This window comes from Trichomycterus rosablanca, chromosome 1 (assembly GCF_030014385.1).
Source record: "Trichomycterus rosablanca isolate fTriRos1 chromosome 1, fTriRos1.hap1, whole genome shotgun sequence".
Lineage (NCBI taxonomy): Eukaryota > Metazoa > Chordata > Actinopteri > Siluriformes > Trichomycteridae > Trichomycterus > Trichomycterus rosablanca.
In genome coordinates, this window is record NC_085988.1 from 61,564,383 (window position 1) to 61,836,055 (window position 271,673).

Below are 271,673 nucleotides of genomic sequence, written 5' to 3' on the forward strand. Positions count from 1 at the left end.
CTGTCACCTCACAGCAAGAAGGTCCTGGGTTCCATTTCCAGGTGGAGCAGTCCAGGTCATTTCTGTGTGGAGTTTGCATGTTCTCCCTGTGTGTATGTGGGTTTCCTCCGGGAGCTCCGGTATCCTCCTACAGTCCAAAGACATGCAAGTGAGGCGAATTGGAGATACAAAACACAGTCTGTGACTGTGTTTGACATTGAAGACTTGATCTTATGAATCTTGTGTAACCAGTAACTACATGTCCTGTCATGAATGTAACCAATGTGTGTAAAAATACTAATAAATAAAATCTCCCACCTCCTAAAACATACCAGTAGATGGAAAATGGTTACCTCCAAGTACTTAATTTGTCCTTCACCTCCAAAATGTGTCAGTATGTGTAATTGCCCCCAGGAGTAAATAAATGGGAATGAGTGAGTAGCTGTGTCATGGTCTGTAATGGACTGGCATCATGTTTAGGAGGTATTCCTGCCATGCATCTAGTGTTCTGTAAGATAGGCTCACAACACAAGGTGGCACTAATAAGGATAAAGCAGTTAAAAAGAACAAACTAATTAAGGAATGAATTAATTAATGAAGTGAATGAGGTAAATAAATTAACTAAAATTTGAAGCACTGGGGGGAATGAATGGCAACCACTTATTTTCTAAATCCACCAAGCAGCACACACTTATATGAGGTATTATTACAGTGTAGCTTATTCAATTATATAGCATTTTTTTCTGATGTATTAGATTGCCTGTACAAACTGATATCCTTTACACCTACACATTATTGCAATTTACAGTTCTGTGGTCAGTGAAAGGCCAGATGGACTTAAGGTTATGGAGACAGGTTTCCCAGGCTCTTTTACATATACAGTTTCAAAGCACTAAAGATCGATAAAGAACCCCAAAGGAATTCAGAGCTTCCGGCTTTACGGCTGAGAAATTCTTGAATGTTAAGACTTATTTTCAAAAGCGTAGCTATTTACCATCACATATTATTATTTATTAGTTAATTAAATTCTAGTCTTGTAATGCAAGCCATAATATCTAAGGAGATTACTGTCTAGGGTAATCATTAGCAGTGAACTAAAATTAAGAATGGACTATGCCCACAAACTTTCTAAAAGGTGGCCCTGCACTAATAGATTTTAATCAAAACAGATGCAATTTAATTTTCATCAACTGTTTTATCCTGGTCAATGTCATAGTTAGTCCAGTTTACCCAGAAACAGTGCTTGCAGGGCTGGAATACCTTGGACGGACTGGCTGATTGCACTTTAAGATTTGAACCCTGATCTCAGCAATGGTGGGCTTGTGTAATAGACTGCTGCACCACTCGATCACCCTCCTTTATATACTGTATATTCATTTATTTTGCCAAATTGTTGGAGTCCCTATCCGGCTTAATACCCCACCCCTATATGAACAACAGGCCAATCATTGTTCATGTGGCTGCTCAGCCCAGCCGGATGGCAGACCTAAGATTGGATACAATGTATTTGAGATCCCGGCTCTTGTGTGCTATCGTGTGTTTTTACCGCTGCGCCATTATCTGGTATTTTTGTCTTGAATATGAGCCCATTTGCATGATTACACTGTGCCTCGGTGGGTAGCACTGTTGCTTCACAGCAAGAAGGTCCTGGGTTTGATCCCCAGATGGGGCGGTCCGGGACCTTTCTGTGTGGAGTTTGCAAGTTCTTCCCGTGTCTGTGTAAGTTTCCTACGGGAGCTAGTCCAATGACATGCAAGTGAGATGAATTGGAGATACAAAATTGTCTATGACTGTGTTTGACATTAAACTTGTGAACCGATGTGTGTAAAACATGACGTAGGGGCAAGCCGTAGCCTAGTGGTTAAGGCACAGGACTAGTAATCCAAAGGTTGCTGGTTCAAGCCCCACCTGCCGGTTGCTGCTGTTGGGCCCTTGAGCAAGGCCCTTAACCCTCAGTTGCTCAAACTGTATATTGTAACTATAATGTAAGTCGCTTTGGATAAAGGCGTCTGCAAAATGCTAAAAATTTAAAATGTAAATTATGTTAAAATCCTAATAAATAAATAGCCATGGTTATGACTGAGAGTCAGCTATCTGAACAGAGAGAAGCACAAACCTAGTAAAGTATAAAAAAAGCTTATCTCAGTGAACATAAAATGTAAACAATATAAAACTGCAGCCATGCAGTCTAGGTTATTCAACCTTGCAAAACTTAGATGACAAACAAGAAAGCACACTAGTTTCAAAGGGCTCTCGTCTCCTTGATGGAGATGCAGAACTCATTGGTCTCATTGGCCCTTGTACACAAAGCAAGGATTTAAAGACATGATGAAGAAAAGCGTTTTTAAAGAAACTCCAGTGTCCTGCACAGAGCCCAGGCCTCAACCTCACTGAACAGCTCTGGAATGAACTGGAACATCAGTTGAGGATTTCTGGATCATCAGTGCTCAGCCATACAAAAGTTCTTTGGACTACATGGGCACAAATTCTTACAGACATGTTTCAAAGTCTTATGAGAAAGCTTTTCAGAAGAGTCACTCTCTTTAGTACCATTTATTTTTTAAATGGCATGTCCACAAAGCTTATGGTAAGGTGTCCAAACACCTTTGGCTATATAACAGCCAACTCAAATGGCTCTTCACAATTGCTTCCCAAGTAACCTTGGTCTGAAGATCTTTGTTATAGCGAAATAAGTAAGTAAATAAAAAGTGACTGAATGAATAGCTGCCCCAGATTTCTCTGTTTGTCAATGTTGTCAGCGTCCTTGGTGATTATCTTCATTCACTGTTCTGTTGTGGCCATATGGAACTTAATAATTGGTGGAGCATGCTGAATAGAACGGCTGAGTTTGTGTGTAGGTGTTAGTCACGAGCATATGATCTTTGCGGCTGTTTGATGATTTAACCTTTTGGGTGGTGACTCACACTCAAATCATATGACCAATAACTGAACAATAACTGACCTGTGTAAAATATTTCTCAATCCAACAGCCTCACTGCAGTTTTCCCTCCTTTTACCTGACTTATTAAGTCATTGCCAATCCTAATACTTTCCAATATATCCTGTCACTCCTGTCTTTTAAAAGGTCACCAACTTTTTAAGTTTTCTTAGTGGCATAGCAAATGCAACTGTAGAAAGTGTAAGCATCCTTTGAGATATGATGTTTAACTTCGGGTTAATGCCACTGTCCTGTCTTTCGAAGGTAATGGGGCAGTTACACTTTAAAATATGTGATGTGGAAAACACATAATTGTGTATTTGAAATTCAGAACTAAATTTTGTGATTTCTAAAGGATTTTTAGACAACATTTAATGTTTGTTTGTTTATTAGAATTTTAACATCATGTTTTACACTCTTTGGTTACATTCATAACAGAAACGATAGTTACTTGTTACACAAGATTCATCAGTTCACAAGATTATATTGAACACAGTCTCGGACAATTCTGTATCTCCAATTCACCTCACTTGCATGTCTTTGGACTGTGGGAGGAAACCAAAGGACTCGGAGGAAACCCACACAGACATGGGGAGCAACATTTAATGTTTTCAGTCTTATCTATTCTGCTTTCAGTAAGCTTTATTGTCATATAAAAATTGCATACATAAGCAATTACACATAAGAAAACAAAAAGTAGTATATTTCAGCCTTTAGCAAACACTTTTATCAAAGTGACTTATGGGTACATATGGAGGTATTATTTTGATTTACATTGTAAGGCTGGTATAGACTGTAAGTAACAGCTGTAAAATATACATTATAAAGTAAAACTACAGTGGAAATATAAGAAAATGTGCAGATTTATGTACAAAAGGTGCAGATGTGCCTGTCTGTGTATGTTCACACATGAGTGCGCACAGATATGCACACACACGTGTGCTCACCCACATACATAGATAGATACATGTACATGTGCCACAATTCTGTTACATTGAGTTTTTACTAAAGAGTTCACAATTGTGGTAGTGGGGCTAAACCAGTGAACATTAAATTACTAGAGAAGTACCTTAACTGCTAAGCTAACACTGCCCTTCTTTACTGGACCCCTAGCTCTAAAGATCAGTTTTTGAGATTTTTTTAAAATGTGTTTTCCTGACATTTAACATGTAGTTCTTGCTGTTGTTTCTCAGTTCATATGATTTTTTGAAATTTTTCTTTACCCTGCCTTTGTTGCTCTGCATCAAACTCATAATGGCCACTTAAATATCATTTTTGGGTCCCAGAAATTGGGTTGCACTTTCTCTCAGTCAAAAAAACCCAACATGCTGTAGAATTGTGGAAGCAAAAATTAATGGTGATTCAAGTCTTGACTCTGGTGGATGTCGGAACAGTGAACACAGTAGACTATAATCGTGAATTATTAAACAATGAATTATACAATGTGAGGATATTACTTTTAACTTGTATGTGCCACAGACCAGCGTGGAGCTGACATTATAAAAAAGGTGGCATTTTGACTCTGACCTCCATTCTTTAACAACCATTGTCCAATAATCTGAGCATGCAGCCAAACACACACCAACATTGTTCTGACAGTGAAATAGGATGTGTGACGATGTTCAACAACGTTGGGCCAAAATTCTGTTGCTATTTGGGTATCTATTTATTAAATTAGATAACAGATAATGTATCAATTTATCACTTTATATTACTTCTGTCTTTTTGCCATCTTTTGTTCTCTTTTTATCTTTTTTTTTCTTCCCCTGGACACTAGAGGATTTTGGCCATTTTGACATATTGGCTGGGGGCTGCTATGTTGTTTGCAAATTTGTGTGTTTACCAGTAATCACATTGTTACTCACTCACTCGTGGCACCCCTCCTCCACAGCCAGGTATGTCTAACTAGAGTGTGGGGTGGTTGATGTGCCAGGGGGATTATAAGATGTTATGATGATGTGGGTTATTGTCTATATTTGATTTACTTCAGTAGTTTAGTTAGCACTACTGTGATCGATCACTTTTAACTGTAACTTTAGTGTTAAAATACATACTTTTTAACATCTTGCTGTAACAAAGAAAAAAAGTAGCTCTAAAACTGAAAAAATGATTTAAATGTAGAAAAAATTGCCAACCAAACCTGCTCTACCCTATATACACCGATCAGCCATAACATTAAGACCACCTCCTTGTTTCTACACTCACTGTCCATTTTATCAGCTCCACTTACACTTACCATATAGAAGCACTTTGAAGTTCTACAGTTATTGACTGTAGTCCATCCGTTTCTCTACATACCTTTTTAACCTGCTTTCACCCTGTTCTTCAATGGTCAGGACCCCCCACAGGACCACTACAGAGCAGGTATTATTTAGGTGGTGGATCATTCTCGGCACGGCAGTGACAATGACATGGTGGTGGTCTGTTAGTGTTGTGCTGGTATGAGTGGATCAGACACAGCAGTGCTGCTGGAGTTTTTAAATACTGTGTCCACTAACTGTCCACTCTATTAGACACTCCTACCTAGTTTGTCCACCTTGTAGATGTAAAGTCAGAGACGATCGCTCATCTGCTGCTGTTTCAGTTGGTCATCTTCTAGACCTTCATCAGTGGTCACAGGATGCTGCCCACGGGGCGCTGTTGGCTGGATATTTTTGGTTGGTGGAGTATTCTTAGTCTGGCAGTGACAGTGAGATGTTTAAAAACTCCATCAGCGCTACTGTGTCTGATCCACTCAAACCAGCGCAACACACACTAACACACCACCACCATGTCAGTGTCACTGCAGTGCTGAGAATGATCCACCACCTAAATAATACCTACTCTGTAGTGGTCCTGTGGGGGTCCTGACCATTGAAGAACAGGGTGAAAGGGGGCTAACAAAGCATGCAGAGAAACAGATGGACTACAGTCAGTAACTGTAGAACGACAAAGCTGGTTTTAATGTTATGGCTGATCGGTATAGATATTAACACATTATTATCAAATTTCATATAACTTAATATAACTTTATATATAAACTTATGATGCTTTTAAAAAGCAGTGATAGCTCAGTGGTTAAGGTACTGGACTAGTAAACAGAAGATTGCCGGTTCAAGCCCCGCCACCACCAAGTTGCCACTGTTGGGTCCCTGAGCAAGGCCCTTAACCCTCAATTGCTCATCGTGTTCTGCTCATTGTGTGTAAGTCGCTTTGGATAAAAGTGTCTGCTAAATGCTGAAAATGTAAAAGCAATGGATCTATGCAATAGCAAATCAAGATTTTTTTTTGTTCTGATGCAGTTTGGAAGGTTAGTGTGTACGAATTATTAAATCAGCTGTTCTCCTTTAATTTGGTTTCTCTATCGGGCACGGTTTACTCTCGGCTGTGACAGACGGCGCATGCGCGATGTAATCGAAGCGAGGAGAGAGAGGACCTGCACGGTTGAGGCAGTCTACTGGTGATGCTCGATATCAACCTGACGACTAAAACAGGGTGTTGCGTGAATCTGGATTTATAAAAGGTGTGACATGCCGTGGATAACGCCGAAGACCTATTTTACCGCTTGGTCCGGACCCTATAATTCGCTTCAGCGCGTAATTGGCTGAACTAGGAAGAGAAAAGGGCTCGATCATGGGGAACGAGGGAAGCATGGAAGCCGGAGAAGGCGGACTGGACGGGAACCCGGCGGGATCGGAGGCGGAGCTCATGCGTCTGAGCGAGGAGGAGCGCAGGAAGCTGCTTGGCACCATGGCAGACGCGAAGTCAAGGCGAGTTATATGATCCACAGTGTTGTGTATATAGTGGGCATCACCCTGGCGTTCGGATGCAGAAGAGTGCGCATCCCTACTACGTGCGTGCGTGTGTGTGCGTGTGATTGTGCGTAGTGTTTTGAAAGGGCCGCTGCAGATTGCCATATCACGACAGGGGCAAAACACACCCACTTTGATTCATTAATAGCTAATACTACAAGGAATTACATTGTTTTATCAAATGCATTGATGATAAATATGTTACAGGTCGACCTATTGTATTAAAATAAAGCGATTCAATGCCAGAGTGGAATGTCAGTGTTTTCTGACCAAACCCATACACAAATGGGGAAAACCCTCTTATCCTAAATAGTAATTATCAAATACAAAACCACAATAATGGCTGATCTGGTGTAAAGTACTAAGACCAAGCCAGAAGTAAGTGCCAGTGTGAGTGGCCATATATACATTGTCGAATAGCCTACATAGGTGTGATTGGATCTCTGATGGATCAGTTAATAGTTAATCTACTCAATGGAAATGTAGTGAATCTGTGAAATTGCTGTCAAACACATTTAGGAAAAACCCTCCTGCATGCTCTGATCCAAGAAATAAACATGTTTAATGTTAAATGCTTATCTACTCTTTTTGATTGTTGCCTAAGAGGGTTCATGCAGTGTGGCATCAGTGATTTATAGGTTTGATTGACTGGATCTCTTACAAATCTACTACGTTAGATTTTAGGGCATCCATACCAGTGACGAGTGTGAATGTTTAATGCTCAAATGCACATTTGTAAAAAAAAGGTACAAAATCATAACCAGGGTAACCAGGGTATTATCAGTGATTGGTTGCTTTGATTGATGGATCCACTGATGGATCCGTTTATGCCTAATCTACACTCACCTTTATGTCAGAGAGAGATGCCAGTGTTCTGTACCTAAACAAGTGCATGCAGGGTGTAATCACACCCACTGATGTATAATCAGCTAATAACCATACGCACCAAGAGCTGAACCTGTTTTTTTTTCCAGGGTTGAAGTGGCAGACATCAGTGATTGAATGGTTTTATAATGTGATCTTATATCACATATGCTATAATAGATATATAATGTAATATCCTGATGCTTATAGAATTACATTACTGTATGCATATTGTAGTCATGTGAACAATGCATTTTTTGCTTCCTAAATTTGGATCAAATGATGCTATTGGCATTCTTTATAGCTCGTAACATTCGTTCATATATACGCGATCATCCTCCGTGTTACACACCCCCTTGTTCACTAGCTGGAGCTGGGTGGGTGATGTCATACGCTGCTGTGGAAACCACTGCCATCAAAGAAGACGCTGCACTAAACCAGATCGCACCAATATACGACTATAATATACACATCTTGCATTCATAAATCAATCAATCAATACATGCATACTCAAATAACCACACTAGTTTTTAATCGGAAGCTCAAAGCATTGATCAGCTTCTAGTTTTACCCATATGATTTTTTAATGTCTGTAAGCTAATACAGCGAAAGCATAGAAATATTAATTTGCCTATTTATAGCAGAGCAAGCAGGAATGCCATCATGCGCCCTGCTGCATCTCTGTGCATCTCTGTGCTCCAGTATTGTGGGAAGAATGCTGTATAGTGTTACAGCTGAGAAAGGAAAGGATCGAACATGATTAGAAAGTGCAGTGGGTGCGAATGCGAGTTGTTTTTCTATAATGGCTGTGGAATCGCTCTCCTAGGTGCTGAATGTAGCGCTCTCTTGTAGCCGAAATTCTCAGCCTTCTTTTTACATCACGGCCCACCCATTTATTACAGCAAAGCCCACGTCTGTTAGGGGTCTGTTAGGGGTGGGGATATTTAGCTTGAACTTGGTTGAATTTTTCCTTTATTTTTCAAGTTTTGTTTTAAAAGGTCTCTTTTGTTAAATATTCAAACTACACTCCCTTAAATTGAGCTTTTGGTTAAGATTAGTCACCTACCTTAAATCTTTATTTGGTGTATTTAACCATGTAACACTGTCTCAAGATTAATCTATGATTTGATTCATAAAGTTCCAAAACATACATTTATTGTCTATTTTACCACCTTTATCCTATTCAGAGTTGTAGTGGGTACAATTTACTTTGTGAAAGGCAGTAACCACCCCGGACAGGTTGCCAGTGCATCACAGGGCAGACACCATTTTTTATTATCTCTGAACCAATCACAAAAACGCATTTTGTTGTTCAGTGTGAAGTTTGCTTATTTCTTATTGGCTTTTTGAGTCATATAAAACAGATAGACTGCTTCAAACAGCTCAGTAGAGCAGACTGTCAGTGTGGACGGGAGAACTTCCACATGGTAACATTTGCTTAACGTGGTGATTCATTGCTTAATATTACTTACTTTTAATATTTTTAAAATGATTTTATTAGCAGTTAGCTGCTAGTTAGTAGCAGCTAATCTGTTGGACTTAACTTTACTTGATACCTTTTTGTATGTTTTTTGTGTGAACATAAACATACATTGTAGGAAAACCTATAATGCAACCTATAAGCCCTTTGTTTTCGGATTTAAAAAAAAATCCGAAATCCGAAACAAGGTTTCAAAATTAAAGGAGTAATCAAACCTATTTGATAAAAAAAAAAAATTTATTATTATTTTTTTTAAATTAAATTATACGATTACAGACGGTTTTATTATCTGTATTAACAACTTAGTCACATTTAAACATTCAAAGCCCATTCAAACAGCAGTTTCTTGGTGTTTTAGAAAAAAAAGTATTATAAAACGGATAGTTCCGGTCCTAAAATCTGATGGCTGAGCCGTGTTCGAAGCCGTTGTTAAATCCCCGATATACACACCTCTCACCACCTCAAATCATTCCATATTAATACGCCACTCAAAAGCAAAAGTACAAAGTTGGTTGAACACTATTTTAAGTCATGTACTATACATGGATGTGTCCCAGGGCCAGCGCTAGGGGGGGGCTGAGGGGGGCATTGCCCCCCCAAATTGTGTCTTTGCCCCCCCAAGCACAATGCAAGCAACGGCTATTTTTAAAATTATCTCTGAACCAATCACAAAAATGCATTTTGTTTTACAGTGTGAAGATATTTCCTTGCTTATTCCTGATTGGCTCTTTGAGTCATATAAAAATCGGCAGACTGCCCCAAACAGTTCAGTTCGGCAGTATATGTTCTGTTAGTGTGAGCGAGAGGCAGGTATACTGGTAAACACTTTTTTTTTTTACAGAATTTGTATTCTTTTGTTTTCTTTATATTTTAATTTCCCAATAATATAAATATTCTCACTCATTCCTATTTCCACGTTTGAATATTCTCAGTCTGTGTGTAGGTACATTTGTCAGCTTTGACTTAAATTTGTATTAAAGCCTTTCAAGAAATAGAGTTGTTCTATTAGTAATGGCAATTTAATTAAGGGGGCGTATTAAAATGAAATACAATTAGATAATCTTTTTTCTCCATTTACATAATCAACATGTATTTTTTAATCATTGGGTTTTAAGTTTAAGTTCGAAAACATGCATTTTTATTTCTTTACCTTATACATCACTTTAAGCCAGTATCAATAGCTTGGCTGTCATCATTCATGCACAAATCAAGCCTTGAATATATTTCTGGCTTCAAAAACATGACTATCAACATGCCCCCTCATTAGGTTTTACTGCCCCCCCAAGCAAAGCAGTCCAGAACCGGGGCTGATGTGTCCTAATCATTAAGCGGGTGTTTCGTCCAAGAAATAGTGTAATAGTGTTTGTGGAGGAATGTTTATTGCAAATGTTATGTTCGCCCTCATGTTGCCTAGCAACACTGTTAACAGACTACCTGATTTCGCGGAAGAATCCTTTTTGTAAGTGTTTTTGTAAATAAAAACATTTATAAATTGAACATTGTTGTATTTTATTATATTTTACGTTCATTGCCGTTTTATAAAAGAGACCGTGCATTACTGCTATGATTTTATCACGGGGAAAGACGTGATAAAAACAGCCTTCCCCGTGATAAAATCGCAGTAACGCACGGTCTCTCGTGGCTTATTGCTTTATTTTTATATTTGTAAAATAATCTCATGGTAAGAAATATTATGTATAAATATTTTATTATTTGTAAAATAATCTCCCTGTAAGAAATATTACATATATTATATTATATTATATTATATTTTTTTGTATATTCCATATTTATTAATCTAACAATGTATATTTATATATATGTATTTTCTTTTATTGTTGTATTCTGCTGTACAGCACTTTGGTTAGCTTCGGCTTTTAAATGTGCTTTATTAATGAATTGAATATTTGTTTACATTTCCAGGCAAATAAAATTACTTGCTAAAATGTTTATAGAGTGTTAAGCTATATTGCACTACAATTCAGCAGTTTTAACAAACCTTGTACCACACTATAGTAAAACACTGGACTTTATTAGATCAAATGCACTGATTTCAAATTTATTTACAAAGCGCTGTTGCAATTTTTAGTTTTGTAGTTGGCTAGATATTGAAATCAATGACTGTATTCCATTTCTTTCTATACAGGATCTCAATGTGCCTTATTGCAAGGCGAGACAGAGTGCTCTCCATATGTAGTGTAGATTATGCTTGCCAGGAACCTAAATCACAGCCAAGAATGCTTATCACCTCAATGCTTTACTTCTCTATTTTTATTAGCAGGTTCAACAATGTTAAAATGTAAAATGTGTTTGGTATTGTATGAAAATGTTGAATTGTGGAATTAGACTATTTATTGTAGTCATCTGAAATAGTCTCAGTTAGCACAAATAATTATTAGAATAATTGTTAGGTATGTATTATTATGTATAATTTAATTACTGAGTCTTATTATATTTCTTTACAGGTCATCAGAGCATCAGCCACCTGGTGCACGAAGGCCTGTTGGGCTTAGTAAAAGTCGAACTGTAGACGCATTTGGAGAAGGCTTACCTCCAAAGCCAAAGCCTGGCCGCAGCCCTTCTTCCCTCAGCCTTCTTGAGTCCCGCTTTCGGCAGGAGCCCAAAGACCCTGAGCAGCCTCGCACCGGCATGTTCAGCTCCTCCTTCCTCAGTGGGGTCTCTTCAGCTGTTTCTTCTGCCAGCATTCCCAAGTTCAGTCTTTTTGGTGATGATGACGAAGATGCAACCAAGCAGGAAGCTAAACCTTCTGGTCCTCAGCAGGGCCCAGTTAAAGGGCAAGGACCACCACAACAGAGACAGGGAACTCCACTACAAGGTCCTGGAGCAAAGCCTGTGAGTCCTGGACCTGGGCCTCAAAAGCAAGGACCCAAACCTGTGGGCCCTGGACCTCAACAACAGAATTCTGGTAAACCAGATCCAGGAAGCCCAGGCAAACCTGCTGGACCACAGCAAGGTCCTCCTAAAGCTGTACCCCAGCCTGCTGGCACTGGAAAGCCCGGAAAGTCTGAAGGACCTCTGTGTCTGCTTTGTAAAGTTACTGAGTTGAACTTGCAGGCCAAAGATCAGCCGCCAAACTACAACACCTGCACTCAGTGCAAACAGCAGGTGTGCAGTCTGTGTGGATTCAGCCCTCCCGACTCAATGGTAAGATCCCAATCAAACACATATCATTCTTTTGATTATTGTACACATGACTTTTTAATGTAGTGTATATTGACAATTACTTTATTATGCTTAAATAAGTGTAAAAGCAGTTTTTGAACATGGGTGTGGTTACAAGTAACATCTAATACAACTTGGTCTGAGGTTTGCTTAAAGTGAACATGAAGGGAGTCACTATGAGTAAAAAATTATTCCATAAACAACGTAACAGGTTGGATGCAGGGGTAATGGAGAGCGATGGACATTGGGGTTGGCTTTTTTTTATAAGAAATTTATAAGAAACCAAAAACAGCAATCACTATATGCCAACATGAAATGTAATGTGAACAAAGTGCCTTGGAAGACAGTGTAAAATGAAATACAGTGGTACCTTGTAACTCAACATCCCCTAAACTCAAAATCTTTGAAACTCAACGCCCTTCGTTGAGAAATTTGTACCCTTAAACGTGTGTGCGACTTCTGTTTTGTTCAGCGATTGGCTTGAGTGGTGCGGTGAAACATCATCAAAGTGCGAATATGAAACGAATCAGCATTTGTGTGAAATAACCATCAGATTCACTCTAAAAGCTCCACATGTATCTGTGTTTATCTGGATTTTTCTCCTGTTTCACTTTAAAACTTGTGTTGTAATTTGGGGTTCTGAGAAATTGTAAGAATCAGCTTTTCAGAGAGAGTCTAAAATGCTTATCATTAAAAAAAAGCTTAATGTGACTAAATTTATTAAAAGAACAACATAGAAACACTAAACCTCTCTTAATTATTACTGCTCATAAGTTCTCTTCACTAATGAAATTCCTTGCTCGTTGTTTTAGTACAAAAAGTCAAGTTAAGCTTTGTGCATTGCCACACTCCATAGGAAATAGCGGCACAGACAGCACAAAAGCGATTTTGCCGCTTCTCATGTGAATGCGAACAAAAATCGCTAAGGAATACGGTATTCCAAGATCAAGCATCTCCATGATTATAAAGCATAAGAAAACAATAAAGAAGTAAAGCTAAAGTGCAGGTTTTATTGTATTTCTTTGTTCATTTTTAAATGTTTTTAATTGTATATTATATTTGTGGTATTTTCAGTATATAAGTGTCAAAAACCACCCCTTGTTTTACATTAGACTAAAATATATGCAGCTCCAGGGGACCATGGAACGCATTAACAGGTTTTCCATACATACTTATGGGTAAAAAATACCTTAAACGCCTTTTAAACTTGACGCCACTCCCAGCACCAATTGGCAATGAGTTTTAAGGTACCACTGTATACAATATTTTTTGTCTCACCCCCCCAAAAGAAAAAAGTCTTACTTCAGCCTTTTAACACACCTGTTTTAAGGATAGTGTCAATGAACGTCATGTATAGTGTCATGATAGTGTCAATGAACAAACACAGACAAAATGCTGCTGTCATATTAAACCATTCACTTCTATTAGCAAAGATATTGGACCTCACTTTGTGCACAGGGACACAGTCATGCTAAAACTCAAGCCTGTTGGCATGATGCTGGAAGCATCTAATTGATTTGACATAACAGTTTTCAGTTTGTTTAACATGACTATAAAAGCATTTGGAAAAAGCATATTTTATTTTATTTTTTTATTTTCAAATGTGAGTGTTTTCTATTATGAAAGTTGCTTCCTCATGTCTGTTGGCACTGTAGGCTGTTTCAGTCTCCCTCAGCCTAAGGTGAGAGGGACCATATGGGCTCTGAGGGGGAAGATTATCAAGCTGGTTAACGTCATTCAGACAGGAAGTGTAGGAGGCTGCCTTTCACTGAGTTGTACAAGTTTTGTTACGAGAAATGAACATTTATGAAAAGCACACTCAAAGCTGAAACCTTGCATTCTTTTATATTTAAAAAGATTTAAAAAGTATACAACCTGATCTGGAATAACATCAATGCATGTCTATAGATAAATATTATTATTATTATTCATAGTAGTAGTAGAAGTAGCAGCACTAATAATAGTGGTAGTAGTATTTTAGTGGATGAGGTGCAATACAGTATAATACTTTATCAGTACAGTGTTGCGGTGCAGGTCCCGCATCTTGCTTTAGGTCATTGTCTATGAAGAATTTGGCGTGTTATTAATGTAAAGCACATAAAAGTGTGACATTGCCAAAAGTGTTGAATATTGTGGTAGTATCTCCACAGCCATTATTGTACAAAAGAATACCCCTTTACTTAAATTGTGGTCAGGTGCATCCTGTTTTAATTACCTTGGAGATGTGTCTAGAACTAAGTCTATAGTTGTCAGGACAAAAACAAGACTTTGTAATTTAGTTTTTTAGTATCTCCTGAGGGTGACATTGGGGTCTGTGCAGGCCACTGGAGTTCCTCACCAACAAGTTTATCAGTTGTGCTAGAACAGAATATTTATATATTACTATATTATATATAGGGACAGACTAAATTCGCTGGAGAATTTGCTTAATTTCACTGACCTTTATAAAGAAAATTTTTAAAGAAAAGTGCAACATTTCACAATCATTACATAACACTCATAAATTGAATGTTAGAATAAATGGAAGCTACAATACACAGCACAGCCTACCCTAATAGTTGACTGTAAATCTAGCGACGGTCTATAAAATGAAAATACCCGCCAGTGCTTTCACAGAATTGATTAAGAGTTTTCCAACCCAGGATAGCTAGGACCGCCTTGCTAAATAACCAGTAAACGTGAGGCACTTTAACGCTGCACGAATGACAAATGGTAAATCGCTAAACACAATGTATAATATTGTGTTCTCTTTTAACACCTTGGTGATGGCAAAATAGGGAAGGCACATACCTTGGCTTGTAAGAGTCAGGGAAAAAACCAAGCCATTAAGCCCAAGAAACAGTCATCTTGAGTCATCTTGGCAAGAAAAGCCAAAGAGCTATTTTTATGCAGTGTTCACTATATGGTTATAAATATTTGGACACCTGACCATGGACTTGTTGGACATCCAAATTTAAAAACAAATTTTAGTAGAATGGAGAAATCTCTATGTGACCTTTTCAGCTATAACAGCAGCCACAGATTTTTAAGAATGCTTCTCAGAAGCTTTTGAACTATGGGTGTTGGAATTTAACACCATCCTGAACAGATACAGTATCTGTATCAGTCTACACATCAGTCCCATTGAACACTGTCTGTTCATGCCAGCCTGTACAACACATGAGGCTTAGCTTTACTTTGTGTGTGTTGCATACATTCATTTGATGCGTGTATGTTGTGTCTGTCTGTCTCTCTGTCTGTCTGTTTCTTTCACTCTCTGTGTCTGTATTAGTATATCTCTTTGTATGTCTGTTTCTCTCTCTGACTCCCTGCCGTCCTGTCTGTCTCTGCCTGTATTTCTGTTTTTTCTGTCTGTCTGTCTGTCTGTCTGTCTGTCTGTCTGTCTGTCTGTCTGTCTGTCTGTCTGTTTTTATCTGTCTGTCTGTCTCTGCCTGTCTCTCTGTTTCTCTCTGTCTGTCCGTCTGTTTCTCTGTCTGTCTTTCTCTATCTGTGTATCTCTGTCTGTTAGTCTGTCTGTCTGCCTCTCTCTCTGTCTGACACTCTGTCTGTCTCTCTCACACACAGAGACACACACTTACATCAGGATATGTTGTAGTAGGACAGAGTAAAGGGACACACTTTTATACCTGTGGGTCCAGTGAACCTGAACACCACATGTGTAATATAAATGTGTGAGGGGGGTGTAAAGTGTGAACTCATTAAAACGTGTTATTTTATATGTACTTCACACAAAATGAGCCAAAGTCAAGGAGTCTGAAGTTAAAATAATAACAAATAGCATCATTTGAAAACGGGTCCCACAGACCCGAACACCACACAAGGGTTAATCAAACTAGTTCTTTTTAAATGTCAGTGAGCACTATTATTCAGTAGTGCCTCGGTACCTCATGGAACATCCTTTTTTTTTAAATTTATTTATTTTTTAGGCAGCAAGCCTATGCATCTTATCACCCACACATTGATGAGTGTTGTGATGCTTAGCGTTCAGTCAGTCAGCAGAGGTCGTAATTGCACCATTCTGACAGAGAGAGACAAATATCTGGCTTAGTCCCGCCCATCTGAACAACAGGCCAATCGTTGTTCATGTGACCGCTCAGCCTTTGCCGGCAAGGCAGTGCTCAGCTCAGAGCTCAGCGTGTGTTTTTACCGCTGCGCCACCTGAGTGGCCATGGAACATCCTTTTACCTTTATAACCTCTATGAGCTATTTTAGGAAGTGCTAACAAGCATCTGACACCTCTCTTGTGCAAAAGCTTCCAGCTAATTGAGGTTTGGTGGCTTTTAAGCTGCAACTACTTTTTTGAAAGATTTTCTTGAAATTTAAACCTAGAAACTGTGAAGGTCTTCTCAGGATATTCCAGGACTGATTCTATAACCGAGTTTTTGTTGACTTTTGTTCAAAGTGTGCTTGGAATCATTATCATTAAGGCAGAACATTCCTCCTCAAAGTGCCTTGGTATTTCTGTGAAACCATGATGATAGTCACATGGACAAGACTGCAGCAGAAAAACATCCTCACATCATCATCGACACACTGAAAGCCTTGCTTTTCTTGCATCAGATAAACCACTGATCTATATGGCCAACCAGTTACGGTTTTAATTCGTCACTCCATAAAGCTGTGTACCAACACTCTGCAGGCCTATACAAATTTCTTGTGGCATATTCTAGCTGATCCTTAATGTGCTTTTCAGTAAGAGTGGTGTGTGTCATGGTGTTCGGCCATGGTTTGGTTGTTAAGTGATTTTCTTATGGTTGCCACTGACACACTGGTTCCAGTATTCAGGTCATTCTGTAAGTCTTTTGTAGTAACACAGTGTTTTTGTCTTTGTTGTCGTGATAAGATTGCTAATGCTATCGAATGAAATTTTGGGTTTGTTACTGCGGCATATATTTGAAACTGTAGCCTATATGGGAAACTTCTAGACAGTACTCCCAATGTTGTGTCCAGGAGTGTCCAGTAATGTCCAATGTGCAATAAAATGATCTCCTCAGCTTGTATGACTGCTTTTCACCATGGTTCCAATCTTGAAGACATCTCTGGGTGGTCTTTATAAAACATATCACAGCTGAAGTAAATTAAGGGTGGTTATTGAGCTCCCAGTCATGTTTGGGTTTAATCATGTTGTAACCCAACTTCAGGTCATACAGACTAGCAGTAGGTTTTACAATCCGCAATATTATGTTGGGTTTAAATTACTGTCATGGCATTAGCCATAATAACCTGCTTCTCTAAAATACTAAATACATCATTCATTTGGGCAGTTAAATATTTCTGATTGCAACTACACTAAGCAAAAGACATTAAAACATTCATTTATAGATATACATGCAGTGGATTCTGAGTTTTTGGACAATAAATTACAACAGAAATTTCACAAAAAAATTTACAAAAGTATTTAGACTTCAATACTTTGTTATGACTTTTTGGCAGCAATTACAGCTTCAAATTGTCTTGAAAATGATTCTACAAGGGTGGTTTATCTCAATCTTAATGGCAGGTTCTCTCAGGCTTTGTCATATTGGATGCCTTGCATCTGTGAACTACTATTTTCAGGAGAACTCCCCTTAGGCCACTCTTGTGTTGTTTTGGCTGTATGCTTTGGGTCATTGTTGTGTTGAAAGGTGAACTGTCACCCCACTCTGAGTTTGCATGCAGCCCAACAGTGCTTGCCATTTTACCCAAAGAATTATATTTTACTTACTATTTCTGATTGTAAAATACACCGACCAGGCATAACATTATGACCACTGACAGGTGAAGTGAATAACACTGATTATCTCTTCATCACGGCACCTGTTAGTGGGTGGGATATATTAGGCAGCAAGTGAACATTTTATCCTCAAAGTTGATGTGTTAGAAGTAGAAAAATTGGCGAGTGTAAGGATTTGAGCGAGTTTGATAAGGGTCAAATTGTGATGGCTAGACGATTGGGTCATAGCATCTCCAAACCTGCAGCTCTTTTGGGGTGTTCCCTGCAGTGTTCAGTATCTATCAAAAGTGGTTCAAGAAAGGAAAAGTGGTAAACCGGCGAAAGGGTCATGGGCGGCCAAGGTTCATTGATGCACATGGGGAGCGATCCAACAGACAAGCTACTGTAGCTCAGAAAGTTGAAAAAGTTAATGCTGGTTCTGATAGAAAGGTGTCAGAATACACAGTGCATCGCAGTTTGTTGCGTATGGGGCTGCATAGCCACAGACCATTTAGGGTGCCCATGCTGACCCCTTGTCCTGGGAAACCATGGGACCTGCCATCCATTGTTGCAGGTCATGTACACCCTATTCCCTGATGGCTGTGGCCTCTTTCAGCAGGATAATGCGCCCTGCCACAAAGCAAAAATGGTTCAATAATGGTTTGAGGAGCACAATGAGTTTGAGATGTTGACTTGACAATCACGCATCTGTGGGATGTGCTGGACAAACAAGTCCGATCCATGGAGGCCCCACCTCACAACTTACAGGAGTTAAAGGATCTGCTGCTAACATCTTGGTGCCAGATACCACAGCACACCTACAGGGGTCTGGTGGAGTCCATGACTCGACGGGTCAGGGCTGTTTGGGCAGCAAACACAATATTAGGAAGGTGGTCATAATGTTATGTCTGCCATTGATGTAAAGATGACAAACGTTAAGTTGAATAAAAAAATAATTTTATAATTGCATTCAATTATATCCTAGATTATTATTGCTGTGAATCGTGAAGTGATGAAGAATTACAACCAATTCTTCTAAGGCAACGTATAAGTGTCTTTATAACTATTGTTGGGTGTTGGGTTTTTATCCTGCTCCAACACGAGTCAACTAACGAGGCCCTTGGTAATATTAATGAGTTTGCACAGTTATACTTTTTCTCATCTACAGTGTCACTGTCCAAGCTCTATGACTGTGTGACATTTACATTTTTGAGAGGTCTTTCTAGTCAGTGCATTATATTTTAATGAGGGGAAATTTAAACAATTGTTGTTGCTAAGATGCATGTGATTATCCTGCTGTGTGTCTTTATGTACTAATTTAGTACTCTTTCTTGGTTGTTTTCGCAGGGTAAAGAGTGGCTATGTCTAAACTGCCAGATGCAACGAGCAGTGGGGGGCATGGAACCCCCTGTCACATCAATGATGAAACAGCCTCCAAAGCAGAGTTCAGTTCCTGCATCACCACAAAAGAAAGAGTCAACACTTGGTTCACCCACCAAGGATCCAGGAAAGAAACCACCAATGCTGACCAAGCAGCAGAGCACTGTTTCAAATACAGAAAAAGGAGCCACTCCTCCAACAACTCCCAAACAGAAAACTCCTGCCTCAGGGGCACAACAGTCTGATGAAACTCAGCCTGGAACTGCAGGACCAAAACCTGGACCGCTGCCACCTCCATTTCAGAAACCATTACAAAGTCCAAAGGGCAGTCCCCAACCATCTCCTGCAAAAACCACCCCCAAACAGGATGCCGGAGGCTTTTTTGGAGGATTTAGTCTTGGAGGGTTGTCGGAAATGACAAAACCCCCTGCAGCTGAGTTGGTCACAGGAAAGTTGTTTGGCGGTTTTGGCAGCTCATCCAAAACACAAAGTGCCACTCCAGCACAAGTGGGTGAATCAGTAACTGGAAAGCTATTTAGCGGGAATAGTGGAATAACTGAACCAGCCAAGCCACCAGCAGCACAATCTGAGGCAGCCGAGGGCATGCAGGAAAAGATGTTTGGGTTTGGCTCATCAATCCTTAGCTCAGCCACTAACCTCATCAATGGGGAAGAGTCAAAGTCTCCCCCAGGGTCTACCCCTGACTCCCCAACTGAATCTAGTGCGGAATCGCTTCCAGGATCTCTTCCTGATTCTGAATCGCCACCGGATACCCCACCTGTGAATTCAAAGCCAGATCCTCCCAAACCTGGATCCACTGATGGAAAGGCCTCATCAGATAAGATCAGTCTAGAGGGTGAAAAAGCTATAGATCTTCCCCATCAAGCCATCTGTCCACTTTGTAAGGTGAACCTAAACATGGGATCAGGAGATGTGTCCAATTATAGTACCTGTACAGAGTGCCAGAAGACTGTGTGCAACCTTTGTGGTTTTAACCCTACGCCACATCTCTCAGAGGTAAGTACCATGTTCTTTATTACTCTACCTGCCTCTCTGTATAAACTGCACAACGCAAGAAACAAATTCCTGCTTCTAGGCCTTGTTAGGTTTAAGACTTAGTAGATTTTAGAACATACTGTTGATCACTAAACCATGTTAGTATTAAGGTAGTGTAGAATGGCACAGTGGCACAGAAGATATTGTGAAGGTCCATATGTAAACATAACTGTACTTGTTGTGTTAAATTTGGTTTTTGGGACTCTCCTCCTTGGGGCTTTCCTCCAAACTCTCAAATAGATGCCAGCAGGTGGATTCTCACAGATTGTCTTGTGTCTTAGGCATTACAAGAGATTGAGGTCACGCTGTCTTTTTTAATGCATTTTCTCCCTTTTTCTCCCTATCTTTAGCGTGTCCAATTTTAACCCTATATAACTACTAGTGCTAACCCCTGCCCCTGATTGAGCAGAGCGAACTGACACATGCCCCCTCCGACACATGAGCAGTACCCGACTGCATCTTTCATGCGAGTTTACATTTACATTTTCAGCATTTAGCAGACGCTTTTATCCAAAGCGACTTACACAATGAGCAATTGAGGGTTAAGGGCCTTGCTCAGGGACCCAACAGTGGCGACCTGGTGGTGGCGGGGCTTGAACCGGCAACCTTCTGTTTACTAGTCCGGTACCTTAACCACTGAGCTATCACTGGCAGTGGGCTATCACTGGCCCACTGGCCCACTGCGAGTTCTCATGCCAATGAGCCTTGTGCATGGAGAGACACACCATGATCGCCATTATTCCTCTACTCTGTGCAGACGCCATCAATCAGCCAGCAGAGGTCGTAATTGCATCAGTTGTGAGGTCCCTATCCTGCTCCGTCCCTGGATGAACAACAGCCAAGCGTTGTTCTTATAGCCACCCAGCCCAGCCGGATGGCAGAGCTGAGATTCGATATTATATACAGTGGGGCCAAAAAGTACTTAGTCAGCCACTGATTGTGCAAGTTCTCCTACTTAGAAAGATGAGAGAGGTCTGTAATTTTCATCATAGGTAAACTTCAACTATAAGAGACAAAATGAGAAAAAGAAATCCAGGAAATCACATTGTAGGATTTTTAAAGAATTTATTTGTAAATTATGGTGGAAAATAAGTATTTGGTCAATAACAAAAGTTCAACTCAATACTTTGTAACATAACCTTTGTTGGCAATGACAGAGGTAAAACGTTTCCTGTAAGTCTTCACCAGGTTTGCACACACTGTAGCTGGTATTTTGGCCCATTCCTCCATGCAGATCTCCTCTAGAGCAGTGATGTTTTGGGGCTGTCGCTGTGCAACACGGACTCCACAAATTTTCTATGGGGTTGAGGTCTGGAGACTGGCTAGGCCACTCCAGGACCTTGAAATCCTTTTTACGGAGCCACTCCTTCGTTGCCCGAGCGGTGTGTTTGGGATCATTGTCATGCTGGAAGACCCAGCCACGTTCCATCTTCAATGCTCTCACTGATGGAAAGAGGTTTTGGCTTAAAATCTCACGATACATGGTACCGTTCATTCTTCCCTTAACACGGATCAGTCGTACTGTCCCCTTTGCAGAAAAACAGCCCCAAAGCATGATGTTTCCACCCCCATGCTTCACAGTAGGTATGGTGTGCAACTCGGCATTCTTCTTCCTCCGAACACGACGAGTTGAGTTTTTACCAAAAAGTTCCATTTTGGTTTCATCTGACCACATGATATTCTCCCAATCCTCTTCTGGATCATCCATATGCTCTCTGGCAAACTTCAGACGGGTCTGGACATGTACTGGCTTAAGCAGGGGGACACGCCTGGCACTGCAGGATTTGAGTCCCTCTCGGCGTAGTGTGTTACTGATGGTCCCTTTGTTACTTTGGTCCCAGCTCTCTGCAGGTCATTCATCAGGTCCCTCCGTGTAGTTCTGGGATTTTTGCTCACCGTTCTCATGATCATTTTGGCCCCACGGGATCAAGGGAGATTATCAATGGTCTTCTATGTCTTCCATTTTCTTACAATTGCTCCCACAGTTGATTTATTCACACCAACTTGCTTGCCTATTGTAGATTCACTCTTCCCAGCCTGGTGCAGGTCTACAGTTTTCTTCCTGGAGTCCTTCGACAGCTCTTTGGTCTTGGCCATGGTTGACTGTTTGAGGCTGTGGACAGGTGTCTTTTATACAGATAACGAGGTCAAACAGGTGCCATTAATACAGGTAACGAGTGGAGGACAGAAGAGCTTCTTAAAGAAGAAGTTACAGGCCTGTGAGAGCCAGAAATCTTGCTTGTTTGTTATTGACCAAATACTTATTTTCCACCATAATTTACAAATAAATTCTTTAAAAATCCTACAATGTGATTTCCTGAATTTTTTTTTCTCATTTTATCTCTCATAGTTGAAGTGTACCTATGATGAAAATTACAGACCTCTCTCATCTTTCTAAGTAGGAGAACTTGCACAATCAGTGGCTGACTAAATACTTTTTGACCCCACTGTATGTATTAGAAATCCCATCTCTGGTGTGCTAGCGTATTTTACCACTGTGCCACCTGAGCGAGGCCATGCTGTCTTTACCATTTAATAACTGCACACAAGTAATAAATGACTACATTTCACCAAATGCAATAAATGTATGAATCCATGTAAATTGCCTGTTATTGATAATTGGATATTTTCCAGTCTTGGGCAGCTGTAAGCCCTGGTACGACCTCAAATGAGAAAATGTCGGGGCACTATGGAAAAAGCAACTAAAATGCAGAGTTACGGTTACTTTGAGTTTTATTCATTGGAGACAGTATGAACCAAAGATATCTTTTGATATGTTTTGTCTAGTGTATTAGATATGTCCATTACTGCATTTCAGGCCTGTAACACACTTCAAATAAGTTGGACAGTAAAGCATTTACTACTTTGTAATGTTGCTATTACTTCTCACAACACTTGAAATATATTTGGGCATGGAGGATACCAGGCGATGAAGTGTTTCAGGTGTCATTATGTTCTGTTTTTCATGCAAACACGTTGCAAGGTGTGCAGTAGTACAGGGTTGTTGTTGTTGTCATCACATTTTTTATTTCAAAATTCTCAACATATTCTGTATTGGCAACAGGTCAGGACTGCAAATTTTTTATTTATTTAATTTAAATGCACAACATGTATTAGGGTTGTAAATTAAGATGAATTATTATATTCTGTCTAAAACAGATCACTGAATGATGGTTAACCATTAACTGACAAGCTTATAGTGACCCATTACAGTATAAACTAAGGCTGCCAATTTTTTTTACTGACTGTGATTAGTTGACGATTAACCGATAACTGACAACTGTCCCAACAGATAGAAAACACATCACCAGATCAACAAGTGTTTAGACTTTATTGAATTAAAAAAAGACTGTAAAGTAATGAACACAGCAGTATAAGATGAGCATGAATACTGTAGGGTGAGCCAGTACAACATCATCAATGTAAATTTTAAATTAAAGCTGGTAGTAAACAGTTTCTTACAAGCCCTAAGTAAACATGCTAAATCGTTATCATCTTAATAAATAAAGATATAAATAAAGATTTTTGTTTTGATTAAGGGCGGCAAGGTGGCTCGGTGGGTAGCACTGTCGCCTCACAGCAAAAAGGTCCTTGGTTCAATCCCCAGGCAGGGCGGTCCGGGTCCTTTCGGTGTGGAGTTTGCATGTTCTTAGGTTTCCTCCCACAGTCCAAATACATGCAGTCATGTTAATTGGAGACACTGAATTGCCCTATAGATGAATGTGTGTGGGTGTATACGTGTGTCTGCCCTGCAATGGACTGGCGCCCCGTCCAGAGTGTTACTGTGTGCCTTGCGCCCATTGAAAAGCTGGGATAGGCTCCTACCCCAAGGACCCTAATTGGATAAGCAGTTAGGACAGTGAGTGAGTGAGTGAGAGTGTTTTGATTAAACGGCAGCGCTTTCTCAAAATGAGTTTGTGCACCTAGCTGGCACATGTGCACTGAAGGTGAAAGGGTGAGTCTCAAATCAACAGTCTCTCACTAGCTCCTCTCTCACTTCAGGTGTGCTAAGATTAGCCTAGGAATGACTATACAGTACATCAACCTTAAATGACAGACACTTTGACTTTCTGTCCTACCCAACACCATACCAAGACGTCTGAAATCACTCAGCTTTTAGCACTTTCAATATACAATAGTAGGTTGTAAAAAATTTAAAGGGGATGGACAGAATAACAGAAACGTTATGTTATATTAATTTCAAGATTAATGTAAGAAGTAGCGCCATCTTTTGCCTCCATAGAAAATAACACGCTTATGTCCAGCACATCATAAATGTTTTGTGGTAGTTTGTGGTTGTAGAGAATCTTTCAGTGCTTGAAAATCTTGTGTGTGGTGTGTGATGTGACGATACACTCTACCCATGATATGATGCGATTCACGATACTGGGTTCACGATACGATTTTATCCCGAAAAAAATATTTTCTTAAAAAAAGAAAATAAAATCCTGTATTTGTGATTATCTTTTATTTATCTAAATAATGAATGCCCTTTTATTGCTGAGGTAGGTACAAACTATGCAAAACAATTTTGAATTGAGCCCAATTTGGCTGAAAAATCCCGACTTTGTCAATCAGGCGTATGGCGCCAGTGACGTCATCACGGCGAGGTGTATAGCGCCAGCGCCCTCTGCTGTTTAAAGTGAATATCGATTCACTTTACATGTGAAATCGATTTGAATCGTGGAATTTTTAATTCGGTTATTAACTGTATTGTGGTGAATCGTTACATCCCTACTAAATACACATTTACTTTTTTTATTAGTATCTTATAAACACTCCCTCCGCTAGTGTGTGCTACGTGTCCTGAGACACACTCTTAGCTGGGCATACTGTGTACTTGAAGATGGCTGAGCAGCTTAATGGGCTGTTAAGTTGCTTTTCCAGTACCTCACCTTGGTGGAGAGTGTTTGCCAAATGCATGCCTTCAGTGCAGCCATCGACATGAAACTGGAACAAGGACTGAATTTTTCCTCCATAACAACACTGCATAGCAACACTGCCATCACCCCCTTAGCAGTCAATTATAAATGCTATTCAGACAGCCATTGCATAACAGGAACGAGCATCTGAGCGAAGCACCGGTCTCTTTAGATCAGCGTTACCTTTTCAACCACTGCAGAGTCATTTACTAGAGCTTGATGGGTGTTTTTAGAGCTTATTGCTGATTATTTACTGATTATTTTACTTAAGGTGACTAAAAAAATATATAGAACCAATAAATTATAAATAGTTTATACAACCCCAAATCAGAAAAAGTTGGGACAGTATGGAAAATGCAAATAATAAAAAAAACAGAGTTTCTTACATTTACTTTGACTTTTATTTGAACCTGAGATATTTCATGTTTTGTCTGGTCAACTTCATTTCATTTATTAATAAACATCCATTCCTGCATTTCAGGCTTGCAACACAGTCCAAAAAAGTTGGGACAGTAAAACATTTACCACTTTGTAATGTTGCCATTCCTTTTCACCACACCTAAAAGACGTTTTGGCACAGAGGATACCAAGTGATTTAGTGTTTCAGGTTTTATTTTGTCCCATTCTTCCTGCAAACACGTCTTAAGATGTGCAACAGTACGGGGTCGTCGTTGTTGCATTTTTCGTTTCAAAATTCCCTATTGGGGACAGGTCAGGACTGCAGGCAGGCCAGTCCAGTACCCGTACCCTCTTCTTCCACAGCCAATCATTTGTAATGTGTGCAGCATGTGGTTTTGCAGTGTCCCTGGAAAAGACGACATCTTGAAGGCAGCATATGTTGCTCTAAGAGGCGCCCTTGGCCTCTACGCACTAAAATTCATCCCAATTCCTTGAATTGTTTAATAATATTATGCACTGTAGAGGGAGAAATATGCAAATCCCTTCAAATCTTTCTTTGAGGTACATTGTTTTTAAACATTTCAATAATTTTCTCACACATTTGTTGACAAACTGGAGATCCTCTGATCATCTTTGCTCATCAAAGACTCTTTCCTTTCAAAGCCTTTCCTGGATGCTGCTTTTGTACCAAACCATGATTACAATCACCTGTTGACATCGCCTGTTTGGAATCACATCATTATTTAGTTTTTTCAACTATTACTGGCCCTAATTGCCCCTGTCCCAACTTTTTTTTTGGAATGTGTTGCAGGCCTGAAATGCAGGAATGGATGTTTATTAATAAATAAAATGAAGTTGAGCAGACAAAACATGAAATATCTCAGGTTCAAAGTAAATGTAAGGAACACTGCATTTTTATTTTATTTTCATTTTCCACACTGTCCCAACTTTTTCTGATTTGGGGTTGTACAAAAATGTAGCAACATGGTTGGCAGTCAGTCATAGGGGGCATTATCATTGGCTGTACATCTTTACATGAATTACAACTAGTCATGGGTGAGCTAGCATTACATGAAAATAATTTCATACACACTGGGAAAAAAGGCTTTACAGCTAAAGCTTTGTGAGATTAGGGCTCAGGTACCTCCCAAAAATCTGTCAGGCAACTGGAAAATCAGGCCCAACATCACATAGAGTGTGGTATTAAGTGGACAATTGCCAGTGGGCGAATCTGGTGTCATTGTTTCCATGTGTTGGAGTGTTGATTTCACAGCAGTCCCACAAAGACCTGGATCAGGATTTGGATCCCTCTCCCTGGGTGTGTGGGTTTTTGCAGTTAGCCATCTGCTCCTGGCTTAGACTCAGGATCGAGCCACCTCATGTTATGCTTTTTTACCATACACTTGTACAAAACCCATTTTCAAAAAAGTTGGGACATTTTTGTGAAATGCAATAAAAAGAACATTCTGTGATTTGTTAATTAAAAAATATTTAAGTCACAGCGTTCCACAGTTAGCAGGTGAACTGGTAACAGGTGAGGGAATCATAATTGGGTATAAAAGAAAGACCCACCAAAATATCAGGCTTTACAAGCAATGATGGGTTAAGGCTCACAAAGGCTTTTTTTCACCATCTACTGTTCATAATATTGTAAAAAGTTTCAGGAAATCTAAAGAGTTCTCAGTCCATGTAGGACGAAGACAAAAATCACTATTGAACGTGCATGACTTTTGAGCTCTCAGATGGTATTGCTTGAGAAGCCTTCATGCTACTGTGATAAATAAAGTCACATGGGCTCGGGAGTACTTCAGAAAACCACTGTCACTTAATACATTTCCGACGGACACATATTCCACTTGCAAATCTGCAACAATTAGTGTCCTTATTTTCCAAACCATTAAAATGTCCCCATAATGGGAAAGGTGATGGAACACAGATAAACACGCCTCTGTCCCAACTTTTTTGGAATGTGTTGCAGGCATCACATTTTAAATGTGTTAGAAGTTGATTGGTGAAAACATTGGGGATCCTTTCCTTCTACTTTTATCAGATAAATAAAGAATTAACAGATCATCATTTCTTCCTTTTATTATGTTTTACCAAACAGCCCAACTTTGTTCTTTTAAGACTACATGTGCAACAAGGGCATTTAAAAACCAATTTTATGCTTTTGTCTTTTATTGCTCTCTAAAACTCCATGATTCCTCCATCCTTCAGGGTGCCACCCACATTCTAATCCATCGACTTATCTGCCTCCGGCTCAGTGCCGTGCTTGGAACCCCTACTTTGACACTGCTTTTCTTTATGCCAGCCTAAATGTTATGTCGTGTCAGCAAATGTATATATATATACACCGATTAGCCATAACATTAAAACCACCTCCTTGTTTCTACACTCACTGTCCATTTTATCAGCTCCACTTACCATATAGAAGCACTTTGTAGTTCTACAATTACTGACTATAGTCCATCTATTTCTCTACATACTTTTTTTTTTATCCTGTTCTTCAATGGTCAGGACCCTGACAGGACCCCCACAGAGCAGGTATTATTTAGGTGGTGAATCATTCTCAGCACTGCAGTGACAATGACATGGTGGTGGTGTGTTAGTGTGTATTGTGCTGGTATGAGTGGATCAGACACAGCAGCGCTGCTGGAGTTTTTAAATACCGTGTCCACTTACTGTCCACTCAATTAGACACTCCTACCTACCAAGGTCCACTTTTTATCAGTGCTGTCAGTCCAGCAGGGACAGTGAGGTGTTTAAAAACTCCATCAGCGCTGCTCTGTCTTATCCACTCATACCAGCACAACACACAATTACACACCACCACCATGTCATTGTCACTGCTGTTCTGAGAATAATCCACCACCCAAATAATACCTACTCTGTAGTGGTCCGAAGAGAGTCCTGACCATTGAAGAACAGCATGAAAGGGGGCTAACAAAGCATGCAGAGAAACAGATGGACTGCAGTCAGTAATTGTAGAACTATAAAGTGCTTCTATATGATAAGTGGAGCTGATAAAATGGACAGTGAGTGTAGAAACAAAGGGGTGGTTTTAATGTTATGGCTGATCAGTGTATATAGATTAGCTGAAACATCACGGCCACCCTCCAAAACTGTGCATGTGAGGGTAAATGTTTGTCATAGATAGTACACATGTTGAATACAGCAGCTATGATCAGACATAAAGACATGAGTGACTTGGATAATGGCTAATTCATTATGGTGGGTCGACTGGGTTAAAGTATTGCTGAAACAGCAAGGACAAGGACTGCTTGTTTGTGGATAGACTTTACAACAGTACTCCTTCAGGTTGTTTTGATAGTATATTTATAGAGCTGTTTGGACACCACACACACACACACACACACTGCATGTAGGGAGAATTTAGATAATGCCACAGGTTTATTCGATGGGGTGCCTAGTAAGATAAAGCCAGCTTTGTTAGGTCTTATCTGATGGAACTGGTAAAAACTCCCTAGCCCTCTAACTTTACATAACAGCCAGAATGAATGTTAATGTAAGTATTTGTCCCTTACTTGATTTCTTTTATTTGTGCTAATTTGTCAAAATAAAATGTTTTTGATCTTCCAGCTAATTTTAATATAGAGATGAGTTAACACAAAATGCAGCTTTAAACAATCATTCCATTTAGGTTAAAAAAAAGGTTTATTTAAAACCAGTGAAAAAGTAATTCACCCAAACATAGTAACTGATTGTGCCATTCTTGGCAGTAACAAATGCACTCACACTTTTGCATCACTGGAGGAATTTAGGCCTACTTTTCTTTTCAGATTGCTTTAATTTGGCTACAAATTAAAGGCCAACTGAGATGCTATGGAGGTCTTGGATGATCCAGCCTTTATTTTGTTTGAGCCATTCAGAGGTGGACATGATGTGCTTTGGATCATTGCCCTGCTGCATAACCGAACTGCACTTGAGATTTAGGTCAGGAACTGACAGGCAGACATTCCTCTTTAGGAAGGCAGAATTCATGCTTTCATCAAGTATTGCAGTTGATCCTGATCATGCAGAAGCCCCAGACCAACACACCACAGCCACCATGTGTGACTGTTGGTATGATGTTTTTTTTTTCCCCTTTTTCTCCCCCTTTAGTGCATCCAATTGTTCAATTTGCATCGTGCTTCCTCTCTGTCTATGCCTAACCCTGCCCTGACCGAGGAGATTGAAGCTAACCCATATCCCCTCCGAAACATGGGCAGCAGCCGGATGCATTTTTGCCACCCACACATATTGATGAGTTTGGCGCCACCTAGCGTTGCATTGAGACACACCCTAAGGGCACTTCCTCATCTCTGTGCAGGCGCCTCTAATCAGCCGGCTGAGGTCGTAATCGCATTCTGACAGAGAGAGACCCACATCCGGTTCTTTGTCCCACCCCCCAACTGAGCCACCGGCCAATCGTTGCTCATACAGCCACTCAGCCTCAAACTGGGGAGGCAGAGCTGGATTCGATACCAGGTACTCAGAATCCAGCTCTGGTTGCAACGTGTCTTTTTACGGCTGCGCCACCTGAGCGGCTGGTATGATGTTTATATGTGGGCATGCAGTATTAGCTTTATGCCAGATGTAACGGGACTAATGTCTTCCAAAAGTTTCACCTTTACTCACAGAATATCATCCCAAAAATGCACCTTTTTAGCAAGTGCAAGATTAGCCTTAGCGTTCTTTTTGGTCAGCAGGAATTTGCAACTGTCCTATGAATGCTATTTTTGCCCAGTTCCTTTCATATTGTGTAATCATGTTAAGTGCCTTTAAGTGAGGCAAGTAAGGTTTGCAGTTCTTTAGATGTTCGTCTGGGTTGTTGTGTGACCTTGTGTTCTTGGTGAAATTATGATAGGCTTTTTATCAGCACTGTATTTAAATAGTTTTTTGTGAACTACATCAATTGTTTTATGCACTTGCACACTTAGAGTTTGCATATACTTTGCAAATACTAACACATATGAAGAAGTTAGACGAGCTTGCAGTTGTAGCCTAGCGATTAAGGTACTGGACTAGTAATTAAAAGGTCGCTGGTTTAAGCCCTACCACTGCTAGGTTGTCACTGTTGGGCCCTTGAGTCAGGCCCTTAATCCTCAATTGCTTAGACAGTATACTGTTACAGTACTGTTGGTTGCTTTGGATAAAAGTGTCTGCTGACAATCTAAATATTATTTGTCACACTGACATGCACATGAACAAAGTTATTTAATTATTGAAAATATGTAAAAAGAAACCAAGTATATTTTACTCAGATTTGACTAGCAAAACACCTCCCAACACATTGTTAGAAGCGTTACATGGCGTTAGAAGCAAAAAAAGAAAGATAGCAGAAAGCTGAGTGTTGGAGTAAAACAAAAATTTTAAAAATGTTATGATTAAGTACAACCCTGAATAACATTATGAGTAGCTTTGTGAAGAATGACAGAATTACTTTTGTGGGATTTTAAAAGATGGCGGACGTAGTATGTACGAGGTAGCTTGCATATACTGCACACTGCTGTACTGAAAGGGCTTACTGCTTTCCCAGCAGAGTAGTGCGCACTGCCTCCAATTTAGTACATAGTGTTTAAATATGCGATTTCGGACGCAGCCATAGTTTTTTAGCTAGCTTACTTTCTTTCAATTTAGTTTTTCCTATTACAAAACAACTACTTATCTGGAAGGGCTTGACTAACCTAATTAGGCAGATCAACACCCTCAAACTAGCACTAGCAGGAATATGTTTCATAAATTTTTTTTATACAGCTCAGAGACACCCAAGATTGGCCAGTTATTCTGATTGTCAGGGTTACCCAGGGTAACATATTTTCCACCAAAATAATAGAGTCATTTATGTTTTCTAGGACTCCTGGTTGCAGATGATTATTATTGATATTGTGGCTGATTAATTTGGGTCCATGTTTTAAACACAGGGGCGGCACGGTGGCTCAGTGGGTAGCACCGTCGCCTCACAGCATGAAGGTCCTGGGTTCAATCCCCAGGCGGGGTGGTCCTTTCTGTGCGGAGTTTGCATGTTCTCCCCCTGTCTGTGTGGGTTTTCTTCGGGAGCTCCGATTTCCTCCCACAGTCCAAAAACATGCAGTAAGGTTAATTGGAGACACTGAATTGCCCTATAGGTGAATGTGTGTGTGTGTGTGTGTGTGTGTATGTGTGTCTGCCCTGCGATGGAATGGCGCCCTGTCCTAGTTGTTACTGTGTCTTGCACCCATTGAAAAGCTGGGATAGGCTCCACCCCCTCCCGCGCGACCCTAATTGGATAAACGGTTAAGAAAGTGAGTGACTTGAGTTTTAAACACGTATTTACTAAAATGTTGATGAAGAAAATAAATAAATAAAAGACTCAGAACCTCTGAGTCTAAAGAAATGGCTGGTCGCAGTCGTGCTCTATGTTACTGCCGCTCTCACAATGTACTGTTGTGCTGAGACTGTCTCTGTGAATGGATCAGCTTGGTTCCCATAGCTACTGTTAGATTTCTCCTTCTGTCTATTTGCTTTTTATGCAATGTGTACACTTGTATGGTGATTTCTACCTGTAACTGTCCAATTAACATATCACTATTGCTGTCTATTGCTGTGGCTGTCTTGCCATCTGTCATCATGTACAGATAGATGGTGGACGAAAAAGAGAAACTTGACTGTTAATGACAATCACAGTATCAAAACAGCTGCACAGGTTATGAAAAACTCTTTAAAAACCTTGATGATTTAATTTCTTGCAACAGGAAGGTTTTGCATTGGATCTGCTTAAATGTTAATCCTAGTCCTACATCAATATAGTACACCGTTGCACTATAATTTAGACTTATAGAACATTCAGATTATAACAGTAAGTAAAGGCTTAAAATGTAATGCACTCATTTAGTCATGAGAAACATATTAGTTCAATCCTCAACACTACCAAGTTGTTGGACCCTTGTGCAAGGATATGTTTAAAAGCATCCCCTAAATGTAAATGTCCTGATGTGTCCTCTGTTTTTTGGTGTAACGTGATTGGCTGCCAGATATAGAAGTGAAAAGTGGCCAGTGTCACAGCAGAGCAGGGAGGAAAACTATGCATGACCACAGGGAATTCTGGGTGACTGGACATTGTTGTTGCCGAGCATTTATTATTACACTTTGTGTTTTTAACAGCTTCTGTAAGACACAACCCCCTGTCCACCATGTGTTTTCTATTTTATGATGTTTTAAAAGCAACCATGCATTCAGATGTCTGTGTGTGTGTGTGTGTGTGTGTGTGTGTGTGTGTGTGTGTGTGTAAAGGCGGAGCGGTAGAAAGTAAGAGTGTGCCAGGTGCCCCATTCAATAAACCCATTTTTCTTTGCCAGTTAAGTCTATATTCAGGTCATTAGTCTCTGGTAATTACATTTTTGCTTCAGTCTTTCTCACCACATAAAAAAAACACAGAAAAACAACATTGGGGACATGGTGAAACAGCTGGTAGTGTGGGTGCCACACAGTCATGTTTACCTAGTTTTGATCCTTGCTTTCAGTCACTGGGTAAGAGTTTCACTCTGTATGGGTGGATTTCCACTGGGTACTTTTGCTGCTGTAAATTGCCCCCAGTTGTAATGGAGTGAGTGAATGTGTGAGTTTGTGTTCGTCCAGGGTTTATTCCTGTCTTGCACCCAGTGGCACTGGACCCTCATAACCTGGACTAAGCAGTTACTGTAATGAGTGTGAATAAAAAAATGAAATAATATGAAGAATGCACATGAAGGAATTGAAAATGAACCCAAGTGCATCATGCTTGACCAAGGTACAACAATACTGTGATTAAAATGCATTAACAAAAAGAGGATCAACACAATGGTCAAAATAAGACACGACGCGTTTGCGCGGCACTTTCATCTTTTAAAGGTCACCTGATTAGATTTTGAGTTTGCTGCTGATATTCGCTGATATTTTCAAAGAGATGAACTGTGTGATATGACGTGGTAAAAGTGACCCGGACAGTACGAACAACGCTTGACGTGAAAAATAAAGCTTAATGTGGCTTGTTGTACTTAATCAATGACTGATGAATTTGGGCAGTACAGAGCATTTATAACCAGTAATAATGGAGAGATATTGAGTGTTTCTGTGTCGTACCTTTAGTACATTAAGCCACGTTACGCTTTTTTTAGGTGAAGCTTTTTTGACTTTACCGAGAAGCGGATTTTCAGAACCCCGAGCTGCAGAACCACCACATGTGAAGTTAATACAGCTAAACACAGATACATGTGGAGCTTTTAGAGTTTGATGGTTGATGCTTTTAGATTTGATGGTTATTTCACACAAATGGATGTTCGTGTCGTGGAACTTTAGTGAGGGTCGTGGTGAGAGCGAAGCGCTTTTTGCATAAAAACGAACATCTGTAACAACAGCACAAATGCTCACACATAATCTACTTGCTCCGCCATCATGATACCACTCTTTACTTTTGTTGTGTAACGCCCACCGTTGATGACGCAGGCTTGGTTCCCAAAAACTGGTGGAAACGCAGGTCGGTTCTCTACAAAACACCAAGGTTTGAAGAAACCTGAGCAGAACCGGTTCAAGAACCAGGGTTCTTTTGGTGGAAAAACGCTAAAAGTAACAAATGAAATACATCCATAGCCCGTAATAGAGTAAGCAGCTAGAAAAGGGATAATGTAGAATGAAAAATGTAAATGTGAAAAAAAATATGAATTAAATTATCTTGTCAAATAGAAAAAGAAGTCACAATCTTTATCTGCATGTTTATTCAGGTGTGTGTTTTTGTCTTTTAATTCATGCTTCATATATAAAAAGAGACAAATGTAAAATGTAAAAAAATATGAAAGAAGCCTGGCATATTGCACAAATGTTGATTGTATACGTCTCTACAGGACATTTCACACTGCTACAGGCACAGACTGATATGTAACTGACTGTGAGCTGAGCTGCTGTGATAACATTGAACTGAGATCAAATCACTGAATTATTTTATGTTTTAATATGTTTCAAATCTTTCTAAAATTGCCAAAACAATATGGGTTTATTAGATTGTCTGTGCTACACAGACCAAGGTTTTATTGTGAAATAAATAGTACTAGTTTTTGGTTATTATAATTCAGCTTATCATTTACATTTATTTGTTTTAATTAAAAAATCAACATTAAAATGTTTAAAGGAACAGTGGTCACAAGCACATTTCTCTGTGCTACAAAATTTAAAATGCTAAATAATTAAAGAACACAATGGAACAGAATGTTTGAAATAAGCATCAAGTGCCCCCCATAGTCACTCTCTCTCACACCGGGAAATCACTGTTGTGCCAACCATTCTGACAGGAAGTAGCTGCCTCACAGAGACCTACTGCAGTTTGATAAGAAGGAGAAAGACAGGAGGGGGAGTGGATGTGACAAGTGATGAAAAATGTTGTGTGGGGATTGGTGAATTAAATAAAAGATGAAAAACTTGCTAGAGGCCAGCAACACAACACATTCCAAAAAAGTTGGGACAGTAAAGCATTTACCACTTTGCAATGTAGCTATTCCTTTTCACCACACTTAAAAGACGTTTTGGCACCGAGGATACCAAGTGATTTAGTGTTTCAGCTTTTATTTTGTCCCATTCTTCCTGAAAACACGTCTTAAGGTCTGTGCAATAGTACGGGGTCGTCGTTGTCACATTTTTCATTAAAAAATTCTCCACATATTCTCTATTGGGGACAGGTCAGGACTGCAGGCAGGCCAGTCCAGTACCCATACCCTCTTCTTCCACAGCCATGCCTTTGTAATGTGTGCAGCATGTGGTTTTGCATTGTCTTGTTGAAAAATGCATGAACGTCCCTGGACAAGACGATGTTTTGAAGGCAGCATATGTTGCTCTAAGATCTCAATGTACTTTTCTGCATTAATGCTGCCATCACAGAAGTGTAAATGACCTTTGCCAAGTGCACTGACACAGCCCCATACCATGACAGGCCCTGGCCTTTGGACTTTTCATCTTTGGTCCGGAGCACACGGCGGTCCATTTTTTCCAAAAAAGACCTGGAATGCTGATTCATCTGACCTTAATACATGTTTCCACTGTGTGATGGTCCATCCTAGATGCTTCTGAGCCCAGAGAAGTTGACGCCGCTTCTTGGACATGGTTGACATAAGGCTTCTTTTTTGCACAGTTAAGTTTTAAGTGGCAGTTGTGCATGTAACTCTGTAGTGCTTGACAAAGGTTTTCCAAAGTAATCCTTTGCCCATCCCTTGCCAAGCTTGCACCCTTAGCCTTTACGCACTGAAATTCCTCCAGATTCTTTGAATCATTTAATGATATTATTCACTGCAGAGGGAGAAATATGCAAATCCCTTCCAATCTTTCTTTGAGGTACATTTTTTAAAAACATTTCAATAGTTTTCTCACACATTTGTTGACAAACTGGAGATCATCTGATCATCTTTGCTCATCAAAGCCTTTCCTGGATGCTGCTTTTGTACCAAACCATGATCCCTGCAAATACATTTGACCCAGCAGTATTGGTCATATAAATGAAAATAATATACATGTATAAAAGAATTCAAATTTGTGACAGGACAAAAGTCTCACTGTGTTTTACTAATTAAATTGGCTTTTCAGTTTTATGTTAATGAGTAACCAAGGAGGGCAATTACTTTTTCACAGCATTTATTAAGTTCATTATATTAAACTTGTAATCGTGCTTCACAGTGAATTAAACCACAAGGTGCATTGATAAGCAGAAATCAGCCACACTGCCAGAGCTTTGGGTAAATTTAGCTCCTATTCCCACATTTATTGCTAGACTTCACACACACACACACACACACACACATACATGCACATGCTTGCACACGTGCACACACACACACACACACACACACACACACACACACACACACACACACACAAATACACACATTCCTACTTCTTCTTCTGACAGGAAGCTCTCTTTGGGAGTGAACACATCCACCCTCTCCAATCCTGTCAAACATTTAAGAACACCATAGAAGAGACTTCATGCAAAACGTTGTTGGTCTGAGGAGTTTGCAAACAATATGTCTAAAATATAACCAAAACAACTAAAACAATGCTCATAGTTATTATGTATTTTTCTCACACAGAACAAAGCACCCAGCTTTTCATCTCTTTAAAAGCATAATTTCCCCCTAAAGTTAATAAAACCTGTGCAAACATAACAAAGTCTAGTGACATGTAAGACACAGGATGTGATGGATTTGGCTATGGGTGGAGTAGTTATGGGTGGAGATACTGACCACTGCAGACCGGGAACACACCACAAGAGCTGTAGTTTTGGAGATGCTCTGACCCAGTCGTCTAGCCATCACAATTTGGCCCTTGTCAAACTCACTCAAATCCTTACACTTGCCCATTTTTCCTGCTTCTAACACATCAACTCAGAGGATAAAATGTTCCATTAGTGTAACGTAGCTTCGGGTCAGCATTCTTGAGTTTGGATAGAATAGGGCTAAGATGTGTTAAGGCACATGTGTCAAACTCAAGGCCTGTGGGCCAAATCCGGCCCGCGAGAGCTTAAAAGACATATGATTGTCTTAAAATACACTGTAAAATCGTACATAAAATGCATCTCCCACAATGCATGCCAATTTTGTTACCCGCAAAGTGACCGCATCCCGCCACTAGATGGCAGTGTTTCCACATCAGCGTTTAACTGAGGCAGTTTTCCAACAAGGGATGTTGAGAAATATTTACAAATAATCCTAAAATGTACAAGAAGAGAAAATTGAAGTAGAAGGAGGTAATTTAATGAAAGATGGGAAAGTGAATACAAGTTTCTGCTTCAAAAAGAAAAACCGGTACGTCTTTTGTGTTATGCGGCCGTGTCTGTGGTAAAGGAGTACAAAATAAATGTAGATATACATTATAAATATACAGTATAAATTTGGCATTTTGACATCAAACACAGAATTTAGCCTCCAAGAAAAACAACAAAGGGCAGACTGCAATCACAGCAGGATACTTTACAATCGGCCCTTTGGGGGCCACCATAATGCAGATGTGGCCCTTGGTGAAAATGAGTTTGAATTGAATTATCTTTAGTGTTTGTAGTTAGCATTAGCCATTAACATCAGAGTAGATTTAGATAGATGTATCCCTGTCTTGTCCTGAGTGTTTGTTGTTTTGGTTTGGTTTGTACTTGGTTTAAATTTTTCTTGCTTTTCTTACAATTGTCCTTTGTTAAAATTATTACAAACATCTCAGCAAATGTGTCCAGTTTTCTTTACTAGACATGCAATACATAGTAGTGCTGCCCACCCCAGCTTTTTCAAGTGCTTTGGTCAAGGTTATTTCCTGGATGCTGCTTTTGTACCAAACCATGATCCCTGCAAATACATTTGACCCAGCAGTATTGGTCATATAAATGAAAATAATATACATGTATAAAAGAATTCAAATTTGTGACAGGACAAAAGTCTCACTGTGTTTTACTAATTAAATTGGCTTTTCAGTTTTATGTTAATGAGTAACCAAGGAGGGCAATTACTTTTTCACAGCATTTATTAAGTTCATTATATTAAACTTGTAATCGTGCTTCACAGTGAATTAAACCACAAGGTGCATTGATAAGCAGAAATCAGCCACACTGCCAGAGCTTTGGGTAAATTTAGCTCCTATTCCCACATTTATTGCTAGACTTCACACACACACACACACACACACACATACATGCACATGCTTGCACACGTGCACACACACACACACACACACACACACACACACACACACACACACACACACAAATACACACATTCCTACTTCTTCTTCTGACAGGAAGCTCTCTTTGGGAGTGAACACATCCACCCTCTCCAATCCTGTCAAACATTTAAGAACACCATAGAAGAGACTTCATGCAAAACGTTGTTGGTCTGAGGAGTTTGCAAACAATATGTCTAAAATATAACCAAAACAACTAAAACAATGCTCATAGTTATTATGTATTTTTCTCACACAGAACAAAGCACCCAGCTTTTCATCTCTTTAAAAGCATAATTTCCCCCTAAAGTTAATAAAACCTGTGCAAACATAACAAAGTCTAGTGACATGTAAGACACAGGATGTGATGGATTTGGCTATGGGTGGAGTAGTTATGGGTGGAGATACTGACCACTGCAGACCGGGAACACACCACAAGAGCTGTAGTTTTGGAGATGCTCTGACCCAGTCGTCTAGCCATCACAATTTGGCCCTTGTCAAACTCACTCAAATCCTTACACTTGCCCATTTTTCCTGCTTCTAACACATCAACTCAGAGGATAAAATGTTCCATTAGTGTAACGTAGCTTCGGGTCAGCATTCTTGAGTTTGGATAGAATAGGGCTAAGATGTGTTAAGGCACATGTGTCAAACTCAAGGCCTGTGGGCCAAATCCGGCCCGCGAGAGCTTAAAAGACATATGATTGTCTTAAAATACACTGTAAAATCGTACATAAAATGCATCTCCCACAATGCATGCCAATTTTGTTACCCGCAAAGTGACCGCATCCCGCCACTAGATGGCAGTGTTTCCACATCAGCGTTTAACTGAGGCAGTTTTCCAACAAGGGATGTTGAGAAATATTTACAAATAATCCTAAAATGTACAAGAAGAGAAAATTGAAGTAGAAGGAGGTAATTTAATGAAAGATGGGAAAGTGAATACAAGTTTCTGCTTCAAAAAGAAAAACCGGTACGTCTTTTGTGTTATGCGGCCGTGTCTGTGGTAAAGGAGTACAAAATAAATGTAGATATACATTATAAATATACAGTATAAATTTGGCATTTTGACATCAAACACAGAATTTAGCCTCCAAGAAAAACAACAAAGGGCAGACTGCAATCACAGCAGGATACTTTACAATCGGCCCTTTGGGGGCCACCATAATGCAGATGTGGCCCTTGGTGAAAATGAGTTTGAATTGAATTATCTTTAGTGTTTGTAGTTAGCATTAGCCATTAACATCAGAGTAGATTTAGATAGATGTATCCCTGTCTTGTCCTGAGTGTTTGTTGTTTTGGTTTGGTTTGTACTTGGTTTAAATTTTTCTTGCTTTTCTTACAATTGTCCTTTGTTAAAATTATTACAAACATCTCAGCAAATGTGTCCAGTTTTCTTTACTAGACATGCAATACATAGTAGTGCTGCCCACCCCAGCTTTTTCAAGTGCTTTGGTCAAGGTTATTTCACCATGTCTTTTGTTGCAAGACTGGCCAATATAATTGAAATCACACTCTTTGGATGTACAAAACCCCAAACAGGAGGTTCCAGGGTAATTGTATTCAAAGGCCAGTGACATACAGAAGAATTTTGTTGTCTATTAATTAATGATAGTGCTCTGTCTTACCATTATCAGGAAATGTTATTAATTGCTGATTGATTATTTGTGGCATATTTTATTCAATTTGTAAATTCTAATTCAATTTGTAAATTTACTATTGTTTTATACTGTTTTGGTTGTTCAATCAACTTGGGGACAACCCAGTTTTCAGTGACAATTGTGTAATTATGTGTTTGTAAATATACTTTGCATAACAACTGACATACTTTTAATACGCATAAACATTTTTCAAAACCTTTAAATACAGTTTTAAATTGGAATCATCTGGTTTATGTTTTCGGTATTCTGTTGATTCATAGAATCATATACTTATATATGTTTTATTTTATTTAAAAAAACCTAGATTTCTATTAAGGTGATATACAGTAGGTCTGATACACTTCCAATTATGGTGTCCTGGATTTGAAAGTCTTTAGTTACTATAGCTATACACTGATCAGCCATAACATTAAAACCACCTCCTTGTTTCTACACTTAGTGTCCATTTTATCAGCTCCACTTACCATACAGAAGCACTTTGTAGTTTTACAATTACTGACTATAGTCCGTCTGTTTCTCTACATACTTTTTTAGACTGCTTTCACCCTGTTCTTCAGTGGTCAGGACCACCACAGAGCAGGTATTATTTGGGTGGTGGATTATTCTCAGCACTGCAGTGACAATGACATGGTAGTGGTGTGTTGGATCATGTTGTGCTGTACCGTGTCCACTCACTGTCCACTCTATTAGATACTCCTACCTAGTTGGTCCACATTGTAGATGTAAAGTCAGAGACGATCGCTCATCTATTGCTGCTGTTTGAGTTGGTCGTCTTCTAGACCTTCATCAGTGGTCACAGGACGCTGCCCATGGGGCGTTGTTGGCTGGATATTTTTGGTTGGTGGACTATTATCAGTCCAGCAGTGACAGTGAGGTGTTTAAAAACTCCATCAGCACTGCTGTGTCTGATCCACTCATACCAGCACAACACACACTAACACACCACCACCATGCCAGTGTCACTGCAGTGCTGAGCATCATCCACCATCTAAATAATACCTACTCTGTAGTGGTCCTGGGAGAGTCCTGACCATTGAAGAACAGAATGAAAGGGGGCTAACAAAGCATGCAGAGAAACAGATGGACTACAGTCAGTAATTGTAGAACTACAAAGTGCTTCTATATGGTAAGTGCAGCTGAGTAAATGGACAGTAAGTGTAGAAACAAGGAGGTGGTTTTAATGTTATGGCTGATCAGCGTATAAAGTCTATATATAGAAGTGTTACTTACATGTATTCATTTGTTTATTGTTTTTCAGAAAGAGTGGCTATGTCTGAACTGCCAGACTCAAAGAGCTCTCTCTGGACAACTTGGGGAGGACATGCCACCTCTGAGCTCTTCATCAAAGCAGCTTTCTAAATTGCAACACACCCCTCCCTCCTCCCCATCCCACACTGTCTCCTCCACCCCTTCAGTACCTGCTCCCCCTGCCAAAGGACTTACAAGAACCCCCAGTGTAACTCAGGCTTCAGCTGACAAGCCTGAGCTTGATTTAGTTACAGTTATCAATAAACCTGTCGTACAGTCAGCTGCAGTGAAACAGAACGAGACACAGGCAGAACCGGAAAGCACACAGGTAGTACCTGAGCCGAGCAAAGTGCAAACCCTTGACACTGCATGTGACAATACAACAGGCATATTTACTCCACCTGAGCCAACAGACACATCTACCTCCCCTCTCTTTGATAGTATTCAGACGGTTATTACAGATGATAAAGAGGCAGACATCAAGCAGTCAGAAACAGCGGAGCCAGCTAAGTCACATGCAAAAATTGAATCAGCAGAGGCTAATGCTCCTCCTAATTATGTTAACATGGATAACAATGAGGCAGAAAAAACAGGGATGATACCTACACCTGAAAGTTGTAATGAGAAACTCAGTGAATCTTTGCTATTTCATAACAAGGCTAAAATATATGTGACTGAAGAAAAGGTGATGCATAATAATGCAGCTGCTACTGTAAATCAACAAGTATGTGATGATCTGCAAGATTCTGAGGAGGGTTCACCACCTAAAACCTCAAAAGACGAATGTGCTGCAGACCTCACGTCAGATACCAACATGCAGACTAGTGTAGAAGATATATTAACTGAGAAACATGCCGTCATGGTAAGCAAAGTTGATACCACAATTTTAATTGGGGAAAAAGGTACATTTGTTGATGAACTTTTAGACTGTAAGAACAATGGATCTGTAGAGGAGAAATGTCACCCTGACAGGGAAAAATGTAAGGTAGAAACAGGAAATCTTTTAGGGGAGTCAGTTGTATCTCAAATAGACAGTAATGACATTTTAGCTAAAAAAGATGAAGCACAAAATGGGGTTAAGATGAACACAGAAGTTCCTCAAGTTCTTCCTGGTGAAACATCTAAATGTGCCACCTCTATTTCTTCATCCTGTGAGTCTGTAGAGAACATTTTAGATGGTCCAGGACAAAATATATGCCAGAAAACAATGGATGGCCCTATTGGTACTGATAACAGTCCTTTGGTTGAAATTAAAGTGGCACAAGCCGTGCCACAATCTCACACAGTTGAGTGTAATACATCAATACATGTTGGCACAGCTATTGCTGGTGAATCTATTGCTGATGAGGTATTGACACTGAAAACGAAAGATGAATCAGAAGATATTGAAGGCATCAACTCTGAGAAACAAAATCTGACTAGTCCCACAGGAGGGGAAAATACGATATTTGAAACAGAGCCTGAAAGTGATTTAGCACAGAGCAAAAAAGCTATCACTGAAGAAAATGAAGATGAATGTTTTATAGAAACACATAAAACAGACTCTCCTATTGATAATCATGATTCTGCCTTTAAAGCCACATGTTTTAAACCAGAGGTGACGTATGATCCAAGCATACAAGAGGAAGAAGGATTTCTAGTTAATGAAGTTAGTCTGACTTTTCAAATGCCGGTGCAGGATCACACCGCAAAAACTGACAGCCAAATGGAAACCATGGACAATGAGGTTGCTGAGAAAGAAGAGAAAATTGAGAGAATGAACCAGGATGAATCGGTATTAAGGGACATTAAGGTAGACAGCAAAGACTTGAGCATAGATAATGTTCAAGTTCAAAAAGAGGAAGGAAAACCCACAAATCAGACAGGGGATTTAGATTGTTTGACTCAATTTAACCAGTCAATGCAACAATCAGAGCATATGTCCATTTCTTTTAAAGATGCTAACTATATAAAAGAAGTCCTAGATGACAAAACACTTGTGTCAGACTGTATCGTAGAGACTGAAAAGGAGTGTGTAGAAAAAGCTAAAAAATGCCTGCCTGAAAAATGCGTAACAGAACAAATTCCAGACATGACCCCAAAACAAGTTCAGGAACAGCCTGCTGCTCAAGCTGAGGACATACAATCAGAAAATAAAATGAATTCAAACATAGAACAGTCAGGACCAATCCAAAATATGCTTTTATATGATCCAGTTAGTGATCAGAAACTTGACACAGTTAAGCATAAAATGGTTAGTGGTGAACTGGAGGTGACATCTGATTCAGAACCCAGTAAAGAAACCTCTTACATGCTATCAGCTTTTCAATTCCCTGATCCTATAGTAGATCCAGCTCTACCTTGCTCTTTAGCTAGTAAACAAGAAACAGGCATATCTTCTCAGGAGAAAAAACAAGAAGGATCAAAGTCTATATTAACATCTGAAAAAGTTTATGTATGTGGACAGGTAATAATTTCTATGCCATGTATTATAGCTGTATAAAGGTTAGGTGAAGCCTGTATTGGTACTTTAGAGACTTTCTAGACTCACTTTTGAACATTAAAAGTACATTCTGATTTTAATTGTTTTCTTGCAGATGAAAGAAGATGCTGTTCCTGCAAAAGATGAAAAACTAGCGAACCAATCTAGTGACAAAGATGGAAGTAATCAAGTATACAGTCCAACCAGTACTTCAGATTTGTCAGAGTTGGAAAGCACTGTACTTCCAGTAATAGAGTCCGCACCCTCTAAAGATGAATCACAAAGTCAGTCAGACAAGTTCATACAACATCTGGAGTCTCAAAAACTTAGCTCAGAAGAGGACAGGCATGAAAATGTTCAAGCTAAAAAGGATGATGCTACAGACTCTAATAAAGAAAGAAAAAAGCTGCTTGTCTCAGTGGAACTTCAACAAAACATTTTGGAAGACAGTAGTGATGGGGAATTCTCACCTATGATAGAAGTAGTAAGAGTGCCAGGGAAAGAAATTTATATGGAAGAGATAAGCCCAGAGAATATTCAGATTATGATGGCTAAGGCCAATGAGGATGTTTCCCCATCTGATGGTGAAAAACTAACAGGGCAAAAAACAAGTGATGAGGAAGGGATACAATCAAAGCAAGGTGAAAAGGAAGGCATCATGGACAAGAATGGATCAGACAAAGTTAGGTGTCTTATCAAAAACAGCAGTATCAGTCCCGATGATGAGCCAGATAGTAAAACCGTCATTTCTGTGGCTAAAATTGAGGAAATAGATCAAATGGATCAGCTTGAAGAAAATAGAGCTGGTATTCGCCATTTCAAAACAATTGAACTTATTACAGCTACTGCACGCCAAGCTTCAGATGATGGTGAGCCTGAGAGCCTTACAGATTCTCCAGATGACAGATCCAGAGGTGAAGGTTCCTCAAGCTTACACGCTTCCAGTTTTACCCCAGGGACATCTCCAACGTCAATGTCTTCACTTGATGAAGACAGTGATAGCAGCAGCCCAAGCCATATTCGTTCCAGTGGTGAGGGCAAACAGCACAGGAAAGCTAAGCACCGGCAGTCAGGTCAGATGCTACCCACTATTGAAGATTCATCTGAAGAAGAAGAGCTCCGTGAAGAAGAAGACCTACTGAAAGAACAGGAAAGGCAAAAGAATTCTGGAAAGAAATCAAAGAAAGATAAAGAGGAAATACGTGCACAAAGAAGGAGGGAACACCCAAAAACTACACCAAGCAACCTGTCACCTATTGAGGATGCTTCTCCAACAGAAGAGCTGCGGCAAGAAGCAGAGATGGAGGAAATCCGTAGATCCTCTTGTTCAGATTTCTCCCCGAGTATAGAATCAGAACCAGAAGGTTTTGAGATTCTCCCAGAGAAAATTGTTGCTGTTCAAAAAGTGTATGAATTACCAACATCAGTGTCCTTGTACTCTCCAACAGATGATGAACATACTGATAATCAGTCCAAGTCCAAAGAAACTGAAGACAAACAAGCCTCAAACACCTCAGATGAAGCTTATGAGGAGATAATACTCAGGGCGAAATCTCCAACGATGGAGACAATGGAAGTCCAACCTGGAAAAGAATCTCTTTATAGTGGCATGCTGATTGAAGATTATGCATATGAGTCTTTGGTTGATGACACCTTTGTGGATCAGGTCCAAAGCAACATTTCTGTACCAGAAAAATGTAAAAAATTAAGATCACCAGATGAAGTTTATGAAGACATGATGAAGATAAAGCAAGAAATGTTGTCCAAAGAACAGCAGCTGAAACAAGATCATTCCATCAAAGAATTTCCAAACCAAGAGGTTCTGATTCAACAAACAGATTGTACGGAAGAGACAATCTCCAAAAGCGTTTCTGGCCAATGCCAACTAGACAAACACAGAAAACCTCTGTTAGATGCAGAGGAAGCGTATGAAATACTTATGAAAAAACAGAAGGCTGTGCTTACACCTGGCACCAGCCCTACACAGACAGTTCCAGATTTAAATGGCAGAGCACATGATATAGAAGCCACTTCTAGTGAAAAAGCAGAGATCTTTCCTCAAAAAAGAATTCTTTCTATACCAGATCTGACAGTCACACCATGTTCATCAGGTGAGGATGATTCTGGTGAGGAGGACACTGAAGATCAAAAGCAGAATGACAAAACAGCTTCAGTTTGTACATATACTGCAGAGACTAAACCAACATCATTTTCCACCAGTCAATCTCAACAACCAGCAACTTATTCTCCAGTGTTAGAGCCAGCTGTTAATGAATCTGTTTTAACAAAAGAAGAAGAACCCTCTCAGCCAGTGCCATCACATGACCAGGCTGATGTTGTTGACTTGTCAAAATCTTCATCCATTACTCAAGTGGACGCTTCCTTTGCTCCAATTCATGTTATAGTTTCTAGACCTTCTGTCCCAGTTATATCCCCATTACCCACTGTACCGCAATACACTCCAACAGTACCTAGTGTAATATCAACTGCTCCACCTGTACCTCCTAAGCCAATGGTTCTACGTAGAGGTGCATCTCAGGAAAAAGCAGACATTCCTGTTCCCCCTCCCCTGCCACCTCCTACATTACCTAAGCCTGCCGTTTATCCAAAAAAGAAACCACCTCAAGTTCCCCAACGAACGATTCCAGTTAGTGTGACAAGTGCAGGCCCTCATGCACAGATACGACAACCCATTGCACCAACTTACAAGCCTCATGTTCCTCCTCCTGTGCCTCCAAAGCCATCCTCAATACCTGCAGGCCTTACTTTTAGTCACAGACCCGGAGACACAGTTAAGCCTCCCATAGCTCCAAAGCCCACGCCAAGTCCTCAGCCAATGTCTTCTATGTATGCCCCGGTTAGACCAAACATACTATCCACAAGCATTGAAGATGGTGCTCTGAATCTGAGTCCTGCAGCCGATAGTAAGTCAGCAACTACATCACCGATAAAATCTCCTTCATCCCCCAGGATTGGTAAGTCATTACGTGATACTTATGTGGTCATTACTCTACCATCCCAGCCTGGTTCGCCTGTAGAAAGTATAACAACACAAGCTTCAACAAGTTTTGTTCACCCATCACCCAGCAAACAAGCTACCTCTCATCCTCAACCACAGCCACGATCACATGTGGAGCCAACACCACTATCACAAACAACTATGGTACCATTAGCTTTCACAAAAATTACAGAATCTGTAGAAAGCCAGGAAATATGTGGTCCAGAAAAGGTCATTTCATGCGAAAGTCGTGTGTATGAGGCTATTTTAGCTTCACAGCCTTCATCAGTAATTCCAAACGTTGATGTCCATGTAGTAAGTACTGAAGTCCAGAAAACTACAGTATCTGTTGTACATGAAAAAACACCAACTCTTACTTCTTGGAGAGCTGAGATACCAACTATCCCTGAAAATCTAAAATCCCAACCAGTACAAGTACATAATGAATCTGCATATCATGCCGGAGATGTTGTTGATCTGCGCACCCCAAAAATGGATGCTGAAATTGCTATGAAAGGTATGGACTTATCATCATCAGATTCACAACGACAGTCCTTCTTGGCTGATGGGAATGTACGGCAACAAAGTGCTGTTCAGTCTTCAGTAATAAATCTGAGCACTGATACTTCTTCGGTATCTGTGGTAACTAACAACATCACCATCCTCACTTGTACAGCTACTATAGCATATAGCAACAGTGATCTGCCCCGGACCACTTCAGGACCACTTCAACTAACAACTGCTAAGTCTTTTGAACCTCTTTCGCAAATCATTTATCGCCCTGTTGATTATCAACCAGAAAAGCCAATCAATCTCTCCACAACTGTGGGCAAAACACATTCTGTTCCTGTGTCGTTGGCCTCCCCAATTGTACACAATGGCATCAACACCGGTTTTCCTCCTCGACTGGAAACGTGCATACCTGGTGCAGTTGATCTGACAACGATAAAACCTGTGCAAACTGTGGTGTCTGTAGATGGGTCCACCTCGGAGGTGGTTACAGCAGTGATTACAGAGGACGATGGAAAGCCAGTAGACCTAACAGCAGCAAGACGTGCAGTTTGCTGTGATGTAGTATACAAGCTTCCATTTGCACGTAGCTGTGCCACCCAGCAACCCCCAGCTCCACTTCCAGAGGATCGATTCGGCTACAGGGATGATCACTATCAATATGATCGCTCCCCCTATGGCATGAGAGGACTTGGTGGAATCAAGCCCTCAATGTCTGACACAAATTTGGCTGAAGCTGGTCTGTTTCTGTACAAAAGTAAGAATAGTTATGATTACAACAGGAACCTTGAGGGTGCTGTAGATCTTACCTCAGGAAAGTCGTCAGCAACAGGTCAGTGCAATGTTGAAGATCTTTTCCTACTCCCGGTTAATACTTTTTTTTTTGCTTTTTAATCGATACGGTTTAAGTTTTTTGGACTTTGCATGGCTTATTTTTCTTCTTTCTTTAATTCAGATGCATGTCTCTGCATGCTACTTCTTGTTCTCTTTTTTTCAGTTTTTCTCCATTTTGGCTTTACATTTTCCTTTATCTGGCAAAAGGTATTTTGTTGGACATTGCATGTTTGGACATTACTTGATCTTTATTGGTGTATTACCAAATATGTATGGAGTGATATTATTTACAGTGTGGACTTTTAACAGGTGAAGCTGTGGACTACTCAAGCAAAGCCACTGGGGCATTTACCGGAGTTACACTCCCACAGTACACCCAAGCCAGAATTACGTCATCTGTTGGAACTCACTTTGGATCTTCTAGCGTCCTGAGATCCTCAAATGGTGTTGTTTACTCCTCAGTATCAGCGCCAGTTCCTTCCACATATGCTATAACTACCCAACCGGGATCAATATTTAGCACAACATACAACTCTTTGTCAGGCATGCACACCAGTGACACAATGCCATCATTGTCAAATCTGCAGAATCATCCTCTTACTAGATCGCATAGTTTTCTCTCCACCATTGTGACCACAGCAGAAAAGCAAGATTACATGCCCTTAAACTTGGAGATAGGTGTTGGTAAGAATATGTTCTCCCCTAGTGTTTCAGAAGTAGCTCCTATAGTAACCACAGCAGCAGCACTGGACTACACAGATGCCTCACTGGAGGCAATTGCAGCTTCATTAGAAGCTTTGTCCTCACCTATGATTCCAGGTGATGAACAGTACCAAATGGAGCGTGAGCTACTTGAACTAGAGAAGATCAAACAGCACCACCTTGCTGAGAAACTAGAATGGGAGAGGCAAGAGATCCAGCGCTTTCGTGAGCAAGAGCAACTCCTGGTCCAGAAGGAGCTTGAGGAGCTTCAAGCCATGAAGCAGCAGATCCTGTGCCAACAGGAGGAAGAGAGGCAAGCACACCTAATAATGCAGAAAGAGACATATGCTCAGCAACAGGATCAGTTGGAACAGATTCAGAGGCTCCAAGAGCAGCTTAGGCAGCAGCTAGAGGAACAGAAATACAGGCAAATGTATCCAGATGAGCAGACGCCTATTTTGGGGACAGACAGAAAGATGGACAGTGGCTGTCAGACTGATGAAGAAGACAATACAGAGAAAGCCTACTCTGTGGGTAGAAAAAAGAAGAGTGCCAAAAAGAGTGTAGATAGTTGTGTGCAAACAGACGATGAGGACCAAGATGAGTGGGATGTTCCTGCTCGAGGTAGACGTAGCAAGCCACGAGGTGGTAAATACAATGCAGGTGACAGCAGTGGGGTTTCAGTTCAGGCTCTTACAGAAATTTCTATCCAGACAGATCCTTCAGGAGCTCTAAAAGGACACACTGTGCAAACGGATACTAGATTTGATTTTCCTGATGCTGACAGAACTTCCCCAACGAAAAGACGTCCTACACCTTTAGAAATAAGCCAGTCTTCACACCTTAAAGCAGACTCCTCCACTCTTCAGGTTTCCTCAGCTCCCCCTAAATCTCCAAAAGTCCTTTACTCTCCAATATCTCCTTGTATGTCCCCTAGTAAATCACTTGAATTTGTGTCTTATGAAAAATCTGTTGGGGACACCAGCCCTCAGAAATGTTCTGTGGATCAATCCATATCTACTCCTTCTAGTCCCAGGGCACCAAAAGTCATTCAGAGGTCAATGTCTGACCCCAAACCTATGAGTCCAACTGCAGAAGAGAGGGCAACATCCAGTTTCCAGTACTCAGAGGGCTATACTGTGAGTATATTTTCAATTCCTTTTAATGTTATCAAATTGTAATCTAGCTTGGTTGGCGCAGCAATTATGATAGTCCACCACCACTAAGATCCAGGTTTAAATCTCAGCAGTAGTTTTTGCGTGTGGGGGGATTGTTGAAGCCTTGCGATGTGTTGGTGCCCTGTCTGGGCCATTACAATCCTGACCAGGATTAAGCAGTTCATAAAAATGAATTTAAAAAATGAATATGTTTGTAGGTCCTGTTAGTCATATACAATTAATAACAATTCTGTTGCCAATTTATTAGTTTCACCTTACTGGTTTTTACACTACCTGTTTTTTAGTTACTAGTAACTGGGCCCTGCTTAGGGGCCCAACAGCAGTGGGCCTTGAACCACCAACCTTCTGATTACTAGACAAGCACCTTAACCATTGAGTACTGGTCTAGTAATCAGAAGGTTAGTGGTTCAAGGCCCACCGCTGTTGGGCCCCTGAGCAGGGCCCTTAACCATCAATTGATTAAATTGTATTGGGTCATAATTGTAAGGTGCTTTGATCTGCTTAATGCCTTAAATGTTTGGAGGCCTTGTCATTATTAGTTTGAACTTAAAAAAGCACTTGCAGATATGACATCAAAGCAGTTACATTTATATTGTGGCACGGCACAGCAACTCTTGTAAGTAAGTCAGCAGTCATACACTAGGTTTGGGTCTCAGTGTGGCAGAGATGAGCAATCACTTTACAGACACAAATGAGAGTGTTTAAGGAAGGAAAGGCTGATTTGGAAGGCAGAACCTGCCACCACAACAATGTGTGATCAAAGTGTCGGCAGAAGTGCTGGAAGAATAAAAATCTAAGCGTAGTTTTCTAGTATGTGTCATGGTCTCTGTAAGAATCTGCCACTGGTCACTGAAAGAATGTGTTTGCTAGCTGTACATTTGAAGGAGTTAACCTGCAAGTAACCGGTGACCTTCCTTGCCCAGTGTGCATGTCATGAATGCAGGATGGATCACAAAAGCAACATAGAATTGATGAGATGGATCACAAAAGCAACAGAGATGACTAAATTGTTAAGAAAAAAGGATGCTCAGTCTTCGAATATTCAACACATTCTTTATTTTCAGAAATGAATTTGCTTAGTCACCAACCAGGATTTAGTTACTAAATTGAGTGGATTCAAAAATAATAAGTGAATTATTTGTTTTACAACATTAAGAACTAAGTGTTGACTCCACAGATGTCAATTAAGCCAAACAATAATAAATTATGTTGTGCAAACATAACATTGATTAAGCAATTAAATAACTGTAAGACAAAAGACTTAAATTATGTTGGTGGCATTGGGTTTTGATAATTTTTTGAATAATGGTGGCTTAGTGGGTAGCACTGTCACCTCACAGCAAGAAGGTCCTGAGTTCGATACTCAGGCGGGGTTGGTCTGGGTCCTTTCTGTGCAGAGTTTGCATGTTCTCCCCGTGTTGCGTGGGTTTCCTCCGGGAGCTCCGGTTTCCTCTCCAGTCCAAAAAAAATGCAGTCAGGTTAATTGGAGACACTGAATTGCCCTATAAGTGAATGGGTGTGTGTATGTGTACGTGTGTCTGCCCTGCAATGGACTGGCGTCCCATCCAGGGGTCAATAAACAATAACCATTTAGTTTAAAAATATCATTTAATTTTCATCTAGATCTTTATCCTGGTCAGGGTGCACTAGGTGCAGGGCAGGTATTCCCTGGACAGGGCAATCCATTGCAGAGCCATCTTTTCCCCACACAGTTTGGTCAGCTGATAGTACTGCTTATATTCTATTCTTATATTAGAGGGATGAGAAACACTGGCATTTGGTAATGTTTGTATTTTTCTCTTTTTTACTTTTAGAGTAAGGGATCTCCCAGTGGAACTCCCCCTGGAACACAAAAAAAGGTAAAGAGGACTCTTCCTAACCCTCCATCGGAGGAGGAGGCTGCCAATGCTGGCTCAACAGCATACAGTACTGCCTCAGCCCGTCGCCGTCTTTGTCGAAACTCTAACATGGCAAGGGCAAAAATATTGCAGGACATCGATCGTGAACTGGACCTGGTAGAGCGGGAATCCTCCAAACTTCGGAAAAAGCAGGCTGAATTGGATGAAGAAGAAAAAGAAATAGATGCTAAATTACGATACCTAGAAATGGGTATAAATAGACGAAAAGATGCTTTACTCAAAGAAAGAGAAAAAAGGGAACGGGCATATCTGCAAAGCGTTGCAGAAGATCGTGATTACATGTCTGACAGTGAGGTGAGCAATATCCGTGAGACAAGGAGGGGTGATGGTAGAGAGGAGGTGAGTGGACTTGAGAGACCCCGCACTGCTCCGCAGTCAGAACTAGATGAGCTTGTTCCTCCACAGACAAAATATGAGTATGGCAAGTACTCTCAGTATCATTATCCTCAGTATCAGCAGTCTCTGTTCCAATCCCAACAGCCCTATCAGTCCCAATCCATCTACTCTTCTGTGCCCTCGCTTACTGCTTCACAGCAGCAGAGTTACCACCAGATGCTACTACTACAGCAGAAAGCTAGACAACAAGCTGCACTTTTAACTGAACTAGATGCCACCAAGGTGTCCACGAATTATGACAGTTCATCCTATTTGGGAGGAAAATACAGCAATCATCTTGACTTGCATGGTCTGGTGGACCGTGGAAGCATTATGGCAGGAAGTCCCATGTCCAATGTGTCAGCAGACTCTTTGTATGCTGACTTAGATCAGCATCATCAAATACCCAAAAGTTACCTGCTCTTAGAGGATGCAAGTGAACTTGCAAAGAACACGACAAGTCTTTCATCTACCAGTTATGGAATTGCTGAGAGGGAGCTGACCAAAGCAGAGTGCCTGCTGAGACGCTCAGCAGCAGATGTAGACACAGATTACCTTGGCAGTTCCTCAAGGCTTCATTCCTACGGGAGGGCCCAAGATGATGAGGACCCAATGGAAGACCCATATGAGTTGAAGCTTTTAAAGCAGCAATTGAAGCAGGAGTTTAGAAGGAGCACAGGAGGCACGGAGAGCTTAGAGCAATTGGCTGGCCTCTCGCACCACTATACTCCTAGCACAAGTGTAACCAGTGGAGGCTATAGAGCTTACCCCAAGACAGAGAAATACAGCATAAGTCGATTAACCTTGGAGAAGCAGGCAGCTAAACAGCTTCCTACATCTATGCTCTACCAAAAACACAAAAATACCAGCAACATTGGGAAATACTCCTCCATTCAGGACAGTAGGGGTTTAGACACAGACTATAGCAGCTACTTGGGATCCAGTGGTGCTTCATCAAGGTCAAGCAGATTACTACAGGATGAGATCACCTTTGGGCTTCGTAAGGGCAATACAGAACAGCAGAAGTACCTGGGTTCAACTCTAGGGGCCAATTTAGCTGGTTCACTTAACCTAAGCCAGGGTCTGAACCTGGGCGTGCGGTCATCTTTGGGAGAGGACTCGGCTTATCCCAGCGGAAGCCGTTCCCGGCCTTCATCTAGACCTACCTCTATGTATGGCCTAGATCTGTCCATTAAAAGAGACCTCTCTAGCTCTTCCCTGAGGCTTAAATCAGAAGGTGATGCTCCCTCAGAGACCTCTGCCTATCAGGCACCGTCAGGCAGGACAAAGCCCACCAGTTTGGCTATTGGTCAAGGTGGACGTGGGAGAATCCCTATAGTGGCACAAAACTCAGAAGAGGAGAGCCCACTGAGTCCGGTGGGTCAGCCGATGGGTATGGCACGGGCATCCGCTGGTCCGCTCCCACCTATATCTGCCGACTCCCGTGACCAGTTTGGGTCATGTCTCTCTCTCCAGGATACACAACAACAGCACCTTAGGGAGGATTCTACCAGAGGGTGCAGCTACCTGCTCATAGATGACTTGCAGGGCACAATGTCTGATAGTGAAGGTAACTCTTATCTACTCCGGCTTTCTTGATACCAGTTCCCACCTCATTTTTTCACTTTTCATTTGGCTTTCATCTGGTCTTTTGCTTCTCATGTGTTATTGGTGCATCTATGTACAGTGCCTTGCAAAAGTATTCAGCCCCCCTTGAACTTTTCAACCTTTTGCCACATTTCAGGCTTCAAACATAACGATATGAAATTGTAATTTTTTGTGAAGAATCAACAACAAGTGGGACACAATCGTGAAGTAGAACGAAATTTATTGGATATTTTAAACTTTTTTTAGAAATAAAAAACTAAAAAGTGGGGCGTGCAATATTATTCAGCCCCTTTACTTTCAGTGCAGCAAACTCACTCCAGAAGTTCAGTGAGGATCTCTGAATGATCCAATGTTGACCTAAATGACTGATGGTGATAAATAGAATCCACCTGTGTGTAATCAAGTCTCCGTATAAATGCACCTGCTCTGTGACAGTCTCAGAGTTCAGTTTAAAGCGCAGAGAGCATCATGAAGACCAAGGAACACACCAGGCAGGTCCGAGATACTGTTGTGGAGAAGTTTAAAGCCGGATTTGGATACAAAAAGATTTCCCAAGCTTTAAACATCTCAAGGAGCACTGTGCAAGCGATCATATTGAAATGGAAGGAGTATCAGACCACTGCAAATCTACCAAGACCCGGCCATCCCTCTAAACTTTCAGCTCAAACAAGGAGAAGACTGATCAGAGATGCAGCCAAGAGGCCCATGATCACTCTGAATGAACTGCAGAGATCTACAGCTGAGGTGGGAGACTCTGTCCATAGGACACAATCAGTCGTACACTGCACAAATCTGGCCTTTATGGAAGAGTGGCAAGAAGAAAGCCATTTCTCAAAGATATCTATAAAAAGTCACCTGGGAGACACACCAAACATGTGGAAGAAGGTGATCTGGTCAGATGAAACCAAAATCGAACTTTTTGGCCACAATGCAAAACGTTATGTTTGGCGTAAAAGCAACACAGCTCATCACCCTGAACACACCATCCCCACTGTCAAACATGGTGGTGGCAGCATCATGGTTTGGGCCTGCTTTTCTTCAACAGGGACAGGGAAGATGGTTAAAATTGATGGGAAGATGGATGGAGCCAAATACAGGACCATTCTGGAAGAAAACCTGTTGCAGTCTGCAAAAGACCTGAGACTGGGACGGAGATTTATCTTCCAACAAGACAATGATCCAAAACATAAAGCAAAATCTACAATGGAATGGTTCACAAATAAACGTATCCAGGTGTTAGAATGGCCAAGTCAAAGTCCAGACCTGAATCCCATCGAGAATCTGTGGAAAGAGCTGAAAACTGCTGTTCACAAACGCTCTCCATCCAACCTCACTGAGCTCGAGCTGTTTTGCAAGGAAGAATGGGCAAAAATTTCTGTCTCTCGATGTGCAAAACTGATAGAGACATACCCCAAGCGACTTGCAGCTGTAATCGCAGCAAAAGGTGGCGCTACAAAGTATTAACGCAAGGGGGCTGAATAATATTGCACGCCCCACTTTTCAGTTTTTTATTTCTAAAAAAAGTTTAAAATATCCAATAAATTTCGTTCCACTTCACGATTGTGTCCCACTTGTTGTTGATTCTTCACAAAAAATTACAATTTCATATCGTTATGTTTGAAGCCTGAAATGTGGCAAAAGGTTGAAAAGTTCAAGGGGGCTGAATACTTTTGCAAGGCACTGTATATGCTTTTGTGAATCAGGTATTGTCTATTTTTGTTGTTGAAATTACTGTAAATATTTTTTTTGCTTGGTTTTAATTATTTTAAATTTCATTTTCATTATAAATGGGAATGCTTTGTCATCTATCTGCTTGATGTTTATGTCTCCTTACTGTGGCTTATCTACTATTAGTTGCATTTTGTTTTGTTTTACACTAAAAGCCATTTGACTGCTGTAAGTACCTACTACGAACGTGTTGGTTTTGCCCACTTATAGTTTGGTTTATAAGCTCAACTTGGGCTTATCACAATATCACACAAATAGTTCGATATGTTTTTAAAAAATAGACATTTCTAGGAAGTCATAAAAGAAGGTTTCCAGAATTTGATTAAGAGCAAATTTACACTGATCAGCCATAACATTAAAACCACCTTCTTGTTTTTACACTCACTGTCCATTTTATCAGCTCCACTTACCATATAGAAGCAGGTATTATTTAGGTGGTGTATGTTTTGTAGCACTGCAGTGACACTGACATTGTGGTGGTGTGTGTTGTGCTGGTATGAGTGGATCAGACACAGCAGCGCTGCTGGAGTTTTTAAATACCGTGTCCACTCACTGTCCACTCTATTAGACACTCCTACCTAGTTGGTCCACCTTGTAGATGTAAAGTCAGAGACGATCGCTCATCTATTGCTGCTGTTGAGTTGGTCATCTTCTAGACCTTCATCAGTGGTCACAGGATGCTGCCCATGGGGCGCAGTTGGCTGGATATTTTTGGTTGGTGGACTATTCTCAGTCCAGCAGTGAAAGTGAGGTGTTTAAAAACTCCATCAGCGTTGCTGTGTCTTATCCACTCATACCAGCACAACACACACTAACACACCACCACCATGTCAGTCTGCAGTGCTGAGAATGACCCACCACCCAAATAATACCTGCTCTGTGGTTGTCCTGGGAGAGTCCTGACCATTGAAGAACAGCATGAAAGGGGGCTAACAAAGCATGCAGAGAAACAGATGGACTACAGTCAGTAATTGTAGAACTACTTTTATATGCTTTTATATGGTAAGTGGAGCTGATAAAATGGACAGTGTGTGTAGAAACAAGGAGGTGGTTTTAATGTTTTTTTTGTCGCTGCGGTCAGATAACCACCACCCGCTGTTTCTAGGTATAAGTAGGTCAAATAGGCGTAGTGCTTTTAGTAAGATGTTACAGTGGCCAAATGGTCAGCATGCAGCACTTCTAGTGTTAATTTTCCTGTACTTTTAAGTACAAACCCCATTCCCAAAAAATAGGGTGTTTTGTAAAACGCTTTATAAAAAGAGTCTGTGATTTGTTAATTCTATTTAACTGATGAAAGTAAAACGAAAAGATTTCCAGTGTTGTCACTGATTCATTTCAATGTATTTTGTAAATATAAGCACATTTAAAATTTGATGCCTGCTACACACTCCAAAAAGTTGGGACAGTGGCAAGTTCACCTCTGTGTTTCATCACCTCTCCTTTTTTATTGATTTTGAAACTGAGAACACAATAATTGTTGCAGTTTTTGTCTATTATTGTGTGTTATGGGACAACAGTTTGTGGTCATCACGATTCTCCTTTTCATGCTGCACCACATATTTTTAATTAGTGACAGATCTGGATTGCCATGACAGTCCAGTCAAGCACACACATACAGACAGAAGCCTGGCATCGTCTAGCTGAAATAATCATGGACTTTCTATGTGTCTCTCTAAAATCTCAATATACTCCCCCACGTCAGTGGTACCTTCACATATACAGTGTATCACAAAAGTGAGTACACCCCTCACATTTCTGCAGATATTTAAGTATATCTTTTCATGGGACAACACTGACAAAATTACACTTTGACACAATGAAAAGTAGTCTGTGTGCAGCTTATATAACAGTGTAAATTTATTCTTTCCTCAAAATAACTCAATATACAGCCATTAATGTCTAAACCACCGGCAACAAAAGTGAGTACACCCCTTAGTGAAAGTTCCTGAAGTGTCAATATTTTGTGTGGCCACCATTATTTCCCAGAACTGCCTTAACTCTCCTGGGCATGGAGTTTACCAGAGCTTCACAGGTTGCCACTGGAATGCTTTTCCACTCCTCCATGACGACATCACGGAGCTGGCGGATATTCGAGACTTTGCGCTCCTCCACCTTCCGCTTGAGGATGCCCCAAAGATGTTCTATTGGGTTTAGGTCTGGAGACATGCTTGTCCAGTCCATCACCTTTACCCTCAGCCTCTTCAATAAAGCAGTGGTCGTCTTAGAGGTGTGTTTGGGGTCATTATCATGCTGGAACACTGCCCTGCGACCCAGTTTCCAGAGGGAGGGGATCATGCTCTGCTTCAGTATTTCACAGTACATATTGGAGTTCATGTGTCCCTCAATGAAATGTAACTCCCCAACACCTGCTGCACTCATGCAGCCCCAGACCATGGCATTCCCACCACCATGCTTGACTGTAGGCATGACACACTTATCTTTGTACTCCTCACCTGATTGCCGCCACACATGCTTGAGACCATCTGAACTAAACAAATTAATCTTGGTCTCATCAGACCATAGGACATGGTTCCAGTAATCCATGTCCTTTGTTGACATGTCTTCAGCAAACTGTTTGCGGGCTTTCTTGTGTAGAGACTTCAGAAGAGGCTTCCTTCTGGGGTGACAGCCATGCAGACCAATTTGATGTAGTGTGCGGTGTATGGTCTGAGCACTGGCAGGCTGACCCCCCACCTTTTCAATCTCTGCAGCAATGCTGACAGCACTCCTGCGCCTATCTTTCAAAGACAGCAGTTGGATGTGACGCTGAGCACGTGCACTCAGCTTCTTTGGACGACCAACGCGAGGTCTGTTCTGAGTGGACCCTGCTCTTTTAAAACGCTGGATGATCTTGGCCACTGTGCTGCAGCTCAGTTTCAGGGTGTTGGCAATCTTCTTGTAGCCTTGGCCATCTTCATGTAGCGCAACAATTCGTCTTTTAAGATCCTCAGAGAGTTCTTTGCCATGAGGTGCCATGTTGGAACTTTCAGTGACCAGTATGAGAGAGTGTGAGAGCTGTACTACTAAATTGAACACACCTGCTCCCTATGCACACCTGAGACCTAGTAACACTAACAAATCACATGACATTTTGGAGGGAAAATGACAAGCAGTGCTCAATTTGGACATTTAGGGGTGTAGTCTCTTAGGGGTGTACTCACTTTTGTTGCCGGTGGTTTAGACATTAATGGCTGTATATTGAGTTATTTTGAGGGAAGAATAAATTTACACTGTTATATAAGCTGCACACAGACTACTTTTCATTGTGTCAAAGTGTCATTTTGTCAGTGTTGTCCCATGAAAAGATATACTTAAATATTTGCAGAAATGTGAGGGGTGTACTCACTTTTGTGATACACTGTATGCCCACCCATGCCATGGGCACTGATTCACCCATACCATGACAGACAGAACCGCCTGGATGGTTCCTGGATGATCTTCGTCATAGATAACGTTCATTTTACCTGAAAACAAGCTGAACCATGAACTCACCTACATTTCCACTGACATTGGTCCATCTGAGATGAGCTTGGTCCTAAAGAACTGTAGGCATTTTTGTATAGAACTTAAATACTGCTTTCTCTTTGTGTAATATAGTTGCAGTTTGCATTTTTTGATGCAGCGTTAGACAGTGTTAAGTGACAATGGCTTTTTAACGTATTCCAGTGCCTATGTGGCTATACACCAACCGGGCATAACATTATGACCACTGACAGGTAAAGTGAATAACACTGATTATCTCTTCATCACGACACCTGTTAGTGGGTGGGATATATTAGACAGCAAGTAAACATTTTATCCTCAAAGTTGATGTGTTAGAAGCAGAAAAATGTGCAAGCATAAGGGTTTAAGCAAGTTAACAAGGGCCAAATTGTGATGGCTAGACGACTGGGTCAGGGCATCTCCAAAACTGCAGCTCTTGTCAGTATCTATCAAAAGTGGTCCAAGGAAGGAACCGTGGTAAACCGGCAACAGGGTCATGGGCCAAGGCTCATTGGTGCACGTAGGGAGCGAAGGCTGGCCCGTGTGGTCTGATTGAACAGACGAGCTACTGTAGCTCAAACTGCTGAAGAAGTTAATGTTGGTTCTGATAAAAAGGTGTCAGAGTACACAGTGTATCGCAGTTGCAGGGCTGTTTTGGCAGCAAATGGGGGACCAACACAAAATTAGAAAGATGGTCATAATGTTATGCCTAATCGTTGTATTTATTACAGTAGCATTGACTGTTTCTCATGTAATGCCATCAAAGGTTATGCACATTCAACAGTGATTTCCGGCTTTGCCCTAAATAGAATGAGATCTCTCCAGATTTCCTGAAATTTTCACAATATTGTGAACAGTAGATGGTAAAAGAGTAAATTATGAAGTCTTACATTGGCAAATGTTCTTTTTGAACTGATTGGCAAATCTCTCCTAAAGTTTGGCACTAAATGGTGAGCCACAACTCGTGATTGCTTGTAAAGACTTTGGTGATATCTCATTTTATACCCAATTATGATTCTTTCACCTGTTACCAATTCACCTGTTTATTGTGGAATGCTGTAACTTCAGTATTCTACAAACTTCGCACTCTTATTTTAACCCTGTCCCAACTTTTTTGGAGTGTGTTGAAGGCATCAAATGTTGAATGTGTTTCTATTTACAAAATACTGAAAACATTTGAAATCTTCAAGAGAATTAACAAATCACAGCATCTTCATTTTATTGTATTTTACGAAATATCAATAAAAGTGTCATGTGTGTAACTAAGTGGCCTTGTGTAAATGCACATTACCCAGCCTCACAGTTTTGTTTCATTTCTAGTCTAGCTCTTTAATAACAAAAGAAAAGTACAATGGTGTCCAATCTATTAATGCAATTTATCATTCAGAATTCACTTGCAAACCTGCCACAATTTATAATTACCTCAGCTTCCAAATTATTAAAAAATTCATTAACAGTTAAGGTGATGTAACACAGGGGTAAACACCTCTGTTCCAACTTTTTTCAGTGGTTTGCAGGCATCAAATTCAAGTGTTAATTAGTAAAAACATAGGAAATATTTTCATCGTATATGTGTCTGTAAAAGAAAGGTTCATACGAATGATCAAATTACAGATTGTCACAGGTGTTTGCCAATCACAGATTTATAAATCACCAATATGTTTCATTGCATTTGTCCCAAATTTTGGGTTTGTACTAAAATAGCTCTTCATATACCAAGAACAATGTAATTTTACCATCATTAAAACAACACAATCTATAAATCATCATAATATACACATTTAGAAACACTTCATGTCTAATAAGACTCTTAATATGAATTTGTATGCGATGTTGGAGGTTTACAACCATATAGATAATTGGCATAATATCATTTTATTCTCTTTTTTTGTGTAATCACATGAACAAACAGTCATCCCTCAGATATTTGTTATGCATATTTTGTCTCTTTTAGTATATTTAGTAAATCTGCCTCATTTTTTATGCACTTATGCATGTTTAAAGCATGTCCCACTGTATCACATTAGTTTTTTTAAATAAGATAACGGATTGGTTTGTTTCTGTTGCTTTCTTCCCTGCATGGCAAATAATTTGCATGTTTGCTCTTACCTCAAGCTTTTTAGATATGTTTGCTGTTATTTTTTACAACTTTATGCACACTATATTGTCAAAAATATGTGGAATAAATGATATGCTTTAACCTTTGTGGCCTTCTTTTGTTTAAGCCACAAAAGAGTAAGATGTCTAACAAACTCCTTGTCAAATATTGCCACTTTTGGCCAAATAGTGTGTATCAGACATGTTACTATATGAATGTATCAATACATACCCTGATGTGTTTTTATTATTACACCAACACTGCCCAGCCTCAAATTTAAATTTGTTTGCATTTTTTACCTTAATAAATTATCCTATCCATAACTGCTTACTTGTAATATCATATGGTGAGCACATCATATGTTCCATCTGGTAGTAAATGCATTTACTTTGGTTACAGCACTAAGTGAATCCTTGATGGTTGTGAACAGAGATGATCCAGGAAACACACATGAAAATGTCACAGACGGTAGAGTATAACAACCTTAGATTCTAGCTCTTCCCTCCACTCCCCCCCCCCCTCCCCTCATTTTTTATTCTGTAACACCGAGCACTAAACACCTACCTACCCACTACACCATGACCACCCACCTTCAAATCACCCATGAGTTCACATCTATCTGTAGCAAAGATCTAACAAGTATGAGTGTAAAATTCAGGTCCCTTGGCTTTTGGATGTAGCTGACAATTATACCCATTAGTTTACATGTTTTAGTGAGAGGTTCAAAAGGATTTAAACCATTTTTTGGGGGGTTCTGATTGGCCAGACAGGCCAAATTTGTTGCTTAAAGGGCACAAGGTACAGAATGGGGTATAAAAACCAATTTAATGGCAGTGGTAGCTCAGTGGTTAAGGTCTAGTGATCAGAAGATTACTGATTCTGCCACTGGCCAAGTTTCTACTATTGGACCTCAAAGCAAGGCATTTAACTCTTAATTGCTTGCATTGTATTCAGTCACAATTGTAAATTGCTTTGGATTAAAAGTTAGGCTCAGCTGGTCCATTTTTGGCTTTACAGGCCAGCGTCATTGTTTTAAAATAAATGTAGGCAGTTACACAAAGCCAGTGATGAGAGCACAGCAGTTGAGATATGTGGCAGTGCTTGAGTTGTTTAAAAACCATGCATGCAGCTATATCTAAAAATCAGAATTTAGACATTTGATGGGGTCTGGGTCTGGGTTTTGATTGGGCCAGTCAACGACATCGAAAGACTTGCCCAGAAGCCACACCAATGTTGTTTCGGCTGTAAAAATGTGAATTGTTGGGCTAGTCTGAGTTTGGGTGCACTCTGGGGGAGCTTTTTTCAAAGGTGTGACTGTATATGCCTGCATTCATCCAGCCATTAATTTTCACCAGTCCTGTCCCTGCTGCTGGGAAATACAGCTGGTGATGGACAGAGTCCAGAGACTTGTATCAAAACAGAGAATCTTTTTTTCCTTATGTTGCCTTTCCATACCATTTAGTAAACTCCAAATGACTGTCATATACCTTCAGGACTTTTGGAGCTTTAGAGTGACCATTGGTTTCTTTCCTACCTGCTTGAACAAAGCCCTTCTAGCCAGAGTCCTACAGGAAGTGTCTGAATCATTTTGTGAATCTATATAGTTATCTATATCTGTAAATCTATATATACTCTGAATAGATATAAGTTTTTAGTTTAGTTGTTAATCAATATTGAGGAACAGAAAAGAGATATAGTCACTTTTTTCCTACAAAACATCTTTATTGTTTTTGAAAATGCAGTCGTGCTGAATAGTTTTCTGAATGGTGTGTAGTAGAACAGACAATCCAATTAATTAATAATTCATTGTCTGTTTTACCCTTGCTTTATACTGGTCAGAGTCGTGAACTGATTTATTGGTCGAAAGACATGGTTTGCCACAAAGTGTTCATTCTGTCTTGTAAAATTACTTCATATTTGTCAGCTGTTACGTGACCATTCTTAGCAATCACTAGACCTAATTATTCACCCAGGAAACTTCTGTATCATTATAGTTTTTTTTTTAATTCTTAGTTTCTGAATAGGGATTGGTAGTCTGGTAGTCTGTGACGTCCTTACTGGTGGCCAATTTAGACCAAAGACAACTGACCACAAAAAAAATTTCAAAGTCAGACATTTCAAAGCTAAATGGCTTATCTAAAATCCATCATAAAGGAATGGCAGAGAATGAGAGCCTTTTAAAAGACCAACTTAACTTCACAAATTCAGTGGCATGGGCGATACCACATTTGCTAATACATGACAAAATATAATTTTGACCCAATGTTCCATTAGCAATTTAAACATTCCATGTTGTCCTCTTTTGCCCAATCAAAAACAGCGACAAACTTCCCCTTTCACATTTTTTTCCAAGTTGTATGTGTTTTTGAGAATTTGCAACGCTGTTAATATTGTTGCTTTTGTTATACACTGTATACTTTCTTGCTATATCCTTTAAACCCAAAACTTTTACTCATTTTGATACACTTGTATACACTGGTTATGTTAAATTCATATGCCAGAAATTGCCAGGAGTTTTTATTACAAACAAATGAGCAGGTTTATAACTTTTCTCTCTTCTGATTGTTTATTTTAAGGGTACCACCTGCGTCGAGAAGAGACTGACTGGTTTGACAAGCCACGAGACGATGGGCAGGACTTGGACAGGAGACAGGTGAATAATAAATAATCTCTTAATTTAAGCAGCCCATATAAACATATTGTTCATACACTATGTTTATGGAATAAATATAGAATACATAATATAGATGTCCTATCGTCTTTTTCTTGCTATGACAGCCTCTACTTGCTTTTAACAAAGATTTGGACTGTGTCTGTAGGAATTGGTTGCCATTTAGTTAAAAGAGCGTTTGTGGGGTCAGGCAGAGCATTGTAAGCTCTGTGCAAGCCACTAAGGAGGTGTCAGAATATTTTGGCCTTATTTTGCATGTATACTTAAAAAAAATTGTAAATTCCTGGAATAATCTGGATTATGTCTGCATTTATTACTAACTAATTAGAAATAAATGCTTGGGCGCTTGGTTGGTTCATCGGTAAAACGTGCTAGCCCACCAGTAGCAATTCAATATTGCATTTGTTGTAAAACAGTGTTGGTCAGAGTGAATCTTTTTGTACAATCTAGGTGTGAAATCCATGTGTGAATTTGCCTGTGCTTGTGTGATATGGTGCAGGTGAAGTCCCAGCAGTACCCATTTCCTTATATGAGAGTAAAACTTCAAAGGGATCCTAAAGACCGCAGTGTATCAGGTAAATCAATAACATTCATATACAATCAAAACTCATAGGTTGGTGAGAAATTCTGTAAGCTACTCATCCAGATTGCCAATTTCATCCAGGGACTGGTATTATATTGCTAGATCAGCTGACCAACCAAAAATTGGGCCCTGTGAAGGACCATAAAACTATCGGAACTCCGGACTATGGCACCCAGGTGGTGCATTGGGATATTCCGCTAGCACACCAGTGCCGAGATTCTGAACTCCTCGGTTTGAAACTCAGCGTTTCCCCAGTTAGCTGCGCGCCATCTGGCGGGCACAATTGGCAGTGCCTGCAGCAGATTTGCCCACCGTATCTGCAGGGTGGGGGCCATGCTATGTGTGGGGTGAGATCTTCATACACTAAGTAAGGACCCTGATTGGGAGAAGAGACGCCTGTGCAGAATGCAGGGGTGAAAAGAGGAGGGCTGTGCACTTGTCGGAAGAGGCGTGTACAGCGACATGCTCTTCTCAGATGCAATTGGGTATCTCTCAGCAGCGGAAGACAAATTAAGTGTGCTAAATCGTGAGGAAAATGGGGAGTAAATGCATAAAAAAAGAACTCCGGACTAGTCTTGAAAGCCATCCTTGTCTGGGGAGCTAGGTGTTTGGACACTTTTGTAGGCTCAGGGACAACGGACAACTTTAAAGATACAGCCCTAGCTAAGGCCCTGGGCATGCCTACTATTCCCCTGGAGGTTCCTTAGTGAATTTTGACCAGAGATGGGGCAGTGACTGGCCAAATCCATCCCATTACTCTGCATCTAGGAAGCCATATTGAGAATATCTGGAACACAAAAGGACAGGACCCTAAGTTCGTGCAAAGACTATTAAGGTCCAAACCATATAACCATTAAATTTTGCTATCCCCTTCCCCTGATGAACATGGACTTTGAGTCACTGCAGCAGGCATTAGTATGTACTAAACAGGACAGCAGTGCCTATAATCTCATAAGGATTAGTCAAGGGGATGATTGGAGGATAGTCTTTATCACCCAGTCAGGCCACTATGAATACAGAGTGATGCCCTTCGGCATCATGAATACCCACATTGTCCTACAACAATTTGTAAAAGAGGTACATTTCTAGGTGTTATTTGATATATAGTCATAACCCAGGCAAACACAGCACACATCAGGTGCATCTTTCATCTTTTTCTGGAAAAACACCTTTTTGTGAAGCTAAAAAATCGTAGTTCCACATAAACATCATATTCTTCTTAGAATGTGTGATCTCCAGAGGAAGTCTGCAAAAAATCCAGCCACAACCAAGGACATTTCAAACTGACCTCGTCCCACTTTGGTATGACTGGTCCAATGCTTCCTGGGCTTTGCAAACTTTTTACATTGTCTGTACTCGAATCCGTTAGAGCACAGGATCTGCAATAGGGACACACCTCACCATTTGCAGGACACCCCGGGGGTTTAATTAGAGACACTTTTGGTGGCCAACCATGAACAGGGACATGCAGACAGATGTAGGTTTCTGCGAAACATGCCTGCAACAAGGTACCTTCATCTTGTTTGGCATGGCTTCTCCACCCCCTGCCAATTCCATCCCATCCTTGGTCACATTTGTCCCAAGACTTCATCATAGATCTGTTGTCCTGGGAGGGCAGTACCATGTTCCTGGTGGTTGTGGACAGCAAAATTGTCAGCCAATTTACCCAAGCTACCCTCAGCCAAAGGGATCACTAAGATACTCCTGGACAAGGTGTTTAGAGTTTGTGGTGTGACTAGCGATTTTTCTGATTGGGGACCCCAGTTGCTAGTTAGTTCTGGAAGGTCTTCTGTCGACTTTTGGGGGCCTCAGTTAGTCTGTTTTCTGGTTTCCACCCCCAATCTAATGGCCAGGCTGAGAGGGTAAACCAGAATTAAGAGAGGATCCTCTAATGATGCCTGTCTTTAGCCAATCTTTTAACATGGGCCAAACCATAGATCCATAGATGTGTCCCCATTGAAAGTCACAAAAAGTGAAACTGTATGGTACAGAGAAACCTTTTTTTGCCAATAAACCATTTCCAGTCATGCGCTTTCCTTCATTATCCCATCCATTTGGACAATATCGGCAACACCATTGGCATAAATGCTGCCCCAAACCAGTACAGACCCTCCACCATGTTTTAAAAAAGGTCACATGCACTTAATCTTCCATCTCTCTACTTCTTCCTCTTACATATTGTCAATGATTGGACTTGGATTTGTCACTCCACATATTCTTCATTACAATCTTTGTAAACTGCAGCATATCTTAGCATTTTTTCCCTGTTCCTCTTTCGTAAAAGTAGTGTCTTGGGTACTGTCATTCCAAAAAGATTGTTCCTGGTTAAGTTTTTTTGGACTGTAGAAGAGTCAATTTGGCATCCTGATGAAGCTGCCAGATTCATTCTGCTAAATCTTCCTTCAGCAGGGTCAGAACAAATCTACTACTTCATACAGATTAGCAAAGTAGACATCTGTAATATGCACAATGAATGAAGCCTGTACTGTCATTTATCTTGTACTGTAGCTTTACAGCAGACTGGCAACTTTCCACTTCCACAGTCATCAAATACCCAAATGTTGTGTAATATACACCTAACAGCCATAACATTAAAACCTCCTCCTTGTTTCTACACTCACTGTCCATTTTATCAGCTCCACTTACCATATAGGAGCACTTTGTAGTTCTACAATTACTGACTGTAGTCCATCTTTTTCTCTGCATGCTTTGTTAGCCCCCTTTCATGCTGTTCTTCAATCGTCAGGACTCTCCCAGGACCACTACAGAGCAGGTATTATTTGGGTGGTGGGTCATTCTCAGCACTGCAGTGACACTGACATGGTGGTGGTGTGTTAGTGTGTGTTGTGTTGGTATGTATGGATAAGACACAGAAGCACCGATGAAGCTTTTAAACACTTCACTGTCACTGCTGGACAGAGAATAGTCCACCAACCAAAAACATCCAACCAACAGCACCCTGTGGACAGCGTCCTGTGGTCACTGATGAAGGTCTAGAAGATGACCAACTCAAACAGCAGCAATAGATGAGTGATCGTCTCTGACTTTACATCTACAAGGTGGACCAACTAGGGAGGAGTGTCTAATAGAGTGGACAGTGAGTGGACACGGTATTTAAAAACTCCAGCAATGATGCTGTGTCTGATCCACTCATACCAGCACAACACACACTAACACACCACCACCATGTCAGTGTCACTGCAGTGCTGAGAATGATCCACCACCCAAATTTTACCTGCTCTGTGGTGGTCCTGTGGGGGTCCTGACCATTAAAGAACAGGGTGAAAGCAGGCTTAATATGTATGTAGAGAAACAGATGGACTACAGTCAGTAATTGTAGGACTTCAAAGTGCTTCTATATGGTAAGTGGAGCTGATAAAATGGACAGTGAGTGTAGAAACAAGGAGGTAGTTTTAATGTTATGGCTGATAGAAACAAGGGTAATGTTACATTGATTGAATTGTTCTCATAATTGGGTAGAGACCATTTGCAGGACACCACGGGGGCACCTTAACCCTAGAGTTTAATCAGTGGCATCTTTGGTGAACAGGGACATACAGGCATATGTAGGTTCCTGCAAAACATGCCTGCAACAAGGTACCTTTGTCTTGTTTGGCACGGCTTCTCCACCCCCTGCCAATTCCATCCCATCCTTGGTCACATCTGTCCCAAGACTTCATCATAGATCTGTTGTCCCTGGAGGGCAGTACCATGTTCCTGGTGGTTGTGGACATATTTTTTAAGGCCAGCATCTAAGGCCAGGTCTTGTTGTTGAACCTCACCACAATTAAAATGGGTAATGTCAAAAACGTTTTTAAATAACATGGAAACAGTGACATTTCCTTAAAGCTGTTCTGGCTACATAGATCACATGAATTAGGTTGTTTTTAATTGACCTACAGGAAATGGGCTGGGCATTCGAGTGGTCGGAGGTAAGGAGGTTCCAGGCGGCAACGGAGAGATCGGAGCATATGTGGCCAAAGTCATACCTGGGGGAGCAGCAGAACAGACTGGAAAGATAGTGGAAGGTAAGGCTCCAAAGGATGAGAAGATCATTTGTGGTAATTATTTTTCATTTGTTTTACTGATTCTGTAAACTCTTTCAGATCTGAGACATTTGACATGGTCTGATTTGATGTTAAAGTAAAGGAGTGGGAAAAGAGAGAAATAGTTTCTAATCTGCAAAGTGATTTTCACCCTCAGCCAGCAGGCATGACTCACTTGTGATGTGAAGAAGTATAATTATAGATGACTTCAGATTCAAAGATTAAGCGATATCTTAGACAGCTTTGCTGAGAGTTCTTTGGCAATGTGCTGGCTTGGGTTTTTAAAACAACAGATACAGAAGCCCTTTTCACTTAAAAACCCTGGCTATTACCGGGTTACTCTTTTTTCTAATAACGTCCCAGCTTAGTGATTTCCAGCTTTCCCATAATAATTTATCACACATTAAACAGCATTCACAATGGATTGGGTGGACTTTATATTTCAAACACTTGAGATATATTTTCTCATAAAATTTTAACATTATAACAGCCTCCATATAATTAACTTATACATTATTTTATATTACTGGCAATTAATTAACTAATTAACTAATTTACAGACAAAAAACTGTATGGCACAGAGAAACCCTTTTTATTAACCCTGACTAGATTACCAGTGCTACCACCACCATGTTTTACAGTAGAGATTATGTTAACTGGCTTTGTTACAACACATATACTGCCTACAAGCTGAACAGTTTTCATTTACTTTTATATGACAAACACGACATTCTGCCACTTGTTTGTAAAGTCTTGGAAGAAATTTCATATACAACCCCAAATCAGAAAAAGTTGGGACAGCATGGAAAATGCAAACAAAAAAACCCCACAGAGTTTCTTACATTTACTTTGACTTTTATTTAATTGCAGACATGGTGAACCTGAGATATTTCATGTTTTGTCTGCTCAACTTCATTTCATTTATTAATAAACATTAATTCCTGCATTTCAGGCCTGCAACACATTCCAAAAAAAGTTGGGACAGTAAAGCATTTACCACTTTGTAATGTTGCCATTCCTTTTCACCACACTTAAAAGACGTTTTGGCACCGAGGATACCAAGCAAAAGTCTGTATGGTCTTTGGCGTCCATTTTTTCCAAAAAAGACCTGGAATGCTGATTCATTTGACCACAATACACGTTTCCACTGTGTGATGGTCCATCCTAGATGCCTCCCAGCCCAGAGAAGTCGACAGCGCTTTTGGACATGGTTAACATAAAGCTTTTTTTTTTACACAGTACTCAGTTTTAAGTGGCATTTGTGCATGTAACTCTGTATTGTAGTACTTGACAAAGGTTTGCCTGAAATGCAGAACATAAAAGATCTTGGGTTCAAACTGTCTGCAATCAAATAAAAGTGAAAGTAAATGTAAGGAACACTGCATTTTTTTTTTTTTTTCAGTCAAGGCTGACCAGGAAAAGCCTCTACCTGTTGTTTCATGCAATATTTGCATTGCATATAATATAATTAATATAATATAATTAGGGCTGTCAAACGATTAAAATTTTTAATCGCGATTAATCTCAGAATTTCATATAGTTAATCGCGATTAATCGCATTAAAAAAAATCTGTGTAAATGTTATAGAAAACAAGGATTTTTAAGTGAAATGTTACAATTAAAATGGTGAACACATTTTATGCTAAATGTACTTATGTTAAAAACTGCTGGGACAAGAGAAAACTGTAAGGGAGTTTTATTCACTCACATACTAGGCAGTAAATGTCAGATTGTAGGTTAGAATTTCTCCATCAGCAAACATTGTAGATCAGCGGTGCTTTAGGTGGGATAAGGCGTAGTTATTGTATCAGACTTGTCTGTGGTTGTATCGTGACGATGGTTTGATGGACGTTTCTACACGAAGTGAGTGTGTTTTGACCCTTTGGGGCTTCCATAGTTCATGAACTAACGTGCTCGACTCAGCTTTCCGGTATTCGGTACAGAAGAAGAAGTTAATTAAGTGTAATAAAGTGTTCTGCTCCCGACAACTTGTGAATATAGCGTGTATTTATTTCTTTATTATGCAAGTGCATCACTACCACGATCGGTTACATTATGTTAACAAACCGCAAATGAAAAACGGTGGCAAGTCCGACATTAAAACGTTTGTTCTACCAGTCAAGTGTCAACATGAACTAGAATTTGCGTTAATGGCACTAATTTTTTTAATCGCGTTAAATTGAGGTCGCGTTAATGCGTTATTATCGCGTTAACTTCGACAGCCCTAAATATAATATAATATAATATAATATAATATAATATAATATAATATAATTAATATAATATAATATAATATAATATAATATAATATAATTGATATATGCTTTTAACTTTGCTTATATGGTTTTTCAAAATAGTCAAAAGTACAATCATGATATCCGCACTTCAGAGCTCTTTCATGGCACAGACACTAAAATGACCCTTTGTTAACGTTTTAACTGTAGTAAATTCTGCAGCCTATATTGATCACAGATGTAGCTGACAGCGAGCACTAATGATGTGCCTTTCTCCTGGCACAAGGGTGCACACGGGACACTATAAATTAGAACGGCTTCAGTTTAGTCTATTGTGCTGCATCCTGTGGATCATGATTTATGAGCAGTAAAAAGAGGGGGGGATAGATATCTGTCTCTATCTGTGCTTCAGCTTATTTATGGCAACTGGGCAAACAGCTGGGCTTTGTGTGACTGTCTGGAGTCATCACTTTATTGTGGGGTCGTATTTCTGCTACTTTCTCTTTCTTTACTCTTCTTTTTTGGAATTTCTTCATGTTCCTTTTCTGTTCGTAATTTCTGTCTTTAATTTAGCTGGGTTTTTTTTGTTCATTAAATGGCCAAAAGTATGTGAACACCTACAGTTACTTCAGTGCCTTCCCAATCACCGGGTCTGAATATGACGTACTTTTTATTATTCACATTACACTGGTATTATTTTATTTGTAATAAAATGCTTTATTGTTTACTAAAATACTGCAGTGGTACACATTGTACAATATAATTTAATTATTATTATTATTTAAATTCTTTTTCTCCATTTTTTCCACCCAATTTTCTTCCCTTATTTAGTCGTATCCAATTACCCTGATTGCGTTACGCTACCCCTCTACCGATACAACCCTCCACTGCTGACTGAGGAGCTGACACACGCCCCCTAAGACACGTGTACAGTACCGACTGCATCTTTTCACCTCCATGAGGCGAGTTCATATGCAGACCAGCATTGTGCACGGAGAGCCACACCCTGATTAGCATTATTCCCCAACACTGCGCAGGCACCATCAATCAGCCAGCAGAGGTTGTAACTGCATCAGTTATGAGGAACCCTGGTCCGGCTTTCCCACCCTGTGAACAACAGCCACTCGTTCATGTAGCCACCCAGCCCAGCCGGATGGCAGAGCTGAGATTCAATACGATGTATTTCAAATCCCAGCTCTGGTGTGCTAGCGTATTTTACCGCTGTGCCACCTGAGCGATTTAATTATTATTTTAATATTTACAAGCTTATTCATTGGTTTATTTTGTAATGCATACTACATCAATCAAATATTAAGTCTACCTGCTTCTTGTCTAAAAACTGAACTTCAAACTGAGGATGTCAAAACATAATGCCAAATGTTTTTTTGAGTAAGTGTTGTGGGTGTGTTTGACTTTTATGTCATTGCAGACAGTATTAACTCAACTTATTACATTCATTTTATTTGTGATTATATATTCATTTCTGCATTTCTGCCCTGCAACACATTCCAATGTGGGATGGTAAAGCATTTACCACTTTGTAATGTTTCCATACCTCTTTACAACACTTAAAAGATGTCTTGACACATAGTAAGTGTTTCAGGTGCTATTTTGCCAATTTTTCCTGCAAACACGGTTGTCGTTGTATTTTCCATTTCAAAATTCTCCACAGATTGTCTATTGGGGACAGGTCAGGGCTGCAGGCAGGCCAGTCCAGTTCCACAGCCATGCCTTTGTAATGTGTGCATCATGTGCTTTTACATTGTCTTGTTAAAAACACATGGACATCCCTGAAAAGCATGTCATCTTGAAGGCAGCATATGTTGCTCTTAAATGTCAATGTACTTCTTTGCATTAATGCTGCCATCACAGAAGTGTAAATTAGTTTTTTCAAGGGCACTGACACAACCCATACTATCCCTAGTGAAAAAAAGTGTACTTAAATGTACTTAAAATATTTGTCTAAGTATACTATAAATAAACTAGAAAATGTCTGTACTTATTTCAAACATGTTAAAAATATATTAATGTCATACTTTGAGCAAGTAAACTTTTATCATACTTTTTAAAAGTTATCAAAAAGTATACTTTTAATAAATACATTAACCTGAAGTATACTTTTAGTTAAATCTAAGTTTCATAAAATTGAATATACTTTTCATATACTTGTTTTCATAATAGATGTTTGGTATATTTTTGCAAAGAATGTTAAACAATTTGTATTTTTTTTTAACATGAAGTTACTTATTGGTACAATAGTAAAACGTTTATAGTATTTTTGTTATTTTAAAATATAATAATTTTAAAAATATAGATTCTAATATAGAAAATAAATTTATTCTATTAAAGAACATATTCAGGTACTTTTTAATACTGTGTTATGTATTTTTACTTTGCATGTAATTAATGGATTTCACATCATGCTGTGATTGCAAAGAATTCACTACATAAATATTTATTCAGTGTACTTGAATGAACGAGTTATAATTTACAATCCATGTGTATTTTAAAATGACTAGAACTCACAATAAAGCGTTAAGAACAAACATACAGTATTTACATGTCTAGTCTAGCCGGTGGTGCAGCGGTAAAACACACTAACACATAAGAACTGACATGTCAAAGTCAGACATTCGAACCTCGCGTCTGCTAAAAGTCTCAACACCACATAAAAAAGTAGCGACTCCTACTGGTTGATGGTTACAATTCAGAGGTCACTGCATGCCTGATTGGTTTTGCTATGAACTACAAAGAATCTAGACAGGAAGTGTAAGTATATTGTTACTCTAAAATAAATATTTTTATTAAGTCTATTTTTTATATATTTTTATACTCCAAGTGCACTTGGAATACTGATTAAGTGTGCTTCAATTTCAGTTTAAGTGTATGTGAAACATGGAATTAAATACACATGCAGTAGTATACTTAAGTTGAATTAAATATACTTAAAATAGTCTCAATTTAGTACAGTGTAGTACACTTAATACAATTAAAATTGAGCTTTTGTATTATTTTTGTACAACTAAAGCATATTAAGTACAAAAATAGTTGTTCCATTTTAGCACTCTTTAAGTGTATTGATCATTAGTGTGACAATAATACACTTTAGTGCACTTTAGCATATTGAAGATTAGTATACTTAAGTATGCTTTTTTTTCACCAGGGATGACAGACCCTGACCTTTTGACTTGTTGCTGATAACAGTCTGGATGGTCTTTTTTGTCTTTGGTCTGCTGCACGTCATGTATTTCTTCCAAAGATCTGAAATATTGATTGGTCACTTATTTCCACTGTGTAATAGTCCATCCCAGAGACCTTATGACAGTCCAAATAGCTCATCACAGCTTCTGGACATGGTTAACATAAGGTTTTATTTTTTGCACAGTAATGTTCAAAGTGTTGTTTGTGAATATAACTGTGTATTGTAGTGCTTGACAAATGTTTGCCAAAGTAATGCCTATTGATGAATGGCACTACTGCAGTTCTGTCTGAGTGAACAAGTTCAGCTTAGGCTTGCAACTTTGCTTTTATTGCATTGAAATTCCTCCATATTTCTTGAAATATTTAAAGATAGTATGCACTGTAGATGGATAAATATGCAACTTCCTGTTAAATATTCTTTGCAAGAACAAAGAACATTAACAATATCAATAATTTTTTCCACACATTTGTTGACAAACTGGGGATCCTCTGCCCATCTTTTCTCCTTAGAGCCTTTCATAGATACTTTTTACCTCATTACCAGACCAGATTAAACACTACTAGTTTCTCCTTTTTATTTCTTTTATTTATTTATTCATATATTTTTAAATACTGTTCCACCTTTTTTTTAGTTGATTTAGGGTTGTAGCTACAACTGTATGAAGATTTGAGGCTACACTCTTAAATCATGCAATTGTTGATAAGGTTAAAGATTTAAAAGTGTAAACATTCTATTTAGATCCCCTCATTAAACCCCAGCCGCTTTAGTGTGGATGCACATGTTAAGTGTAAGAGTAATAACTGAATCACATGCTGACCCTGCAGGGAGTCCATCTGTCTATCGCAAGGTAGGAGCACTGCGCCGTAGAAAGAGGGCCTACTTGGCCTACCTCAAGACTCGTTTTCACTTGTGTAAGTGTTCAAAGAGAGCCTCTGTTTGTGCTTGAGCTTGCTGTGGACTAGACTTTTTCCAACATGGTGTGCTGATAAACAACTATGTCTGCATGTCATAAGGGTTCAGTGATGTGGATGGTTGGTTTTTCACAGGGTGTGCTGTGGTGTTGCTGTTTTACCTATTGCCATTTTTAAAGGAATGCATTAAAACAAACTCAGTGTATGTGTTTATATAGGAATGCAGGTCCTGGAATGGAATGGAATTCCCCTGTCTACAAAGACATATGAAGAGGTTCAGGGTTTGGTCATTCAGCAGTGTGGAGAGGCAGAGATCTGTGTCAGACTGTGAGTAGATACTTTCACTTGAAGTTAAAGTAAGTTATGGCATTTTGGGTTTTTTTTTATTTGAGTTTCATAAGTTTATGGTGGGTTTCCTGAAAATTGGCTGAATAGGCCATGTCATGAATTTAAGTGAAGTTATATAATGGTTTACATGATTACAATGATAATCTTAGTTTGTCTTTGTATTCAGATTATCAGAAAACCCACAATAGACTTATAGAAAGTTTTTTTTACCTACATTTTTAAATTTAACATTATTAAACTGCCCTTTGTCCCTTTTTTACCAGGGATCTGAACATGTTGTCAGACACAGAGGGTTCTCACTTAGACCTCCATGAGCAGATCAAAGCAGGTAAATCAAATCAATATTTGACCCTTTGCATTTAAAAGAGCATCAAGTATTCTAGGTGCACTTGCACTAGCGCCTGCACAGAGATGAGAAAAGAGTGCTCTCAGGGTGTGTCTCTCCGTGCACAGTGCTGAGCTGCACTGCACTCGTCAAAGTGTAGGTGATAAGATGCATACGGCATGCTGGGTTAGCTTCGTTCTCCTCAATCAGAGCAGGGATTGGCATTGGTGGAGAGGAAGCGTGACGCAATCGGGCAATTGGACGCGCTGAAAAGGGAGACAAAGGGGAGAAAATGCATGAATAAAAAAAAAATAAAAAAAACTTTGTTTCATTAAGTTGTATGAAAAGGTTCTCATGTCTTTTCTGTGTGTAGACCGGCCACCATGCTCTCCAGGTGTTGATCCTAAGCAGTTGGCTGCAGAGCTGCAAAAGGTGTCTCAACAGCAGGTACCCAGCTCAACAACCTCCTCACTGTCGGCACTGGATAAAGTCACGGCTTCAGGAGCCTCCAGCGCAGTACCCAGCCCCGGACAGCCTGGCTCACCTTCTGTTAACAAGAAACGTCACAGCAAGGTTCCCACACACATGCATGTAACAAATTAATAATTTCTTGCATTGAAGGGGAACCATGTCTAGAAGGGACAGGAATAATAAATATGTCATTAAAAAATTAAATCTGCTATTGTTATCCATTTTTGACTAGACATCAGAAGCTGCAAAGACCCAGTCCCATCCAGTCACTGGAGACATCCAGGTGAAGCCTAATCTGTTTTTTACTAAAATATTGTGTGGCTTATCAGCTAAAAACCTGTAAATTATCTGTCCACTGTGGTGTGTCTCACATGTTATATTTATTTTTGTAGCTTCAAATCAATTATGACAAGCAGCTGGGCAATCTTATTGTTCATGTACTTCAAGCGCGGAACCTGGCACCACGGGACAATAATGGTTACTCTGACCCTTTTGTTAAAGTCTACTTACTGCCTGGAAGAGGGTAAGTTAACTGTAGTGAGCTGTTTGAACGTTTCTGTGGTTGGTTTGGGGGCTCAGTGTAAAGCCCATTTTACACCAGACCTAGCTATGCTCTTCTCATTTAAAAATATATAGTCACATGTATCAAATGTCATTTAATGCCTTAAGTCTATTTTGCCACTTGCTGTATGTAGCATGCTAGCATTTCCTACATGGAAACACTGCAGTAGTGAAATGTTGTTTTATTCCAGTGTTGTGCAGTCTAGGCCCATAATTTAAAAAAGCATTTGTTCAATTATTTTTGCAAATATTCTTTTTTTTTTTTTTTTATTCGAATGAATGAAATTTAGTTTCACGAATTTCAGCTCCCCTATAGGTATATTAAAATTTTTTTTAATGTACTATACACTGATCAGCCATAACATTAAAACCACCTCCTTGTTTGTACACTCACTGTCCATTTTATCAGCTCCACTTACCATATAGGAGCACTTTGTAGTTCTACAATTACTGACTGTAGTCCATCTGTTTCTCTACATACTTTTTAAGCCTGCTTTCACCCTGTTCTTCAATGGTCAGGACCACCACAGAGCAGATATTATTTAGGTGGTGGATCATTCCCAGCACTGCAGTGACAATGACACGGTGGTGATGTGTTAGTGTGTGTTGTGCTGGTATGAGTGGATCAGACACAGCAGTGCTGCTGGAGTTTTTAAATACCGTGTCCACTCACACTGTCCACTCTATTAGACACTCCTACCTAGTTGGTCCACCTTGTAGATGTAAAGTCAGAGACGATCGCTCATCTATTGCTGCTGTTTGAGGTCATCTTCTAGACCTTCATCAGTGGTCACAGGATGCTGCCCACGGGGTGCTGTTGGCTGGATATATTTTTAATCAGTGGACTATTCTCAGTCCAGCAGTGACAGTGAGGTGTTTAAAAACTCCATCAGCATTGCTGTGTCTAATCCACTCATACCTATGGTGGCCGAGAAGTGCAAAACAAATTTACATTTCAGAAAACAAAATTACAAAAAAACAAAAACAACATTTACAATGAAAGCAAAAACAAATTTACAAGTGTTTGGGTACCCAGTGTTTGTAAATTTGTTTTGGCATATGTAAAAGTGTTTCAGCACTTGTAAATTTGTTTTCGGCATATGTAATTTTGTTTTCTAAAATGTAAATTTGTTTTGCACTTCTCGGCCGCACATTTCTGACGGAAAGGGTAGGTACAATAACACCGGAAGTGCGTGTTGCTTACCTGCTGTCAATCAAACTGTTTGTCAGCGGTAAAGTGAACGGAGTTTGTGATGGTGACGATAAACAAGGTTTTGTCTAGTTTGTGGAAATCATTTTATCCAGTTGACCCGCTTTTGTTTTTCTTGTGGGAAGTTATTAGATTGTTTGTGCATCTCTATCTACCGTCCGCTCTTCTAAACATCTAAGGAATTCCCACAAGAAAAACAAAAGCGAAATAATGAAAGTAATTAACACAAAATGGACAAAACATTGTTTATTAGGGACGGAACATTTGATACTGAGGCTCTGAAGCTTGTTTCACTTTCGTAACACTGGACTCAGTGTATCGGAGCTTGTATTAAAGCAGCATGTGCGGGACTGATGAAGCTTTGGCGCTGTGTTTTATCTGGTTATTATATTAAGTAGTGTTCACTTGTATTCTTAGTAACGGTGTGTGTGGCTGGTTATAGCAGCATAACCTGTTTAATACACCACTGTATGAGTAGCACATCTGGGCAGAGTGCGTTGTTTTGCCTAAAATATGGTTCTGACTTATTATTATAAAGAATAAAAATAATAAATGTTAAACACCATAAATAAAACCTTTGTTCTCATGACTGTGTAAGGTGCCCCCCACACAGATATTTTCAGCACAATCAGGAAAAAAGCTTCAAAAGCTTAAATGAGGCTTCATCCGCACTCTGCCCACTGTGCTACTCATACAGCGGTGTATTAAACAGGTTATGCTGCTATAATCAGCGCACACACACCGTTACTAAGAATAAAAGTGAACACGACTTAATATAATTCCCACAGTAGCAGCAGTTTCCTTCTGTTTTATACACATCACACTGATAAAAATACGGAACAAAGCGCGTCCTGTATCAGTTCAATACGGAACACCACGTTTAGTCTGCACATAAAGAAGGATTCTGTATTTTACGGGATGGTTGGTAACCCTGGTTTGATTGTCTCTTATATAGTGAGATAAAACACAGCGCCAAAGCTTCATCAGTCCCGCACATGCTGCTTTAATACAAGCTCCGATACACTGAATCCAGTGTTACAAAAGTGAAACAAGCTTCAGAGCCTCAGTATCAAATGTTCCGTCCCTAATAAACAATGTTTTGTCCATTTTGTGTTAATTACTTTCATTATTTCGCTTTTGTTTTTCTTGTGGGAATTCCTTAGATGTTTAGAAGAGCGGACGGTAGATAGAGATGCACAAACAATCTAATAACTTCCCACAAGAAAAACAAAAGCGGGTCAACTGGATAAAATGATTTCCACAAACTAGACAAAACCTTGTTTATCGTCACCATCACAAACTCCGTTCACTTTACCGCTGAGAAACAGTTTGATTGACAGCAGGTAAGCAACACGCACTTCCGGTTTATTGTACCTACCCTTTCCGTCAGAAATGTGCGGCCGAGAAGTGCAAAACAAATTTACATTTTAGAAAACAAAATTACATATGCCGAAAACAAATTTACAAGTGCTGAAACACTTTTACATATGCCAAAACAAATTTACAAACACTGGGTACCCAAACACTTGTAAATTTGTTTTTGCTTTCGTTGTAAATGTTGTTTTTGTTTTTTTGTAATTTTGTTTTCTGAAATGTAAATTTGTTTTGCACTTCTCAGCCACCGTACATACCAGCACAACAAACACTAACACACCACCACCATGTCAGTGTCACTGCAGTGCTGAGAATGATCCACCATCCAAATAATACCTACTCTGTGGTGGTCCTGGGAGAGTCCTGACTGTTGAAGAACATCATGAAAGAGGGGCAACAAAGTATGTAGAGAAACAGATGGACTACAGTCAGTAATTGTAGAACAACAAAGTGCTCATTTATGGTTAGAGGAGCTGATAAAATGGACAGTGAGTGTAGAAACAAGGAGGTGGTTTTAATGTTATGGCTGATCGGTGTATTTTTGTAGCATAACTTAATTCCTATATATAGTCTACATAAATAGGATTTGTTTTATTGCACATTGTATTAAAATATTTGCAACGATCTTCACCATGGACAGAAAGGATGCAGCCCGAGATACAAGCAGTAGTTGTAATAGGCCCAGCTGGGCCCAGTTAAAGAATTTTGCCTAATGTACAGTACAATGCATTTATGACCAACAGAGGGGCCAAGGAGGTGCAGATGATTGAGCTTTCATTCTTTCTCGTTTTTTTACTCTGGAACGTTTTTTGCTGGTTTGTTAGCATACCTTTTCAGGAAAGCATACATGGTTTTCAGGGAAGTCAGCTGAAAAAGAAAGGCCCCAGAGGTGGCATGATGGCCCTTTTCTTTAGCAGGCATCACATTACTGGGAGTTACCTGCACCAGTTTCCATATTTTGCAGTCCCTGGCTTGTTTTAGGGTTCCCTTATTTTTCCTCTTTTTTTCCAATAACTGTGCTGTCGCAGTCCTCAGTTCTTCACTATCTCTTTTCTATACACTTTATTCGTTGCAAGCAGTGGGGCTTCACCTCTCACTTCAGTGGTAAGGTGCGACCCTGTCACAGTAGTGCACGCTTAACCTATAATAAAGACGGATGCAATTTATATTGGCCTTTTTCCTGCAAAAGTACACAAAAATGAGGGCTTGTCTGGGATTTGTGTATAGAAAATCTTTACGTGATTTGGTTAAGCTAGAAGTAACAATAATATTGTGTTACATCTGTTGTAAAAAGGGCTTAGAGGTTTAAGTATGTGTATGGCTGCTAACTTTCTTAATTTGAAGTACTACTGTTAACATCTATTAATTGCAGCAACAGCTAATGATTGCTGTATTTAATTGTAAATAATAAAATTAGTAAAACTAAGCTTTCAAAATCTGGTTCTGTGTGTGTGTGTGTGTGTGTGGATTGATCTAGCATTATAGAACGATCAACATGACTCTTGGTTTATAAGTAACCTGAGAGTTGCTCTGTCCTGAGTTTATTACGCAGTCGTGTGTGTGTGTGTGTGTGTGTGTGTGTGAGAGAGAGAGAGAAAGAGAGAGGGTTAACATGTATTGAATTAAAAACATCACCAGTTATCATACAGTACCTGCACAAAGCTCTGCAGATAACAGAAACGCTACTGCTATGCTCCATATGGGCATGTACGCATGGGCTCTTTCATTAGCATCACATGCACGCACACACGCGCAAACCACACAGCACTTACACACATATACAGATGGTGACAAATAAAAAGAAACACCGACATAGACCGATCAGCCATAACATAACATAATAAAACCACCTCCTTGTTTCTACACTCCCTGTCAATTTTATCAGCTCCATTTACCATATAAAAGTACTTTGTAGTTCTACAATTACTGACTGTAGTCCATCTGTTTCTCTGCATGCTTTGTTAGCCCCCTTTCATGCTGTTCTTCAATTGTCAGGACTCTCCCAGGACCACCACAGAGCAGGTAGTATTTGGGTGGAGGATCATTGAGCGATCGTCTTTGACTTCTACATCTACAAGGTGAACCAACTAGGTAGGAGTGTCTAATAGAGTGGACAGTGATTGGACACGATATTTAAAAACTCCAGCAGCGCTGCTGTGTCTGATCCACTCATACCAGCACAACACACACTAACTACCATGTCAGTGTCACTGCAATGCTGAGAATGAGCCACCACCTAAATAATACCTGCTCTGTGGTGGTCCTGTGGGGGTCCTGACCATTAAAGAACAGGGTGAAAGCAGGTTAAAAAGTATGTAGAGAAATAGATGGACTACAGTCAGTAATTGTAGAACTACAAAGTGCTTCTATATGGTAAGTGGAGCTGATAAAATGGACAGTGAGTGTAGAAACAAGGAGGTGGTTTTAATGTTATGGCTGATCAGTGTTAAGTATCATAATTAGGTAATGGACCAACTTAAGCTTAAACCAAAACATCTTTAATACTCCTCATCTAGAACTGCACTGGAGGAAGAGAACATCCTCCTTTGAATGATGTTTTGCTGATGGAGTGAAAAGCAACATAGAACATTATGTAACATGCTTATACAATCTTTATACTTAATGCCCAGCTTTTGGAGGGATCACATTCAAGGGTGTTCCAGCCTGCAGGACAGTCTGTACTCGAGCTCAGCAAAACCCAAATTTCAGATTTTAGAAGGACCATAGAACTTGGGATTGCACCCAGGCTTTAAAACTGCTTTCACACATGTTTAAATATACTGAACTCTGGGTCAAATGCATTTTAGTCAAGAACAAAAGAAAAAAGAAAACACCATTTTTTGTTTAGGGTGGCACAGTGGCTCGGTGGGTAGCACTGTCGCCTCACAGCAAGAAGGTCCTGTGTTTGATCCCCAGGCAGGGCGGACCGGGTCCTTTCTGTGTGGATTTTGCATGTTCTCCCCGTGTCTGCATGGGTTTCCTCCGGGAGCTCCGGTTTCCTCCCACAGTCCGAAAAATGCAGTTAGGTTAATTGGAGATACCGAATTGCCCTATAGATGAATGGGTGTGTGTATGTGTGTCTGCCCTGCGATGGACTGTCGCCTCGTCCAGGGTGTTACTGTGTGCCTTGCACCCATTGAAAAGCTGGAATAGGCCCCAGCGACCCTAATTGGATAAGCGGTTAAGACATTATTTGATTTTTTTGTTTATTTAAAATTGAGGTTTACTAGGCCTGTCCAACCGTTTTACATGATACACAAAAAAACGGCCAAACATTCAGTACAGCTGTCTGGAAACATCTGGACTTATGTTTCACTTATGTTTCTCCACTTAATGATTAGGATTTTTTTATTCATCACCTCTACATACATCTGTACCCAACCATATTCAAACAATATTACAAAATTATCAAGCACAGCCAGTGCATCAACCATTTAAACATTGCCATCCAGCACAGTTTTTCTGCTTTCCTTTTTCATGCAAAAACATAAACACAAACATACACACACACACACACACACACACACGCACACACACACACCAGCACATACAAACATGCCTTATGGATTGTTGTCTTTTTTTGCTGCATGCTGGATCCCCACAGTCAGGTCATGGTTGTGCAAAATGCCAGGTATGTGACTCTGCCCTAGTACAATATCATAATATTATCTTTAGAGATATAGTGCATATGAATGGCTAAATGAAGTACACTATATGGCCAAAGGTATGTGGACACCTCTTCTAATTATTGCATTTACCTATTTTAGCCACACTCATTGCTAACAATATAAACAGGTTGATAGCAGGCCAGGCCTTCTTGTCCAAAATTGCTCTCTGACCTTATATACAGTATACCTTATGAATAAATGGGTACAGATTCTTACAGGCTTATTCCCACTTGAAAAGCCTTTCTAGAAAAAGGTCAGATTTCCACATACTTTCGTCCATATTGTGATTTTTTAGTATTATTATTATTTGCACATTTTCTTCTACATTTTTCTCTCATTAGACTATTTCGTAGATCATACATGCCAGCGACCATAAAGTATAGGCCTTAGGGCATTTTAGACCTATACTTTGTGCAACTCATTTCCATTTAAAACATCTGTATAAGGTGCTGTACTCAAAATGCAATTAATTGCACAGTATAGTAATGTGCCCTGGTGTGACCCTGTTGTCTGCTTGCAGTGGTGAGAACAAAAGAAGGTCCAAGCATGTCCAGAAGAGCTTAAACCCAGAATGGAATCAAACAGTCATCTATAAGAACATTCATCTGGAACAGGTATAATGCATGCCATCTACTGTACTGGTTCGGAGTAGCCTAATGGGTGGCCTTTTTTAAATACCATAATTTACTTAGTATAGCTGTACAGTGGTACCTGTAACTCAACATCCCCTAAACTCAAAATCTTTGAAACTCAACGCCCTTCGTCGAGAAATGTGTACCCTTAAACCCAACATTTCCCTTAAACTCAACATGTTCAGTTTGGTTTTTTTTTAAATGTATTTATTTAATTTCAAATTCATTTTGGCTTGAGCGGTGCGGTAAAACGTCATCAAAGTGTGCATATGAGACGAATCTGCATTTGTGTGGAATAACCATCAGATTCACTCTGAAAGCTCCACATGTATCTGTGTTCAGCTGGATTTTCCTCACTGTTTCACTTTTAAACTTGTGCTACAGCTCGAGGCTCGAGAAATTGTGAGAATAAGCTTTTTATTTTAATGTTTTTTATATTATATTTGTGTTATTTTCAGTGTATAAGTATCAAAAACAACCCCATTATTTTACATTAGCCTAAAATATATGCAAGTCTACAGAACCATGGAACGCATTAACAGGTTTCCCATACATCCTTATGGGAAAAAATACCTTGAAACTCATCTTGATATTGCAAAACAGCATAATGGGTTAGTCACTTATCCTTTAACAGGTTCCTTCAACAGGTTCCCATACATAGGAATATAACAATATACAAATAAGATAAAAAGGTGTTCCAGCCACACCCACGGCTAAAATTCCTACAGACACATGCCAAAATCCTATAAAAAATGGAGGGCACAGTGTATATTAATGTCTTTAAATGTAAAATGAGATGTCCAACAAGCTCAGTGTCAGGTGGCGGCACTGGGGTCTGTAGTAATCATAATATTTAAGCAAAATTCAAGCTGACAGACACAGAAGCCACTAACAGTACTTCGGTTGTATCTATAATCTTTCACAAAGTGGATCTTTATAATGTTTTTAATGTTTTAAAAATTATACACAGTTCTTATTATATTCACAGGATATGATAGATAGATGGATGTATGGGTGTGTGGATGGATGGATGGATGGATAGATGGATAGATGGATGAATGGATGGGTGGGTGGGTGGATGGATGGATTGATGGATGGGTTGGACGGACGGATGGATGGATGGATGGATGGATGGTTGGGTTGGACGGATGGATGGATGGATGGATGGATGGATGGTTGGGTTGGACGGATGGATGGATGAATGGATGAATGGGTGGGTGGATGAATGGATGGGTTGGATGGATGGATGGATGGATGGATACAGCTCACACAGGCTACAGCACCCTGTCAAGAAAAAAAGCATACACATGACCCAAATTATTAGACAAAGTGCACCAAAAGCCTTAGTAAAAATAGAGGCAATGAGTATTTGTGATTGCACTTTCAAAAATAACATGACTCAATTAGATAAGAACACTTCAGAGGGAATCACAGGCTTTGGTGTGAACAGGAACCTAACTTCAATCTCCCAGAAGTGTTTACACTTAATTAAGCAACATCCTCTGTCAGTCTCCTCAGCTTTCAGCTGCAGCTAATGACAGGACTAGCTGGTACACCTTCGCTGGACTGTTCAGACAAGGCAAAGATGTATTAATTGAGATAGAATTGAGACAGAAGGCAGAGAAGTGTTTAGAGAGACGACTTTTGTTAGCGCTCCATCTGGATGTCCTAGCTTCAGTGCTAGTTAGTGCTGTTGGAGACAAATCCTGGTTGTATTTTTAGGCATCTTGCTCTGGCAAAGGAGAAATTATGCTCTCTGTACCAAGTTTAACAATTTGTTTGTTTTATTGTCAATGGAATAGCCTTATTTTACAATTGGCTTGAACTTTAAAAATACACATTTATTTATATTATAAAAAATTCTGGAAGTCTTATGAATATTGAATACTCTTTAATGGCTCTTTAGACATTTTATTCCAGAACAATAGCCATTAATTCAAAACTATGGGCACAAAATTTTTTTCTGTAAAGATTTGTGCTCATTCAGTCAAAAGAACATCTGTTAGGTCAGGCACGGATGTGGGACAGAAAGACCTGGCTTACAAACAACATTCCAATTTAGCACAAAGTTGTTCACTTGGTGTGAGGTCAGGTCTTTGTAAATACCACTAAAACTATTCAACAACAAATCCTCTAAATCATGTCTATATTGCTGTCTGTTGTAATGTTTAAAAATATCTTTTTTTATATACACCCCCAAATCAGAAAAAGTTGGGACAGTATGGAAAATTTAAATTAAATTAAAAAACGCAGTGTTCCTTACATTTACTTTGACTTTTATTTGATGTGAACTCAAGATATTTCATGTTTTATCTGCTCAACTTCATTTCATTTATTATTAAACATCCATTCCTGCATTTCAGACCTGCAACACATTCCAGAAAAAAGTTGGGACGGGGAAATTTAGGGCTAGTAATGAGGTGAACAAACTAAATAATGATGTGATTTTAAACAGGTGATGTCAACAGGTGATTGTAATCATGGTTTGGTACAAAAGCAGCATCCAGGAAAGATGTTTATAGATGTTTACTAATAAATGAAATGAAGTTGAGCAGATAAGACATGAAATATCTCAGGTTCATCTTGTCTGCAATGAAATAAAAGTTAAAGTAAATGTAAGAAACTCTGTGTTTTTTTTATTATTTACATTTTCCATACTGTCCTAACTTTTTCTCATTTGGGGTTGTAATTGAACTTATACACTGCAATCAATCAATCGATCAAATCATAACAGTGGGTGTGGCTGATATACTTAAACTGAATTATTGCAAGTGGTGTACACCTTAATTGCTTGCCTTTATTATTTGTTTAGAAAAATCTGGCTTGGTCTTTTGTTTTGAATCCATATGTTTAGGTTTTTTAGTAGCGTAGGTTTTTTAGTTTACATTTTTTTTATAATGCACTGCACTCCTTACAATGATTCACAATTGTGATGAGTGGTATTGGTGGACAGTTCCTTTTCTTTCAGTAGGAAGTAGAAGATTTTCACTTGTGAGCAGGATTTTCTATTGTTTATTGTCTTCATAAAGTTCTAAAGAGGACTTTGCTGTCATCCATAAGTTTGTTTTACCCCAATCAGTGTTATACAGTGTAATCTTACAGTGAACTTCTTGGAACTGAAGATTGAGATTTGCTTTGATGATTCTAATTTGTACATCTTTGTTTAGCTGAGGAAGAAGACTTTGGAGGTCAGCGTGTGGGACTACGACAAGTGCTCCTCAAATGATTTCTTGGGAGAGGTAGGAAATAAGCCATTCTGTAAACTCAGACACAGCTGGGGCATCATGTGATGAATGGTGTTGTGTCCTGTAGGTGTTGATAGACTTGTCGAACACAGCACAGCTGGATAATATACCTCGCTGGCTGCCGCTGAAAGAGCAGTGTGAGGGGGAGCACCACCGGCGCCAAGGGCGCCAACACTCTAACAAAGCATCTAGTGGGCATTCACCCAAAACCTCTGGACACAGCAGCCAGGACTCACCTAAATCCTCCGTCATCAAGAGCCGCAGTCATGGCATCTTTCCCGATCCTGCAAAGGGTAGGACATGCATTTAGACTTGTATATAAAAATATTCTCGCTCTTTCCCAGCTGCCTACCCCTTGCGAGTTTCTTCTACTTCCACAGTCAGACTGGCAGTCACTTTTCTTGCTTTTCTCCTACTTTCTATCACTGCGTGTCTAGTCTATGTGGCCCACTCATTCTAGCTTTGGCTTCATGATCTCTCCATATGCACAGTAAATTCCCAATGCTGAATTGCCACTTGCAGTGTTTATATAAGTCCATCCTTACATAAACAATGTGTGGTTAATTCAACACTTAGGATTTCACTGTCTAACAGCTTGTAACAGCACTAAATCCTGCACTTTTTCTGGCTTTTTAGAAATTATAAGACAAAGTGGCCCTACCAATAATCTCTCTATGAGTGATAAACCTTAAAGGTGTAGTCAACAATAATCAGAAAAATGTATAGTCCTCATTTTTAAAGGTGAACCAGCCTAGAGTAAAAGCAGAAGCATTTTCTCTTGTAAATACCTATCCCACTAGATGGAGTAGTCCAGAGGTTAACAATTCAAGTGTTTAGTTACGTTTAGTTACTTAGTCAGGTGACCCTGACGTTGTACTGAAAATTGTATTGGTACACAAGTATTAAGCATTAAGCCATGATGCTTTCTCCATTATGCTGCACAGTTGTTATAAGGTGTTGGTGCAGTGTTTTTATTTTATTTATTTTTTTGTGGGTGGCACGGTGGCTCAGTGGGTAGCACTGTCGCCTCATAGCAAGAAAGTCCTGGATTTGATTCTCAGGTGGAGCGGTCTGGGTTCTTTCTCTGTGGAGTTTGCATGTTCTCCCCGTGTCTGTGTGGGTTTCCTCCGGGAGCTCCAGTTTCCTCCCACAGTCCAAAGACATGCAAGTGAGGTGAATTGGAGATACAAAATTGTCCATGACTGTGTTTGATATTAAAGACTTGAACTAAAAAATCTTGTGTAACCAGTAACTACAGTCAAGCCGGAAAGTCTGCACACCCTTTTCATCTTCTCCACATTTTATTACATTACAGACTCATTCTATAATAGATTAAGTTCATTTTTTGTCACAAGCTTCTACACAAAATAGCCCACAATGAGAAAGTGAAAGCAGGTTTTTAGACATTTGTGCTAATTTATTAAAAATCTAAATGTAAAATGTCATACATACAGAAGTGTGCACACTCTTTGATATGACACCCAGAAGTGAGCTGAGGTGCATTTTGTTTTCACTGATACTGCTTGAGATGTTTCTACAATTTCATTGTCCACCTGTGGTAAATTTAATTGATTGGACCTGATTGGGGATTGCCAACACCTGCCTATATAAGGTCCCTCAGTTAACCGTGCATATCAGAGCAAACTCCAAGCCTTGGGGTCAAAGGAATTATCTGCAGACCTCAGAAACAGGATTGTGTCAAGGCATAGATCTGGAGAAAGGTACAGAAAAAGTGCTGCAGCTTTACACGTCCCAAAGAGCACAGTGGCCACCATCATTCGTAAATGGAAGAAGTTTGGAACTACCAAAAATCTTCCTAGACCTGGCCGCCCGGCCAAACTGTCCTGATAGAGGGAAAGATGAATGCAGCTAAGTACACCGAGATCCTTGAAGAAAACCTGCTCCAGGACCTCAGACTGGGGCGAAGGTTTACCTTCCAACATGACAACGACCCAAAGCAGCCAAGCGAACAAAGGAGTGACTTCGGAGAAAGTCTGTAAATGTCCTTGAGAGGCCCAGCCAGAACCCAGACCTGAATCCAATTGAACATCTGTGGAAGAAGCTGAAAATGGCTGTGTACCAACGCTCCCCATCTAACCTGACGGAGCTTGCAAGGATATGCCAAGAGGAATGGGCAAAAATGTCCAGAAACAAGTGTGCCAAGCTCGTAGCTTCTTTCCCAAGACAGCTTGAAGCTATAATTGCTGCCAAAGGTGCATCAACCAAGTATTAGGCTAAGTGTGTGTACAGATATGTAACCCCTAAATAAAGGATTTTTGTCAGTAAAATAAAATAGCATATTTTCAAATTTTCCCTGTTTTCACTTTGTAATTATTGCCGATTGTGTGTAGATGTTTGAGGCAAAAAAAGAACTCAATCTATTATAGAATCTGTAGAGAGTCTGTAACGTAATAAAACGTGGAAAAGGTAAAAGGGGTGTGCAGACTTTCCGGCTTGACTATACCTGTCCTGTCATGAATGTAATCAAAGTGTGTAAAACATGATGTTAAAATCCTAAAAAAAATAAATTATTTTTTTGCAAATATATCTACCTACAAAACATTGACTTATAGAAGTATTGTAAAACATAAGAGCGATTTTTTTGAGCGCGGTCATTTACTTTGTGTTGTCCCTATGTTTTTGTTCAAGTGTTGTTTTAAGAGTAACTCCAATAGTTTTGCAAGATGCCCACTTGAAATGAGAAAACCTGAATAGTAAGGCAAAAACCAATCAATACATTTCTATGGGACAAAGTAGTTCTTCTGATCTTGTTAAAAAAATGAATGCAGTGTTTTAGTTTATTGTTTCATCAGTAATTGTGGAAGCTTTACTAAAGAAGAAATACATGCTGACCACACTTTTAAGCATCATGTTAGCTTTATTAAATGTAACATTAATAATTATCACAAAGTTAATACTAAATATTATTTAATACAAGCCAAATAGTATCTAATAATAAATATTATTTAATTAAAGTCTAATAGTATAAAACAGTAAATCATCAGGACGGTTGGGAGGCTCAGCGCCATATCTTGGTTCTGATTGTTTTAGATACACAAGTTCCCACTATTGAGAAATCTCACAGTAGCCCCAGCACTTCGAAGCCATCTCCCTCTGAGGGCCAAACCCGCTCCCATGGAACCCCTCGCTCTCACAGCAAAAGTGGCTCGGCCCGGGCGCACCCTGACGACGCCATGGCAACAGCTGAAGCTAGCAGCGAACAGCACCGCCATCAACCAAGTAAACGACGCAAATAAAGCCTCCACAGCATGGCTGCCTTCACACTCATCTGCACCTCCTTCTGTTCCTTTTTTTTTTTTTTTTGCTACCCCACTTATTTTATGGTTTGGGTATTCTTTCATTATTTGTTCTGTTCCCCATGTGGTCACAGTCTGTTCACCTTACAGCTTCCTTTCCTGTGTATTTCAACCTGTGTACTGAAGAGATTTCCCCTCTTCGAACACATGTACTCCTATACAACCAACTTATTTACCCGCACAAATCTATATTCCAGTTACCACAAATGCTTAGAGCCTTCATTTTTTTTTAAATTACCATGTGCGTATTCTAAAAAAAAAAAGCAATTATCAGTAACTAAGGCAAATATATAGATTTAAGGTCTGAACAGCACATACAAATGTATTAAACTCCAAAAACCACTAGCTAACAAGCTTATCAGCTGGTCAAGAGTCTGGCCTGATCTCTTAGACACTGAGTCATGCTAACTTACTGTGTTTTCTGGGCAGTGTTTTAGAGATTGCCTACATGAGCACAGCTAATTGCAGCTGTAGCTTGAACATGGAAATAACTGGGTTCATACCTATAATTGTCCAATTAGGACTAGCCCCAGTTGCAAAAAGAAAGCTGAAGCACCATAGCCAATATGCTTCACTGGCAACTTTTTCTAGACTGCTATCTGTTCATTTATCCTTTTTTTAAATAAAGGTTCCTGTCTGTAATGACCCAGATTTATTTGCAAATCATTAGTACTACTGAGCTAGCTGAGCATGTGGCCTGTGCTCGCATACCCCTCCTGTCTGCTTTCCCCTACTACCAGCCCACAATGCACTTCAGTGGACTCTCTACGCCCCTCAAACCTTCCCTTGCCAGGGGCTGACCCGCTGTGGCTGCATGTGCCTATGAATTTATGAATTACAGTAAAAAGCTGGTGGTGTCCATGTTGTTAAGAGTTCATACTCTAAGTCTTCATCTCATTACCCCCCTCCTTAACTTCCCCTTGAACCCTTGTTCCTCCCTTTCCCCCAACATTTTGGGTTTTACGTGACCTCACCCCACCCAACTCAGCCCAAAATGGCTGCCTCTCCCTGAGGCATCACAGACACAGCGTAGCAGGCATGCTCACCGTACAGAGAGCACCATCCAACACGCCAGGCAATGAGATCACTGAAGTCCAGCACCTGAGCCTCCGAAAAGCCATGTCAGAAGAAAGGCCACAGCTGGACAGAGGTGAGAAAATGAGAGAAAGAGAGAGAGAGGATGCTAAATTACTAACGCACATTAACAGAAAGCTCAATTTCGAGACGTATTCATTCACTTTACTGGCAGCTGAAAATTAATGCAAATGTACTATTTTGTTACCTTGCCTAACTACTTTGGAAACAAAAACTTTGTTAGTTAAATTTTAAAGCTTTAGGTAAAACCTGATCATGGCTGGTGAATTGCCCACCTGTCAGGACAAATAAGATTGGGAATCTTTACTGTAATGCAACTCTGGTGATGAAATGTTCCTCACCATCATTTGTTTTGTCCAATGACAACTAAACTAAAGCACATTTCTAAACCAGCACTACCAAGTACTACTAACATTGTTTCAGTTGAGTTATGTTTATAGACTGTGACATATTTGTACTAACATGGGGAGGAGAATGCATAGCACATAACTTTGGATAAGGGTGTCTGCATAACCAAGTCATTTTTTACATGCAGTATGCTTCAGTGTTAATTACTGTAGCTTTTGTAGCCACACCACCCACATGTGACATGCTACACAACAACAGTGCAGTATGTTAACCACAATTCAAAATTTGGCCAAGTGTCATCTAAGTGTTTTCCATGTAGAAACATTGTACAGTAGCAAATGTTCATGTATATAATAACATTTTTAGCTAATATTTTAAAGCAGAAATAGTGGACAGAATGCCATCCGGCTGGGCTGGGCGGCTATATAAACAACGTTTGGCTGATGTTCATACAGGGAGGAAAAATGCCGGATAGTGACCTCATAACTGATGCAATTATGACCTCTGCTGGCTGATTGATGGTGTCTGCACAGAGTAGAGGAATAATGCGATCAGAGTGTGGCTCTCCGTGCACAAAGCTGATCTGCATATGAACTCGCCTTGTGCAGGTGAAAAGATGCAGTCGGCTACTGCACACGTGTCGGAGGGGGCGTGTGTCAGTTCGCTCTCCTGAATTGGGGCGGAGGTCAAGTTAGATTAAATTGATCACACCCCGTTTCTAAAGCACAACAGTTTTAGTGTGTTGCAAATAAGTTTTTATTTTTCCACGTACTGTTTCACTCCTGGTGTAAAATCACTAGTTGTGCTAAGTGAGTGTCTGGTTTTGGTAAAGCTTTTGGAAAGTATGCAGAGACATCTGTGTGCATGAATTATTCGTCATGCCAAACTCATGCATTTCACCTCACACCATCACCATTTGCTCAGTCACAAACAAGCATGAGGTAAACGAAGCTTCCTAAGGATAAAGAAAAAAATAAATTTGCTTAAACATGATTGATAATAATTACACTAATCAAACCATTTACTGTAATATAATTAAACATGACAGTATTAGAGTAATGCAATTATACATGCAACACAATCTGCTAATACACTGAAATTACTAATAATGTTTTGCTCTGTCTATAAACGCCTACGCTGCAATTCTGTCATGAGTGTTATGTATATCTGTGTTCTATAATGTTTTGTGTTCTTTAAATGTAGCTTATAATGTCTTGTTAGTATGTGTGTGTGTGCTCTACTGCTTAAAAACTGGAATCAATTGTCATATTAACTGTTTGCAATAATGTATTCAATAATAACTTATATATATATATATATATATATATATAACATGTGGAGTAGGGGAAAACTAATATTATAAAGACAAGAGGGGGCGGACACACATGCAGAGATATTTAACAAAACGTTTGATAATAACAAAACACAAACAACCGGACACAAACACACAATCTAAGTTAAATGCTAATCCTAAACACATGAACAATGCTAAAGCTAAACATGAATAAGACTAAACACTAAACAAGACTTCTAAACATGAGCATGACAAACCAAACTAACACCAGCAAGAACATGAGCAAGATAATCAAAGTTGTGACCAACAAACCAAACCAAACCAAAATCATGACAAGTCAAAGTCAAAATAGCCTCCAATGACTGAGCCACAGCTGCTTCCTTAAATCCTCTGAGCATTATCCCTAAAACAAGGTGCAGCTGTGGATAATTGGCAGTGGACCAGTCATGATAAGAGGGCGTTGACCTGGCAGTGAAAACAAACTCTCCTCTAACGTGCTGCTGGAGAGAGGGGCGTGGCACTTGAACATTGCTTCAGGAGCACAAAGGCTTGATTCGTGACAGCAAAACATAACATTGTTTTACAATGTTCATATTTAACCATTTGAAATCAATATATGTAAAGGTTACATAAAAGAAATTAAGGGCTAAATGTTAATGCTGCAGTTAAGAAAAAAGGTTTTCTTTCATATTACAACAGAATATTTTAATATGACAACACCAAACATCAAGCCACAATACCTTGTTGAGGGTGTTTGGGTGGGTATTCATTTCAATTTTAAATACCATGATTTTTGGATTTTGAAAATGCAAAACCATGGCACTCAGGTGGCTCTGCTATGGCACCCGGCAGGTTGGGTGCTTACATGAACAATAATTTGGCTGTTGTTCATACAGGGTGAGAAGCCGGAGAGGGACTCCCTCATATGGCACTCTGACCTCTGATGGCACCTTCACAGAGTTGAGGAAGAATGAACAATATATACAGTATATATATACAGTGTATCACAAAAGTGAGTACACCCCTCACATTTCTGCAGATATTTAAGTATATCTTTTCATGGGACAACACTGACAAAATGACACTTTGACACAATGAAAAGTAGTCTGTGTGCAGCTTATATAACAGTGTAAATTTATTCTTCCCTCAAAATAACTCAATATACAGCCATTAATGTCTAAACCACCGGCAACAAAATTGAGTACACCCCTAAGAGACTACACCCCTAAATGTCCAAATTGAGCACTGCTTGTAATTTTCCCTCCAAAATGTCATGTGATTTGTTAGTGTTACTAGGTCTCAGGTGTGCATAGGGAGCAGGTGTGTTCAATTTAGTAGTACAGCTCTCACACTCTCTCATACTGGTCACTGAAAGTTCCAACATGGCACCTCATGGCAAAGAACTCTCTGAGGATCTTAAAAGACGAATTGTTGCGCTACATGAAGATGGCCAAGGCTACAAGAAGATTGCCAACACCCTGAAACTGAGCTGCAGCACAGTGGACAAGATCATCCAGCGTTTTAAAAGAGCAGGGTCCACTCAGAACAGACCTCGCGTTGGTCGTCCAAAGAAGCAGAGTGCACGTGCTCAGCGTCACATCCAACTGCTGTTTTTGAAAGATAGGCGCAGGAGTGCTGTCAGCATTGCTGCAGAGATTGAAAAGGTGGGGGGTCAGCCGGTCAGTGCTCAGACCATACGCCGCACACTACATCAAATTGGTCTGCATGGCTGTCACCCCAGAAGGAAGCCTCTTCTGAAGTCTCTACACAAGAAAGCCCGCAAACAGTTTGCTGAAGACATGTCAACAAAGGACATGGATTACTGGAACCATGTCCTATGGTCTGATGAGACCAAGATTAATTTGTTTGGTTCAGATGGTCTCAAGCATGTGTGGCGGCAATCAGGTGAGGAGTACAAAGATAAGTGTGTCATGCCTACAGTCAAGCATGGTGGTGGGAATGCCATGGTCTGGGGCTGCATGAGTGCAGCAGGTGTTGGGGAGTTACATTTCATTGAGGGACACATGAACTCCAATATGTACTGTGAAATACTAAGCAGAGCATGATCCCCTCCCTCCGGAAACTGGGTCGCAGGGCAGTGTTCCAGCATGATAATGACCCCAAACACACCTCTAAGACGACCACTGCTTTATTGAAGAGTCTGAGGGTAAAGGTGATGGACTGGCCAAGCATGTCTCCAGACCTAAACCCAATAGAACATCTTTGGGGCATCCTCAAGCGGAAGGTGGAGGAGCACAAAGTCTCGAATATCCGCCAGCTCCGTGATGTCGTCATGGAGGAGTGGAAAAGCATTCCAGTGGCAACCTGTGAAGCTCTGGTAAACTCCATGCCCAGGAGAGTTAAGGCAGTTCTGGGAAATAATGGTGGCCACACAAAATATTGACACTTCAGGAACTTTCACTAAGGGGTGTACTCACTTTTGTTGCCGGTGGTTTAGACATTAATGGCTGTATATTGAGTTATTTTGAGGGAAGAATAAATTTACACTGTTATATAAGCTGCACACAGACTACTTTTCATTGTGTCAAAGTGTCATTTTGTCAGTGTTGTCCCATGAAAAGATATACTTAAATATCTGCAGAAATGTGAGGGGTGTACTCACTTTTGTGATACACTGTATATATATAAAGAAAATGCAAAACCCTAAGATGAACCTTTGTAACCCTGAGAAATTAAAAAAAGAGAATAGGCCGAAACTAAATCACAATGCTGCAAAAAGCATAAGCATAATTATAATACATAATAACATAATACTAATAAACTTACTCATTATTTACATCCATAGTACATATATGCAGATATATTAAATAACAAAAACAATAGTGGTTAAATAATAACCCCCTAACAGGTGTGACTATTGTAATGCAAATATCCCGTATTCTAAAGCTTGGTCGTATGTAATTAAAAATGCTGATTCCACACATAAGTGCAGTAGTGCATGTGTTGTCTGTATGGCCGAAAGTATGTGCACACCAGATGACTAAAACTTACAACCGTGGGCATCAATACTGGGTTTATCACTCCTTTCTCCTAAGTCTAAAGTCTTAGCCTGTTCTAGGAAGACTTTCCCCAGAACATGACTGAAAAAACTTACTTTCAGTTAGCCAGAAATTTCTCAATTTTTCTGGCATTGGCTACAGTTGATGCTCCACCTAATGCACAATTGCAAATAAATTGTAGGCTTTTGTGTGGCTATTTGACCTTAATAACCCAATTCAATAAGCTCCTGATAAAGAGTGTTCACATTGTTTTCAGAGGCAGTTTGATCTGCTTGGAACTCATACTGCATGAACTGTATTTGTCAGAATATATGGACATAATCTGTGTCCCCTTCAGAAGTCAAGCATGTACCATGTCCTAAATGTGAGTAGTAGTAGTTATGTCATAAGTTTTGTCAAAATGGTTATCTTACTCATACATTGTACATTGTCAAAACAGCATCGCGCAGCCAAAGATCTGCTGATGCCCCTGTTACTGCAGCCTCATTGGACAGCGGTTTGAGTGGCAGTGCCTTCAGCCTATTGGAGGAAGAGTGTGAGACCAATGCAGTGGACAGTGCCATCTTCCAAGTTCCTAGATTGTAAGTTTGCATTTGCTAACAGTGCGGCTGCATACTTAGTTGTTATTGTGGAAATTAATACATTTCTGAATCCATACATTTCTGCAACACACTCCAAAAAAGCATTTGAACTGGTAACAAGGTATTTTACTATCTACCATAAATAATATTGTGAAAGATTCTGGGAATCTAGAGAAAGTCTATGTAGGGCAAGGCCTAACAATACTGTTGAATGTGCTAGACCTTCAGGCCCTTCAGTGATATTACAGTGGAAACCATCATTCTCAATAATTATTCAGAAAACCTTTGTTGCTTAACACAGTCCACTGCTTCACCAAGAAATGCAACCTGAAACGCCATAACACAAAGAGAATGGCTGACATTATTTCTACATAGAAATATTGCCCAGTTCTCTGGGCCTGAGCTCATTGCAACGAGTGGAACTAGTGGAATTGTGTACTGTGGTCATATAAGTCCACATTTCAATTTGTTTGTTTTTGAGAAGAATGGACATCAAGTTATCTATGCCAAAGACAAAAAGGATCGATTAGAGTGTTATCAGTGAAATTGCAAAAACCAACTTCTGTCATTGTATAGTGGTGCATCGGTGGCCACCACATATGTGTGAAGGTACCGTTAATGTGGAGGTGTATATGGAGATCCTTCAACGATATTACTGTGGAAACCATCATGCTCAATAATTCTTCAGAAAACCTTTGTCGCTTAACACAGTCCACCGCTTCACCAAGAAATGCAACCTGAAACGCCATAACACAAAGATGGCTGGCATTAATTCTACATAGAAACATTGCCCAGTTATCTGGGCCTGAGCTCATTGCGACAAGTGGAACCAGTGGAATTGTGTACTGTGGTCATATAGATCCATATTTGTTTTTGAGAAGAAAGAATGGACATTAAGTTATCTATGCCAAAGACAAAAAGGATCGATTAGACTGTTATCAGTAAAAAGTGCAAAAACAGACTTCTGTCATTATATAGAGGTGCATCAGTGGCCACGGCATATGTGTGAAGGTACTATTAATGTGGAGGTGTGTATGGTGATTTTAGAGGGACACCTGCTGCCACTAGAATCAGTGTTTATTTCAACAAGACAAGGCCAGGCATTATTCTGCACAAGCTACTACTGTGTGGCTTTGTAAACACACAGTGCATGTGTTTGACTGGCCTGCCTGAGGTCCAGATCTGTCTCTGTTTAAAAATGTGTGGCACATCAAAAAAGGAGACTCAGACAATGGCAGCTAAGGACTGTTAGGAAGCTTAATTCATGTATCAAGAAGGAAAGGGGAACAAATGCACTTGCAACACTGCAACAATTAGTATTCACTTCCCAAACTATTACAAGTCTCATTAATAGGAAAGGTGATAAAACACAGTGCTAAACACGCCTCTGTCCCAACTTTTTAGAGTGTGTTGTAGGCATAAAATTCTAAATGTGTTTTTATTTAAAAATACTATAAAGTTGATCAGTGAAAACATTGGAAATCATTTCTTTCTACTTTTACTGGTTGAACAAAGATTTAAAACAATTAAAATCACAGATTTTTCTTTTTACACACACACACACACCATAACCAAAACTGACATGCCTTTTTGATTATCTGGAGACATATTATGCCTTATTTAATGGTAGCACAAAGTAGCGTTAACGGTTGATTTATACCCAGCCAAATCCTGTTTATTTTACATCACATTGTGTCATTTGTTTTAATGGAAAATGCATTATGGGTGCAAACAGGTACCATATGAATGACATGAACATTTTTGTTCATTTTAGTTGTTCTTTTTTAAATGGTTATATGGGAAGCATTTATGTTAAACATTATATTAAATGTTTATGCCAAGCAAATGTTTATTTATATATTTATATAGAATGTTTTTATTACTATTACTTTTTTTTAATATAGCGGAAAGATTCCAAATGGCACAGATGTTGTAAAGATGGTACATGGAGACACAGAAGGTAAGTGTGTGTAATTTGACCAGATTACACAGTCCATTGTTTAAAAAAGAAAAACATTACCATGGTGATGTAAAACACACTTAGATGTAAAGCCAATCAAAATTAAGCCTAGTACTTAGTCAATAAAATAGTTATTTATAGGCACTTATTGATGTTAAAAGGAGCCCTACTACTGCACTGTTGAAAATTAAAATATAGCCTGCACAAAGCATAACTATTACTAAAAAAAATTCAATATTCATTTGACTGCATGAAGAATGATTGGCTGATACGCTGGATAGGGACTCCTCATAACTGAGTGAATTACGACCTCTGCTGGCTGGTTGATGGCGTCTGCACAGAGTTGAGGAATAATGCTGATCAGGATGTGGCTCTCCGCGCACAAAGCTGATCGGCATATGAGCTCGCCTCGTGCAGGTGAAAAGATGCAGTCAGCTATTGTGCACGTGTCGGAGGGGGCGTGTGACAGCCTCGCTCTCCTCAACCGAGGCGGGGGTAAGCTCCAGTGGAGAGGAAGCATAACACAATAGGGTAAAAATTTTACACGCTTATGAAAAAGGACAAAAAGGTAGAAAATGCATAAAAAAGAAATTCAATATTTGTTTGCCAGCTTATGTTGATTTTCCCATAGTCAGATTACTGAGGTCCAAGACTTCATCATCTTGAACATTTTGACTAACCGACTGCTAAATGAATTGCCGTAGGACAGCCTCATAGTGCAAATTAACTAGTAAACATAAAGCACTTAAATGCTACAGTAATAAAAATGTTAAATTACTAAACACATACCTAACATTTTGAATTTCACAGCGAATTGCATATTACATGGGAAAAGGCTCAGAAGAGGTTTGTGACATGATTTTCACTGCTGTGTTATTTATAAACATTTCAGTATGTGGAGTGGCTACTGTGCATTAATCCCAGGGAAAAGTAAGTGAATGGGTAAATGTGTTATGCTGCAAAATTCTCCATAAAATGATCACAAAATGTTCAGGACACCAAGCTGTGCCAGCTGTATTATTTACTTCCTACCCTCCAACAGACACACACAACCTGTTCAGGTTTCTTAGGTCTTCCTAATTATCCACTGACAGATTAAAGTCACAGGGGACATTTAGGCACCATGGTTACAAATATATTACAAATCAGAGCTGGTACATATTTTTGACAAAATAACTTGACAAAATTACTAATGATTCACATAGATTTTTTATACTCGTCTAAGAGCAATTAAGACAAGCAAATGAAATACAACCCCAAATCAGAAAAAGGTGGACGTGTCAGTTTCTCTTAGCTGACAGTTAGCCTTACCTTGTTGAGCATTCGTTTGCTCCAGATGAAATTGTTTATATTTATCATGGTTTCTTCCTCACAGAGTTGCCAACTCTTAAAACCATCCATGATAGAACTCTTCTGGGAGAGAGAGCTGTCTCAGAGGTGACGTGATGCTTCTTTCTGGAGAGAGTCCAGTGTGACAGTGGGCGGGGTGGTTGTACTGGGTTTTCTTTCTTTATTCTTTTTTCAAGAACTTGCTTGTCATGTGTGCGAGGAGTAGCTTGCCATATTGCGACAACCAGTTTTCATTTCTGCTTTCTCCCATTTCTGTTCCCTTTCTCCATAATTGACTGTGAATGTTTTGTGTCTTTCAATTGTTACTTTGGTTGTTTCTGTTATTTTGGCCACTTTCTTATTTTCCTTTTACCCTTTTCTTTGTGGCTTTTTAGCCACAGTAATGTTCCTGATTATTCATCTGTCAAAGTGGTGCCTCAGTGGCGAGACGTGACCTTCACTGATACACAGACATTACTTTCAGGTCATTTTAAATAAGAAAAATGTGACTTAGTCTTAAATGAAATGTATTATTTAATTAATTCATCTATAGTAATCACTCTGTCCTGATTAGATTCGCTGTGGGTCAGGAATCTTCCCAGATACACAGGGCGACAATCAATCACAGTCTACTTCTCAGTAATGAACTTACCCACTCACAATTAAGGGCAGTTTAGAGGAGTCAATTCAGAATCCAAACTCATTAAAGGTAGTGACTGGATGTACGGATTTAACCCACCACTGTTATGCCACCCAACATAGCATGATGAATAATGAATTTAGCAGTTATCAGGTGTAGAGGCTGTGTTAAAGCAGAAAAATGTAAAAACGTATGAGTTGACAATCAACTAAATAGCTCATAACCTAGAAATCAAAATCATTATAATCAATAAAGTTTAAGCCATTGTTTATGGAAATACATGTGTGGTTGGACAGAGAAATGTATCACCAAGGTTTGAATTTCTGTGTTCGTTTTAGGTAAAACCCAGGTAATGGGGGAAATAAAGATTGCTCTGAAGAAGGAAATGAAGACCGAGGGAGAGCATCTAGTACTGGAAATTCTTCAATGCAGAAACATCACATACAAATTTAAATCTCCCGACCACCTACCAGGTAACATACAAAATGTTTACTAACACAAACCAACTATATACACTGATGAGCCAAAACATTACAACCACCCACCTGTTATGCTGTCAACAACAGAATATTTTGGATCAGTCAACTTTCTTTTATTACACTGCTCAGGTGGCGCAGCAGTAAAATACACTTGCACACCAGAGCTGGGATTTTGAATATATCGTATCGAATCTCAGCTCTGCCATCCGGCTGGGCTGAGCAGCTATATGAACACCGTTTGGCTGTTGTTCATCCAGGGAGGGAGCCGGATAGGGACCTCATAACTGATGCAATTACAACCTCTGCTGGCTGATTGATGGCATCTGCACAGAGTAGAGGAATAATGCGATCAGGGTGGGGCTCTCCGTGCACAAGGCTGATCCGCATATGAACTCGCCTCGTGCAGGTGAATATAGATGCAGATACTGCTCCCGTGTCAGAGGGGGCGTGTGTCAGTTCGCTCTCCTCAATCAGGGCAGGGGTCAGCACCTGTAGAGAGGAAGCATAACGCAATTGGGTAAAAATTGGACAGGCTAAAAATTGGGAGACAAAGGGAGAAAATGTCCAGTTTCCGTGCCTGCATTCCGATTGTATGTGCTTTCAACAGTAGACAGGAGTTAGCATGACTGGTCTGCAACTACGCAGCCTCATATATATATATATATAAAGTTTCATGCTCTATGTGTTGTAGCTTATTTATTTCATCACCAGTGTTACAATGCCAAATAAAAAAAAATGGGACAGTAGGGAAAATGCAGTTTAAAAATTTAGTGTTTCTTACATTTACTTTTATTTCTATGCAGTTAATATACTTGCTGCATTTCAGGCCTGCAACATATTAAAATAATATTAAAATAATATAGTAATATAGTAAAATAATGATAATACTGACAATGATGATGTGACAGGTGATGTCAACAGGTCATTGTAATCCAGGTTTGAAACAAAAGCAGTGTTACACAATAGTATAGCCTACATGATTCTGTCCCAACTTTTAAGTGTGTTGTAGGTATTAAATTAAAATGTCTTTATAATATATATAATAATATATAATATAATAATTTTGCCTGAATTTTTGTGTGGCAGTGAACTTAATTAAACTCACCTGTGCAGCTGTCTCACCAAAACAACTACAGCCATGTCAAATATTTGTGCATCTAACACTAGTGCTCTTTTCAACAGACATGTATGTGAAGCTCTATGTGGTGAACATAGCCACTCAGAAAAGGATCATTAAGAAGAAAACTAGGGTGTGTCGTCACGACCGTGAACCCTCCTTCAACGAAACGTTTCGCTTCTGCATGAACCCCACTGGACATTCCATTCAGGTAAATTTCACATCTAGTGCTGAACTTACTTTTAAGGATTTCATAAGCTTAAATAGAGTACAGACGGCACCCGCATGATGCAGCGGGATATTCCACTAGCTGCGTTGCCACCGGTCGGCTGGGCGACATCTAGCAGGCATAATTGGCAATGTCTGCAAGGAGGGATGACTCGACTATGGTCTTCAAACGCTGTGTAAGGACCCTGATTGGCGGATAGAGGCACCTGTGCAGAGTGCATGGGTGGAAAAGGGTTCCCTTAAGGGCTGTACACGGGTCAGAGGGGGCGTGAGCAGCAATATACCCACCTCAACTGCAAAAAATCAGGGATCCCCAGCAGCGGAAGACAAATTGACTACATGATACAGAAAAACGCATAAAATATAATTAAAAAAATAGAGTACAGACCATAGAAGTGAGTCAGCACATTAAGGGTCCATTTTAGTAACATTGATTATTTAAAGCACTTATGTCCACCGCAGGCACTTCCTTACTACTAGCTGTTTCCTTAGATTGTGAAATAATATTTCTGTAAAACTTTGAGTTGACTGTCTGACTTGGTAAGGTTCATGGTGAGAATTATATTCTACATGGCTTTTTAAAAATGAAGGTGAACTTGGTGAACTGCTTGATTAAATTATTCCGATATACGTAGATTGATAACTTTCTTTACTAATTACATTTATTAAGATTAAAAAATAATATATTCTCAAACCTTGCTGCATTTAAGATTTGCCAGTGTGCACCCAAGTGGTGTGGCAAGATATTCTGCTAGCACACCAGCACTGAGATTCTGAAGTATCCAAGTTTGAATATCATCTCTGCTACTGGGCGCAATCGGCAGTGCCTGCAGCAGACATAACTGGCAACTAGTCTGCTGGGTGATAAAAGACTACATCAAAAAATAGGGTGGGGTCTTCTATGCTGCGTAAGGACCCTGGTTAGTAGCCTGAGGCAGCTGTACAAAAGTGGAGGACTGTGGGAACTTACATATTCAGCATTTGACAGATGCTTTTATCCAAAGCGACTTACAGTACAGTATACAATCTAAGCAATTGAGGGTTAAGGATCTTGCTCAAGGGCCAACAGTGGCAAACTGGCAGTGGTGGGGCTTGAACCAGCGAAACCACCACATTTTAGCAATGTCTGAAAACACCTGGTATCAATAAATTAGGGTTTCCACATACTTTTGGCCATGCAGTGAATTTGAAATCTCTGCTATCAAAATGCTTACAGGACACTTTTGGGATTTGCAAATTGCATCTAATGTATGTAACACCATGCAAAATGCTGATTTTTTTGTTTGTTCGTTCGTTTTCTCTGCAGCTTTTCCTGGTTTCGAATGGAGGCAAATTTGTGAAGAAGACTCTGATCGGTGAGGCCTACATCTGGCTGGACAAGGTGGACCTGCGTAAGCGAGTGGTCAGCTGGCACAAGCTAGTGGCCACCAGTGCCCAGATTCAATCGTAGAATAAACAGGTCACAAAGAACAGACCGGACACTGTAGTTTTACATAAACTCTGGTCCTGTGGAATTAGTCCAGACAAATAGGGAAGTTTTCCTGCAGAATCCTAAATCCTGTTATGAGATTGCATTAATCTGCACCAAGTCAGGAGTTGAGCCGCTTTAGCATTTTACTAGCTATGAAGGGAAACAGTTGTGTGAGTGCAGATCTAACTTGGGGCATTCATCAGATATCCACACATCTGAACACTCAAACGTACAGCATTACACCAACGTGTGTCACCCGTGTTTTTGTACCAAAAATCATCAATTAGCCACAAAAGACAGAAAAGGAATACATTTGTTGCTTTTGTTTTTATTTTGACTGACTATTTTGACTGCCAAGTCCAGCTTCTGGATGTCCTCTTGTAAAGTGATGAAATGTATTAATACACAAATTCTTTTCCTCTAAAAGTTTATTTATGATTGTTCACAGAGGGTAGCTTACACATTTCCTATTATTTTTGTATGATAAATTTAGATTCATAATTAGGGACATATCCCTATGCTTGTTCATCTGTTCTCTGAGATGTTATAATGTGTTATAAGATCTGTGAATTCAATATATATTTTGACATACTTTATAGAGATAGATAACTAAAATATTATTTATATAGGTTTGTGAAAATAGCTGGTAACTACGTATATTTCTTGGCACAGAAACAGCACTGATGCCCTGTTCTATGACGCTTGAGCTAAATTTATTTCACTGTGTTTATGTAACACTAATTTATTAATAATCAAAAAATGCCCTGTGTCAAAATGAAGCAATGAATTGAAGGGACCATTGTTTAAAAATATACAACCCCCAAATCAGATAAAGTTGGGACAGTGTGGAAAATGCAAATAAAATAAAATTGCAGTGTTCCTTACATTTACTTCGACTTTTATTTGATTTTAGACAGGATGAACCCAAGATATTTCATGTTTTGTTTGCTCAACTTCATTTCATTTGTTAATATACCTCCATTCCTGGATTTCAGGACTGTAACACATTCCAAAAATAGTTGGTACAGGGGCAGTTTAGGGCTAGTAATGAGGTGGAAAAAGCTAAAAAATGGTGTGATTCCAAACAGATGATGTCAACAGGTGATTGTTATCATGGTTTGGTACAAAAGCAGCATCCAGGAAAGGCTGAGTCTAGTTTGTCAACAAATGCGTGAGAAAATTATTGAAATGTTTAAAAACAATGAACCTCAAAGAAAGATTGGAAGGGATTTGCATATTTCTCCCGCTACAGTTCATAATATCATTAAACGATTCAAGGACTCGGGAGGAATCTCAGTGCTTAAAGGCCAAGAGTGCAAGCTTAAGCTGAACGCCCTGAATCCTTCAGACGGCCCTGCATCAATAACTGCCACTCAACAGTAGCTGATGAGCAAGGGATTACTTTGGCAAACCTTTGTCAAGCACTACAACACGGAGTTACACGCACAAATGGCACTTAAAATTTGCTGTGCAAAAAAGAAGCCTTATGTTAACCATGTACAGAAGCGGCATTAACTTCTCGGCATGCAGTCATGACCTGTCCCCAATAGAGAATGTGTGGAGAATTTTGTGGCAACGACGATTCTGTACTGTTGCACATCTTAAGACGTGTTTGCAGAAAGAATGGGACAAAATAAAACCTAAAACAGTAAATCACTTGGTATCCTCGGTGCCAAAACGTCTTTTAAGTGTGGTGAAAAGGAATGGCAACATTACAAAGTGGTAAATGCTTTACTGTCCCAACTTTTTTTTTGAATGTGTTGCAGACCTGAAATGCAGGAATGGATGTTTATTAATAAACGAAATGAAGTTGACCAGACAAAACATGAAATATCTCAGGTTCATCCTGTCTGCAATCAAATAAAAGTAAAAGTAGGAAACTGTTTTTTTAATTATTATTTGCATTTTTCATCCAGTTTCAACTTTTTCTGATTTGGGGTTGTAGAATATTTTAGAAATTTAGTCATGATAAAACTTTAATTCTGATCTTACAAAAATATATATACAAACCCCCTTTCCTGACAAGTTAGGACATTTTGTAAAATGCAGTAAAACAAGAATCTGTGATTTGTTAATTCTCTTGAGGTGGTACATCATCACCGTTTCTATCAGTTGAACTTTTTAACCGTTTGTAACTGATTAAACTAATTGTTGCAGTTTAGCAAGTGAAACTATTGCCCATTCATGCTTGATCAAAGACTTTAACTGCTTTCAGTGGTCTTTTCAGGATGTGGCATACATTTTCAATGTAGGAGACAGATTTGGACTGAAGGCACTGGCATATGGAAGTAACTATGGCCTTTATTGCATAACCATAGACTTTACTACATTTTACAAAATGTCCTTTATGGGAACTTTTAATGAAAATATACTTTATAATAATTCAATAATAATTTGATAATATATAGAAAATAAAGTCATATTTCAAGAAAGAAAGTTGTAAGAAAAAAATAAGATTATTAAAATTAATTAATTAAAAGAAATTAAAATCAAAACATGCACCAAAAAAAGGAATAATATTTTTTTTTAAAAGGTTGTAATTCTTTTAGAATTAAGTCTAGGCAGACTGCTGTAAAATGAGTCTCAGGGATTATCTCTAATGAGATAAGCATGTAAAACTTGTCTTAAAGTTTGGTGATATCAAATACTTAACATGATCAAGTTTGAAAATTCTCTCTGTCCTACAAAAGCAGTGAATTAAATGTAGACCGCACCATTGAGCACTAAATAGTGCACTCCCAATACAACTACCCATCTTTCTTATTAAATGCATTTACTTTTTAAATGTTATATATTTTAAACAGTGGCCCTAAAATGCCTTCACAATAAACTAGTATGGGAAATCAGATGTTTAGAACTGGCTCATTCATAAGTTATTTTCATAGATGAATGTTGCCAAAAGATATTGCAAATGTTTAGGTAAAATTGTAAAGTACACTGCTATTACCATAGATGTTTTGCACATTGTTTTTAGCATGTCCTGAAAGTAATGACTGATAGTGTCAGACTGAAAAAAATGTTACCCATAAAGGTGTGTAAATCTCAAGTACAGTAGGCCGCTCAGGTATCGTATCGAATACAAATCGATAAAAATTTCAGCTCTGCCTGCCAGCTAGGCTGAGCGGCCACATGAACAACAATTGGCCTGTTGTTCAGATATGGGTGGGATTAAGCCAGATAGGGTCTCTCTCTCTCATAACTCTCTCATGAACTCTGCTGGCTGATTGATGGCGCATGCACAGAGATGAGAGGGTGTGTCTCAGGGTGTGTCTCTCTGTACACAGTGCTGAGCTGCACTGCACTCGTCAAAGTGCAGGTTATAAAATGCATACGGCTGCTGCCCACGTGTCGGAGGGAGCGTGGATTAGCTTTGTTCTCCTCAATCAGAGCAGGGATCGGCATTGGTGGAGAGGAAGCATGACGCAATCAGGCAATTGGACACACTAAAAGGGAGAAAAAGGGGAGAATATGCATAAATAAAATATATTTTAAAAAATCTCAAGTACAGTGCTGTGGACAAAACTGCCTTCTTCTGATTCTGTCCACTTTAGCATGTTTGGTTCACTGAATAGTTTCAGATTCTCATACAGTCATATGAGAATATAAGTCAAGGAGTACATGAGGAAACACAAAACACATTTATTTATGTTATTAAATAATGACATTATGTACGTATTAAGAAAATATGTTGTGCAATACCTATATAATTAAGGTTATATGTAATACCTGGTAATTATTTATATGGTAATAACTGGTTGTGCCATCCCTAACATAAAAATACCAATCAAACATTTCTGATAACAGTCTTTATTATATAATATTAATATTAAATTTTTCTTTGACCAGCAATATCTGAACTCAGCCACACTGTAGGGTTTTTGTGTTATCCCAGTTAAGCATAGGTGTTAGAATTATGCCACATAAACAGGTCCCATATGTTCCAAAAAGTTCTGCTTTGAACTCATCTGTGCATGTGACATTATCACAAAAGGCCTTTTTGCCATAAAGGTGTTGTTTGGCAAATGTGACATGAGCCTTTATGTTCTTTTTGGTTAGCAGTGGTTTTCACCTTGCATCTTTTTCAATGATACTGCCCAGATTTGTCCAGTTTCTTTCTAAAGGTGTATTCATGAACGCTGACTTCATTGCACTTTGAGTTCTTGGATAAGTAAAGAGGAAAGACTTCCTTTAATCCCTAGTCCTACTCACAGGTTAGTGAATGGTATTATTCTTTAATATGTGTTTTGTAATAGATTTTAAAACAATGGCCTGTTTTACCTCAACAAACATATAGTTCCTTTTATGATGTATAGTAGGTTTTATGATTAAAGATTCACTATATTTATTATGCATTTCCTTTATTAAAGTGCTATATCATAGTTTATAGATAGAATGTTTTAAACTTATATGTAAAGCACTTTGAAGTTTTGACCTCAAAATGAAGTGGTATATAAATTATTTATTTATTTATTGTTCTTCTTCTTATTATTATTATTTTATTATTATTAAAACTAATGAGGCTCTAGGGTGGCACAGCAATCTATTATGTTTGCCCATGACCACTGAGAACTGTGTTAGAATGCCAACAGTGCTATCGGCCAGCCGTGCATCTACACAGACACGATTGGCTATGTCTGAGGGAGGGGAGGTGGCCGAAGCCCTGTGATGGATTGGCACCCTGTCCAGGGAATTCTAGCCTTGTGCCCAGTGTTTCCTGGTGAAACCAGACATGCAAAATCCCCGGTCAGGAATGTATATCAGAAGAAGTGGTTGATAAAAATGAGACCACGTTGCTATTACATTTACAAAAATCTATTGTATGTTGCTATTATTATCCAAACAGTTTTGCTACCTTAAAATATAATCAAATAAAGATCTTTATAAATTAATCAAAATATTGTGGCCACTATAAAAATATATTTTTATGTTTTGATTTCCAGAATAAAGTCGTATAAGTTTCGATTTCGAGAAAGAAGTCGAAATGATTATGACAATAAAGTTGAAATATTATGGACAAAGAGTGTGCAGCCGTTGTGGGCTTGTCAGTTCAGAGAAGCACGGGTCTCAGTACCTGGATCGGCACACAAGCGCTAAGGGCAGCGTTCAACGAATGTTACTGAGGCTCTCCAGTAACCCGAGATTTTTTGGGTCGTTGTTTGTATTGTATGCTTCCATCCACATAATATGACAACTAAACCCGTCAGTGCAACCATTTATAGCGATGCCATACGGCTTTAGTTTATCGTACGAGTCCATAAAGCTCGGTTGAGGTACTGGTGACGACGCAGACGCTGAGCGCATTGTTGGCGCATGTTCTTCTAAATAAACACAGTTTATTACAAAGCCGTTTCAGCGTCCTTACGCTAATAACAAACTGGTGCTGATGTGCAGGAGATTGGGGATTTCTTTATTTGTGAAACCGATATGAAAGTATAACAAATCATGAACATCCCTCATTTGACACAAAGAGGTTGCAATGGCCATAACATTTCAACTTTAATCTCGAAATAATTTTGACTTTAATCTCGAAATAATTTTGACTTTAATCTCGAAATAATTTTGACTTTAATCGCGAAATCATTTTTACTTTAATCTCGAAATCATTTCGACTTTAATCTCGAAATCATTTCGACTTTTATCTCGAAATCATTTTGACTTTACTCTCGAAATCATTTCGACTTTAATCTCGAAATCATTTCGACTTTAATCTCGAAATCATTTTTACTTTAATCTCGAAATCATTTTTACTTTAATCTTGAAATCGAAATTTATACATTATTTTCAAAATAATTTCGACTTTATTCTCGAAATCGAAACTTGTACGACATTATTTTCAAAATAATGTCAACTTTATTCTCGAAATCGAAACTTAAACGACATTATTCTCAAAATAATTTCGACTTTATTCTTGAAATCGAAACTTATACATTATTCTCAAAATAATTTCGACTTTATTCTCAAAATCGAAACTTATACGATTTTTAAAAATGTTTTAAAAAATTTTCTTTACAGTGACCCTAATACGCCGTCATATTAAAAACATCCTGTAAAAGCTAATATTAAATGCATTGGTGTTTTCACAATTTAAAGTTGGAGTATGGGAACTTTAGCTACTAAACATAAATGATCTGCACATAAATAAAAAAGGATCCTCTCAATGTCTTGTTAGCACATGTTTTTGGGTGCATGTCTACAGTGGTTAGCTGGTGATGTAAATATTTCTAGAAATTCTCAGTCTTTTCGAGATGTGTATATCACTCTGCCTTGCATATTATTCGTACTACAGTAATCGAGTTTACCAGATATCGAGCAAGTTTTATAAATTCACTGCCATTTGTGAAACTCATTTTGCCATGCACGGATGATGTGCACTTGTAAGCCATTCTATATGTGTGCTCTATTGTTTATTTGGATGCATTGTCTTTAAACATTCAGCTAAATCCACTCCCACACTGTTATTTAGTGAATGCCATAGTCATTGCTCATAAAGAGAACAGAACATGGCCATCATTCTGGATATGTCGGAGCCACATTAATCCAATAGTCCACACGTCATTGGTTGTGCAGGATTACACACTTGGCTGGTTATGGGGAACTTTTAATCTGTGCTAAACTGGCCAAATTCACAGAATGTGAGCAGTTCTATGCAACCTAAATGCATCTGGTATATCAACTATTAAGCATTATGAATAATAACTTTTATATATTTTTGTATGCCTTTGTGTATGCTTTATCTCTGATTTGTTTAATATCTGATCACTTGATTACAGATTGTAATGCTTTGGGGTTTCATTTAAATTATGCAGGTAACACATCCAACCTTTACATTCCATTCTAAAGCTAGTTTCAGAAAAAGATGTACATACATTTACATTAATATTGATATTTATTTGTGTTGCGGAGGATGAACATTGTGTGCTTACGACATTTTATTGAACAGGGTTTCCATGTGTATTATGAACTCCCTAAGGTACAAAACTTAGTTTACATGCTGTGTAAACTATTTATGTTTTTAATTATTTATGTAAATTGTAGAAAGGCCACAACATTACATAGGTCTGCCACTACAAACAGCTCATACATATCTTTCTCAATTTAAACATTGAAATCCATATTTAATTGCATTTTTCCTTTGATTCAGTGCATGTTGGCATTATTCCTAGTTCATCAGTGACGGTAAAATAAATTATTAAGCTAATTTATTCATTTAACATTAAGTATGTGTAATGACAGAGTGGTGTGAGAGTGATAATATGTAATGTGTAAGGACTGTTGCCATTCTTGACTATGACAAACTGTACCCAACTGGCACAACTGACACAGAGAAATGAGCTAGCACTGATCCTGTCCAAATCAGTAGTAACAGGAGATCTATGATGTACTAACTTTGGATGTTGCATGTTTTGTAGGTGGTTTGTCCATACTATTTTTGTGTTCAAATTCTACACTTCAACTAAGAAAGACAACAAAGCTATAGGAAAAATGAACTGGAATTATTATCTAAGATGTATACTGATTGTACAAAGATATGCTTGTATAATTTGTCTGGTTTTCCACTCAATGTACACTAAAAAAACAAACAAAAAAAATCTGCTGTCATGGTTTTTGTGGTTGTACACAAACATTACTAATAAATTATGCAAATTGTGCTGTACAAACGGCTGTTGCCATAAATAGTCTAAATATTAAATAATATATGGAATATTCTGCAGAGACTGGCTCTTATTGAACTGATGTTGGATGTTGTCATGGTATAAAACAAAAATATGTATTGTATTATAGGGGGCTGGATGAAAAAAAAAAACACCTCTCACCTGTTTTGCCATGTATGTTCTGTTTTGTTTTCAGACCAGATCTGTTCCACTTGATTGCTATTATTCATTACACCTGTGCCTTGTTTCCCCAGCCTTGTTTAGCCATGTGTCAGAATAATAATGTCAGAAGATAAATGAAAACAAAGATTACACTTGACTGGATTAGATAATTTATTGGCACCATTGTGGGTTCTTACATCAGCTGAAGAACAAGGATCAGAACTGTGGGCCTCCCTTTTATACTGCTCTAGTCACATTACATTGGGTGTTGGACATTGGAACCTCCATTTTGGACTAACTGTTGTTTCTTATCTACTTACAACCTTTTACAACAGCTTAATGACTGACATGTTGCTTATCTCCCAGCCAAATATCAAGCACAATATAACTAAGGACTTAATGCACAAAACAACATAATTATACACCGATCAGCATTAAAACCACCTCCTTGTTTCTACACACATTGTCCATTTTATCGGCTTCACTTATCATATAGAAGCACTTTGTAGTTCTACAATCACTGACTGTAGTCCATCTGTTTCTATGCATGCTTTGTTAGCCCCCTTTCATGCTGCTCTTCAGTGGTCAGGACTCTCCCAGGATCACCACAGAGTGGGTATTATTAGCACTGCAGTGACACTGACATGGTGGTGGTGTGTTAGTGTGTGTTGTGCTGGTATGAGTGGATAAGACACAGCAGTGCTGATGGAGTTTCTAAACACCTCACTGTCACTGCTGGACTGAGAATAGTCCACCAACCAAAATATCCAGCCAACATCGCCCCATGGGCAGCATCCTGTGACCACTGATGGTCTAGAAGATGTCCAACTCAAACAGCAGCAATAGATGAGCGATCGTCTCTGACTTTACAACTACAAGGTGGATCAACTAGGTAGGAGTGTCTAATAGAGTGGAGTGGACACGGTATTTAAAAACTCCAGCAATGCTGCTGTGTCTGATCCACTTATACCAGCACAACACACACTAACACACCACCACCATGTCAGTGTCACTGCAGTGCTGAGAATCATCCACCACCTAAATAATACCTGCTCTGAGGGGGTCCTGTGGGGGTTCAGACCATTGAAGAACAGCATGAAAGCAGGCTAAAAAGGTATGCAGAGAAACAGATGGACTACAGTCAGTAATTGTAGAACTACAAAGTGCTTCTATATGGTAAGTGGAGCTGATAAAATGGACAGTGAGTGTAGAAACAAAGAGGTGGTTTTAGTGTAATCTCTAGGTAACATTAAGCATAAAATCAAATTTTTCCATAACACCATGCATTTAAACCCCTCTGTGTTTGCAGACCTGTGCAAGGTATTAGTGACTACACAGAAGTTTTGCCTAGAACCACTGCTATGTGGGACCATTGCTATGTTTGGCCATTGCCTTGTTTCTGACCATAAGTGCTGCTTTGTCTTGTTTATACAGTTTGCAAATCAACTGGCCTAATGTTGGACCTCGAGCTTTGGAGTCTCCTTGTTTTACCTTCCTAATTGTTAATAAAATACAATCCTGCACCTGCATCCTGCATTAGGAATGCAGCAGGACCTGATGCACTGAAAGACACAATGTCCATTTGAGGGAACCAACAACAGATTTCAAATAGAGTAATCAAATTAGTCAACTAGTGCAGGTGGTCACTCCCATATCTATGGCTTCTGACGTACTAATGCTTGGTTCCTGTTGCTTTGAGGCACACCCGGAATGTTATCCAAGTGAAGCTTCTAAATGCCAGATTTTTTTTTCTGCAGTGTTCATTGTATTTTACAGACCAACAATGGCTGTCAGACCAGAACAACATCCATGCGCAACAACCTGAGGTTATCAGACTCTTGCAATGGAAAAAGCCCTCAAACTGGCTACAGCATTCTGGAATCAGAGAGGTGAGATCTTATTGAACTATGACACTTTCATAGATTGTCTTTGCAAAGTCTTTGATCATGCCACAGAGGGAAAGGTCTCCAGGGAACTGCTAATTTCTCTAATGCAGGGGAATCAGCATGTAGCAGAGTTAGAGTTCTGCACGCTGATGGTGGGCAGCAGGTAAAATGAGCTGATCCCTTAGGCAGCATTCCATACCGGTTTGCACGAGAACACCCTCACTGAACTGGCCACAAAATATTTTCTTAGATACACTCATCAATCTTGGCATACATCTTGTCACACATAGGGCCGAAAAGCCACCATTGTAGGTACTCCAACATTGCCTTGAAGGCAGCATGTGTCACTAAAATCAAAATATATGCATAAGTCAATGGTATGCAAATTACATATGGACAAATGCAAATCACACATGCTGGGGACACTGACGCACCCCACAAGATATATGACTTAATTAATGAAAAATGATAAATAAAGACATGACACCACAAGAACATGTAAGTTAATGAATAGCAACTTTAAGTACGTACTGCAGCTTTATTACTGACAATATGAATGACAAGGAATCATACATGTAGGAATGTTAAATAGCCTTTACAAGGACAAAAGGACATTTTAGCATTTAACAAGAGAAAGACAAGAAAAGAAACAATATAATCAAAGAAGAAGAAAAAAAAGATGTTCAACTGGGTGCATCTGCTTCAGGTTGCTTTTGTTCTTGTGTTTCCTTTGATAGCTCCGTTGGTAAAGCTGAAGACTGTAGTGGATAGTGCTGGTGTCCATAGGTCACTGGTTTGAATTTGGCTTGAAGGAATCACATCAGCATCAGCAATCCACAACTAAGCAAACAAGAGAGATCAGGTTGATTGTACCCTTGTGCCTGCCTTTTATAGCTCAGTTGGTAGAGCGGAGGAAAGTAGTGCATAGTGGTGGCATCCTTCAGTTGTTGGTTCGAATCCAGCTTGAAGTAATTTGCTTTTATCACATGATTAGTCCACACTGGCTAGGCAGCAACATGTTAAATGAAGTGGCTGAACATTAAACCTCCTTGCACCCTTCGATAGCTCAGTTAGTAGAGTGGGGAAATGTAGTGGATAGTGCTGGCATCCTTACTTGCTTTCCTCCTTGGCTGAACATTAAACTCTTACTTCCAAAGACACTTCAGCAATTCACACCTAATCAAACAAAAAAGACCAAGCTGTTTGCATTCTCCAATAGCTCAGTTGGTAGGGAAAAGGACTGTAGTTGGTAGTGCTGGCATCCTTAGGAGGGTGGTTTGAATTCAGCTTGTAGCAATTTGCATTCCTCTTTGGCTGCACATTAAACTCTTACTTCCAAAGACCCTTCAGCAATCCACACCTAATCAAACAAGAGAGACCAACTTGCTTTCGCTCAGTTGGTAGAGCAGAAGACTGTAGTGGACTGTTTTGGCATCATTAGGTCGCTGGTTCGAATCCGGCTTGAAGGAAATTGCTTTTCTCACATGACTAGTTCACACGGGCTACGCAGCAACATGTTTAATAAAGTGGCAGAACATTAAAGTCTTACTTCTTGCTTCCAAAGACCCTTCAGCAATCCACACCTAATCAAACAACAGAGACCCGGTTAATTGCACCCTTTGATAGCTCAGTTGGTAGAGCGGAGCAATGTAGTGGATTGTTCTGGCATCCTTAGGTCGCTGGTTCGAATACGGCTCAAAGGAACTTGCTTTCCTCTTCGGCTGAACATTAAACTCTTACTTCCAAAGACACTTCAGCAATTCACACCTAATCAAACAAAAGAGACCAAGCTGTTTGCTCTCTCCAATAGCTCAGTTGGTAGGGAGAAGGACTGTAGTTGGTAGTGCTGGCATCCTTAGGAGGGTGGTTTGACATCAGCTTGTAGCAATTTGCTTTCCTCTTTGGCTGAACATTAAACTCTTACTTCCAAAGACCCTTCAGCAATCCACACCTAATCAAACAAGAGAGACCAACTTGCTTTCGCCCTTTGATAGCTCAGTTGGTAAAGCAGAGGACTGTAGTGGATTCCACAAAGTTGAATCAGTTCATCTGGACACAAGTTTGTTGTAGAGATACGTTTTGTCACTCAATCCGAATGACTTTTTCAGTCTGAGCTGGTGTTGAATACCCCAACCTTATATGCAGTTCATTTGCATAACGACTGATCACTGGCCATTGCATAACAATGGAACTGGTGATCAGGTCCATATGAAATTCACAATGACCAATAATTACAATGGTCATGTGTGTCTTTCTAACAGCACCTAACAGCATACACTACGTTACTCTGTTTGTGTCGAGGAACCCGGTCCTTAGGGTGAACTAATTTCTGGCGTAGCGTGTTCTGGGGTTTGAAAGCAACTGAAACACGGTGTTTGGAGAATATCCGTCTCAACTGAGCTATCAAAGGGTACAACCAACTTGGTCTCTGTTGTTTGATTAGGTGTGGATTGCTGAAGTGCCTTTGGAAGTAAGAGTTTTATGTTCAGCCAAACAGGAAAGCAAATTCTTTCGAACCGGATTCGAACCAGCGACCTAAAGATGCCAGAACAACCAACTACAGTCCTCTGCTCTACCAACTAAGCTATCAATGGGCGAAAGCAAGTTGGTCCCTGTTGTTTGATTAGGTGTGGATTGCTGAAGAGTCTTTGGAAGCAAGAAGTAAGACTTTAATGTTTTGCCACTTCATTAAACATGTTGCTGCGTAGGCCGTGTGAACTAGTCATGTGAGAAAAGCAAATTCCTTCGAGCCGGATTCGAACCAGCGACCTAAGGATGCCAGAACAACCCACTACAGTCCTCCACTTTAGCAACTGAGCTATCGAAGGGTGCAATCAATCTGGTCGCTGTTGTTTGATTAGGTGTGGATTGCTGAAGAGTCTTTGGAAGCAAGAAGTAAGACTTTAATGTTTTGCCACTTCATTAAACATGTTGCTGCGTAGGCCGCGTGAACTATGCATGTGAGAAAAGCAAATTCCTTCAAGCCGGATTCGAACCAGCGACCTAAGGATGCCAGAACAACCCACTACAGTCCTCCGCTCTACCAACTGAGCTATCGAAGGGTGCAATCAACCTGGTCGCTGTTGTTTGATTAGGTGTGGATTGCTGAAGGGTCATTGAAAGTAAGAGTTTAATATTCAGCCAAAGAATGAAGCATGTTCCTTCGAGCCTGATTCGAACCAGCAACTTAAGGATGCCAGTACAATCCACTACAGTCCTCCACTCTACCAACTGAGCTATCAAAGGGTGCAATCAACCTGGTCGCTGTTGTTTGATTAGGTGTGGATTGCTGAAGGGTCATTGAAAGTAAGAGTTTTATGTTCAGCCAAACAGGAAAGCAAATTCTTTCGAACCGGATTCGAACCAGCGACCTAAAGATGCCAGAACAACCAACTACAGTCCTCTGCTCTACCAACTAAGCTATCAATGGGCGAAAGCAAGTTGGTCTCTCTTGTTTGATTAGGTGTGGATTGCTGAAGAGTCTTTGGAAGCAAGAAGTAAGACTTTAATGTTTTGCCACTTCATTAAACATGTTGCTGCGTAGGCCGCGTGAACTATGCATGTGAGAAAAGCAAATTCCTTCAAGCCGGATTCGAACCAGCGACCTAAGGATGCCAGAACAACCCACTACAGTCCTCCGCTCTACCAACTGAGCTATCGAAGGGTGCAATCAACCTGGTCGCTGTTGTTTGATTAGGTGTGGATTGCTGAAGGGTCATTGAAAGTAAGAGTTTAATATTCAGCCAAAGAATGAAGCATGTTCCTTCGAGCCTGATTCGAACCAGCAACTTAAGGATGCCAGTACAATCCACTACAGTCCTCCACTCTACCAACTGAGCTATCAAAGGGTGCAATCAATCTGGTCGCTGTTGTTTGATTAGGTGTGGATTGCTGAAGGGTCATTGAAAGTAAGAGTTTTATGTTCAGCCAAACAGGAAAGCAAATTCTTTCGAACCGGATTCGAACCAGCGACCTAAAGATGCCAGAACAACCAACTACAGTCCTCTGCTCTACCAACTAAGCTATCAATGGGCGAAAGCAAGTTGGTCTCTGGTTTCAGATGAACTGGTTTCAGAGTCACCAGCTCAGACTTCTTCAGTCTGAGCTGGTGAACTGGTTTCCCCGATTTACAGTTCCCGACAATCCTCCCGGCACCTAACAGCATACACTACGTTACTCTGTTTGTGTCGAGGAACCCGGTCCTTAGGGTGAACTAATTTCTGGCGTAGCGTATCCTGGGGTTTGAAAGCAACTGAAACACGGTGTTTGGAGAATATCCGTCTTAATTGTTCCGATACTCCCGCCACTGTAGTGGATTGTTCTGGCATCCTTAGGTTGCTGGTTCGAATACGGCTCGAAGGAACTTGCTTTCCTCTTTGGCTGAACATTAAACTCTTACTTCCAAAGACCCTTCAGCAATCCACACCTAATCAAACAAGAGAGACCAACTTGCTTTCGCCCATTGATAGCTTAGTTGGTAGAGCAGAGGACTGTAGTTGGTTGTTCTGGCATCTTTAGGTCGCTGGTTCGAATCCGGTTCGAAAGAATTTGCTTTCCTGTTTGGCTGAACATAAAACTCTTACTTCCAAAGGCACTTCAGCAATCCACACCTAATCAAACAACAGAGACCAAGTTGGTTGTACCCTTTGATAGCTCAGTTGGTAGAGCAGAGGACTGTAGTGGATTCCACAAAGTTGAATCAGTTCATCTGGACACAAGTTTGTTGTAGAGATACGTTTTGTCACTCAATCCGAATGACTTTTTCAGTCTGAGCTGGTGTTGAATACCCCAACCTTATATGCAGTTCATTTGCATAACGACTGATCACTGGCCATTGCATAACAATGGAACTGGTGATCAGGTCCATATGAAATTCACAATGACCAATAATTACAATGGTCATGTGTGTCTTTCACACATGATTGGGGTAAAGCTCCAATTACGGCGTTGTATGATGGTGAGAGATGTACTCTCAGGCCCCCTCCCCGGTTCAGGGATGGTCATTCCCTCTTCACATAGATGGCCTCTTTGACTCCACGTTCAAAACAGCGTTCCTCCTTGTCAAGGATCTGCACATCTTCATCATTAATTGAGTGGCCGCTGGCTTACAGGTGGGTGTAAACCGCAGAGTCCTGGCCAGAAGAGGTCGATCTTCTATGTTGGGCCATCCGTTTCGCCAGTGGCTGTTTAGTTTCCCCGATGTACAGTTCCCGACAATACTCCCGGCACCTAACAGCATACACTACGTTACTCTGTTTGTGTCGAGGAACCCGGTCCTTAGGGTGAACTAATTTCTGGCGTAGCGTGTTCTGGGGTTTGAAAGCAACTGAAACACGGTGTTTGGAGAATATCCGTCTTAATTGTTCCGATACTCCCGCCACTGTAGTGGATTGTTCTGGCATCCTTAGGTCACTGGTTCGAATACGGCTCGAAGGAACATGCTTCATTCTTTGGCTGAATATTAAACTCTTACTTTCAATGACCCTTCAGCAATCCACACCTAATCAAACAACAGCGACCAGGTTGATTGCACCCTTCGATAGCTCAGTTGGTAGAGCGGAGGACTGTAGTGGGTTGTTCTGGCATCCTTAGGTCGCTGGTTCGATTCCGGCTTGAAGGAATTTGCTTTTCTCACATGCATAGTTCACGCGGCCTACGCAGCAACATGTTTAATGAAGTGGCAAAACATTAAAGTCTTACTTCTTGCTTCCAAAGACTCTTCAGCAATCCACACCTAATCAAACAACAGCGACCAGATTGATTGCACTCTTCGATAGCTCAGTTGCTAAAGTGGAGGACTGTAGTGGGTTGTTCTGGCATCCTTAGGTCGCTGGTTCGAATCCGGCTCGAAGGAATTTGCTTTTCTCACATGACTAGTTCACACGGCCTACGCAGCAACATGTTTAATGAAGTGGCAAAACATTAAAGTCTTACTTCTTGCTTCCAAAGACTCTTCAGCAATCCACACCTAATCAAACAACAGGGACCAGTTCGATTGCACCGTTCGATAGCTCAGTTGGTAGAGCGGCGGACTGTAGTGGGTTGTTCTGGCATCCTTAGGTCGATGGTTCGAATCCGGCTCGAAGGAACTAGCTTCATTCTTTGGCTGAATATTAAACTCTTACTTTCAATGACCCTTCAGCAATCCACACCTAATCAAACAACAGGGACCAGATCGATTGCACCCTTCGATAGCTCAGTTGGTAGAGCGGAGGACTGTAGTGGGTTGTTCTGGCATCCTTAGGTCGCTGGTTCGAATCCGGCTCGAAGGAATTTGCTTTTCTCACATGCATGGTTCACGCAGCCTACGCAGCAACATGTTTAATGAAGTGGCAAAACATTAAAGTCTTACTTCTTGCTTCCAAAGACTATTCAGCAATCCACACCTAATCAGACAACAGGGACCAAGTCGATTGCACCCTTCGATAGCTCAGTTGGTAGAGCGGAGGACTGTAGTGGGTTGTTCAGGCATCCTTAGGTCGCTGGTTCGAATCCGGCTCGAAGGAAGTTGCTTTTCTCACATGACTAGTTCACATGGCCTACGCAGCAACATGTTTAATGAAGTGGCAAAACATTAAAGTCTTACTTCTTGCTTCCAAAGACCCTTCAGCAATCCAAACCTAATCAAACCAGAGAGACCAGCTTGCTTTTGCCCTTCGATAGCTCAGTTGGTAGAGCGGAGGACTGTAGTGGGTTGTTCTGGCATCCTTAGGTCGCTGGTTCGAATCCGGCTCGAAGGAAGTTGCTTTTCTCACATGACTAGTTCACACGGCCTACGCAGCAACATGTTTAATGAAGTGGCAAAACATTAAAGTCTTACTTCTTGCTTCCAAAGACTCTTCAGCAATCCACACCTAATCAAACAACAGGGACCAGGTCGATTGCACCCTTCGATAGCTCAGTTGGTAGAGCGGAGGACTGTAGTGGGTTGTTCTGGCATCCTTAGGTCGCTGGTTCGAATCCGGCTCGAAGGAAGTTGCTTTTCTCACATGACTAGTTCACACGGCCTACGCAGCAACATGTTTAATAAAGTGGCAGAACATTAAAGTCTTACTTCTTGCTTCCAAAGACCCTTCAGCAATCCACACCTAATCAAACAACAGCGATAGCTCAGTTGGTAGAGCGGAGGACTGTAGTGGGTTGTTCTGGCATCCTTAGGTCGATGGTTCGAATCAGGCTCTAAGGAACATGCTTCATTCTTTGGCTGAACATTAAATTCTTACTTTCAAAGAACATTCAGCAATCCACACCTAATCAAACAAGAGAGACCAGCTTGCTTTTACTCTGTGATAGCTCAGTTGGTAGAGTGGAGGACTGTTGTGGGTTGTTCCGGCATCCTTAGGTCTCTGGTTCGAATCCGGCTCGAAGGAACTTGCTTCATTCTTTGGCTGAATATTAAACTCTTACTTTCAATGACCCTTCAGCAATCCACACCTAATCAAACAACAGGGACCAAGTCGATTGCACCCTTCGATAGCTCAGTTGGTAGAGTGGAGGACTGTAGTGTGTTGTTCTGGCAACCTTAGGTCGCTGGTTCGAATCCGGCTCGAAGGAATTTGCTTTTCTCACATGACTAGTTCACATGGCCTACGCAGCAACATGTTTAATGAAGTGGCAAAACATTAAAGTCTTACTTCTTGCTTCCAAAGACCCTTCAGCAATCCACACCTAATCAAACAACAGCAACCAGTTTGATTGCACCCTTCGATAGCTCAGTTGGTAGAGCGGAGGACTGTAGTGAGTTGTTCTGGCATCCTTAGGTCGCTGGTTCGAATCCGGCTCGAAGGAACTTGCTTTCCTCCTTGGCTGAACATTAAACTCTTACTTCCAAAGACACTTCAGCAATTCACACCTAATCAAACAAAAAAGACCAAGCTGTTCGCATTCTCCAATAGCTCAGTTGGTAGGGAAAAGGACTGTAGTTGGTAGTGCTGGCATCCTTAGGAGGGTGGTTTGAATTCAGCTTGTAGCAATTTGCATTCCTCTTTGGCTGCACATTAAACTCTTACTTCCAAAGACCCTTCAGCAATCCACACCTAATCAAACAAGAGAGACCAGCTTGCTTTCGCTCAGTTGGTAGAGCAGAAGACTGTAGTGGACTGTTTTGGCATCATTAGGTCGCTGGTTCGAATCCGGCTTGAAGGAAATTGCTTTTCTCACATGACCAGTTTACACGGGCTACGCAGCAACATGTTTAATAAAGTGGCAGAACATTAAAGTCTTACTTCTTGCTTCCAAAGACCCTTCAGCAATCCACACCTAATCAAACAACAGAGACTCAGTTAATTGCACCCTTTGATAGCTCAGTTGGTAGAGCGGAGCAATGTAGTGGATTGTTCTGGCATCCTTAGGTCGCTGGTTCGAATACGGCTCGAAGGAACTTGCTTTCCTCTTCGGCTGAACATTAAACTCTTACTTCCAAAGACACTTCAGCAATTCACACCTAATCAAACAAAAGAGACCAAGCTGTTTGCTCTCTCCAATAGCTCAGTTGGTAGGGAGAAGGACTGTAGTTGGTAGTGCTGGCATCCTTAGGAGGGTGGTTTGACATCAGCTTGTAGCAATTTGCTTTCCTCTTTGGCTGAACATTAAACTCTTACTTCCAAAGACCCTTCAGCAATCCACACGTAATCAAACAAGAGAGACCAACTTGCTTTCGCCCTTTGATAGCTCAGTTGGTAGAGCAGAGGACTGTAGTGGATTCCACAAAGTTGAATCAGTTCATCTGGACACAAGTTTGTTGTAGAGATACGTTTTGTCACTCAATCCGAATGACTTTTTCAGTCTGAGCTGGTGTTGAATACCCCAACCTTATATGCAGTTCATTTGCATAACGACTGATCACTGGCCATTGCATAACAATGGAACTGGTGATCAGGTCCATTTGAAATTCACAATGACCAATAATTACAATGGTCATGTGTGTCTTTCACACATGATTGGGGTAAAGCTCCAATTACGGCGTTGTATGATGGTGAGAGATGTACTCTCAGGCCCCCTCCCCGGTTCAGGGATGGTCATTCCCTCTTCACATAGATGGCCTCTTTGACTCCACGTTCAAAACAGCGTTCCTCCTTGTCAAGGATCTGCACATCTTCATCATTAATTGAGTGGCCGCTGGCTTACAGGTGGGTGTAAACCGCAGAGTCCTGGCCAGAAGAGGTCGATCTTCTATGTTGGGCCATCCGTTTCGCCAGTGGCTGTTTAGTTTCCCCGATGTACAGTTCCCGACAATACTCCCGGCACCTAACAGCATACACTACGTTACTCTGTTTGTGTCGAGGAACCCGGTCCTTAGGGTGAACTAATTTCTGGCGTAGCGTGTTCTGGGGTTTGAAAGCAACTGAAACACGGTGTTTGGAGAATATCCGTCTTAATTGTTCCGATACTCCCGCCACTGTAGTGGATTGTTCTGGCATCCTTAGGTCACTGGTTCGAATACGGCTCGAAGGAACTTGCTTTCCTCTTTGGCTGAACATTAAACTCTTACTTCCAAAGACACTTCAGCAATTCACACCTAATCAAACAAAAGAGACCAAGCTGTTTGCACTCTCCAATAGCTCAGTTGGTAGGGAGAAGGACTGTAGTTGGTAGTGCTGGCATCCTTAGGAGGGTGGTTTGACATCAGCTTGTAGCAATTTGCTCTCCTCTTTGGCTGAACATTAAACTCTTACTTCCAAAGACCCTTCAGCAATCCACACCTAATCAAACAAGAGAGACCAACTTGCTTTCGCCCTTTGATAGCTCAGTTGGTAGAGCGGAGGACTGTAGTGGATTCCACAAAGTTGAATCAGTTCATCTGGACACAAGTTTGTTGTAGAGATACGTTTCGTCACTCAATCCGAATGACTTCTTCAGTCTTTGCTGATGAACTGGTTTCAGAGTCACCAGCTCAGACTTCTTCAGTCTGAGCTGGTGAACTGGTTTCCCCGATTTACAGTTCCCGACAATCCTCCCGGCACCTAACAGCATACACTACGTTACTCTGTTTGTGTCGAGGAACCCGGTCCTTAGGGTGAACTAATTTCTGGCGTAGCGTATCCTGGGGTTTGAAAGCAACTGAAACACGGTGTTTGGAGAATATCCGTCTTAATTGTTCCGATACTCCCGCCACTGTAGTGGATTGTTCTGGCATCCTTAGGTTGCTGGTTCGAATACGGCTCGAAGGAACTTGCTTTCCTCTTTGGCTGAACATTAAACTCTTACTTCCAAAGACCCTTCAGCAATCCACACCTAATCAAACAAGAGAGACCAACTTGCTTTCGCCCATTGATAGCTTAGTTGGTAGAGCAGAGGACTGTAGTTGGTTGTTCTGGCATCTTTAGGTCGCTGGTTCGAATCCGGTTCGAAAGAATTTGCTTTCCTGTTTGGCTGAACATTAAACTCTTACTTCCAAAGGCACTTCAGCAATCCACACCTAATCAAACAACAGAGACCAAGTTGGTTGTACCCTTTGATAGCTCAGTTGGTAGAGTGGAGGACTGTGGTGGATTGTACTGGCATCCTTAAGTTGCTGGTTCGAATCAGGCTCTTGGGAAATTGTTTTTCTCAAATGGGCTACACAGCAACATGTTTAATAAAGTAGCAGAACATTAAAGTCTTACTTCTTGCTTCCAAAGACCCTTCAGCAATCCACACCTAATCAAACAAGAGAGACCAGCTTGCTTTTGCTCTTTGATAGCTCAGTTGGTAGAGTGGAGGACTGTAGTGGGTTGTTCCGGCATCCTTAGGTCTCTTGTTCGAATCCGGCTCGAAGGAACTTGCTTCAGTCTTTGGCTGAATATTAAACTCTTACTTTCAATGACCCTTCAGCAATCCACACCTAATCAAACAACAGCGACCAGGTTGATTGCACCATTCGATAGCTCAGTTGGTAGAGCGGAGGACTGTAGTGGGTTGTTCTGGCATCCTTAGGTCGCTGGCTCGAAAGAATTTGCTTTTCTCACATGCATAGTTCACGCGGCCTACGCAGCAACATGTTTAATGAAGTGGCAAAACATTAAAGTCTTACTTCTTGCTTCCAAAGACCCTTCAGCAATCCACACCTAATCAAACAACAGCGACCAGGTTGATTGCACCCTTCGATAGCTCAGTTGGTAGAGCGGAGGACTGTAGTGGGTTGTTCTGGCATCCTTAGGTCGCTGGTTCGAATCCGGCTCGAAGGAAGTTGCTTTTCTCACATGACTAGTTCACACGGCCTACGCAGCAACGTGTTTAATAAAGTGGCAGAACATTAAAGTCTTACTTCTTGCTTCCAAAGACCGTTCAGCAATCCACACCTAATCAAACAACAGCGACCAGGTTGTTTGCACCCTTCGATAGCTCAGTTGGTAGAGCGGAGGACTGTAGTGGGTTGTTCTGGCATCCTTAGGTCGATGGTTCGAATCAGGCTCGAAGGAACATGCTTCATTCTTTGGCTGAACATTAAATTCTTACTTTCAAAGACCCTTCAGCAATCCACACCTAATCAAACAAGAGAGACCAGCTTGCTTTCGCTCTTTGATAGCTCAGTTGGTAGAGTGGAGGACTGTTGTGGGTTGTTCCGGCATCCTTAGGTCTCTGGTTCGAATCCGGCTCGAAGGAACTTGCTTCATTCTTTGGCTGAATATTAAACTCTTACTTTCAATGACCCTTCAGCAATCCACACCTAATCAAACAAGATAGATCAAGTTGATTGAACCCTTCGATAGCTCAGTTGGTAGAGCGGAGGACTGTAGTGGGTTGTTCTGGCATCCTTAGGTCGCTGGTTCGAATCCGGCTCGAAGGAAGTTGCTTTTCTCACATGACTAGTTCACACGGCCTACGCAGCAACATGTTTAATAAAGTGGCAGAACATTAAAGTCTTACTTCTTGCTCCCAAAGAGAGCGGAGGACTGTAGTGGGTTATTCTGGCAACCTTAGGTCGCTGGTTCGAATCCGGCTCGAAGGAACTTGCTTCATTCTTTGGCTGAATATTAAACTCTTACTTTCAATGACCCTTCAGCAATCCACACCTAATCAAACAACAGGGACCAGATCGATTGCACCCTTCGATAGCTCAGTTGGTAGAGCGGAGGACTGTAGTGGGTTGTTCAGGCATCCTTAGGTCGCTGGTTCGAATCCGGCTCGAAGGAAGTTGCTTTTCTCACATGACTAGTTCACACGGCCTACGCAGCAACATGTTTAATAAAGTGGCAGAACATTAAAGTCTTACTTCTTGCTTCCAAAGACCCTTCAGCAATCCACACCTAATCAAACAACAGCAACCAGTTTGATTGCACCCTTCGATAGCTCAGTTGGTAGAGCGGAGGACTGTAGTGAGTTGTTCTGGCATCCTTAGGTCGCTGGTTCGAATCCGGCTCGAAGGAAGTTGCTTTTCTTACATGACTAGTTCACACGGCCTACGCAGCAACATGTTTAATAAAGTGGCAGAACATTAAAGTCTTACTTCTTGCTTCCAAAGAGAGCGGAGGACTGTAGTGGGTTATTCTGGCAACCTTAGGTCGCTGGTTCGAATCCGGCTCGAAGGAACTTGCTTCATTCTTTGGCTGAATATTAAACTCTTACTTTCAATGACCCTTCAGCAATCCACACCTAATCAAACAACAGGGACCAGATCGATTGCACCCTTCGATAGCTCAGTTGGTAGAGCGGAGGACTGTAGTGGGTTGTTCAGGCATCCTTAGGTCGCTGGTTCGAATCCGGCTCGAAGGAAGTTGCTTTTCTCACATGACTAGTTCACACGGCCTACGCAGCAACATGTTTAATAAAGTGGCAGAACATTAAAGTCTTACTTCTTGCTTCCAAAGACCCTTCAGCAATCCACACCTAATCAAACAACAGCAACCAGTTTGATTGCACCCTTCGATAGCTCAGTTGGTAGAGCGGAGGACTGTAGTGAGTTGTTCTGGCATCCTTAGGTCGCTGGTTCGAATCCGGCTCGAAGGAAGTTGCTTTTCTTACATGACTAGTTCACACGGCCTACGCAGCAACATGTTTAATAAAGTGGCAGAACATTAAAGTCTTACTTCTTGCTCCCAAAGAGAGCGGAGGACTGTAGTGGGTTGTTCTGGCATCCTTAGGTCGATGGTTCGAATCAGGCTCTAAGGAACATGCTTCATTCTTTGGCTGAACATTAAATTCTTACTTTCAAAGAACCTTCAGCAATCCACACCTAATCAAACAAGAGAGACCAGCTTGCTTTTGCTCTGTGATAGCTCAGTTGGTAGAGTGGAGGACTGTTGTGGGTTGTTCCGGCATCCTTAGGTCTCTGGTTCGAATCCGGCTCGAAGGAATTTGCTTTTCTCACATGACTAGTTCACGCGGCCTACGCAGCAACATGTTTAATAAAGTGGCAGAACATTAAAGTCTTACTTCTTGCTTCCAAAGACCCTTCAGCAATCCACACCTAATCAAACAACAGCGACCAGATTGATTGCACCCTTCGATAGCTCAGTTGGTAGAGCGGAGGACTGTAGTGGGTTGTTCTGGCATCCTTAGGTCGATGGTTCGAATCAGGCTCTAAGGATCATGCTTCATTCTTTGGCTGAACATTAAATTCTTACTTTCAAAGAACCTTCAGCAATCCACACCTAATCAAACAAGAGAGACCAGCTTGCTTTTGCTCTGTGATAGCTCAGTTGGTAGAGTGGAGGACTGTTGTGGGTTGTTCCGGCATCCTTAGGTCTCTGGTTCGAATCCGGCTCGAAGGAACTTGCTTCATTCTTTGGCTGAATATTAAACTCTTACTTTCAATGACCCTTCAGCAATCCACACCTAATCAAACAACAGGGACCAGGTCAATTGCACCCTTCGATAGCTCAGTTGGTAGAGCGGAGGACTGTAGTGGGTTGTTCTGGCATCCTTAGGTCACTGGTTCGAATCCGGCTCTAAGGAATTTGCTTTTCTCACATGCATAGTTCACGCGGCCTACGCAGCAACATGTTTAATGAAGTGGCCAAACATTAAAGTCTTACTTCTTGCTTCCACACCTAATCAAACAACAGCGACCAGGTTGATTGCACCCTTCGATAGCTCAGTTGGTAGAGCGGAGGACTGTAGTGGGTTGTTCTGGCATCCTTAGGTCGCTGGTTCGAATCCGGCTCGAAGGAAATTGCTTTTCTCACATGACTAGTTCACACGGCCTACGCAGCAACATGTTTAATAAAGTGGCAGAACATTAAAGTCTTACTTCTTGCTTCCAAAGACCCTTCAGCAATCCACACCTAATCAAACAACAGCGACCAGGTTGATTGCACCCTTCGATAGCTCAGTTGGTATAGCGGAGGACTGTAGTGGGTTGTTCAAGCATCCTTAGGTCGATGGTTCGAATCAGGCTCTAAGGAACATGCTTCATTCTTTGGCTGAACATTAAATTCTTACTTTCAAAGAACCTTCAGCAATCCACACCTAATCAAACAACAGCAACCAGTTTGATTGCAGCCTTCGATAGCTCAGTTGGTAGAGCGGAGGACTGTAGTGAGTTGTTCTGGCATCCTTAGGTCGCTCGTTCGAATCCGGCTCGAAGGAACTTGCTTCATTCTTTGGCTGAATATTAAACTCTTACTTTCAATGACCCTTTAGCAATCCACACCTAATCAAACAAGATAGATCAAGTTGATTGAACCCTTCGATAGCTCAGTTGGTAGAGCGGAGGACTGTAGTGGGATGTTCTGGCATCCTTAGGTCGCTGGTTCGAATCTGGCTCGAAGGAAGTTGCTTTCCTCACATGACTAGTTCACGCGGCCTACGCAGCAACATGTTTAATGAAGTGGCAAAACATTAAAGTCTTACTTCTTGCTTCCAAAGACTCTTCAGCAATCCACACCTAATCAAACAACAGGGACCAGTTCGATTGCACCCTTCGATAGCTCAGTTGGTAGAGCAGAGGACTGTAGTGGGTTGTTCTGGCATCCTTAGGTCGCTGGTTCGAATCCGGCTCGAAGGAATTTGCTTTTCTCACATGACTAGTTCACACGGCCTACGCAGCAACATGTTTAATGAAGTGGCAAAACATTAAAGTCTTACTTCTTGCTTCCAAAGACTCTTCAGCAATCCACACCTAATCAAACAACAGCGACCAGGTCGATTGCACCCTTCGATAGCTCAGTTGGTAGAGCGGAGGACTGTAGTGGGTTGTTCTGGCATCCTTAGGTCGATGGTTCGAATCAGGCTCGAAGGAACATGCTTCATTCTTTGGCTGAACATTAAATTCTTACTTTCAAAGACCCTTCAGCAATCCACACCTAATCAAACAAGAGAGACCAGCTTGCTTTTGCTCTTTGATAGCTCAGTTGGTAGAGTAGAGGACTGTTGTGGGTTGTTCTGGCATCCTTAGGTCGCTGGTTCGAATCCGGCTCGAAGGAAGTTGCTTTTCTTACATGACTAGTTCACACGGCCTACGCAGCAACATGTTTAATAAAGTGGCAGAACATTAAAGTCTTACTTCTTGCTCCCAAAGACTCTTCAGCAATCCACACCTAATCAAACAACAGGGACCAGGTCGATTGCACCCTTCGATAGCTCAGTTGGTAGAGCGGAGGACTGTAGTGGGTTGTTCTGGCATCCTTAGGTCGCTGGTTCGAATCCGGCTCGAAGGAATTTGCTTTTCTCACATGACTAGTTCACGCGGCCTACGCAGCAACATGTTTAATGAAGTGGCAAAACATTAAAGTCTTACTTCTTGCTTCCAAAGACTCTTCAGCAATCCACACCTAATCAAACAACAGGGACCAGGTCGATTGCACCCTTCGATAGCTCAGTTGGTAGAGCGGAGGACTGTAGTGGGTTGTTCTGGCGTCCTTAGGTCGCTGGTTCGAATCCGGCTCGAAGGAAGTTGCTTTTCTCACATGACTAGTTCACACGGCCTACGCAGCAACATGTTTAATGAAGTGGCAAAACATTAAAGTCTTACTTCTTGCTTCCAAAGACTCTTCAGCAATCCACACCTAATCAAACAACAGCGACCAGGTTGATTGCACCCTTCGATAGCTCAGTTGGTAGAGCGGAGGACTGTAGTGGGTTGTTCTGGCATCCTTAGGTCGATGGTTCGAATCAGGCTCGAAGGAACATGCTTCATTCTTTGGCTGAACATTAAATTCTTACTTTCAAAGACCCTTCAGCAATCCACACCTAATCAAACAAGAGAGACCAGCTTGCTTTTGCTCTTTGATAGCTCAGTTGGTAGAGTAGAGGACTGTTGTGGGTTGTTCCGGCATCCTTAGGTCTCTGGTTCGAATCCGGCTCGAAGGAACTTGCTTCATTCTTTGGCTGAATATTAAACTCTTACTTTCAAAGACCCTTCAGCAATCCACACCTAATCAAACAAGAGAGACCAGCTTGCTTTTGCTCTTTGATAGCTCAGTTGGTAGAGTAGAGGACTGTTGTGGGTTGTTCTGGCATCCTTAGGTCGCTGGTTCGAATTCGGCTCGAAGGAAGTTGCTTTTCTTACATGACTAGTTCACACGGCCTACGCAGCAACATGTTTAATAAAGTGGCAGAACATTAAAGTCTTACTTCTTGCTCCCAAAGACTCTTCAGCAATCCACACCTAATCAAACAACAGGGACCAGGTCGATTGCACCCTTCGATAGCTCAGTTGGTAGAGCGGAGGACTGTAGTGGGTTGTTCTGGCATCCTTAGGTCGCTGGTTCGAATCCGGCTCGAAGGAATTTGCTTTTCTCACATGACTAGTTCACGCGGCCTACGCAGCAACATGTTTAATGAAGTGGCAAAACATTAAAGTCTTACTTCTTGCTTCCAAAGACTCTTCAGCAATCCACACCTAATCAAACAACAGGGACCAGGTCGATTGCACCCTTCGATAGCTCAGTTGGTAGAGCGGAGGACTGTAGTGGGTTGTTCTGGCGTCCTTAGGTCGCTGGTTCGAATCCGGCTCGAAGGAAGTTGCTTTTCTCACATGACTAGTTCACACGGCCTACGCAGCAACATGTTTAATGAAGTGGCAAAACATTAAAGTCTTACTTCTTGCTTCCAAAGACTCTTCAGCAATCCACACCTAATCAAACAACAGCGACCAGGTTGATTGCACCCTTCGATAGCTCAGTTGGTAGAGCGGAGGACTGTAGTGGGTTGTTCTGGCATCCTTAGGTCGATGGTTCGAATCAGGCTCGAAGGAACATGCTTCATTCTTTGGCTGAACATTAAATTCTTACTTTCAAAGACCCTTCAGCAATCCACACCTAATCAAACAAGAGAGACCAGCTTGCTTTTGCTCTTTGATAGCTCAGTTGGTAGAGTAGAGGACTGTTGTGGGTTGTTCCGGCATCCTTAGGTCTCTGGTTCGAATCCGGCTCGAAGGAACTTGCTTCATTCTTTGGCTGAATATTAAACTCTTACTTTCAATGACCCTTTAGCAATCCACACCTAATCAAACAAGATAGATCAAGTTGATTGAACCCTTCGATAGCTCAGTTGGTAGAGCGGAGGACTGTAGTGGGATGTTCTGGCATCCTTAGGTCGCTGGTTCGAATCTGGCTCGAAGGAAGTTGCTTTCCTCACATGACTAGTTCACGCGGCCTACGCAGCAACATGTTTAATGAAGTGGCAAAACATTAAAGTCTTACTTCTTGCTTCCAAAGACTCTTCAGCAATCCACACCTAATCAAACAACAGGGACCAGTTCGATTGCACCCTTCGATAGCTCAGTTGGTAGAGCGGAGGACTGTAGTGGGTTGTTCTGGCATCCTTAGGTCGCTGGTTCGAATCCGGCTCGAATCCGGCTCGAAGGAATTTGCTTTTCTCACATGACTAGTTCACACGGCCTACGCAGCAACATGTTTAATGAAGTGGCAGAACATTAAAGTCTTACTTCTTGCTCCCAAAGACTGTTCAGCAATCCACACCTAATCAAACAACAGCGACCAGGTAGATTGCACCCTTCGATAGCTCAGTTGGTAGAGCGGAGGACTGTAGTGGGTTGTTCTGGCGTCCTTAGGTCGCTGGTTCGAATCCGGCTCGAAGGAAGTTGCTTTTCTCACATGACTAGTTCACACGGCCTACGCAGCAACATGTTTAATAAAGTGGCAGAACATTAAAGTCTTACTTCTTGCTCCCAAAGACTCTTCAGCAATCCACACCTAATCAAACAACAGGGACCAGGTCGATTGCACCCTTCGATAGCTCAGTTGGTAGAGCGGAGGACTGTAGTGAATTGTTCTGGCATCCTTAGGTCGCTGGTTCGAATCCGGCTCGAAAGAAGTTGCTTTTCTCACATGACTAGTTCACACGGCCTACGCAGCAACATGTTTAATAAAGTGGCAGAACATTAAAGTCTTACTTCTTGCTTCCAAAGACCCATCAGCAATCCACACCTAATCAAACAACAGGGACCAGGTCGATTGCACCCTTCGATAGCTCAGTTGGTAGAGCGGAGGACTGTAGTGGGTTGTTCTGGCATCCTTAGGTCGCTGGTTCGAATCCGGCTCGAAGGAAGTTGCTTTTCTCACATGACTAGTTCACACGGCCTACGCAGCAACATGTTTAATAAAGTGGCAGAACATTAAAGTCTTACTTCTTGCTTCCAAAGACCCTTCAGCAATCCACACCTAATCAAACAACAGGGACCAGGTCGATTGCACCCTTCGATAGCTCAGTTGGTAGAGCGGAGGACTGTAGTGAATTGTTCTGGCATCCTTAGGTCGCTGGTTCGAATCCGGCTCGAAGGAAGTTGCTTTTCTTACATGACTAGTTCACACGGCCTACGCAGCAACATGTTTAATAAAGTGGCAGAACATTAAAGTCTTACTTCTTGCTCCCAAAGACTGTTCAGCAATCCACACCTAATCAAACAAAAGGGACCAAATCGATTGCACCCTTCGATAGCTCAGTTGGTGGAGCGGAGGACTGTAGTGGGTTGTTCTGGCATCCTTAGGTCGCTGGTTCGAATCCGGCTCGAAGGAATTTGCTTTTCTCACATGACTAGTTCACGCGGCCTACGCAGCAACATGTTTAATGAAGTGGCAAAACATTAAAGTCTTACTTCTTGCTTCCAAAGACTCTTCAGCAATCCACACCTAATCAAACAACAGGGACCAGGTGGATTGCACCCTTCGATAGCTCAGTTGGTAGAGCGGAGGACTGTAGTGGGTTGTTCTGGCATCCTTAGGTCGATGGTTCGAATCAGGCTCGAAGGAACATGCTTCATTCTTTGGCTGAACATTAAATTCTTACTTTCAAAGACCCTTCAGCAATCCACACCTAATCAAACAAGAGAGACCAGCTTGCTTTTGCTCTTTGATAGCTCAGTTGGTAGAGTAGAGGACTGTTGTGGGTTGTTCCGGCATCCTTAGGTCTCTGGTTCGAATCCGGCTCGAAGGAACTTGCTTCATTCTTTGGCTGAATATTAAACTCTTACTTTCAATGACCCTTTAGCAATCCACACCTAATCAAACAAGATAGATCAAGTTGATTGAACCCTTCGATAGCTCAGTTGGTAGAGCGGAGGACTGTAGTGGGATGTTCTGGCATCCTTAGGTCGCTGGTTCGAATCTGGCTCGAAGGAAGTTGCTTTCCTCACATGACTAGTTCACGCGGCCTACGCAGCAACATGTTTAATGAAGTGGCAAAACATTAAAGTCTTACTTCTTGCTTCCAAAGACTCTTCAGCAATCCACACCTAATCAAACAACAGGGACCAGTTCGATTGCACCCTTCGATAGCTCAGTTGGTAGAGCGGAGGACTGTAGTGGGTTGTTCTGGCATCCTTAGGTCGCTGGTTCGAATCCGGCTCGAATCCGGCTCGAAGGAATTTGCTTTTCTCACATGACTAGTTCACACGGCCTACGCAGCAACATGTTTAATGAAGTGGCAGAACATTAAAGTCTTACTTCTTGCTCCCAAAGACTGTTCAGCAATCCACACCTAATCAAACAACAGCGACCAGGTAGATTGCACCCTTCGATAGCTCAGTTGGTAGAGCGGAGGACTGTAGTGGGTTGTTCTGGCGTCCTTAGGTCGCTGGTTCGAATCCGGCTCGAAGGAAGTTGCTTTTCTCACATGACTAGTTCACACGGCCTACGCAGCAACATGTTTAATAAAGTGGCAGAACATTAAAGTCTTACTTCTTGCTCCCAAAGACTCTTCAGCAATCCACACCTAATCAAACAACAGGGACCAGGTCGATTGCACCCTTCGATAGCTCAGTTGGTAGAGCGGAGGACTGTAGTGAATTGTTCTGGCATCCTTAGGTCGCTGGTTCGAATCCGGCTCGAAAGAAGTTGCTTTTCTCACATGACTAGTTCACACGGCCTACGCAGCAACATGTTTAATAAAGTGGCAGAACATTAAAGTCTTACTTCTTGCTTCCAAAGACCCATCAGCAATCCACACCTAATCAAACAACAGGGACCAGGTCGATTGCACCCTTCGATAGCTCAGTTGGTAGAGCGGAGGACTGTAGTGGGTTGTTCTGGCATCCTTAGGTCGCTGGTTCGAATCCGGCTCGAAGGAAGTTGCTTTTCTCACATGACTAGTTCACACGGCCTACGCAGCAACATGTTTAATAAAGTGGCAGAACATTAAAGTCTTACTTCTTGCTTCCAAAGACCCTTCAGCAATCCACACCTAATCAAACAACAGGGACCAGGTCGATTGCACCCTTCGATAGCTCAGTTGGTAGAGCGGAGGACTGTAGTGAATTGTTCTGGCATCCTTAGGTCGCTGGTTCGAATCCGGCTCGAAGGAAGTTGCTTTTCTTACATGACTAGTTCACACGGCCTACGCAGCAACATGTTTAATAAAGTGGCAGAACATTAAAGTCTTACTTCTTGCTCCCAAAGACTGTTCAGCAATCCACACCTAATCAAACAAAAGGGACCAAATCGATTGCACCCTTCGATAGCTCAGTTGGTGGAGCGGAGGACTGTAGTGGGTTGTTCTGGCATCCTTAGGTCGCTGGTTCGAATCCGGCTCGAAGGAATTTGCTTTTCTCACATGACTAGTTCACGCGGCCTACGCAGCAACATGTTTAATGAAGTGGCAAAACATTAAAGTCTTACTTCTTGCTTCCAAAGACTCTTCAGCAATCCACACCTAATCAAACAACAGGGACCAGGTGGATTGCACCCTTCGATAGCTCAGTTGGTAGAGCGGAGGACTGTAGTGGGTTGTTCTGGCATCCTTAGGTCGCTGGTTCGAATCCGGCTCGAAGGAAGTTGCTTTTCTCACATGACTAGTTCACACGGCCTACGCAGCAACATGTTTAATAAAGTGGCAGAACATTAAAGTCTTACTTCTTGCTCCCAAAGACTCTTCAGCAATCCACACCTAATCAAACAACAGGGACCAGGTCGATTGCGCCCTTCGATAGCTCAGTTGGTAGAGCGGACGACTGTAGTGAATTGTTCTGGCATCCTTAGGTCGCTGGTTCGAATCCGGCTCGAAGGAAGTTGCTTTTCTTACATGACTAGTTCACACGGCCTACGCAGCAACATGTTTAATAAAGTGGCAGAACATTAAAGTCTTACTTCTTGCTCCCAAAGACTGTTCAGCAATCCACACCTAATCAAACAACAGGGACCAGGTCGATTGCACCCTTCGATAGCTCAGTTGGTAGAGCGGAGGACTGTAGTGGGTTGTTCTGGCATCCTTAGGTCGCTGGTTCGAATCCGGCTCGAAGGAATTTGCTTTTCTCACATGACTAGTTCACGCGGCCTACGCAGCAACATGTTTAATAAAGTGGCAGAACATTAAAGTCTTACTTCTTGCTCCCAAAGACTGTTCAGCAATCCACACCTAATCAAACAACAGGGACCAGGTCGATTGCACCCTTCGATAGCTCAGTTGGTAGAGCGGAGGACTGTAGTGAATTGTTCTGGCATCCTTAGGTCGCTGGTTCGAATCCGGCTCGAAGGAAGTTGCTTTTCTTACATGACTAGTTCACACGGCCTACGCAGCAACATGTTTAATAAAGTGGCAGAACATTAAAGTCTTACTTCTTGCTCCCAAAGACTGTTCAGCAATCCACACCTAATCAAACAAAAGGGACCAAATCGATTGCACCCTTCGATAGCTCAGTTGGTGGAGCGGAGGACTGTAGTGGGTTGTTCTGGCATCCTTAGGTCGCTGGTTCGAATCCGGCTCGAAGGAATTTGCTTTTCTCACATGACTAGTTCACGCGGCCTACGCAGCAACATGTTTAATGAAGTGGCAAAACATTAAAGTCTTACTTCTTGCTTCCAAAGACTCTTCAGCAATCCACACCTAATCAAACAACAGGGACCAGGTCGATTGCACCCTTCGATAGCTCAGTTGGTAGAGCGGAGGACTGTAGTGGGTTGTTCTGGCGTCCTTAGGTCGCTGGTTCGAATCCGGCTCGAAGGAAGTTGCTTTTCTCACATGACTAGTTCACACGGCCTACGCAGCAACATGTTTAATGAAGTGGCAAAACATTAAAGTCTTACTTCTTGCTTCCAAAGACTCTTCAGCAATCCACACCTAATCAAACAACAGCGACCAGGTTGATTGCACCCTTCGATAGCTCAGTTGGTAGAGCGGAGGACTGTAGTGGGTTGTTCTGGCATCCTTAGGTCGATGGTTCGAATCAGGCTCGAAGGAACATGCTTCATTCTTTGGCTGAACATTAAATTCTTACTTTCAAAGACCCTTCAGCAATCCACACCTAATCAAACAAGAGAGACCAGCTTGCTTTTGCTCTTTGATAGCTCAGTTGGTAGAGTAGAGGACTGTTGTGGGTTGTTCCGGCATCCTTAGGTCTCTGGTTCGAATCCGGCTCGAAGGAACTTGCTTCATTCTTTGGCTGAATATTAAACTCTTACTTTCAATGACCCTTTAGCAATCCACACCTAATCAAACAAGATAGATCAAGTTGATTGAACCCTTCGATAGCTCAGTTGGTAGAGCGGAGGACTGTAGTGGGATGTTCTGGCATCCTTAGGTCGCTGGTTCGAATCTGGCTCGAAGGAAGTTGCTTTCCTCACATGACTAGTTCACGCGGCCTACGCAGCAACATGTTTAATGAAGTGGCAAAACATTAAAGTCTTACTTCTTGCTTCCAAAGACTCTTCAGCAATCCACACCTAATCAAACAACAGGGACCAGTTCGATTGCACCCTTCGATAGCTCAGTTGGTAGAGCGGAGGACTGTAGTGGGTTGTTCTGGCATCCTTAGGTCGCTGGTTCGAATCCGGCTCGAAGGAATTTGCTTTTCTCACATGACTAGTTCACACGGCCTACGCAGCAACATGTTTAATGAAGTGGCAAAACATTAAAGTCTTACTTCTTGCTTCCAAAGACTCTTCAGCAATCCACACCTAATCAAACAACAGCGACCAGGTTGATTGCACCCTTCGATAGCTCAGTTGGTAGAGCGGAGGACTGTAGTGGGTTGTTCTGGCATCCTTAGGTCGATGGTTCGAATCAGGCTCGAAGGAACATGCTTCATTCTTTGGCTGAACATTAAATTCTTACTTTCAAAGACCCTTCAGCAATCCACACCTAATCAAACAAGAGAGACCAGCTTGCTTTTGCTCTTTGATAGCTCAGTTGGTAGAGTAGAGGACTGTTGTGGGTTGTTCTGGCATCCTTAGGTCGCTGGTTCGAATCCGGCTCGAAGGAAGTTGCTTTTCTTACATGACTAGTTCACACGGCCTACGCAGCAACATGTTTAATAAAGTGGCAGAACATTAAAGTCTTACTTCTTGCTCCCAAAGACTCTTCAGCAATCCACACCTAATCAAACAACAGGGACCAGGTCGATTGCACCCTTCGATAGCTCAGTTGGTAGAGCGGAGGCCTGTAGTGGGTTGTTCTGGCATCCTTAGGTCGCTGGTTCGAATCCGGCTCGAAGGAATTTGCTTTTCTCACATGACTAGTTCACGCGGCCTACGCAGCAACATGTTTAATGAAGTGGCAAAACATTAAAGTCTTACTTCTTGCTTCCAAAGACTCTTCAGCAATCCACACCTAATCAAACAACAGGGACCAGGTCGATTGCACCCTTCGATAGCTCAGTTGGTAGAGCGGAGGACTGTAGTGGGTTGTTCTGGCGTCCTTAGGTCGCTGGTTCGAATCCGGCTCGAAGGAATTTGCTTTTCTCACATGACTAGTTCACGCGGCCTACGCAGCAACATGTTTAATAAAGTGGCAGAACATTAAAGTCTTACTTCTTGCTTCCAAAGACCCTTCAGCAATCCACACCTAATCAAACAACAGCGACCAGGTTGATTGCACCCTTCGATAGCTCAGTTGGTAGAGCGGAGGACTGTAGTGGGTTGTTCTGGCATCCTTAGGTCGATGGTTCGAATCAGGCTCTAAGGATCATGCTTCATTCTTTGGCTGAACATTAAATTCTTACTTCCAAAGACCCTTCAGCAATCCACACCTAATCAAACAACAGCGACCAGGTAGATTGCACCCTTCGATAGCTCAGTTGGTAGAGCGGAGGACTGTAGTGGGTTGTTCTGGCATCCTTAGGTCGCTGGTTCGAATCTGGCTCGAAGGAATTTGCTTTTCTCACATGCATAGTTCACGCGGCCTACGCAGCAACATGTTTAATGAAGTGGCAAAACATTAAAGTCTTACTTCTTGCTTCCAAAGACTCTTCAGCAATCCACACCTAATCAAACAACAGGGACCAAGTCGATTGCACCCTTCGATAGCTCAGTTGGTAGAGCGGAGGACTGTAGTGGGTTGTTCAGGCATCCTTAGGTCGCTGGTTCGAATCCGGCTCGAAGGAAGTTGCTTTTCTCACATGACTAGTTCACACGGCCTACGCAGCAACATGTTTAATAAAGTGGCAGAACATTAAAGTCTTACTTCTTGCTTCCAAAGACCCTTCAGCAATCCACACCTAATCAAACAACAGCGACCATGTTGATTGCACCTTTCGATAGCTCAGTTGCTAGAGTGGAGGACTGTAGTGTGTCTTTCTGGCATCCTTAGGTCGCCGGCTCGAAGGAAGTTGCTTTTCTTACATGACTAGTTCACACGGCCTACGCAGCAACATGTTTAATAAAGTGGCAGAACATTAAAGTCTTACTTCTTGCTCCCAAAGACTCTTCAGCAATCCACACCTAATCAAACAACAGGGACCAGGTCGATTGCACCCTTCGATAGCTCAGTTGGTAGAGCGGAGGACTGTAGTGAATTGTTCTGGCATCCTTAGGTCGCTGGTTCGAATCCGGCTCGAAAGAAGTTGCTTTTCTTACATGACTAGTTCACACGGCCTACGCAGCAACATGTTTAATAAAGTGGCAGAACATTAAAGTCTTACTTCTTGCTCCCAAAGACTGTTCAGCAATCCACACCTAATCAAACAAAAGGGACCAAACCGATTGCACCCTTCGATAGCTCAGTTGGTGGAGCGGAGGACTGTAGTGGGTTGTTCTGGCATCCTTAGGTCGCTGGTTCGAATCCGGCTCGAAGGAATTTGCTTTTCTCACATGACTAGTTCACGCGGCCTACGCAGCAACATGTTTAATGAAGTGGCAAAACATTAAAGTCTTACTTCTTGCTTCCAAAGACTCTTCAGCAATCCACACCTAATCAAACAACAGGGACCAGGTGGATTGCACCCTTCGATAGCTCAGTTGGTAGAGCGGAGGACTGTAGTGGGTTGTTCTGGCATCCTTAGGTCGCTGGTTCGAATCCGGCTCGAAGGAAGTTGCTTTTCTCACATGACTAGTTCACACGGCCTACGCAGCAACATGTTTAATAAAGTGGCAGAACATTAAAGTCTTACTTCTTGCTCCCAAAGACTCTTCAGCAATCCACACCTAATCAAACAACAGGGACCAGGTCGATTGCACCCTTCGATAGCTCAGTTGGTAGAGCGGACGACTGTAGTGAATTGTTCTGGCATCCTTAGGTCGCTGGTTCGAATCCGGCTCGAAGGAAGTTGCTTTTCTTACATGACTAGTTCACACGGCCTACGCAGCAACATGTTTAATAAAGTGGCAGAACATTAAAGTCTTACTTCTTGCTCCCAAAGACTGTTCAGCAATCCACACCTAATCAAACAACAGGGACCAGGTCGATTGCACCCTTCGATAGCTCAGTTGGTAGAGCGGAGGACTGTAGTGGGTTGTTCTGGCATCCTTAGGTCGCTGGTTCGAATCCGGCTCGAAGGAATTTGCTTTTCTCACATGACTAGTTCACGCGGCCTACGCAGCAACATGTTTAATGAAGTGGCAAAACATTAAAGTCTTACTTCTTGCTTCCAAAGACTCTTCAGCAATCCACACCTAATCAAACAACAGGGACCAGGTCGATTGCACCCTTCGATAGCTCAGTTGGTAGAGCGGAGGACTGTAGTGAATTGTTCTGGCATCCTTAGGTCGCTGGTTCGAATCCGGCTCGAAAGAAGTTGCTTTTCTTACATGACTAGTTCACACGGCCTACGCAGCAACATGTTTAATAAAGTGGCAGAACATTAAAGTCTTACTTCTTGCTCCCAAAGACTGTTCAGCAATCCACACCTAATCAAACAACAGGGACCAGGTCGATTGCACCCTTCGATAGCTCAGTTGGTAGAGCGGAGGACTGTAGTGGGTTGTTCTGGCATCCTTAGGTCGCTGGTTCAAATCCGGCTCGAAGGAAGTTGCTTTTCTCACATGACTAGTTCACACGGCCTACGCAGCAACATGTTTAATAAAGTGGCAGAACATTAAAGTCTTACTTCTTGCTTCCAAAGACCCTTCAGCAATCCACACCTAATCAAACAACAGCAACCAGTTTGATTGCAGCCTTCGATAGCTCAGTTGGTAGAGCGGAGGACTGTAGTGAGTTGTTCTGGCATCCTTAGGTCGCTGGTTCGAATCCGGCTCGAAGGAAGTTGCTTTTCTCACATGACTAGTTCACACGGCCTACGCAGCAACATGTTTAATAAAGTGGCAGAACATTAAAGTCTTACTTCTTGCTTCCAAAGACCCTTCAGCAATCCACACCTAATCAAACAACAGGGACCAGGTCGATTGCACCCTTCGATAGCTCAGTTGGTAGAGCGGAGGACTGTAGTGAATTGTTCTGGCATCCTTAGGTCGCTGGTTCGAATCCGGCTCGAAGGAAGTTGCTTTTCTTACATGACTAGTTCACACGGCCTACGCAGCAACATGTTTAATAAAGTGGCAGAACATTAAAGTCTTACTTCTTGCTCCCAAAGACTGTTCAGCAATCCACACCTAATCAAACAAAAGGGACCAAATCGATTGCACCCTTCGATAGCTCAGTTGGTGGAGCGGAGGACTGTAGTGGGTTGTTCTGGCATCCTTAGGTCGCTGGTTCGAATCCGGCTCGAAGGAATTTGCTTTTCTCACATGACTAGTTCACGCGGCCTACGCAGCAACATGTTTAATGAAGTGGCAAAACATTAAAGTCTTACTTCTTGCTTCCAAAGACTCTTCAGCAATCCACACCTAATCAAACAACAGGGACCAGGTGGATTGCACCCTTCGATAGCTCAGTTGGTAGAGCGGAGGACTGTAGTGGGTTGTTCTGGCATCCTTAGGTCGCTGGTTCGAATCCGGCTCGAAGGAAGTTGCTTTTCTCACATGACTAGTTCACACGGCCTACGCAGCAACATGTTTAATAAAGTGGCAGAACATTAAAGTCTTACTTCTTGCTTCCAAAGACCCTTCAGCAATCCACACCTTCTCAAACAACAGCGACCAGGTTGTTTGCACCCTTCGATAGCTCAGTTGGTAGAGCGGAGGACTGTAGTGGGTTGTTCTGGCATCCTTAGGTCGATGGTTCGAATCAGGCTCGAAGGAACATGTTTCATTCTTTGGCTGAACATTAAATTCTTACTTTCAAAGAACCTTCAGCAATCCACACCTAATCAAACAAGAGAGACCAGCTTGCTTTTGCTCTGTGATAGCTCAGTTGGTAGAGTGGAGGACTGTTGTGGGTTGTTCCGGCATCCTTAGGTCGCTGGTTCGAATCCGGCTCGAAGGATTTTGCTTTTCTCACATGCATAGTTCACGCGGCCTACGCAGCAACATGTTTAATGAAGTGGCAAAACATTAAAGTCTTACTTCTTGCTTCCAAAGACTCTTCAGCAATCCACACCTAATCAAACAACAGGGACCAAGCCGATTGCACCCTTCGATAGCTCAGTTGGTAGAGCGGAGGACTGTAGTGGGTTGTTCAGGCATCCTTAGGTCGCTGGTTCAAATCCGGCTCGAAGGAAGTTGCTTTTCTCACATGACTAGTTCACACGGCCTACGCAGCAACATGTTTAATAAAGTGGCAGAACATTAAAGTCTTACTTCTTGCTTCCAAAGACCCTTCAGCAATCCACACCTAATCAAACAACAGCGACTAGGTTGATTGCACCCTTCGATAGCTCAGTTGCTAGAGTGAAGGACTGTAGTGTGTTGTTCTGGCATCCTTAGGTCGCTGGTTCGAATTCGGCTCGAAGGAATTTGCTTTTCTCACATGACTAGTTCACATGGCCTACGCAGCAACATGTTTAATGAAGTGGCAAAACATTAAAGTCTTACTTCTTGCTTCCAAAGACCCTTCAGCAATCCACACCTAATCAAACAACAGCAACCACTTTGATTGCACCCTTCGATAGCTCAGTTGGTAGAGCGGAGGACTGTAGTGAGTTGTTCTGGCATCCTTAGGTCGCTGGTTCGAATCCGGCTCGAAGGAAGTAGCTTTTCTTACATGACTAGTTCACACGGCCTACGCAGCAACATGTTTAATAAAGTGGCAGAACATTAAAGTCTTACTTCTTGCTCCCAAAGACTCTTCAGCAATCCACACCTAATCAAACAACAGGGACCAAGTCGATTGCACCCTTCGATAGCTCAGTTGGTAGAGCGGAGGACTGTAGTGGGTTGTTCTGGCATCCTTAGGTCGCTGGTTCGAATCCGGCTCGAAGGAAGTTGCTTTTCTCACATGACTAGTTCACGCGGCCTACGCAGCAACATGTTTAATGAAGTGGCAAAACATTAAAGTCTTACTTCTTGCTTCCAAAGACTCTTCAGCAATCCACACCTAATCAAACAACAGGGACCAAGCCGATTGCACCCTTCGATAGCTCAGTTGGTAGAGCGGAGGACTGTAGTGGGTTGTTCTGGCATCCTTAGGTCGCTGGTTCAAATCCGGCTCGAAGGAAGTTGCTTTTCTCACATGACTAGTTCACACGGCCTACGCAGCAACATGTTTAATAAAGTGGCAGAACATTAAAGTCTTACTTCTTGCTTCCAAAGACCCTTCAGCAATCCACACCTAATCAAACAACAGCAACCAGTTTGATTGCAGCCTTCGATAGCTCAGTTGGTAGAGCGGAGGACTGTAGTGAGTTGTTCTGGCATCCTTAGGTCGCTGGTTCGAATCCGGCTCGAAGGAAGTTGCTTTTCTCACATGACTAGTTCACACGGCCTACGCAGCAACATGTTTAATAAAGTGGCAGAACATTAAAGTCTTACTTCTTGCTTCCAAAGACCCTTCAGCAATCCACACCTAATCAAACAACAGGGACCAGGTCGATTGCACCCTTCGATAGCTCAGTTGGTAGAGCGGAGGACTGTAGTGAATTGTTCTGGCATCCTTAGGTCGCTGGTTCGAATCCGGCTCGAAGGAAGTTGCTTTTCTTACATGACTAGTTCACACGGCCTACGCAGCAACATGTTTAATAAAGTGGCAGAACATTAAAGTCTTACTTCTTGCTCCCAAAGACTGTTCAGCAATCCACACCTAATCAAACAAAAGGGACCAAATCGATTGCACCCTTCGATAGCTCAGTTGGTGGAGCGGAGGACTGTAGTGGGTTGTTCTGGCATCCTTAGGTCGCTGGTTCGAATCCGGCTCGAAGGAATTTGCTTTTCTCACATGACTAGTTCACGCGGCCTACGCAGCAACATGTTTAATGAAGTGGCAAAACATTAAAGTCTTACTTCTTGCTTCCAAAGACTCTTCAGCAATCCACACCTAATCAAACAACAGGGACCAGGTGGATTGCACCCTTCGATAGCTCAGTTGGTAGAGCGGAGGACTGTAGTGGGTTGTTCTGGCATCCTTAGGTCGCTGGTTCGAATCCGGCTCGAAGGAAGTTGCTTTTCTCACATGACTAGTTCACACGGCCTACGCAGCAACATGTTTAATAAAGTGGCAGAACATTAAAGTCTTACTTCTTGCTTCCAAAGACCCTTCAGCAATCCACACCTTCTCAAACAACAGCGACCAGGTTGTTTGCACCCTTCGATAGCTCAGTTGGTAGAGCGGAGGACTGTAGTGGGTTGTTCTGGCATCCTTAGGTCGATGGTTCGAATCAGGCTCGAAGGAACATGTTTCATTCTTTGGCTGAACATTAAATTCTTACTTTCAAAGAACCTTCAGCAATCCACACCTAATCAAACAAGAGAGACCAGCTTGCTTTTGCTCTGTGATAGCTCAGTTGGTAGAGTGGAGGACTGTTGTGGGTTGTTCCGGCATCCTTAGGTCGCTGGTTCGAATCCGGCTCGAAGGATTTTGCTTTTCTCACATGCATAGTTCACGCGGCCTACGCAGCAACATGTTTAATGAAGTGGCAAAACATTAAAGTCTTACTTCTTGCTTCCAAAGACTCTTCAGCAATCCACACCTAATCAAACAACAGGGACCAAGCCGATTGCACCCTTCGATAGCTCAGTTGGTAGAGCGGAGGACTGTAGTGGGTTGTTCAGGCATCCTTAGGTCGCTGGTTCAAATCCGGCTCGAAGGAAGTTGCTTTTCTCACATGACTAGTTCACACGGCCTACGCAGCAACATGTTTAATAAAGTGGCAGAACATTAAAGTCTTACTTCTTGCTTCCAAAGACCCTTCAGCAATCCACACCTAATCAAACAACAGCGACTAGGTTGATTGCACCCTTCGATAGCTCAGTTGCTAGAGTGAAGGACTGTAGTGTGTTGTTCTGGCATCCTTAGGTCGCTGGTTCGAATTCGGCTCGAAGGAATTTGCTTTTCTCACATGACTAGTTCACATGGCCTACGCAGCAACATGTTTAATGAAGTGGCAAAACATTAAAGTCTTACTTCTTGCTTCCAAAGACCCTTCAGCAATCCACACCTAATCAAACAACAGCAACCACTTTGATTGCACCCTTCGATAGCTCAGTTGGTAGAGCGGAGGACTGTAGTGAGTTGTTCTGGCATCCTTAGGTCGCTGGTTCGAATCCGGCTCGAAGGAAGTAGCTTTTCTTACATGACTAGTTCACACGGCCTACGCAGCAACATGTTTAATAAAGTGGCAGAACATTAAAGTCTTACTTCTTGCTCCCAAAGACTCTTCAGCAATCCACACCTAATCAAACAACAGGGACCAAGTCGATTGCACCCTTCGATAGCTCAGTTGGTAGAGCGGAGGACTGTAGTGGGTTGTTCTGGCATCCTTAGGTCGCTGGTTCGAATCCGGCTCGAAGGAAGTTGCTTTTCTCACATGACTAGTTCACGCGGCCTACGCAGCAACATGTTTAATGAAGTGGCAAAACATTAAAGTCTTACTTCTTGCTTCCAAAGACTCTTCAGCAATCCACACCTAATCAAACAACAGGGACCAAGCCGATTGCACCCTTCGATAGCTCAGTTGGTAGAGCGGAGGACTGTAGTGGGTTGTTCTGGCATCCTTAGGTCGCTGGTTCAAATCCGGCTCGAAGGAAGTTGCTTTTCTCACATGACTAGTTCACACGGCCTACGCAGCAACATGTTTAATAAAGTGGCAGAACATTAAAGTCTTACTTCTTGCTTCCAAAGACCCTTCAGCAATCCACACCTAATCAAACAACAGCAACCAGTTTGATTGCAGCCTTCGATAGCTCAGTTGGTAGAGCGGAGGACTGTAGTGAGTTGTTCTGGCATCCTTAGGTCGCTGGTTCGAATCCGGCTCGAAGGAAGTTGCTTTTCTCACATGACTAGTTCACACGGCCTACGCAGCAACATGTTTAATAAAGTGGCAGAACATTAAAGTCTTACTTCTTGCTTCCAAAGACCCTTCAGCAATCCACACCTAATCAAACAACAGGGACCAGGTCGATTGCACCCTTCGATAGCTCAGTTGGTAGAGCGGAGGACTGTAGTGAATTGTTCTGGCATCCTTAGGTCGCTGGTTCGAATCCGGCTCGAAGGAAGTTGCTTTTCTTACATGACTAGTTCACACGGCCTACGCAGCAACATGTTTAATAAAGTGGCAGAACATTAAAGTCTTACTTCTTGCTCCCAAAGACTGTTCAGCAATCCACACCTAATCAAACAAAAGGGACCAAATCGATTGCACCCTTCGATAGCTCAGTTGGTGGAGCGGAGGACTGTAGTGGGTTGTTCTGGCATCCTTAGGTCGCTGGTTCGAATCCGGCTCGAAGGAATTTGCTTTTCTCACATGACTAGTTCACGCGGCCTACGCAGCAACATGTTTAATGAAGTGGCAAAACATTAAAGTCTTACTTCTTGCTTCCAAAGACTCTTCAGCAATCCACACCTAATCAAACAACAGGGACCAGGTGGATTGCACCCTTCGATAGCTCAGTTGGTAGAGCGGAGGACTGTAGTGGGTTGTTCTGGCATCCTTAGGTCGCTGGTTCGAATCCGGCTCGAAGGAAGTTGCTTTTCTCACATGACTAGTTCACACGGCCTACGCAGCAACATGTTTAATAAAGTGGCAGAACATTAAAGTCTTACTTCTTGCTTCCAAAGACCCTTCAGCAATCCACACCTTCTCAAACAACAGCGACCAGGTTGTTTGCACCCTTCGATAGCTCAGTTGGTAGAGCGGAGGACTGTAGTGGGTTGTTCTGGCATCCTTAGGTCGATGGTTCGAATCAGGCTCGAAGGAACATGTTTCATTCTTTGGCTGAACATTAAATTCTTACTTTCAAAGAACCTTCAGCAATCCACACCTAATCAAACAAGAGAGACCAGCTTGCTTTTGCTCTGTGATAGCTCAGTTGGTAGAGTGGAGGACTGTTGTGGGTTGTTCCGGCATCCTTAGGTCGCTGGTTCGAATCCGGCTCGAAGGATTTTGCTTTTCTCACATGCATAGTTCACGCGGCCTACGCAGCAACATGTTTAATGAAGTGGCAAAACATTAAAGTCTTACTTCTTGCTTCCAAAGACTCTTCAGCAATCCACACCTAATCAAACAACAGGGACCAAGCCGATTGCACCCTTCGATAGCTCAGTTGGTAGAGCGGAGGACTGTAGTGGGTTGTTCAGGCATCCTTAGGTCGCTGGTTCAAATCCGGCTCGAAGGAAGTTGCTTTTCTCACATGACTAGTTCACACGGCCTACGCAGCAACATGTTTAATAAAGTGGCAGAACATTAAAGTCTTACTTCTTGCTTCCAAAGACCCTTCAGCAATCCACACCTAATCAAACAACAGCGACTAGGTTGATTGCACCCTTCGATAGCTCAGTTGCTAGAGTGAAGGACTGTAGTGTGTTGTTCTGGCATCCTTAGGTCGCTGGTTCGAATTCGGCTCGAAGGAATTTGCTTTTCTCACATGACTAGTTCACATGGCCTACGCAGCAACATGTTTAATGAAGTGGCAAAACATTAAAGTCTTACTTCTTGCTTCCAAAGACCCTTCAGCAATCCACACCTAATCAAACAACAGCAACCACTTTGATTGCACCCTTCGATAGCTCAGTTGGTAGAGCGGAGGACTGTAGTGAGTTGTTCTGGCATCCTTAGGTCGCTGGTTCGAATCCGGCTCGAAGGAAGTAGCTTTTCTTACATGACTAGTTCACACGGCCTACGCAGCAACATGTTTAATAAAGTGGCAGAACATTAAAGTCTTACTTCTTGCTCCCAAAGACTCTTCAGCAATCCACACCTAATCAAACAACAGGGACCAAGTCGATTGCACCCTTCGATAGCTCAGTTGGTAGAGCGGAGGACTGTAGTGGGTTGTTCTGGCATCCTTAGGTCGCTGGTTCGAATCCGGCTCGAAGGAAGTTGCTTTTCTCACATGACTAGTTCACGCGGCCTACGCAGCAACATGTTTAATGAAGTGGCAAAACATTAAAGTCTTACTTCTTGCTTCCAAAGACTCTTCAGCAATCCACACCTAATCAAACAACAGGGACCAAACCGATTGCACCCTTCGATAGCTCAGTTGGTAGAGCGGAGGACTGTAGTGGGTTGTTCTGGCATCCTTAGGTCGCTGGTTCAAATCCGGCTCGAAGGAAGTTGCTTTTCTCACATGACTAGTTCACACGGCCTACGCAGCAACATGTTTAATAAAGTGGCAGAACATTAAAGTCTTACTTCTTGCTTCCAAAGACCCTTCAGCAATCCACACCTAATCAAACAACAGCAACCAGTTTGATTGCAGCCTTCGATAGCTCAGTTGGTAGAGCGGAGGACTGTAGTGAGTTGTTCTGGCATCCTTAGGTCGCTGGTTCGAATCCGGCTCGAAGGAAGTTGCTTTTCTCACATGACTAGTTCACACGGCCTACGCAGCAACATGTTTAATAAAGTGGCAGAACATTAAAGTCTTACTTCTTGCTTCCAAAGACCCTTCAGCAATCCACACCTAATCAAACAACAGGGACCAGGTCGATTGCACCCTTCGATAGCTCAGTTGGTAGAGCGGAGGACTGTAGTGAATTGTTCTGGCATCCTTAGGTCGCTGGTTCGAATCCGGCTCGAAGGAAGTTGCTTTTCTTACATGACTAGTTCACACGGCCTACGCAGCAACATGTTTAATAAAGTGGCAGAACATTAAAGTCTTACTTCTTGCTCCCAAAGACTGTTCAGCAATCCACACCTAATCAAACAAAAGGGACCAAATCGATTGCACCCTTCGATAGCTCAGTTGGTGGAGCGGAGGACTGTAGTGGGTTGTTCTGGCATCCTTAGGTCGCTGGTTCGAATCCGGCTCGAAGGAATTTGCTTTTCTCACATGACTAGTTCACGCGGCCTACGCAGCAACATGTTTAATGAAGTGGCAAAACATTAAAGTCTTACTTCTTGCTTCCAAAGACTCTTCAGCAATCCACACCTAATCAAACAACAGGGACCAGGTGGATTGCACCCTTCGATAGCTCAGTTGGTAGAGCGGAGGACTGTAGTGGGTTGTTCTGGCATCCTTAGGTCGCTGGTTCGAATCCGGCTCGAAGGAAGTTGCTTTTCTCACATGACTAGTTCACACGGCCTACGCAGCAACATGTTTAATAAAGTGGCAGAACATTAAAGTCTTACTTCTTGCTTCCAAAGACCCTTCAGCAATCCACACCTTCTCAAACAACAGCGACCAGGTTGTTTGCACCCTTCGATAGCTCAGTTGGTAGAGCGGAGGACTGTAGTGGGTTGTTCTGGCATCCTTAGGTCGATGGTTCGAATCAGGCTCGAAGGAACATGTTTCATTCTTTGGCTGAACATTAAATTCTTACTTTCAAAGAACCTTCAGCAATCCACACCTAATCAAACAAGAGAGACCAGCTTGCTTTTGCTCTGTGATAGCTCAGTTGGTAGAGTGGAGGACTGTTGTGGGTTGTTCCGGCATCCTTAGGTCGCTGGTTCGAATCCGGCTCGAAGGATTTTGCTTTTCTCACATGCATAGTTCACGCGGCCTACGCAGCAACATGTTTAATGAAGTGGCAAAACATTAAAGTCTTACTTCTTGCTTCCAAAGACTCTTCAGCAATCCACACCTAATCAAACAACAGGGACCAAGCCGATTGCACCCTTCGATAGCTCAGTTGGTAGAGCGGAGGACTGTAGTGGGTTGTTCAGGCATCCTTAGGTCGCTGGTTCAAATCCGGCTCGAAGGAAGTTGCTTTTCTCACATGACTAGTTCACACGGCCTACGCAGCAACATGTTTAATAAAGTGGCAGAACATTAAAGTCTTACTTCTTGCTTCCAAAGACCCTTCAGCAATCCACACCTAATCAAACAACAGCGACTAGGTTGATTGCACCCTTCGATAGCTCAGTTGCTAGAGTGAAGGACTGTAGTGTGTTGTTCTGGCATCCTTAGGTCGCTGGTTCGAATTCGGCTCGAAGGAATTTGCTTTTCTCACATGACTAGTTCACATGGCCTACGCAGCAACATGTTTAATGAAGTGGCAAAACATTAAAGTCTTACTTCTTGCTTCCAAAGACCCTTCAGCAATCCACACCTAATCAAACAACAGCAACCACTTTGATTGCACCCTTCGATAGCTCAGTTGGTAGAGCGGAGGACTGTAGTGAGTTGTTCTGGCATCCTTAGGTCGCTGGTTCGAATCCGGCTCGAAGGAAGTAGCTTTTCTTACATGACTAGTTCACACGGCCTACGCAGCAACATGTTTAATAAAGTGGCAGAACATTAAAGTCTTACTTCTTGCTCCCAAAGACTCTTCAGCAATCCACACCTAATCAAACAACAGGGACCAAGTCGATTGCACCCTTCGATAGCTCAGTTGGTAGAGCGGAGGCCTGTAGTGGGTTGTTCTGGCATCCTTAGGTCGCTGGTTCGAATCCGGCTCGAAGGAAGTTGCTTTTCTCACATGACTAGTTCACACGGCCTACGCAGCAACATGTTTAATAAAGTGGAAGAACATTAAAGTCTTACTTCTTGCTTCCAAAGACTCTTCAGCAATCCACACCTAATCAAACAACAGGGACCAGGTCGATTGCACCCTTCGATAGCTCAGTTGGTAGACCGGAGGACTGTAGTGGGTTGTTCCGGCATCCTTAGGTCTCTGGTTCGATTCCGGCTCGAAGGAATTTGCTTCGTTCTTTGGCTGAACATTAAACTCTTACTTACAAAGACTCTTCAGCAATCCACACCTAATCAAACAAGAGAGACCAGCTTGCTTTTGCCCTTTGATAGCTTAGTTGGTAGAGCGGAGGACTGTAGTGAGTTGTTCTGGCATCCTTAGGTCGCTGGTTCGAGTCCGGCTCGAAGGAATTTGCTTCGTTCTTTGGCTGAACATTAAACTCTTACTTACAAAGACTCTTCAGCAATCCACACCTAATCAAACAAGAGAGACCAGCTTGCTTTTGCCCTTTGATAGTTTAGTTGGTAGAGCGGAGGACTGTAGTGAGTTGTTCTGGCATCTTTAGGTCACTGGTTCGAGTCCGGCTCGAAGGAATTTGCTTCGTTCTTTGGCTGAACATTAAACTCTTACTTTCAAAGACCCTTCAGCAATCCACACCTAATCAAACAAGAGAGACCAGCTTGCTTTTGCCCTTTGATAGCTCAGTTGGTAGAGCGAAGGGCTAGTGGGTTATTCTGGCATCCTTAGGTCGCTGGTCCGAATCCGGCTCGAAGGAACATGCTTCATTCTTTGGCTGAACATTAAACTCTTACTTTCAAAGACCCTTCAGCAATCCACACCTAATCAAACAAGAGGGACCATCTTGCTTTCGCTCTTTGATAGCTCAGTTGGTAGAGCGAAGGACTGTAGTGGGTTATTATGGCGTCCTTAGGTCGCTGGTTCGAATCCGGCTCGAAGGAGTTTGCTTTTCTCACATGACTAGTTCACACGGCCTACGCAGCAACGTTTAATAAAGCGGCAGAACATTAAAGTCTTACTTCTTGCTTCCAAAGACCCTACAGCAATCCACACCTAATCAAACAAGAGAGACCAGCTTGCTTTTGCCATTCGATAGCTCAGTTGGTAGAGCGGAGGACTGTAGTGGGTTGTTCTGGCATCCTTAGGTCGCTGGTTCGAATCCGGCTCGAAGGAATTTGCTTTTCTCACATAACTAGTTCACACGGCCTACGCAGCAACATGTTTAATAAAGTGGCAGAACATTAAAGTCTTACTTCTTGCTTCCAAAGACCCTTCAGCAATCCACACCTAATCAAACAACAGCGACCAGGTTGATTGCACCCTTCGATAGCTCAGTTGGTAGAGCGGAGAACTGTAGTAGGTTGTTCTGGCATCCTTAGGTCGCTGGTTCGAGTCCGGCTCGAAGGAATTTGCATCGTTCTTTGGCTGAACATTAAACTCTTACTTACAAAGACTCTTCAGCAATCCACACCTAATCAAACAAGAGAGACCAGCTTGCTTTTGCCCTTTGATAGTTTAGTTGGTAGAGCGGAGGACCGTAGTGAGTTGTTCTGGCATCCTTAGGTCGCTGGTTCGAGTCCGGCTCAAAGGAATTTGCTTCGTTCTTTGGCTGAACATTAAACTCTTACTTTCAAAGACCCTTCAGCAATCCCCACCTAATCAAACAAGAGAGACCAGCTTGCTTTTGCCCTTTGATAGCTCAGTTGGTAGAGCGAAGGGCTAGTGGGTTATTCTGGCATCCTTAGGTCGCTGGTCCGAATCCGGCTCGAAGGAATTTGCTTTTCTCACATGACTAGTTCACACGGCCTACGCAGCAACATGTTTAATAAAGTGGCAGAACATTAAAGTCTTACTTCTTGCTTCCAAAGACCCTTCAGCAATCCACACCTAATCAAACAACAGAGACCAAGTTGATTGCACCCTTCGATAGCTCAGTTGGTAGAGCGGAGGACTGTAGTGGGTTGTTCTGGCATCCTTAGGTCACTGGTTCAAATCCGGTTCGAAGGAACTTGCTTCATTCTTTGGCTGAACATTAAACTCTTACTTCCAAAGACCCTTCAGCAATCCACACCTAATCAAACAAGAGAGACCAGCTTGCTTTTGCCCTTCGATAGCTCAGTTGGTAGAGTGGAGGACTGTAGTGGGTTGTTCTGGCGTCCTTAGGTCGCTGGTTCAAATCCGGCTCAAAGGAATTTGCTTTTCTCACATGACTAGTTCACATGGCCTACGCAGCAACATGTTTAATGAAGTGGCAGAACATTAAAGTCTTACTTTTTGCTTCCAAAGACCCTTCAGCAATCCACACCTAATCAAACAACAGCTACCAGGTTGGTTGCACACTTCAATAGCTCAGTTGGTAGAGCGGAGGACTGTAGTGGGTTGTTCTGGCATCCTTAGGTCGCTGGTTTGAATCAGACTCGAAAGAATATGCTTTTCTCACATGACTAGTTCACACGTCCTACACAGCAACATGTTTAATAAAGTGGTAGAACATTAAAGTCTTACTTCTTGCTTCCAAAGACCCTTCAGCAATTCACACCTAATCAAACAACAGCGACCAGGTTGGTTGCACACTTCAATAGCTCAGTTGGTAGAGCGGAGGACTGTAGTTGGTTGTTCTGGCATCCTTAGATCGCTGGTTTGAATCCGGCTCGAAGGAACTTGCTTCATTCTTAGGCTGAACATTAAACTCTTACTTTCAAAGACCGTTCAGCAATCCACACCTAATCAAACAAGAGAGTCCCGCTTGCTTTTGCCATTCGATAGCTCAGTTGGTAGAGCGGAGGACTGTAGTGGGTTGTTCTGGCATCCTTAGGTCGCTGGTTCGAATCTGGCTCGAAGGAATTTGCTTTTCTCACATGACTAGTTCACACGGCCTGCGCAGCAACATGTTTAATAAAGTGGCAGAACATTAAAGTCTTACTTCTTGCTTCCAAAGCCCCTTCAGCAATCCACACCTAATCAAACAACAGCGACCAGTTTGTTTGCACCCTTCGATAGCTCAGTTGGTAGAGTGGAGGACTGTAGTGGGTTGTTCTGGCATCCTTAGGTCGCTGGTTCGAATCCGGCTTGAAGGAATTCGCTTTTCTCACATGACTAGTTCACACAGCCTGCGCAGCAACATGTTTAATAAAGTGGCAGAAAACTAAAGTCTTACTTCTTGCTTCCAAAGCCCCTTCAGCAATCCACACCTAATCAAACAACAGCGACCAGATTGTTTGCACCCTTCGATAGCTCAGTTGGTAGAGCGGAGAACTGTAGTAGGTTGTTCTGGCATCCTTAGGTCGATGGTTCGAATCCGGCTCGAAAGAACTTGCTTTCCTGTTTGGCTGAACATTAAACTCTTACTTCCAAAGACCCTTCAGCAATCCACACCTAATCAAACAAGAGAGACCAGCTTGCTTTTGCTCTTAGATAGCTCAGTTGGTAGAGTGGAGGACTGTAGTGGATTGTTCTGGCGTTCTTAGGTCGCTGGTTCAAATCCGGCTCGAAGGAATTTGCTTTTCTCACATGACTTGTTCACACGGGCTACGCAGCAACATGTTTAATAAAGTGGCAGAACATTAAAGTCTTACTTCTTGCTTCCAAAGACCCTTCAGCAATCCACACCTAATCAAACAACAGAGACCATGTTGATTGCATCCTTAGATAGCACATTTGGTAGAGCGGAGAACTGTAGTGGGTTGTTCCAGCGTCCTTTGGTCGCTGGTTCGAATCTGCTTTGAAGGAACTTGCTTCATTCTTTGGCTGAACATTAAACTTTTACTTCCAAAGACCCTTCAGCAATCCACACCAAATCAAACAAGAGAGACCAACTTGCTTTCGCCCTTCGATAGCTCAGTTGGTAGAGCGGAGGACTGTAGTGGATTGCTCTGGAATCCTTAGGTTGCTGCTTCGAATCCTGCTCCAAGGAATTTGCTTTTCTCACATGACTAGTTCACACGGCCTACGCAGCAACATGTTTAATAAAGTGGCAGAATATTAAAGTCTTACTTCTTGCTTGCAAAGACCCTTCAGCAATCCACACCTAATCAAACAACAGAGAGTAGGTTGATTGCATCCTTCGATAGCACAGTTGGTAGATCGGAAACCTGTAGTGGATAATTCTGACATCCTTAGGTCTGTGGTTCGAATACGGCTCGAAAGAACTTGCTTTCCTGTTTGGCTGAACATTAAACTCTTACTTCCAAAGACCCTTCAGCAATGCACACCTAATCAAACAACAGAGGCCACGCCAATTGCACCCTTTGATAGCTCAGATCGTAGAGCGGAGGGCTGTAGTGGATTGTTCAGGCATCCTTAGGTCTCTGGTTCGAATCCGGCTCGAAGGAACTTGCTTTCCTCTTTGGCTGAACATTAAACTCTTACTTCGAAAGACCCTTCAGCAATCCACACCTAATCAAACAAGAGAGACCAGCTTGCTTTTGCTCTTAGATAGCTCAGTTGTCAGAGCGGAGAACTGTAGTGGGTTGTCCCGGCATCCTTAGGTCGCTGGTTCGAATCAGCTTTGAAGAAACTTGCTTCATTCTTTGGCTGAACATTAAACTCTTACTTCCAAAGACCCTTCGGCAATCCACACCTAATCAAACAACAGAGGCCTAGTCTATTGCACCCTTTGATAGCTCAGTTGGTAGATCGGAAACCTGTAGTGGATAATTCTGACATCCTTAGGTCTGTGGTTCGAATCAGGCTCGAAAGAACTTGCTTTCCTTTTATGCTGAACATTAAACTCTTACTTCCAAAGACCCTTCAGCAATCCACACCAGGTTGATTGCACCCTTCGATAGCTCAGTTGGTAGAGCGGCGGACTGTAGTGGCTTGTTCTGGTATCCTTGGTTGCTGCTTCAAATCCAAGTCGAAAGAACTTGCTTTCCTGTTTGGCTGAACATTAAACTTCTACTTTCAAAGTCCCTTCAGCAATCCACACCTAATCAAACAATAAAGTGGCAGAACATTAAAGTCTTACTTCTTGCTTGCAAAGACCCTTCAGCAATCCACACCCAATCAAACCACCGAGTCCCGGTTGGTTGTACCCTTTGATAGCTCAGTTGGTAGAGCAGGGTACTGTAGTGGGTTGTTCTGGCATCCTTGGCTGCTGGTTCGAATCCAGCTCGAAAAAACTTGCTTTCATTTTTGGCTGAACATTAAACTTCTACTTTCAAATTCCCTTCAGCAATCCACACCTAATCCAACAACAGAGGCCAGGTCAAACTCAGCCTTAGATAGCTCATTTGGTAAAGAGAAGGACTGTAGTGGATTGTACTGGCATCCTTAGGTCGCTGGTTCGAATTCGGCTCAAAGGAATTTGCTTTTCTCACATGACTAGTTCGCACGGCCTACGCAGCAATATGTTTAATAAAGTGGCAGAACAATAAAGTCTTACTTCTTGCTTCCAAAGACCCTTCGCTGGTTAGAATCCGGCTTGAAGGAACTTGCTTTCCTTTTTGGCTGAACATTAAACTCTTACTTCCAAAGACCCTTCAGCAATCTACACCTAATCAAACAAGAGAGACCAGCTTGCTTTTGCCCTTCGATAGCTCAGTTGGTAGAGCGGAGGACTGTAGTCGGTTGTTCTGGCATCCTTAGGTCTCTGGCTCGAAGGAAATTGCTTTTCTCACATGACTAGTTCACACGGGCTACGCAGCAACATGTTTAATAAAGTGGCAGAACATTAAAGTCTTACTTCTTGCTTCCAAAGACCCTTCAGCAATCCACACCTAATCAAACAAGAGAGACCAGCTTGCTTTTGCCCTTCGATAGCTCAGTTGGTAGAGTGGAGGACTGTAGTGGATTGTTCTGGCATTCTTAGGTCGCTGTTTCAAATTCGGTTTGAAGGAATTTGCTTTTCTCACATGACTAGTTCACACGGGCTACGCAGCAACATGTTTAATAAAGTGACAGAACATTAAAGTCTTACTTCTTGCTTCCAAAGACCCTTCAGCAATCCACACCTAATCAAACAACAGAGACCAGGTTGACTGCACCCTTCGATAGCTCAGTTGGTAGAGCAGAGGACTGTAGTGGGTTGTTCTGGCATCCTTAGGTCGCTGGTTCGAATCCGGCTCGAAGAAATTTGCTTTTCTCACATGACTAGTTCACACGGGCTACGCAGCAACATGTTTAATAAAGTGGCAGAACATTAAAGTCTTACTTCTTGCTTCCAAAGACCCTTCGCTGGTTAGAATCCGGCTTGAAGGAACTTGCTTTCCTTTTTGGCTGAACATTAAACTCTTACTTCCAAAGACCCTTCAGCAATCTACACCTAATCAAACAAAAGAGACCAGCTTGCTTTTCCCCCTCGATAGCTTAGCTGGTAGAGCGGAGGACTGTAGTGGGTTGTTTTGGCATCCTTGGTTGCTGGTTCGAATCCAGGTCGAAAGAGCTTGCTTTCCTGTTTGGCTGAACATTAAACTTTTACTTTCAAAGTCCCTTCAGCAATCCACACCTAATCCAACAACAGAGGCCAGGTCAAACGCAGCCTTTGATAGCTTATTTGGTAGAGAGGAGGACTGTAGTGGATTGTACTGGCATTCTTAGGTCGCTGGTTCGAATTCGGCTCAAAGGAATTTGCTTTTCTCACATGACTAGTTCACACGGCCTACGCAGAAATATGTTTTATAAAGTGGCAGAACATTAAAGTCTTACTTCTTGCTTCCAAAGACCCTTCGCTGGTTAGAATTCGGCTTGAAGGAACTTGCTTTCCTTTTTGGCTGAACATTAAACTCTTACTTCCAAAGACCCTTCAGCAATCTACACCTAATCAAACAAAAGAGACCAGCTTGCTTTTCCCCCTCGATAGCTTAGCTGGTAGAGCGGAGGACTGTAGTTGATTGTTCTGGCATCCTTAGATCGCTGGTTCGAATCAGGCTCGAAGGAACTTGCTTTCCTCTTTGGCTGAACATTAAACTCTTACTTCCAAAGACCCTTCAGCAATCCACACCTAATCAAACAAGAGAGACCAGCTTGCTTTCGCCCTTCGATAGCTCAGTTGGTAGAGCGGAGGACTGTAGTCGGTTGTTCTGGCATCCTTAGGTCTCTGGCTCGAAGGAAATTGCTTTTCTCACATGACTAGTTCACACGGGCTACGCAGCAACATGTTTAATAAAGTGGCAGAACATTAAAGTCTTACTTCTTGCTTCCAAAGACCCTTCAGCAATCCACACCTAATCAAACAAGAGAGACCAGGATGCTCGCACATTTCAATAGCTCAGTTGGTAGAGCGGAGGACAGTAGTGGATAGTGCTGGAATCCTTAGGTCGATGGTTCGAATATTTATTCGAACTTGAATAAAGTGGCCTAACATACAACACTTACTTCCAAATGACCCTTTAGCATTCAACATCTAATCAAACAAAAGAGACAAGAAAAGTAAATAAACAATCAAACAAAGTGAAAAATCCAGAATTTGTGTTGAAAACAACCAGTTTCTCCTGTCTACTGACACTATACAGACAGTCATCCAGTGACAAGACAAAGCCAATTACATCACCTAGTCCATCTCTCAAACCAATCACATGACCAGGTCCAGCTTGCATTTCATGAATCATGTGCTTTTGTTAATGGTTTACCATTCTGTCATCTTTTCCGGAGTTGGTATGGTTGCCAGTGTGTTTCTAAAAAAACCCCAATTTGTCAGTAGACCAAGCCCAATACCATTTATTTTATTTATTTGGAAATTATTTTGGATTTGATTCATTGTTAAATATACATTTCTATGTTTATGAACTGGGTGCATCCGGATCAAGTTGTGTTCTTTTTGCACCCCCTCCCTTTCGATAGCTCAGTTGGTAGAGTGGAGGACTGTAGTGGATAGTGCTGGCATCCTTAGGTCGCTGGTTGGAATCCGGCTCGAAAGAGTTTGCTTTTCTCACATGACTAGTCCACATTGGCTACGCACCAACAGCTTCAATAAAGTGGCTGAACATACAACACTCACTTCCAAAAGACCCTTGAGCATTCAACAACTAATCAAACAAGAGAGACAAGAAAAATTACAAAACAATCAAACAAAGAGAAAAATTCAGAATTTGTGTTGAAAACAACCAGTTTCTACTGTCAGACCATCACTATACAGACAGCTTGCATTTCATGTATCATATGCTTTTGTTAATGGTTTAAAATTCATTCATCTTTTGCAGAGTTTGTATGGTTGCCAATGTGTTACTGAAAAAGTAGCCCCAATTTGTTACTAGACCAAGCCCAATACCATTTATTTTATTTATTAGAGAGTTTCTTAGAAAATAATTTGGATTTGATTCATGGATGAATTTACTTTTCTATGTTTATGAGCTTGGTTCATCTGGATCAGATAACCTTTCTTAGTCTCCTTCGATAGCTCAGTTGGTAGAGCGTAGGACTGTAGTGGATAATGCTGAAATCCTTAGGTTGCTGGTTTGAATCTGGCTCGAAGGAATTTGCTTTTCTCACAGCAATAGACCACATTGGCTACGCATCAAAAGTTGAAAAAACTGACTGAACATACAACACTCACTTCCAAAAGACCCTTCAGTGTTCAACAAGTAATCAAACAAGAGACACAAGAAAAGAAACTGAACAATCAAACAAAGAGAAAAATCCAGACGTTGTGTTGAAAACAGCCGATTTAAACTGTCAGACCATCACTATACAGACAGAATCATCCAATGACAAGACAAAGCCAATTAAATCACCCAGTCCGTCTTACTTGAACCAATCACATGACCAGGTCCAGCTTGCTTTTAATGAAACACGTGGTTTTGTTCATGGTTTACCATCCTTTCATCTTTTCCTGGAGTTGGTATGGTTGCCAGTGTGTTACTAAAAAAAAACCAATTTGTCACTAGATCAAGCCCAATAACCATTTCTTTTATTTATTGGTGAGTTTCTTAGAAATTTGGATTTGATTTTTGTTTGTATTTACAGTTCTAGTTAAGCAACTGGGTGCATCTGGATAGGGTGGCTTTCTTTTGAGCCCCCTTTGATAGCTCAGTTGGTAGAGCGGAGGACTGTAGTGGATAGTGCTGGAATCCTTAGGTTGCAGGTTCGAATCCGGCTTGAAGGAGTTTGCTTTTCTCACACCACTAGTCCACAACTTGAATAAAGTGGCTGAACAACACTCACTTCCAAATGACCCTTTAGCATTCAACATCTAATCAAACAAAAGAGACAAGAAAAGTAAATAAACAATCAGAGAAAAATCCAGAACTTGTGTTGAAAACAACCAGTTTCTACTGTCTACCGTCATTAAACGGACAGAATCATCCAGTGACAAGACAAAGCCAATTAAATCACCCAGTCCATCTCTCTTAAACCAGTCACATGACCAGGTCTAGCTTGTGTTTCATGAATCATGTGCTTTTGTTAATGGTTTACCATTGTCATCTTTTCCGGGGGTTGGTATGGTTGCCAGTGTGTTACTAAAAAATACCCCTAATTTGTCACTAGACCAAGCCCAATACCATTTATTTTATTTATTGGTGAGTTTCTTAGAAATCCATTTGGATTTGATTCACGGTTGAATCTACAGTACATTTTTATGTTTATTAACTGGGTGCATCTGGATCAGGTCGCTATCATCAGTGCCCCCTTCGATAGCTCAGTTGGTAGAGCGGAGGACTGTAGTGGGTAGTGCTGGCATCCTTAGATCGCTGGTTTGAATCCGGCTCGAAGGAATTTGCTTTTCTCACATGACTAGTCTACATTTGCTACGCAGCAACGTGTTAAATATAGCGGCTGAACATAAAACATTCACTCTCAAAACACCCTTCAGCATTCAACAACTAATCAAACAAGAGAGACTTTTTTAGTTTTATGGTCAACACTGATGGTTCCATTCCATGATCTATCCGCTTGCACATTAACAAACCAATTGCTTTGACATGGGTGTGAATTTACGCACCTCTTTAGCGACTATTGGAACTCGACTCATCAATTTTATTCCTGGGATTTCGACTCCGAATCATGATGCAGGTAATCAGTAATTTGACTCTTCGGTGTCGACTCGTAGTCTTCATATTCAAATAATGTAATGTTGTTGCTGCTTGCTTCACACTCACATACGCGTCTTGTCAACGGTTGCGTAAAAGAACAGATAATCGTGTTTTGTAGTGTTTAATGTAACCGCTAAGCGTTGTGTTTCGTATTATTGAATACAATGGATGACGAAGATATGTTGAAGCCCTTAGTGAAGTTAATTCAGGATGGACAGCTGTGTAAGATTAGAAAGCAGCTGGATGAAGTAAGCGGAATGAAACAGTGTATAAATGCACATTTTGGGAAGTCGGGAGACACTGTGTTGCACTATGCTTCCAGACATGGTCACATAGACATTGTACGATTTTTCGTTGAGGAAATGTGCATGGACATTGAGCTATACAATAGTGATTATAAGAGAGCTTTACATGAAGCTGCTTCTATGAGTCATGAGCAATGTGTTCGTTATCTCATCAACCGAGGAGCAAAAATCGACTGTTTAAAGAAGGCAGACTGGTGGGTTTGAGAAACTGTATGTATTAAACCTATACTAGAACAAATATACATGCGGGCTAGCATAAAGAGACCGCTGCGCCGCCCAAGAGCCTTTTATTTTGGTTTACTTTTTTGTGGACAGATAAAATTTATGATATTTTTTGGTATTTTATTTAAATAAACACACATCACTTGTCACTTTCACTGTATTAAATGAAATTTGATTTTCTTTGAGGGAGAATCTAAACCACAGATTCGGGTCGCACACACAGCGACTTCAGACTCGACTCGGACTCGTTTCAAATGACTCGGACTCGACTCCTGACTCGCAAAAAATAACTTTTATACAACAAAAGTCAGCAACATTAGTTACATGTGACAATTATATATATATATATATATATATTCAAGATTCAAAGTAGCTTTATTGGCATGACTGTAGGAAACGATATTGCCAAAGCATTACAACAATAGTAATACAAAAAAAACCAATAAACATACTTATATAAATTTACAGGCAGATATACAGATGATATATAAATGTATTTTATATACATATGTAAATATACACCCCCACTGTGTCTCACCCACCTATAGTCTCTCAGGTACTGACACATACTGTGCGGCGAGGGGGGCAGTATGCCCTTCCCCCAGAATTGTTTGAAATTTTTCCGATACTGTAAGTGTTTATATATACGTATATATATATATATATATATATATATATATATATATATATATATATATATATATATGGGTAAATGTTCCAGCCAGCTTCCGGCGTAGTGATAAAGCGTCGCTCCCTACTTAAAATGGTGGAATACGTAGTGCACGCCACAGTAACAGATAATGTGAATGAAACACACCTACAGAATTGGCGCTAATGACTGAAAGAGCGCTTTCTAAACCAATCAGACCTTCTGATTGTAATTTTTAGTAAGAAATGCTGTAATTTGCATTTATTTAGTTTCCATCGTCACACAGATAATGTCAATGAAACGCTTGATTGGCTTTCTATGAGTTAGGGTTTTACTGTACAACCGGAAAAGTTTGGAGGTTTTTAATTATAAGCACATGTAAAAAATAATGGATTCTATTTCTAATGGGACAACACATGGTTATAAATTTAATAGCATCTGGAACAACATAAGCTAAGGTAAGCAGTATTATGGATTTTTTTGCTGTGTTTGGGATTTTGGCCCGCTGTGCAGTATTTTGCAATGAAAACAAAACGTCAGTTTAAGCTTTTAACTGGTACCTAGAAAAGTAAAGGCACGAAGTAAAATGGCAAAATACAATCGCTAATCTGTTGTTGTTTTTTATCTGAACTTACATATTATTTGTTTATTTCTACGCTACATTTCCAATATATGTTTTGTGTATATTATATTGACTCATGACTTGACTCTGACTCTAGCCTAAAGACTCGTGACTCGACTCTGACTCATATTTTGTGACTTGTGAACATCTCTGATATAAACAGTCAGTCTTGCTTTGCACTCTAGAACTTCAGTGTGTAGTGCTAACATTACATTAGCAACATATCAATATTAAATAATAATAAAACAAGACAAACACAGATCAAATGTGGTATCGTGGCTGGTATTGTTTAAAAATGGTTAATTAACACTATGTAGTGTTTTATACTTACTGCATCTTATTAGCATGTACAGAATTATCAACTGACAGAATTATCAAATCTCTGAAAGCCAGATGACAAAGTTCATCCTTCCTAAACCAGGAATCCTTCCTTCCTGGCTTATTAAATTTTGTTTTACTGTTTTACTCTTTCTGGAGTTAATTAGGGATTTCAACGAGTGATATTAAAAGTAAACCAATTTTCAATAGAACTAGCCCAAAGGCAACAATTCATTGAATTTCCAATGTATTCTGGTCATAAAAACATAAGAGATTGTATTGGTTTATATATATATATATACAGTGTATCACAAAAGTGAGTACACCCCTCACATTTCTGCAGATATTTAAGTATATCTTTTCATGGGACAACACTGACAAAATGACACTTTGACACAATGAAAAGTAGTCTGTGTGCAGCTTATATGACAGTGTAAATTTATTCTTCCCTCAAAATAACTCAATATACAGCCATTAATGTCTAAACCACCGGCAACAAAAGTGAGTACACCCCTAAGAGACTACACCCCTAAATGTCCAAATTGAGCACTGCTTGTCATTTTCCCTCCAAAATGTCATGTGATTTGTTAGTGTTACTAGGTCTCAGGTGTGCATAGGGAGCAGGTGTGTTCAATTTAGTAGTACAGCTCTCACACTCTCTCATACTGGTCACTGAAAGTTCCAACATGGCACCTCATGGCAAAGAACTCTCTGAGGATCTTAAAAGACGAATTGTTGCGCTACATGAAGATGGCCAAGGCTACAAGAAGATTGCCAACACCCTGAAACTGAGCTGCAGCACAGTGGTCAAGATCATCCAGCGTTTTAAAAGAGCAGGGTCCACTCAGAACAGACCTCGCGTTGGTCGTCCAAAGAAGCTGAGTGCACGTGCTCAGCGTCACATCCAACTGCTGTCTTTGAAAGATAGGCGCAGGAGTGCTGTCAGCATTGCTGCAGAGATTGAAAGGGTGGGGGGTCAGCCTGTCAGTGCTCAGACCATACGCCGCACACTACATTAAATTGGTCTGCATGGCTGTCACCCCAGAAGGAAGCCTCTTCTGAAGTCTCTACACAAGAAAGCCTGCAAACAGTTTGCTGAAGACATGTCAACAAAGGACATGGATTACTGGAACCATGTCCTATGGTCTGATGAGACCAAGATTAATTTATTTGGTTCAGATGGTCTCAAGCATGTGTGGTGGCAATCAGGTGAGGAGTACAAAGATAAGTGTGTCATGCCTACAGTCAAGCATGGTGGTGGGAATGCCATGGTCTGGGGCTGCATGAGTGCAGCAGGTGTTGGGGAGTTACATTTCATTGAGGGACACATGAACTCCAATATGTACTGTGAAATACTAAAGCAGAGCATGATCCCCTCCCTCCGGAAACTGGGTCGCAGGGCAGTGTTCCAGCATGATAATGACCCCAAACACACCTCTAAGACGACCACTGCTTTATTGAAGAGGCTGAGGGTAAAGGTGATGGACTGGCCAAGCATGTCTCCAGACCTAAACCCAATAGAACATCTTTGGGGCATCCTCAAGCGGAAGGTGGAGGAGCGCAAAGTCTCGAATATCCGCCAGCTCCGTGATGTCGTCATGGAGGAGTGGAAAAGCATTCCAGTGGCAACCTGTGAAGCTCTGGTAAACTCCATGCCCAGGAGAGTTAAGGCAGTTCTGGGAAATAATGGTGGCCACACAAAATATTGACACTTCAGGAACTTTCACTAAGGGGTGTACTCACTTTTGTTGCCGGTGGTTTAGACATTAATGGCTGTATATTGAGTTATTTTGAGGGAAGAATAAATTTACACTGTTATATAAGCTGCACACAGACTACTTTTCATTGTGTCAAAGTGTCATTTTGTCAGTGTTGTCCCATGAAAAGATATACTTAAATATCTGCAGAAATGTGAGGGGTGTACTCACTTTTGTGATACACTGTATATATATATATATATATATATATATATATATATATATATACAGTGTATCACAAAAATGAGTACACCCCTCACATTTCTGCAAATATTTCATTATATCTTTTCATGGGACATCACTATAGACATGAAACTTGGATATAATTTAGAGTAGTCAGTGTACAGCTTGTATAGCAGTGTAGATTTACTGTCTTCTGAAAATAACTCAACACACAGCCATTAATGTCTAAATAGCTGGCAACATAAGTGAGTACACCCCACAGTGAACATGTCCAAATTGTGCCCAAATGTGTCGTTGTCCCTCCCTGGTGTCATGTGTCAAGGTCCCAGGTGTAAATGGGGAGCAGGGCTGTTAAATTTGGTGTTTTGGGTACAATTCTCTCATACTGGCCACTGGATATTCAACATGGCACCTCATGGCAAAGAACTCTCTGAGGATGTGAGAAATAGAATTGTTGCTCTCCACAAAGATGGCCTAGACTATAAGAAGATTGCTAACACCCTGAAACTGAGCTACAGCATGGTGGCCAAGGTCATACAGCAGTTTTCCAGGACAGGTTCCACTCGGAACAGGCTTTGCCAGGGTCGACCAAAAAAGTTGAGTCCACGTGTTCGGCGTCATATCCAGAGGTTGGCTTTAAAAAATAGACACATGAGTGCTGCCAGCATTGCTGCAGAGGTTGAAGACGTGGGAGGTCAGCCTGTCAGTGCTCAGACCATACGCCGCACACTGCATCAACTCGGTCTGCATGGTCGTCATTCCAGAAGGAAGCTGACGCACAAGAAAGCCCGCAAACAGTTTGCTGAAGACAAGCAGTCCAAGAACATGGATTACTGGAATGCCCTGTGGTCTGACGAGACCAAGATAAACTTGTTTGGCTCAGATGGTGTCCAGCATGTGTGGCGGCGCCCTGGTGAGAAGTACCAAGACAACTGTATCTTGCCTACAGTCAAGCATGGTGGTGGTAGCATCATGGTCTTGGGCTGCATGAGTGTTGCTGGAACTGGGGAGCTGCAGTTCATTGAGGGAAACATGAATTCCAACATGTACTGTGACATTCTGAAACAGAGCATGATCCCCTCCCTTCGAAAACTTGGCCTCATGGCAGTTTTCCAACAGGATAACGACCCCAAACACAACCTCCAAGATGACAACTGCCTTGCTGAGGAAGCTGAAGGTAAAGGTGATGGACTAAACCCAATTGAGCACCTGTGGCGCATCCTCAAGTGGAAGGTGGAGGAGTTCAAGGTGTCTAACATCCACCAGCTCCGTGATGTCATCATGGAGGAGTGGAAGAGGATTCCAGTAGCAACCTGTGCAGCTCTGGTGAATTCCATGCCCAGGAGGGTTAAGGCAGTGCTGGATAATAATGGTGGTCACACAAAATATTGACACTTTGGGCACAATTTGGACATGTTCACTGTGGGGTGTACTCACTTATGTTGCCAGCCATTTAGACATTAATGGCTGTGTGTTGAGTTATTTTCAGAAGACAGTAAATCTACACTGCTATACAAGCTGTACACTGACTACTCTAAGTTATATCCAAGTTTTATTTCTATAGTGTTGTCCCATGAAAAGATATAATAAAATATTTGCAGAAATGTGAGGGGTGTACTCACTTTTGTGATACACTGTATATATATATATATATATATATATATATATATATATATAGTTCTCCAATTACTGACTGTAGTCCATCTGTTTCTCTACTTGCTTTGTTAGCCCCCGTTTACCCTGTTCTTCAATGGTCAGGACTCTCACAGGATCACTACAGAGCAGGTATTATTTGGGTGGTGGGTCAGTATCAGCAGTGACACTGGTGGTGTGTTAGTGTGTGTTGTGCTAATATGAGTGGATGAAGTGGTTAAGACACAGCAGTGTTGATGGAGTTTTTAAACACCTCACTGTCACTGCTGGACTGAGAATAGTCCACCAACCAAAAAAAATCCAGCCGTAGGCAGCGTCCTGTGACCACTGATGAAGGTCTAGAAGATGATTAACTCAAACAGCAGCAATAGATGAGCGATCGTCTCTGACGTTACAGCTACAAGGTGGACCAACTAGGTAGGAGTGTCTAATAGAGTATAGAGTGAGTGGACATTGTGTCTGATCTACTCACACCAGCACAACACACACTAACACACCACCACCATGTCATTGTCACTGCAGTGCTGAGAATAATCCACCACCTAAATAATACCTACTCTTTGGTGGTCCTGTGGGGGTCCTGACCATTGAAGAACAAAGCAGGTTAAAAAATTATGTAGAGAAATAGATGGACTACAGTCAGTAATTGTAGAACTACAGAGTGCTTCTATATGGTAAGTGGAGCTGATACAATGGACAGTGAGTGTAAAAACAAGTAGGTGGTTTGGTTATGGCTGATCAGTGTGTATATAGCTTTATAAACACATTTTTTAAAATTAAATAGTGAGGAAATATTCCACTTCAAATGGACAAACATAATGTCATTGACTTTGTACTCAATTAAAGAAAAATCTTATGTGAATATGTAACTTCTACTTCTGAAAGTTTGGGACATTTTGTTTAATGCAATAATTCTTCAAATTTCATCTTAGATAAACTGAAAGACAGTAGAAATGTGTGCTCTGGTCAGATGGGCTCAGGATGTTTCAGCTTTGATGTCAAGTTCTCCATTCCAAAAACCAAAAGGGCAATCCAGACTGTTGTCAGTGAAAAAGTGCAAAAGCCAACATCTGTCATCATATATTAGTGTCCACAACATGGGTGACCAATGAGTGGTTCTAAATCTAAAACATGCCTCATAAGATAAAAACATTATTTACATGAAATTAATTTATTAAACAATAAAAGGTTGAGTTTGGAGGAACTTCAAAGGCCTGTACAGAGTCCTAACTTTAACCCAACTGAACACCTTAGCCAGGCCATGATTTATTGACCTTATTGATTTCTCCCAATCTGTCGTATCCAATAACCTGATTGAATAAGCTTCTTCTCTATTGATGTTGACCTTCACTCCTGACTGAGGAGAGCCGTGATTAACACACGCCCCCTCCGACATGTGTGCAGTAGCCAACTGCAATTCTATACCTACACAAGGCAAGTTGGTATAAGGATCAGCTTTGTGTACGGAGAGACACACCCTGATGATTTTACAATTGTTCTTTTGACGAAATTGTTCTTTTATCCAAAGCGACTCACAGGTATGACTGAACACAATTTTGAGCAATTGAGGGTTAAGGGCCTTGCTCAGGGGCCCAACAGTGGCAAGTTGGTGGTGGTGGGGCTTGAACCGGCAACTTTTTGATTACTAGTCCAGTACCTTAACCACTGAGCTATCAATGCCCTATTTTAGCGTCACTGCCATGTTATGAGGTGTCCAACATTTTAATGGTCAGGTATATACTGCATTATGCATAACAGCATGTTTGAATGCTTTTTTTATCACCTAACAAAACCATATGTAACTTTATATTTGATTTATGATCCTTATAGGACTCCTCTCATGATGGCCTGTACCCGTCGGAACCTTGAGGTTATCAAAGTGCTTCTGTACCATGGTGCTGACCCAACTCTTCAGAATAAAGATGGCTGGAACTCGTTTCACATCGCATGCAGAGAGGGTGATCCAGCTGTGATCGAGCACCTACTGTGCGTTAGGCCTGAGGTCTGGATGACAGAAAGCAAGACTCGTCGAACTCCACTACATACTGCAGGTAATGCAGAGGCAACATTGGGTGACCGCGTTTTTTTGTACACAAGAATTATAAAGACAATTTCAGGTGCAATTTGACCAAAATTAAATACTTAATTGAACTCTCAACTTGCTTTCCAGCTATGCATGGCTGTCTGGAAGTTGTCGGGATACTTCTTGATAAGTAAGTAGGCTTGGTACAGTGTGATGGTTTAACAGTTAATCACATTATATAACCGTTATATTACACCCCTATTTGGTGCATACAGATAACATCTTTTTACTATTACTGTTAATGAGTAACCCATTAACTAATACCTGGCAAAAAGTCAACCTAAGACTTTGGTTAAAAAGGTTACTAAATTAATTTCCATAGCTAACAGGTGCTATTTGAATTAAAAGTGGGGCTGTAGAAATGATACACCCAATAGATGCTATAAAAAGAGCTGGTGGTGGTCTGAAATATGAAAGAAATTCAAAACCCTCAGCACTTATACATGAGTACAACAGTTATATCATGTATTATACAACAGTTAGTTCCGACCTTACAATCTGATTGGTTGAGAAGCGTTCTAAACGTGCTGATATTCGTGATAACAGCACGGTCTTTTCACACCACAATGGTATTACTCCGCTGACGCATTGCCATTAACGACAAGCTTCATGCACACAAACGCGCACGCAGGCGACACAGCCTTTTTTCCCCGATCGCGTTTTAATTCCGTTATCTGATATACAATCTAGCGCACTGTGTAGGGAACATAACCAATTGTCTAATTCACTATCTAGTGCACTGTGTAGGGAACATATATCCATGATCTGATACACAATCTAGTGCACTATTTAGGGAACATTAATGTGTTTGTAACGCGAACAGTTAGTTAAGCCAGTTAGCAGCTCCTAGTAGTTCTGTTTTCATCCATAGCGAGAGGTTTTTTTATTTCTTTTTTTCCCTTCGGTGGTTCTTGCTTTCTTCTTCTTCTTGTTCTTACCTCCCTGAAATGAGTTTTTGCAACTTGGGATGTCTGCTTTGTAGTGTTAAACTTTATATTCGTTGTGGAACTACTTTTTGGCGGAAGGTATTGTCAATATTAAAGCATATTTATTATGAAATTCAGGGCTTCTTTGATTTATTTTCTTTCTTTATTTTGTAAAAACTGTTGTTGAGCCAGCCCTAAACTATATTATGAAAATGTGCATCTAGTGGCAGAGGTGCATAATTTGGCATAACATTTGCATAACCTTCGGTTCGTGCCTGCGACCAAATCACAGCCGTATGTTATTCGCGATAACACACTCCCTCTCGTGTTCTATTGCTTAAATATGTACCACAATACAAATGTTATGCCAAATTATGCACCTCTGCCACTAGATGCACATTTTCATAATATAGTTTAGGGCTGGCTCGATACCATTTTTTTAATGTCCGATAACGATACTGCCAATGGAGTATCTGCCGATACTGATACCAATCCGATATCGTCATTTCTCCTCTCAAACAACTAAGCAGTAATAATACATGTCTCAATGCACCATTGTTAAACTAGCTATCTAAATAACAATGCTCAGACTGTGAAATAAATATTCTAAAGGAATAAATACAGAACCTACAACATCACACTTATGCTAAACTGCTGTTTTTAATTTGAACTTTTACACACAACATTTAGCAGCATTTTTGGCTTGTTTTACAAAAGTGTCTACAATTGGAAGATGTGGATGTCACTCAAACAAGATGGACCAATTAGAATGCAGAGTTGAGATTTTCTGTTAAAGTTCTGTCACATTTTTAGATTATTAAAAACCAAAGCACATTTATTAAAAAACCGTGCTGGATTTTGAAGAGGAAAACAGGAAACGGTGTAGTTTGTTTTATTTCATAACACTAATGGATTAATCTCCAAGCCAGGACAAGACAGGTTCTTTATCTCAGGTGAGCGATTTATAATGTAGCGATTTTTATTGTGTTTAAACAGTGTTTTTAGATGTGGCAGTAGTAGATGATTTTTATTGTGTTTAAACAGTGTTTTTAGATGTGGCAGTAGTAGATGATTTTTTAAAATGCTAACAGTTTAAGTAGATCAGTGTGTTTTAATCTCTGAATAGCTGTTGCGGATGAGTTGTAGATCGGTGGCACATGTTAATGATGTCATCTAGAGTGAATGCCAATAAACTGCGCTCTGTTGGAACGTATCTTTGTGTGTTATTTGCTTTACACACAAACAATGGCCTTATTTACATTGTGTTATTTACATTAATCAACAGTATCGGATCGGATTACATGTTTTTTTTCCTTCCGATATCCGATCCAGTGATTTGGGCCAATATCGGACCGATACCGATACCGACACTCAATTTCCCTGTGCACTCTGGTAAGATCTGCCTTGATGACCTCGGAAGGTTGCACGTTAAAACTTAGCATTAAGACTTATAAAGACTTTCTGCAGGTACAAAGGCTAGCATGTCTTCTATCACTTGTGCCTTCACCCAGTCAGGTTTTGTATTAGGCTGCAGCACAACCCAAGACTAAAGACTATTTGCATGTAATAAATATATGGCATGAATTAGAAAGGTATTTAACATCTCTTCATAAATTAAATAATGTAAACTTGGAATTAACAGGAAAAATATTATGCATCACTATGATGGTGCAGACTGCACCAAGATAAATAAATACTTTAAATAACTAGTCAAAATTCTGATACTGTGAAAGAATCCCAGAGTGGGACAAAATAGGTGCTGAACAGCTTCCTGTGTTATCTGGGTACTACACTTTCCTCTCACCCTATTTTACCCACTAAAACTCTGACCAGAATGAAGTGGTTAGTTTAAATAAATGATTGAAGTAATGAAAAGTGAAGTAATGAAATTGTGTAAAACCTCAAATGTTTAAATTATTGCTTTATGTTTTACAAAACAGTGTTTTTCCCCAGGTGTAATTATAAGCCAGATGAGAAAGACAGCTGTGGAGTGACTCCTTTTATGGATGCAGTAAGAAATGGACATCTTGCTGTTACCAAGCTCTTGCTCGAGAAACACCAAGTTAGTCATTTATAACATCTTATATTACTGGTAACTCAATTGCTAACTAATAATGTAACAAGATAAGGGTTATGCTTGTTCTGATCAAAACAGGCCTCTCCCACTGCTGTGGATATTCTGGGAGCACAGCCCTTACACCAGGCCTCTGTCACAGCACAAGAAGAGGCTTTACGTTTTCTTGTGCAGGATTTGCATGTTGACGTGAATGTAAAAGCCACAAAACTGGAGCTTACGGCCCTACATTATGCTGCTAAGGTAAGTGTGTTTTTTAAACTAATGCATGAAGAGAGAACAGTGCTGTGAAAACGAATTTACTGTTTCAAATGTCCAACTCATTTTAATATAAGATTAAAAACTCAAAATGCAGCCTTTTAATGAGCATTCCATAAATACAATAAACATTTATTTAAAACCTATATCACCCCTGAGAAAAAAGTGATTGCCCCCCTAAACGTAATAACTGGCAGTACCACCCTTGAGAGAGTTTTTAACATCGCTGTAGGGGAATTTTAACCCACACTTCTTTGCAGAACTATTTTAATTTGGCTTCATTTAAGGGTTTTTTAAGCATTAACTACAATAGCATCACAATAAGATTCAAGCCAGCCACTTAAAAATAAAAAATGAGCCAATTTATTGAGCCATTCAAAAGTGGACATGCTTGTGTGCTTCAGAGCATTGTCTTGCTGAATAACCTAACTGCACTTAAGTTTTAGGTCACAAACTGACAGCAGGACATTTCTCTTTAGGATTTTCTGAGAACAGAATTGATGATTTTATTTAGTATTAGTTGTTATTAGTTGTCCGGGTCCTGTCAAAGCAAAGCAGCCCCAGACCACCACACTACCACCATCATGTTTCACTGTTGATATAATTTTCTTATGGTGGAATTCGGTGTTAGCTAAACACCAGATGTAACTGGACACATGCCTTTCAAGAAGTTACACCTTTGACTCATCAGTCCACAAAATATTTTCCAAAAAGTCTTGGGGGTCATCATCTTGATGTTTTGTAGGAAATGCAAGACAAGCCTTTATGTTCTTTTTGGTCAGCAGGTTTTTAAGCCTTGCAACTCTTCCGTGGCTGCCATTTTTGCCCAGTGTTTTTCTTATTGTGAATCATGTACACTGACCTTAACTTAAGCAAGTGAAGCCTGCAGTTCTTAGGATGTTTACTGAGTCATTGATGCATTCTTGATGAAATTTTGGTAGACCAGTCATTCTTGTGAAAGTTTATCATGTTTCATGTTCCATTTGTTGAGAATGGCTCTTCCTGAGAGACTTAGCAATGGCTTTGTAACCCTTTTCAAACTGGTATGTTGCAATTACTTTTTGCATCTATAGTAGAAAACATTTTGTGTTTACTTGGATTATCTTTGTCTGATGTTAAAAGTAGTTTGATCATCTGAAACCTGGGACAATTTCTTAATATGTGTTTCAGTAAAAACTAAAAAACATATGATTTGTTAAATTGCTTGATTTTTTCACTGACAAACTTGGGCTATACAGATTCTAGAAGGTTCTATGAGCATCCACCAAGGGATTAGTCTTTGCAAGCAAGAATGATTCACCACTTTGTGCCAAACATTGGAAGATAATCAGTTCTAAGACAATATTTTTTAATGCAAGATTGCAAAGAATTTAGGTATTTCACCATCTACATTTCATAATGTCATGAACAAAAAATATTTATGGAGTTGGGGAAATGTTGGTGCGTAAAGGCCAGGAACTGTTGCTGATACCCTGGTGGTATTGTCTGAGAAACCATTATACTACCATAGTAGACACAGCCACATGGGCATGGGAGTACTTTGGAAAATCATTGTCACTTTACACAGGCCACCACTGCATTAAGAAATTCAAACTGAAACTGTATTGTTCAAAGAGAAAGCCATATATTAATTTTGTGCAGAAACACCAGCAAGTTCTCTGGGCTCAAAGTCATCTAAGATGGACAAAAAGACAGTAGAAACTTTTTCTGTGGTCAGATGAGTTCACATTTTAGCTTGTTTTTGAGAACAACGGATGTCAGACCTTATGTGCCAGAGATGAAAACACCATCCAGACTATTACCAACAAAACATGCAAAAACAGCATAGGTGATTACATATGCGATTGTGATTGCAAGTGGGTGTGGCTCTCTGTACACTCTCTGTAAGCTGATCTGCATAGGAACTCACCTCATGCAAGTAAAAAGATGCAGTCGGCACTGCATGAAAAATTTGAGCATAACTGTGATTGTACCTTATTATGCATTTTAAAAAGTTGGCTAAGATGGCTATGTGTATGGTTATGGTACAGTGCTTTTGGAAAGTCATTGTTTGTTGTTTATTTTTAGGAGGGTCACACAAGCACCATAAAAGCCCTGCTACAGTTGGGTGCTGATCTTCATGCAAGGGATAAGAAAGGAAGATCAGGTAAGAGGTGACAGCTGGGTACTTATGACTTTATGTAAACTTATTGAGCAGCTATCAAGAAATGTAAATATATCAATGGAAGAAATGACCAAGTCTGATTAATTTGCTCATCGATATTTTAAAATTAAATAGAACCTTTGGAAATTTGTGGTTTTGAACAAGCTGAACGCTAGCTGTGCAAGTGGTTATCTGGATTGCATTCTAAAATGTCATCCTAAAACTGTGGATCTCTCTGTTTTGTCATTTCTAGCCTTGCATATGGCATGCATTGGCCAGCATGCCATCACAGCCAGGACCCTACTGCAACTCGGACTTAAGGATGAAGAGGACAGTACAGGCACTATGGCCAGGCAATATGCCAGGAAACCAGATATAATCAAAGTGTTCAAGACCCCTGATGAGCCAGAGACTTAAATATCTGCTATCAGAATAAACTGTAAAAAATGTTTTAATAAAGCACATCTTTTAAAAAACTCATTTATGTCAATTAAGATTAAGATTTTTAGTAAAACATTTTGAGAACTTGTTATTTAGAGGTTATTACTCTTGTAAAATGGAGAATTCTAAAAGTAATAATGTGTAGAGCAACAACTGCTACCAATAACCTCTGATAAATGGAAACTAGTCTTTCACATTGCTGTACAGTAATCCCTCCTCGATCGTGGGGGTTGCGTTCCAGAACCCCCCGCGAAAGGTGAAAATCTGCGAAGTAAAAATGTGTTTATATGGTTATTTTCATAACCCGATTCCATCGGGTTTAGCATTTAGCATCTTGTCATTAAAAGCAATGAATTGAGGTAGCACAGCACGCTAACATGTCAATATAACATCTCCCTTCAGGTACCGATTACGGTTACATTTCCTGACAAGCCCGAACTTCCAAATAAAAACACTCGGTACAAGTTTATACAAGTTAAAAATCAGTAATATTTTATTTACGTTTGAAAAGAACTCCATTCGTTTGTCCGCACCGTCAGCCATGTTTATTCTTCTGTAAGAGAAGAGTGCCCAACCCGCAATGAATTCTGGGATTGCCTTGATCACTAAGGCAGCGTCGGATGCTCACTCGTTTTTGAGTGAAAATAACGTTGAAATGTTGAAGGATTTAGAACAGCCTCCTTATCGGAAGCGCACAGGATGAAGTGAAATGCGTCTATGTAGAGAGCTCCCTAGCTTTTTCGAACACACCCCTTGTCTGCAGAAATCCGCGAACCAGCGAAAAATCCGCGATTTATATTTAGACATGCTTGCATATAAAATCCGCGATAGAGTGAAGCCGCAAAAGTCGAAGCGCGATATAGCGAGGGATTACTGTAGAGCCTTTTTGGCCTATTTTGCTTTGCAGACTCGCTTTTATTTGGCCACAGTGGCCTTCAAGGCATAAACTGCCTGGATTTTTAGGCATAAACTGCTAATGCCTAGTTCACACTACACGATTTTTGTCCTGATTTTCACCCGCCAACTGGTCGGCGCTAGATTTGCCAGCTCGGGAGCAACTCGACGTTCGATCGGCGATCGAAACTCGGCTCTCGATTGCTATGTGTTGAACAGTCAAAATAATTACGAGATTAAAGTTGAAATATTATGGCCATAGCAACCTCCATTTGTGTTAAAATGAGCGTTGTTCATGATTTGTTATACTTTCATATTGGTTTCACAAATAAAGTAATCCCCAATCTCCTGCACATCAGCACCAGTTTGTTATTAGCATAAGGATGCTGAGATGGCTTTGCAATAAACTGGGTTTATTTAGAAGAACGTGCGCAACCGGCGCACTCGCGTCTGCGTCGTCAGCAGTACTTCAACCGAGCCTTATGGACTCGTACGATCGGTGATCGAAACTCGGCTCTCGATTGCTATGTGTGAACAGGCTTTCTTCTCTGGGCTGCCAGGTGTTTTTCGATGGTGATGCTGTGGGCCTCAGTATGACAGCGTATTAGGGCCACTATAAAAAATATTTTTACGTTTTGATTTCGAGAATAAAGTTGTATAAGTTTCGATTTCGAGAATAAAGTCGTATAAGTTTCGATTTCGAGATTAAAGTCACAATATTATGAGAATAAAGTCGAAATTATTTTGAGATTAAAGTCACAATATTATGAGAATAAAGTCTAAATTATTTTGAGATTGAAGTCGAAATGATTATGAGAATTAAGTCGAAATATTATGGACAAAGAGTGTGCAGCCATCGCAGGCTTGTCAATTCAGAGAAGCACGGGTCGGGCGCACAGTTGGCGCACGTTCTTCTGAATAATCCCAGTTTATAGCAAAGCCATTTCAGCGTCCTTATACTAATAACAAACTGTTGCTGATGTGCAGGAGATTGGGGATTTCTTTATTTGTGAAACCAATATGAAAGTATAACAAATCATTTAACACAAGGAGGTTGCTATGGCCATAATATTTCGACTTCATTCTCGTAATCATTTCGATTTAATCTTGAAATCGAAACTTATACGACTTTATTCTTGTGATTATTTTGACTTTATTCTCAAAATCAAAACTTTAAAAAGTGGCCCTAATATGCCGTTGTATTTTTTAAAGTTTCGATTTTGAGAATAAAGTCATATAAGTTTTGATTTCGAGATTAAAGTCAAAATATTATGAGAATAAAGTCAAAATATTATAAGATTAAAGTCGAAATATTATGAAAATAAAGTTGAAATATTATGAGATTTAACGTCAAAATAATTATGAGATTAAAGTGGAAATATTATGGCCATAGCAACCTCCTTGTGTTAAAATGAGGGCTGTTCATGATTTGTTATACTTTCATATTGGTTTCACAAATAAAGAAATCCCCAATCTCCTGTAACGTCAGCACGAGTTTGTTATTAGTATAAGGACGCTGAAACGGCTTTGCAATAAACTGGGTTTATTTAGAACGTGCGCCACTGGTGCTCTCGGCTTCTGCGTTGTCAGAAGTACTTCAACTTTTAAATTTCGACTTTATCCTCATAATATTTAAACTTTACTCTCAAAATATTTCGACTTTATTCTCATAATATTTCGAATTTATTCTCATATTTCGAATTTATTCTCATAATATTTCGAATTTATTCTCATAATATTTTGACTTTATTCTCATAATATTTTGACTTTATTCTCATAATATTTTGAATTTAATCTCATAATTATTTCGACTTTAATCTCGTAATCATTTCGACTTTATTCTCATAATATTTTGACTTCATTCTCATAATATTTTGACTTTATTCTCATAATATTTCGACTTTATTCTCAAAATATTTTGACTTTATTCTTAAAATATTTTGACCTTATTCTCAGAATATTTTGACTTTAATCTCGAAATCTAAATTTATACAACTTTATTCTCATAATATTTTGACTTTAATCTCGAAATCGAAACTTATATGACTTTATTCTCGAAATCAAAACGTAAAATTATTTTTTTACAGTGGCCCTGATACGCTGTCGTACCATGGCCATAATATTTCGAATTTAATCTCGTAATTATTTTGACTTTAATCTCATAATTATTTCGACTTTATTCTCAAAATCAAAATTTATACGACTTTAATCTCGAAATCGAAATGTAAAAAAATAAGTTCTTGAATTAAAGTGGCCCTAATACGCCGTCGTACCTCAGAGTCTCAGACCTGAGAAATCTCGGTCAGTGTAAAATGAAGAAAGTAACTGCAGCTAGATGGCACTCGAATCGAACGAGGGAGGAAGCTCCTCCTCCTCCTCCTCCTCAGTCAATCCAGCAGCCTGTGTGACTTTCTATTCGCTTCTTTCATTTCCAGCTTTGCATCTCAGCTCCATTTTCTACAGGCCCACTTCCACAACGCAAAAGCGGATTAAACTCAGCAAGCACAATGAATGAAGAATACGACGTTATCGTGTTGGGAACCGGACTCACGGTACTGCTTTATTTATTTATTGTTTTATACGTAGCTTCATTTACTTCTGTGTTTATAAAAAGCAACAGTTAGAGCAGCATAAGCTTGCTAACGTTAGCCTGTTAGCTGTTCTGTGCTCAACTATAAATGACTCTGGACTCCCTATATATGTGCACTGTTTAAGGTAAATGTTGTGATTGTGTGCACCAATACAAGTGCACTTATTCAGTTCGTTGGGATTTAAAACGATTAGGAGTGATTAATTAGCTCACGTCTACGTGTACATAAGAATGCTAAAAGTTTTCTTGACTCGCCCTGCTATGTAGCGCCAAATATCAGGCGGCTAACGAATGCCAGCTAGCTAGCAAGACCACAATAGACTTATTAATGATGTAATGATAATAGTCTTTGTAGCTACCATGTTTACCAGACACCCAAGTGGTAGTAAACTTGGGTTCAATCCTGTTACATGTCAGCAACATTACATGTCAGCTGAAATATGGCTATGACAAAGCGGCACTATTAGCTGATTTAGCTAGATGACAAGCTAGCTTTCGATCTGCCAGCTGGTTGAACGTTAACCTGCAAATGATCACAGTCTGTACAAGCTAATGTAAAGCAAATTGCTACATAATATATCATTATTTTTGATATATCATTATTTTATCACACAAAACCAGACGATTTTTTTTAGCAGAATAATTCCGGGATTGGGAGTGTGTAAGCAACTGTAATGTGCTAAGTTAGCTCTGTGCTGGGCGCTGTCATTTTATACAGTTCAATATGAGTTGAACCGAGTTGATCCGAGATTCGATCCGATCCAATACATGTATGCATGCATGCGTACATACAGAGGCTGCCAAAATATACACGCTATAACAAAAGGAAAAACTTGTATAAAACTATGTTGTAATACTAAATTTATACAGATATTAAGGGATGAATTCATACTACACATTGCTACCGTAATTCTATTCAACTTTGACAAAGTCCATAGATAACACATATTCAAGTGTGTGCATTTTTGCGCCCCTTATATTTAATAGGTTATTATATTTTGAAATGTACACGTTTTAAATTGGTAATAAGGCAAGTCGTAGCCTAGTGGTTATGGTACTGGACTAGCAATCAGAAGGTTGCTGGTTCAAGCCCCACCACGGCCAGGTTACCACTGTTGGGCCCTTGAGCAAGGCCCTTAACCCTCAATTGCTCAGACTGTATACTGTAACTGTACTGTAAGTCACTTTGGATAAAGGCGTCTGCTGAAAATGTACATGTAATAAGAAGTGCAACAGACCTGTCATGTCCATATGATTCAGTTTTCAAAGACTTTTGAACATATCTAGCCAACATAGAACAAAGGGACCTTTTAAATAAATAGGTGTTACATCTGTTTATAATAGATGTAATTAAACCAAACAATGGAATAAATCCACAGACTTATTTTATATACAGTGTAGCACTGGGTGGGTCTGCCAAAAAACCTTCATTTTAATATGAATGACTGATTTCTTTCTGCTGCTCCCCTTTAGGAGTTGCCACGTCATATTATTCAACAGCTTATTTGATTTGGCACTTTACTTTTAATTGGAGATAATGAAGGGCAATCATTAAGTCTTGTATGAAGAAAACCTCAGTCTGCTCATACACAAACTAGTTTAGCACATCTGATCTGAAACGAGACTGTTTAATAATGACCGTTTACAGCCTGTGGTATAAATTTGCAGCCAAATCTCTACCAGTAGATATTTCTGTTGACAGACAGTATACATCATGTTGTCCGATCATTCATCAAATCTAATGCCATTAAAATACAGTTTACTAGCTTTTATATGCACAGATAAGCCCAAACCACATGACCACCCACCTTATATGCTGTCAAAATAGCTCTGACCCACCAAGACATGGACTCGACAAGATTCCATTTGGTACAAGTACACCAGCAGGTCCTTTAATTTCCACATCCTGCTAGTTATTACACAGGTAAATAATCTGCAGGTGTCTTGCCGTTTATATGATCTTGGAGAAAACAGGATTTGTCTAACCAGTTGACATTACTCTAATGCAGGGGTTTTCAACCTGTGGGGGGCACGAGTACCTTTCCAGGGGGGGCACGACATAAAATTTTTTTTTTAAAATAGGGCTAACAGTGAAGATAAATCAGTGACAAAAACAATGAGCAGTGGGAGATGCTCTGTTCACAATATCGCTATAAGTGATTCAGGAGTCGATTCGTATGAAGTGAATCGTGTGCACGTTCTGCAAGTTTCTCTTCTCAGTCAGCTCTCCGTTTTTACTGTTATTAATGATTGCTGCGGGTTTTAAATAAACACCATTGTAGGTGCTTTCGATGGTGGACAGGAGTTAGCATGGGCACTTTGACTTGCCTTTGACTACATAGCCCCATACACAGATTGGTTCAATGTACTGTGTGTTGTGACATTCGCTTTATCACCAGTATCGAAATTACTTGCATCGATGGGTCTTTACTGCCCAGCAACCAGTTGGTTGCTTGTCACTCATCAGACCACCCCCCCCGACCACTGCCTGTGAGTACCCTTTGCTGTTGTCTGGCCATAACAATTTTGCCCGTGGCCCATTCTGTTGCATTCACCGTTCATTTGAGTCCTTTGCTTTTGTGAAAGTCCTGTGTCTTGTCACAAATGCATCTCATATATGCAAGGCCACTACATGAATATATACAGCTTGATATACAGCCATGTGTTGGAATAAAAATATGCACTATTTATTTCAATCCTGATCCAACATTTTAGGTCCCTGAGCAAGAAACTGATACAGGTACTCACTATGTAAATTATGGATTTTAATCGATCAGTTCTTGTTGTCACGGTAATGTGGCACAGCAGTCTATTACACTAGCCCACCACCAATAAGTGCGTTTACCAGATTTGATTGACTACAACCGAAGCACTGCAATGGATTGGCACCCTGTCCAGGGTTTTCATGCTGTGTTCCCAACATTTCGTGGTGAATCCAGATTTGTTGCCACCCTGCCCGGGATAAAATGCTTGATGATAAACATAAAAATAGAAATGGAAGAAAAATCTTTGCTGTCAAGTGCAAAATTTTTAACAACAGTTTGTTTGTTAGTTAGGATAACAGTTTGGCTATTCGACATGTGAGACATGGCATTTCTGAGCCATTAAAACATTGGATGATTGACCTAGCTGTTTTTACACCAACCAAAATAGTGGGCAAGTTAATATGACATACAGATCTCTGTGTTGACTGGCATTTAACGTCAAATTACTTCCACGCTGCTAATTGTATATTTTTTTTTTGTGCAGGTAGCTTAAATGCTGTGATGCAGGAGCGCCAACTACTATAGTACTATTCTGAAAATACAATTTAGTCTGACATCCAGGAAACAATTGAATGTCTTTAGTCAAGCATGGCAGGGTGCAGCACAATTAAACAGGAAAGAGGAAGTGTGAAATCTGGTGGACTAATGTTTAAAATGCTTTATATAGGCATAGACATTACTTTCCACTAGGCTGTAGATATGCCAAATTGCAGTGACTTTTCAGAAGTGTTAGTTAAATACCATGTAATGAAGTAGTAAGTATACACCCTATTTCAAAACCATGGGCATGGATGGAGGGACCCCTTCCTCCCTTTTTGTGTCTCTAACAGCCTTCACTTCCTTCACTTTTCTGGCAAGGCTTTCCACAAGACAGCGGAATGTGTTTTGGAGTTTTTTATTTTTAATTTGTGGTTTTCAATCAAAAGAGACTTTGATTGGGCAAGAGGACCTTGTTAGCATTTTGTATTCTAGTTTATCCCAATGGTGTTCAGGGGTGTGAACAAACCTCCTCCTATTTAAATTTGTCAAACCTTGTTTTTTCGGACATGGAAGTTACGGGGTGTAGGAAGTGGAAAAACATTCAAGCTGCATTCAAGCCTCACTGGTGTGTGGCAAGTAACGCTCAGTTGCTTGGATTGTATTTGGTTGCTTTGGATAAAAAAAAGTGAGTACTAAATTCCTTACATGTAATACACCGAAGGCCATTCCCGAACTCCAGAATAGAAAAACATGAAGGATTTCCTTTAAAGGGTACAATGATGCACTTGCCTTTTATTTTGGCAAAGTTTTCTATAACCCACCTAATAATTATGTGTGCTGCTGTCCTCATGTTTATAGTTCAATCGTGCCAGCGCCACACTGGACAGCTGGTTCACTTTTTGCTTTTTTTATGAAACATGAACAGGCTCCCTGTTTTTACTACACAGAATGTCTGCTGTCTGTAATTTCAGTTGGTTGAATTGAGTCATTATTTGAAACAAAAGGCCATGTCTGAGCATAGGCAATGGGTGGCAAAGAAGATGACCAAATAAAGCTGAAGCGCAAAAAAGAGCCAGTTTTTCCACGCACCAAGCATTGGCGGAATTTAAGACCGTGACTATATGCTGACATTTGGGACTGGCTGACTGACAGACCAATATTGCCTGATCCCAGTTGGTAGCCAATGCTCTCAAAGCTGAGATGTCAGTTTACCTGAGACTGCACTTCTTTGTCATGTGACTGACTCTTTCTTAAATGAAGAGCCAGATTTATACCTCAGAACATCCCTCCTTACCCATGTGGACCCAGGGTGGAGTAGGTCCTCAGCCCCCTTATGCTGTTAGCAAGAGGTGAACAGTTGAAATGCCCTGTTGGCTGTGAGGTATGACCTGTGGAGGAAAAGATCCTGGTACTTTAGGGGAGTGGCAAACTTTGGCTGTCGGGACCCAACACAGTACTTATGCTTAGGTCACACTACAGGATTTTTGCCCAGATTTTTCCCTCGCCAATTGGTTGCCGCTAGATGTTGCAGCTCGGAGGCAACTCGGCATTCGCTCGGGGATTGAAACTCAGCTCTCAATCCGAGTGACTCAAAAAATGAATATCTAGCATGTTAAATATCTGGATCTGTCGCCGACTCATGTAGTGTGAAAGGCGTTGCGAGCGGGTTGCGAGTGGCAGCAAGTGTTATGTCGAACTGCAGCCAATAAGAACACAAGATACAGGGTGAGGGAAAACCCGGGAGAAGAGTTGTAAAAACGTGGGACAAGGGCATAATATGATTTCTATCAGAATACATCAGCGCACACACAAGATTTACAGTATTTTGTGATCTTATCGTCCACGCCAAATCATAATACCAACGCTGTGTTGAAAAAATATTTATTACCTCCAACTCTCTCTGCAAAACAGATGATCCCTGCTGGTTGCGTAGCCCAACCCACTCTGATTGATTTATTTTTCCTACTTGCTTTAAGCCTCATCATTTCTTGCATGTGTTTTCGTGACAAAACGTAGTTTGGGAGACCAGATAGACTCGCCTGCGATTCCTCCCAGTGATAGATCGTGTAGTGTGTGACCTCCTGTCGCTGATCAGTCGTGTAGTGTGAAATTACAACAACTTTAAGGACTCCCGACTGCAAGAGATCCAGTCATGTAGTGTGAATTGTACAGCGACCTGACGGCTTGGAAGGTCATGTAGGATGAACTTGGTATTAGTCTCCTACTTCATACAGACAGAAGGTCGTAGAAGCTAGTAGAAGGCCCCTCATCCTTTTCCCTTACCCAATTATCTCAGCCTATCATAGACAGAGAAAAACCTCGCCCAGTAAAAACAAAACAGAACTGGCAGACACCACCCATTTCCCAAGAAATACAAACTGGCCAGCCCCCAAACCAAAACTCAGACCCACCCCTTGTATGCGTTGCCTGTATATCATCTTTTGGCCGCTCCCATTAGTGGTTGCCACAGGAGATCAATTGTCTTTGTTTCCCTGTCCTGAACATGCTCCTCTACCACACCAACTCCCTGCATGTCCTCCCTCACCGCATTCATAAACCTCCTCTTTGGCCTTCCTTTCCTCCTCCTAGCTCCTAGCTCCTAGCTCCATCATCACCCTTCTACTGATAGAACTCTCATCTCTCCTTTGCACATGCCCAAACCATCTCATTCTTGCTTTTACTTTTGTCTCTAAAATATCCTACTTACACTGTACCTCTAATGTACTCATTCCTAATCTTTTCTATTTTTGTCACTCCCAACCACAATTACATCATTTTCATTTCTGCTAACACCGGCTCTCGCTTTTCTTATATTTTCAGTGCCACCACCTCCAAACCATGTAATATAGCAGGCCTCACTACTGTCTCGTAAACGTTTTCCCTTCACTCTGCCAGATTACCTTCTATCAGATATTACTCAGTCAACCCAGTCAACCCTTTACCATACTATCCATTACTTTATACACTTGACTTCCAGTATTTAAATTGGCTAAGTAACTTGGAGGGATTGACAGGGGTAGCAGAGCAGCCTTGCTATTGGGAGATGGACTCATCAGTATAAAATAACAGGGTTGCATTAAGAAGGGCATTCCTTGTAAAACCAAATCAGGTATGAGAACCAGAATGATTCGCTGTGGTGACCCTTGTACAGGATTAGCTGAAACGGTCTCATTACTGTGTTTTTGCTGAAGCAGTATTAAATGCAAGACATTTATCTTGAAAGGAAATAAAGGCAAGGCATGCTGGATGGTCATGTTGAGCAGGAGAAAATATAAGTTGTGACTGATAGGTGATATTAACACCCAGCTAGCAGGCTGACTAATAAGCCTAAGAAGGCTTTAGTCATGTGTACAATTTCAGTTTGCAGACAGTTTGTCAGTGTGGGTTGTGAGAAGTACTTAAACTGTTGGACTATTTGCTCACACAGTTATTCTTGCTTATTGTCATGGCTTTTGTCTTCATATTAAGCTGAAGTGCCATCTTTTTACTATGCTATCCTTCTTTATATGGGCCTTGATACCTTTCTGATTTCCTGCTGTGAATGTTGTCATCCATATATCAAAGGTGAATGATTTAAATCTTTAATCCTTGATTCCCTTCCTTCAGCTCCTTCTCAGTTCACTCATTATATGTATAGTATACAGGTTGAACAGGAATGGTAACAATTCAGTCTGGAACCAGTAATTTATAATTGCAAAACATTAAATATTTTCTTCGTGCTGTTTTAAATGGAAGTAATGTAAAGTAATATCGATGTTAATAACTAACTGGTTAACCGATAACAAAGAAGTTGTTTTTGATTAATGCTGTTGGTTATAAAATATTGAATTAATTCTTAACAGCTGATGTAATTATAATTGGCATGTTTGGTTAGTGCTTGTTAGGAAGTGTTCACTACTGTCTTGTGTACAGTATGCATCCTGAAAGCTGAACTGATTCTGCTCACAGTGTTTATGTTCTTCTTACTGTTGTACATTACTGACATGTGCTCTGCTCTCTGTTAGTAAAGCTGTAAGTTTGTCGGTTATCGGTTTAAATAAACTGGCAAAATTTGTAGCTCTATTAAAATATATACCAAGTATTACTTTTTTAATGCATTTTTTTCCTCATTTTTCTCCTAATTTTGCCCAGTCAATTTGTCTTCCGCTGCTGAGGGATACCCGATTGCATCCGAGGAGAGCTTTGCATGTTCTCCCCGTGCATGCTTGGGTTTCTTCCGGGTGCTCCGGTTTCCTCCCACAGTCCAAATACATGAGTGAGGTAAATTGGAGATACAAAATTGTCCATGACTGTGTTCGATATAGCCTTGTGAACTGATGTAATGAATAAGTCCCACTTCCTGTCATGAATGTAACCAAAGTGTAAAACATGACGCTAAAATCCTAATAAACAATAAACAAACCGAGGAGAGCATGTCGCTGCTCACGCGCCTTCTGACGTGCATAGCCCTCCTCTTCTCGCCTCTGCATTCTGCGTCTTCCACCAATCAGGGTCCTTACACAGCGTATGAAGATCCCACCCACACGTAGTCCAGTCGTGCCTCCCCAGCAGATACGGTGGCCAATTAGTATCTGCTGCACGCAGATCGGTAACAATGCCGAAACTAATTATTACTTTTTATTTACTTTTACTTACTTTTATGTAATCTCCCTACAAAGTTTTCATACGAAAAACCGGTCCTGCCTTGAAAATAACTCACCAGAGTAAACAAGGCGTTATAAAAACCAAATATTTTTAATCTCCCCTTTTATTTGAGATTGCGTTTGTAGATCTATAACTAATCTAACTTTAAAACTCTCTGCAGTCACAGTAAAGTGCAGAAAAACCAGCGTTTAAAACTGAACTGTTTACACACCAAAAAATAATTATTTATTTAAATTGCTGGATGCTGCTACCATAACTTCATAAGCACTACTGTAAGCACTATACACAAGAACTGCACTCTAACAAACTAAGCCAGTATTTTCAATTTTTTTAACTTTTCTGTGTCTTACTTTTTTTTTTAGATAAGATAAAACTATATTGATCCTGAAAGAAATTGCAGTATCTCGAAGGAAATTGCAGTAATAATCATGCATGTTTGTACTCCATCTGTACTACTATTGTGCAGGTTAGAGCTGTTTTGATAGCATACTAGGTTGGTGATCCTAATGATCTGGCTCATCATTCAAGTATTACTCAAATTTTTGTTGCAAATCTTACTTTTGCATATGTAAGCCCTTAACATGTTTTATCACTAAGGTTTCATTTACGTAATACATGGCAAAACTGCTTTTGTACTGGCTGTTCCATTGTTTCCTACAAAGTTGGGCGGTGCTGCTTACATTGCTGCTATGCTTCCTTAAACATTGCACACTATGCAGATTTCTACTCTGTATTTACAGCTCGCTGCTGTGATCAAACTTAAATCTGATTGAACTTTGTGCTATGGTTTTGGCAACATTTGAACAATGTCTTGGCAAACTGGGTCAGACATTAGAGAGAAACTGATTCTTACTGATTCACAAAACCATGAACTGTTAAATTTAACATTGTGGGGAAAAAATGCAGCATGGTGACAAGTGAGCTGCAAAATAGTGAGACCGGCTTCGCTTTTTACATAGCAATTCCATGTTTGCAATCCTGATTTGTTGTGGCTTTGCAGCTCTTTAAAAAAATAATGCACACTTTGAAGTGATAAAGTTTCACAAACCCATTTCCTTTTTTAATTTTCTCACATTTCCACGTGACAACCGTTGCAGAGCAATAAACTGTCAATGAGGTCAGCCAGTATTGTGTTGTTTTAAGCTTTGTGTTCAAAGGCACAGCCCGCATCCTCAAATCACGTAAAAGGCATGAACACAGCAGTGATCAAAGCGTAAGGTTCTTATCCTGTGAAAATAGCCCTAGGCTTGCTTTCCTAATAAAATATAGACCTAAAATGCCAACATAAAAGAAGCAGCAACAGTGAAGTATCTATACAGTCCTAATCAGCATCTGAGCCAGTTATTTAAATTTAAATTATTTAAATATGCATTTAAGCCAAACTCAAACTGAAAATCAGGTATATGTAAAGTTGCTTCTCATGACTTCCACCTACCTGTCATTTCCAAGTTTCCACATTTGCCACAGCAGATCATTAAGGTCTGCATACCTGATTTGGCTCTGTTTAAACATCGGAAGCCCTCCCTGATGCAACCTTCATTATTTTACCCAGGTTTGGGATCTGCACTGACAGCACAGTAACAAGTGTATCTTCCAAAAGCAGAGCTGTTCTCTTTACCCCCTCCGTTTTAGATATAGCCAATCATGTCTGTTTAGATGCCTGACCGGTCTATAGCACTGCTTAGATTTAAACCTCGGATCTCAGTGAGGATTACAGTTAATACAATGCAGGCTATTGAGGGCTGAGGTCCTTGCTCAGGGGCCCAAATTTCTAATTGGTGTGATGGTCATTGTATGATCAAGTTTCCACTTTACCACTGAGCTACCACTTCTGCTTTTACTGGATTATTTAAACGAAGAAACATAGCAGCTGGCTTGTTTTAGCCTTGTTGGTTAGCCACCTACCAATGACCTACTCTTATTGGTTAGAAAAATTGGCAGTGTTTGATCCCTACCCCGCAGCACCTTACACTGTGTGGGCTATAATTCTTTCAGACATGCTGCCTGTGCTGCATATTTCTAATTCTTTCAGCTTGGCTTACTTCCTTTTTAGGAGAATCCTGTGACTGGTTTTGCTTGCCAGCAGCAAACCAGAAGATAATGTTGTGTAAAGGTAACAGCTACGTGACAATTCAGGTTGTCCCCGAGGTAGTAAACTTGACATGCTGCATGTTCTGTATAAAGCCTGCTTTATCACATGACACTGAGCTCTGCCACCACTATAACTTGAGTTTTATTCAGATTATTAAGGGCATTTTATATGTCCTTGTTTGTTATTTCTGAGGCAGAGTTTAACGGTAATGGTTTTTGTAAGAGCATGTGCTCATACTTTCCAAAATTACACAAATACATGTGGATGCACAGGATGAAATATAGGAGCACAATTTAACTTAATGTGTAATAGAGATTTCCATTTTTCTTCAAGTAATAGGTGTGATAGTGCAGTTGTAGTTTAGTGGTTGAGATACTTGACTAGTAATCCAAAGGTTGCCGGTTCAAGCCCCATCACCGCCAAGATGCCACTGTTGGGCCCTTGAGCAAGACTCTCAACCCTCAATTGCTCAAATTGCATTCAATGATAATTGTAAGTCGCTTTGGATAAAACCGTCTGCTAATTGCCGTAAATGTAAATGATAGGTGTAACCTGTCAACAGCAGCTGATCAGTATAGGCTAGATAACTTCTCACTGCAAAGTACCAAGGTTTCATCCCACCATAGAATTGCAAAAGACCAAATATAATACTAGATATTGCGGACAAGACCACCCACTCGAGCACATATTATAGGAAATTCCTCAATATTATAGGAAAGTACTCACTCTTTTCCTAGACGGTTCCAAAACCATGAAACAGGTATCTGCAGCACTAGCATTTTATTTGTAATTAGTATTTTATTTTTTATTATTGTTATTATCTGTCCCAAATAATACCTGCTCTCTAGTGGTCCTGGGAGAGTCCTGACCATTGAAGAACAGCATGAAAGGGGGCTAACTAAACATGCAGAGAAACAGATGGACTACAGTCAGTTATTGTAGAACTACAAAGTGCTTCTATATGGTAATTGGAGCTGATAAAATGGACAGTGAGTGTAGAAACAAGGAGGTGGTTTTAATGTTATGGCTGATCAGTGTATATTTATTACTTTTATTAATGAGTGTAGTTACCATGTTTGGGACTCCATCCATTACTGAGCAGACTGACCCCACCCCCATTTCTTTCTACCTCAAAACACATTGTCTTGACTAATTAGATAGTTTGAATGACCATGCTGTGCTTTGCAACTTTTGTTTCCTGCAGGAATGCATCCTGTCCGGGATCATGTCCGTAAAGGGAAAGAAGGTCCTGCATATGGACAGGAACTCCTACTATGGAGGAGAAAGCGCCTCAATCACCCCTCTGGAGGATGTAAGACATTTTAATAGTATGGCTTAGTCCAAAATGCCGCACGTAGCTCCTAAAGTGCAGAAGTAATCTTTATTTGAATGTGTTAATGAGTTGAGAGATCTGTTTAAAATGTATTTGTCTTTTTCTTACAGCTGTACAAGCGCTTCAGTCTGCCTGGTAGCCCTCCTGAGTCAATGGGGAAAGGTCGTGACTGGAACGTGGATCTCATCCCAAAGTTTCTCATGGCGAACGGTGAGAACACACCAAGGGCAGTTTAGTCAACAGCAATAAGAGTGTTGCTGTTAAAATCAGACAAAACATTTTGAACATCTTGTTCTCAGTGCTGCCAAGTTTAATAGTTACGCTGATCCTGTTGCCTAGCAATCAGTTCTAACACAGAACTTGTGCCAGCTCATTGGGCTTTCATCCCTTTACATTCGAGTGTTATTGGGGCGGCGAATCTTGTGTTTTGTAAAGGTCACGAGGCATCTTTGATTAAATTCTCTTTTACTTTCCCCCTACCTACTCTCTTTGTGTATGTGTGTGTTTTAGGTCAGCTGGTGCGTATGCTGCTGATTACACAGGTGACTCGATACCTGGACTTTAAAGTGATTGAGGGCAGCTTTGTCTACAAGAAGGGTGGCATTTACAAAGTGCCCTCCACAGAAACTGAGGCTCTGGCTTCCAGTAAGTAGACTTTGGAGTTATTTACCATAGATGGCAGAACCCTCCCTTGCCTGCCAAACGTGGTAAAACCTTGACAGCTTGAGTCCAGATAGTGAAAGTACCTGACACACCATTTGGTAATGAAGCGGTGCAGTCAGGCCTAATAGGGTTTAAGTATTTGGATTTGTTGATATAGCTGATATAGCTTTTGTGGGGCATGTTTACCACTGTTTGCCTCACCATTCCTTTAAACAGTATTCATATAATTTGGAAACTGACCGTCATTGTTTATACATTTTCTCTCATTTTTCTCCCAATTCAGCGTAGTCAATTTGTCTTTCGCTGCTGGGGATCCCCGATTGCATTCGAGGAAGGTATATGTCCTGCTCACGCCTCCTCCGACCCATGCGCAGTCCTTAGCGGACCCTTTCTTTGCACAAGCACCTCTATCTGCTAATCAGGGTCTTTGCACATCGTTAGAAGACCCCGCCCACATAGTCCGGTCATCTTGCCCTAGCAGACACGGAAGCCAATTAGTGTCTGCTGCAGGCACTGAATTATGCCCGCTAGATGGTGCCCAGCCGCCCGGTGCCAATGCCGAGTTTCGAACCAAGGAGTTTAGAATCTCCGTCAATGTTTAGCTCTGAAAAAAGTTTTGAAGGTGGGATTCCTAGCTTGCTTTTTAATAGCTTAATGTTTAATATGCCATCGTTTAGTGGTAAACAGGGCTTGACTGTCGGCAGGCAAGTCTAGAACTTGCTCTCTTATACGCCTGTACAGCTGTAATAAGCTGTAATTGTTTTTTATTTGCATTTTACACCTTTTCAATCTAAGTTTGTATTGTTAAAGGTTGTTAAAGTAAGAGCTGTATGTACTGGGCTTGTTTTTGGTATTACTTCCCTTTTTATGCATCACACAGCAGTGTAGTTAGAATCAAAATATTGTTTTGGCGTTGTTGGGTGTACCTTAGTTCCTCTTATACCCATAAGAAGCTACATTGTGGGCAAGCTAGCAAACATATGACCTATATACACACATTCTATATGGCCACTAACTATTTAGTTCAGGTGCTTGTCACACCCATTGTAAATTAAGTATAAATGATATTTATCAACCTTGTGGCAACAGTTTAGAGAAGGTTTTTTTTTCTCTGAATGACTGTATACCAATGCTTATTCAAGGTCCATAAACATATTCTTTCTTTTTTTTTTTTTATTCAAGATTTTTGGCCTACAGTATCACTTTTATGATAACTAAAAGCATAGATTGAAAACCAGGCATTTTCATCCAACATTTCACTTCACCAAGGAGGTGAAGAGATGTGAATTAAAATGCACTTTGTATTTTTGTCACTGATTTAAATACACTTTTTAATTTTTTTGAGCTAAAGATGCTTGTAAATGGTAGGGCTACCCTTCGCCTCCAGAGCTGAGATCTTTCTTGTAGTCTTGAATTGTTAGTGGTAAAATAATAAAAATATTTTTTATTTTGATTTGATTCTTTTTAAAGTCCAAAAAGCCAATACATTTATTTATTGTATTCTTAGTTTAAATATGGGAAATGGTAATCTTTCTCCATATTTTTGTTCAGTGGGTTAAAAGAAGATTATTGATTCTTAAGGAAAGCTCTTGTTGTAAAATATGTATTATGCTCCATTTACTTGGTACTAAAAGGATATAATAAATTAACCTCCTTCAGTGGAGTTCATTTTTTTTTTTTTTTTTTTTCTGGCTAAGAGGTTAAAAATATAGACACGTTGCTGGAGCTAAGATCTACTAAATTATCAAAACAATTGTACAGTGAGGGGTTGGTAAATGGCCGAAGCTCGACCATGGATTGGCTCCCTGACCAGTGTTTTCCTATGTTGCGCCTTGTATTTCCTAGTTGAACCAGACCTGCCATGTCCCTGACCAGGATAAAGCGGGTGATGTAAACAGTGGAGTTGGTTAGTGTTGTAGCAAATCTGACAATACTTGTGATACTTATAAATAGGTATATCTTAATTTGATGCACCTTTAATATATCATCAAACTCACCTGTACCAGCTAGTTACACAAAATTCTGCCATTCTAAAGTATTAATTAACATTATTTAGAACCTCATGTGGGCAGCACGGTGGCTAAGTGGGTAGCACTGTCACCTCACAGCAAGAAGGTCCTGGGTTCGGTCCTCAGGTTGGGCGGTCCGGGTCCTTTCTGTGTGGAGTTTGCATGTTCTCCCCGTGTCCGTGTGGATTTCCTCTGGCTGCTCTGGTTTCCTCCCACTGTCCAAAGACATGCAAGTGAGGTGAATTGGAGATAAAAAAATTGTCCAAGACTGTGTTCGATATAACCTTGTGAACTGATGAACCTTGTGTAATGAGTAACTACCGTTCCTGTCATGAGTAACTACCGTTCCTGTCATTCGTGTAACCAAAGTGTAAAACATGACGTTAAAATCCTAATAAACAAACACGAAACCTCAGGTGTATTATCTTTATCGGTTATCTGGCACTGTAAAAGGTTCATTTTTTTTCTTCTAGGCCTGATGGGACTATTTGAAAAGAGGCGATTCCGGAAGTTTTTGGTTTTTGTGTCCAGCTTTGATGAGAACGACCCCCGAACCATGGAAGGCGTCGATCCCAACAAGACTACCATGCGTGAGGTTTACAAAAAGTTTGACCTTGGCCAAGATGTCATTGACTTTACAGGTCACGCCATTGCACTTTACCGCACAGACGAGTAAGTTATTTAACCACAGAGAAAAAAACATAGAGTGCAAGACACCCAGTGCTGGTTATTCATTCAGTAACTTCGCGTGTCACCTCACTGTCTTGTCTTTCTGTAGTTATCTGGATCAGCCCTGCCTGGAGTCGATAAACAGGATTAAGCTGTACAGTGAATCCTTGGCAAGATATGGCAAGAGCCCATATCTCTACCCTCTGTATGGATTGGGAGAACTGCCTCAGGGCTTTGCCCGGTTAGCTTTTTTTTTTCTTTTTTTTTTCTTTTTTTTTTAAACCTCATACACATGTTATAAATATTAATCTTCAATACAGCTTTAACACTTTTATGTTGGTTTGCAGGTTAAGTGCCATTTATGGAGGAACTTACATGCTGAACAAGCCAATTGAAGAGATCATCATTGAGAATGGCAAAGTGGTGGGCGTCAAATCTGATGGAGAGGTAGGGTTGTGTTGTTTTTTTGAGACTTGAGATTTTTGTCAAACATTAATGAATTAAAAGTGATGACAATGGAAAACATGAGTCAACATAAAGTGAGGAGGTAACTTGTGTAAGCTTATGCAGACTGAAATATTTTGCTGTCTGATGCTTCTGTTGCACAGACAACTTTCGATCATTTAATATTCTGGATTAAACACAAAGTCTGAATGAAATAGATTTGAATTTAGTGTATTTATGTATTGACTGGATTAAGGAGCCATGTTGAACTTATTTTTTATTTCTTTTTGGCTGCTCCTGTATTTAGGAGTTACCACAGCAGATCATTCTGGTCCACATATCTGATTTTTACACAGGATGCCCTTTCAGATGCAATCCTCCTCATATCGTCTGGGCCTGGGACCAGCACAGAGAGCACACTGACAAGTGCATCTTCCAATGGTTAGGCTGTTCGGCCATCCCCAGCCCCACCAGACATAGCCAGTGTGAGATGTCAGCTCTGGTGTGCTAGTGTGTTTTATCGCTGCTCCACTTGAGTGCACTGCTGAGATTTTAACCTTGAGTGTCAATGATAGTGGGCTACCATATTTTACCATTTTGGGTGCCTCCTCATTAATGTTTAAAAATATTACATTCCCATTGCTCATTGTATGTCATAGCTATCCAACAAATAGGTTGGAACTTTGCTGAAAAGGGAATTTAGATTCTGGACCTGTTAAGACTATAATTACTTAGTTGTTCCAGCCACAAAACAGGGTGTTTTAATTCCCATTACCCCTCAAAGAGCAACATTTTCATGTTGAAATTGTCCTGATTAAATAAGAGTTTGATTGTGTGTGTTTAGACTGCCCGCTGTAAACAGCTGATCTGCGACCCCAGCTACATAATGGACCGGGCTAAGGTTGTAGGCAAGGTGATCAGAGTCATCTGCATCTTAAGTCATCCCATTAAGAGTACCTCAGACTCTAACTCCTGCCAGATCATCATCCCCCAGAACCAGGTCAACAGGAAGCATGGTAAGGCACAGAGGATGTGGTAAAATTACACTGTATTTACATTTGCGTGTTTAGTTTATGGAGTTTTGTTGCCTATACTGTAGGTGTTTGAACCACCACTAATCATCAGATGTGATAAATTAGCACTACAATATATTGTTATACTCAAAACAAAACCCAGTTCACTCATCAGTCTTTTACACACCAACCTGTATGTCGGGGGAGGAGGTGTAGAAACATCCTAGCTAAGGTGCATCATTGCCCAAATCCACCCTGGGACCTTAAGAATTCAAATATCATCATCAGCCTTGCTGAAAACCAAATGTTAAGGATGCGGTCAATGAAATACCAACAGAAATTAGACTATAGAAGCCCCCCCATCACAAAACAGGAAATCGCATAGCAGCAATATCAAGTCTAATTTTCCACCACACCATCCATCTACTATACCAGAGCTTTTTCACAGAGGCCCACACCCTGCTGCTTGCATTACAACATATTCCCCAAAAAAAAGTATGCCATGAATGTAGCCATAGATGCTGTTATGGCATTAAAACCAAATACTACTACTACAGGTTAGGGCTGGCATTGGCCCAAATCACTGGATCGGATATCGGAAGGAAAAAAAACCATGTAATCCGATCCGATACTGTTGATAAATGTAAATAACACAATGTAAATAAGTCCATTGTTTGTGTGTAAAGCAAATAACACACGAAGATACGTTCCAGCAGAGTGCCATTTATTGCCACCTTGCATCTTGATGACATCATTAACATGTGCCACTGATCTACAACCTGTCTGCAACAGCCACTCAGAAATTAAAACACACTGATGTACTTAAACTTTTAGCATTTAAAAAAATCATCTACTACTGTCACATCTAAACACACTGTTTAAACACAATAAAAAACGCTTTATAAATGATAAAATTGCTCACCTGAGATAAAGAAAACCTACCTTGTCCCGGCTTCTAGATCTCTCACATCCTCAACGATTAATCCATTAGTGTTATTAAATAAAACTACACAATTTTCCGTTCAGCTGCAGACGTCCTCTTCAAAATCCAGCAGGGTTTAATAAATACGTGACAGAACTTTTTTTTTTAATGCATTTTCTCCCCCTTTTTTCTCCCACTTTAGTGCGTCCAATTGCATCATGCTTCCTCTCTGCCTATGCCGATCCCTGCTCTGACCGAGGAGATCGAAGCTAACCCACGCCCCCTCCGACACGTGGGCAGCAAGCTGCATGCATCTCATCACCCACACATTGACGAGTGTTGTGCTACCTAGCCTCGTGTACGCAGAGACACACCCTAAGAGCACTCCTTCCCCATCTCTGTGCAGGCGCCTCTAATCAGCCAGCAGAGGTCGTAATTGCACCATTCTGACAGAGAGAGACCCATATCCGGCTTAGTCCCACCCACCTGAACAACCGGCCAATCGTTGTTCCTGTGGCTGCTCAGCCTTCTGCCGGCAAGGCAGAGCTGAGATTCGATTTGATGTATTTGAGATCCCAGCCTGGTTGCAGCGTGTTTTTACCACTGCGCCACCTGAGCGGCCAAAACGTGACAGAACTTCAACGGAAAATCTCAACTCTGCGTCAGTTCTAATTGGTCCATCGCGTAAAATGCTGCTAAATGTTCTGTGTGTAAAAGTTAAAATAAAAACAGCAGTTTTACATAAGTGTGATGTAGGTTCTGTATTTATTCATGTAGAATATTTGTTTCACAGTCTGAGCATTGTTATTTAGATTGTTTAGTTGTTTGAGAGGAGAAATCGGTATCGGATCGGTATCGGTATTGGACATAAAAAAGTGGTAACGAGCCAGCCCTACTATAGTGATTGAATACTAATTGTAAAGATATTTATTAGTTATTAAATGAGGTTTTCTGTTGTAGATATCTACGTGTGCATGATCTCTTACGCACACAACGTGGCAGCCCAGGGTAAATACATTGCCATTGTCAGTACCACTGTGGAGACTAACGACCCTGAGAAAGAGATAAAACCTGCGCTGGATCTGCTTGAGCCCATTGAGCAGAAGTATGTTTTTTCTTTATATGTGTTTGTGCGTTTTGGAGATAAAATGCATGGTCATTAAAATGTATTAGTTGTTTGGCTCCCTGTTTATGCTGGTTTGATTTTTTTCACAGGTTAGTAAGCATCAGCGATCAGTATGCTCCAACTGATCTGGGAACAGAAAGCCAGGTTAGTCTTTAACAGAGTTTTTCCCCTGTAAAATGTGAATTGTGTATTTTTAATTACTACATTATGGACTTTGTTATTGTTTTATTACATGTAATATACTAGTATACAGCCATACTTTATGTATGTCATCCCATTCCAAAAAAACATGGGCAGTCATATATAGTAGCTCAAGTAAGTATACTTACTACCCATAGTTAGTATAAATGTGAGGCACTGCATAGTAGGCAGCATGCAAGTTAAAACGTATGGAGCATTTACCGCCATACTTTATGTAGGTCATCCCATTCCAAAAAACCATGGGCAGTCATACAGAGTAGCTCAAGCAAGTGTACTACACATAGTTAGTATAAATGTAAGGCACTATGTAGTAGGCTGCATGCAAGTTGAAACACAGGCAAAATCACACGCATCTATCTTGCCAACAGCTAGCAAATCAGCACACATGACTCATGGTAATTGGTAGAAAGTAGTAAAATTTTAGTTTTCAATTAAGTATTTAGTAGTACACACACATATATATGTGTGTGTATATATACAGTGTATCACAAAAGTGAGTACAGCCCTCACATTTCTGCAGATATTTAAGTATATCTTTTCATGGGACAACACTGACAAAATGAAAATTTGACACAATGAAAAGTAGTCTGTGTGCAGCTTATATAACAGTGTACATTTATTCTTCCCTCAAAATAACTCAAAATACAGCCATTAATGTCTAAACCACCGGCAACAAAAGTGAGTACACCCCTAAGAGACTACACCCCTAAATGTCCAAATTGAGCACTGCTTGTCATTTTCCCTCCAAAATGTCATGTGATTTGTTAGTGTTACTAGGTCTCAGGTATGCATAGGGAGCAGGTGTGTTCAATTTAGTAGTACAGCTCTCACACTCTCTCATACTGGTCACTGAAAGTTCCAACATGGCACCTCATGGCAAAGAACTCTCTGAGGATCTTAAAAGACGAATTGTTGCGCTACATGAAGATGGCCAAGGCTACAAGAAGATTGCCAACACCCTGAAACTGAGCTGCAGCACAGTAGCCAAGATCATCCAGCGTTTTAAAAGAGCAGGGTCCACTCAGAACAGACCTCGCGTTGGTCGTCCAAAGAAGCTGAGTGCACGTGCTCAGCGTCACATCCAACTGCTGTCTTTGAGAGATAGGTGCAGGAGTGCTGTCAGCATTGCTGCAGAGATTGAAAAGGTGGGGGGTCAGCCTGTCAGTGCTCAGACCATACGCCGCACACTACATCAAATTGGTCTGCATGGCTGTCACCCCAGAAGGAAGCCTCTTCTGAAGTCTCTACACAAGAAAGCCCGCAAACAGTTGCTGAAGACATGTCAACAAAGGACATGGATTACTGGAACCATGTCCTATGGTCTGATGAGACCAAGATTAATTTGTATGGTTCAGATGGTCTCAAGCATGTGTGGTGGCAATCAGGTGAGAAGTACAAAGATAAGTGTTTCATGCCTACAGTCAAGCATGGTGGTGGGAATGCCATGGTCTGGGGCTGCATGAGTGCAGCAGGTGTTGGGGAGTTACATTTCATTGAGGGACACATGAACTCCAATATGTACTGTGAAATACTGAAGCAGAGCATGATCCCCTCCCTCTGGAAACTGGTTCGCAGGGCAGTGTTCCAGCATGATAATGACCCCAAACACACCTCTAAGACGACCACTGCTTTATTGAAGAGGCTGAGGGTAAAGGTGATGGACTGGCCAAGCATGTCTCCAGACCTAAACCCAATAGAACATCTTTGGGGCATCCTCAAGCGGAAGGTGGAGGAGCGCAAAGTCTCGAATATCCGCCAGCTCCGTGATGTCGTCATGGAGGAGTGGAAAAGCATTCCAGTGGCAACCTGTGAAGCTCTGGTAAACTCCATGCCCAGGAGAGTTAAGGCAGTTCTGGGAAATAATGGTGGCCACACAAAATATTGACACTTCAGGAACTTTCACTAAGGGGTGTACTCACTTTTGTTGCCGGTGGTTTAGACATTAATGGCTGTATATTGAGTTATTTTGAGGGAAGAATAAATTTACACTGTTATATAAGCTGCACACAGACTACTTTTCATTGTGTCAAAGTGTCATTTTGTCAGTGTTGTCCCATGAAAAGATATACTTAAATATCTGCAGAAATGTGAGGGGTGTACTCACTTTTGTGATACACTATATATATATATATATATATATATATATATATATATATAATAAAAAGGTGTAAATACAACATTCTTATTGTATTTTTATATTCTTTTATTCTAGGTTTATTGTTAATTAATTAATTAATTAATGTTTAATGGTGCACCATGGGTCAGAGAGTAACGCAATTTCAATCCTCTGTATGTCCTGTACATATTGCAGTTTTGACAATAAAGCAACTTTGACTTTGAAACCTAGTGAGCTGTCTTACTGCCTACATAGGCATCTGTCTAAGTAGAGAGGATTCTAATAAGTCATTTGCTTATAAGTCAGGTTATTTGAATATATATATATATATATATATATATATATATATATATTATAACCATGATTTTATTTAACCAAAGATTTAGTGCAGTGCACCTTTTTATGTATTGGGCCATGTAGTCGCATTCATGTCAAAGAGCTCATGTTAACCCCCTGCCCACCATCAAAAGCACTTATAGTTGGCCCCCAGGCATTGGAACAGGACAGTGGAGCAATGGAAGAAGGTCAACTGGCTCAGGGCATTTGTGGATCACTTCCCTGTCGAAACAGTGGCACCAGGATGCAAAGTACTACTTTGTGCTATTATTGTCTTAGTACCAGATACCACAGGACTCCCTAAGAAGTCTTGTGGAGACCATGTCTCGAAGGGTCATAGCATTTTTAACAGCATATTAGGCGGGTAATCTTAGGGTCTGTTCGAAAATTTGCGTGTGTGTTTATTCTTATTGTATTTTTATATTCTTTTATTCTAGGTTTATTGTTAATTAATTAATTAATTAATGTTTAATGGTGCACCATGGGTCAGAGAGTAACGCAATTTCAATCCTCTGTATGTCCTGTACATATTGCAGTTTTGACAATAAAGCAACTTTGACTTTGAAACCTAGTGAGCTGTCTTACTGCCTACATAGGCATCTGTCTAAGTAGAGAGGATTCTAATAAGTCATTTGCTTATAAGTCAGGTTATTTGAATGCACTTCTTAGACAGTTTTCGCTTACTAAGCTAACACAGTTAGCCTCATGCCATTCAGACCAATGGGATGAGGTGGCACAACACGCTAGCATGTCAACTAACATTTCCCCCATGTACTGAAAATGGTTCATTTTGCTGACAAACCCGAATTTGCAAATAGACGACACTTGTGCATGTTTTTACAAATTAAAAATCAATGATGATTTATTCACGTTTGAAAATAACTCAGTTTGTTGCTCCACATCCATCCGCCATATTTGTAATTTTTTGTGAGAAAAGTTGTTCTGCACTGAATGCTGGGATTGCTTTCACCGCTAAGGCAGCATCGGATGCCCCCTCGTTCTTCTGTCAAAATACAGTTTAAATTTAAGGTACCATACTAGGCAGCATTTTATAGCACCTAAGAACTCGAACAGCCTTCTTCTCGGGAGTGTGCTTAGGATGACTTAAAATGCTGTTTATGTAGAGAGCTCACTAGGTTTTCAAACACACCATTAATGTTTTGTCTCATTAATGTGTGATAATAAACTAATGTGTGTGTACACAGACATATACACATATTTTATTCGTTTATTAACCGTATTCACTGCATTTATTAAGTGAACTTGACTTTTGTTTACCTCTTAGGTGTTCATTTCTCGTTCCTACGATGCCACAACCCACTTTGAGACCACTTGCGATGACATCAAAGACATCTTCAAGCGCATGACTGGCACGGACTTTGACTTTGCTGAGATGGAGCGCAAAAAGAACGACATCTTTGGCGACGGGGCCGACCAGTAATCTGGCTCATGGCACATTTCACTATCAGATACCTGGAAAATGGTAATCTTTAAGGAAAAAGAAAATTAAAAAAGACAAAAGTAACCAAAATGGGCTAGCTGATTATTTCAAGTATATGGTCTTTCATGTATATCGTAACAAAAATAGCATTTAGGGGGAAGAAAGGTGAGGTGGTCTGCTTTTGTATAATCAGGTTGATTCATATTGCACTGATTGTTGGTCGATGTTCTTTATCCAACTGCCATCATGTTGTCCTGTTGTCACCCTGCTTAAACAGGGAGGGCATTTAGTCCAAAGATGCCAAATGATCAGATGTATTCAAGTGATATAAAGGCACAAGTTAAAGATTATACTTAAACAAGATCGGAAGTATTTTTTTGTATAATTTTGTGCAAATGTTTATGGCCACTCAACAGAAATGTCTAGGAAAGAAAACTGTAAGCGGAGTTGCTTAGTTTGTTGTACAATTAATGCATTGTGTTTTCCTACAGATTGATGCCTAAGTTACTTAACTCCAGCAAACAAATATGTACAAGCCTCGCTTTGCAATTGTAAACTCAAAATTAAAATTACTAATTTGATCTGTTAGTCATGCTAAAGTGACACCCATGCAACCATTAATATACAGGTTTATCAAAAATAAGGATTCTGCATTAATTTAGTGTTGCAGCCTGGTGAAATTTTGAGTGTTCAGCAGTTTCTGCCTATACATTTCTGTTGTAAGGGGCAGTGTGTGATTCTTGGGCTGTTGGCCACGCTTGCATCACATGCTACTGGAAAGGCTACTTAAAGAAACATTCATTTCAGACTTATTCCTAAAATGTTTACATTTTCTGCCTATTTTAGTCTATTTTTGTACAATGTAAAACATCCTAGGCTTTCACAAGTCGAATAAAATCTACGCCCAGTTTAAGCAATGAACGGCACAGGATGGTTAATGAATTAGATGGGTATGATTGGTCAGCGCCTTTTACTGAATAGATTTAAAAGCACAACCGATATAAAACATTGAATGGTGCCATTATCAGTTTAGTTATGTCTATTCTCTCAGTCTGTGGCATGTGAAAAGGTGCTGCTAAAGGTAATTTTTCTCATGTCACATATTGGACTCATATTGGTTTTACATAAACCCACAACCATCGTTTAACTAAAATGTGCAGAAAATGTTTTGAGGAATTGTGCTGTAACTTTTTTGGAGCTGCTTACACACTCTGCTTTCTGCAGCAGAAAGAAGCTCTTAAAAGAATTGTTTATATCTCTGAATTAGAAAGGACCAAATGTCTGCTGCAGTATTGACATGACAGGGGCCCTGTGCAAATCGTCATCAGTGTTTTAAAGAACGGGAGAACTGTGCTGAGCAGATAGGGCTCACATGATTTCTGTACTGCTAAGTAAAATGTTAACTTGTAAAACTATTGTTTTAGTCGTCTTTCTTTCTTCTGAAAGAACAAATGTTCATAACTTTTGGGATGGTTTTGGACTACGAGGCTTCCCCAGTAACCAATATGTATACAGTACTTGTGAAGGTAAATGATGGGGGATAATTAACTCATTATTAAGGAGAAATACACTTCCACTTTCACATTTTCAGTAGTTTTACTGAACCACCACATCAGTATAAACAATTAAATGTAGAATGCTTGACATAATATTGTCTCTTTAGAAAATATATAACAGATCTTAGAGACCTACACATGGCATTTGATTATTCAGCTAGCTGTGTTTTATTAACATGAAACGTAAATCTGATCTATGGAACTAGAGAAGGCTAGTTAATCATTTTACAAAGTAATTCAACTTTAACTATACAATTATCTGCTACAATATTTTGTAAAGTAAATTACAGTATAATTGTACACATTTTATAGAGCGATAGATAGACAGATAGATAGATACTTAATTGATCTTGAAGAAAATAAGTTAAACTACTGTTAACACCAATCACCAAACTGGATTTCCAAGGTAGTCAATCCTTTAAACAATTCATTAAAATAGGTTTGGTTACACGATTAAAGCATTACAATTGTTTAAATATTCATATAAAAAAATAATAGATTTTAAAGCCGTGGTTATCACTGATAAAAAGGTCAAATCAAGTTAGTCCTAAATAAATGTCCAAAATTAGAATGCTGTAGTAACAGAAACCAAGAACATGAAAATAAGCCATTAGCTGTTGTATTTACTATTTATGCACATTTAGTAAAATTTGTGCCAATTTCAAACCTTAAAACAGGCAGTTTTCACCAAAATGTTTGAATCTGTGTGTATACACTAATAGTAATGTGTAACAATTAAAAGTCCTGAAGCTGTTGTGATTAAATTAAGTTTAACAAAACTGGGATGGTGGGTAGCACTGTTGCCTTACAGCAAGAAGGTCCTGGGTTTGATCCCCAGCTGGAGCGATATGGGTCCTTTTTGTGTGGAGTTTGCATGTTCTCCCCGTGTTTGTGTGGGTTTCCTCCGGGAGCTCTGGTTTCCTCCCACAGTCCAAAGATGCCCATGACTGTGTTTGACAATAAACTTGTGAACTGATGAATCTTGTGTAACAGGTAACTAACTACATGTTGTGTCATGAATGTAACCAAAGTAAACATGACGTTAAAATCCTAATAAATAATAAATGAATAAATAACAACACTGAAGTAATGCACTGAACAGCTATTTTAAATATGTAGTTATTGGTTGAGAAACATGTTGTGTTGGTTGGTATTTGCATTGTTAATAACTCATAACCACAGCATCTTCCATCACTGTAAGTAGTTTAGATGTCTAAAGTACCAAGGAGGAATACCAAGAAAGTCTTCAGTTGAACCCAAACTAAGCTCATTACGCTTTGGAAATAGATCACATTTGCATATGGTGTTGTTCACATCTAAGCTCACTTGAATAACCTCAAAACTAGCCTGAAAAGTACTGTACTTTAACACTTAGAATCCAAACACTCTCAGGTCAGGATCAAACTTATATTATTCATTTGGTGGATCATAGATTTTTTTCAAATGTTGTTGTCTCTAATATCTGTCCAAAAACCGTCAGATCTAATCCAGGAAACACTGTAAATTGATCTGCCATGGATGTTGAAATACAAGTGTTATTGTCCAGTCAATTGAGCTTTGCATCTTCAATGGAGTGCCGTCTACAACAAAGGGTGTTTTGGAGGAGTGTTTAATACAATGTAATTTAACAGTACCAAGAAGTGTTGGAGAAGAAAAGGAAAGGCATTTAAGCCAAACAACATTGTGCCTACTGTTGAGTATAGTGTTGGTAGAATTGTACACTGGGGCTGATTTATTTCACCATTAAACATATGCATTGCAGAAATCAATTAATTAAAAATCTCCTAATCACAAAAGTGTTCAGATCCTTTGCTGTGGAGCTCCACATTGTGGTCAGGTGCATCCTGTTGACTTTAGTCATCCCTGAAAAGTGCCTAGAGCTTAATTAAATTCCATAATTTGCATTATACGTGTGTTATTTGTAGTAAAATTGTTTCAGTACAGATATACAACATTAAAAGGCTGTCTAAGTAAGTAGTAATGGCTCATATCTACAGAAACAGTATGGCTGGAAATGTACTTTTTGTATATTCAAAATTACCACAGGGAAAACATGGCAGATCAGATAGTGTGGGTGATGCCCAGCACCAGGTTCTTCACAAAACCTTTACATTTAATAAGTGTTTACACAGGTTCTCAAGGGGCAGCACGGTGGCTCAGTGGGTAGCACTGTCACCTCACAGCAAGAAGGTCCTGGGTTTGATCCCCAGGTGGGGCGGTCTGGGTCCTTTCTGTGTGTAGTTTGCATGTTCTCCCAGTGTCTGCATGGGTTTACTCCGGGTGCTCCGGTTTCCTCCCATAGTCCGAAGACATGCAAGTGAGGTGAATTGGAGATACAAAATTGTCCATGGCTGTGTTCGATATAACCTTGTGAACTGATGAATCTTGTGTAATGAGTAACTACCGTTCCTGTCATGAATGTAACCAAAGTGTAAAACATGACCTTAATAAACAAACAAACACAGGTTCTCAAAGTTTCTCAAGGTATGCAGTGGGTAGATTGGTCATTCTAAATTGCAGTGCAGTGTTTGATTCCCTGTAATGAATTGGTTTCCTGTACAGGCCAGCGTGTAGTCTAAAAACATATTGCAAAAAAATATCAGTGGCTGAAATTGTAATATCGGAGGTTTTTGTTTATTTTATTTTGTTTATTTTATTATGGGGTTATCTTAATTGTATGCCATGAGGGGAAAAAAATACATTTAAAAAAAGTAAAAGAAGCATGGAAGCAGTATTGCTAAGCATGCTACAACACATGAAACTACATCTCCCAGAATGCCTAGTAAGCCTGTCCTGTCACGAGTCTCCCATTTCAGAACAGCACAAGCATGAAGTGTGTTGACTTCTTCATAAGCATACTAGTCTGAATTAAATAAAGTATAAAATATCTATTTGTTTATTGCCTCTTTGTTTAAAACAGGAAAACGGAGACCAATTTCAAAACAACTATGAGTTTAATGCATAGTTGCATGAGATAATCCTGATTACTCTTCGAAGGCATTGACGAAGCTCGAGTCTGTGGACTGAACCACTAGGGGGTAGTTGTGGACTGTACCATTTTCATGTTTTGCATTTATACAGTGGTAGAGGTGCACTAATAATATGGATCATACACTTGCTGGTAGATCGACTTATTTTGAAGATACTGGTAAGTGGGTATTTAAAATGAAAAGGGAGATCATGTAGAAAAGGTTTAGTAATACTTGGGCGCCTATGAAACATTTAGTGTAGTTTGTCACAGACAAAATACTAGGAACTGCCAACAATATACTGTATTATTTATAGAGTTATTGAGGTGCAGGGTCACAGCTCCTACTGGTTTGTGGTGACAGTCTCCAAAGAAATACAGTAGACCCTTGACTTATTAATTTAATTGGTTCCAAAGGGCTGTTCTTAAGTCAAAATGTTTGTTAGTTAAACCTATTTTTCCCATAAGAAATCATGTAAATAGAATTAATCCGTGCCAGACCTCCCAAACCACCCCCTTACCTAACCTTTCTAATGTCTTACATGGTCTTTTTTGTGTATATTTTCCCTTAAATCTTAAATTATAGAATAGACATTCCTGTAATAAACAATAATAAACAACAATACACATAGTACTGTACATAAAACAACACACATCACATTTCAGTACAGTACGTGTGCTGTACCATACACCATAATAAATTTCCTCCTTTTTTTAATGAAATGTATCTACCAGAAACAACAATAACTCTCATATTTCTCTATTATTTCCTACTTTATTTTAATAGTGTTGTATTTTGTAGGTGTAATTGCATGAAAGAAAGAATACTTTACTGAGCTGAATTCCTTCTCTCTCACTCACTGTCCCTTCTGTCTGATACACCGTGACACCTACTGGCAGGTAGTGGCAACAACAAATAGTGATTTTTTTTTTCTCACCTTTGCACTTCCTCTGCACCTTCTTTGGGGACATTTTAAGAGACGGTTGGAGTCAACTTGATCGTGACATCACGTGTTTCGCGAATTTCTGTTCGTAATCCAAAATTTGTTTGTATGTTAAGTTGAAAAAGATCGTTCGTAACCCAAAATGTTTGTATGGTAAACCGTTCATAACTCAAGGGTCTAGTGTAATCTATCAGTTTTTAAAGGGATGAAGGCAGGCGCAGATCTACTTTGCAGTCTGTACTTTAGAACTTCCCATAAAACTTTACTGAGGTATAAATCTAGAGATTGTAAAGGACGTGAAAGGCCCTTTGTATCATCTTGCAGTTCATCAAAGCACTTTTTTTATGATTCAAACATAATGTATGGGGATTTGTAAAGGGCTTGTGAAGTTGCCTCATACAACCATGAAAAGTAATTATTAGCTTACTTTTTAATTCAGTGTCTGCCCATACCATTATGGATTCCCCAGCAACCGTGAAACACCTGACGCAAGGCAGGAATACACCCTTGGCGCCAATCCATAACACCATATACTCGACCATTCACTCATTCACGTAAACCTAAGGACTGTTTTAAATAGTCAGTGCACCTAGTGCATGTTTGCAGCTATAACAGCTTTTACCTATTTCAGGAGGCTTTTTGCAAGATTTTGGAGTACGACTGTTGGAATTTGTGACATTTACAAAGAACATTTGTAAGATTAGACACTAATCAATGATTCAATTCGTTCTGGGCGGTTCACGGTGGCTAAGTGGGTAGCACTGTCGCCTCACAGCAAGAAGGTCCTGGGTTCGATCCCCAGGTGGGGTGGTCCGGGTCCTTTCTGTGTGGAGTTTGCATGTTCTCCGTGTCCGCATGGTTTTCCTCCGGGTGCTCCGGTTTCCTCCCACAGTCCAAAGGCATGCAAGTGAGGTGAACTGGAGACACTAAATTGTCCATGACTGTGTTTGATATAACCTTGTGAACTGATGGGCCTTTTGTGATGAGTAACTACCGTTCCTGTCATGAATGTAACCAAAGTGTAAAACATGACATTAAAATCCCAATAAACAAACATATATATATATATATATATATATATATACTGTATATACAGTGTATCACAAAAGTGAGTACACCCCTCACATTTCTGCAAATATTTTATTATATCTTTTCATGGGACAACACTATAGACATGAAACTTGGATATAACTTAGAGTAGTCAGTGTACAACTTGTATAGCAGTGTAGATTTACTGTCTTCTGAAAATAACTCAACACACAGCCATTAATGTCTAAATGGCTGGCAACATAAGTGAGTACACCCCACAGTGAACATGTCCAAATTGTGCCCAAAGTGTCAATATTTTGTGTGACCACCATTATTATCCAGCACTGCCTTAACCCTCCTGGGCATGGAATTCACCAGAGCTGCACAGGTTGCTACTGGAATCCTCTTCCACTCCTTCATGATGACATCACGGAGCTGGTGGATGTTAGACACCTTGAACTCCTCCACCTTCCACTTGAGGATGCGCCACAGGTGCTCAATTGGGTTTAGTCCATCACCTTTACCTTCAGCTTCCTCAGCAAGGCAGTTGTCATCTAGGAGGTTGTGTTTGGGGTCGTTATCCTGTTGGAAAACTGCCAAGAGGCCCAGTTTTCGAAGGGAGGGGATCATGCTCTGTTTCAGAATGTCACAGTACATGTTGGAATTCATGTTTCCCTCAATGAACTGCAGCTCTCCAGTGCCAGCAACACTCATGCAGCCCAAGACCATGATGCTACCACCACCATGCTTGACTGTAGGCAAGATAGAGTTGTCTTGGTACTTCCCACCAGGGCGCCGCCACACATGCTGGACACCATCTGAGCCAAACAAGTTCATCTTGGTCTCGTCAGACCACAGGGCATTCCAGTAATCCATGTTCTTGGACTGCTTGTCTTCAGCAAACTGTTTGCGGGCTTTCTTGTGCGTCAGCTTCCTTCTGGGATGACGACCATGCAGACCGAGTTGATGCAGTGTGCGGCGTATGGTCTGAGCACTGACAGGCTGACCTCCCATGTCTTCAACCTCTGCAGCAATGCTGGCAGCACTCATGTGTCTATTTTTTAAAGCCAACCTCTGGATATGACGCCGAACACGTGGACTCAACTTCTTTGGTCGACCCTGGCGAAGCCTGTTCCGAGTGGAACCTGTCCTGGAAAACCGCTGTATGACCTTGGCCACCATGCTGTAGCTCAGTTTCAGGGTGTTAGCAATCTTCTTATAGCCCAGGCCATCTTTGTGGAGAGCAACAATTCTATTTCTCACATCCTCAGAGAGTTCTTTGCCATGAGGTGCCATGTTGAATATCCAGTGGCCAGTATCAGAGAATTGTACCCAAAACACCAAATTTAACAGCCCTGCTCCCCATTTACACCTGGGACCTTGACACATGACACCAGGGAGGGACAACGACACATTTGGGCACAATTTGGACATGTTCACTGTGGGGTGTACTCACTTATGTTGCCAGCTATTTAGACATTAATGGCTGTGTGTTGAGTTATTTTCAGGAGACAGTAAATCTACACTGCTATACAAGCTGTACACTGACTACTCTAAGTTATATCCAAGTTTCATGTCTATAGTGTTGTCCCATGAAAAGATATAATGAAATATTTGCAGAAATGTGAGGGGTGTACTCACTTTTGTGATACACTGTATATATAGGGTTTAATATTATGTCGGCCCACGCTTTGCAGCTATAACAGCTTCAACTCTTCCACAAGGTTAAGGAGTGTGTTTATGGGAATTTTTGACCATTCTTCCAGAAGCACGTTGTGAGGTCAGACACTAATGTTGGCCTGGCTTGCAGTCTCTGCTCTAATTCATCCCAAAGGTGTTCTCTCAGGTTGAGGTCAGGACTGGAGGTGCAGGCCAGTCAAGTTCTTTCACACCGAACTCGCTCATCCATGTCTTTATGGACCTTGCCTTGTGCACTGGTGCGCAGTCATGTTGGAACAGAATCTCTTGGTATGCTGAAGCATTAAGAGTTCCTTTTACTGGAACTAAGAGGCTGAGCCCAACTCCTGAAAAACATCCCCACACCATAATCCCCTCTCCACCAAACTTTACACTTGGCACAATGCAGTCAGACAAGTACCGTTCTCCTGGCAACCACCAAACCCAGACTCGTCCATCGGATTGCCAGACGGAGAAGCGTGATTCGTCACTTCAGAGAACACGTCTCCATTGCTCTAGAGTCCATTGACGGTGTGCTTTAAACCACTGCATCCGACGCTTTGCATTGCGCTTGGTGATGTAAGGCTTTGCTGCACTTCGTGGCTGAGTTGCTGTTGTTCCCAATCGCTTCCACTTTGTTATAATACCACTGACAGTTGACTGTGGAATATTTAGTAGCGAGGAAATTTCACGCTGGAATTCACTGAGCTCCTAAAAGCGACCCATTCTTTCACTAATGTTTGTAGAAGCAGTCTGCATGCCTAGGTGCTTGGTTTTTATACACCTGTGGCCATGGAAGTGAATGGAACACCTGAATTCATTCAGTGATTTGGATGGGTGAGTGAATACTTTTGGCAATATGTACCTCATTTTTTACAGGCTTTTGGTCTGAGCGGACGCCGCTGCATGACGCTGCATCTTTGGGGCAACTTGCGCAGCTCCAGCAGCTGATTGATGGCGGTGCCTCGGTAAATGCTTCCACAGTGGACAACATCACCCCACTGCACGATGCCTGCATCCAGGATCACCCACAGTGCGTTTGCGTGCTTTTGGATGCTGGTGCACAGGTTAGGTTTTTCCTCTCCAGGCATTCAGTTCTGGAGTTTTACGCTAATTAATTCAACTAAAAAATTCAGCATTTATTTAAAGTTATTTTAGCATTTTCTAATATAAGTTTTATTTTAGGCTATCAATTTATTGTGAAGCTCCTTTTATAACCATTACAACACCATTGATGTGACAATGCCATTGATTAATTTTCATTTCAAATTTATCTATAAATGAGAACATTACCAAGCATACATTCTGTTAATTCATACCTTTTTACAGCAATGCACTGAAATGAACAAGTAATTGGGCTGGGGGTTGGGTTGTGGTAGGGTCATGAACATTTTAAACTCTTAAAATTAGAACACTAAGCAAAAAATGAAAACTGAATCCTGGGGTTCTAGTTCAATTTATTATTATTTTTACTTTAAAATGTACAAAAACTAGAACTTTTTTTGATAAGATGACTTCAAACCTCAATAGTTTAGCATTCCTGCACTACGGCAGTTCTAAATTTACTTAGTTGTTATGTGTTTAAGGTGGATGTACGAAATATTCATGGTAGCACCCCTTTGTGCCATGCCTGTGCAGCTGGGAGTGTGGAGAGTGTAAAGCTGCTTTTGGAGCGTGGGGCTTCTGTGAATCCCTCGCTCACAGCCCTTACTGCTTCCCCACTTCATGAGGCCTGCATATGTGGTAAGACTGGCACAGGGCCTGAGACCCATGGGTGCACATTTGTGGTCAAGCATGTCTCCAGAAATGTGATACAGTAGTCATTAGTTATTAAACCCCCAAATATACTTTATTGATTTGTTGCCTGAAATTGCATGAAGAAATCTAGCTTACAGTTTAAATAAGAAATAGGTTAGCTTATAGTGTTGTGGAAAACTGCTAAAGAAAAATCATTAAAGCATCTAAAATGTTTGAAAGTAAATAAACTCTTTTAATTGAATATACACCAATCAGCCAGAACATTATGACCACATAATTTGTAACTAATGTGGCTGAGCAGCCACTAAAGCATTTCATTGCCAGTTGTACTGTGTATGACTATGTATGTGACAAATAAACCTTGATTTGATTTTGATTTGACCTCCTTGTTTCTACACTCACTGTCCATTTTATCTGCTCCACTTACCATATAGAAGTACTTTGTAGTTCTACAATTACTGACTGTAGTCCATCTGTTTCCCAGCATGCTTTGTTAGCCCCCTTTAATGCTGTTCTTCAATGGTCAGGACCCCCACAGGACCACTACAGAGTAGGTATTATTTGGGTGGTGGATCATTCTCAGCACTGCAGTGACACTGACATGGTGGTGGTGTGTTAGTGTGTGTTGTGCTGGTAAGAGTGGATAAGACACAGCAGCGCTGCTGGAGTTTTTAAACACCTCACTGTCACTGCTGGACTGACAATAGTCCACCAACCAAAAATATCCAGCCAACAGCGCCTAATCCACTCATACCAGCACAACACACACTAACACACCACCACCATGTCAGTGTCACTGCAGTGCTGAGAATGATCCACCACCCAAGTAATACCTGCTCTGTGGTGGTCCTGTGGGGGTCCTGACCATTGAAGAACAGGGTGAAAACAGGCTAAAAAGGTGTGTAGAGAAACACATGAACTACAGTCAGTAATTGTAGAACTACAAAGTGCTTCTATATGGTAAGTGGAGCTGATAAAATGGACAGTGAGTGTGGAAACCAGGTTTTAATGTTATGGCTGATTGGTGTAAGTAAGTGCTGAAACTGGCTACAAGGGGTCTGTTTTTTTTATTGTGGTTAATTATAAGTTTTAAAATTTAAACCCCATTCTTCTCTGAACTTACAAACAAAAATAAAATCATACAATTAAAATCAGATATTAAACCTGTACCATATGGTATCAAAATGACCAGAAAAGTGTTTTGCACAGAAAGTGTTGCTGTTAGCATACAACACAAACAGATCAATGATTGTACAACACAGTTAATTTAGGGATTTCCACATTATTTTGTGTCTTTGATGCAGGTAATTCAGAGTGTGTAAAGTTGGTCTTATCAAAGGGAGCACTGCTGGAGGCTTTTGACATTCATTTTGGGACGCCACTGCATGCGGCCTGCTCTAAGGCTCATCTAGAGTGTGCCCTGCTGTTGCTCAATGCAGGTGAGAGGTAAAAATGCAAGAATAGACACCAATGTTACTCTGTTTGGCCACAGGTATGTGGACACCCCTCCTGATTCATGGGTTTAGGCTCTTCTAACACACCCTTTGCTATTAGTGGTGTAAAATAAACCTGAAGAATAAACTATATGCTTTGAACATTGTAGCAACAGTTTGGCAATTTCCTGTTCCAGCATAACTTTATCCCTAAACACATAGCAAGGTCCTATATTAAATCTATATATTAAACTCCCTATTAAATCCCATGGTTTTAGGGGGTGTTTAGCAAGCTCCACATAGGTTTGGCCATATAGTATACACCATTCAGCCAAAACATTAGGGCAACATAAGGGAATGGCATATATATTCTGCCTTCAAGACATCATCCTTTCCAGGGACGTCCATGCATTTTTCAAAAAGTCATTGCAAAACCACCTGCTGCACACATTACAAAGGAATGTCTGTGGAAGAAGAGGGTAGGGTACTGAACTCAGAGCCATAGAGAGAGAGAGTTGCGACACTCCTTGATCTCGCCGCCACGCGGTCACGTGGTTCATGTGCCCCTCCAATAGTTCCAAACAAACCCGGCGCTGTCATGTTCTCATATGGGACAGGCAGCAGTGAATGAAATATTAAATGGTAAATAATAAACATTTTTACAATTTCTGGGTATTTTCATCTGCCTTTACATTTACTGCATCTGCTTTTATGTCAGTTTGGTATATGAAGTGGAAGATTGATGTTTATAATGACTTGTTAATAGGACGTTCTTGTTAACACACAGTACATAATATTACCATACATTACATAATGTGATATCATTAAGTAGTAGAGGCAATATACAGTACAGAGATTAAAGAGTTTTTTATGTTTTGTTTTTTACATACCTGTAAACTAACCTCCCTTCACTTTCCTGAGGATTCATAATAATAATCATTTTGGTTAAACACTAAGCCATGTGCTGGATTCATAAGGTTTACCTGCACTGAATGAACATTTTCATAAACATACTGTACCTTTTACATTATAGTGCAGGTACATGAAATAGCTTCATTCATGTCTTATTTCATGAGTGATTAATCATTGATTCCTACATGTAATACATTAATGAATTCATTATGAATATGCAGTTCATTTTGTCTAATGTGAGTGGTGGACAAGGTACACAAACCATGTAGTGGAATTAATGTAGAGATATCCAAGGTAAAATATTACTCCAGTAAAAGTAGTAGTAAAAGTAAAAATACTCTACCTCCACTTGAGTAAAAGTACTAAAGTATTTACCTTCAAATGTACTTAAGTATGAAAGTAAAAGTAGCATGATTTGTTATGGCTCTAATGTTTTATTACCATTTCTGTAACAAGACTCTTGATTAATCAACTCATTTTAGGTGAAAAGACTCGTGTGTCATTAATTAAGCTTTACTGACTAAGCTAAATTCGGTTATACCTATTAATTAAGATAAACATGTAACATTTAGTGCTGAGCAAATGCTAAACAATAACAGTATTAAGGATATTAATGACATCAAATTCATTATTTTTTTTAAACAGAGCAACAAACAGCTGAAAATGCTTGCTAAGTAGTGGAAGTGAATGGGGCTCTATGGGATGTTTGGAACTTTTCAGAGCTCCACAACCCGGAAGCTGCGCAATAAAATGTCCCACCCCCGTTACAATGGTTCCCTATGGGAGTGTCGCCACTCTATACCTCTCTCTACCGCTCTGACTGAACTGGCTTGCCTGCAGTCCTGATCTGTCCTCAGTGGAGAATGTGTGGAGTATTTTGAAATGAAAAACATGAAAGTGATAACCCGTACATACTGTTGCACATCTTACGACACGTCTGCAGGAAGAATTGGAGAAAAAAAAACCCACCTGAAACATTAAATCTCTTGGTATCCTTGGTGCAAAGTGTCGTGAGTGGAAAGAAAAAGGCAACATTACAAAGTGGTAAATGCTTTACTGTCCCAACTTTTTTGGAATGTTTTGCAGGCCTGAAATGTAGAAATGAATGCATATTAATAAATGAAAAATAACTAAACATGAAATATATTTTCTTCTGTCTGAAATGAAATAAGTAAATAAGTCAATGTAGGAGACAATGCATTTTTGTTTGCATTTTTCAAACTGTCCCAGTTTGAATAATCTTCTGATAGGCTCTCCCATCTCCAGCTCTGTCAGAGTAACCCCCGGGTTCCTGCTTACCTCTTTGGTCAAGGCCCGTCTTCCCCAACTGCTCAGTTTGGCCGGTGGCCAGGTCTAGGAAGATTTTTGGTGGTTCAAAACTTCTTTCATCTACGAATGATGGTGGCCACTGTGCTCTTTGGAACCTGTAAAGCTGCAGCAATTTTTCTGTACCCTTCTCCAGATCTATGCCTTGACACAATCCTGTTTCTGAGGTCTGCAGATAATTCCTTTGACCCCATGGCTTGGAGTTTGCTCTGATATACACTGTCGACTGTGGGACTTTATATAGGCAGGTGTTGGCAATCCCCAATCATGTCCAATTACTTGAATTTACCACAAGTGGACTCCAATTATATTGTAATAACATCCGAAGCCGTATCAGTGAAAACAAAATGCACCTCAGCTCACTTTTGGGTGTCATATCAAAGGGTGTGCACACTTGTATACATATGATATTTTACATTTTGATTTTTAATACAGTGGGGCCAAAAAGTATTTAGTCAGCCACTGATTGTGCAAGTTCTCCTACTTAGAAAGATGAGAGAGGTCTGTAATTTTCATCATAGGTACACTTCAACTATGAGAGACAAAATGAGAAAAAAAAATCCAGGAAATCACATTGTAGGATTTTTCAAGAATTTATTTGTAAATTATGGTGGAAAATAAGTATTTGGTCAATAACAAAAGTTCAACTCAATACTTTGTAACATAACCTTTGTTGGCAATGACAGAGGTCAAACGTTTCCTGTAAGTCTTCACCAGGTTTGCACACACTGTAGCTGGTATTTTGGCCCATTCCTCCATGCAGATCTCCTCTAGAGCAGTGATGTTTTGGGGCTGTCGCTGGGCAACACGGACTCCACAAATTTTCTATGGGGTTGAGGTCTGGAGACTGGCTAGGCCACTCCAGAACCTTGAAATGCTTTTTACGGAGCCACTCCTTCGTTGCCCGAGCGGTGTGTTTGGGATCATTGTCATGCTGGAAGACCCAGCCACGTTCCATCTTCAATGCTCTCACTGATGGAAGGAGGTTTTGGCTTAAAATCTCACGATACATGGCCCCGTTCATTCTTCCCTTAACACGGATCAGTCGTCCTGTCCCCTTTGCAGACAAACAGCCCCAAAGCATGATGTTTCCACCACCATGCTTCACAGTAGGTATGGTGTTCTTGGGATGCAACTCCTCCAAACACGACGAGTTGAGTTTTTACCAAAAAGTTCCATTTTGGTTTCATCTGACCACATGATATTCTCCCAATCCTCTTCTGGATCATCCATATGCTCTCTGGCAAACTTCAGATGGGCCTGGACATGTACTGGCTTAAGCAGGGGGACACGCCTGGCACTGCAGGATTTGAGTCCCTCTCGGCGTAGTGTGTTACTGATGGTAGCCTTTGTTACTTTGGTCCCAGCTCTCTGCAGGTCATTCATCAGGTCCCTCCGTGTAGTTCTGGGATTTTTGCTCACCGTTCTCATGATCATTTTGACCCCACGGGATGAGATCTTGCGTGGGGCACCAGATCGAGGGAGATTATCAATGGTCTTGTATGTCTTCCATTTTCTTACAATTGCTCCCACAGTTGATTTATTCACACCAACCTGCTTGCCTATTGTAGATTCACTCTTCCCAGCCTGGTGCAGGTCTACAATTTTCTTCCTGGTGTCCTTCGACAGCTCTTTGGTCTTGGCCATGGTTGAGTTTGGAGTCTGACTGTTTGAGGCTGTGGACAGGTGTCTTTTATACAGATAACAAGGTCAAACAGGTGCCATTAATACAGGTAACGAGTGGAGGACAGAAAAGCTTCTTAAAGAAGAAGTTACAGGTCTGTGAGAGCCAGAAATCTTGCTTGTTTGTGGGTGACCAAATACTTATTTTCCACCATAATTTACAAATAAATTCTTTAAAAATCCTACAATGTGATTTCCTGTATTTTTTTTTCTCATTTTGTCTCTCATAGTTGAAGTTTACCTGAGATGAAAATTACAGACCTCTCTCATCTTTCTAAGTAGGAGAACCTGCACAATCAGTGGCTGACTAAATACTTTTTGGCCCCACTGTAAATGAGCACAAATGTCTAAAAACCACAAGAAAGTAACAAGACATTTGCACTAAAACATTTGCACTTTTTTATTTAAAAGGTGCCAGAGTGAATGCCACAAAGTTCCACGAGACAGCTCTGCACCATGCAGCAAGAATGGGAGAACCGGACCTGATTGAGCTGCTGGTGGAGTTTGGGGGAGACATTAATGTCAGAGACAACCTGGGACATAAACCCATAGACTACACTATACCCGGTTCCTCATCATACCTCTGTCTACAACAATATGAGAGTAAGAATGCTGTGGATACTGCTTTGAGTTTTACTGCCATTTTTACTCATTAATTTGTACTTGATAAGTTCACAACAATAAGTTGGACACCTCTCCCGCCTTATTCACCATCTCTGTGCTAGCACCTTTTAGCAGCCAGCAATTACAGCAGTAATTCTTTCCAATCATTTATGTAGGTACCCATCAGGTTGATGGCACAGCTGAAATTCAAACTCTGATCTCAGCAGTGGCTGGGTTAGTGTACGAGACAGCTGTGCCAGCCAAGCTCAATAATGTACATTTTAAAATGGGGAAAAATCAATGTTGCTTAACTGACTCAGAAACACCAGCTATTGTAATGTACACACCTAACTCATCATAAACAATGTGCACTTCCAAATTGGAGAAATAGAACTTGAAACAGGAAGCTGTTTGTATGACGATGAGCTGGAAATCCCAATCCAAAACCACAGACATTTCAATAACTACCCAGCTTCCATTCTTCTGGGAAGGTTTTTTTTCACTATTCTAGTAGGCTAAGTTATAAAAAGTGTCTGTGGGATTTTAAAACCATTCATTACAAAAAAACAAAAATGTTTGTGAAGTCAAGCACTGATGTTTAACGAGAATGCCGGGCTTGCAACTGACTTTCCAGTTCAGTCAAAATATTTTAATAGGACAGAGGTCAGCGGTTTGTGCAAACCACTGGAGTTTCTACACCAAATAGTCCATGAAGACATGGTTTTACTTCACTTCCTGTACATTGACACAGTCATGCTGGTATTGGCAAAAACCTTCACCAAACTATTTCCACAAAGTTGAAAGCATGTAATTTATTTTATATGACTGATTTTGATGGGTGCCTGGGTGATGCAGTGTTCTTTTGCACCAGCCCACCACCGTTATTGGTAGGGATGTAACGATGCACCACAAGACAGTTAAAAATCGATTCACATGTAACGATTCAAATCGGTTTACATGTATAATGAATCGATATTCACTTTAAAAAGCAGAGGGCACTGGTGCTATTCACCTCGTCTAGTTGGCGTCACTACAGGGTTGCCAGGTTCAGAATATTCTAGCCAAATTTATTTATGCAAGGATACTTTCTTTATTTGTATTATTCATTTATTTATTTAATGTGGGATTTATTTTAGTTTTTTTACACAAAAAGGGAAATGTGCAGCATTGTATTGCAGTTTGTACCTACCTCAAAAATAAAAGGGCATTCATTAATTAGATAAATAAAAGATAAGCACAAATACAGTATTTTCTTTTCTTTTTTTTTAGAGAAATAATAAAAGGAAACTTTGTCATAATTTGTCTTCCATTTAATTTTGTTTAAAAATCGTATAGTGAACCCAGTATCGTGAATCGCATAACAGGTAGAGTGTATCATTACATCCCTAAAAGTAATCTTTCAGGATATTGTTCAAAAATAGATCATTCAACATGTTAACTTTTTATATAACAAGGGTCTCATTAGGAAAGTGTTTAGTGAAAAGCAAATTCAGCATTCCATAGTAAGTCAAACATGGCGATGAATTATCAAGAATAATCTTGAACGTGACAAGTATGTACCTATTTCAATTAGTCAAGTCAAGTCAAATTTATGTATATAGCGCTTTTTACAATGGACATTGTCTCAAAGCAACTTTACAGAATGCAGGACCAACAGACAAAAAAACCCTATTGAGCAAGCCGAGGGCGACAGTGGCAAGGAAAAACTCCCTTAAAATTACAGGAAGAAACCTTGAGAGGAACCAGACCCATCCTCTTTGGGTGGCCTGGAGGATACTTTAAATAAATAGGATTTACACAAATCATACAAACACAAAATTAAATTGAACTGAAAGTTGTAACTAGCAAAAAAATTATTGGAGTTCTTCATTGTTCAGTCCAGTCTGTGATAAAGTCCATTGTAAGTTCTGGACATTTTGGTGCAAACAGGCCAGGTTCCCATCCCTTCTAGTGGGTGCAGCATTGTTGGCACTGCAGTCTCGACTTGAGGGTAAACAGGTTTCCGTAGAGATAATAGAACAGGACTAATATGATCAAATTTGCTAGTTCTGGTTAGCACTCGAGCTGCTGCATTTTAAACTGGTTCAACCAATTACTGTTTGAAAGACCTGTGCATTCACATTGGAGATGTGTTTTATTGGGTAACAGTATTTATATTACTTCCAGTAAGTAATTCTGTGTTCTTGTAGGTTGTCCTCTGTCTCTGCAGCAGCTGAGCCGTATTGCCCTGAGAACTGTGCTGGGTACCAGAGCACTGCAAGTCATCACCAAACTGAACATCTCACAACGCCTCATCAGTTACCTCTGTTACAGATGACAAAACATAAAAATTAAATAATTGCAAAAGCAGAAAACTAGTGTTAAACCCTAATTTTAACATTATTTGGACATTTAAGGTGGTGGGTTCAACAACAGAAACAACCTGGACGAGAATGTGACCATGCTAGATCACTAAAACAGATTTGCATGTTATATTGTCAACATCTAAGTGTGAAAATTGTGATCATATTATTTAGTTAATACATACAGTATATACACTGATCAGCCATAACATTAAAACCACCTCCTTATTTTTACACTCACTGTTCATTTTATCAGCTCCACTTACCATATAGAACCACTTTGTAGTTCTACAATTACTGATTGTAGTCCATCTGTTTCTCTACAATTTTTTTTACCTGCTTTCACCCTGTTCTTCAATGGTCAGGACCACCACAGAGCAGGTATTATTTAAGTGGTGGATCATTCTCAGCACTGCAGTGACACTGGCATGGGGGTGGTGTGTTAGTGTGTGTTGTGCTGGTATGAGTGGATCAGACACAGCAGCGCTGCTGGAGTTTTTAAATACCACTCACTGTCCACTCTGACACTCCTATCTAGTTGGTTCACCTTGTAGATGTAAAGTCAGAGGCGATCGCTCATCTATTGCTGCTGTTTGAGTTGGTCATCTTCTAGACCTTCATCAGTTGGCACAGGACGCTGCCCACGGGGTGCTGTTGGCTGGATATTTTTGGTTGGTGGACTATTCTCAGGGAGAGTCCTGACCATTGAATAACAGCATGAAAGGGAGCTAACAAAGCATGCAGAGAAACAGATGGACTACAGTCAGTAATTGTAGAACTGCAAAGTGCTTCTATATGGTAAGTGGAGCTGATAAAATGGACAGTGAGTGTAGAAACAAGGAGGTGGTTTTAATGTTATGCCTGATCTGTGTATATATACTAGGAGAAGGAAAGTGAATACACAAGTTGACATCTAACTGTACATCTAGCTGTGTACTGCATAATGCAATAAGCTATAAACATTTCAATACATACTGTGTCCTGTAAAATACATCAGAATGAGTGATCCATTACCTCGTTCTTATATGTACTTGCTTATGTTGTATACACCAAAAGATTGGTCTAAATGCTCAACCCGTCTATTATGGTGGTCTGTGGCTGTTTCATGCTTTAGAGGGCATTATAGTGGCATAGTTTGGTCTCCTTTTATAACTATACATAGTTATACTAACTGATCACCTTATTAAATTTGATTGTTGATTTTTGTAAAATCGCATGTTAAAGCTGTTTGGATTATTTAATTATTTATTTGCATTTTAAAAACTTAGCAAAACTGGACAGTTGAAAATTGGAAAAATATCACCTAATTTCATAAATTAAATTTTTTCAGTCCTGCTGCGGCATGCAAATGAGTCAGAATTTAATGTAAACAGTCCTAAACAGTTGTAACCCAACCTACCTCTTTGTACACCGTGCACCCCTAAAGCCAACCGACCCATGTCTATTTGAGAATTGTTGCTGCCATGTGCATCCCTTAATGTCCACAACTTTCCATCATATAACAGCTACTTTTAGCTTCATAATGCACCATCTCAAACTGGTTTTATAAACATGACATTAGGTTCACTGTATTTCACAGGCCTCTGCCAGTTACCAGATCTGAATCCAACAAATCACAATTAGTTAGGGGATTTGTGACGTCATCATGTTAGCTTGGACCCAAGATAAAAATTATTGACATTTTTGAAACATGTTGTAAAATCCGAGCTGCAAAGAATTTATGTTCCGAGAACAAGTTGGGTGGTCAAAGCAAGTATTTAAATACTTTTTTAAATAAAGTAGCCATTAAGTCGTGCGTTATTCTGTAGTCCTCGTTATGCCCATATTTGGAGACCCGGGTCTAACTCAGATTTCCTATGGGACAAATGAACGGGGTTTTTAAAAAATCGACTCTAACGCATCCTGTGCTAAATAAACATTTTCAGAACCCTGTACGTTTTGTCCTGTGTACATTTTTCTCCTGTACATCACTGGATCCTCTGAATTACGAGGTTGTTAAAGGGTCGTAATACTAATAATGCTACACGAAAGCTAATGCTACTGCACATTAATTAGACGTCACTGAACTACACCAATCAAATCAACGGAACGAGCAGCTCGATTTTGGTAAGTACAACCAAAGGCGTAACACCCAACCATCCTTGCTTTCTACTTTAATGTAGCTACCTACTAAAAATATAAAGTAAAACTTGTGAATATCACTCCACTGTTACACTGGCGAATCGCGCTGCTTCGTGCGCTTATTTAAGAGGCTTATAAAAGAAAAGAAAAAAGAAAACATTAAGAGGCTTCCAGTCTAGTGACGTCAATTCAGTGCGCAGTAGCATTAGCTTACATGTAGCAATATTCATATTTTGACTCTTTAACGACTTCATAATTTAGAGGATCCAGTGATAATAGACAGAAGAATCTCCATAAAACAAAACGTAACAGCTTTGGAACATTTTTTATGACTACAGGATGCGAGAGAGGCAATTTGCGAAATCTCCATTCATATTTCCCATTCAAAATTTCTCTTAGACCCGGGTTACCAAATATGGGCATAACAACATGGCGTGGCCTACAAAATGACGACACGACTTCAGTGGTCTATTCGCTTGTTAAGTGTGACGTCACGCGTCATTTCCGGGGCCAAACGAACCTAATCGCAAACGCAAACAACTATGGCTAAACCTGTGAACCTTTTTATATATATATTGTAAGATCCATATTGCACTAATTGTAATGATCTATGTTTATTGTCATAAATATTTTCTGTTTGGTTAAAGAATACTTATTTGAGGTGACTTGGTATTTCAGCTATTGATGATTTTTCCTGGTAATCAGTGTATGCTGTTATTCATTAGTCCTCTTCGGTGGAGCCTGCGGGGGGCAGAATTGTACTGACTCTATATTCTGACAATATTTATCAAATATACGGAAAGAAAGAGGACATGGAGCAACAGATTTATGATCGTAGTTTTGTTTGTTATACGCCAATTGCGAACATAGTGAGTTTTTATAAGAAACTTGGATTAACGGATAAGTCAATGTAAGAAGAAAGTTAAAATAAATTCTGTTTGTGGAAAACTTAAGGAACTCGTGTTGCTGTCGTTGGAAATTGGATTTACAAACATTACCCGAGACATAAATGTCTAGTCCTTCTCAATAGCTGTCTGGACGAGAAAAGGTCTTATTATATACAGTGTATCACAAAAGTGAGTACACCCCTCACATTTCTGCAGATATTTAAGTATATCTTTTCATGGGACAACACTGACAAAATGACACTTTGACACAATGAAAAGTAGTCTGTGTGCAGCTTATATAACAGTGTAAATTTATTCTTCCCTCAAAATAACTCAATATACAGCCATTAATGTCTAAACCACCGGCAACAAAAGTGAGTACACCCCTTAGTGAAAGTTCCTGAAGTGTCAATATTTTGTGTGGCCACCATTATTTCCCAGAACTGCCTTAACTCTCCTGGGCATGGAGTTTACCAGAGCTTCACAGGTTGCCACTGGAATGCTTTTCCACTCCTCCATGACGACATCACGGAGCTGGCGGATATTCGAGACTTTGCGCTCCTCCACCTTCCGCTTGAGGATGCCCCAAAGATGTTCTATTGGGTTTAGGTCTGGAGACATGCTTGGCCAGTCCATCACCTTTACCCTCAGCCTCTTCAATAAAGCAGTGGTCGTCTTAGAGGTGTGTTTGGGGTCATTATCATGCTGGAACACTGCCCTGCGACCCAGTTTCCGGAGGGAGGGGATCATGCTCTGCTTCAGTATTTCACAGTACATATTGGAGTTCATGTGTCCCTCAATGAAATGTAACTCCCCAACACCTGCTGCACTCATGCAGCCCCAGACCATGGCATTCCCACTACCATGCTTGACTGTAGGCATGACACACTTATCTTTGTACTCCTCACCTGATTGCCGTCACACATGCTTGAGACCATCTGAACCAAACAAATTAATCTTGGTCTCATCAGACCATAGGACATGGTTCCAGTAATCCATGTCCTTTGTTGACATGTCTTCAGCAAACTGTTTGCGGGCTTTCTTGTGTAGAGACTTCAGAAGAGGCTTCCTTCTGGGGTGACAGCCATGCAGACCAATTTGATGTAGTGTGCAGCGTATGGTCTGAGCACTGACAGGCTGACCCCCCACCTTTTCAATCTCTGCAGCAATGCTGACAGCACTCCTGCGCCTATCTTTCAAAGACAGCAGTTGGATGTGACGCTGAGCACGTGCACTCAGCTTCTTTGGACGACCAACGCGAGGTCTGTTCTGAGTGGACCCTGCTCTTTTAAAACGCTGGATGATCTTGGCCACTGTGCTGCAGCTCAGTTTCAGGGTGTTGGCAATCTTCTTGTAGCCTTGGCCATCTTCATGTAGCGCAACAATTCGTCTTTTAAGATCCTCAGAGAGTTCTTTGCCATGAGGTGCCATGTTGGAACTTTCAGTGACCAGTATGAGAGAGTGTGAGAGCTGTACTACTAAATTGAACACACCTGCTCCCTATGCACACCTGAGACCTAGTAACACTAACAAATCACATGACATTTTGGAGGGAAAATGACAAGCAGTGCTCAATTTGGACATTTAGGGGTGTAGTCTCTTAGGGGTGTACTCACTTTTGTTGCAGGTGGTTTAGACATTAATGGCTGTATATTGAGTTATTTTGAGGGAAGAATAAATTTACACTGTTATATAAGCTGCACACAGACTACTTTTCATTGTGTCAAAGTGTAATTTTGTCAGTGTTGTCCCATGAAAAGATATACTTAAATATCTGCAGAAATGTGAGGGGTGTACTTACTTTTGTGATACACTGTACATATATTATATATATATTAGAAACATACATTAAGATACAAATAAGACAAGATGTGCAGTACACTAGTGCACTTCAGGTAATCTGAATATCATGAAAAGTTCATGTCATTAATTCATTTCATGTCGCGGTCATATTTTTAATTCATTACATGAAAACTGACATTTCTAACTTTTTGGTTTTACTTTTAATCAGTATAGCTTATAGCTTATATAGTAAAAATCCAGAATCTCACATTATAATATGAAATAAAAAAAAAAAGCTTGAAACACGTGTAATGAATATACAATGACAGTTTATCTTTTTACATTGAATTATGAACAAAAATATTACTTCATGACATCTAATCGCAAGGAAAGCGGTAAAAAGACAGTTGGGTAGTTTTTTTTCGACTCGGACCTGTTGAAGCAGTACGGCACACAGCACTGTGGCATATTGAAAATACGAGGGACTCGGCCAACTTGGACCCGGATGTGACGTATCATAAGGTCGACACGTCACCACTTAACAAGCGGATTCTATGCGTCATTAAACGTGCACTAACTTTACTACAACCCCCATAATGCCCTGCAAAAAAGGAAGCAACCACGTGACTCACCACGTTTGTAAACAGTCTGTGGTAATGCTGTTTTCTTGATTAAAACGCTGAAGCGCATCGAAGTAAGTGCTTATTTGTAAACGCTGAAAGATGGAGGTGGAAACAGCAAAGCCGTATTTCTTTGGTGATATAGGTAAGTATAAGAAGATAAAGATTTAAATAGCGGTAAATAACCAGAAACCGGCGGAACAGTAGTGTATTATGGTTATTTACATTTACAGCATTTAGCAGACGCTTTTATCCAAAGCGACTTACAGTACTGTGACAGTCTAAGCAATTGAGGGTTAAGGGCCTTGCTCAAGGGCCCAACAGTGGCAACCTGGCAGTAGTGAGGCTTGAACCGGCAACCTTCTGATTACTGGACCAGTACCTTAACCACTAGGCTACAACTGCCTATAATATGTAATATATAATATGTATATTTGTATATGGTTTAGAACGGAACCAAAATGGTTGTTGTCTCTTCAAGCAGCCCAGCACCTGCAGTTATTGGATAGCAATTGGTGTATTTTGGTAAAGGGGAACAGATCCTTTCATACACCTGTTTTAATATTTACATAGACATCTCAAATGCATAACTAGTTATTCAGCAAAATCTTTAAATGACAAACATTTAATACAAATAACAGTTTAAGTCTAATGTGACCATGTCATAAAATTGCAAACTTATAATGATGGTAATAAAAGCTAATCCGTTTGTGTGCTTGTGTCTGTGTGTTAGGCTTTTGGTCTGAACGGACCGAGGTCCATAAGGCTGCTTATCATGGCCATGTGTCACATCTTCAAAGTCTAATTCAGAGTGGAGCTTCGGTGAATATAGTTGCTGTAGACTCCATCACTCCTCTCCATGAAGCTGCTGTCCGTGGACAGACACAATGTGTGAGGCTGCTACTAGACGCTGGAGCACAGGTTAGCAACACACACTCACACACCCACACACTGTGGGCACAATGTTATTGGTTGTAAACCCTTACACCGATCAGCCATAACATTAAAACCACCTTCTTGTTTCTACACACACTGTCCATTTTATCAGCTCCAATTACCATATAGAAGCACTTTGTAGTTTTATAATTACTGATTGTAGTCCATCTATTTCTCTGCATGCTTTGTTAGCCCCCTTTCCAACTGTTTTTCAATGGTCAGGACCCTCCCAGGACCCAGGATCCAGTGTTGGATCATTCTCAGCACTGCAGTGACACTGACATGGTGGTGGTGTGTTAGTGTATGTTGTGCTGGTATGAGTGGATCAGACACAGCAATGCTGATGGAGTTTTTAAACACCTCACTGTCACTGCTGTACTGAGAATAGTCCACCAACCAAAAACATATCCAGCCAACAGCACCATGTGGGAAGTGTCCTGTGACCACTGATGAAGGTCTAGAAGATGACCAACTCAAACAGCAGTAATAGATGTGCAATCATCTCTGACTTTACATCTACAAGGTGGACCAACTAGGTAGGAGTGTCTAATAGAGTGGACAGTGAGTGGACACGGTATTCAAAAACTCCAGCAGCGCTGCTGTGTCTGATCCTCTCATACCAGCACAACACACACTAACACACCACCACCATGTCAGTGTCACTGCAGTGCTGAGAATCATCCACCGCCTAAATAATACCTGCTCTGTGGTGGTCCTGACCATTGAAGAACAGGGTGAAAGCAAGGTAAAAAAAAAAAAGTATGTAGAGAAATAGATGGATTACAGTCAGTAACTGTAGAAAGTGTAAAAAGTGCTTCTATATGGTAAGTGGCGCTGATATAATGATAACTCAGTGGTTAAGGTACTGGACTAGTAAACAGAAGATTGCCGTTTCAAGCCCCGCCACCACCAAGTTGCCACTGTTGGGTCCCTGAGCAAGGCCCTTAACCCTCAATTGCTCATCGTGTTCTGCTCATTGTGTAAGTCGCTTTGAATAAAAGCGTCTGCTAAATGCTGAAAATGTAAATGTAAATAATGGACAGTGAGTGTAGAAACAAGGAGGTGGTTTTAATGTTATGGCTAATCAGTGTATATCTGCAACAATCGACATAGTTCAACGGTTTAAGAACAAAGTCTCTTTGAATTTCATAAAACAGTTCATACATTTAAAAGATTTAATTGTATGAGCTGAGAAATTGAAAAATGCTTGTGGGTTCTAATGGTTTGTTTCTGTCATCTATAAATCATCTATAAAGGCAAGTTTAGACCTTAAGACAAAGCAGAAGCCATACTGCAACAACATCTATAAATGCCACCGACTTTTTATTGGCTCGAGCTTACCTGAGATGGACTGAAAGTGGAAACGTGCTGTGGACCCAATTTTTTGTTGAGACATTCCTATGAAGAAGTTGTCTAGATGGCAGCATATGTTGCTTTAAAATAGTATGCACACTATTTATTGTAGGTGGCAGTGTAGTTTGCATTGTTAAAAGGTTTAGAACCCTTGCTTTTAAAGTTATAACTTCTTCAGTTAGATTATAAAAAAGAGAGAAATATATCCTTATTTGAACTGAGGACACAGTTGATCTGTAGGAAATCTAATTGCCTCTTCCTGGTTGTGCTGGTTTGCAGGTGGATGCAAGAAATGTGGATGGGAGTACTCCTTTGTGTGAAGCATGTTCTGCTGGGAGCTCAGATTGTGTGCGGCTTCTGCTTGAGTACGGAGCAAAGGTTAACCCTGCCCTTACCTCACGCACTACCTCCCCGCTTCATGAGGCCTGCATAGGTGGTGAGGATCAGAGTGATTGTAATACACAGAGTGACATAGAAATTTTATTTTATAAGTATATGTATGTGGGCGGCACGGTGGCTAAGTGGGTAGCACTGTCACCTCACAGCAAGAAGGTCCTGGGTTCAAACCCCAGGCGGGGCGGTCTAGGTCCTTTCTGTGTGGAGTTTGCATGTTCTCCCCTTGCCTCTGGGAGCTCCGGTTTCCCACAGTCCAAAAACTGTGTGCCTTGCGCCCATTGAAAAGCTGGGATCGGCTCCAGCACCCCCCCTACTTCCTGCGACACTGATTGGATGAGTGGTTAAGAGAGTGAGTGAGTAAGTATATGTATGTGTGTATTGTGTATTTGCAGGTAATGCTGAATGTATAAAGCTAGTGATTGCAAATGGAGCCAGTCTAGAAGCCTATGATCTCTACCATGGGACTCCACTACACGTAGCCTGCGCTAACCAGCACCTGGAGTGTGTCAAAGTGCTACTCAATGCAGGTATTTAGTGTGCCTGTTGGAATTTGTGCCCATTTAGTCAGGCACCGATGTTGAACGAGAGGGCCTGGCTTGCACTCAATGTGCCACTTGATCTTAAAGGTGTCCAAAGGTTGTTGGCTTAGGAGGGACCCAACACCACCCTGCAGTGGACTTTTACAGAGAGCCCTAAGATATTCAAGGGATTACATCATACTCTCTGTATTTCTCAGCCATTTTTGCCAGCATCTTGGTCAGACAGTAGAAGTTGTAGCTGTTGGAGCAACATGCAGGTCATACCAAATGTCTCAGACATGACCAAGCATGTGTTTTAAACACCTGACCAGCTGGTGACACCACTGTGTTAGACTGCTGTGCTACCCATGGGGCCCTGTACAGCCTTTTTTGATTCTTTGTGTAAAAGTACCTGGTACTTCATACAAACTAAAATCCTTGATGTATCCTGATAAGGTTAACATCACCAACATCACAAGTACGGCTTTCATTAAATTGCAACGTTGCAAAATATTAGCTAAAACTAATATATAATATTTAAAACTAATAATAAAAATTAGATAAAACTTAAATACAAATCATTTAAAGTAGGTTTATCTAAAGGTGGATACAGTATAAGCTGACATTGGTAAGTGTATTAAATGTATATTTGTTTGACTCTGCAGCTGAAAGCAAGACAAACAAAACCTGTTATGTTGTGGGTGCTGGTAAGAGCAGGATTAGATGTTATGGGAGTGGATGGGAGCAGGACATAAAATTAAGTCTCACCCAGTTGTCTGCATCAGATTTCAGGAATTGAATCTGTTGTGTTTTTGTAAGGAGCTAAAGTGAATGTGGTTCGACTGCACGAGACAGCATTGCACCATGCAGCAAAGGCTAATAATGTGGAAATGATCAAACTGCTGGTGGAGTTTGGGGGAAATGTGTATGCCAGAGACAAGCATGAGAAGAAGCCCATCGACTACACCAGACCTGATACACCTGCAGCTCTTTGTCTACAGCTTTATGAGAGTAAGTAACACTATAAAGAATTAATCACATTGACTTGTTATTAACTGGATTTTATATTGCAGTTAATTGTACTATATAGGACATTATATTTGGCAAAGCAGTAGTGCGTCAGAAAGGTGGGTGCCTCAGAGCACAAGGCTTCTGCTTGTCAGAGCTCAAATCTCACCCATGCCTGACTCATCAAAGTAGTCATCCATAAGTACAAGACGTCAGTACACTGTTGGTGCTCCCTGGCCTAAAATTCTGAATGTAATAATAATAATAGTAACAATAATGATAATAATAATATTAATAATAATCATAGAAACAAATGTTGAAGCAAAACAACGAGGAAAGATTTTACACAAAGTAAATGTAGATTTTACACAAGGTAAGTAGCGAACAGTTCATTACAAGCGCTTGCTATACATGCTAATCATAATAATATTATGTTACTATTAGCATAGTAACATGCATGCATTTACACTGATCAGCCATAACATTAAAACCAACTCCTTGTTTATACACTCACTGTCCTTTTTATCAGCTCCACTTCACTCTGCTTTCACTCTGCTTTCACTCTGTTCTTCAATGATCAGGACCCCCACAGGACCACTACAGAGCAGGTATTATTTGGGTGTTGGATCATTCTCAGCACTGCAGTGACACTGACATGTTGGTGGTATGTTAGTGTGTGTTGTGCTGGTATGAGTTGATGAGACACAGCAATGCTGCTGGAGTTTTTAAATACCATGCACACTCACTGTCCACTCTATTAGATATTCCTCTTTAGTTGGTTCACCTTGTAGATGTAAAGTCAGAGACGATCGCTCATCTATTGCTGCTGTTTGAGTTGGTCATCTTCTAGACATCAGTGCTCACTGGACGCTGCCTACGGGGCGCTGTTGGCTGGATGTTTTGGTTGGTGGACTATTCTCAGTCCAGCAGTGACAGTGAGGTGTTTAACTCCAGCAGCACTGCTGTGTCTTATCCACTCATACCAGCACAACACACACTAACACACCACCACCATGTCGGTGTCACTGCAGTGCTGAGAATGAGAGTCCTGACCATTAAAGAACAGCATGAAAGGGGGCTAACAAAGCATGCAGAAAAACAGATGTACTACATTCAGTAATTGTAGAACTACAAAGTGCTTCTATATGGTAAGTGGAGCTGATAAAATGGACAGCATGTGTAGAAACAAGGAGGTGGTTTTAATGTTATGGCTGATTAGTGTATATATTAGCATAAAGGGAGGGTTGGTAGTAGTCTGTACTGTGCATAGTGTTGTTTGGATATTTAATATGACACTGATGAAATGACTGAATTAATAAATCAATTCATTAAATTAAATGTATTCCATTTGTTAAATTGTAGATACTAACCGCCTTTGTGCAAATTTGTAATTCGGAAATGTGCCACCAGGTGGCACTCTTGACTTTTTTTTTCCTAGCCACAACCTGCCGTTTAATTTGTTACTCTGCCTATTATAAGTTAATTTTTAGTTTTTTTCTTTTTGTAACACTAATCGTTCATGGTTTACTTCACTAGTGCTGCTGCATAACAGCTATTTATTTTATTTAAGGTCACTAATAAACAATGTACAAAACTACAAGAAAGATTAGTATAATACATTTAATCAAACAAGTTTTACACATTTAATCTGTTTATCACAATACTACCTCACATTATATCTTAAAACATAAAAACTATTTAAGCAGAACAATTGTTTCACAAATGTGGTACAATATGGTGGATTCTTAATTTATGTTCATATTATCTATTATTAAATTAACAGTAGCCAAACTTGTCAAGATGGAACTACATTTTCAGTCTAACTTTTTACAGTTATGGTCGAAATCTATCTGTTACCACTGCTCTTCTTTAAGAAAATGCACAACTTCTCCCAGAAGTCAGTTATTTTCATGTTCATTTCTGTAGTTTGGGCGACACGGTGGCTAAGTGGGTAGCACTGTCACCTCACAGCAAGAAGGTCCTGGGTTCGGGGTGGTCTTGGTCCTTTTTTGTGTGGAGTTTGCATGTTCTCCCCGTGTCCGCATGGGTTTCCTCCGGGTGCTCCGGTTTCCTCCCACAGTCCAAAGGCATGCAAGTGAGGTGAATTGGAGATACAAAATTGTCCATGACTGTGTTTGATATAATCTTGTGAAGTGATGAATCTTGTGTGATGAGTAACTACCGTTCCTGTCATGAATGTAACCAAAGTGTAAAACATGACGTTAAAATCCTAATAAAACAAACAAACAAACATTTCTGTAGTTTGCATTGGAACAACACGAAAAATAAGAGAACAAGTCAAATCTGACATTATTCCACACAGAAATTGACTGGACAAAAATAATTACAACCATAACTTAATATTTGCCAGCACACTCTTTGGAAACAACAACTGAAATTATTCTCATCTTGTTACCACTCCTTTGCCAACTGCCGCGGTTCTCTCAGATTTAAAGGGTGCCTTCTTCCAACTGCTGGTTTAAGATCTCTCCACAGGTGTTAGATAGGATTTAGATCTGGACCCATTGCTGGCCAATTCATAATTCTGCAGCACTTTTTCTTAAATCATTCAGTGTGCTTCAGGTAATTGATCTGCTAGAAGAGCTATGACCTCTGACAGAGACCCAGCTTTCTGACATTGGGCCCTACATTGCACTCCAAAAGCCTTTGGTAGTCTTCAGATTTCATCATGCTGTGTACACAGTGAAGGTATCCAGTGCCAGAAGCATTAAAGCCAACAAAACATCTGTGAACCTTCGTCATGTTTGACCGTAGGGACTATGTTCTTTTCTTTGAAAGCATCATTTCATTTTCTGTAAACGGTACAATGATGTTCTTTACCAAAAAGCTCTGTTATGGTAAACATCTGCTTACAGAATGTTCTTCCAGAAAACTGTGGCTTCCTCAGGCAAGTTCAGGCCAGCTCCAGTCTGGCTTTTTATGTTTGTGTCAGCAGTGGGGTCCCCCTTGGTCTTCTTTTACAGCGTTTCTTTTCAATCATTTCATGACAGATAGTGTGCACTGACACTATTCTACGCTGTGTTTGCAAGTCAGCTTGAATTTGTTTGGAGGTTCTTTATCCATCATTTAAATAATTTCAGATCAGTGTTTTTGTGTTGTACCAGTGCAAATAATGTGTATGCCAAAGCATTACTGTAATCCAGAGTGAATTAAGTAAGTGTTTTATGTATATAAAAAGAACATTCATGACCCCAACCAGCATTCAACTCTACTTATGGTGTAGTGCAATATATGCAAAGTTGCATTTAGCTGAGAGAAAAAAAAACTTGGTCTACAAGTATTTATATTGACATCAACTTTTAGTCCAGGTAGTTTTGTCAAGGGGTTCCTTGTATCCATTATTGTAAAAACTCAGCCCATAATGCTCCAGATCAACAGTTATTGTGTTGATGTTGATTCTATAGACAGTTGTTAACTTAGTGGTGAGTGTTGCTAATAAATTAACTGTTTTTAAAGATTTCCCCCAAACTCTTGCCACAAAGTCAAAAGCATATCATAGTGTAGGTGATATTGTGTTAAGTACAACTTCATACCATCAAATACAATTTAAAAGCCCTACATACACTGATCAGCGATAACATTAAAACCATCTCCTTGTTTCTACACTCACTGTCTATTTTATCAGCTCCACTTACTACATAGAAGCACTTTGTAGTTCTACAATTACTGACTGTAGTCCATCTGTTTCTCTACATATTTTTGTAACCGGCTTTCACCCTGTCCTTCAATGGTCAGGACCACTACAGAGCAGGTATTATTTAGGTGGTGGATCATTCTCAGCAATGACATGGTGGTGGTGTGTTAGTGTGTGTTGTGCTGGTATGAGTGGATCAGACACAGCAGAGCTGCTGAGGTTTTAAATACCGTGTCCACTCACTGTCCACTCCTAGAGTAGACACTCCTACCTAGTACACCTTGTAGATGTAAAGTCAGAGACGATCGCTCATCTATTGCTGCTGTTTGAGTTGGTCATCTTCTAGACCTTCATCAATGGTCACAGGACGCTGCCCACAGGGCTCTGTTGGCTGGATATTTTTGGTTGGTGGACTATTCTCAGTCCAGCAGTGACATGTCAGTGTCACTGCAGTGCTGAAAATGACCCACCACCCAAATAATACCTACTCTGTAGTGGTCCTGGGAGAGTCCCGACCATCGAAGAACAGCATGAAAGGGGGCTAACAAAGCATGCAGAGAAACGGATGGACTACAGTCAGTAATTGTAGAACTACAAAGTGCTTTTATATGATAGGTAGAGCTGATAAAATGGACAGTGAGTGTAAAAACAAGAAGGTGGTTTTAATGTTATGGCTGATCAGTGTATCTAGGCAATTCATATTGCAACAGGTGGACAACAATTAAGTTATAGGTACATCTTTAGGATAATTAAAGCAAACAAGTTTCACGTAACTATAATCTAAAGTGGAAAAAAAACAAAGGCTCTGAATATATCTGTAAATAAGGTTTTGATTATATGGAAAGCATTGGTTTAAAAGTAAGAAGGGTTCTGTACAAACTTTTGGCAATGTTGTATATTTACAGAAATTGAAAAGACTTATGAAAAGCAATAATCTACAGAAAACATCGTCGGATCAAGTGTTTACAGCAGCAGTAATACTTTCTATTTATGGCAACATGCTATTTAGTCGGATTGCTGATTGAGATGAGAAAGGAAGAAGGTGAATTAAGCAGGGGCAGGGGCGTCCCTCGCTACGGTAAAGAAACTCCTGAAGACCGAGCTCTTCAAGGAACACCTTCTCTCCTAACACCTCTAACACACTAACACCTCTAACCTCATTCTCATTCCCTCTCCTCCACTCTTCCTCCTCTAGTTCTTCTTCCTCTTTGTCTATGCCACCTTTCTGGCCTGGTAATCTAGCAAATCATTTCGTTTATTTATTTTTTCTTTTCTTATTTTTATATTATTTATGTTGTTTTTAGAGATGTACTCCATTTATTGTAAGTCGCTTTGGACAAAAGCGTCGGCTAAATGTAAATGTAATGTGAATTAAAGTATGAAAAATAACTTGGAGTATGTAGCAGGTCTGTCCAGTGATATGCTGTGGCAACCATGTATAAGCACCACATGCCAGCAGGACATTATAAAAGAATGTAAACTGTTTGAGGATCTCTGCTCTGCTAATGTTGATATTAACTCATATAACCATCAGAGGTATTTTAATTTAGTGGTTGCTAATGGAGTTGAAGGTAATATTGTGTGATGGATGAGTCTCAGACTGTGGTCTTGACTGCCCAGATTTTTTGTTTGCCAAATTCTCTGGGCCAAAGTATGTGCTTAATGTTTTTTGCTTTTTTAATTATTTCCGTATTCAGTTGCCAGGAGAGTTAATACTGACCTGGAAAATGTGTTGATGACCCTTACTTGTGCACTCAGCTAGGGGAAACATTAGCAGTAGAAGTGTCTTTCCGACTGTTTTAATTCTGAAGTGTTTAGCTTTCTCTGCAGTGTTAAAACACAGAATACATTTTTTAAAAGTTGCACTGATTTAAAGAAAATGGAAATGTCTGCAGTGCACACACAGCTACTGAACAAAATAAGCTAAACAAACAGTAACTGGGTGGCATCAATGTTACAAGCATTAATGTTTTTCTGGCGGCTGTTAAAGGTTCTGAATAAATGAACAGTCAATGCATCCAAAGTGGATCATAGTGCTTCACAAGTTTTAAATCACTGTATGAACCTAAATAAATAATAAGTAAACAGCACAAAAACACCTGGGTTGCAGATAAAATGCTGTCATAAATCTGGCAACCTGCTTAGGCCATGATTTTTTTGTATTAGTCTATTATTATTATTATTATTATTATTAATTATTAAATATACACTGATCAACCATAACATTAAAACCACCTCCTTGTTTTAACACTTACTGTCTATTTTATCAGCTCCACTTACCATATAGAAGCATGTTGTAGTTCTACAATTACTGACTGTAGTCCATCCGTTTCTCTATATACCTTTTTAGTCTGTTTTCACCCTGTTCTTCAATGGTCAGGACCCCCACAGGACCACCACAGAGCAGGTATTATTTAGGTGGTGGATCATTCTCAGCACAGTGGTGTGTTAGTGTGTGTTGTACTGGTATGAGTGGATCAGACAGCAGTGCTGCTGGAGTTTTTAAATACAGTACTCACTGTCCACTCTATTAGACACTCCATCCTAGTTGGTTCACCTTGTAGATGTAAAGTCAGAGACGATCGCTCATCTGCTGTTTAAGTTGGTCATCTTCTAGACCAGTGGTCCCCAACCATCGCGCCGCGGACCTGTCCCGGTCTTGTGGCTCATTTATTACTGGGCCGCACAGAAAGAATAAATAATTAGAGATTGCTACATCAGCAATGAAAACACTGCTTCCATTTTCAACACACGGGTGTTTATCAACTCATATCACCCCCAGATGAAAGCAGCATCTTGTTGCAGCGAAAAAAGCTCATTTGTGAGCAATATAGTTATTCTATTTTAAATCCCTCCCCGCCACCGATCCGTAAAATGTTATTTTATATGAAACCGGTCCGTGGTGCAAAAAAGGTTGGGGAGCGCTGTTCTAGACCTTCATCAGTGGTCACAGGACGCTGCTTATGGGGCGCTGTTGGCTGGATATTTTTGGCTGGTGGACTATTCTCAGTCCAGCAGTGACAGTGAGGTCCAAAACTCCATCAGCATTGCTGTGTCTTATCCACTCATACCAGCACAGCACACACTAACACACCACCACCATGTCAGTGTCACTGCAGTGCTGAGAATGACCCACCACCCAAATAATACCTACTCTGTAGTGGTCCTGGGAGAGTCCTGACCATTGAAGAACAGCATGAAATGGGGCTAACAAAGCATGCAGAGAAACAGGTGGTTATTATTTATACAGGCAGTAATTGTAGAACTACAAAGTGCTTCTATATGGTAAATGGAGCTGATAAAATGGACAGTGAGTGTAGAAACAAAGAGGTGGTTTTAATGTTATGGCTGATCAGTGTATATGCTCCGATTTATAACCAGGAGGTACTTAGCTGTATTTTGTGTTTCTATAGGCTCTCCTCTGTCTCTACAGCAGCTGAGCCGTATCGTGCTTAGGACTGTGCTGGGTACCCGAGCACTGCAGGTCATCACCAAACTGAACCTTCCAAACCTCATCATTTACTACTTGTCCTACCAGTAACACCTCCAACCGTCCACACACACATTCAGGGCTGGTGCCACTAAGAGCTACAATAGCAGAATGCAAGTTTACAAACACTTGAAAGTACATTCTTGGAATTTTAAATCACACTTTATATTGAATTATTATAACAGTATTTTTACTCCTCAATCTACACTTAAGCACATAATGATGACGTAAAAACATATTCATACAGAAATTCTTAAATGTAAATCTTTTAGAACTCTCTTACTTAAATAAGTTATTCCGGCTCTTTGCTGTGGCACTACAAACTGTAGTCATGAGCATTGCATTTGCTTTAATTAGGCTTGAGAAGTGTTTAGAACTGAATCTTTGTTGTATATAAATTGATAGGACATTGTTTAAAAAAGCACACACCTGAGGTCCATAAAGGCTCATAATTTACTGCATTGTGAGGACAAAAAACTAGCCATAAAGTCCAAGAAACTGTCTGTGGATCTCTGCAATAAAATGTGGCAGGGCAAAGATCAGGGCAAGGATATAAAATACATGTGTCAAACTGAAGGCCCACTGGCCAAATCCGGCCCGCCACGTCATTTTATGTGGCCCGCGAGAGCTTAAAAGAAAAGAAATGTACATAAACTGCATCTCCTACAATGCATGCTGATTTTGTGACCCACAAAGTGACTGCATCCCGCCACTAGATGGCAGTGTTTCCACATCAGCGTTTAATTGAGGCAGTTTTCCAACAAGTGAAGTTGAGAAATATTTACAAAGAATCCCAAAATGTAGAAGAAGAGAAAATTGATGCAGAAGGAAGGTAATTTAATAAAAGATGGGAAAGTGCATACAAGTTTGTGCTTCAAGAAGAAAAACCGGTACGTCTCTTGTGTTATGAGGCCGTGTCTGTGGTAAAGGAGTACAATATAAATGTACAGGTGTTGGACAAAATAACTGAAACACCTGTCATTTTAGTGTGGGAGGTTTCATGGCTAAATTGGACCAGTCTGGTGGCCAATCTTCATTAATTGCACATTGCACCAGTAAGAGCAGAGTGTGAAGGTTCAATTAGCAGGGTAAGAGCACAGTTTTGCTCAAAATATTGCAATGCACACAACATTATGGGTGACATACCAGAGTTCAAAAGAGGACAAATTGTTGGTGCACGTCTTGCTGGCGCATCTGTGACCAAGACAGCAAGTCTTTGTGATGTATCAAGAGCCACGGTATCCAGGGTAATGTCAGCATACCACCAAGAAGGACAAACCACATCCAACAGGATTAACTGTGGACGCAAGAGGAAGCTGTCTGAAAGGGATGTTCGGGTGCTAACCCGGATTGTATCCAAAAAACATAAAACCACGGCTGCCCAAATCACAGCAGAATTAAATGTGCACCTCAACTCTCCTGTTTCCACCAGAACTGTCCGTCGGGAGCTCCACAGGGTCAATATACACGGCCGGGCTGCTATAGCCAAATCTTTGGTCACTCGTGCCAATGCCAAACGTCGGTTTCAATGGTGCAAGGAGCACAAATCTTGGGCTGTGGACAATGTGAAACATTGTTCTCTGATGAGTCCACCTTTACTGTTTTCCCCACATCCGGGAGAGTTACGGTGTGGAGAAGCCCCAAAGAAGCGTACCACCCAGACTGTTGCATGCCCAGAGTGAAGCATGGGGGTGGATCAGTGATGGTTTGGGCTGCCATATCATGGCATTCCCTTGGCCCAATACTTGTGCTAGATGGGCGCGTCACTGCCAAGGACTACCGAACCATTCTGGAGGACCATGTGCATCCAATGGTTCAAACATTGTATCCTGAAGGCGGTGCCGTGTATCAGGATGACGATGCACCAATACACACAGCAAGACTGGTGAAAGATTGGTTTGATGAACATGAAAGTGAAGTTGAACATCTCCCATGGCCTGCACAGTCACCAGATCTAAATATTATTGAGCCACTTTGGGGTGTTTTGGAGAAGCGAGTCAGGAAACGTTTTCCTCCACCAGCATCACGTAGTGACCTGGCCACTATCCTGCAAGAAGAATGGCTTAAAATCCCTCTGACCACTGTGCAGGACTTGTATATGTCATTTCCAAGACGAATTGACGCTGTATTGGCCGCAAAAGGAGGCCCTACACCATACTAATAAATTATTGTGGTCTAAAACCAGGTGTTTCAGTTATTTTGTCCAACCTCTGTAGATACACATATAAATATACAATATATAAATATGCAGTATAAATTTGGCATTTAAGAAAAGAAAAACAACAAATTGTCCAAGACTTGAAAGGCAGACTGCAATCGCAGCAGGATACGTTACAATCGACACTTTGAAGGCCACCATAATGCTGATGTGGCCCTCTGTGAAAATGAGTTTGACACCCCAGATATAAAACAACATCTTTGGCTTTATGTGTTTCCAGGGCCACAGCACAACTTAGATACTTTCTAGAGTTGGTAATCTGGCCACATTTGGCATCTGGGCAGGAGGGACTTAAGTCAGGGAGATAAGAAAGAACCTAACATTCACTCTTACCAAGGCTGAAAAGTCATGTGCAGAGATAAGAGAACCTGTTTGATGAACATTTATCTCTGCAGCACTCATTAAGTCAGTCATTTATGACTAAAACGCACATAACACATATGGCTCTGAATGTCCTTAAGAGGCCCAACCAAAGCACAGACTTGAATTCCATCAAATAGAGACCTGAAGATGTAAGTTCAGAGATGCTCGCCAACCAATTTGACAGAATCTAAGAGAATCTGTAGAATGTTAAAACTACAAAATTTAAGGTATGTAAACCTTCTAGATATACAGTGTATCACAAAAGTGAGTACACCCCTCACATTTCTGCAAATATTTCATTATATCTTTTCATGGGACAACACTATAGACATGAAACTTGGATATAACTTAGAGTAGTCAGTGTACATCTTGTATAGCAGTGTAGATTTACTGTCTTCTGAAAATAACTCAACACACAGCCATTAATGTCTAAATAGCTGGCAACATAAGTGAGTACACCCCACAGTGAACATGTCCAAATTGTGCCCAAATGTGTCGTTGTCCCTCCCTGGTGTCGTGTGTCAAGGTCCCAGGTGTAAATGGGGAGCAGGGCTGTTAAATTTGGTGTTTTGGGTACAATTCTCTCATACTGGCCACTGGATATTCAACATGGCACCTCATGGCAAAGAGCTCTCTGAGGATGTGAGAAATAGAATTGTTACTCTCCACAAAGATGGCCTGGGCTATAAGAAGATTGCTAACACCCTGAAACTGAGCTACAGCATGGTGGCCAAGGTCATACAGCGGTTTTCCAGGACAGGTTCCACTCGGAACAGGCTTCGCCAGGGTCGACCAAAGAAGTTGAGTCCACGTGTTCGGCGTCATATCCAGAGGTTGGCTTTAAAAAATAGACACATGAGTGCTGCCAGCATTGCTGCAGAGGTTGAAGACGTGGGAGGTCAGCCTGTCAGTGCTCAGACCATACGCCGCACACTGCATCAACTCGGTCTGCATGGTCGTCATCCCAGAAGGAAGCTGACGCACAAGAAAGCTCGCAAACAGTTTGCTGAAGACAAGCAGTCCAAGAACATGAATTACTGGAATGCCCTGTGGTCTGACGAGACCAAGATAAACTTGTTTGGCTCAGATGGTGTCCAGCATGTGTGGCGGCGCCCTGGTGAGAAGTACCAAGACAACTGTATCTTGCCTACAGTCAAGCATGGTGGTGGTAGCATCATGGTCTTGGGCTGCATGAGTGCTGCTGGCACTGGGGAGCTGCAGTTCATTGAGGGAAACATGAATTCCAACATGTACTGTGACATTCTGAAACAGAGCATGATCCCCTCCCTTCGAAAACTTGGCCTCATGGCAGTTTTCCAACAGGATAACGACCCCAAACACAACCTCCAAGATGACAACTGCCTTGCTGAGGAAGCTGAAGGTAAAGGTGATGGACTAAACCCAATTGAGCACCTGTGGCGCATCCTCAAGTGGAAGGTGGAGGAGTTCAAGGTGTCTAACATCCACCAGCTCCGTGATGTCATCATGGAGGAGTGGAAGAGGATTCCAGTAGCAACCTGTGCAGCTCTGGTGAATTCCATGCCCAGGAGGGTTAAGGCAGTGCTGGATAATAATGGTGGTCACACAAAATATTGACACTTTGGGCACAATTTGGACATGTTCACTGTGGGGTGTACTCACTTATGTTGCCAGCCATTTAGACATTAATGGCTGTGTGTTGAGTTATTTTCAGAAGACAGTAAATCTACACTGCTATACAAGTTGTACACTGACTACTCTAAGTTATATCCAAGTTTCATGTCTATAGTGTTGTCCCATGAAAAGATATAATAAAATATTTGCAGAAATGTGAGGGGTGTACTCACTTTTGTGATACACTGTATATCCAATAAGAATTTCAGCTTTAATTGCTACCAAATGGGCTTCTACAAAGTATTGAATAAAGAATCTGAATACATTTGTGAATAAAATATGTTTCTGAATTTTTACAGCTTTGTCACTATGGATGGTTAAATGTAGATTGTTGGGTTTTAAATTGGTTGAATCATTGAATTGGTAAGAAAATATATCCATTTAAAATCTAATCAACAACACAACAAGCTTTGCAAAAAGCTAAGCACTTTCTGTTTCCACTGTAAATAGGTCTAGTCTATCTGCACCTATTAGACTGACCCACAGGTGTTACAATGGGAAAGAGCTTAGAAAGCAGATCATAGATTTTCAAGTCACTTAAATCCATTTAGGAACTTTTTAGTTTTAATTTTGACTGTACAAATCAGTCTAAAATTAAGCTTTTGGAATGGCATTCCCAATGTCCTGACCTTAGCTCTATCCAGAATACACTGTATGGCCAAAAGTGTTTGAACAATCAGTATTTGGCCACTCCCCTGAGAGGTCTTCTCGCAAGACTTGAAAGTATGTCTGTGCGAATTAGTGTCCATTCAGTCAAAGAGCATTTGTATGGCTCAACACTGATGTTGGTCAAGAAAGCATTAACTGATGTTCCAGCTCACTTCAAAGCTGTTCAGTGGGGCTGAGGTCAAGACCCTGTGCAGGCCACTAGGGCTTCATTAAGACCAGGCTCTTCTTCGTGTCTTTATAGACCTTGCTTTGTGCACAGGGCACAATAATGCTGAAGCTGAGAAGTGCCATTCCTAAACTGTTGCTGCAAAAGTGGAAGCATATAATGTCCTTTAAATAATTAATTTATTACACATGAATTTAGTAATTAAAAAGGTTGTCCCAAAACGTTTGTCCATATAGTATATATGGACTCTGCTGAAAAGACGGGCCCATACCTGACAACAAACGAATTGTTTGAATTGAATTATTAATAATTAAGTCAGGTAGGCTGATCAATACATTTATCCAACCAGTACTGTGCTATGTAAACAGTTAACTGTTTTATTACGTTATTTATTGTATTATTAAGTAAATGTTATTTTTAAGCACATTGAACATGTCTTGCACTGCGCTTTGACTTTAAAATTTGTGAAAGTTGTTATTGTTGTAAACAAATTGTACAAATTGTTTAGCATTGCATGGTTTAGCAAATAAATAAAATAATTAAAGTTTTTCATATACTCATAATAGGTTTGTCACAATTATTACATTATATTATTATCATTTAATGTTATATTTAAGATACCACACTTAATAGTAATTTCCTAAAATCCTACATGTATGTATTACTAATTACTAGGTTAATTATTAATAACTTTATTGTTATTTGTAGTCATGTTTTTAAAGGTTTTATAACGTATTGTTGGACTTACAAACCCAATTTCCAAAAAAATTAGACAAGTTTGATATTTACAAAAATTTGATTTTTTTTTTGTGTAAAAATTCTATATTCTGGTTGAACAGCATTATTTTAAGTAGGTTTTCAATATTGTAAATTTATTTTTCCTTGAACTATTCCTTTATGATGTACTGTAAGATGTTCAGTTGGGAAACACTTTATACTCTCTGCCAGCTGTTTGAGTCAGATGCCAGAGAATTAGACATGACAATATATTAGTCACCTTAACTACAGCTGTGCATTGTACACAACACTTAACAGGCCTGAATCACTATCCAGAATATAAAACAGATTATCTGTTTGTGACATACTTAATTCAGCAGCAGCACAGAGGCATAACAGGTAGATCCCTGTGTTAGTATTCTACTTATGTCTATGTGAGGGTTTTTTAGATGCTGCTGTTTCCTTTACCTCACAGAAATTATGCTAGTTGGTTGGTTTACTTTATGTTGCTCTTTGACATAAGTGAGTAAAAGTGCAATACAAAGCATTGGACACCCACATACTGTATAATTCACTTACCCATTTACATGTAAGTAAATTTTGAAGTAAGTAATCCACTAACAATATACTGTATATTGCCCATAGGTATATATGAATGAGTAAGCATGTGATGTAATGTAACAGACAGGGCCACCTGTTGTGTATACCGCCTCGCAACCAGAGTTCCCAAGATAGTCTCAGAACCCATAGCAACTCTGACCAGAATAAAGAAGATTAAGGAATGAAAGTGGAAAGCAAGAAAGTCTTTACTCACCATTACTGTTATTATTAGGAATGGGCAATACAGCTATGAAGGTAATAATGAGGTAACAGTGCCATAATTGGAAGACAAAAGTTTACATACACTTCTAAGTAATAATATTTAGAATCAAATAATGCTTATCTGCAATGTTTTTACTATAGGGAAACATCACAATTGGCAGATACACTTCTGATAGAACACATGTATATATTAGATTATAAATGGTGAGATGTTTTCTTAAACAAGGTTGTGGTCTTCATTTTGGTGTTTCACAATGAAAGCACATCTGTTTTATGTCTATGTATTAAAACGCATGACTCAGCTCATAAACACCTGATTGTAATACAGCACAGAGAACACGTGGATGTCTGGATGTCGGGCTTTCAGAATTAGAAATTACACCTGGCTTTAAAACAGCATGCTATGTGTTTAGAGTTAGGACTCCATGTCCCATTGTAAAATGTACCTTTTTATTACTTAACAGAGCTTAACAAACCTTCAACAAATCTTTTCTGTACTAACAACTCTAAACTGTATTTAATAGTTTTTTTTTTTTTTTTTTTTTTTTTATAGATTTTATGCTTGGATTCTAAACTTGTATAGTTTTTTTAGTGACCTCCCCACTCATCACAGTGACCTCAGTACGTGAATCTGTCCTGTTTTGTCTACTTTTTATATGTTTAGAGTATGTTTTATTGCTGTTTGTTCTGTATCTCTTTGTTTTAATGAACTGTCTTGTTGTTTTTTCTTCTGTTTTCCTTGTCATTATTTTGTTGATGATTGGTGTGTGTGTTAATTTTGTATTATGATTCCTATTGTTTTGATTGTTTTCATGACTAGTTTTTATGTAAAGCGTCTTTGAGTGTCCTGAAAAGCGCTATATAAATAAAATGTATTATTATTATTAATAGTTTGAAAAGCAAAAATAATTCAATTTAGCTGCTCAGGTGGCGCGGTGGTAAAACATGCTAGCACACCAGAGCTGAGATTTCGAACACATCGTTTCAAATCTCAGCTCTGCCATTCGGCTGGGCTGGACAGCTACATGAACAACGATTGGCTGTTGTTCACACAGGGTGGGAAAGCCGGACCAGGGTTCCTCATAACTGATGCAGCTACGACCTCTGCAGGCTGATTGATGCCGCCTGCGCAGAGTCGAGGAATAATGTGGACAGGGTGTGGCTCTCCATACACAATGCTGGCCTGCATATGAACTCGCTAGGTGAAAAGATGCAGTCGTTACTGCACACGTGTCGGAGGGGGTGTGTGTCAGTTGTGACGCTCCTCAGTCAGCAATGGAGGGTAGTATAGATACAGAGGAAGCGTAATGCACTCAGGGTAATTAGATAAATAACATATAACATAAATAACATTCTATAAGCAAAGTTACAAAGACTAGCTTCACATGTCTAGAAGGAAGCACATGCTAACCCTCACTATTACAGACTGGTATTTGATATAGCAGAGATGTCTATATAAGTCTATTACCTATTTCTTCTTTTTGTCAACTGGTTTTGTGTATTTGAACAGATTGATAAATATCAGTTTTCTTTTTAATGCCTGCACTTCTTCAAATCTTCTCTGATGCACTCTTATAAAACAGTCTATCAATAACTGGGAAGACAGAAATAACTTCTGTTGGCTATATATGGGCATTGGTAAAAAATAGTTCTTCTGCTCTTCTATCCCCAATTACAGGCCAAAAAGGTCCATGGTAGGGTTTTAAACTTATTAGAAACAGAGCTCAATATTGACATGATGAGTGGTGCCATGTGTGACCAGAAATAAAACACATAGAGAAATGTCTGATGCTTCTTATACCAGAGACAGGACTTTCATTATACCTTAAGGGTAGCTTACCTGTTACACAAAAACAATTACTTAAACTGCTTTGGCTCATTCGTTCATCCATTCACTCATTTATTTCTTCCTTCCTGCATTAATTCCTTCCTTCTTTATCAAGTTTAGGGCCACTCTGGACCAGGGTCAGTTTAGCTTACCTGTCATGTAAAAAGCTTAAGCATGTCACTTTCAGTTATAACAGAACTTATTTATCACACTTATTTGTTTGTCCAGGGCTATATTGGGCTTTAATCCCAGGACTAAATTGTAAGCTTTTTTAAGAAGCAGTTTCCTTCAAATTACAATCAAATCAATTTTATCAGTTCATTCATTCATTCACACTAAAACTGTTGCCAGCAGAGATGTTCACAAGTCACAAAATACGAGTCACGTCACGAGTCTTTAGGCTAGAGTTCGAGTCAAGTCACGAGTCAATATAATATACACAAAACATATATTGGAAATGTAGCGTAGAAATAAATAATATGTAAGTTCAGATAAAAAACAACAACAGATTAGCCGTTTAACTTTGTGCCTTTACTTTCCTAGGTACCAGCTTAAGCTTAAACTTGTTTTCATTACAAAACAGAAGTGAGCGATAAATCAGGCACAGCGGCCAAAATCCAAAACACAGCAAAAAATCCATAACCACCGCTTACCTTAACTTCTGTACTTCCAGATGCTATTAAATTTATACCCGTGTGTTGTCCCATTATGAATATAATCTGTTATTTTGTAAATGTGCTTATAATTAAAAACCTCCAAACTTTTCCTGGTTGTAAAGTAAAACACGAACTCGTTAGAAAGCCAATCAAGCGTTTCATTGACAATCATCTGCGTGACGCTGCAAACTAAATAAATAAAAATAACAGCATTTCTTACTAAAAATTAAAATCAGAGGGTCTGATTGGTTCGAAAGCGCTTCTTTCAACCATTAGCGCCAATTCTGTAGGAGCATTTCATTCACACCAGCTGTTCCAGTGAATTCCACCATTTTAAGTGAGATTCCAAAGGTAGGGAGCGACGCTTCATCACTACGCCGGAAGCTGGCTGGAACATTTACCCATTGCGTGTTAAAACAGCCGGAGCGTTATTAGAGAGCAGAAAATGACACGATCAGAATATAATATATAATTAATTGTCACAGGTAACTAATGTTAACACATGCTGATGCTAGGGACTCTTGTTGTGCACGAGTCATTGTTTGCGAGTCACGAGTTGAGTCAGAGTAATTTAAAACGAGTCGAGTCGCTGTGTGTGCGACTTACGTGCGACTCGAGTCCCCATCTCTGGTTGCCAGTTTACAAACCCAAATCAAACACAGCGTTTATTACATTTATTGTTTTGTCTGATCAACTTTATTTCATTTTGTTAATATGCTGTACAGCTAGTCTGTATTTTCTGTATTTTAGGCCTGCAAAACATCCCAGAAACATTTACCACTTTGTAAGGTTGCCATTCCTTTTTACAACACCTAAAGGATGTTTTGGCACCAAGGATACCAAGCGATTAAGTGTTTCAGGTGCTACTTTGTCCCATTCTTTCTGCAAGCACATAAGTTATATACAGTAACAGTACAGGGTTGTTGTTGTCTCATTTTTCATTTCAAATTTCTCGGATAGGGACAGGTCAGGAATGCAGGCAGGCCAGTCCAGTACCTGTACAGTTATGGCTTTGTATTGTGTGCAGCATGTGGTTTTGCATTGTCTTGTTGATGGACGTCCCTTAAAATCTCAATGTACTTTTCTGCATTAATGTTACAATCACAGAAGTGTAAATTGTCTTTGTCAAGGGCCCACAGCCCCATACCATGACAGACCCTGGCTTTTGGACTAGTTGCTGATAACAGTCTGGATACTGATTTGTCTGTACAGATTCATTTCCACTGTGAGATGGTCCATCATAGCTCCCTCAAAGCCTAAAGAAGTTTTCTTTTGTTACAGTAGGTAAAGTTTTCAGTGGTATTTGTGAATTTAACTCTATATTGTAGTGCTTGACAAAGGTTTGCCAAAGTAATTCCTTGCCCATGTGGTTATATTAGCTATTGTTAAATTATGGTTCTCGACACAGAGCCGTGGGAGAACCATAATTCAGCCTAGGCTTGAGCCCTTGCCCTTTATGCACTACAAGTCTTCGACATTTCTTGAATTGTTTAATGATATAATGTACTGTAGAGAAATATGCAAATCGCTTCCAGTCTTCCTTTAAGGATCATTTAAGCATCTTAAATGTGTTGCAGGTCTGAAATACAGGAATGGATGTATTTTTTTTAATGCATTTTCTCCCCTTTTTCTCCCCCTTTAGCGCGTCCAATTGCCCAATTGCATCATGCTTCCTCTCTGCCTATGCCGATCCCTGATCCCCCCTCCGACACATGAGCAGCAAGCCGCATGCATCTTATCACCCACACATTGACGAGTGTTGAGCCACCTAGCGTTGTGTACGGAGAAACACACCCTAAGAGCACTCCTTCCTCATCTCTGTGCAGGCGCCGTAGAGGTCTTAATTGCACCAGTCGACGGAGAGAGACCCATATCCGGCTTAGTCCCGCCCACCTGAACAACCGCTCAGCCTTCAGTCGGCAAGGCAGAGCTGAGATTCGATACTGGGCCAGTGATAGCTCAGTGGTTAAGGTACTGGACTAGTAAATAGAAGGTTGCCGGTTCAAGCCCCGCCACCACCAAGTTGCCACTGTTGGGTCCCTGAGCAAGGCCCTTAACCATCAATTGCTCATCGTGTTCTGCTCACTGTGTAAGTCGCTTTGGATAAAAGCGTCTGCTAAATGCTAAAAATGTAAAATGATAAGATGTATTTGAGATCCCAGCCTGGTTGCAGCATGTGTTTTTACCGCTGCGCCGCCTGAGCGGCCGGAATGGATGTATTTTAACAAATTAAATGACAATAACCAGGCAAAACATGGGTTTATACTGTCTGCAATGACATACAAGTCAAAGCAAATGTAAGAAACAATGCATTTTGTATGTACCATTTTCCAATACTGTCTCAACTTTTTTTGATTTGGGCTTGTAGAATAACCTTCTAGTATGTTTTTTGTTTTTTTTTTAAACCAGAGAACCCCCAGGATAAATGGTGCTAAGGTAAAACATCATACAGACAGAAACCAGAAAAGAAAATCAAAACACAGGTTGCTGGAGCTGTGCAAGACCACTAATATCATGTAGGTATTTGTTCTTTTAGTCACTTAGATATTTAGTGGGTTGTGGTTTATTTGACTTAATAAGGTAAATGTAATTAAATAGTTGACGTGGAATGCTCTTTTTACCCTACACTGGCACCTCCACATACCTCTTATAAACTATTCTCTTATAAAACAGTTTATAAATAACTGGCAGGTCAGAAATAGCTCTTCTGTTTAACTGCTTGTTTTCAGTGGGCATTTGGGCAAAATAATGTTTTTCCTTTTCTGCACTGACCCGGAGGATTATGAGGGCTGGAGCACATTATTAAACAGAGCTGAGAACCGGCAAAAGAATGCAGTTGTTCTGGCACAAGCAACTCTCTTTTGGAACTGCTTTTACCAGACTGGATGGCAGTCATTGGCGGAATGCACTATTTTTCTTTTTCCCTCTTTTAGAGAAACCTTTAAAGGACTGATATGTTTTCTTAAAAGGCAAAAATAGCACAGTGTTCTTTTAGAAATGTTAGCTTTGATTTTGTTGTGGAACAGTTGTTATAGTAATTAGTTAAAAAATTAGCCTTGTGGGTAGAGCTTAGTTAACTTAGGGATTGTTGGTTATTAACTACAGATGGATGACACAAGGAATAAACACACCACAAAGAAGCAAAACAGCTTTAGTGCACATAAGCATAGCTTTCTCAACTCCCTGGAACTGTACTGTAGCAGTAAGTGTTCTTTAGCACCTCTGCCTATAATCTTTTATGGTCATTTTTTAAAAATATTTTGTTTATGCATTTTCTCCCCTCTTTCCCCTAACTTTTTAACGCGTCCAATTGCCCGATTGCGTCATGCTTCCGCTCCACTAATGCCGACCCCCACTCTGATTTGAGGAGAACGAAGCTAACCCACGCCCCCTCCGACACGTGGGCCGCAGCTGTATGCATTTTGTCACCCACACTAGGCAAGTGCATATATGCGAATCAGCCTTGTGTATGGAGAGACACACCCTGATCCGCACTCTTTCCCCGCCTGTGCAGGCGCCATCAATCAGCCAGCAGAGGTCGTAGTGGATCAGTTACGAGGAGTCCCTATCCGGCTTAATACCCCACCCCTATATGAACAACAGGCCAATGTGGCCGCTCAGCCCAGCCAGATGGACCTGCACTGAGAGCACCTTGACAAGTGCACCTCTCAGTGACTACGCTGTTTGGCTATAGGTGATAGCTTTCCTGGGATATGCACCCCGGATTTCAGCAATGGTGGACTAGCATGATTTTACTGCTGCGCTACCTGTTATCATGAAATCCTGTTATCATAAAAAAGCTATGTCTGTCCATTATGAAATGTTTAACCATACTGGTTAAGTGATCAGTTTAGAACAACTTTATATTGATTGTCAGCAGGGCTGGACTGGGAACAAAATTCAGCCCTGGACTTTTTTCTTGACCAGCCCACTACAAGCACATCGCGCCACAGATATCACCCCCTAATCAAATGTTAGATGATTGATATTAATAGTTTTCATCTATTTTACCACTAAAGTTAATAACTCACTATAATAAAAATATAAATAATAAAAAATAACTACAAACAAATATATATATTTCCAACACTTTCCTCTGGGATTAATAGTTCTATCCATCTATCACACACATAAAATTTACAATTTCTTAAATGGTTCTATTGGATTTCCCCATCCTGTCTCATTAAACCGCAAGAAATAAAATTAAACCTTTCTTTCATTTAACCTTTAACACTGGTAAATATGCTTTTTTCGCACTTTTATTCACACGTGATTCACGTTTGTTCCAAATTAGTGCATTGCTCCGATGAGCAAAGAAATAAATCGCATGTGTAAATACTTTACATGTTGACATGGGAAATTAACCATGTGAGCTATGCACATAATCACTCTAAAAAATGTCCTGAACAACTGCATTTTCCGTTCTGTATTATATAGAGGACAAGATAGTGTTTACTTTTTCCTGCACTTTTCTGCATCTGCTTGCAGCTTTTTCTGTTTTTTATCACGGGCTTTTTCTGCGCCTCCTTTACGCTTTTTCGACCCTTTCTCCATCTCGCACTCATTCATAGTTTTTGTACTGGTGATTGTGATTACGGTTTATCCTGGGGGAGGGACATTTCTGTGATTGGCCAATGGACAAGCAGTGAGGATACTGTGGTGGGCCAATGCACACTTCAGGATTATTATTCAGGAATATTTAAAACAGAATTTATTTTTCACTCTCTCAGCGGCCCACATACAGAGCGGCCCACCGGGAAAACTCCCGACCCTCCCGATGGCCAGTCCATCCCTGATTGTCAGTGTACTGTGTATTAGGTGTATTGTGTAAAAGTATATGGATACCTAACAATGAGCCAGTTAGACATTTAATTCCAAAACCATGGGCAACAAAATGGAGTTTTTACAGCTATTTACAACATGCATTTAAATTGGTAAGTGAAAACAATGTGAATATTTTCTTTGTACTTCTGTCACTTTAAAAAGGTCCAAGAAAATTAACAAATCACATGTTTAATGTGGAAATGGGGTACAATACTGAAAAAAATCCTGCATTTATGCACAGGTTTATCCTGTGTAGTCATTTTAATCATCTGATTATTACTAGTTCCATAATATTAATAATGCCAGTTACATTTGGACACATTTGTATATGTTAAACCGAAAGGTCACTTTCTTTAGTTAATGAATAAACACTGATAAACCAGGACAAAGCTAGGAATTGTATATTGTGAGGGCAAAGTTGTATTTAATTCTTTCATAAATTTCTGGTGCTACTTTAAATATCCACAAATAATATCTTTTGACTTTGTATTTCTACATATAAACATAACAAGTTATTTATTTATAAGCTCAAACAAAGATGTGCTTAAAAACTGATAGAAGGAAATAGTATTTAGTAAGTGTTACAGCTGCTTTTGGTTGTACTGCAGCAATTTTTGAGTGACTGTTGGCTTCTCCTTTACTATGTATAATATTTCTTACATATAAAAACCAGCTAAGTGATCAGTTAATAGAACCCTGTGGACAAACTATTAAATTACAGTGATCATTAATGGTCTTCTAATGTACTACAACTACAGTACATTGAAGGCAACTAATTACCTTAATCAATGTTTTGATCATTGTTTTGTTTTGTTTGTACAGTGCATGATATCATTAAATGATTCAAGAAATCGGGAGGAATTTCAGTGCGTAAAGGCCAAAGGTGCAAGCTTAAGCTAAACGCCCGTGATCTTCGATCCCTCAGACGGCACTGCATCAAGAACCACCGCTCAACAATAGCTGATATAACCACATGGGCAAGGGATTACTTTGGCAAACCTTTGTCAAGTACTACAATACGGAGTTACATGCACAAATGCCACTTAAAACTTTACTGTTCAGAAAAGAAGCCTTATGTTAACCATGTCCAGAAGCGGCGTCGACTTCTCTGGGCTCGGAGGCATCTAGGATGGACCATCACACAGTGGAAACATGTATTGTGGTCAGATGAATCAGCATTCGAGGTCTTCGGAAATAATGGACGCCGTGTGCGTCGGACCAAAGACGAAAAGGACCATCCAGACTGTTATCGGTCAAAGTAAATGTAAGAAACTCTGTGGTTTTTTATTATTTGCATTTTTCATACTGTCCCAACTTTTTCTGATTTGGGGCTGTATATTCATACAGCACACACCATCTCCCAATAATCTTGATGTTATGTCATGGTGAAAGGGATCAGATGGCAGGGAGAATAATGCCAGCTGTGATGAATCAGACAGGAAGATGGCTGGTCATGCAACATCTGGTGTTAATTTTCATAACACTAACAGTGCTCTCTGTGTTGTGTTTTACCAATATTTAAAAAAATGCCAACCCTATTACTGTAATAGAAAATGCTTCATACACTTTTTCTTTCTTCTGTGAGTGGTACATTCATTTGATCAAAGTTGGTACTTGGTCTAAAACATTTATGCTAATCAATTTTTGTTTTAGCATAACAATTACATTGAACAAAAATGTGCATGCAGCAAGATTTAGAAATACATTGTTTGGCATGGAAGAACTTAACTAAACTGCACAGATTTAGAATGAACTGGAATACAAACAGTGAGCCAGGCCTTATTACCAAGTATTGGTGCCAAGTGAATAAAATAGAAGCAAATATCCATGTTCCAAACATTCCAGTGAAAAACCATCCAATAATTCCTATGGATTTGGATGCAATTTTGGATGTGTCAAGTAAGCTGTGCACAAAATGTACCAGGAGCTTAACCTTAAAAAGATTCATAACTTTTTCTTCTGTAGAAAAACATCTCTACAGTCTCTACACTTCAATGATGAAGGAAGGAAGGAAGCAAGGAAGGAGGGAAGGAAGGAAGGAAGGAAGGAAGGAGGGAAGGAAGGAAGGAGGGAAGGACTGTCTTCAGGTATTTTGAGTAAGCTGAGATTTCTTAGGTCAAGTGAGATTGAAAAAGAGAGTATGAGACTTTGCTGAAAGCTAAGAAAAAGCATATTGCAGTTTTGATTTGCTCTGCACTTTGGCTTTAGTGCCAAATGACTCTCCAGCACCAATCACCTCCAATCCACACAATGAAAAACAGATGTTTTTAACTGCTGTGATATTTGAAGCTAGATACAGAGAGTTTGCTGCAGTGTTCAGCACTTGCAGAACTATACACAAACTATGGTTTTATTGTTAAATGATTTGGTAGGAGTCTTGAACCATTTGACTGACAAAAATACAAATAAAAGATGTAAATATAAATTGTAAATATAAATAAATCTGATGTCTGCAGCACACTTAAAAAAGTTGGGACAGAGAACAATAAGAGCTGAAACATTCCACAATAAGCAGGTGAATTGTTAACAGGTGAGAGTATCAAGTGGTCACGACTTGTCAGTAAGTTCAAAAAAAATATTTCTCAATGCAAGATTGCAGGTGTTTCAATATCTATCGTACATAATATTGTAAAAAAAATTAGGGAGGTGCCCAGGTGGCGCAGCGGGATAATTCGCTAGCACACCAGCGCCAAGATTCTGAACTCCTCGGTTCGAAATTCGGCGTTACCACCGATCGGCTAGGCGCCATCTTGCGGGTATAACTGGCAGTGCCTGCAGCAGACACTGAATGGACACCGTGTCTGCTAGGGGGCGGGATGACCAGACTATGTGGGTGGGGTCTTCAAATGCTGTGTAAGGACCCTGATTAGCAGATAAAGGCGAATGCATGGGCGAATGCATGGGCGAAAAGAAGGGGTCCACTAGGACTGCTCACAGGTCGGAGGAGCAACATAACTTCCTCAGAATGCAATCAGGGATCCCCAGCGAATGCATGGGCGAATGCTTGGGCGAAAAGAAGGGGTCCGCTAGGACTGCTCACAGGTCGGAGGAGCAACATAACTTCCTCAGAATGCAATCAGGGATCCCCAGCAGCGGAAGACAGATTGACTACGCTAAATCGGGAGAAAATGGGAAAGAATGCATAAATAAATACAAAAAAAAATTAGGGAATCCAAAGAAATCTCAGTCTGTGTAGGGCAAGGCTGGAAACCACTGTTGAATGTGACTGACTTTTGAGCCAACAGATGTCATTACATAGGAAACTGTCATGATGGGCTCTGGTATACTACAGAAAACGTCATTTAATTACATTTAATTTAAGTAGTAAGTGCACTTTTAAATGCAAAGAGAATGCATTTGCTATGATGGCCAATCTTTGTTGACACAAAGCGGTGTGCTTGACTGGCCTGCCTGCATTGCATTTTATTTATTGCAATATCTTTTCCAGAAATGCGTTTGTACTTGCAAACAAGAAGCACTAATTGTAAAAAAGTATGCTAATTGCAACTTAATTACAAAAAAGAATATATATTTGTGCATAAGGAGGACTAATGGATGTAAGCAGCACAATAAATTGTGCATGTTCTTAATTATTGGGTGGTGTGGTAAAGCTGGAGGTAGTGTTGGTGATGAACCATAACAGGGTCTGGGCCTTGTTTTTTTTAAAAATATATTTTATTTATGCATCTTCTCCCTTTTTCTCCCCTTTAGAGTGTCCAATTGCCTGATTGCGTCATGCTTCCTCTCCACCAATGCCGATCTCTGCTCTGATTGAGGAGAACAAAGCTAATCCACGCCCCCCCCCCGACACGTGGGCAGCATGCCGTATGCATCTTATCACCTACACTTTGACGAGTGCAGTGCAGCTCAGCACTGTGTATAGAGAGACACACCCTGAGACACACCCTCTCATCTCTGTGCAGGCACCATCAATCAGCCAGCAGAGGTCATAAATGCACCAGTCATGAGAGAGAGACCCCATCCGGCTTAGTCCCGCCCATATCTGAACAACAGGCCAATCGTTGTTCATGTGGACGCTCAGCCCTGGGCCTTGGTATTTGACCCTCATCTGTGGTGATTGTTTTTGTGGAGTTTGGCATGACTTTTTTATTACATTTATATACATATAAACCTACTCTGTGATTGATGCATCAAAGCCAATTCAGCCCATTTACAGCATCTTTTGTTTTTAAGATTTTGCATTTGGTTTTGCAGTTTAAACTTATTTTGTCTGCTTTGATGCTGTCAGCAAACTCAGGCGATGGAAAAATTCACTGGCGAGGTCTAGCCAATCTTATGCCAGGCTTAAACTTATTTTCTCTCATTCACATATATTAATGATTATACCATGTGTGGTGTTCTCCCCTCCCCAAAGTAAGTAATTTACTATCACTCACTCAGCAGGGTCAGCAGTTTTTACTTCAACATTTCACACAGTTTCTTCAGAGCTTTGTAGAAATGTAATTGTGGTATCTTGTGCTAATTTAAATTCATAACTTTACCTTTTGTTTATTTATGTCTTTGGAGGCTTTTTTGGTTTGTGTACAACAAACATAGACCCCTCAGCTATATTAATAATCTATTTTTCCACGTAGCTATTTGAGTTGTTGTTATTTGCTATCTTATTTAATTTTCCGAATCATTTTAGATGACTCAAATAATGTGGGGCGCACATTTGTTGTTTTTCTTATTTTAACGATTAGCACTGTGTTTTTCTGTCAAGATAATTATTGTGCCTTTTATTTGTAAAGAAAAAATCACATTCATCGACTGCTTTATCCTGGTAAGAGTTGTGGTGTGTCTGGTTTCACCGGAAAACACTGGCCACAAGGAAGAAATACTCTGGACAGGGCGCCAATCTATTGCAGGACTTCAGCCATCTCCCCCTCAGGCACAGCCAATTGTACATAGACGCCCGGCCGGCTGAAGGCAATTTGAATCCGAATTTAAGAAGTGGTGGGCTAGCATCCTGAGTGCATTTGTGACACCACTTGATCACATCATTGTGTAAAAAAAGAGGGCTGCACGCGGGTTGGAGGAGGCGTGAACAGCAATATACCCACCTCGACTGCAATCAGGGATCCCCCAGCATCGGAAGACAAATTGACTATGCTAAATTGGGAGAAAATGCATAAATAAATAAATATTTATATATAATAATAATAATAATAATATCCAGCATACAACAGTTAATTTCAGTTCAGTTTAGTTTCACTAATGACTCTGTGTTAAAAATGCACCCCATAAAAGTTATGATGGTGTAATAATCCTGACAGTTTTATTTCCATGCATGATCGATTATGCAGTTAGCAAAGACATTTCTCATGAGCTCTTTATTTGATGCTAACTGGCCTGTTCTGTGTGATATGTTAGTGTGTATGTTTGTTTTTATCTAGGATTGTACAGTTGGCCTATGCCAAAAGCACTCTGAATTAAAAATTCCAGGTTTTATTAAATGCATTCCACACTTCTTAGCTTACTATTTCATGGTTTCCAGCACTCATACAGGCCTCATTATATTAAACATTATTTAATTATATACCGGAGGGCACTGGGTTCATGGTGTGTAAAATATCTGTGTGTAAAATCATTGCATACTTGAATCCAATTCACCTGATAAACTTTGCTGTCAAAACAGCAGAGTACAGCAAGGTACTGGAAATTTTGTAAATTGCAATAAAAACAAAAATGGTAAAGATTCATTTGTTTTGCTCGCTCTATTTCATTATGGTGTTGTGCGTAAACAACGTAATGAATTAGTGCATTTGTTTGGTTTTCGTTAGTTAGATAGACAAATACAGTTGAATATGGTTTTATATATTTTGGAATTAATCTGGAAATATTCTGGAAACATAAGAGATGGCCGCCTGGAAGAAAAACAAGTGGATTTTATCCACAATGGAACAACACACGGATATAAATCTGGTCTCAATTTAAAGAAGATAAGCTCAGGTAAGCAGTGGTTATGATTTTATGCTGGGTTGCAGTGCTGCTGTTTTCATTTTGCAATGATAGCAAAGCATTATCATAGCATAAATGTGATTGTGAGATTCTGCTGGTTTGTTTGATATAAATATTTTTACGTTTTACCGCACCGCTCAGGCCGACTGCTGAACAAAGTGACGAGTTTAAGGGAAACATCGAGTTTAAGGGTACAAATTTCTCGAGAAAAGGCATTGAGTTTCAAAGATTTCAAGTTTAGGGGACGTTGAGTTACAAGGTACCATTGTACTCAACATTTATTATTGTTATTATTATTAGTAGTAGTGGTAGTAAGTGCCATCAAAACTTTTCTGACTCCTGGTGACCATTTAGATAGTGTTTCTCCAGAACATCCTATCCTATCTTTAGGCTTCTTAATGGCTTGTTCATTGATGCTGTAATTGTATCTATCCGTCTAGTTGCTGACCGTCCTCTTTCTCATTTACCTTCAACTCTTCCAAGAATAATTTTCTTTTCCGGGGAACTGTTCTTCTGATAATGTGTCCAAAATAATGAGCTTTAGTTCAGCTATCTGGGCTTTAAATTAAGGGTTTGTCATCTAAGATGGACAGAAAGACAGTGGAAACATGTTCTGTGGTGAGACGAGTTAAAATTTTAGCTTGTTTTTGGAAAAAATGGACAAACCTGCTAATGAATGACATTCTCACAACATAATGCTGCCATGTGCCTACTTTACTCTTCAGATGATGCTATTAGGATGATTAGAAGTGTTGGGTTTTCACCAAACTTAAGCTATGTATAAGGTTCTAAAGAGATGAAAAGAATTCCTTTTCCACATTCGTGTAGTCTCCAGTATGCCATTTTAGATGCTAAGGTAAGCTCACCTACATACTCTTGGGCCTTCAGGGACTAACTGTGTTCATACTAAGTTCATGTGACATTTTAAATGAACACTTTTGATGGCAGGTGGTCTAAACAGAACTGATTAAAAGGTTTTACAGCAATGAGGGTAAATATGATCTATTTGAAATTACAACTTCATGCATTTATTTGTAATTAATTTTGCAAAGTATATTGTCCCACAGTATTATAGGAGTATATTTCTAGTTCCAGGATGCAAATTAAACAATAAAATAATTTAAAAAAAAAAAAAACACAGTTGCTAGTGTAGAAAATTTGTGGTGGCACAAAGAGTGGAAAATCTAATGTCTGGGTTGCCAGTTCCACCTTGACCATGTTTTGCGTTTAAAGCTAGTTTAAAACAATTGAACCCCTTACATTTGAACCCCCTTACATACACAGAAAAGGCTAAAGGGAATGACAATTGAAATTTACATTGGATTTATTTTGGGCTTTTTTATTGTTTTATTTTTAGATTTCTATAAACTTATATTTCTCACATATACAGTGTTCTAAAAAATAAATCTCAGTTAATGAGCTGTTCGACTTAGCCAAAAACAAGTTTGCATGCCACTTCTTTGGGGAAAAAAATTACCCCACTTTATTTTTTCATTACAATGTTTCCCATATTATCTTCTTGCAATGAATACACTGCTTAGTTACTTTAACATCAAAATACATTTTATACATAGAGAAGTGATGCTGTTGTGTGTCTTTTTTTTGTAAAGTCATTCTCCAGACATTATCTCATTAGAAGTCATGTGACTTTAATTTTAAAAGCATCAAAAGTTGGTTTTAGGGCTGAGCATGAAATCTCTATGTGCACTGACAGGCGTTGTTTAAAGAACACCATCATTAGACTCTGGAGCAGTGAAATGTGTTCTCTGAATTAATAAATTAAACTTCTTCCTCTGACTGGTTGTCGAATGATTATACGTTTAGCTGATGCAATCAGAACACAATTGCAGCTACCATATTGCCATTAAAATACTCACGTGTCTTAAAGAAAAAAAAAAAGAAAAAAAAATTTTATTTCTCAGCAGTGCAGTAACACTGACATGGTGTTGGTGTGTTAGTGTGTGTTGTTATGGTATGAGTGGATCAGACACAGCAGCACTGCTGGAGTTTTTAAATACCGTGTCCACTCACTGTCCACTCTATTAGACACTCCTGTTGGTCCACCTTGTAGATGTAAAGTCAGAGACGATCGCTCATCTATTGCTGCTGTTTGAGTTGGTCATCTTCTAGAGCTTCATTAGTGGTCACAGGACACTGCCCACAGGGCACTGTTGGCTGGATATATTTTTAGTTGTTGGACTATTCTCAGTCCAGCAGTGACAGTGAGGTGTTTAAAAACTCAATCAGCATTGCTGTGTCTTATACACTCATATCAGCACAACACACACTAACACACCACCACCATGTCAGTGTCACTGCAGTGCTGAGAATGATCCACCACTTAAATAATACCTACTCTGTAGTGGTCCTGGGAGAGTCCTGACCATTGAAGAACAGCATGAAATGGGGCTTACAAAGCATGCTGAGAAATAGATGGACTACAATCAGTAATTGTAGAATTACAAAGTGCTCCTATATGGTAAGTGGAGCTGATAACATGGACAGTGAGAGTAGAAACAAGGGGGTGGTTTTAATGTTATGGTTGATCAGTGTATATATATGGTATATTTGTGTAAATCTTTGTGTTTTGAGTTATAGGAAACTATGCTTATTATTGATTTGCTTTATTTCTGTGCCATTACTGTGTTGTTCATGTGATTTTATTAAGACTATTAGTAAGACTATTTAAGCATAATAATAGCTGGTAGTGCCTTTAACATGTCTGTGTGTGGCAACTGCCACTCTACCCAACTTTCCCAGCTGCTTCACCCATCGGCCCCAATGAGCTGCAGGAGAGAGGAGCATCTGCCCACATTACTTACATTCCAGACCCCCTCTTTATCACATACACACATCCAGTGGATTATTGAACACATTTTGTATACGTGCCAAAAAGGTCAACATTCTTACATAACTACCCATGTATTTAGCATTAGGCTACCTTTAATTGGTTTAAAAATGATTATAAAAGACTGCAAAGAAAGCTCACCAATGAACACAACTGTGAGTTTTAATAACAGGACTGCCAGAGAGCAACAGCCAAGACTCTTAATCAGATTCCTAATGCTAGAATTCTAAATTGATTAAATCTATCAACATGTTTGCTGTTGCCCTTGTTGGTGCTCAGGGCTTCAATCTGTGATGTCTAAAATTTGTATTAGATCTTGATCTTTGTGACTAAAGCGTTCTTACAAGGTGTATATTCATCATCATCCTGTGTACAACAGCCGACCATAGCAGTCATTAAAGTTGGGATACTAATACTAAAGCCTATACAAACACCCAGTGTTTAATAATTTTCAGTCAATCCCAGCTGAATCCTGATTAAATTTATAAACCATGTCATATGAATACAACCTGTGGCCAAACGTATGTAGACACCTGTTCTAACTTGTGGATTTGACTATTTTAGCCACTCCTATTTCTAACAGATGCCCACAATGACACATACCAAGCATGACATTTAATCATAAAGAACAACAAGTAAAATTCTTTCTAGGGCTCACTAGGGCTACACCAGTCAACCTCAAGTGTTGTCACTGTAAAGTATAAATATCTTGGCCACACAGGCTTACAGTGCTGAATGGACTGTGTCCCAAATGGCTCTTTGCTGTGCTAAATATGTCTAATTAATACACAATCAATTGTATAGTTACACAATATGTTGCATTAAGAATGGGGTTTGGAAATCACCATGAAACCACAATGTGCCTTGGAAACAATGTCTACCTGTTAGAACTATGTATTGAACCTGTCAGGCATTTACAAACATATATTACTGGCAATGTCTGAGGGGGATGACTGAGGCCTAGTGATGGATTGGCTTCCTGTCTTCCTGTGTGTTGCTGCATTACATCCAATGATTCTGAGAAACCAGACCCACCAGGCAGTGTTTAAACATAAAAATGAAATATAATGTCTGCAAGGGGTCATGTAAAGTGAAAAGTCGTGCTTTTTGAGTGGAGGAAACATTGGATGCAGTAAGAACGTCTATTGTAAGACACACTTTTCAGCTGCTGTAGTGTTTAAATACATTTTATACTGGTCATACAGTGTCTCTGCTAATCACAATGGTACAAAAATGAACCCAATTGCAAAAAATAATAACTACATTTATAAATGGCTAAAAGTACTGTACAATAAATAGAAACAAAAAGAAACCAAATCATAAGATGCAGCCCGAGGTGGTATGAGAGGTAAAAACAAATAATCAATGTGTTTTTCAGAGCAGAGTTCACAACACTCCATGTGATTGACCTCTTGACCTCTTTTGGTAGCCATATGCAAGAAACGGTTTCACACCCCCTCGCTTGTTACCTCATGGTAACCATATTAAAAAAAGAGTGTCATACCACCAGCTGTGTTCCCGGAAACTGAACAACACCAACAAAACCGAAGAGCGCCAACAAACAACCATACAATCAGATCAAATACTGTATATGCTAGAAAAATAAATAGTTAAAGTTTTGAAATACTAGGATTTTGATTATTGTATATTTACCCATTTCAAACGATAAAAAGTAAAGCAGTTTTCTGACACATCTTAAAGAAGTAAATCCACTGGTAAATTTATTTATACATGTTCCTTAAAGAAAGATTGGAGGGGATTTACATATTTCTCCCTCTACAGTGCATAATATTATTAAACGATTTGAGGAATCTGAAGGAATTTCAGTGAGTAAAGAGCAAGGGCACTGTCATTCATCAATAATGGATATAACCATATGGACAAGGGATTACTTTGCCAAACCTTTGTCAAGCACACCAATATGCAGTTACACTGAAAAACACCACTTAAAACTGCCAAAAAGAAGCCATGGACCATGTCCAGAAGTGCTGTCAAGTTCTCTGGGCTCAAAGGCATCATTGATGGACCATCACACAGTGGAAACATGTATTGTGGCCAAACAGAAATGGATGCTGTGTGCTCCAGACCAAAGACGAAAAGGACCATCCAGAAGCCAGGGTCTGTCATGGTATGGTGCAGTGTCAGTGCCCTTGGCAAAGGTCATTTACACTTCTGTGATGGCAGCATTAATGCAGAAAAGTACAACCCCAAATCAGAAAAAGTTAAATGCAAAATGAAAACAAAAATAAAATAAAAATGCAGTGTTCTTTACATTTACTTTGATTTTTATCTGATTGAAGACAGTTTAAACACAAGACATTTCATCTTTTGTCTGGTCAACTTCTGTTCATTTGTTAATATACCTCCATTCCTGCATTTCAGGCCTACAACACATTCCAAAAAAAAGTTGGGACGGGGGCAATTACGGCTAGTAATGAGGTGAAAAAACTAAATAATGATGTGATTCCAAACAGGTGATGTCAACAGGTGATTGTAATCATGGTTTGGTACAAAAGCAGCATCCAGGAAAGGCTGAGTCTTTGATGAGCAAAGATGGCCAGATGATCTCCAGTTTGTCAACAAATGTGTGAGATAATTATTGAAATGTTTAAAAACAATGAACCTCAAAGAATGATTGGAAGGGATTTGCATATTTCTCCCTCTACAGTGCATAATATTATGAAACGATTCAAGGAATTGGGAGCAATTTCAGTGCTTAAAGGCCAAGGGCGCAAGCTTAATCTGAACGCCTGTGATCTTCGATCCCTCAGATGGCACTGCATCAAGAACCACCACTCAACAATAGCTGATATAGCCACATAGGCAAGGTGCTGCAGACATTACAAAGGCTGCGGAAGAAGAGGGTACAGGTACGGACTGGCCTGCCTGCAGTCCTTACTTCCCCAATAGAGAATGTGTAGAGAATTTTTAACCAAAAAAATGTGACAATGACAACCATGTACTGTTGGATGATTTAAGACGTGTTTGCAGGAAGAATGGGACAAATTAACACCTAAAATATTTCATCATTTGGTATCCTTGGTGCCAAAACATCTTTTAAGTTTTGGTTGAAGAAATGGCAGGATTACAAATTGGTATATTCTTTACCGTCCCAACTTTTTTGTAATGTGTTGCAGACCTGAAATGCATTGAATTGATGTATATTAACAAAATGAATTTGACCAGACAAAACATAAAACGTCTTAATTTCATACTGTCGGCAATGCAATGAAACATCAAAGTAAATCTAAGAAACACTGCTGATCTTTTATTTGCATTTTACGTACTGTCCCAACTTTTTCTTGTTTGAGGTTGTAATTAAATACCTTAAAATCTCAAGGTGCACTGTACTGAGAAGTTTTACTAGGTATTGGCTCGTTTCACAGTGCATTAGTGACTCGCTCCAAATCAATAAACTGTACACACCTTGTACACTTCACCATGGCCCAAGAATCCCTAGCTGAATCATTACCACATGACTCTTTTGGATGCTTTGCAGGGGTTTGCGTAATGTCTGGAGTACTTGGATATGGGGATAATCTATATACATATGAATCCACTGGTAATGGACTTGTCAAAGTGGAAAAAACTGGAGTCTCTGAAGATGTCTGAAGTAATGGCTTGGGATTTTCTATTTTCTGGGCTCAGAGCTGGGGGTCTGCTAAAGGTGTCCATGAATTATCAAAGCCAGACAGTGTTAAAGGAGATCTATGTGCGGGAAGTGTTTTTCCTGCAATTTTATAGTTGTAGAACAGCCAGCAGGCAGCCTTAAGCCATGTAAGTTTTATGATTCCGTGCAATTTTCAGGGGAGGCAGCGACCTGACTGCTGCTAAACACTAGTATCTGAGCATGTTGATGCTGAATGAGTGCATTGTTTACTGTTTCTTTGTGACTGGGTACGAATGTGTAATGCAAACACATTCACACAATGATACTGATGACAACGGTGTTTTAGACAGAGCCAGTGTGTCAGGGTCATTGCTTTTGAGCCAGGTGGACCTTCAGGCTTTTAAAGAAAATGATGACTGACAAGCCAGAGGTTGTGTTTTGAATGTAAAGGTCAGGATTTGTGACAGATATGCTAGCAGTATATATACTGTTGCAATCAGAAAGATACATATTTTGGCTCCTGTTGTTACAAGATAAACTATGGCAACATATCATGTTTTTAGCCGCAAACAATATCTCATAAGATGCAAGTGATTAAGCATGGGAGACTAGCAAGGTATGCAAGAGTTTATGGCCAAAGAGACAGATTTGGCCACATTCTGTCTTTTCATAAGCCAAAGGGCATTTATGAGAACAATGCTTTTGAATAATGAGACGTTTCCGGTGAAATTAGTTGTTTAGAATGAAATATGTGTTTGTGTGATTTAACCTTTTTCACTAGCTTAGTGTATGAAATATGAGGCGCAAATTGCAATATGAGCAATTGCAACACAGCCTAGCAATCATACAGCAATTAAGTTAGTGTAACAGACCTTTCTGTGGTCTAGTGTGCTAACAATGTTTAATGTATGTGTTTACATATTGAGTGCATTTTGCAACTTTGGGGATTCCCTAATCAATGGAAAAGTGTGCTTATCTACACACGTGATCATCTCTGAGCTGCGCCTCAAAAGAACAAGCCAGTAAAGTATTATGCTCCTGATAGTTTGTCTATGTAGAGTTTATTTCTTTCTTTATAAACTCAGCAAACTCCAAACTCCCAAGCGAAAGGAAAAAACGAGGTCCGTGAAATTAAGCACATTTTTCCGTGAATGTAGTGGGGCCCTACACATTACCAAAGGTATGATTGGAAGGGAAATAAATAAACTAACTGCTAGAAAATAGGCATGGAGTAGATCAACTAGATAGTTGTGTGGAAGACAGTGGCACAGGAAACAAGCCTTCCAGAAGACACTGGCAACTAAAATGAGACATTAACTCAAATTATACTTTAAAATCCCAATTAATTAAGCTAAAACTTTCCAAATGGCCCTCACAATCCTCTTGCAGATTATGAAATATGTATCAGTGCGTGGATGATATTTTAAAAATAGTTTACTGAAAAAGTTATTTATACTTTATATATTTTTTAATCATTATACAAACATTAAATCAAAAACATTTAAAAACAAAAAAGTTGAGGCCGCTCAGGTGGCGCAGCGGTAAAAAAACACACCCTGGAACCAGAGCTGGGATCTCGAATACATCCTATCGGAATTTAGCTCTGCCTGCCTGCGCGTCTAGGCTGAGCAGCCACATAAACAACGATTGGCCTGTTGTTCAGATATGGGCGGGACTAAGCCGGATGGGGTCTCTTTCCCATGACTGGTGCATTTACCACCTCTGCTGGCTGATTCATTCTCCTCCATCAGAGCAGGGATCAGCATTGGTGGAGAGGAAGCATGACGCAATCGGGCAACCGGACACGCTAAAAGGGGAGAAAAAGCATAAACAAATATATATATATAAATCTTATTTACATATTTTTTTCTGTGGTTTTCCCCACATTCTATGCAAATCATTACATTTGCAATTTATTAATATTATTATTTTTTCAAATCACCCACATCATGGCCTGTTCTTTTGCAGACATCTGTTAGGTTGCATAAACAAGTTTTACATATTTTTTGGAATCTTAGTAAATCCAGACCAGACAGTAGTACTCCTATTTAGCACATATTGTACATTATTAGATCATAGTGTGTGGACTGTTTTACCTATTAAGCATTGCGGTTTTTGCTCTATAAGGGTTATAATGGCTTTTTAAAGTGAGTATATTTGATTGTCCAGATCAAATGGCACATAGTTTCCTCTCCAAAACGTCTGTTCCTCATGACTAATTCCTCTGATTATGTAACTCTAATTTATATTCAGACAGTGAAGTAAGACGATCAGACCTTTAAAACTAGCCTGCAACTTTTTCGGCCAATTTACTAACCTCTTTTTTCCCAAATGATTCTCTCTCTCTATCTGAATTTTCAGCCCAGTAATTTACCATTTTACCTGTTGCTTTAAAGATAGTAAAGAGATCAGTAAAAAGTCAGCAGCTGGTTAGCTGGCACAAAGACACTACCTTCAATTGTTTGCTGTCAGTCAAGCACTCCCTCATTTCTCCCAAAACACATGCACGCTGAACCTAGACACATGGAAATGATTACGTTTAAAGGGCACTTTTAAGCTTTCTGAATGTGAACCAAATTACACATTAATGTAATCCATATTCATTTCAAAAGAAACAGTACATTCAGACATGGGGGAGGGGTGTCGCTCCAAACCCTGCACAGACATTAACCAGAGGCCAGTGTCAAGTCTAGGTCTCTAGAACCTTGCTGTGCCTCTAACTGCTGTGCCACCACAAAACCATGGCTGTCGGTGTTGTTTGAAATTTGTGTTATTCATTGTGCATGTGGAGCAAATAATAATTCAAGATGTTATAATTAAGAAAATATGTCTAAATGTTAAAAAAAAAACATGTGTATATAAACACATACTGTGATTTACAACCCCAAATCAGAAAAAAGTTGGGACAGTATGGAAAATACAAATGAAATAAAAATAGTGTTCCTTACATTCACTTTGACTTTTATTTGATTGCAGACAGTTTGAACCCAAGATATTTCATGTTTTGTCTGCTCAACTTCATATCATTTGTTAATATACCTCCATTCCTGCATTTCAAGTTTGCAACATGTTCCAAAAAAAGTTGGGACGGGGCCATTACGGCTAGTAATGAGGTGAAAAAACTAAATAATGATGTGATTCCAAACAGGTGATGTCAACAGGTGATTGTAATCATGGTTTGGTACAAAAACAGCATCCAGGAAAGGCTGAGTCTTTGATGAGCAAAGATGATCAGAGGATCTCCAGTTTGTCAACAAATGTGTGAGAAAATGATTGAAATGTTTACAAACAATGAATCTCAGAGAAAGATTGGAAGGGATTTGCATATTTCTCCCTCTACAGTGCATAATATTATTAAATGAGTCAAGGAATCGGGAGGAATTTCAGTGTGTAAAGGCCAAGGGGCGCAAGCTTAAGCTGAACGCATGTGGTGATCTTCGATTCCAGACGGAACTGCATCAAGAACCGCCACTCAATAGCTGATATAACCACATGGTGAGGGATTACTTTGGCAAACCTTTGTCAAGTACTACAATACAGATTTACATGCACAAATGCTACTTAAAACTTTACTGTGCAAAAAAGAAGCTTTATGTTAACCATGTCCAGTGGCATCGACTTCTCTGGGCTTGAAGGCACCTAGGATGGGCCATCACACAGTGAAAATGTGTATTGTTGTGTGATGAATCAGCATTCCAGATCTTTTTTGGAAAAAATGGACACCGTGTACTCCGGACCAAAGACGGAAAGGACCATCCAGACTGTTAACAGCAACAAGTCCAAAAGCCAGGGTCTGTCATGGTATGGGGCTGTGTCAGTGCCATTGGCATAGGTCATTTACACTTCTGTGATGGCAGCATTAATGCAGAAATGTACACTGAGACCTTAGAGCAACATATGCTGCCTTCAAGACGTTGTCTTTTCCAGGGACGTTCATGCATTTTTCAACAAGACAATGCAAAACCACATGCTGCACACATTACAAAGGCATGGCTGCGGAAGAAGAGGGTACGGTTACTGAACATGCCTGCCTGCAGTCCTGACCTGTCCCCAATAGAGAATGTGTGGAGAATTTTTAAACAGAAAATGCGACAGCGACGACCCCGTACCGTTGTACATCTTAAGACGTGTTTGCAGGAAGAATGGGACAAAATAAAAGCTGAAACACTAAATCACTTGGTATCCTCGGTGCCAAAACGTCTTTTAAGTGTGGTGAAAAGGAATGGCAACATTATGAAGTGGTAAACGCTTTACTGTCCCAACTTTTTTTGGAATGTGTTGCAGGCCTGAAATGCAGGAATGGATGTTTATTAATAAATGAAATTAAGTTGAGCAAACAAAAAATGAAATATTTCAGGTTCATCCTGTCTGCAATCAAATAAAAGTCAAAGTAAATGTAAGAAACTCTGTGTTTTTTTGTTATTTGCATTTTCCGTGCTGTCCCATCTTTTTCTGATTTGGGGTTGTAATAAATATGGTACGTATGAACAAGGATTCCAAACAACCATGTTTCAAACATTCAATCATTATTATTATCTGTTTTACCACCGCTTTGTCCGATTTAGGGTCACAATGGGTACAATTCACTGGGTGAAATGCTGGAACCACACTGGACAGGTCACCAGTCCATCACAGGGCAAATACACACACACACACACACACACACCTAAGGCAGTTTAGTAGCTCCAACTAACCTGACCTTGACCCACACAAACACGAGTAGAACATGCAAACACAAAAAAAGGACCCAGACCACTCCACCTGGCAATTAAACCCAGGACCTTCTTGCTGTGATGCGACAGTGCTACCCATCGAGCCACCATGGTGCCCATATTCAAACATGTTAAAATTGTAATAAAGTTACAAACAAACAAATATACCATTTGTGCATATATCAGACTCTAAACCTCAGTTCTCTGAAGAGAGGTGAAAATTCTGAAGCTTTGGACTGATGTAGTACCTGTTATCATATCAAATTTAATAAGCATTATTTGATATACATAAGAATAATGTATTTAAATCATGTTAAAACCCTGTGCAAATTCAGTGATTGGGGAGGACATTATAACCCAACATTTAAATATTGGGGAGGACACATCCTACTCACCCCCATCCCTTCAGTCCCTACACTCTTGCATGAAGCTCATCTGATTAATTAACTTATATTGAACTTGTTAAAGAAGGAACCAATGTAATTCACTAATTGTGTTGGTGCTTCCATTGTCTTTATTAAGAACCATTGTCATGCTAATGTAAGACATTTACAGTAAACATTGTAAGATCATCTATAATGGAACAATAATGTGGCCAAAGACTGAAAACAAATACAAGTCCATATTTGGATATAGCGTGCCGAGTTAACTGATTTGTTATGTGGTACACAATGTACAGAATGCCTCCATTCTAAGCAGTCCTGTTACAGTTGAGGTAAAAACAATGCACACATGTAACTACAGCTTAGGAGATTATACAATTAGGCTGCTAATGTCAACACTTTACACAGACACATGTGAACTGCCGTGCCCACAGCGAAAGGACCGACTTCAGTCAGGCTGTGTTGTTACGCTCTCATTTGTTTAAAGTATGTTTAGTCTGCCCTCATTCTCCTCTGCTTTGGCCAGACATACAATTTATTCTGTTATGTCAAACACACGCACACGTCGGCATAACTATTAAAAACATATGCTGGTGGTTTTAACTGTACAGCTTTCAAACAAAGAAGGCTTTCACGGTGACGTTGGCTCTTGGCTGTGCCACCTCTGCAACCCAGACGATCATTTGCGCCATAAAATGAAGTCAACAGGCCTTTCAGAGTTTGGGAAGTGGCCAGGGTGTGAAAGTTCTCTCAGCAGCCAATAAAGCAAGGCTAACACATAACAAAAGTCTAGCTCATACAGGGAAACATAGAGGATCAAATCTGGTGCATTTTACCAGTTTAGAAAACTTTTGGTGTGGGCTGAGGTGGTAAGAGGGCATTGTGGGACAAATGAAAACGTCCAAAAATGGTACACCAGATGTCTCTCACATTTAGTCTTTTTTTTTTAAATTATTTTTATTTATGCATTTTCTCCCCTTTTAGCACGTCCAATTGCCCGATTGCGTCATGCTTCCTCTCCACCAATGCCGGTCACTGCTCTGATTAAGGAGAACGAAACTAACCCACGCCCCCTCCAACACGTGGGCAGCATGTCAATGCATCTTATCACTTACACTTTGACGAGTGCAGTGCAGCTCAGCCCTGTGTACAGAGAGACACATTCTGAAAGTACTCTTTTCTCATCTCTGTGCAGGCGCCATCAATCAGCCAGCAGAGGTTGTAATTGCAACAGTCATGAGAGAGAGACCTTATCCGGCTTAATCCCGCCCATATCTGAACAATAGGCCAATTGCCAATAGCCGGCAGGCAGAGCCAAGATTCGTAACGATGTATTCAAGATCCCAGCTCTATGTAAGCAGCAAGCCAATGGAATGAACTAGAGCTTTTTGTTTTATAACTGATGTTATTCTATGACCCAGTAAAATTCAAACTGTAACTATAATTACTCTGTGTTAATCATTGTGAGTATTCACAGTGAGAACAAGACAGATTTTATATTAACCTGAGGTAAGGATACAACCCTGGAAATGTTCAGCAAAACACCAATGTGCCACCTGTCATACACATGTAGGTTAAAATGACAGGCTCTGTTAGCTTCTCCTCAAAGCTATTACCATTGTTGACATGTATAATACTTTCTTTACCATGCCTAACAGAACATATAGTGTTAAGACTAAATACCTTATTCATTAAACACTTTCCTACAGAGGGATTTTTCTTTGTTTATACACTGATCAGCCATAACATTAAAACCACCTCCTTGTTTCTACACTCACTGCCCATTTTATCAGCTCCACTTACCATATAGAAGCACTTTGTAGTTCTACAATTACTGGCTGTAGTCCATATGTTTCTCTACATACTTTTTTAGCCTGCTTTCACCCTGTTCTTCAATGGTCAGGACCCCCAAAGGACCACCACAGAACAGGTATTATTTAGGTGGTGGATCATTCTCAGCATTGCAGTGACAATGACATGGTGGTGGTGTGTTAGTGTGTGTTGTGCTGGTATTAGTGGATCAGACACAGCAGCGCTGCTGGAGTTTCTAAATAGTGTGTCCACTTACTGTCCACTCTATTAGACTCTCTTACCTAGTTGGTGCACCTTGTAGATGTAAAGTCAGAGACAATCGCTCATCTATTGCTGCCGTTTGAGTTGGTCATCTTCTAGACCTTCATCAGTGGTCAAGGGATGCTGCCCATGGGGCGCTGTTGGCTGGAAATTTTTGGTTGTTGGACTATTCTCAGTCTAGCAGTGACAGTGAGGTGTTTAAAAACTCCATCAGCATTGCTGTGTCTTATCCACTCATGCCAGCACAACACACACTAACACACCACCACCATGTCAGTGTCACTGCAGTGCTGAGAATGATCCACCACCCAAATAATATCTACTCTGTAGTGGTCCTGGGAGAGTCCTGACCATTGAAGAACAGCATGAAAGGGGGCTAACAAAGCATGCAGAGAACAGATGGACTACAGTCAATAATTGTAGAACTACAAAGTGCTCTTATATGGTAAGTGGAGCTGATAAAATGGACAGTGAGTGTAGAAACAAGGAGGTGGTTTTAATGTTATGGCTGATCAGTGTAAGCTATGCAATGAACTTTATTTAAGTAATGAGAGGTTGCTTATTTTGTGCACAGCAGCTTCTCAGCCTACAGCGATGGTAAAGCTCACTTGCCTGTTGACTGTCAACAATGTTCCAGCAGCTGCTTATTCATAGTTGACCTGTTTTGGTAGTTCATGGTATAAATCTGACAATCTGGACAAATTGTCTCCATGACCTGGGCAATAAGACAATATTTACCTTACCACTGGGTCAATACACTGCTGGTCAATACAGAGTTAAATGTGCATGTGAGAAAGGACTTTAGAGAGTGATTATCTGTAGTATGGGCACATAATATTTTGCAGGTCCACATCTGTGCAGATCTGAAAACAAAGAAAGTCTTTAGGTTTAGCAGACTGGGAATCAACACTTCTGGGAAATGATGCAGTGAGACGGTGCACGTGTGTAATGACCAGTGTAAGGAGCTGTAGTTGGTCACTGTTCAAAGAGCCAATGCAAAAAGCTTACGGGTGCGTCAGAAGTCTAACTTGCTTTAATGTAGCACTCTAGCAGACGGAAACCAAAAAGCCAAACTGAAAAAAAATCCTCCCTTTAATGTCTGCCCCGAAAGCCCTAACCACGTGCTGCCACACATGCAATTCAAACACATCTGCTCGAAACATTAGGCTTTGACCAAATCCCAGAGCCATCATGGCATTATTAACTAGAATGGTTTATGGAGACTGTAAGACTCCAAGGCTCTTATTTACTGTGTATAAACCTGCAAACTTGATAACATCTACACAAATTTGTACTAGCCGACAGTGTACTTACTAACAGGGTCTGCAGATTATCAATATGTCAGTTTTGCATGTTGGCTTCAATGCAGTTTTGAATTTTCTACCTAGAGGGTGCAGAGTACTTAATCTAGCACTTGATGTGTAATTGATCTGGCATAAAAAGGATGAAATAAAACTGTTCTGAAGTCAAATGATGTCCTTGTTTTTTTTATTGTATATAGATGTAAGCTTACAGGTATACCATATTTGAACATTCCAATATGAGTTAAACCGTTTAAAAAGTCACATTTATGTCAACTTCTTTTTGTTAAATGTTTTGTGTTTGTGTGTGTATGTCTTTATTATGAGTATGTGTTAGTGGTGGTAAATTCTGGTAAATTCTTGTACTGACATCTTGATTGCGATTGATTTACTGCATGAAAATGCATCCAAATATCACTTGTCTTCCGTGCACTTCTGTAAATAAATGCTTCTTTCTTAATTCTCTTGGCACCCCACACTTCTCTAGTAATGGGTCAAGGATTCAAGGGGGATGGTCAACAACAAATTGCCATGGTAACTTCACCCAGTCAGGCAGCCACAGTGGCACCAAAACAGTCACTAAATTACCTAGGCTATGATACTCCTTAAGTGGTGTAGTCCTAAAGTAGCCTGTAAACATTTGCATTTTAATAATAATAATAACTATATTATGTTGTTGTTTTGCTTACAAGAAAATATACAGCATTACTAATCTATACCACTACTACTGATAATAATAATAATAATAATAGCATGTGCATAAAATCAGCCACATAACAAACACCAGTGTGTTTAACCACTTGTTTATTGGAATATTTAACTTATTACTTATATTCACGGACTGGAGTGAAGCTGGTTCAGCCAAATCATCTGAGTCCACGGTGTTGTCAGTGAGTCTGCTCACTCGCCTTGTTTACTTGGCAACAGCCAGTCAGAGGACTCATAGGATCCGGGTTAATTGAGATTTCGGACTCGTGATTCCTGATTCAGTACAAAGATTCGAATCATTTACCTGGGTGATTCAGGAACCGCCCAGCTCTAGTATGTGTCAATTTAGCTAACACTTTTGGCATCTCTAGTTTAAGTGTTTGTGGCTTTAGTATCCATTTTTATAATTGTTGTGTCACTTCTCTATCCATTTTAATAACAATTAACATTTTCATCAACATTTCTGTAAGCATTCTATATGTCCACGCTAGCATTCTATTCGATTGCATAAGCTAATTAGGACTGTTTATTTAGGATCTTAGTTAATCATGACCTGAGAGAATGAGTGCTCAATCATCAATTCTGTGGGTGCTGCAGGGGAAATGAGTAATTAGGGTGTGCTGTTTGTACAGCGACTGATGGAGGCCTAAAGTAAACAGAGGGAAGGCAGGAAAAAAGCAGTGATCAGCACTGCTGCCAGTGCATCAGGCAGGCAGGGTGCCAACCCCGCCAACCGCAGTAGCAAGGCCAGTGATTCTGCTTGTGTGTGAGTGTGTGTGTTTGTGTGCGGGGTTATGTGTGTGTTTCGAATTAAAATGTGATTTACAGCCTTTGACTGCAGTCAGAGTTAATTTAGGGTTCTGGATTTGCAGTGTATATGCAGTTTTTTCCCGCACACATTCATACAATGCTCACTGTGTCTTTCAATGCAGCTATTAAATCGAGCATTGAATCATTCATGCATGCAAAAGGTTAAAGTATGAATTTTACACCTTAATAGCCTGGTCATTAGCATTAATGATAGCTCGACAGGAGGGTATGACTTCTGGCAGTACAGCAGTAATCAACAGAGAGCTAGATTTAACGTATGCTACAGTAGCATTGGGTTCCAGCAGACAGCAAGAGAAAAAAGGGGAGAAATACAAATGGAACAAGAGAGACGTCACGCAGTTTTGATTTTTCCATAAGCAGCACAGAGCATAGGCATATGGCCAGTGTAAGCAAGGACTTTACTGATGGAAAGTTTTTAATAATGAAGAGCTCAACTGCAAAACAGTAAAGAGGAATTTGCTTCACTTTTTTGTTAGACACAATGGAACAATATTATTTAACAAAGAAAAAAGGATAAATAGACAGACTTTAAGATAGTGATAATACAACCTTAATACATACAAAGTTGGGACAGTATTGGAAATGCAAATAAAATAGGACAGTTTAGAACTAGTAATGACATTAGTAAATAATGTGATTTCAAACAGGTGATGTAAGAAACATTGTAACCTTTATTTGCATTTTCCATACTGTCCCAACTTTTTCTTATTTGGGGTTGTATGATAACTGAAATAATTTAGGTCTGTTATGTACTAGGAGTCACAGCCAGGCTCAGCATATTATTTAACCCTTGTGTGGTGTTTGGGTCTGTGGGACCCATTTTCTATGTTTACCAAAAGAAAAAGGATGCTATTTATTATTATTTTAACCTCAGATTCCTTTGGCTTTGGCTCATTTTGTGTGAAGAACATATAAAATAACACGTGCACACTGTACACCCCCCTCACACATTTATATTACACATGTAGTATTCATGTCCACTGGACCCACAGGTATAAAAGTGTGTCCCTTTCCTCTGTCCTACTACAGCTGCTGTGAGTGTGTGTGTCGTTCACAGACAAAACGGCACACCATGATCAAGTGCTTCACGTATAGTGCATCAATGTACAGATATGATAAAAAATGACATATTATGAGAATTGTAATTGTGGATCCCAAATGCGGTCAAAGATCTAAGAGGGTATAACTGGCTCCATTTCAGATGAGTAGAATGGTAAGTCATTCTTGCATATCAATCAAGTAACACTTGCTTATGATAGGCATTGGTTAGCTAATGTATACAAATTGGCTTTATCCTTTATCC

At 40.4% G+C, this 271,673-nt stretch overlaps 5 protein-coding genes and 130 non-coding genes across 137 annotated transcripts; 130 read left to right on the top strand and 5 right to left on the bottom strand.

Annotated features, from left to right (window-relative positions):
• Positions 1–6,333: 6,333 nt before the first annotated feature.
• On the top strand, positions 6,334–103,947 carry pcloa (piccolo presynaptic cytomatrix protein a). Of its 3 annotated transcripts, XM_062994718.1 has the most exons (27): positions 6,334–6,666; positions 11,518–12,217; positions 19,275–20,324; positions 41,303–41,620; positions 43,869–48,093; positions 48,405–49,936; positions 51,790–53,839; positions 61,586–61,654; positions 63,763–63,839; positions 64,357–64,432; positions 68,343–68,468; positions 75,052–75,160; positions 75,445–75,509; positions 75,880–76,079; positions 76,210–76,260; positions 76,370–76,500; positions 82,727–82,753; positions 83,311–83,404; positions 86,590–86,661; positions 86,735–86,960; positions 89,719–89,907; positions 90,973–91,134; positions 96,181–96,322; positions 98,227–98,282; positions 100,590–100,724; positions 101,913–102,058; positions 103,382–103,947. In XM_062994718.1, exons 1-27 carry the CDS (start codon positions 6,530–6,532, stop codon positions 103,523–103,525), a joined length of 12,309 nt encoding a protein of 4,102 aa, XP_062850788.1. In that variant the 5' UTR covers positions 6,334–6,529; the 3' UTR covers positions 103,526–103,947. The 3 variants fall into 3 exon arrangements, with proteins under 3 accessions (XP_062850788.1, XP_062850786.1, XP_062850787.1); XM_062994716.1 differs by lacking the exons at positions 89,719–89,907; positions 90,973–91,134; XM_062994717.1 differs by lacking the exons at positions 82,727–82,753; positions 89,719–89,907; positions 90,973–91,134.
• A 12,040-nt stretch (positions 103,948–115,987) lies between these two features.
• On the bottom strand, positions 115,988–116,074 carry trnay-gua (transfer RNA tyrosine (anticodon GUA)). Its single transcript is given in 2 exon segments — positions 115,988–116,023; positions 116,038–116,074. It is a non-coding gene; the product is annotated as a tRNA-Tyr (tRNA).
• Positions 116,075–116,221: 147 nt separating this feature from the next.
• On the bottom strand, positions 116,222–116,308 carry trnay-gua (transfer RNA tyrosine (anticodon GUA)). The gene is given in 2 exon segments: positions 116,222–116,257; positions 116,272–116,308. It is a non-coding gene; the product is annotated as a tRNA-Tyr (tRNA).
• A 97-nt stretch (positions 116,309–116,405) lies between these two features.
• On the bottom strand, positions 116,406–116,492 carry trnay-gua (transfer RNA tyrosine (anticodon GUA)). The gene is given in 2 exon segments: positions 116,406–116,441; positions 116,456–116,492. It is a non-coding gene; the product is annotated as a tRNA-Tyr (tRNA).
• Positions 116,493–116,823: 331 nt separating this feature from the next.
• Positions 116,824–116,910, bottom strand: trnay-gua (transfer RNA tyrosine (anticodon GUA)). Its single transcript is given in 2 exon segments — positions 116,824–116,859; positions 116,874–116,910. It is a non-coding gene; the product is annotated as a tRNA-Tyr (tRNA).
• Positions 116,911–117,007: 97 nt separating this feature from the next.
• Positions 117,008–117,094, bottom strand: trnay-gua (transfer RNA tyrosine (anticodon GUA)). Its single transcript is given in 2 exon segments — positions 117,008–117,043; positions 117,058–117,094. It is a non-coding gene; the product is annotated as a tRNA-Tyr (tRNA).
• A 1,685-nt stretch (positions 117,095–118,779) lies between these two features.
• On the top strand, positions 118,780–118,866 carry trnay-gua (transfer RNA tyrosine (anticodon GUA)). The gene is given in 2 exon segments: positions 118,780–118,816; positions 118,831–118,866. It is a non-coding gene; the product is annotated as a tRNA-Tyr (tRNA).
• A 147-nt stretch (positions 118,867–119,013) lies between these two features.
• Positions 119,014–119,101, top strand: trnay-gua (transfer RNA tyrosine (anticodon GUA)). The gene is given in 2 exon segments: positions 119,014–119,050; positions 119,065–119,101. It is a non-coding gene; the product is annotated as a tRNA-Tyr (tRNA).
• Positions 119,102–119,247: 146 nt separating this feature from the next.
• trnay-gua (transfer RNA tyrosine (anticodon GUA)) lies at positions 119,248–119,334 on the top strand. Its single transcript is given in 2 exon segments — positions 119,248–119,284; positions 119,299–119,334. It is a non-coding gene; the product is annotated as a tRNA-Tyr (tRNA).
• Positions 119,335–119,431: 97 nt separating this feature from the next.
• trnay-gua (transfer RNA tyrosine (anticodon GUA)) lies at positions 119,432–119,518 on the top strand. Its single transcript is given in 2 exon segments — positions 119,432–119,468; positions 119,483–119,518. It is a non-coding gene; the product is annotated as a tRNA-Tyr (tRNA).
• Positions 119,519–119,665: 147 nt separating this feature from the next.
• Positions 119,666–119,752, top strand: trnay-gua (transfer RNA tyrosine (anticodon GUA)). Its single transcript is given in 2 exon segments — positions 119,666–119,702; positions 119,717–119,752. It is a non-coding gene; the product is annotated as a tRNA-Tyr (tRNA).
• A 147-nt stretch (positions 119,753–119,899) lies between these two features.
• Positions 119,900–119,986, top strand: trnay-gua (transfer RNA tyrosine (anticodon GUA)). Its single transcript is given in 2 exon segments — positions 119,900–119,936; positions 119,951–119,986. It is a non-coding gene; the product is annotated as a tRNA-Tyr (tRNA).
• A 147-nt stretch (positions 119,987–120,133) lies between these two features.
• On the top strand, positions 120,134–120,220 carry trnay-gua (transfer RNA tyrosine (anticodon GUA)). The gene is given in 2 exon segments: positions 120,134–120,170; positions 120,185–120,220. It is a non-coding gene; the product is annotated as a tRNA-Tyr (tRNA).
• Positions 120,221–120,713: 493 nt separating this feature from the next.
• Positions 120,714–120,800, top strand: trnay-gua (transfer RNA tyrosine (anticodon GUA)). Its single transcript is given in 2 exon segments — positions 120,714–120,750; positions 120,765–120,800. It is a non-coding gene; the product is annotated as a tRNA-Tyr (tRNA).
• Positions 120,801–120,947: 147 nt separating this feature from the next.
• Positions 120,948–121,034, top strand: trnay-gua (transfer RNA tyrosine (anticodon GUA)). Its single transcript is given in 2 exon segments — positions 120,948–120,984; positions 120,999–121,034. It is a non-coding gene; the product is annotated as a tRNA-Tyr (tRNA).
• A 3,290-nt stretch (positions 121,035–124,324) lies between these two features.
• Positions 124,325–124,411, top strand: trnay-gua (transfer RNA tyrosine (anticodon GUA)). The gene is given in 2 exon segments: positions 124,325–124,361; positions 124,376–124,411. It is a non-coding gene; the product is annotated as a tRNA-Tyr (tRNA).
• A 147-nt stretch (positions 124,412–124,558) lies between these two features.
• On the top strand, positions 124,559–124,645 carry trnay-gua (transfer RNA tyrosine (anticodon GUA)). The gene is given in 2 exon segments: positions 124,559–124,595; positions 124,610–124,645. It is a non-coding gene; the product is annotated as a tRNA-Tyr (tRNA).
• A 281-nt stretch (positions 124,646–124,926) lies between these two features.
• On the top strand, positions 124,927–125,013 carry trnay-gua (transfer RNA tyrosine (anticodon GUA)). The gene is given in 2 exon segments: positions 124,927–124,963; positions 124,978–125,013. It is a non-coding gene; the product is annotated as a tRNA-Tyr (tRNA).
• Positions 125,014–125,272: 259 nt separating this feature from the next.
• trnay-gua (transfer RNA tyrosine (anticodon GUA)) lies at positions 125,273–125,359 on the top strand. The gene is given in 2 exon segments: positions 125,273–125,309; positions 125,324–125,359. It is a non-coding gene; the product is annotated as a tRNA-Tyr (tRNA).
• Positions 125,360–125,506: 147 nt separating this feature from the next.
• On the top strand, positions 125,507–125,593 carry trnay-gua (transfer RNA tyrosine (anticodon GUA)). The gene is given in 2 exon segments: positions 125,507–125,543; positions 125,558–125,593. It is a non-coding gene; the product is annotated as a tRNA-Tyr (tRNA).
• Positions 125,594–125,852: 259 nt separating this feature from the next.
• On the top strand, positions 125,853–125,939 carry trnay-gua (transfer RNA tyrosine (anticodon GUA)). The gene is given in 2 exon segments: positions 125,853–125,889; positions 125,904–125,939. It is a non-coding gene; the product is annotated as a tRNA-Tyr (tRNA).
• Positions 125,940–126,086: 147 nt separating this feature from the next.
• Positions 126,087–126,173, top strand: trnay-gua (transfer RNA tyrosine (anticodon GUA)). The gene is given in 2 exon segments: positions 126,087–126,123; positions 126,138–126,173. It is a non-coding gene; the product is annotated as a tRNA-Tyr (tRNA).
• A 493-nt stretch (positions 126,174–126,666) lies between these two features.
• trnay-gua (transfer RNA tyrosine (anticodon GUA)) lies at positions 126,667–126,753 on the top strand. Its single transcript is given in 2 exon segments — positions 126,667–126,703; positions 126,718–126,753. It is a non-coding gene; the product is annotated as a tRNA-Tyr (tRNA).
• Positions 126,754–127,034: 281 nt separating this feature from the next.
• trnay-gua (transfer RNA tyrosine (anticodon GUA)) lies at positions 127,035–127,121 on the top strand. Its single transcript is given in 2 exon segments — positions 127,035–127,071; positions 127,086–127,121. It is a non-coding gene; the product is annotated as a tRNA-Tyr (tRNA).
• A 128-nt stretch (positions 127,122–127,249) lies between these two features.
• Positions 127,250–127,336, top strand: trnay-gua (transfer RNA tyrosine (anticodon GUA)). Its single transcript is given in 2 exon segments — positions 127,250–127,286; positions 127,301–127,336. It is a non-coding gene; the product is annotated as a tRNA-Tyr (tRNA).
• Positions 127,337–127,667: 331 nt separating this feature from the next.
• On the top strand, positions 127,668–127,754 carry trnay-gua (transfer RNA tyrosine (anticodon GUA)). Its single transcript is given in 2 exon segments — positions 127,668–127,704; positions 127,719–127,754. It is a non-coding gene; the product is annotated as a tRNA-Tyr (tRNA).
• A 97-nt stretch (positions 127,755–127,851) lies between these two features.
• Positions 127,852–127,938, top strand: trnay-gua (transfer RNA tyrosine (anticodon GUA)). The gene is given in 2 exon segments: positions 127,852–127,888; positions 127,903–127,938. It is a non-coding gene; the product is annotated as a tRNA-Tyr (tRNA).
• A 147-nt stretch (positions 127,939–128,085) lies between these two features.
• Positions 128,086–128,172, top strand: trnay-gua (transfer RNA tyrosine (anticodon GUA)). The gene is given in 2 exon segments: positions 128,086–128,122; positions 128,137–128,172. It is a non-coding gene; the product is annotated as a tRNA-Tyr (tRNA).
• Positions 128,173–128,319: 147 nt separating this feature from the next.
• On the top strand, positions 128,320–128,406 carry trnay-gua (transfer RNA tyrosine (anticodon GUA)). Its single transcript is given in 2 exon segments — positions 128,320–128,356; positions 128,371–128,406. It is a non-coding gene; the product is annotated as a tRNA-Tyr (tRNA).
• A 331-nt stretch (positions 128,407–128,737) lies between these two features.
• Positions 128,738–128,824, top strand: trnay-gua (transfer RNA tyrosine (anticodon GUA)). Its single transcript is given in 2 exon segments — positions 128,738–128,774; positions 128,789–128,824. It is a non-coding gene; the product is annotated as a tRNA-Tyr (tRNA).
• A 147-nt stretch (positions 128,825–128,971) lies between these two features.
• Positions 128,972–129,058, top strand: trnay-gua (transfer RNA tyrosine (anticodon GUA)). The gene is given in 2 exon segments: positions 128,972–129,008; positions 129,023–129,058. It is a non-coding gene; the product is annotated as a tRNA-Tyr (tRNA).
• A 147-nt stretch (positions 129,059–129,205) lies between these two features.
• trnay-gua (transfer RNA tyrosine (anticodon GUA)) lies at positions 129,206–129,292 on the top strand. Its single transcript is given in 2 exon segments — positions 129,206–129,242; positions 129,257–129,292. It is a non-coding gene; the product is annotated as a tRNA-Tyr (tRNA).
• A 515-nt stretch (positions 129,293–129,807) lies between these two features.
• trnay-gua (transfer RNA tyrosine (anticodon GUA)) lies at positions 129,808–129,894 on the top strand. Its single transcript is given in 2 exon segments — positions 129,808–129,844; positions 129,859–129,894. It is a non-coding gene; the product is annotated as a tRNA-Tyr (tRNA).
• A 147-nt stretch (positions 129,895–130,041) lies between these two features.
• Positions 130,042–130,128, top strand: trnay-gua (transfer RNA tyrosine (anticodon GUA)). The gene is given in 2 exon segments: positions 130,042–130,078; positions 130,093–130,128. It is a non-coding gene; the product is annotated as a tRNA-Tyr (tRNA).
• A 147-nt stretch (positions 130,129–130,275) lies between these two features.
• trnay-gua (transfer RNA tyrosine (anticodon GUA)) lies at positions 130,276–130,362 on the top strand. The gene is given in 2 exon segments: positions 130,276–130,312; positions 130,327–130,362. It is a non-coding gene; the product is annotated as a tRNA-Tyr (tRNA).
• A 281-nt stretch (positions 130,363–130,643) lies between these two features.
• On the top strand, positions 130,644–130,730 carry trnay-gua (transfer RNA tyrosine (anticodon GUA)). Its single transcript is given in 2 exon segments — positions 130,644–130,680; positions 130,695–130,730. It is a non-coding gene; the product is annotated as a tRNA-Tyr (tRNA).
• A 147-nt stretch (positions 130,731–130,877) lies between these two features.
• trnay-gua (transfer RNA tyrosine (anticodon GUA)) lies at positions 130,878–130,975 on the top strand. The gene is given in 2 exon segments: positions 130,878–130,914; positions 130,929–130,975. It is a non-coding gene; the product is annotated as a tRNA-Tyr (tRNA).
• A 147-nt stretch (positions 130,976–131,122) lies between these two features.
• On the top strand, positions 131,123–131,209 carry trnay-gua (transfer RNA tyrosine (anticodon GUA)). The gene is given in 2 exon segments: positions 131,123–131,159; positions 131,174–131,209. It is a non-coding gene; the product is annotated as a tRNA-Tyr (tRNA).
• Positions 131,210–131,356: 147 nt separating this feature from the next.
• On the top strand, positions 131,357–131,443 carry trnay-gua (transfer RNA tyrosine (anticodon GUA)). Its single transcript is given in 2 exon segments — positions 131,357–131,393; positions 131,408–131,443. It is a non-coding gene; the product is annotated as a tRNA-Tyr (tRNA).
• Positions 131,444–131,590: 147 nt separating this feature from the next.
• Positions 131,591–131,677, top strand: trnay-gua (transfer RNA tyrosine (anticodon GUA)). Its single transcript is given in 2 exon segments — positions 131,591–131,627; positions 131,642–131,677. It is a non-coding gene; the product is annotated as a tRNA-Tyr (tRNA).
• A 147-nt stretch (positions 131,678–131,824) lies between these two features.
• trnay-gua (transfer RNA tyrosine (anticodon GUA)) lies at positions 131,825–131,911 on the top strand. The gene is given in 2 exon segments: positions 131,825–131,861; positions 131,876–131,911. It is a non-coding gene; the product is annotated as a tRNA-Tyr (tRNA).
• Positions 131,912–132,058: 147 nt separating this feature from the next.
• On the top strand, positions 132,059–132,145 carry trnay-gua (transfer RNA tyrosine (anticodon GUA)). Its single transcript is given in 2 exon segments — positions 132,059–132,095; positions 132,110–132,145. It is a non-coding gene; the product is annotated as a tRNA-Tyr (tRNA).
• Positions 132,146–132,292: 147 nt separating this feature from the next.
• On the top strand, positions 132,293–132,379 carry trnay-gua (transfer RNA tyrosine (anticodon GUA)). The gene is given in 2 exon segments: positions 132,293–132,329; positions 132,344–132,379. It is a non-coding gene; the product is annotated as a tRNA-Tyr (tRNA).
• Positions 132,380–132,660: 281 nt separating this feature from the next.
• trnay-gua (transfer RNA tyrosine (anticodon GUA)) lies at positions 132,661–132,747 on the top strand. The gene is given in 2 exon segments: positions 132,661–132,697; positions 132,712–132,747. It is a non-coding gene; the product is annotated as a tRNA-Tyr (tRNA).
• A 147-nt stretch (positions 132,748–132,894) lies between these two features.
• Positions 132,895–132,992, top strand: trnay-gua (transfer RNA tyrosine (anticodon GUA)). Its single transcript is given in 2 exon segments — positions 132,895–132,931; positions 132,946–132,992. It is a non-coding gene; the product is annotated as a tRNA-Tyr (tRNA).
• Positions 132,993–133,139: 147 nt separating this feature from the next.
• trnay-gua (transfer RNA tyrosine (anticodon GUA)) lies at positions 133,140–133,226 on the top strand. Its single transcript is given in 2 exon segments — positions 133,140–133,176; positions 133,191–133,226. It is a non-coding gene; the product is annotated as a tRNA-Tyr (tRNA).
• Positions 133,227–133,373: 147 nt separating this feature from the next.
• On the top strand, positions 133,374–133,460 carry trnay-gua (transfer RNA tyrosine (anticodon GUA)). Its single transcript is given in 2 exon segments — positions 133,374–133,410; positions 133,425–133,460. It is a non-coding gene; the product is annotated as a tRNA-Tyr (tRNA).
• Positions 133,461–133,607: 147 nt separating this feature from the next.
• trnay-gua (transfer RNA tyrosine (anticodon GUA)) lies at positions 133,608–133,694 on the top strand. Its single transcript is given in 2 exon segments — positions 133,608–133,644; positions 133,659–133,694. It is a non-coding gene; the product is annotated as a tRNA-Tyr (tRNA).
• Positions 133,695–133,841: 147 nt separating this feature from the next.
• trnay-gua (transfer RNA tyrosine (anticodon GUA)) lies at positions 133,842–133,928 on the top strand. Its single transcript is given in 2 exon segments — positions 133,842–133,878; positions 133,893–133,928. It is a non-coding gene; the product is annotated as a tRNA-Tyr (tRNA).
• Positions 133,929–134,075: 147 nt separating this feature from the next.
• trnay-gua (transfer RNA tyrosine (anticodon GUA)) lies at positions 134,076–134,162 on the top strand. The gene is given in 2 exon segments: positions 134,076–134,112; positions 134,127–134,162. It is a non-coding gene; the product is annotated as a tRNA-Tyr (tRNA).
• Positions 134,163–134,309: 147 nt separating this feature from the next.
• trnay-gua (transfer RNA tyrosine (anticodon GUA)) lies at positions 134,310–134,396 on the top strand. Its single transcript is given in 2 exon segments — positions 134,310–134,346; positions 134,361–134,396. It is a non-coding gene; the product is annotated as a tRNA-Tyr (tRNA).
• Positions 134,397–134,543: 147 nt separating this feature from the next.
• On the top strand, positions 134,544–134,630 carry trnay-gua (transfer RNA tyrosine (anticodon GUA)). Its single transcript is given in 2 exon segments — positions 134,544–134,580; positions 134,595–134,630. It is a non-coding gene; the product is annotated as a tRNA-Tyr (tRNA).
• Positions 134,631–134,777: 147 nt separating this feature from the next.
• On the top strand, positions 134,778–134,864 carry trnay-gua (transfer RNA tyrosine (anticodon GUA)). The gene is given in 2 exon segments: positions 134,778–134,814; positions 134,829–134,864. It is a non-coding gene; the product is annotated as a tRNA-Tyr (tRNA).
• A 147-nt stretch (positions 134,865–135,011) lies between these two features.
• Positions 135,012–135,098, top strand: trnay-gua (transfer RNA tyrosine (anticodon GUA)). The gene is given in 2 exon segments: positions 135,012–135,048; positions 135,063–135,098. It is a non-coding gene; the product is annotated as a tRNA-Tyr (tRNA).
• A 147-nt stretch (positions 135,099–135,245) lies between these two features.
• On the top strand, positions 135,246–135,332 carry trnay-gua (transfer RNA tyrosine (anticodon GUA)). Its single transcript is given in 2 exon segments — positions 135,246–135,282; positions 135,297–135,332. It is a non-coding gene; the product is annotated as a tRNA-Tyr (tRNA).
• A 147-nt stretch (positions 135,333–135,479) lies between these two features.
• On the top strand, positions 135,480–135,566 carry trnay-gua (transfer RNA tyrosine (anticodon GUA)). The gene is given in 2 exon segments: positions 135,480–135,516; positions 135,531–135,566. It is a non-coding gene; the product is annotated as a tRNA-Tyr (tRNA).
• A 147-nt stretch (positions 135,567–135,713) lies between these two features.
• On the top strand, positions 135,714–135,800 carry trnay-gua (transfer RNA tyrosine (anticodon GUA)). The gene is given in 2 exon segments: positions 135,714–135,750; positions 135,765–135,800. It is a non-coding gene; the product is annotated as a tRNA-Tyr (tRNA).
• Positions 135,801–136,081: 281 nt separating this feature from the next.
• On the top strand, positions 136,082–136,168 carry trnay-gua (transfer RNA tyrosine (anticodon GUA)). Its single transcript is given in 2 exon segments — positions 136,082–136,118; positions 136,133–136,168. It is a non-coding gene; the product is annotated as a tRNA-Tyr (tRNA).
• Positions 136,169–136,315: 147 nt separating this feature from the next.
• On the top strand, positions 136,316–136,402 carry trnay-gua (transfer RNA tyrosine (anticodon GUA)). The gene is given in 2 exon segments: positions 136,316–136,352; positions 136,367–136,402. It is a non-coding gene; the product is annotated as a tRNA-Tyr (tRNA).
• A 147-nt stretch (positions 136,403–136,549) lies between these two features.
• Positions 136,550–136,636, top strand: trnay-gua (transfer RNA tyrosine (anticodon GUA)). The gene is given in 2 exon segments: positions 136,550–136,586; positions 136,601–136,636. It is a non-coding gene; the product is annotated as a tRNA-Tyr (tRNA).
• A 331-nt stretch (positions 136,637–136,967) lies between these two features.
• trnay-gua (transfer RNA tyrosine (anticodon GUA)) lies at positions 136,968–137,054 on the top strand. The gene is given in 2 exon segments: positions 136,968–137,004; positions 137,019–137,054. It is a non-coding gene; the product is annotated as a tRNA-Tyr (tRNA).
• A 147-nt stretch (positions 137,055–137,201) lies between these two features.
• On the top strand, positions 137,202–137,288 carry trnay-gua (transfer RNA tyrosine (anticodon GUA)). Its single transcript is given in 2 exon segments — positions 137,202–137,238; positions 137,253–137,288. It is a non-coding gene; the product is annotated as a tRNA-Tyr (tRNA).
• Positions 137,289–137,435: 147 nt separating this feature from the next.
• Positions 137,436–137,522, top strand: trnay-gua (transfer RNA tyrosine (anticodon GUA)). Its single transcript is given in 2 exon segments — positions 137,436–137,472; positions 137,487–137,522. It is a non-coding gene; the product is annotated as a tRNA-Tyr (tRNA).
• A 97-nt stretch (positions 137,523–137,619) lies between these two features.
• trnay-gua (transfer RNA tyrosine (anticodon GUA)) lies at positions 137,620–137,706 on the top strand. Its single transcript is given in 2 exon segments — positions 137,620–137,656; positions 137,671–137,706. It is a non-coding gene; the product is annotated as a tRNA-Tyr (tRNA).
• Positions 137,707–137,853: 147 nt separating this feature from the next.
• trnay-gua (transfer RNA tyrosine (anticodon GUA)) lies at positions 137,854–137,940 on the top strand. The gene is given in 2 exon segments: positions 137,854–137,890; positions 137,905–137,940. It is a non-coding gene; the product is annotated as a tRNA-Tyr (tRNA).
• Positions 137,941–138,310: 370 nt separating this feature from the next.
• On the top strand, positions 138,311–138,397 carry trnay-gua (transfer RNA tyrosine (anticodon GUA)). The gene is given in 2 exon segments: positions 138,311–138,347; positions 138,362–138,397. It is a non-coding gene; the product is annotated as a tRNA-Tyr (tRNA).
• A 147-nt stretch (positions 138,398–138,544) lies between these two features.
• On the top strand, positions 138,545–138,631 carry trnay-gua (transfer RNA tyrosine (anticodon GUA)). The gene is given in 2 exon segments: positions 138,545–138,581; positions 138,596–138,631. It is a non-coding gene; the product is annotated as a tRNA-Tyr (tRNA).
• Positions 138,632–138,778: 147 nt separating this feature from the next.
• On the top strand, positions 138,779–138,865 carry trnay-gua (transfer RNA tyrosine (anticodon GUA)). Its single transcript is given in 2 exon segments — positions 138,779–138,815; positions 138,830–138,865. It is a non-coding gene; the product is annotated as a tRNA-Tyr (tRNA).
• Positions 138,866–139,012: 147 nt separating this feature from the next.
• Positions 139,013–139,099, top strand: trnay-gua (transfer RNA tyrosine (anticodon GUA)). Its single transcript is given in 2 exon segments — positions 139,013–139,049; positions 139,064–139,099. It is a non-coding gene; the product is annotated as a tRNA-Tyr (tRNA).
• Positions 139,100–139,246: 147 nt separating this feature from the next.
• trnay-gua (transfer RNA tyrosine (anticodon GUA)) lies at positions 139,247–139,333 on the top strand. The gene is given in 2 exon segments: positions 139,247–139,283; positions 139,298–139,333. It is a non-coding gene; the product is annotated as a tRNA-Tyr (tRNA).
• A 147-nt stretch (positions 139,334–139,480) lies between these two features.
• Positions 139,481–139,567, top strand: trnay-gua (transfer RNA tyrosine (anticodon GUA)). The gene is given in 2 exon segments: positions 139,481–139,517; positions 139,532–139,567. It is a non-coding gene; the product is annotated as a tRNA-Tyr (tRNA).
• A 147-nt stretch (positions 139,568–139,714) lies between these two features.
• trnay-gua (transfer RNA tyrosine (anticodon GUA)) lies at positions 139,715–139,801 on the top strand. Its single transcript is given in 2 exon segments — positions 139,715–139,751; positions 139,766–139,801. It is a non-coding gene; the product is annotated as a tRNA-Tyr (tRNA).
• A 147-nt stretch (positions 139,802–139,948) lies between these two features.
• On the top strand, positions 139,949–140,035 carry trnay-gua (transfer RNA tyrosine (anticodon GUA)). Its single transcript is given in 2 exon segments — positions 139,949–139,985; positions 140,000–140,035. It is a non-coding gene; the product is annotated as a tRNA-Tyr (tRNA).
• A 147-nt stretch (positions 140,036–140,182) lies between these two features.
• On the top strand, positions 140,183–140,269 carry trnay-gua (transfer RNA tyrosine (anticodon GUA)). Its single transcript is given in 2 exon segments — positions 140,183–140,219; positions 140,234–140,269. It is a non-coding gene; the product is annotated as a tRNA-Tyr (tRNA).
• Positions 140,270–140,416: 147 nt separating this feature from the next.
• On the top strand, positions 140,417–140,503 carry trnay-gua (transfer RNA tyrosine (anticodon GUA)). The gene is given in 2 exon segments: positions 140,417–140,453; positions 140,468–140,503. It is a non-coding gene; the product is annotated as a tRNA-Tyr (tRNA).
• A 147-nt stretch (positions 140,504–140,650) lies between these two features.
• Positions 140,651–140,737, top strand: trnay-gua (transfer RNA tyrosine (anticodon GUA)). Its single transcript is given in 2 exon segments — positions 140,651–140,687; positions 140,702–140,737. It is a non-coding gene; the product is annotated as a tRNA-Tyr (tRNA).
• A 147-nt stretch (positions 140,738–140,884) lies between these two features.
• trnay-gua (transfer RNA tyrosine (anticodon GUA)) lies at positions 140,885–140,971 on the top strand. Its single transcript is given in 2 exon segments — positions 140,885–140,921; positions 140,936–140,971. It is a non-coding gene; the product is annotated as a tRNA-Tyr (tRNA).
• A 331-nt stretch (positions 140,972–141,302) lies between these two features.
• trnay-gua (transfer RNA tyrosine (anticodon GUA)) lies at positions 141,303–141,389 on the top strand. The gene is given in 2 exon segments: positions 141,303–141,339; positions 141,354–141,389. It is a non-coding gene; the product is annotated as a tRNA-Tyr (tRNA).
• A 147-nt stretch (positions 141,390–141,536) lies between these two features.
• On the top strand, positions 141,537–141,623 carry trnay-gua (transfer RNA tyrosine (anticodon GUA)). Its single transcript is given in 2 exon segments — positions 141,537–141,573; positions 141,588–141,623. It is a non-coding gene; the product is annotated as a tRNA-Tyr (tRNA).
• Positions 141,624–141,770: 147 nt separating this feature from the next.
• Positions 141,771–141,857, top strand: trnay-gua (transfer RNA tyrosine (anticodon GUA)). The gene is given in 2 exon segments: positions 141,771–141,807; positions 141,822–141,857. It is a non-coding gene; the product is annotated as a tRNA-Tyr (tRNA).
• Positions 141,858–142,004: 147 nt separating this feature from the next.
• Positions 142,005–142,091, top strand: trnay-gua (transfer RNA tyrosine (anticodon GUA)). The gene is given in 2 exon segments: positions 142,005–142,041; positions 142,056–142,091. It is a non-coding gene; the product is annotated as a tRNA-Tyr (tRNA).
• A 147-nt stretch (positions 142,092–142,238) lies between these two features.
• Positions 142,239–142,325, top strand: trnay-gua (transfer RNA tyrosine (anticodon GUA)). Its single transcript is given in 2 exon segments — positions 142,239–142,275; positions 142,290–142,325. It is a non-coding gene; the product is annotated as a tRNA-Tyr (tRNA).
• A 147-nt stretch (positions 142,326–142,472) lies between these two features.
• trnay-gua (transfer RNA tyrosine (anticodon GUA)) lies at positions 142,473–142,559 on the top strand. The gene is given in 2 exon segments: positions 142,473–142,509; positions 142,524–142,559. It is a non-coding gene; the product is annotated as a tRNA-Tyr (tRNA).
• A 147-nt stretch (positions 142,560–142,706) lies between these two features.
• Positions 142,707–142,793, top strand: trnay-gua (transfer RNA tyrosine (anticodon GUA)). The gene is given in 2 exon segments: positions 142,707–142,743; positions 142,758–142,793. It is a non-coding gene; the product is annotated as a tRNA-Tyr (tRNA).
• A 147-nt stretch (positions 142,794–142,940) lies between these two features.
• On the top strand, positions 142,941–143,027 carry trnay-gua (transfer RNA tyrosine (anticodon GUA)). The gene is given in 2 exon segments: positions 142,941–142,977; positions 142,992–143,027. It is a non-coding gene; the product is annotated as a tRNA-Tyr (tRNA).
• Positions 143,028–143,174: 147 nt separating this feature from the next.
• trnay-gua (transfer RNA tyrosine (anticodon GUA)) lies at positions 143,175–143,261 on the top strand. The gene is given in 2 exon segments: positions 143,175–143,211; positions 143,226–143,261. It is a non-coding gene; the product is annotated as a tRNA-Tyr (tRNA).
• Positions 143,262–143,408: 147 nt separating this feature from the next.
• Positions 143,409–143,495, top strand: trnay-gua (transfer RNA tyrosine (anticodon GUA)). The gene is given in 2 exon segments: positions 143,409–143,445; positions 143,460–143,495. It is a non-coding gene; the product is annotated as a tRNA-Tyr (tRNA).
• A 331-nt stretch (positions 143,496–143,826) lies between these two features.
• trnay-gua (transfer RNA tyrosine (anticodon GUA)) lies at positions 143,827–143,913 on the top strand. Its single transcript is given in 2 exon segments — positions 143,827–143,863; positions 143,878–143,913. It is a non-coding gene; the product is annotated as a tRNA-Tyr (tRNA).
• A 147-nt stretch (positions 143,914–144,060) lies between these two features.
• Positions 144,061–144,147, top strand: trnay-gua (transfer RNA tyrosine (anticodon GUA)). Its single transcript is given in 2 exon segments — positions 144,061–144,097; positions 144,112–144,147. It is a non-coding gene; the product is annotated as a tRNA-Tyr (tRNA).
• Positions 144,148–144,294: 147 nt separating this feature from the next.
• On the top strand, positions 144,295–144,381 carry trnay-gua (transfer RNA tyrosine (anticodon GUA)). The gene is given in 2 exon segments: positions 144,295–144,331; positions 144,346–144,381. It is a non-coding gene; the product is annotated as a tRNA-Tyr (tRNA).
• A 147-nt stretch (positions 144,382–144,528) lies between these two features.
• trnay-gua (transfer RNA tyrosine (anticodon GUA)) lies at positions 144,529–144,615 on the top strand. The gene is given in 2 exon segments: positions 144,529–144,565; positions 144,580–144,615. It is a non-coding gene; the product is annotated as a tRNA-Tyr (tRNA).
• Positions 144,616–144,762: 147 nt separating this feature from the next.
• On the top strand, positions 144,763–144,849 carry trnay-gua (transfer RNA tyrosine (anticodon GUA)). Its single transcript is given in 2 exon segments — positions 144,763–144,799; positions 144,814–144,849. It is a non-coding gene; the product is annotated as a tRNA-Tyr (tRNA).
• A 147-nt stretch (positions 144,850–144,996) lies between these two features.
• trnay-gua (transfer RNA tyrosine (anticodon GUA)) lies at positions 144,997–145,083 on the top strand. The gene is given in 2 exon segments: positions 144,997–145,033; positions 145,048–145,083. It is a non-coding gene; the product is annotated as a tRNA-Tyr (tRNA).
• A 147-nt stretch (positions 145,084–145,230) lies between these two features.
• Positions 145,231–145,317, top strand: trnay-gua (transfer RNA tyrosine (anticodon GUA)). The gene is given in 2 exon segments: positions 145,231–145,267; positions 145,282–145,317. It is a non-coding gene; the product is annotated as a tRNA-Tyr (tRNA).
• Positions 145,318–145,464: 147 nt separating this feature from the next.
• trnay-gua (transfer RNA tyrosine (anticodon GUA)) lies at positions 145,465–145,551 on the top strand. The gene is given in 2 exon segments: positions 145,465–145,501; positions 145,516–145,551. It is a non-coding gene; the product is annotated as a tRNA-Tyr (tRNA).
• A 147-nt stretch (positions 145,552–145,698) lies between these two features.
• On the top strand, positions 145,699–145,785 carry trnay-gua (transfer RNA tyrosine (anticodon GUA)). Its single transcript is given in 2 exon segments — positions 145,699–145,735; positions 145,750–145,785. It is a non-coding gene; the product is annotated as a tRNA-Tyr (tRNA).
• Positions 145,786–145,932: 147 nt separating this feature from the next.
• Positions 145,933–146,019, top strand: trnay-gua (transfer RNA tyrosine (anticodon GUA)). The gene is given in 2 exon segments: positions 145,933–145,969; positions 145,984–146,019. It is a non-coding gene; the product is annotated as a tRNA-Tyr (tRNA).
• A 331-nt stretch (positions 146,020–146,350) lies between these two features.
• Positions 146,351–146,437, top strand: trnay-gua (transfer RNA tyrosine (anticodon GUA)). Its single transcript is given in 2 exon segments — positions 146,351–146,387; positions 146,402–146,437. It is a non-coding gene; the product is annotated as a tRNA-Tyr (tRNA).
• Positions 146,438–146,584: 147 nt separating this feature from the next.
• trnay-gua (transfer RNA tyrosine (anticodon GUA)) lies at positions 146,585–146,671 on the top strand. The gene is given in 2 exon segments: positions 146,585–146,621; positions 146,636–146,671. It is a non-coding gene; the product is annotated as a tRNA-Tyr (tRNA).
• Positions 146,672–146,818: 147 nt separating this feature from the next.
• Positions 146,819–146,905, top strand: trnay-gua (transfer RNA tyrosine (anticodon GUA)). Its single transcript is given in 2 exon segments — positions 146,819–146,855; positions 146,870–146,905. It is a non-coding gene; the product is annotated as a tRNA-Tyr (tRNA).
• A 147-nt stretch (positions 146,906–147,052) lies between these two features.
• trnay-gua (transfer RNA tyrosine (anticodon GUA)) lies at positions 147,053–147,139 on the top strand. The gene is given in 2 exon segments: positions 147,053–147,089; positions 147,104–147,139. It is a non-coding gene; the product is annotated as a tRNA-Tyr (tRNA).
• Positions 147,140–147,286: 147 nt separating this feature from the next.
• Positions 147,287–147,373, top strand: trnay-gua (transfer RNA tyrosine (anticodon GUA)). Its single transcript is given in 2 exon segments — positions 147,287–147,323; positions 147,338–147,373. It is a non-coding gene; the product is annotated as a tRNA-Tyr (tRNA).
• Positions 147,374–147,520: 147 nt separating this feature from the next.
• Positions 147,521–147,607, top strand: trnay-gua (transfer RNA tyrosine (anticodon GUA)). Its single transcript is given in 2 exon segments — positions 147,521–147,557; positions 147,572–147,607. It is a non-coding gene; the product is annotated as a tRNA-Tyr (tRNA).
• Positions 147,608–147,754: 147 nt separating this feature from the next.
• On the top strand, positions 147,755–147,841 carry trnay-gua (transfer RNA tyrosine (anticodon GUA)). The gene is given in 2 exon segments: positions 147,755–147,791; positions 147,806–147,841. It is a non-coding gene; the product is annotated as a tRNA-Tyr (tRNA).
• A 147-nt stretch (positions 147,842–147,988) lies between these two features.
• trnay-gua (transfer RNA tyrosine (anticodon GUA)) lies at positions 147,989–148,075 on the top strand. The gene is given in 2 exon segments: positions 147,989–148,025; positions 148,040–148,075. It is a non-coding gene; the product is annotated as a tRNA-Tyr (tRNA).
• A 147-nt stretch (positions 148,076–148,222) lies between these two features.
• On the top strand, positions 148,223–148,309 carry trnay-gua (transfer RNA tyrosine (anticodon GUA)). Its single transcript is given in 2 exon segments — positions 148,223–148,259; positions 148,274–148,309. It is a non-coding gene; the product is annotated as a tRNA-Tyr (tRNA).
• A 147-nt stretch (positions 148,310–148,456) lies between these two features.
• trnay-gua (transfer RNA tyrosine (anticodon GUA)) lies at positions 148,457–148,543 on the top strand. The gene is given in 2 exon segments: positions 148,457–148,493; positions 148,508–148,543. It is a non-coding gene; the product is annotated as a tRNA-Tyr (tRNA).
• Positions 148,544–148,874: 331 nt separating this feature from the next.
• Positions 148,875–148,961, top strand: trnay-gua (transfer RNA tyrosine (anticodon GUA)). The gene is given in 2 exon segments: positions 148,875–148,911; positions 148,926–148,961. It is a non-coding gene; the product is annotated as a tRNA-Tyr (tRNA).
• A 147-nt stretch (positions 148,962–149,108) lies between these two features.
• Positions 149,109–149,195, top strand: trnay-gua (transfer RNA tyrosine (anticodon GUA)). Its single transcript is given in 2 exon segments — positions 149,109–149,145; positions 149,160–149,195. It is a non-coding gene; the product is annotated as a tRNA-Tyr (tRNA).
• Positions 149,196–149,342: 147 nt separating this feature from the next.
• trnay-gua (transfer RNA tyrosine (anticodon GUA)) lies at positions 149,343–149,429 on the top strand. Its single transcript is given in 2 exon segments — positions 149,343–149,379; positions 149,394–149,429. It is a non-coding gene; the product is annotated as a tRNA-Tyr (tRNA).
• A 147-nt stretch (positions 149,430–149,576) lies between these two features.
• On the top strand, positions 149,577–149,663 carry trnay-gua (transfer RNA tyrosine (anticodon GUA)). The gene is given in 2 exon segments: positions 149,577–149,613; positions 149,628–149,663. It is a non-coding gene; the product is annotated as a tRNA-Tyr (tRNA).
• A 147-nt stretch (positions 149,664–149,810) lies between these two features.
• On the top strand, positions 149,811–149,897 carry trnay-gua (transfer RNA tyrosine (anticodon GUA)). Its single transcript is given in 2 exon segments — positions 149,811–149,847; positions 149,862–149,897. It is a non-coding gene; the product is annotated as a tRNA-Tyr (tRNA).
• Positions 149,898–149,994: 97 nt separating this feature from the next.
• Positions 149,995–150,081, top strand: trnay-gua (transfer RNA tyrosine (anticodon GUA)). The gene is given in 2 exon segments: positions 149,995–150,031; positions 150,046–150,081. It is a non-coding gene; the product is annotated as a tRNA-Tyr (tRNA).
• Positions 150,082–150,362: 281 nt separating this feature from the next.
• Positions 150,363–150,447, top strand: trnat-agu (transfer RNA threonine (anticodon AGU)). The gene is given in 2 exon segments: positions 150,363–150,399; positions 150,412–150,447. It is a non-coding gene; the product is annotated as a tRNA-Thr (tRNA).
• Positions 150,448–150,544: 97 nt separating this feature from the next.
• trnay-gua (transfer RNA tyrosine (anticodon GUA)) lies at positions 150,545–150,631 on the top strand. Its single transcript is given in 2 exon segments — positions 150,545–150,581; positions 150,596–150,631. It is a non-coding gene; the product is annotated as a tRNA-Tyr (tRNA).
• A 144-nt stretch (positions 150,632–150,775) lies between these two features.
• trnay-gua (transfer RNA tyrosine (anticodon GUA)) lies at positions 150,776–150,863 on the top strand. The gene is given in 2 exon segments: positions 150,776–150,813; positions 150,828–150,863. It is a non-coding gene; the product is annotated as a tRNA-Tyr (tRNA).
• Positions 150,864–151,010: 147 nt separating this feature from the next.
• On the top strand, positions 151,011–151,097 carry trnay-gua (transfer RNA tyrosine (anticodon GUA)). Its single transcript is given in 2 exon segments — positions 151,011–151,047; positions 151,062–151,097. It is a non-coding gene; the product is annotated as a tRNA-Tyr (tRNA).
• A 97-nt stretch (positions 151,098–151,194) lies between these two features.
• On the top strand, positions 151,195–151,281 carry trnay-gua (transfer RNA tyrosine (anticodon GUA)). The gene is given in 2 exon segments: positions 151,195–151,231; positions 151,246–151,281. It is a non-coding gene; the product is annotated as a tRNA-Tyr (tRNA).
• Positions 151,282–151,378: 97 nt separating this feature from the next.
• Positions 151,379–151,463, top strand: trnat-agu (transfer RNA threonine (anticodon AGU)). The gene is given in 2 exon segments: positions 151,379–151,415; positions 151,428–151,463. It is a non-coding gene; the product is annotated as a tRNA-Thr (tRNA).
• Positions 151,464–151,610: 147 nt separating this feature from the next.
• On the top strand, positions 151,611–151,697 carry trnay-gua (transfer RNA tyrosine (anticodon GUA)). Its single transcript is given in 2 exon segments — positions 151,611–151,647; positions 151,662–151,697. It is a non-coding gene; the product is annotated as a tRNA-Tyr (tRNA).
• A 97-nt stretch (positions 151,698–151,794) lies between these two features.
• On the top strand, positions 151,795–151,881 carry trnay-gua (transfer RNA tyrosine (anticodon GUA)). The gene is given in 2 exon segments: positions 151,795–151,831; positions 151,846–151,881. It is a non-coding gene; the product is annotated as a tRNA-Tyr (tRNA).
• A 381-nt stretch (positions 151,882–152,262) lies between these two features.
• trnay-gua (transfer RNA tyrosine (anticodon GUA)) lies at positions 152,263–152,349 on the top strand. Its single transcript is given in 2 exon segments — positions 152,263–152,299; positions 152,314–152,349. It is a non-coding gene; the product is annotated as a tRNA-Tyr (tRNA).
• Positions 152,350–152,445: 96 nt separating this feature from the next.
• On the top strand, positions 152,446–152,533 carry trnay-gua (transfer RNA tyrosine (anticodon GUA)). Its single transcript is given in 2 exon segments — positions 152,446–152,483; positions 152,498–152,533. It is a non-coding gene; the product is annotated as a tRNA-Tyr (tRNA).
• Positions 152,534–152,680: 147 nt separating this feature from the next.
• Positions 152,681–152,767, top strand: trnay-gua (transfer RNA tyrosine (anticodon GUA)). The gene is given in 2 exon segments: positions 152,681–152,717; positions 152,732–152,767. It is a non-coding gene; the product is annotated as a tRNA-Tyr (tRNA).
• A 147-nt stretch (positions 152,768–152,914) lies between these two features.
• trnay-gua (transfer RNA tyrosine (anticodon GUA)) lies at positions 152,915–153,001 on the top strand. Its single transcript is given in 2 exon segments — positions 152,915–152,951; positions 152,966–153,001. It is a non-coding gene; the product is annotated as a tRNA-Tyr (tRNA).
• A 2,673-nt stretch (positions 153,002–155,674) lies between these two features.
• On the top strand, positions 155,675–155,761 carry trnay-gua (transfer RNA tyrosine (anticodon GUA)). The gene is given in 2 exon segments: positions 155,675–155,711; positions 155,726–155,761. It is a non-coding gene; the product is annotated as a tRNA-Tyr (tRNA).
• Positions 155,762–156,479: 718 nt separating this feature from the next.
• On the top strand, positions 156,480–156,566 carry trnay-gua (transfer RNA tyrosine (anticodon GUA)). The gene is given in 2 exon segments: positions 156,480–156,516; positions 156,531–156,566. It is a non-coding gene; the product is annotated as a tRNA-Tyr (tRNA).
• Positions 156,567–157,459: 893 nt separating this feature from the next.
• trnay-gua (transfer RNA tyrosine (anticodon GUA)) lies at positions 157,460–157,546 on the top strand. The gene is given in 2 exon segments: positions 157,460–157,496; positions 157,511–157,546. It is a non-coding gene; the product is annotated as a tRNA-Tyr (tRNA).
• Positions 157,547–158,015: 469 nt separating this feature from the next.
• On the top strand, positions 158,016–158,102 carry trnay-gua (transfer RNA tyrosine (anticodon GUA)). The gene is given in 2 exon segments: positions 158,016–158,052; positions 158,067–158,102. It is a non-coding gene; the product is annotated as a tRNA-Tyr (tRNA).
• A 541-nt stretch (positions 158,103–158,643) lies between these two features.
• trnay-gua (transfer RNA tyrosine (anticodon GUA)) lies at positions 158,644–158,730 on the top strand. Its single transcript is given in 2 exon segments — positions 158,644–158,680; positions 158,695–158,730. It is a non-coding gene; the product is annotated as a tRNA-Tyr (tRNA).
• A 523-nt stretch (positions 158,731–159,253) lies between these two features.
• Positions 159,254–159,340, top strand: trnay-gua (transfer RNA tyrosine (anticodon GUA)). The gene is given in 2 exon segments: positions 159,254–159,290; positions 159,305–159,340. It is a non-coding gene; the product is annotated as a tRNA-Tyr (tRNA).
• A 394-nt stretch (positions 159,341–159,734) lies between these two features.
• ankrd16 (ankyrin repeat domain 16) lies at positions 159,735–173,321 on the top strand. Its single transcript, XM_063005125.1, has 7 exons — positions 159,735–160,157; positions 167,198–167,418; positions 167,538–167,580; positions 170,330–170,438; positions 170,532–170,693; positions 172,776–172,854; positions 173,105–173,321. Exons 1-7 carry the CDS (start codon positions 159,823–159,825, stop codon positions 173,266–173,268), a joined length of 1,113 nt encoding a protein of 370 aa, XP_062861195.1. The 5' UTR covers positions 159,735–159,822; the 3' UTR covers positions 173,269–173,321.
• A 3,275-nt stretch (positions 173,322–176,596) lies between these two features.
• Positions 176,597–200,442, top strand: gdi2 (GDP dissociation inhibitor 2). The gene is made up of 11 exons (XM_062994719.1): positions 176,597–176,738; positions 187,962–188,069; positions 188,201–188,300; positions 188,601–188,735; positions 191,236–191,434; positions 191,541–191,672; positions 191,779–191,878; positions 192,720–192,891; positions 194,771–194,915; positions 195,026–195,080; positions 198,875–200,442. The coding sequence occupies exons 1-11, from the start codon at positions 176,694–176,696 to the stop codon at positions 199,028–199,030; spliced, it is 1,347 nt and encodes a 448-aa protein (XP_062850789.1). The 5' UTR covers positions 176,597–176,693; the 3' UTR covers positions 199,031–200,442.
• Positions 200,443–204,954: 4,512 nt separating this feature from the next.
• Positions 204,955–217,372, top strand: asb13a.1 (ankyrin repeat and SOCS box containing 13a, tandem duplicate 1). The gene is made up of 6 exons (XM_063007501.1): positions 204,955–204,991; positions 208,084–208,271; positions 208,791–208,947; positions 210,267–210,401; positions 214,728–214,919; positions 217,109–217,372. The coding sequence occupies exons 1-6, from the start codon at positions 204,955–204,957 to the stop codon at positions 217,234–217,236; spliced, it is 837 nt and encodes a 278-aa protein (XP_062863571.1). The 3' UTR covers positions 217,237–217,372.
• A 5,401-nt stretch (positions 217,373–222,773) lies between these two features.
• Positions 222,774–234,872, top strand: asb13a.2 (ankyrin repeat and SOCS box containing 13a, tandem duplicate 2). Its single transcript, XM_063005136.1, has 6 exons — positions 222,774–222,816; positions 223,405–223,592; positions 225,240–225,396; positions 225,749–225,883; positions 226,694–226,885; positions 233,951–234,872. The coding sequence occupies exons 1-6, from the start codon at positions 222,774–222,776 to the stop codon at positions 234,076–234,078; spliced, it is 843 nt and encodes a 280-aa protein (XP_062861206.1). The 3' UTR covers positions 234,079–234,872.
• Positions 234,873–271,673: the final 36,801 nt, after the last annotated feature.

Bases quoted from the DNA above. Each gene is read 5' to 3' on its own strand.
- pcloa (XM_062994718.1), top strand. From the start codon at position 6,530: ATGGGGAACGAGGGAAGCATGGAAGCCGGAGAAGGCGGACTGGACGGG. The intron at 41,621-43,868 runs GTAGTACCTGAG...GTTTTCTTGCAG, and splicing joins CAGAACCGGAAAGCACACAG to ATGAAAGAAGATGCTGTTCC. The intron at 63,840-64,356 runs GTGAATAATAAA...GATATGGTGCAG, and splicing joins AGGACTTGGACAGGAGACAG to GTGAAGTCCCAGCAGTACCC.
- ankrd16 (XM_063005125.1), top strand. From the start codon at position 159,823: ATGGATGACGAAGATATGTTGAAGCCCTTAGTGAAGTTAATTCAGGAT. The intron at 170,694-172,775 runs GTAAGTGTGTTT...GTTTATTTTTAG, and splicing joins CCCTACATTATGCTGCTAAG to GAGGGTCACACAAGCACCAT. The intron at 172,855-173,104 runs GTAAGAGGTGAC...TGTCATTTCTAG, and splicing joins GGATAAGAAAGGAAGATCAG to CCTTGCATATGGCATGCATT.
- gdi2 (XM_062994719.1), top strand. From the start codon at position 176,694: ATGAATGAAGAATACGACGTTATCGTGTTGGGAACCGGACTCACG. The intron at 192,892-194,770 runs GTAAGGCACAGA...TTTCTGTTGTAG, and splicing joins CCAGGTCAACAGGAAGCATG to ATATCTACGTGTGCATGATC. The intron at 194,916-195,025 runs GTATGTTTTTTC...TTTTTTTCACAG, and splicing joins CTTGAGCCCATTGAGCAGAA to GTTAGTAAGCATCAGCGATC.
- asb13a.1 (XM_063007501.1), top strand. From the start codon at position 204,955: ATGGATTCCCCAGCAACCGTGAAACACCTGACGCAAG. The intron at 204,992-208,083 runs GCAGGAATACAC...CATTTTTTACAG, and splicing joins CGTGAAACACCTGACGCAAG to GCTTTTGGTCTGAGCGGACG. The intron at 210,402-214,727 runs GTGAGAGGTAAA...TTTATTTAAAAG, and splicing joins CCTGCTGTTGCTCAATGCAG to GTGCCAGAGTGAATGCCACA.
- asb13a.2 (XM_063005136.1), top strand. From the start codon at position 222,774: ATGGAGGTGGAAACAGCAAAGCCGTATTTCTTTGGTGATATAG. The intron at 223,593-225,239 runs GTTAGCAACACA...GCTGGTTTGCAG, and splicing joins TACTAGACGCTGGAGCACAG to GTGGATGCAAGAAATGTGGA. The intron at 226,886-233,950 runs GTAAGTAACACT...GTGTTTCTATAG, and splicing joins TTGTCTACAGCTTTATGAGA to GCTCTCCTCTGTCTCTACAG.